Here is a 268,561-nt window from a genome sequence, read left to right as displayed (position 1 = left end):
TTTGTATTTACTTTGATTTATCCTCTATTTAGCAAAACTGCTAAATAGATTCATTTAGACTGAATGTTGTTTTGATTAAGTGGATACTGGTACATGATGATTTATCTCCCTGGTTGGTTAGAATGTTATAGACCTCTGCTATCCAATATGGTATCCACCAGCTATACTGATTATTTAAATTTAAATTAATAACAAGTAATATTAAAAATTTACTTCCTCGGTTGCACTAGCCACATTTCAAGTTAGAGTTTTGGAAAACCTGTATCCACCACTGTGAACTTGACAGGTTCCAAATATTTAGGCTTCTGATGAGATTAGTGATGATATTAATGAATGTGATTTTGTTACTGAAATGTGCCAACATTTGAAAGATTGTATCAATCAATGAATCAATATTCTCCAAATGACCAAGGCATGATGTTAGGAATAGTGCCTGGATCATTTAAATAGCAAATTTTTTCAATGGATTTTAATGTAACGAGAGTATGAAAAGTTCATTGACATGGTTCTAGAGTCCACAGAGCAGCTAACCTTTAAGAAACTACCTCTTGTCGAGTTTTAGTGTAGTGTTGAAGAAGAGTATCCACAATTATCTGAAAAAGGCTATTCAAATACTCTTCCCTTTTCCAACTTTGTGTGAGGCTTAATGTTTTTGTATAGTTTAAGCAAAACAACATATCGCAAGAGCTTGAATGCAGAAGTTATGAGAACCTATTTCTATTAAACCAGATAGTAAAAAGATTTTTAGGGCTTCCCTGGTGGCTCAGTGGTTGAGAATCTGCCTGCTAATGCAGGGGACACGGGTTCGAGCCCTGGTCTGGGAGGATCCCACATGCCGTGGAGCAACTAGGCCCGTGAGCCACAACTACTGAGCCTGCGTGTCCGGAGCCTGTGCTCTGCAACAAGAGACGACACGATAGTGAGAGGCCCGTGCACCGCGATAAAGAGTGGTCCTCGCTTGTCACAACTAGAGAAAGCCCTCGCACAGAAACGAAGACCCAACACAGCAAAAATAAATAAACTAATAAACTCCTACCCCCAACATCTTCTTTAAAAAAAAAAAAATTTTTTAAATGTAAAACAATGCCATTTTTCTATTTTTTGGCATTGCAAAATATAGGTTTTTTTTCCATAAAAATATGCCATTTCTCTTTATATGAAGTAGGTTAATTCTTTTAAAAATAAATAAGTAAACATTGTTCCTACCATGCAGAGTGTGGAGATGAGAGGGTCAGAATCCTTATTGTAAAGATGTTCCTGAGCATCCTCAGCTAGCAAACTTTTACTTATCAGATTTCTAGCATCTGTTGGTCAATGTAGGAGCTAGTCAAAGAGAAATATTCATAGACAGTTGGAAGCACCAACAGGTGATCCTGGTGTTGTTCTGTGAACACTTACTGGGGATCTGGCAGTGGTGCTAAATAACTGACAATCAGATCATAAATAAAAGTCAAGTTTTAGCCTGTTATTATTATTAGAAACATTTTATGGCTATGATTTTTAGCCCTATAGAACTATGGCCATCAAGGAGGAGAAACTGTGATTTCCCCTTCAGCAGTAATTTTTGTAGATGGCTTGAACAATTGCTGACAAGTAAAAATATGCTTTTTTGATATTGTTGGTTCTTTTATTTAAAATCCGAAAGTCTTTCAGAAGCATTTAGATAAATAAAGCCCCATTTTCTCTTTGGTGACCCTCTCACATTCCCCACGTGCTCCCTTCCACTGATGGGGGTGGAGGCTGGGGACCAGAATGAATGACAAAGAGGAAGGAGGGACTTCCCTGGCGGTCCAGTGGTTAAGACTCCGCCTTCCAGTGCAGGGGGTGCAGGTTCAATCCCTGGTCCGGGAGCTAAGATCCCACATGCCTCACAGTCAAAAAACCAAAACATAAAACAGAAGCAATATTGTAACAACTTTAATAAAGACTAAAAATGGTCCACATAAAAAAAAAATCTTAAAAAAAACCCCAAAAACAAAGAGGTAGGAATATTTGCGTCAGGTTACAGTACGGTCTGGTCTGTGGGTATTTGAGTCTTCTAAACCCAGCTTCCTCAAGACCTGCTTTTGGTTTGATGAGAAAGTGAACGGTGGCGAGCACGGGGTAGTGAGCGGGGAGCTGTTAGCCACAGCACCAGCGCCCACAGGGCAGCGTGACAATTTTCCCACAGAGAGGTCCTCGTTAACAAGTGCCTTTCCTCATTGGTTAGTTCATTTGATAAAGAGCTTTTTCAACAAATGCACTGTCACCCAACAGCTTCCTCCTTCACTAATGTGAGTGAATTCTTATCCTCCAGGAATCTCTTTTCTCACTGAGAAGAACTTTTATAAAGTAATGAAGGTCGGACTCTTATTAATGATAGATGTGTGATTCATGCTTCTTTTCTTTTTTTTATAGATTTTTTTGATGTGGACCATTTTTAAAGTCTTTACTGGATTTGCCTCTGTTTTATGTTTTGGTTTTTTGGCCGTGAGGCATGTGGGATTTCAGGTCCCTGACCAGGAATCGAACCCATACCCCCTGCATTGGAAGGCAAAGTCTTAACCATGGGACCACCGGGGAAGTTCCCATGCTGCTTCTTATAGGATACTTCTTGGCTCAAAAAGTTTTATATAGTTTTTAAATTACTTCTTAAACTTCTGGTGAAGGAATCAGAGAAGAGAGATTCTGAAAATGGAGGCAACTCCTCTTCACATTTAATGTTTGATGTTTTTTTCTTTTAGTTTTTATTATTCTTATTTTTTGGTGTTCTGCTCAGAGTATTAACATGGGTAGACTAAAATCTCCAAAACGGTTGTAACAAAATAAATCTAAAGCATAATCATGACTTAATGTGACTACATGAGTGTTATATTAACATAAAATGATATTGACAAGTTTAGATTTATTTCAGTTAATATTGTCTCCTTTTGGGTTAAGTACAGAGAGGTAGTATGCGTCACATGATCTCTCCAAACACATGACTGCAATAAAACTATTTAAGGTCAAGTTATGCCAGCTGTCATGATCAAAAAGTGACCATGACACTGTCTGCATATGGCACTCTGCTAGGCTTTCTGCCCAACGGGGGCTCCTCTCAGTGTTGGAACAGTTGCAACCCTGTTGGCCAGTGGGATACATTTCAGTCATTAAAGGAATTTGCTATTAAAGAAAGCTTTGTTGACCTGAGCTCACTCTGAAGGACTTTTCCTAATCCATTTAATTTTGTTTGATAGTGTAATATTAAGGTAAATTTAAAATAATTAAAGACAGTCATTGGTGGTTCTTACCCAAATCTTCAAACCGGAAAGGGGCTACCAGTTTTCTTCCTTGCAGGCCTTTGTGTCGGATAATGCAGCTCGCTGTTGAGTTTTTGCCATATGTGTGGACTCTGAGTGTGCTGGTGCTATTACACTTCTTCCCATCAGTTTCATATTCATGGTGGGTTTCACCTATGGAGCAATTTAAAGAGGTGTGTGAGGTTGTGGCTGTTTAATGCTGTTGGACGTGTTTGGGTCTCTGAGAGACCAATGGCCTTGACATCTTGGCAAACCTGTTAGACTTCCACCCTCACTCTAACTTCCCCCAGCTGCCTGGGACATGCTTGGCCCTAGTCCCAAAGAGAAGCAGATGAACAAGAGTGGATACGTTTCTATAAACCCTTCACTACTGGAAAAAAAAAAATCCAAAGCTTATCATGTTTACACGGGAAAGATAGCCTAATGTTGTGAAACACAAAGACCCAAGACCCAACTTACTCAAGTTGAATGAATAAGGCAAATTAAAGGAGAGGTCCAGAATTGGCACTGGACTGAATCTATGGTTACATAAAATCGAATGGAATGTCTGTTGAAATGTAAACAAACTAGAAATAGTTCCCAAGCACCACAGTTGGTTTTCCTGCTTCAGTTAAAAGGCTCAAAGCTTAGATTCTTTGTTACCAAAATATTTTTGTCTGTCGTGGGCAGTATGACATAGTACTCTAAGGTATAAGCAAGTTCATATATGTTCCAATTACATGTATTATGTTAAATGTATTTTTTTTAAATTTTATTTATTTTTGGCTGCTTTGGGTCTTTGTTGCTGCAGGCAGGCTTTCTCTAGATGTGGCGAGCGGGGGCTACTCTTGGTTACAGTGCACGGGCTTCTCATTGCGGTGGCTTCTCTTGCTGCAGAGCATGGGCTCTAGTGTGTGCAGGCTTCAGTAGTTGTGGCTCGCGGGCTCTAGAGCGCAGGCTCAGTAGTTGTGGCGCATGGGCTTAGTTGCTCCGCGGCACGTGGGATCTTCCCAGACCAGGGCTCAAACCCATGTCCCCAGCATTGACAGGTGGATTCTTAACCTCTGCGCCACCACGGAAGTCCCTGTTAAACGTACTTTTAATTTTATGCCTGCTACAAAGTTTATGCTCATAGGTAATAGCTATATTGTACCTTTTATTTTATGAAATGTTATGAAGCCATAATAAATATTCTATTTTAGTTTTCTACCTTGTTTTAAACAAAAACATGTAACCATGTTATTTGTGTAGAGGCTTTCAAGAGTAAGGCATGGTATTGATTGGTTAGTAAGGATAATTTGTCTTGAAACAACTGATGAAATATTGAATGGTGTTTTCTGGACCCTTCTGCCACCAGAGGGTGCCAGAACATTGAAAAATTCCTTAGGCATATAAACAGGAAGGAAAACAAAGGAGGAAAGAGAACCATTTCTTCACTTACCTTGGAGCTCCATGTCATCCCCTAAGAGCCAGGTTATCCGTGGAGGGGGCTTACTTCTCACGGTGGAGCATTTCAGTAGGACATGTTCTCCATCTTGCATTCTAACGGAAACTTCCAAGGTTGGCGTGACAGGAGTTGCTAGAAGAAAATAGATTTTTCTTTGCTTAATTAGCTGGTCTATAGATATCAGCAAAGCACAGAGCCTAATAATCTGCAGGGATCATTGTAGGGGGTGGTCTAAATAATGGCCGTCTTTTTTTACTTGACCTTTCTCAAAATATAGTTAAAGGGCTTTTAGGTACTTGTAAAGCTACTCTGGCTGTAATCAGAATGTTTGTCGCCCAGTGTGTGATTCGTCTCTAGAAATTCTCAGGCAGACTTTGTTACAACAGTAATTATTAAACGTTATATATGAATGTATTTGACTGGTAGAACACTAAGTGAGGAATAGAGGCTTGAATTCTAGTCCTGTCTCTGTCACCAACTATTGTAAGTGCTTGGGTAAATCCCACAATTTCTTGGTCTATCAGTTTCCTTGTCTGTGACATGAAGGAGCTGGTTTATGGTCTCGTTGTTTCAGGTCTAAACCTTCATGAGTCTAGGACTCCCCTCAACGTACGTTACCTCTGTTCCCTCCTAACATCAAAGATGCATTTCTCTTTTAAAGGGCCCACCGGCCCTTTTTCTTTCTACTCCTGTCTTGGAAACCCTTTTCAGTTAGGCTTCCTTCTTCCTCTTGCCTATTCTACCTCACACTGTGGTCCAGAACTGCACTCTTTCATGTTGATTTACTCATCCATCTGCCACTGAGACATTATGAGGTCAGTTCCAAGCCTGCACTAGATGCCGGCAATGCAAATAAGGAAAAGATAAGGCTCTCCAAGGAGCTACAGTCTGGCGATAGGCTCAGCCCCTAACCTGTTCATTGAAAGGCCAACTGTTAAGTGCAATGATAGCGGTAGGCATGGGGTGTTATGAGAGCTCAGTAGGGCACACAGTCAGTCTGAGCCCGAGTGGTATTTGGGGTGGCCAGTAAGGTGGGGAGAAGGTGATCCCTAAGCGGAGTCACATTGGTTCTCAAAACCCCTAGGGAGACACTCCTTCCTAGAGACTTAGTCAACATGCCTTTGCTTTATGGCAGGTACCACACTCTAATAATTCAAGGAGAGAAGTCTAAGAAATTCTTTGTGTGATATGTGGATTTATGTTATCTAGAGAGCAATAAAAAGCCATGTTTTTAATTGATCTGTTCTGCCACGAAAAGCAAAAAGGTAAAGATAGTAAGACTTACACTGAACACAGCTGACCATCTGCAGAACTGAGCAAGTTCCAACCGGTCAGGAGCTGTCCCTTCCTATCCATGCCTCCCAACCCCGCACCCACCCACCCGCAACAAAAGAGAGGAGCTTGTTTTGTAGATGTGAGCTGATTGTCCAGTGCAGTTACATCTGAATTCATGCCATCTTAGGATATGCTGTCAGAAGTTTCTGCTTGATGTCCGTATGTGTTTTGTGCCTTCCTAAACTAGTGTGCAAACTCCTTGTGGGCAGACATTGTGCCTAATTCATCTTTGATTCTCTGCAGCCTAGCACAGCACCTGGCACACAGTCACGGCTTATCCAGTACTAGTTTTCTTTCCTTTTAGTTCCCTGCAGAGAGAATTTAGTTGATGCCAAAGACAAATTTCACAAATTCACATTTTAGTCTGGGGCTTGCCACTCAAAATGCTGTGTTCCTTTCAACAAAAGATGGCAAAGGTGCCCAGGAAATGCCTTGCTCTAGGCAACATTTTTTAACTAAAATATTAAGTTTTAAAATGATGTATCAGGTTCCTAAGTTTATTGTTCCCAGGCTGGGTTTCCTGGCATTCGGGCACCTACCTAACACGATGACTTTCACTTCCTTTGTTCTCACGGAGTTGCCATAATGCAGACACTTGTACACGCCTTCATCTTGCTGTGTTACATTCAGCACCCTGATGGAGAGCTGATGGGAGGAGTAATGAAGAAGCTGGTATTTGGAATTTTTTAAAGCTGTACAAGAGGGGAAAAGAGCTGTTATGAGGAGAGGTATCAGATGAATGCAGACTCTCAGTGGATTGATTATTCACAGAAATAGCTTTTGATTTTCACACTTTAAAGGAACAAATGTCCCATCTTCAACTGAGCTGCTTTCCAAATTCTGGTGTTGCCAGCTGGAGGCCTTGAATAGTTCGAAGTTAGTTTAGGAAATGAAATATTTTGATTCTAGGATCCGTGAAATAAGCAATTTGCTTTATTTGTGCTTGTAGGAAATTAAGAGCCCTATGCTGGCAAAGGGTTCAGGTTGCAGGACGATATTAAATAATTTTTTTTTTACATTATGGAAAACACCCCACTAGGATTTGCGTCTTTGAAATCTGATTCATTTGTGATGGTCTTGTCACAGTGTATGTGAAGAATGGAACATAAATGCACTGATATTCATTGCTCCAGCTAGGTGCTTGTTATTTTTAATTTTTATAAGTTCATTATTATTTGAAGTTTCCCAAAGATGACGACTTAGTCCTTCCAAATGTTTAAGGAATGGCCAAAACAAACAAACAAACAAACGAACCCCAACATAAAATCCCCCACAGCTCCAGAAAGTTCTAGCCAATAGCAAGTGTTCCTTTTGATTCTATCTTGACCTGGGATTTCCATCTCAGGTCAAAGGTCGCTTAGCAAATCAGAGGCTCCTTAAATGAGTGGTTTTATTTGATTCTTTTTTTCTAATGTTAAGATTTATAATGTGAACAAGCCTAAAATAGTTAAACTGTGAATGGCTGACTAAGGAAGGTTGTTTCTCATCTGGAATAATTGTTGTGTGTCCTGGGACACTGATGTTACCTGAGCTGGAATTCAGGTGTTCTCAATCTCAGCACTACGATCATTTGAGTCCATAATTCTTTGTTGGGAAGGGAGACTACACTGTGCATTATGAGATGTTTAGCAGCATCCCTACTCACTAGAGTCCAGAGCCCCTTGCCTCTCCCCAGTTATAACAACCAAAGCTATCTCCAGACACTGCCAGATGCCCCCCGGAGGGCAAAAAGTACCCTTGGTCGAGAACCATCAAGCTAGATCAAGGCATCCTGTTGCAGAAATTTGAGAACGTCCATCTTCTCCCAGTTTACCCAAAACAAAGCAACAGAAAACATTATTTAACAGAATTCTCTCTACTTAAATTTTCCTCTCAGAACTTTTAACAATTAATATCTACTTATTCTATCGGAATCTAGTTGATTTAGTTTAAAATAATTTATTTTACATTGAACCTGTCAATATTTAATAACATTTTCAAAGCACATCAAATGTTTTTAGAGGCTCTGCTTTTATAAAGCAGAATGAAATTTGCTGTGTTGGAGACTTTTCCAAACATTTGACAGTTAGGAGTATTAAATGGAGATATAAAATGGTCTCATAAAGGGGAGGGTTTCATAAAATCCTGCCCAAAGAGATGAACTAAATAGACTATTAAAAATCCTTTCCCACAAGGAAAAAAAAATGTAACGACATGAGGTGACAGATCCTAGCTAAACTTATTGTGGTCTCATTTTCCAATGTATACATATATCAAATCATTATGTTGTACACATTAAACTAATACAATGTTGTATGTCGATTATATCTTCATAAAATTGGGGAAAAAAAGAGTCCTCTTCCATCTCAGGCATCTAAGACTCCATGTGTATTTCTGAGAGAGGAAGATTGCCTTCCTTTTCAAAGTAATACGTCCTGTCAATTCCTGTTGCCTAGTGATCTAAAGGTTTTGTTAAGACCAACAAGAGAAGGGGAGCCATCTGGAAGAGGCTTTGAGATGTGGCTTTGGGTTGCTCAGATGGAAAACAAAGCAGCTGGCTCCAGGTGTGGGGTGATGTGTTGGCTGCCTGAGGACCAAGGGCCCCCAGTCTGTCCGTCTGCTACCCGTCTGTCATCATGCAGTTGGTGGTTTTCATGGTCGCTGAGAGTCAAAAAGTGACATGGGGGTGAGGTGGGTTGATGGAAACGTACTTTGTCCTTTGAGCCCCCTTTACCAACCATTTTGGTGGGGTTTCCATTTCAGACTTCCTGTCCAAAAAAAGCAGCCACGTGTGAAATAATAGGCTTCTGGGTGCTATTTACATGTCACAGTGGGTGGAGCCAAGCCCACCGTTTGGGTGACTCATGCCTGCTTTCTGTCCCACCAACCTGTCTGTCTGGAAAATCCCTCAGGTTGAGGTCTGGCAGTGATTTACTTTTCCTTCCCTTACCGGGATGCTCGCTGAAGAAAATGGTGAAGCCCGATGGGGCCAGCCACTGCAGGGAGGTGGTCTCCACCTGAGAAATGACACACTTTAGAGTGAGTGTCTGGCCTTCCTCCACGGTGACGGTTTCCATGTGGTTGGTCCGAAAGGCCTCTGCAGAGGAAGAGAATTGGGGACAGTCAGGCTGGCACGGGCCACACCACTCCTGAGCTGAGGCAGGGCTTTAGACTCAACACAACCTCATTCGTCATTGGGTCGTTTACTACACATTTCTTAGAGCAACAAAACGTAAGTCAACAGCAAAAAATGTGAGGAAGGGAGGGAACGCAGTGTGCAGGGGCAGTAAAGATGTCTCTCGAAAGAGGTCTGAGTGAAGGGGTGGGTTTTGATGGGAAGAAAGTTGAACGTCTGTTAGGCATTTGCCCTGCCATATGCTGGGAATCGCGTCTTCCATGTTACCAATATTTAACATAACTTTCAAACTAACCCTCTAGAGGAAGAATTATTTTGCTCCCTTGACGATGAGGGAGTAGAGGTTCAAGGTCATAGAGGTCTTGGGGCTGGCACCTGTACCCACGTGTGCAGGCTCGCAAGCCCGTGCTCACGTACCTAGTCAGACTACCCAAGGGATGAGATCCCAGAAAACTCAGCCTTTCTGGACACTGTTTATAAAACAGGCGACTGTGTCTTCAAGTACAAATCGGGGGTCTTGGATGCTAAGAAAGAATGTTATTTCCCATCGGGCTCTTGCGAATTATGGAGCTGCCCATCACGGTGAGCAGGTACGCCCCACCCGCAGAAGAGCTTCTCCGCCAGAGGGAAGATGTTCTCAGATCTCTTCCGATTTAATATTCCACAGCAGTGCTTTCCCCAGGCAAACGTGAGAGTCTAATTTCCCCAAATCACGAACCCCAGAGAATGAGAAACAGTTGGTTCTAAGCAGCTACAAAGTTATCCTCCCCAAAAAGAAACGGATAGAAAAATAAATTGGCTTTACTGCCGATTTGGCACATTTATTGCCATTTGTTTTTTCTTCAAGTTTTAAATTTAAAAAAATTTTTTTTCCTGAGGACGAGACAATTCTTATCAGTGAAAGTACCAAAAACTTCCATAAACAGAAGAATACCGTGGGGTTATAAAATATGAACAGCAAATGCAATGAGTTTTACTGCATTATCTTAAACCTTAAAAAAAAGAAATTAAAAAAGAGAAGCAAGAAGGGAGTTAATTCCTTGTGATAAATTTCAAATATTAGGAAAAGCACTTTGGAGAGCTCTGGGAATTAACTGGTGCAGACATTTTAGTTTGTTCCATTCCTAGGTCATTAATTTCAACCTGGCCTCTGGCAATAAGAACCCAGAATTACTGTATTGTATTCATATTGACTTTCATGGGAAAACAGTATGTTCGAGTCCTAAGGGAAAAACACTCATATCATCAGCCAATACTATGATGAGCAACAAGGAATCAATAAAAAGAGATTATTTTCAAAAAAGCATTGAGTCATAGGCCAGAATTCTGCTTAGGCAGGTCATTTGGAAATATTCTCATCTATAAAATCAACCTATAATCGAGTAATAAGGCCAATATTAGTAGAGATGCTTTGAAATGACAATGGAATTTCTTCCAAGGTTAAGCAACTTTTGAACCAAGAATTTGAATCTAGACCTAACTTGCATTGCTTCGTTCCACTGTGATTCTTGCTTTACTCTCTAGTTCTCGTGCGTTATCTTGCTTCCCACAAACAGACTGAAGTTTCAAGAGGGCAATAACTATGTTTTCTATTTCTCTAAAATTCATTCCTTATAGAAATTATCACAGTGTGAGCTTGGAAAGTAATGGCTTAATGCCAGCTTTCATGATGACACTATAATGCAGGCAATGGATAGATATCTATGCTCTCCTATTGTTAGTAAGAATACTGAGAGGCAGGAGGGAAGTTACTGCATAAATAAATGATAGAATAAAAACTAGTGTTAAGCAACATCCCCTGATTTCATCCTTTGGGCCAGAAATGGACACTTAGAAGTTTTGCCAATGTTCTTACCTTTGGTAAAATGAGTGTCTAGACAGGAAGCCCACCTGTGGGGAGAAGGGAGTGGCGAGATTTGTCTGCTGCCTGTTTATGAATCCGTGTTTCCCATTTTAAAGGTGTATATCATCATTGTCTTTTTCTTGGGATGCATGCTTATGAATTAAATAATGTCAGTTGATTCTCACAGTGTCTTAAAAATTGTGCTAAAAGGTAGTATGGCTTTTTAGCATCTGCTAAAGAATTTTATCTCCCAAGGTGAGTGTTTGCTCTTGCCTTTGAGAATTCAGGATCAGGCTGCTGACCACAAGAATAGGTGCCTGAGTTCCAGATGGAAAGGGCTGTGTTTGAGGCATAGAATACTAGTCGTTTCCTCTACTCTTGGCTCCTAGCCTTGCTTTTGACTTTATAAGCCTAATTATCTTGCAGTGCTGTCATGTAGACCCCGTGTTTGATTCAGAGACAGGAAATCATTGTAGAAAGGAAGACTAGCCCAGTGAGAATCCACTGGGCCATATTGCTTCAGTGGTAGTGCTTAAAAATATTGTCTAATGTGTCTAAGTCACGTCAAAGGGTAGAAGAGGAGCACAGTGGGTACCTAAGTTTTGATGGCACGTCTTCTAAGAAAGAAGTTCCGCATGATCCTTTTGTTGCCATTGAAAACTACAGTGGAACTAGTCTTTAAAATCTTTCTTCACCTAAGTTTAGAGTCAAACTTTCACCTTCTTTGTCAGAGGGATGGGGTGAGGGGTATCTTCTTTGCTCACCACTTCCTCCCCTACGGGTTCTAAAGACATGTATATCTTTATTCACCCTTAGGCTTTCTAGTGTAGACCCTGAGTGCCCTGTGCCTACTTGCTAGTTCTCCCTGTCTGGGCTTCAGACTTCTCACCCACAAACGAGCCCGACGTGACTCCCAAATGCTGGACATACAGAGCTTGACAATGAATCGCTGTGACGTCTCTCCTGGAAGGTCACCACTCACTGCTGGTGCATCATGTTTACTGAGTGGATTAGTTATTGCTGGGCTTGGTCGTTATCTCCATGACTGGGTTTATCCATCCATGCACAGCCATGTGTTACGAGGCCGCTCGTTAAGTCTGGAGCTATAGACTGTGACTGTGTGACTGGTTTATACATGGAAAGGGAACCTGTGACCTTCACCATCATCTCCAACCCCCACCGCGTGAACCAATTGTCCTATGAGTGGAATGGCTTTGCGCCGAAGTACGCGTGACCGACCCTTAAGCTGAAGGGCAAGCAGCAGCCACAGCTACCTACCAAAGCACCCGTAGATAAAACCTGTGCAGTTCCTAAGAGTCCTTGGTTTGGGGAGTTGTAGTGTGTCCACCCTACTCTAGGTCATCATGGCAGGCTGAAGAAAGAGTAAGATATTCTTTCTTTTTCTTAGTAGCCCAATTATTGCATGCAATAACTTTTAAAACTCCCGAAGAGAGCCAGTCTGTCCTGCAGGGACCCCGAATTCAACACGTCCAGTTGGAATTCATCATTTGTACTGTCCCTTGTGCTCCACCTGCTCCATTCGGGTAGTTCCCTGTAGCCCTCAGTGTCATCCCAAGCCACTGCATGCCAGGTATCTGAAAGGCACCCCAGCGTCTTCCGTCTCCAAAACATCTCTTTAATCAATTCATTCCTCTTTTTTTCACTACTATCACTGCCTCCATTGTTTCTTTCTTGGACCATTACAATAACCTCCTTCTAGCCTCCACTCCCTCTAATTTATCATCCTCGTCTGCTTCAGAATTACAGTTAAAAGTATAAATTTGATCATTTGATTCCTTCATTAGAATATTTGCTATGGCTCCCACTGCCTGTAAGAATCAGGCCAAAATTCCAGATAACTTGACTCCCATCTTTTCCTCCAGTCTCGTTTGCTGATATTCCCTTCCAGACGCTCCATGCAAATGGCTACTTGCTGTTTCCAGAAAGTTCCAGGCTCAAGAAGATACTTTGCCTTTGTCCATGCTGTTCTCAGCCTAGAATGCCTTTCTTAGCTCCTTCAAGGCTCAAGTCAACTTACACCACTTTTGTCAAAGCTGCCCAACCAGGCTTTAGCCTCTCCCTCCCCTCAGTAACCTCCTCTCTCCTCCAGATCCCCAAAGGCTTCGAATAAACTTCTCTTACAGCACTTCACACATTACTTTTTTGGTTACAAGTATGTCTCTGTGGGTAGATTACAGACTCCTCATACAAAAGTTGTTTGCTAGTCATTCATTTTATATTCCCAGGGCCTAACACAAAGTAACATTTTAAGTATTTGTTCCATCAGTGGCTAATCATGAGTAAATGTATATACTCAGTAATAAATATTTTAATAGGATGCTCATTTTGTTATGTTAAATAATAAAGATGAGCTAGGTTAAAACCAGAGACACACAGTGAGTTAATTCTCAAACCAGAACTGTATTTGCTTGGCTCTTATGAGGTTAGCAGGCAAAATATGCTTCGATTCAGATCATGACAAAAAACATTATTATTATTCTTTAGATAGATTTGATAGAGGAAATTACGAGTGTGCAAATGAATCAGACTTTCTCAAAATCAAATTATTTCCAGTATAGCTTTAAAGAATCTGTCTCAACAACATGTCAGTAAATGGATGACTCTTTCCTGGTCAAAGGGAGTATCAGGAGGACCCTGCTCAATCTGCAGCTGTTCTTTGTTTCCTGCATCCTGCTCCCCACTAAACAACCAGAATAGAGGGTGCAAATTGGTGGATTTTCATCATCTACGATATAGGTAAATGGGAAGAATTTGAAAAATTCTCCATTCTTACTGTGTTTTACCCACCCTAGGGGCTGCCAGTAGGAGCCTTGAAAAGAGGGCAGGTTCCAAGATTATGGGACTTTTTTTGGGGGGGGGGCTATAAGTTTTTGGCACCCATAGAAGTTGTGCAGTGGAAGAAGGTGTAGTGATCTTCCCGTAATTCAATTAGCTAAAAGCAGCTGGCAATTTATGTTGCCCAAACTGCTGATTTGCTGCCTTTTTGCTGATAAGAAAGCAACATGGTCAGCTCCTTTCCTATTATATTTAGTTAAGTATCCATGTATCTCCCTTGCTAGCCTCTGAGCCCCCGAAAGAAGAGTTTGTTTCTTTGAGCTTTCCTTTTTAAATCACATGCTTATATTATCTATTTAAAAGAATAATTTTAAACAAAAGTGTATAAATAGGGATAAGCTATAAAGCTGCACCAACTGGATCCCCAAGGGAAGGCCATTCTTTGTTCTTAACAAGGAAGTTTTTAAAAATCCCAAACAGATGCCCTTTCAACTGGTATACCCTTAAAAGACAGAGCCGATAAACGTGTTACCCTTTGCCATAACACAGATTCCACAGAGACACACACTACAATGACCCTTTCTAGACCCTGTAACCACTGAACAAGAGATTCAATGAATCCAGGAACATCCCTCAGATGTGATTGCGGCGTGGCGTGGAAAGTGGCAGATTTACCTGAGCTGCTTCTGCAGTTGGTCCTCCGTGACAGCCGTTGACTGACGGGTAGATAGATGTGCCCAAACATGAGGTCAACCGAACATCAAAAGACATGAGCTCTAAGTCCTTACCTTGTAAGGGGAACCAAACCAGCAAGCTGCAAAGCCTCCACCACATGTTGTGCTGTGCTGCTCTCACACTTCGCCAACTTCCTCTGGATTCTGAAAGAAATAGAGCAGACTGGCTTCTTTTGAAAGGGGGAGGCAGTGGCTCCGTGACCTCATGTGTCTCACCTCCTCCATCAGCTCTGGAAGCCCCCTCTTAGTTAGCTGCCCCCAAAATACCTCCCGGTGGAACAATTAGGGGACCACAGGTCTCACCTCGATTGTGGAGAGGGGTGAGTGATGTGTTGGTGGCGCAAATCTTTCTACTGCACGTGGGTAGTCCTGGTAAGTCAACTAGTTGCAGGGCTTTTGGGGAGAGGAGGGAGTGCAAGAGATATTAAAATGTTCCTGTGTAGTGACGTCACCTTGTTTTCACTTTTCTAGTTTGTTAAACAATTTAAATTAGGCAATTTTTGCTGAACCCTTGTGAATATATTTCTAACTCTGGAAACAAGTTCTAATGGTTATTCAGGGGGCAGAGTTCACTAAATCACAGATTTACTCATTTAAAAAATCTGTGTATCCATCCACCCACCCATCCACCCATCTGTCATTCATCCAGCATCCATCTCTTTATTTATCTAGCCATCTAGTATGCACTGCTCTAAGATATGATCTGATAGGAAAGATAAAGCCTTGTGTTTAAGGAGAATATGATCTTAGTGGGGGTGAGAGTATGCAAATGAACAATTTTTAGTATTTAATTCTCACTTACTGGACAAATTGAGATAGACTTTATTTCATTTTTCTGGGGACACAGCAAAATACAGGTAGACTTATGTTTAGAAAATAGAGGTTAGTCGGCAATGTTTAGAAAATTGTAAAGGAAATAATATTTACTGGTTCTAATTGAAATTGGTGTTAGTACTCTTAAATGTGTTGATAGTTTGGGTAGGGAACATTATATCCATCAAAAATGTCTTTCAAATATTTTACCTATTTTAACAGGTAGAAAGAGAGTAAAAAACTGAGAGAAATATTGTTTCCTTGTAGAGTTTAGCAGGATATAATGTCCTCTTTCTCAAATTGAGGTTATAAATGCCTTGGGCCCCCAGCTAAAAAAAAGCAGATGGGTAGGGTCCTTTCCAGATTGATTAAATGAGAATTTCACTGAAATGAGGAGCTACTGGTATGTCTAACAAGGTCTCCAGGTATCAGAAGACAAATGTGAGCAGCACTGATGGTGAGGGTTTTCTGGAATTGAAACTGTGAGATGTGAGAGGTAGCCCTGTCTCTGCTACTGGCTGGTGTGGCTATAGGGCCATAGAAGGTTCTTCATAAATGCTTGTTGAATATATTGATAGGTATGAGAGCAGGGCATCAGTAGGTTGCATCGTACCATTTTTCAAAATAGAGAATTGAGGAGTTTGGTTGAGATGACACAGTGAGTTAGTGGCAGAACTGAGAATACACACCAAGACTCCTGAGTATTTGGTCTGATTTCTCTTTTTCCCCCCATAAGATTCCCTCCAGGGACTTCAAGTTTTTATATTTAAGCCTCCAAGGCTGTCTGAGCATTTGATTTTCCTGCTAATGTCTTGTCCTTGCTTTAGAGTGACACTTGATCTGTCTGTACCCCCTTAAGAAAGCCCAAGGAAAGTGCCTATAAGGTGTCTCTGGGCCTCCCTTGGAAGGTGTGAACTAGCCTGTGGCTAGTGAATAGTTTTCCACGTTTGTTTTCACCTAGAAGAATACTGTTTCTTATAGAATCTTCTAACACTTCCTGTCAAAGCACATGAGGAAAAGGCTGTACTTTTCCTCTTGACCCAGTGGTGTCAGATGTACCCTCATAAAGCCAGGACCATGTCTGGACTTGATTACTGGTTGATTTTTCAGATCTTGAGCTTACCATCTAAGTTGAATGTATGAGGAGGTAAAAAAAATCACTTTGACAAGAAACAAAGGTAGAAGTGTCATCTTGGGAGTTCTCATTTTAAGCCAGTGGGAAAAAAATCTTGGACCCGCTCTGAACTAAATTCAGGTAGGGCCTGGAGAAGGGTCACTTTGCTTCTCTCTTTTCCAATAGTGGTTTTCTGTAATTTTCTATTTGGTAAAAATGTGGAGAAACAGGTAACAGAATGAATACAAGACTCAGGTGACCAGAGGATAAAACGTTCTGAGACTGACCTAAATTTACAGTGTAGTTTGTCCCAGATCTACTGATTTAATGTGGTTTTAGTGCAATATCTGTGAATCAAATGGTCTTTTTTTTTTTTTTTTTTTGGTACACGGGCCCCTCACTGCTGTGGCCTCTCCCGTTGCAGAGCACAGGCTCCGGACGCGCAGGCTCAGCGGCCATGGCTCACGGGCCCAGCCGCTCCGCGGCATATGGGATCCTCCCAGACCGGGGCATGAACCCGTATCCCCTGCATCGGCAGGCGGACTCTCAACCACTGCGCCACCAGGGAAGCCCCAAATGGTCTTTTGAGAATGGATTCGCATGAAATTTGCCGAGTGTTCGTTTCACTGTAGGCAGGTAGTCTTTCTCATTCTCTTTTGAAAACACAAATCTGATATGTTATTCTTCTGCTCAAAAACCTTTAGTGGTTCCCTTTTGCTTGAAGGTTATAGTGCAAACTCTTTAGCAGATCATTCAAGGGCAATCACACCCTGGCCCCCATTTCAGCCTCCTTTCCCTCCATTCCCCATACTCATAGAGAATTCTTGTCCTATTTCAAGCATCCAGTACGTCTATATCGTCATGGTTCACACTGGGTTGTAGTTTGTACTGCCCTCTCTACCTAAAATGGCTTTCTCTTTCTGGGGTGATTCTATTTGTCTTCTGAGGCCCAGATTGATTTGGCACTTCTCAGAGAGGAATAGTAACTAGTGATTAAGAATGTGGACTCTGGGGCCTCCCCGGTGGCGCAGTGGTTGAGAGTCTGCCTGCCGATGCAGGGGATACGGGTTCATGCCCCGGTCTGGGAGGATCCCATATGCTGCGGAGCGGCTGGGCCCGTGAGCCATGGCCGCTGAGCCTGCGTGTCCGGAGCCTGTGCTCCGCAACGGGAGAGGTCATAACAGTGAGAGGCCCGCGTACCGCAAAAAAAAAAAAAAAAAAAAAAAAAAAAGAATGTGGACTCTGGAACCAGTCTCTCTGGAATCAAAGCCTCGGTTTTCTCACCTGTGAAATGGGTAGAATGACAGCACCCACTCACATGGTTGATGTGGGAATTAAAGGACAAAGGATGCATAGTAAATACTATATGAGTTAGCTGTTGCTATCCTCTAGTCTCCCAGAAAAAAATTCAGTTCTCCACTGTTCTTTGCCCCCATGATAATTTCTCTGTTTTTATCATACTAGCTGTTATTCTGATTTCTATTATATTTAGTTAAGTATCCATGTATCTCCCTTGCTAGCCTCTGAACCCCCGAAAGAAGAGTTTGTTTCTTATTTAGTTTAGTGTTCCTGAAGCCTGGCACAGACCATTTCAAAGTATAGTTTATTTTTTATTCTTCTTTTAAAAATTGAAATATGGTTGATTTACAATGTTGTGTTAGTTTCTGGTATACAGCAAAGATATATATATATATATATATATATATATATATATACATATATATATATATATGGTACACATATGTATATATGTATACCTTTTTAAGATTCTTTTCCATTATAGGTTGTTACAAGATATTGAGCAGAGTTCCCTGTGCTGTACAGTAGGTCCTTGTTGATTATCTATTTTATATATAGTAGTCTGTATCTGTTAGTCCCAAACTCCTAATTTATCCCTCTCCTCCCTTTCCCCTTTGACTTTCTATGTCTGTGAATCTATTTCTGTTTTGTAAATAAGTTCATTTGTATCATTCGTTTAGATTCCATATATAAGTGGCATCATGTGATATTTGTCTTTCTCTGTCTGACTTACTTCACTTCGTATGATAATCTCTAGGTTATCTGCTGCAAATGGCACTATTTCATTCTTTTTTAATCACTGAGTAATATTCCATTGTATGGATATATCATATCTTCTTTATCCATTCATCTGTTGATGAACATTTAGGTCAATTCCAAGTCTTGGCTATTGTAAATAGTGCTGCAATGAACATTGGGTGCATGTATCTCTTTGAATTATGGTTTTCTCCGGATATATGCCCAGGAGTAGGATGGCAGGATAATGTGGTAGTTCTATTTTTAGTTTTTTAAGGAACCTCCATACTGTTATCCATAGTGGCTGTATCAATTTATATTCCCACCAACAGTGCAAGAGGGTTCCTTTTTCTCCACACCCTCTCCAGCATTTATTGTTTGTAGAATTTTTGATGATGGCCATTCTGACTGGTGTGAGGTTATACCTCATCGTAGTTTTGATGTGAGTTTCCCTAATAATTAGCAATCTTTTTTAAATTTATTGTTTATTTTTTAATTAATTAATTAATTAAATTTTGGGGCTGCATTTGGGTCTTCATTGCTGTGCGTGGGCTTTCTCTAGTTGTGGCGAGTGGGGGCTACTCTTCGTTGTGGTGCGCGGGCTTCTCATTGTGGTGGCTTCTCATTGCAGAGCACGGGCTCTAGGCGTGCGGGCTTCAGTGGTCGTGGTACGTGGGCTTCAGTAGTTGTGGCTTGCAGGCTCTAGAATGCAGGCTCAGTAGTTATGGCACATGGGCTTAGTTGCTCTGCAGCATGTGGGATCTTCCTGGACCAGGGCTCGAACCTGTGTCTCCTGCATTGGCAGGTGGATTCGTAATCACTGCGCCACCAGGGAAGCCCCATAATTAGTGATCTTGAGCATCTTTTCATGTGCCTGTTGTCCATTTGTATGTCTTCTTTAAATAAATGTCTATTTAGGTCTTCTGCCCACGTTTTGACTGGGTTGTTTGTTTTTTTGATATTGAACTGTATGAGCTATTTATATATTTTGGAAAATAATCCCTTGTCAGTCGCACTGTTTGCAAATATCTTCTCTCATTCCATAGGTTGTCTTTCTTTTGGTTTCCTTTGCTATGCAAAGGAAAAAATTAAGTTTAATTAGGTCCCACTTTTCTTTTTAATTGGGGTATAGTTGTCTTACAATGTTGTGTAAGTTTCTACTGTACAGCGAAGTGGAGTCCCTTGCTATACAGCAGGTTCTCATTAGTTATCTATCTTATACATATTAGTGTATATATGTGAATATTGTCAATTCCAATATCCCAATTCATCCCCCTTGTTTATTTTTGCTTTTATTTCCATTACTCTAGGAGATGGATCCAAAAAATATAGCTGTGATTATGTCAAAGAGTGTTTTGCCTATGTTTTCCTCTAAGATTTTTATAGTATCTGGTCTTACATTTAGGTATTTAACCCATTTTGAGTTGATTTTTGTATATGGTATTAGAGAATATTCTAGTTTCATTCTTTTACATGTGGCTGTCCAGTTTTCCCAGCACCACTTACTGAAGAGACTGTCTTTTCTCCATTGTATATTCTTGCCTTCTTTGCCGTAGATTAATTGACCATAAGTGTGTGGGTTTATTTCTGGGCTTTCTATCCTGTTTCATTGATCCATGCATCTGTTTTTGTGCCAGTACCATACTGTTTTGATTACTATAGCTTTGTTGTTTAGTCTGAAGACCATAGTTATTTTAAAAATAGCTTTATTTAGGTATAATTGACATAATGAATTGTACATATTGAACATGTACAATCTGATAAATGTTGACATATGTATGCACCCATGAAATCATCATTACAATCAAAATGGTGAACTATCCATTGCGCCCTAAAGTTTCCTCCTGCCCACTTTAATCCTCTCCTTCCCTCTTTACCTTCCCTCTTCAGGCAACTACTGATCTACTTTCTGTCACTGTTCTTCCATTTGACATGATTATTTTGAGGTTCATCTCAAAATAATTTGTCGAGGGTTTATTCCTTTCTATGGCTGGGTAGTAGCACATGATATGAATTTACCACAGTTTGTTTGCCCATTCACCTGTAGATGGACTTCTGGTTGTTTACCATAGGATAGGGTTAAATAATTGTTTATTAAATTGAATCAGCTGTAGCGAAACTTTAAATAAGGGGAACCTGGTATGTTTCCACATCTGCTTTTTGTAATAATCTCCTAATTCGGAGAAAAAGCTCAAGGTTAAGAAGAGATGTTAAAGTAAATGCCAGTCCTTAGTTGGCACCTGGAGTGTACACTCAGGTGTGCTACCCAGATTCTCCATCCATCCCCCAGAGGCTGGGAGGCTGGGACGTGTCAGCTGGCTTCTTCTCTAAGAATTGCCTTCAGTGGGGAGAATCATTTTGTCCAAGTCACACCTCCTCCATGGGGCCCTCGAGAGGGGCTGAAAGGTCCTGTGCCCTTGCCTCCAGGTGGAGCAACTCTAAAGGGAAATGGTCCAGCTTCAGAGCTTCCCTTGGGATCAGGATTAGCTGAGACCCTTGTTGCCACAGCACCCCGTTTCAGCATCTCTCTCCGCCCCATCTTGCTTCCTTCACATGTGTTGTCCTGAGAGTGTGGCTATAAACTCCCGCACACAAATCTCCATCTCAGCATCTGTTTTCCAGGGAACCTGACCCACAACAGCACCTGCAATAGGTTGTCAAATGAGTGAGTGAATGAAAGAATGAATGAATTCTCCATCTGAGATAGAAACACCGCTCTTTTTCTCTGAGCCTAGAAGGATGCTTGTCTTACATTTTTTTTCACAGCATTAAAGATCTTACTTTAAATTGCCCTCTGGGATCCATGGGTGAATATATCTTATCCATGGGTGAATATATCTTATTCACCCATGGATGTGCTATCAACTGGTCACCAACCTTGAGAAATGTCACAGTAGTCCACTGGACTCAGAAAGGACAAATGGTCCGTGGGGGAGATGCTGCAAGGCAGGCTCTGAGTGACATGTCCTTGTGGTTTTCATGGTCCTTCCCCCTCTCAACACCCCCACTTCAGCCTGCAGCCCACAGGGGGCTCAGCAGGGGAAGGGAGCAGTTTGTGCCTGCTTAGCAAGTGGAGGGAAAAGGTGAGGTCAGAGCATAGTGATCAAGGAGTGACCTTCTACCTATGTTCTCATGGAAAAGTGCCTACTGACCACGTTGTATGTGGGAGGTCTCATAGCTGATAGCCCATTTGTCACTTTGATCTGGGTTTCATGAAATCCCCATGGTATGTTTTTGTACTCATAGGAAGTAGCATTTGATGGGGTTGTGGTGTTGGGACAGATTTGAGAGAAATAAACAAACATCATCACCCTGACCAACCTAGGTTGTCAGGAAGAAAAAAAATTCTGAAAAGGAGATTTATCAAGTAGGTGAAAGATGGACTATTTTAAGGGTCAGAAAGGATAGGGGATTTCCCCATGTGCAGAAAGAAGCCCCTGGGGTTTTTCTTGCAATTACAAGAGGGGCCCAAACTTTCTTCTTGACCTTTCGTGGCTCCTGTGAAGAATCTGTGACCTTTCCCAAAGCCAGGGCCAGAGGTGGCCTGGCCTGCATTTCCCAGCGGATGCAGGATGCCCAGTTCACACCTTGTCGGGATTCTCCGAGCATTGTTGTCGACTTAACACAGAGTGGTTGGGGAGTTTGCAAACCAGAGCAGCAGCCTCTGTAACTAGTTATTGATTGAGAAAAGGGCTTCCTAGGAGCAGCAAAGCTTAGCGGGATGAATAAGGGGTGGTGGGGCAGACATACCCGGACTTGTCCACCAGGCCCTGTCACTAGCAGCCCTGTGGTCTTGAGACTACTTGTCTCTTGGTATCAGTGTCCTCATCTGTAAAATGGGAAGAATAATGACAGCATAAGGTGACTGGGAGGTATGAATCAAACACATTATCCATTGTGCCCAGCACGGTGGCACATCCAAGATCCTCCATAAATCTGCAGACCTCAGGGAGCTGGGGCTGCATCTTGTCCCCACAGGAACCACAGCAGGTGAGACGTTTCTGGAAAACGAAAGGGCCAGCTCAACTTTTGTTCTTAAGGCTTCTGCCTACAACCTAATCAAATGGATCATTCTGAAAACAGAACTCAAGTAAGAGCTGATTTCAGAAGGAAATTGTGGTTTGGGGGAAGGTACCGCAGAAAAGCGAGCTCCAGCTTCAGATCTTAGCTCACAGATCTCCCAGGACAAGTGACTTCCCTTGGTGTCTTCATGTGCAAATGAGGGGGTTGGATGACAGCAATTGTTTTCCAACTGTGTTCTGAAGAACCCATGTATCCCCCAGGTGCCTCAGGGTTCTTCAATCTTTTCCTTAAAATTTCTTTCAAAAATATTTCAAACTATTTGTCCAGGCTCTGGAACCAGGCTGACATGGCTGGGACCTTAGCTCCAACAAATCCAGCCATGTGACTTTGGGCAGGTTGTAGAATCTAAGACTCAGCTTCCTCTTTTGTAAATTGGGAACAATAATAGTATCTTTAAAATAGGGTTGTTGAGAAGATTAAAGAGGTTTATGAGATAAGCCCTCACTAAATGCTGGCTGTCATTTTGCCACCTACTGGACATTACCAATCTCTTCATTTGTTATGCAGTAGGAATGGTTTCTGTGCTGGATTCTGGGCTTAGAACAAAATCCAAATGCTTCACCGTGGTCCACAACAGAGGCCGGCAAACTTTTTTGGTAAAGCGCCAAGTAAATATTTCAGGCTTTGAGGGTCTTGTGTCCTCTTGTACTCACCTCTGCCCTTGTATCCAGGAAGCAGCTGTAAGCAATATGTCAATGAATGAGCATGGCCATGTGCCAATAAAACTTTATTATAATTATAAAACTAAACTGAAAAAAACTAAAAAAAACCTAAAAAACTTTATTATAGAGACTGGAATTTGGATTTCCTATAATTATTGAGTTGTGTCCTGACATAATATTCTTCTTTTTTTTAATTGAAGTATAGCTGATTTACAGTGCTATGACAAGCTCTGCTGTACAGCAAAGTGACTCAGTTTTACACATATATACACATTCTTTTTTTAATACTCTTTTCCATTATGGTTTATCCCAGGGGACTGGATATAGTTCCCTGTGCTCTACAGTAGGACCTGTTGTTTATCCCATTCTAAATGTAATAGTTTGCATCTACCAACCCCGAATTCCCGGTCCATTCTCCCTCCCCTCCTCTCCCTTGGCAACCACAAGTCTGACCTCTATGTCTGTGAGTCTCTTTCTGTTTTGTAGATAGGTTCATTAGTGCCATATTTTAGACTCCATATATAAGTGATACCATATGGTGTTTGTCTTTCTCTTTATGAGTGACTTCACTTAGTATGATAATCTCTAGTTGCATCCGTGTTGCTGCAAGTGGCATTATTTTGTTTTTTTATGGCTGAGTAGTATTCCATTGTATATAGATATGTACACCACATCTTCTTTATCCAGTCATCTGTCGATGGACATTTAGGTTGTTTCCATGTTTTGGCTATTGTGAATAGTGCTGCGGTGAACATAGGGGTGCATGTATCTTTTTGCACAATATTCTTCTTTTGATGTTTTTCGACCATTTAAAATTGTAAAAATGTTCTTAGCTTGTGGGCTGGACAAACACAGAGCTATAGGCCAGATTCTGCAGAGCCCTGGTGTACAGGGCCCTGTGTTTCTGGGTCTGCCTTCCTCTCCAGCCTCATTTCCCCCCACTTCCTGCCATGCTCATGAAAGTTTAGCCCGCTGACCCCCTTTGTTCTAACCCTTAGCTCCTTCCCACGTGGGAGCTTTTGCACTCATTCTGTCTCCCCAGGATCCTCCTCATTTAGCTCTTCACCACAACCAGTTTCTACTCAAGCCTCCACTGCTGGTTTCATTGCCACTGCTCAGGTACACCAAAGCTGGCCATCCAGCCTCAAGTAGCATCCCCTGCCCCGCATCCCTTCCAAATGTACTGTCTATTATATAACCCAGTTTTCTCCTAAACAACATGGATCAACACCTATAATTATCTTGTTTATTTGTGGATTCATTGTCTATCTCCCAAATTCATGAAAGCAGGGACCTTGCTTTTTTTTTTTTTGCGGTACGTGGGCCTCTCCCTGCTGTGGCCTCTCCCGTTGCGGAGCACAGGCTCCGGACGCGCAGACCCAGCGGCCATGGCCCACGGGCCCAGCCGCTCTGCGACATGTGGGATCTTCCCAGACCGGGGCACGAACCCGTGTCCCCTGCATCGGCAGGCAGACTCCCAACCACTGCGCCACCAGGGAAGCCCCGGGACCTTGCTTTTTGATTTGCTGCTGTACCTCTACCTGCCACCTGCTAGGAACGTAGCATTCAATCAGTGTTGTAGAATGAAAGATAAGTCCACAACCTCAGGATCTTAGTATCTTAATTTCTCTCATACAAGTTAATAATACCTGATCTCCTTACCTTGAAAAATTTTTTGAGGATCAAATGAGAATGTGCTTTTAAAACTATAAACAATTATACTTGGGGAAGGTGGTAAAATCATTAGGGCAGCCTCTTAGACAAATCACAGAATTCAACAAACACTCCAACTTTTACCATTCTCCTCTTACTACAGAAGCTAAATTATGGGGCAGACAGTAAAGGGACACCAGTATGAATGAGGCTGTTTTATTCCTGGTCCCTGATATTCCCCATAGACAAGAGGAATGACTAGATGTGTGATTTTATCTTGGCCTTAGCAAAAGCGATTTAGTTATTAGCATGTAGTATCTTTTTATTATTAGCATGTAGTATTAAGTAGTTTATATTATCCTATTTGATACTCATAAGCATGCTATAAAAAATCATTATGTGCCCATTTTTCCAGGTGAAATGAGTTTAAGGGATCTAGGAAGAGGCTGAGGCAGGATCAGAACGTGGCTCTATCTGACTCTGGAATTAGGGGTTCTTCTCTGGTCAATATCAAGTTCCTCTTGAGTGATACAAAGACTTTCTGAATTGTCCCATCAATACAATGACAACCAGCAAGCTACATAAACCTTGGCATCCTTTCATGGTCAGGAGCAAGCCATCTGGGTTTTACATGTTTATTTTGGGCAAAAAGACGCATTCTCTTTCTTCCAAAGGAAAACTGCTTTTTGGTCCTCAAAAAACTTTACAAAAAAAAAAAAAAAAAACAAAACATTTTTGCTGATTTAAGCCTAAACAGGTCCAAAGCACGATGATTCGTTTTCTTTGGATGTGCAGGCAGCCTGTACATATATCACAAAAGGGCAAAATGAGCTTGGGAAACTGTCAAGCAGAGAACAGCTGAGAACCAGCCACAAGGCTAACCATAGCTTGGTCTTTTGTCAGATCTGAGCATTAGCTATTAAGTTTCCTCAGTAAGTAAACCCTGTGAGGGTAGTAGCCAGTTGTGCCAATGAAAATCTGTGTTCATGTTCTCGGTATACATTTGCATACATGGCTTATTTTAAAACCTATTAGCTTAACATATCATTACTTCAGAAATGGGGTCTATGGCTTTTAGTAGTGTGGAACCCAGTTTGAACTGGAATTGTCCTCTCTCTGACCCAAATTCTTTCTCTATGCATCATTCCTGGCACACCTCCTCCGGGTGGGTAGTGGTGAGGGATGGAGCCTCGCACGTGGGGCAGAGGAAGCGTTTTGGAGCTCGCACTTTCACTCCTGGGTGGGTTTTCACCTCTCCAGCCAGGATGGCTCAGAGAGATGCCCAACCAGAAGGGACCAGAGGCCCACGGTGCTGCTGGAGCCTCCTCTCATTTCCTTCAGCAGCAAGTGCCCCTCTGAGGGAAGGATCCCACTCTTAATGGACATTTATGAAATAATAATGACCACAGCAACGTCTGAGGACATGATAGGAGTCAAGACCACTCAGTGTAATATGAGATCGCTCTGGATCGACTGAGGACACGGTTTCTCTTTATTAAATCATCTAGGAACCACTTCAATGGAGCTGCTCATGGAATGGAATGAACTGATTACAATGGTGCCAGAGCTGTATGGAGAAGAGCCCGCAGCCAGGAAAGCACAGATGCCACAGGTACTTTACAAGGAATTTGGCAATACAATTAGGTGTGGTTTCCTTTTTTATAATTACAAACCCTTTTCACCAAATAAATATGCCTGAATCACATAGAAAAATGATACAACAGCTTTATAAATGAGAAAGAAACCAATACACCTCCCCCAAACAGCAGGCTTAAAATGGTCTCTGTGTAACCAAAATGCTTCAGGATGGTGTTCCCATCTTGCGTGGCAATCAAAGAAAGAACCAGTACATATTTCCCATTATACATACATATGTATCCTGTACAGAGTCCAAGAATAGTTGAGCAGCTGCAAAATTCCGATTTCTGTGTGAGTAATGACAGCTAAATGGTGCAGTGTAAAACATTTTTAAGAACTGATGGTATATTAAGTTTTGACTCTTCATCATCATAATTTTAAGCTTACATACACTGAACAAAATAGTATATGTATTTAAAAATCAAGTGATTTCCTCTGCATTGAGGCGATTTTCCCCTTTCCCTTGAATTTTTGTTACAGCTAGTCACTTCCCTAGAAAAATTCAGTATCTTGCGGTATGAAAGAGAAGCAAATCCAAAGTGAATCCTATGTTTAAACATGAAAAGCATCTGCCATCACCTAACAAAATGTCCCCCCATCACCTTAGTAAAGTGAATATTAACCTAAAATAGATATTAAATCGCTCTTTTCCCTACCCTCCTCCGCCTGATCTCATCCCTCATGGCGAGGCAGCAAGACTGGCGTCTCTGAGTTCTCACACGTGTGCAGGACTACAATTTAAATGCAAATAACCCTGCGCCTCATTATCTGAGAAGTTGGTGCAGACGGGACAGTTGTGACTGTGCCTGCGAAAGTTAAAAGAGGCTCATCTGTATTCCAACACACGCGTGACTTAGAGTAAATTCAAAAGAGCAATTCATCACTGCTTTCCAATTAGACAGTGGAGCGGCAGAGTGCCTAGGTTACGAGGAATAGCTCCCTTACCACCCAGGGACGCCTTTCTACAAAGGCAACGACATAGGAACCTCTCTGCAGTTCTTCAGTCAGTCCCCAGTGACACTAGGTCATTGAAATAAGAGACTTGATTTAATAGGAACACAGCTAGTTGAGTGGAAAAGATACATTTATGGTAATGCTAAGCACAACTGGATGACAATCTATAGGCATTCTGAATTCCACTGACAGGAAAATGACCACAGCAGCCTAAAATGCAAGAAAAGTATCAACAATGATTTACCAAACTGACATCACTCCAGAAGATATTTTTTATTTTTTATTATTTTCATTTTTTGCAAAATTGTCTTTCAAATATAAGGTTACTTTAAAAGAAGTCTTTGGTTAAAGTATAATTAAAATAAAAACTAGAGACTCCCCCAAGCCTTTCAATACAGGGTGAAAAATACCCCCCTCTTTCAGCCATCAGATGGCCATTTAATCAGCCATTCAGATTCTATGAATCTAAATGTAATGGAAAACACTGTATTCTGAACTCCTTGCTGGGGTGAAGCAATAAGCTCCTAGCTACCATTGCAGTGATGGAGAGGGAGCCTGGGAAAATGAAACCCCCAGCTTGTGCATTAAAATGTGCCAATTATTCTAGTCCACAAAGGAATAGATGTGGCATTTTAAAATCACTGAAACCAAAGTCTATCTGTGAATAATACTGAGCCATTAGCGGGTTGATGTGGCACACTTGTGCAGGCAGCAGACTGTTTTGGACTTTCAATCCCAGATTAAATCCTTTAGTTAATTTTACCTCAGTTTATTTCAGATAACTTTCAACATTAAAAAAAAAAATTTCCTCTCTACAGGAAACCATTTGCTTCTTCCAATCTGGCATTTCCTTCCTTTCTCCCTTGCTTCCCTCCCCCCTCCCTCCCTTCTATCTTCCTTCTTTCTCCTAGCCCCCCAAAACATTTGTTAACAAGCATCAGCCTCAGTTCAAAAAAAAAAACAGCCTGAACTTCGAGTTGTAATAGCAATTTAGAATTTTTAAATGGATATGAAATCATTTAATACAGTTGTCTCTTCCTTTTATTACACATAGATTCAACACAATTTCCAAAGAATTTCTCAACTGGAGTCCAAGTTTAGTTTTTTAATTAGGTAAATGTGAAAAGAGAATTTCATGAGAATTCAGGTCATTCAGGCCATTTTGAACAACAATCTGGATAAAGCAGAGGAATAAACTCTTTGACTCAAGGTTTTCCACCTAAATTATTCAGAAAATTATTTCAGATCTTTGCCTTCCTTTGCTCACACAGATGATGGCCTAAGGCTTTGTCCATATTGGACTAAGGATACTGGACCGTAGCCCAGCTACACCAACCTATCAGGTCATCAAAGGCTTAAGATCATGGAGAAGGAGAGAGGGATAACCTGTTCTGGACTTTGTTCTATACAAGTACAGACCCTGTCCAGAACACACTGCTACAAATTTCAAGGAAATCGAATATGAGATGTTCGAGCATTATTCTGAGCATTGAAAGTCCATGAAAATTTGTGGAGAATCTAATAATAAACATTATAGATCCGATTACAGTGGATTCACCTAATTACAGATAAAAGAATGACTGGCAGCAATATTGCACTGGCCATACTGTGACTTTTCTCTTAAAACCTTTAATATGAGTATTTCCCCCACTTTAAGATGAAAACTTTTATATTAATCAATCATGTCAGCACAGAGTTATTTCTAGACCCAAAAGCTGGATCAGTGTTTGTGCAATGCTGGAAGAAATCAAGATTTGTTTCTTAAAATATAAAATTCACGACATATTTCTCTAAGTGACTTAAAAAAAAAAAAACCTCAACAATAATCCTCTTGCAGATTAACATACATAGCCAGCATCCTTTCACTTCCTCTTCTTTTCAAGGATCATCAAATTCTAGTTTCAAATAGGAGCATAGATCTATTTTTATATCCCATATGTTTTCTCCTTTGGGTTTTGAAGCTTGTTTAATGCTACAATATATGCTGATGTGTTTTACATGAATGTTCTCTTTAAATGGCTGAGATTTCATTTTGCACATATATTCTACAGAGTGAACTATACCATGCCAGACCATTGTCTGCTGCCGTCAACGGTCAGCTAGTCACACAATTAACTAGACATTGATAACTGATGTTTTGGTTTGACTGTCATTTGTTTTTCTTTTAAATAAACTCCCTCTAAATTCAGGAAGCAAGTGTGACGAGGTACCACAGGATGTGGCTCTCCCAACTTTCTTTAAGTAGCCCTACCTACCTCTTTTAAATTACCACAGCAAAACAAACAAACAAATAAAAACAACAGCACAAGCAGCAGTGCAGTCGTGACTGTCATCATTTAAGTTAGTTCCCTGACGTCATAACACATCTCTGGATGTAACTGATGCATTTGTGGGTGTTCTGTCATGGCTGACATGTACTGTACGTGTACAATGACCTGACCCTTGGTACGGTTGTAACGACGTCCATATTGCACAAGAATGAGCTTCTTGCTGACTCAAAGGATGTATTTCACATACATCTGAAAATGTCAACATCCCTAACCAGTTAACATGGTCTAGACTCTCGGGGCAAAGACAAGCAGATCACGGTGATTCAGAAGTCCTGTGGCTCGTTAGGCTGTGACACGAGTAACTCCTCTGATATATTTGGCAGGTTCGTCGCGCCCACAATGGAATACTTCACACATTTATCTTATCTTCCTCCTGAGTATCCAAAAGTGCTTTGGAGAGTAAAAATGCTGTCTCCCCATTTCACAGATAGATAGAAGCAAGGGGGTAGGACAGTAGCAAAAAGCCGTAGTCAGCTTTTCTCTAGAGAAAATGTGATGTGGCGGTACCAGGGTGAAGGTTAGAGTCCTCCAGCAGATGGCCTGGGCCAGCAGCACTGGTGTGTGGGTCATACTGAGGGTAGAAATGGATGGGAAACCGCATGTTTTCTAATCACCTTAAAAGAATTCTGCAGCTTGGTTTTAACTGGAACGTGGAGTTAAAAAGAAAAGAAAATCCCGTCACTGGACTGGCAGCTTGGTGTCCCTCCAGCTGGATTTTCCTGCATCCTTCCCTCAGAGTGGGCTGGCAGCTCTCTTTGGGAGGACCCAGGCTCCTTAGTCAGCACAGATGGAAGGGAGGAAACATCCTCTGCTGTAGCAGGTGCCCCTGTATAGGAAGACAATTCTTGAAAGCCTTGTTAGCGAGGCAAGAGTCCAGGGAGAATGAATGTTTTCCCTGAATCAAGTCTTTCTCTCCTTGACATGGTCTCATCCTCAGAACGTGAACGCCTGAAAGGAAATATGCTGAATTATTCTGAGCTGTCCACTTAGGATGTGGTGCAGACTTTCCCACTGTTACTAAGTACACAAAATGACACTTCTCCCAAAGCCTTCCTCAAGTCTTTTCTTCTTGTTCGCTCGTGTGGTTATTCTTGCAGCAGGGTCTCTCTCCAGTTGAAGCCCCCAGTTGGTCCATGGGTAAGAGGGAGGATTGGTGGGTCTGTCAGCTGCCAGATTCCAGTTTCTCCTAATTCTTCACAGGAACAAAACCCCAAGTAGGGGATCTGAAGTAAGATAGTAAAAAAGGGAAAAGAGAAAACAGAGGTTGAGTGCTTTAACTTTTACCTAGACGAAGGAAAATTCAAAGGAATGGATAAGGGCTTTGTAGGCAAGCATCCCCTCCAAAATATTGAAAATGAAATGGATAGAACTGATAAATTAGAAGGAAGAGTATTTACAATGCAAGAGGATTCTTCAGAAGGATGCATTAAACGGTGAGCTCTTCTAGTGCAATTATTTATAGATGGTTTCTATATAGCACAGGAGGAAAAAAAGGAACTCATGTATAAAGCTAAGGTGCTAGGAGTTCATTCCTAATTGCAAGTCAAGCTGAAAATGCAGCTTAAACATTTCTGAAATTATACTTGGACAATGGGAAAGATGATTCAAGTTTTAAGAATTTGTTTTATCCTGCTTTTTCTTTCATTTTTTGGCATGTGTATCTAACATTCAGAGCTGAAGCTGTGCCCTTTCTAACTTCAGTAAGCATGGCATTTCAAAACTTATTTGTGTGTGTGTCCAGAGTTGCATGTATGAACAAGACAAAAATCTCTGCCCTCAAGCAGCTTACAGACTAATGGGAAGGACAGACACATAAGTAAGTTTTAAAAAAAATGAGAAAAGAATTGCCATCAAGTTTGAACCAGGTTCTCTGGGGACAGTTACAGGAAGCATATAACTCAGCCTGGAGGGAAGTGTATGTGGGAGGGTGGCTGACGGGAAAACCTCTTCCACAGGCATGAGAAGGAAGAATCCAGATGTGTTGGTCAGCCTGGTGGGTTTTCTGTCTCGCTGCCTTGTTCCTGGGTTTGCCTTTCAGCCTGATCATTTTGAATCACTGCTTCCTTTGGCCTATCCACTAGGACCTCTCTTCCAGCTGAGCTGTCAGATGCTGTGTTTTGGCCCACATACCTCCTCCGTATCCGTTCCATGGTCCCACAGGGAAATCCAGACAATTTGCTTATGATTCTTAGCTACTTCTTAAATTTTAGCTCTTAGAAGCTAGAAGTAGCTTAAACACATCTTTTTCTCTTACCCAAGGCGTGATAAAGCACCTTAAACAGAGCCCCATTCAATACATCTTGGTTGACTAAACCAATAAATGTACCTTCCCAGCTCCAGAGAACTGCGCTATCAGCCAGCACTGAACCATTCTGAAACTCCAAGGCCCCACAGGCCCCTGAAATGCAAGCAGGAATTACCTTTCGGACCATTTGTACAAAGTCCTTGGAGTTCTGAGGTGACAGGCCCTGAAGCTGGCAGGTACACGCTTCAAGGGAAGATGCGTGGGCCACAATCAGGATGTTATTTCCTGGGGGCAAAAAAGCAAGGACTGAAAAGACTGTTTCTATAAAGACATATGTAAACCTTGTAAGTACTGAAGCCAAGTGTTCCAGGGAGAGGCAAACATTTTCAAGGAGACAATTCGGCCAAAAAGCAATATTTTGAAAATGCTTTGTATTGTTAAGGCAGCCTAATGTCATCAAAAACAAAAAACAAACAAACAAAAACAACAAAAAAACCCAACAGCAAACCTACTTTTAATCTTAAAGTAATTAGATTCACAGGAGGTAACAAATACATATTTTACATATGAAATATACATGTGTATATTTTATATATACTGTATATACATATTATATAATATGTATATACATATACACATATACATATATATATATATATATATATATACAATATGTATCTTGCATATATACTATACACACACGCACTCGGTAGGTCCCATGCACCCTTCACACAGCCCCTCTGATAGTAACATCTTGCCTAAGGTACACTATCAAAACTAGGAAATGAGCACTGGTATAATGCACGTCGCCTATTCAGATTTCGCCAGCTTTAGCCAAGTCTATCACATATGGAGCTTTTGGGAACCACCACCTCAATCAAGATACAAAAGTGTTCTATGTCTACAGGGCTCTCTGCTATTACTTCTAATATATTATAGTTTTTGATGTTGCCCTTGTAGAGCCGTGAGCACTTGAGACTTTCTGGCTGATGGAACATGCTGAGTTTCTTTGCAGTGGGGATGGGTGGTACCGCAGGGGTGGTCATGAAGTGACTGGCTTACAAGTGATAACTGAAAGGTGGGAACCATCCACGATACTGTGGACCAGGGCTACCCACTGTTTACATTCTGGTGTATGTAAATCCAGCCTTTGCTCTATGAAGATAAATATTTTAACTTTTAGTGGGGGATGGGAATGTGCAGACTCTTTTGTAATCTGCCCTTTTTACTACAAATATTACAGTCCTACACATCATTAAATATTTGAGTTCAATGATTATAAAATTCAGGGGCAGACTTGAGTCGTACAGCACACGGCTCTTGGCTGGTGGTAGTAGTGACGGTAGGTGTATTTGTGTCGGTGTGTTTGTGTGTAGGTGTCCATGCTCCTGGATCAAATTATAGGCGAAACAGTGTTATGGTAAAGAATTTCTGGAAACTGTAATAGGGAGCCTCCTTCAGAGAGTGGAAGATAAATAGCTGAAATGCAGAATTCTGTTATTGCATAGAGTAACTAAGTCTGATGTATTTCCATGGAATATCTACCATTTGAGGTACTCAAGAGAATAGTACAAATTTAACATGAAAGTATCTATAAGAGAGTCTGGAAATATTTTTCTTTCCTACTAAGCAAGTTTGTCAAAGCACGTTGAACCATCTTGAACAGCCAATTAACCATGGTGGAAAAATGATCACAGATTTAGCTATGGAGTCCAAAATAATACCTACCTTTACTTTTACATTCACTTATTATTTCCTTTGTTACTTGGAAACTTCTACTGATATAGGTGTCATAGGATTCTGAAACCACTAATTTGCTGACTGGAATGTGAGGTCTGCAATAGAAAAATGAACAAAGGCGTTGAAAGCATTTTGATCCCAAGAGAAAGCAATTGACATTACTCTAAGTTTTATTTCAAGACCTTTCTAAAGTTCCCATATTTCTGTTTATCCATTTCCTCTTAGAAAGGATGGAGGCATAGGGGAGAGTATTTCAACTATGTAAAAGTGGGGTCCTAATATGCAGAAATAAAGGCCACGTGTGCATGCTGTCAAAGTGACCAGCTGAAAAATGAAACATTCAGTTCAGGTTTCCCTCGCAGGATAACTCATAGCAGTTTGACTAATTTTACTGACAGTCAGTCCCAGGTCACATAAATAAGAGGAAGCAAAGCAGAGGTTAGATCTCTTTATCTATTTAAATCACCAGAGATTTCCCAAGCCTCTAGTAGACTTGCACGTGATAAGCAGTAAGGATAAGTTTTACTTAATCTTTTTCCAGTTTTATTGGGATTTCATTGATGTATAACATGGTGTAAGTTTAAGGGTATACAATGTATTGATTTGATACATTTATACATTGCAAAATGATGACCACCATAGTCTTAGCTAACACCTCCATTATGTCACATTTTCTTTTTGGTGGTGAGAACATTTAAGCTTTACTCTCTCAGCAACTTTCAAGAATATAATACAGTATTGTTAACTATCATCACAATGCTGTACATTAGATCCCCAGAATGTATTCAGCTTTTAACTGTAAGTTTGTACCCCTTTGACCAGTCTCTCCCTACTTCCCCCTGCCCACGGTCCCATGGGTGTCCATGCTACTCTACTGTCCGTTTCTCTGAGCTTGGCTTTTTTAGATTCCACATATAAGTGATATTATATGGATATATCTCTGTGAGATCTTGTTTTCATTTCCTTTGGATATACCCCAGAAGTGGGATTGCTGGATCATATGGTAGTTCTATTTTTAATTTTTTGTGGACCCTCCATAGTGTTTCCATAGTGGTTGTACCAGTTTACATTCCCACCAACAGTGCACAAGGATCCCTTTTCTCAATAGAACTACCACATGACCCAGCAATCCCACTACTGGGCCTATACCCTGAGAAAACCATAATTCAAAAAGAGACATGCGGGCTTCCCTGGTGGTGCAGTGGTTAAGAATCTGCCTGCCAATGCAGGGAACATGGGTTCGAGCCCTGGTCCAGGAAGATCCCACATGCCATGGAGCAACTAAGCCCATGCGCCACAACTACTGAGCCTACATGCTGCAACTACTGAGCCTGCATGCTGCAACTACTGAAGCCTGTGTGCCTAGAGCCCGTGCTCTGCAACAAGAGGAGCCACCACAATGAGAAGCCCGTGCACCGTAAACAAGAGTAGCCCCCGCTCGCCGCAACTAGAGAAAGCCTGCACGCAGCAACAAAGACCCAACACAGCCAAAAAAAAAAAAAGAGATCTTGCTGTGATTTATGTCAAAGAGTGTTCTGCCTATGTTCTTCTCTAAGAGTTTTATAGTGTCCGGCCTTACATTTAGGTCTTTGATCCATTTTGAGTTTACTTTTGTGCACAATTGACTTCTGTATGTTGATTTTGTATCCTGCAACTTTGCTGAATTTGTTGATTAGTTCTGACAGTTCTAGGATTTTCAGAGCCTTTAGGATTACCTATATATAAGATCACGTCATCTGCAAACAAAGAGAGTTTCACTTCTTCTTTTCCAATTTGGATGACTTTTATTTATTTACCTTGCCTAATTGCTCTGGCGAGAATTCCAGAACTATGTTGAATAGCAGTGCTGAGAGTGGCCATGCTTGTCTTGTTCCTAATCTTAGAGGAAAAGCTTTCAACCTTTCACCATTGAGTACGATGTTAGCTGTGGGCTTGCCATAAATTGCCTTTATTATGTTTAGATATGTTCCTTCTATACCCAATCTGTTGAACAATTTTTATCATGAAGAGGACGGTGTATATTGTCAAATGCTTTTTCTGCATCTACTGAGATGATCATATAATTTTTATCATCTTTTTCTACTAATGTGGTGTATCACATTTATTGATTTTTGTATGTTGCACCATCCTTGCAACCCAGGGATAAATCCCACTTGATTATGGTGTATGATCCTTTTGATGTGCTGTTGAATTTGGTTTGCTAATAGTTTGTTGAGAATATTGGCCTGTAGTTCTCTTTTCTTGTAGTATTTTTATCTGGCTTTGGTATCAGGGTAATGCTGGTCTCATAAAATGACATGGGGAGTTGTAAGGATAGGTTTTTAAAGGAGATATTAGGTCCATTGGATTTGTGAGCTAATAACGCTTCACCGGCCTTTCCTTTTCTTTCTTAGTTTGAACACAGACCACAGACCACAGACCTGGCAGTTGGAGAAGTCCAGGGAACATAAAGATGAAGAAAACCCAATTTCTACATTTGAGGAGTTCTCTGTGTGTGGTTGGGGTGAGTAAGCTATTGATGTAAATGATAATTATGACACAATGTACAAACGCATATAAGAGGATGGTCAAAGCAGGGCCCTCCGATCCTGGTGACCCTGAATGTCTTCAATCCCAGTCACTTCTGTCTGCTTCCACCTTCCTTTGCTATTTAGTTTTCTGGTCTATGAGGTGTTTACCTTGTTTTTGAGTACAACTGTGTCATATTTTCTTATTTTGTCTTTCATTGTTGGTATTTAGTGCATGGAGGTGCTAGTGAGTTCTCAAAGTGAATTCTCTTGGCTTCTGCATCAGAATACATTGCTGCTGCTGCTAAGATTTACTGAGAGGTTCCCATGTGTCAGGCTCTGCGCAAAGCACCCTACTTACGTTCTTTGAACATAGCCCACCTAGCAACCCTTTTGCAAATTCTGAGTTTATGGATGACAAAACTAAGGCTTAGAAAGGCTACAGCTGACTTGCCTTTGCTTACATCATTAGCAACTCTTAGAGCCTGGATTTGAACCTGTGTCTGAGATTAATACCTATAAAGTTATCCTTCACCCTGGATGGCTTCTGACAGTGCCCTCCTCAAAGCTGCCCTCTGTGCACTTGGGTTTACTGTCTGGAGAGGAAGCAGGCTGTTCCATTTGAAGGTAACTTGCCTTCATCTAAATAACATTCTCTCTGCAAGCATACTATTTCTCCTAGAAAACAACCTTCTGAATCTTACAACACCCCGGGTGATAGGGAGAAACGTGAATCCCCACTCGTTAGGGATGTGCCTCGGTGTTCTGGAGCAAACCCTTTCTTCCCATCCCTACTTCTCATCCAGTTCCATTACCATTTACATCACCTGGTTTCCCAGGATCCCTCCCCCAACACACACACATACACACTGTGACAAAAGGCCTCTTTGGTTCAGGGAGTCACTGCAAGGGTGAAACCACACTGTAATGTACAAGATTTGCGTAAGTGAAGAGTTGGTAGATGCTAGAATCCAGTTCCTCCTGATCAGTTCTTGCCTTGAAGTTGAACCTATGAATGGCTTCCATGTTTGAACGAGCCCTAAAGGGGATGGGACAGTCCAAGCTTTCTCACTCCTGTCAGCAGCATCCTGCTTCTAGCTGCACCTGCAGGACCCCTGTACTATTCTGGGACTCAGGTGGGCCTCCAACCACCAACTAGACCTGGCACCCAGAGCTCTGGGTACACAGGTAGTACCCTTGGGATAGTATTCTCCCGTGTATACTCTCCTCTCCCCAGCCTACTTTGGTCCAGACTGTAGAGCAGGCTTCTGCTCTGAGTCCCACACCAAAGTTTGATTTGTTGTCTCTCTAATACTCCAGATCCATGGCTCCCCCATCCCCTTTTCCCTACCTCCCCCAGTCAGGGTCCTGTTCTGAAGCCTCATGCCACTGGTGTGTATTTTGTTTTCTCTGCCTTGCTCCTTCCTGCCTAGCTCCACTGGGGCTGCTTTCTACACCCAGCCCTCAGGATGGGTCTTGTTGCCCGTGGCTGACACTTGGATATTGGTCACCAGCCTAAATCCACCTTCCAGCCCCTCCTCCCTCCTGTTCAAGGCGACAGGGAGGGACCTATGAGCAGTGCTTGCTTGACTTATAATCCCCTGCCTGTCGGTTCTTGCCCCTCTGCACATCACCATGTTTCTTCAATCATTTGGGCACCACTACCTGCTTCAGAAGGCCTGCTCACTTGACATAATTAATTTCAGAGTGAATTTGACTCTAGGGGCTGTGCCTCTCACATGCTTGATGGGTGAATTTCACGACTGATTTATAGAATTAGAGGCTTAATCTCACCACTGCCCCCCAAGCCCCAACACAAAATGGTTGAATAGAACTTTGATTTGTTTGTAGAGGAAAAGGAAATCTGGAATATGAACCGTGTCCTGACCCCCAGGTTCCTGGCATTCATCCTTCTGTTCATACTACTGGTGGGGTATGTGCCTGTGTGTGCATTGAAGGCTCAGGTAGAATGATTCTGGGGACCTTTGTAAATAGCTTGGGAAGAATTGCAGGATGCACTTAAAGGGGAATCTGAAGGCATAGTTGGCCTGGGTGGGGCTGGGTGGTAGGTGAGCAAAGTCATTTTACCAATGTTGGCAGTAACTTGTTCTCTTTCCAGGGCAGAGGGATGATGGCTGTTGGCATGGGGACAATCATTTATTGCTGCTTCCCAAGGAACAGAAAAACAGTGGCCATAGAGTAGATAGGACAAAATGTGAATTATTTCAGTAGGGGATCTGATTGATTGATTTAATCTTATTTTTGAGGAATGCTCATTCCTTTAAGGCAAGAAGTAGCACACATTAATTAATGGGGTTACCTGAGGTCTTATTTGCAGAGGCAAAAATGAGTATGGAAGAAAAGGTATTCTCTCCTACCTTAGGCAGAAACTCACATTGCTTCATTTGAGGTTTGTGTAGGTATTTGAAATGAAAGGTCAAGGGATAGCACAAGGAAGAAAGTTTTGCTTATATTGGTCACTTGTTCCAAACTCTGTTATAAGAAATGCATTTAATTCCCCACTGTAAGGGTTGTGAATATCTGTCCTTCTTCAAAGACATTTTACAAGTGTCTCGGTGGATTTTTTTTTTTTTTTAACGCTCAACCTAAAACTTTATTGCACACTGACAAGATAATCAGATATATTTTAAACACTTAAGAGGAACAACTAACAAAAATATTTAAACCAAATACAGGGGTTAGAGAGAAAAATATCATCGCTTACTAAAAATATTTAAAATAAATATTGCTGTAAAGAACACAAAAAGCATTTTTTTATCACGTCACTGAGAAACTCTGAGTGGATTTTTGATGGTTAATGTAACTATGTTACAATCTACAGACACTTCTTTCTAATAATAGTCTAATGGAAAAAGCAGGGGACTGCTATAAAGCAGATTACACAGTGTTTGGCACACAGAAAATGATCAATAAAGGTTAGTTATTATTATTGTCAGATGTGTCCACCACATGTATAACTTTCAGCAGGCCACAGAACTGTCTCATATACGAAAGTGGCTTGCCTCCATCCTGGGGTTATAGCAATAATGAATGAAGATAATTAAAAATACTTTGAAAAATCGAAAGCGACAATCCAAGGCAAGACACCGTCATTTCCCTTATTTCCCAACAGGCTTCTGAACTGCTTTATCATTAGCTGGTGTGTGCTCCTGGCATGCGAAGTGGTTTTATTATTCACTGAAATCAATGTAGTAAAGTCAGAAAACCCTAGTGCATGTGACGGGAGACATACTCCACACCAATGCCCAATACAAGGGAATGCTGCCCAGTTTTTTTTTAAATCATAGCTTGACTTCCACCAATATGGACAGCTGGCTGTGGGCTACATCTGGTCCTTCATCTCCTTAATTAGCCTGGCCTGGGGGAGAAGGGTACTTCCACATTGGCCTCAGGAAACAGCGGTTTCAGAGGGTTACCTGTAGGTTGTATCAACACTCAGGTTGGCTGCAGCTAACTCTGATGGAGGTATCCACGCAGGTAATGTGTTCCCAGCAACCCATTTTGTCCACTCAAACAAACCAGGCTCTACGCGGATCTTCAAGTGATTTTCTTGTTGTAAACCTTAGAGGGAAAATAAAATGAAGATGAAGGAAGTATTACTATGTTCTCAGTGGAAAAGTAAATTAGAGGCCAAATTGTTACAAAAATGCTCATAAAACTTCTATTCTCTTTCCTATCAGATGCTATATATAGCTTAAGGAAGGTAAAAAGCATGCAGGTTTGGACAAGGGTTTTTAATTTTTGTGTTATAAACACGTGAGTTTAATATTCTGGCCACATCACCAGGATGTATGCTGGCTTTAAATGGTATCTGATTAAAGAAAAAGTCATTATCCATATAATTTATTACAGTTCTGTGACTACTATAATTCCTCTTTCTAAAGTAAGTTCCAAGACGTTCTTACAGTTCTGTGACTACTATAATTCCTCTTTCTAAAGTAAGTTCCAAGACGTTCTTACCAAGAAACTTCAGAAATTCTTAGCATCCACTATTTTACAATAGCTTACATTATATTTGTGTGTCATATAGATTGTTCATTTTCTCTACTAGAAAATCCAGTGTTGAATATTTACCAATGCCAGTGCACAAGTCCTGTGTTTTGTGATTGTGTAATTGTCCTCAGAGTGGGAACTGTCCCTGTTTAACTCTTTGTATTGCATTTAGCCCAGTTTTTCCTTGCAAATGTGACAGATAATACGTTTGAATACATAGATGCATTCTGGCTTACTTAAGGTTAACGAATAGAAGTCTCAAATGTAGTGTGATTTCCTTGTTGGCTCAGCTTTTTCTGGCTTGTTTGTTTGGTGTAAGTAAACAGTCAACCCAGTTTCTTCTAGTTTTCCTTCCAGTGAAATGAAAATGGAGATTCCTGTAACACAAGCCTCCACGGATTTTAGGGTAAAAGCTGAATATCTTTATAACAATGGTACTTTTGAACTTATTCCAATTAACTAAAGAAACAAGGGTGACTAAGATTTACAGACACCTAGGAGCACCGTTCCCTGTTGTAAAGAGGCAAACAGAGCAGAGTGGGAGGAAACAAAAAAAAAAAACAGAAAAGGATCACGCTCTGTAGGCTCTAAATTACTGCCAGAGAACAATATATTACAAGCCTCTAATTCATCGAAGAGAACTTTACATTTTCAAGAAAAACATTATTTGTATATTCTCTTGATCTCACTTCTGCTGCCAGAGTATGACTTTTGCAAAGTCATGTTCCAAAAGAATCATTGCTAAACATTTCAAATTCAAAGCTTTCAACTGGTTAATGTCCCCTGAGTAGGATAATTTGTGTCAGGTTGCCTGGAGATGGAGGGATGGACTAGCTGACCTTTATCCAGTCTCACCTTTCAAGATGTTGTACGCAGTCTGGACACAGCGCAGGGACGGGGAGCAGTAGACATGGTCAATGATGGTGTTGCTCTCTAATAAGGCTTCACCTACAAAGGAAACCAGAGAAGAATCCATCTGATGATTTACGAAGCCTCAACTTGACTCTCAGCGTTGGAGAGGGTGCCAGACAGACCCTGCAAACCTCTTTCCAGGTGGGCGTTCACATAGGGCCAGCAGTTTCGGTCTCATTTTCAACAACTCTCCTGACCAGTGTTTCTGTGAAAGACCAAGGGACACACCCTTCTTGTCTATTTTCTTTCTGTCTCTCTGGTCCTAACAAGCAGTAAAATGCCCGTTTTTCTCTCATGGATAAAGTCTGAATGCCTTAACATGGAGGTCAAGGTCTTCCATGAACTTGTCTGTCTCCATCCCGCCAGCCTTGTCTCTAGCCTTGCTCACAGTTGATGCTCTAGAAACAAGATGGCTTGTTTCCTCTGCACTCTGGACGCTGCTTCTCATGTCTATGACTTGATGTTGATCCTCCCACTGAGATGCTGTCCCACCTTCCTGCTAACTTCTACTCTATTCTCCTCTTATGTTTTCTTTTGTGCTCCCATGATACTTTGTACATAGTTCCATTCTTGAGTAACAAGAATACTCTATATTATTTATCCACTTATAAGCTTTGCTGAGGGTGGGGACTCACGCTTAGGTCCCCAATACCTAGCATGGTGCCTTGCACAAGGTAAGTGATCAATTGATGTGTGTTAAATGATTGAACAGGACAAGGCTGCTGGCTCTGCGTGGCAGGTATGGACTAGACCTGCAAAGAACTGAGCATCTTGGAGGCTGGTTGGCCTCTATATTTGCAGCCACCCCTGGGTTGCCTTCTCCTCATCCTTGCGCTAGAAGCCGACCTGTCTGCCGCACCAAGCCTGACCTTGCCCCATCACTGGACCATCTGCCCCTTGACAGGGATCACACCTTGTTCACTTTGGCAAACCAACCCAGTGCCCTGAACCTAATGGTTACATAATAAATCCCTTTTGAATTGAGGAGATACAGTACTTGTAGGAAAGCCCCAGGCAGCATTCTGGCATACCCACTGGAGACAGTCTTTGGAAGAAGTAGCCAGGAAAGGCTGTGTGATCACTCCAGGACACTTACCCACGAGTCTTGCTTGCATACATCCAAACACGGTGATTGGAGCATCTTTCTCGTAATCTCGGAAACCACCACTCCGCTGAGGTAAGCTATGAGGCATGTTCAGGTTAGTGCGTATGTAGCGACCTGGAAAGAAAAGTCAGGCCAAGGAGACATGAGTTTTCTTATTTCCTTAGGGCTTCCATTGCTGGTCCTGCCAGCCCCTCCACTTCCATCCCTTTTTGGCCACAGAGACTGAACTGAGCTCTCTAGAAAATATTGAAGCTGACCTCCTCCTTTAGTAGTGTGTCTTGGAATCCACGCTTCCATTCCGCTGACGAAAGTGACAAGAGATCGTTTTTAAGTGAAAGTAACAACCAGACACTCTAAAGCAGGTAGGATTCTCTGATGAGCAAGGCTCCCTATCTTAAACATGCCACCCAAATGAAAATGGAACCAAAATGAGCTAGGGTGACTGACTAGAGGGAGGTCTGGTCATGGAATCAAGACACCTATCTCTGCCTCTGACTTTGCCATGTTGCTGTGGGGCAAGACATCTGCCTTTTTTGGTCCATGGTGTCCCAATTTATAGAATGGGGCTCTCTCTCCCCTAACACTCCAGACAATCAGGAAGGGCTTACAAATGTAACAGATGACAGGCATTTTCTACAGCACAAGTAACCATAAATGGCTCCATCTAGATAAAAGTAGCTTGACTCTGCCCCCTAGAGGCCGTGATAGGTATGCCAGTGCTGGACAGGCCCACCAATTACTGACCTTTGGCGTCGAAGCACTGGGATAGCCAGTACTTCCCAAAAACAACATCCATCCTCTCACCGTGCCGACACACAAAGAGGCATCTCTTTTGAGGGCCAGGCTGGCTGCTGATCCTCAGAGGCTGCAGAGAAAGAAAGGCTATAAGTGGGGAAGCACACAAGAAAGTAGACACGTCTCAGATGGGTGCCAGGTGAGCTGGGCTCTAGAACAAGTTTCACTAATGTTCGGTTGGGATAAGCCCCTTAACTGCCTCAGATTTAGGTTGGCCTATCTATAAGATGGGGGTGGTAAGCCTCATCTACTGACCTCGCAAGTTATTTTGAGGCTCAGATGAGATGCATTGCAGGTGCTTTGCAAAATAAGAAGGGCTATGAAAATGGTTTTATTGTGACTGCTGCTGCTGTTGGTAGAATTAGTATCTGGCCAATACTGACACACGAAGACCACCTGAGTTACAGCTCAGAGGCAAAACTAGCCAGTATGGAGAGACAGCCATCTAGTGGGACAGCTTCTTCCCCTAACAAGATGCTTCATCAACTTCTTCAGGGAGCGAGGACTTTTATTACCACAAATACATCTGCCTCGTCTCCACCGTGTGGTGGTCCGAAGTCTACTCCGGCCAGGAGGTCCCGCTTTGCCCATTCTAATCGCAGGTTAGGCTCTGTTGTCTGGCTGCACACAAGACGGTGTTGCCAGAAGGGGCTCGGGGAGGGCAGTTGCTACCTCTGGGTGATTGTCCAAACGGCTCTGGTTTCTATGACTACTGCGTGGATCCTTACAGATGTTTCTATGTTCCTTCTTTCTGCTGGAGTCAGCTGTTCCCAGCTTCCTCAGTGCTGCCAGCTCCTACTGGCTGCACATTTGCCAATACAGTACATACACTTTACAAACTCCTCCATTCTGTACCCTTTCTGGCATATATCGGACATACATTGAGCATTCACTATGTGCCGGGAACTGTGCTAAGAACCATATCCTTGGGCTTCCCTGGTGGCGCAGTGGTTGAGAATCTGCCTGCTAATGCAGGGGACATGGGTTCGAGCCCTGGTCTGGGAGGATCCCACATGCCGTGGAGCAACTAGGCCTGTGAGCCACAACTACTGAGCCTGCGCGTCTGGAGCCTGTGCTCCACAACAAGAGAGGCCACGACAGTGAGAGGCCCACACACCACGATGAAGAGTGGCCCCCACTTGCCACAACTAGAGAAAGCCCTCACACAGAAACGAAGACCCAACACAGCAAAAATAAATTAATAAAAACTCCTACCCCCAACATCTTTAAAAAAAAAAAAAAAGAACCATATCCTTATTTCCTTTAATCTTCACAATGGCCTGTAAAATAGATTAGATACAGTTGACCCTTGAATAACTTGGGTTTGAACCATGCAGGTCCAACTAATACACAGATTTTTTCCCCAAAAGTAAATACTACAATACAATCTGCAGTGTGTTGAATCTGAGGATGCAGACCCGTGGATATGTGGGAACCTAACCAGGTAGGTGGAAGGCCAGTTGTAAGTTGCAAGTTGGATTTTCCACTGTACGGAGCGTGGAGGGTCGGCATTCCTAACCCCCATGTTGTTCAAGGCTCAACCGCGTTACTACTTTACAGATGACATATCATCCTCTCTGCAGAGCAGCCTTCCTTACCAGCCTAGACCCAGATGCGGGTAGTCATTGTCAGCACCACCCATCATCTGACTCTTCCTAGCCTTAAATTTTTATATATCTTTTAGGCTCTTGTGCCCTGAGAGACAGGTAACCCTTTGGGGGGCAGCAAGGGCAAGGCCTCATCCTTAGTAAAAAGGTGCGCAGTGAATCCTAAGCAGAGTTGAGGAGGTGGCCCTGACAGTCACCCTTACCTGGGTGGGCTGGCAGATGATGGCCAGGGGCGTCGTGTCCCCCAGGCCCTGGTCCTCATGCTGCCGCCTCTCCAGGATGCCGTCCCCAAGTGAGAGCGCATTGGAAGATGATGTATTTAAGATCGAGTAAGAACTGCAGAGGAAGACAAGGAAGAAGTTAACTGCTTTGGCCAGAAGTCATCGGCACTTCATCCCTGGGCTCAATGGAACTGTGGGAATGAGTAGAAAACGCTCCCTGGGGCAGTGCAATGGTTGGGAAAGCTGAGCAGGGGGCATCCCCTGCCTGCAGAGGAACATCTTTTTAAAACATGGTTTATTGATGTATAACTAACTAACAATATTATATTAGTTTCAAGTGTACCACATAGTGATTTGATACTTTTATAAGGAACATCCTGTTTTATACTGAAGTCTTGCAGTTAATACATTAGTGGTAGATGGATTTCTGTACTTGGAACAGATGCGTTCATCCCTCTGGGCAGGGATGGGGCCTGTGATTCTGTGCTTATTAGGATGCCACAGGCGTGGCTGGCACCCAAAGCATGCTGCAGAATAATGAGCTATCAATTTTGTCCCATTGTTTCCAGCTCTTTTTCTGGCTCAAAGAAATAAACAGTTCCTGTTGCCTTTCATCTTTTCCATGGTGATTTCCATCTGAACTGACACATGAGGGGGAGGATTCGGACCGTCTCTACCACTTTGCCTGCGGCTCCTGATGGTCAAGGAAACCTTTGCCCATTTCCCCCGCTCTGCCTCCTTCAGTTTCCAAACCCTCCCCCATCTCAGTCATACCTCCAACAAGATGAGTAAATACAGCATTTTTCCAGAGGAGACCATGCTCACCAGATGTGTAGAGCTTTGAGCCAAGACCTCTCATGTCTGGATGTAACACTGTAACTACAGAAGCCCCAAAAGAGGTCTTGCTGAAAGACAGGCAGCAAATCATGCTGTGTTTAAATTATGTTGATTAGTAAGGCCTCCAAAAAGCTTTATCTAATAAACACTGCAATTCAAATATGGTTGTTAGGCAAATCCAACAGACATCACTGGGCAGCGTCAAGGGAGATCATTTAAATTTTAGATTTCTTGCTTCTTTACAACGAGGGTAAAGTTCCATATGTATAAAACAGCACTGAATCTAAAATAGCCATTAGCTTTATGGTTTTTTTTAAAAATATTTTTGGGTTATTTCTAAGGAAATCTTGTGCCATTCACACAAGTCTAATAGGCTGGTTGTTTTCCTTTATTTTAAACTGAGACCCTCCCAAACATCACACAGTTAAATTCAGTTTCACTGTCTGATTCATCAAAGCTTCAGGGCCTGGGATGTCTGGATATATGGAATCATCCTGATAGCTTGCTTGTACATGTTCCCTAATTTCTTTACTTTATTACAGCTGTGAAGACACTGATAGAATCCCTTCTCTCTCTCCCTCAGCTCAGCCGGCAGCGAGACTGCCCGCCTCCTTCTCTTCTCAACTGTCACTGTAATGAAAGCCCCCGACTCACTGAGGCAGTATGGGGCTGTCAGTTCCAGTAAGACAATAGTCAGATGCTTCATGTTGAGTGCAGAGTAGGGAGAAAGCTGCACCTGACGCCCGGAGCATCTTCTCAAGCATCGGAGAGACACTGGCACCTCCCTAGGACACATCAGGGCTGTGTGTCAGCCGAGAAGGACCGGCCAGCCTACCCCAATTTAGAGGACACAGTGGGGCTTTCACCAATTGATGATACATATCTGAACCAGGCAGGGTGCTCTCATAAGGGTGGTAGGAAAATATTTCCTTAAGAGGGACTCGGAAAACTGAGGACAGGGGAGGAAGAGTTGTGAAGGGCTGCTGACCCCAAGTCCCTACTTGTTGGTTGCTTGAATCCCCTCTGCAACTTCCCATCAAGTCGGCCACGTCATGCTTGAGGACCCTGTGGCTCTCCCTCCACCAGGCTACCTGTCATTAGGGGTGAAACAAGGCTGTCTTATAGCAGCTGGTCTCTGCCTCGCTGAGTCATTTCCACTTCTGGGGTTAATTAGGAAAGTGCAGTTCTTCTACAGGATTGCTTTTGTGGAAGAGACATTTGATTTGACAAGCATGTAAGAGACGACTAGAAAAGACAAGTTAGAAAAAAAAATAACCATAAAGCTAATGGCTCTTGTAGATTCAGTGCTGTTTTATACTCGGCACTGATCCACATAAAGCTAAGTCCTTTACAGCAGTGTTCACACACGCCTATAAGGGAAATGCAATTATCTCCATTTCATAGATTAGCAAACTGAGGCTCAGAGACGTCATGTTAGTTGGCCAAGGTCACACAGCTGGTGAGTGGGAGAGTCAGGGTTTGAATCTAAGACTACTGGAATAAAAGCTCAAATTCTTAATTACAGTGTCCTAACACCTAGTATATTAGTATTTCCCCCACTCTCAGCCAGGTTGGCTGTGGCAGCTGATGATAGTGAAATTTCAGACATGGTTCCCAGGGAAATAACATCACTAGTAATCTCTCAAAATAAAGGGAGATGACACGCAGACCTCCCTGGGATCCATGGACTGAGGTCACAGAGGATCCCCCCCCCCCCCGTTTCAGCTGAGCTCTAACTTGGGCAAGAGTGGGTTTAGATGCAGAGATCTGAACCAGGTCAGCAGAACTTCTCCCACATACTCTTCCCACAGGGAGCCCTACTTTTAAGAATGTGATCTGGGAGCTGTATATCATCAAATAATCTTTTGATTCTCCGTTTCTTCACATATATTATGCTTTGCTTTTTTTTTTTACAGGGATAAAACGGTGACTTTGGAAACCCAACTTAGAAACATTTCTGAAAAAGCAAAGGTCTCGGGGGGCTTTCCTGGTGGTCCCGTGGCTAAGACTCCGTGCTCCCAATGCAGGGGGGCCCAGGTTCAATCCCCGGTCAGGGAGCTAGATCCCACGTGTCATAACTAAGACCTGGCACAGCCAAATAAATACATAACTATTAAAAAAAAAAAAAAGGAAAGGTCTCGGGAACACGAGGCAGCTTTGACCTTCCAATTTGTGCCCCCAAATACTGGATGTTCATTGGGTGGGGATGGGGAAGGAAGAGGAGGGGTTGCTGGGGAGGCAGTTATTAAGGAAGAAGATATTCCTTCCCATCTCTGGGTTTGTGGTTTATCTGCTTGCTGCTAACCAGGGTAGGGGACCGTCTTTTCTTTTCTTCCTCCAGGCAAAACACTCACTGAAATTGCCTCTGTTATTACTGTCATAAAAGAGAAGCAGTGTTACACACCATGCAGCTGGTGCTCAGAGCTTCCGGCTCTCAGCCACGTTGGCACATGGCAAGAACAAGAGGGAGGAAAAACAAACCAGCATGCACACCCTGGCCAGACGCCCGAGTGCACCAGGGAAGGGCTGGCTTTGAACTTCTCCGATTAAGAAACATAAAAGAGGAACAAAAGGCACCTCTCTCTCTCTCAGGACAAAGCTGGTCATACAGCACAGGTCACTCTCAACATGGGACCAGGTTGGTTTGGGGGCAAAGCAGGAGTGGGGGATGGGTGGAACGCTATCACTACGGAAAACTTGGGTGGGGAATGGACCGCTTGCCTTTCTAAGGCTCTGGCAGTTGCCCATTGCCACAGAAATGGTCTCTGTCATCTAGGCGTTCACATGCCAAGTCTCAGGACTTGCTCAGGGTCACCTCACGGTGAGGGGCGGTTAGGTTTCCTGACCCTTGCACATCCTTTCCCTACTGGTCTGGCTGGCATAGTGGGACTCTGTCCTGCTTCTCTGGGGAGTCAGACCCCTCTGTGCAATGACCCAAGAAAGAGTGGACAGAAGCCTCAAAGCCATAAAGACTCAGTGCTGGAATGACCCACAGTGAGGCCGGAAGAGGTGGTCCCCCAAGCAGCCTCAGTTCAGTCTCCAGTCAGGAACTCAGACAGATGTTACATCCAATGGGGGCAGGCAGAGTGAAGCAGGCCAAGCCAGCTCCCGTTTTTTCTCAGGCCCCAGCTCAGCCCTTCCCTGACAGTCTGGAACCAATAGGGCTTTCTTCCCCCTCGGACTTCCTTTACTGGTACCGCTGCCCTGCCCGTCCAGGATCAAGTCCGTGTCCCCGCCACCTCCTCAAACTCCGCAATGTGCTTTGAGAAGCAGCAGGCAAAGAACTTAGCATCCGCTCACCCATGAAATATCCAGGTGCTGCACTCGTCACCCTTGGTGATGTAGTTCTCAGGCAGGAGTCCGGAGCAGCCTGTGGTCAGGGACGTGCCGTAGATCCAGCCCTCGCTGGTGCTGGTCTGCTCCATGGGCGACATGAAGATGAAGTCCCCAGGGACCAGCTCCAGCTCATCGTCGTTCTGCGGGGTGTACGGGTAGATCACCTGTAACGTCTGAAAAAGGAGGAGAGGGATGCATGAGGCCCACATCTGACCCGTGCTTCTGAGCGCCTCCAGGGCCGGTCTGTGCGCTCTGCACTAACGGCACACGTCCAGAAGCTGACATTGACAGGCGCCCCTGGGGGCTGCAGGCTCTGAGGAGATCTGGATTCAGATCAGAAGGCATCTCTTCTCTTTTCAGGTTACTGTGAGTACGTGCCGGTGCTCCTGGCTGTTTCCAGACTTCCCTTCAGGCGTGTCTTTGCTTCAAAAGATACGGTTTTTAGAAATTCATCTGAAAACCTGTAGGCTCTCCAGTAAACTTCTATACAAACGGGGTTGGACCTAGTTTTCTCTGCTCTGTCTGCTGGGGTAGGTGCCATAATAGACCCTGGAAATGCAACTCATGGGAAGGAAGTCTTCCATGCAGATGTCACCAATGCCCAGATGGAGACTCCCTGAGGAAGGCTTTGGGAATGACGTGTTCTCCTTTCCATGTAACTCAGCAGCTTAAACAAGACATGGTCCCTGCCTTCAAGAAGCTTTCTTTAGGACTTCCCTGGTGGCGCAGTGGTTAAGAATCCTCCTGCCAATGCAGGGGGCACAGGTTCGAGCCCTGGTCCGGGAAGATCCCACATGCTGCAGAGCAACTAAGCCCGTGCACCACAACTACTGAGCCCACGTGCCACAACTACTGAAGCCTGTGCGCCTAGAGCCTGTGTTCTGCAAGAGAAGCCACTGCAATGAGAAGCACGTGCACTGCAACGAAGACCCAACGCAGCCAAAAATAAAATAAATAAAATAATTTTTTAAAAAAAGCTTTCTTTAAACCTCCACTTTTAACAAAGGCCTGGAAAGAAAAATATCTCTTGCAGCCATCAGTGTGTCATGTCTGTAACCAGCTTTTGTCAGTGAACAGATGGAGACCACGTGTTCCTTCTTTGGGCTCCGAAAAAGCCCCCAGGGCCAACCTCAGGCTATGCCACTTGGCTGATTTATTCCACCTTTTGCCTCCCTTTCTGGTATATAGAAACATCACAGGCATAGGCATGAAGCTACTTTGGAAAACATTTATTTTACTACATTTTTGTTAACAGCAGGAGACCTCAATAGTAAGGAAAATATTTTCTGTGTTTCACAAGGGCTAAGAGGGGCTGTTTTATCAGCTTTTCCTTTGATCTTGAACTACAAGTGGCAGGCAAAATATTCTGGTTCTCACGTACAGATTTTTAACTTTGGCCTCTGTTTTCTCATCTGTCAAATGATACCTGGACTATAAAAGTTCAATGAGACAACCTAAGAAAACTCCTGAGGCCTCTGGTACACAGAAGGAGCATAATTATTTCTATTGACCCAGGATGGCTGGCTTTCAAGGGGTTATCTTTCCATCTAGCTGATGCTGACCCCTGAATCCTGTGCTGTGTAGGCTTGTGAGCTAATCAGCTCACTGGGGTCAAGGTGATACATCAGAGCATGTCATAAAGAATTTCTTTCTGGAAGTTGCTAATGAGAGGAGCCAGTAAAAATATGATTTTTCCCCCCAGAGAATGAACATGATAATGCACAGAACTTGACTACCTGCTCCACTGGATTTCTGATGTCCCCTTCAGCTCTAGGTCTTCTTCCATCCCATCGCCTTCCCACTCCTCTGCCACATACTCACTCAAACCATGTTTCCACACTAACCAGGAAGGTGTTTTTGCTGGGTTGTTAAAACAGCTTAAGGAAAAAAATACAAGCAATCTCTTAAATCTATAGGCTAGGTATGTGTTGAGACACCAAAAGGAACATTCCTTTTCCTGGAACAGGGTGGAGAGAGGCACCAAGTCACGGGGAACAAGTCTAAACTCAAGTCGGGTTCCTTAGACACTCAAGTGCAGCACAGTCCTGGCTAATGATGCCTTTGACAGCAGAAGTGTCTTTTCTTTGAGAACCTCAAAAATGACTTGGGAGAAGAACTCATTCCTCCTTTCACTTGGGGGCGCTGGGGTAAGTGTTCTAGCTCTAGGCGATCTCCAGGGAGATCGAGTCACAGAAACGAGCAGAGGGGACATTGTGTCCTAGGCAGAGGGTAGTTGGACAATAAGGAGCTTTGATTTATCAAATAATCAATAAAAAACATCAAGGTATTGCAGCAAATCTCAAATTATAACCGGTGCCCAGGTCCCCATAGCCCCTTCCCACTTACCAAAAGCGTGTGCAAAAGTCAGCCCAAGTTTGGGAGATCTCAGCTCACGTGCCTAGTTTTGTCCTACGTGATACTCTTTTATGTTTAGCATCTACTTGTAAGCACTCTTGAGTCTGTCTCAGGTACGTTCTCCCTCCCTTCCTACTTGGGGGCTAAGCTCAAAGTTTGCTGACTGACATCTTGGGAAGGGCAGGTACAGCCCCATGTGACGACAGGAACTGACCCTCTTTGCCTTTGAAGCCCTTTTTACTCTTAGTAACAATAACAGCTGTGGCAATTTTGTCGTTGTCGCTATGCCCACTCTGTGCTGGCTCCTATGGTAGGACCTTTCCATATGTCCTCTAGTTCATGCGACAGTCCAGCAAAATACCATCGGCATTCTGCACACGAGGGAACTAAGGACTGGATTATTTTCTAGAAGTTGTAAAAGCGAATCTAACCACCGCTAAAGTGAGGGAGCCAGGACTTGAAGCCGCGTGTGCCCAACTCCAAAATCTATGCTTTTTCTGTAACTCTGTCCTTCCTCTAGATTTCTAGCGCTTGACACATAAAACTGGCACAGCACACTGGGAGCACTAACGTGGAAGAGAGAGTGTGAAGTACAAGCAAGCACTTGCAAGCCCACATCAAGTGAGCATCTGAACAGAAGAGAGGTGAGACCCCAGAGGGCTCCAAAGCATCACTTGCCGAGTGTCCTTGCCTAAACCACTGGCCTTCTCCAGACATCTGTCACCTCACTGGACCAGTGAATCAATCCTGCCTCCTGGGCACAGGAGGAGGAGGAAGGCAAGTAGAGGTTTACACATGCAGGAGGGCACAGCTAAAGCCAAATGACCTCGGACGGAGAGCTTTATCAGGAGGAACAGTAATAAATGAGCTTTTACAAATAAGAGATAAAAAGAGGCCATGTTATTTTTAGAAAATAATTCATGTGGGCACTAGCTGCCTCTTTCCCTCCGTGCCCGTTGAGCAGAATGTGGGTCAGGCAGGAAAGCAATTACCCTCTGAGTTAACTGGAGGGCAGTGTTGATTAGAAGATATTCCTTGGAAAATTCCATTGCCACCTTCCTTCTCTTAGAAAGGTGACTTCTCACGGTCCATTGGCATGCCACCCTTGACTTTTTTTTCTCTGCCCTCGGAAGGAATCCAATCAGCCACACCTCTCTTGTTCTATTTAGGGCTCATGCTAAGCAAGTCCAGGAGATTTCAGAATTCTGAAGTAAGTTAAGCCCAGTCTCCTTGCTGTGTCTTTACAGAAACTTGCATCAAATGACTTGGAAGGAAGACACGACATTCCCATCCTCAGAGCCAGACAAATCCACACGTCCCTGACACTCTCGGGCCCCGTGCACAGTCCTGGGCCTTTGTCATGGGTTGGCTCTTCCAAACACTTCCAAAACAACGATGAGGTCGCCTGGCCTAGACCCTGAATTTCTAACTCTTTTTCATATTTAAAAAAAACTCAGCTAAAACAGATGTTAAAAGGCTATGTAAATTAACAAGATATCAGTTCCTTTGCTGCTGAAAAACTAGGAAACAATTTATAGTACGTTTCGTAAACGTAGTTAAACTGGATGACAATTTTTGCAAACTCTGTGGTCTTTTTTTAGATGGGCTGCCCGTCTTTATTGGTCAGAACCTCTGGCTTCTGGCTTCAGTTCTGGTCCTAAATTGCTCTTTAGCTTTGGACCAGCCACTGAATCCCTATGTCTCAGCTTCTCCTTCAGGAAAAAAAAGGACAATAAGACTCTTCAGAGATGGCACGTGCTTGTCCTGGAAAGCGATGTCAATTCCTTCAAAAGAAGGATGCCAGGACCATGCCACTCTTTCTGCCTGTCCTGGAATTCAGTTGTCCCTCTCAGGCCTCCCATGTGATGCACACAAACTCTCCAATATTTGGTCTGTGCTTTCATTTCATATGTGTCTGTTCTCTCTTCCCTGCTGGACTCAAACGCCTTGAGGATAGAACCACATTTTAAAATTCTAGGGAATTCCCTGGTGGTGCAGCGATTAAGAATCCGCCTGCCAATGCAGGAGACATGGGTTCGAGCCCTGGTCCGGGAAGATCCCACATGCTGCAGAGCAACTAAGCCTGTACGCCACAACTACTGAGCCTGTGCTCTACAGCCTGCAAGCCACAACTACTGAGCCTACACGCCACAACTACTGAAGCCCGCGTGCTCTAGGGCCCGTGTGCCGCAATGACTGAGCCCATGTGCTGCAACTATTGAAGCCTGCGTGCTGCAACAAGAGAAGCCACTGCAATGAGAAGCCCGTGCACTGCAACGAAGAGTAGACCCTGCTCACCGCAACTAGAGAAAGTCCACGTGCAGCAATGAAGACCCAACAGAGCCAAAAATAAAATAAAAAATAAATAAAATAAAATTTTAGTATATTCCATGGTAACTTGCATGCCATAGATACTCAGCAAATATCCATTAGCTATGTGTTCAGGGTTGGTTTGGGGTTTATTTGGTGTTTAGGTGTTCTCCTCACCTAAGATCAGGATGGTGTCTTCTACCTGTTAGTACTGTGAACTGATAGAATATTTAAAAATTTATCAACATGCTTTTCTATCTATTCTCCCATTTCATTTCTATGTCATTCCAGTAAGGTTGGCAGGGCAGACAGAACAATGGGGATATTACACAGCTCAGCCACTTGGGACCCAGAGACAAGAGATGCAAGCTCAGAGCTTCCCAGTGAGCTGGCCAGTGCTTGGATGAAATTCCAGGCCAGATGACTCCTGGGCATTACTTCCCTTTGGGGTCCATCTCCCCACAGCAGCAAGTGCTACTGGTGCTGATGGCACCTCGGCACCCCTGGCAGAGTCAGGAGCCCCAGTGAGACATTACCTCGTGGTTAGCAAATCGGATATCCCGGGAGAATATGGTCGCCACCCAGTCGCACCCGAGTTTGACATCAATGTTCTGGGCGAGTTTCTCTAGGGTGGGCAGGTGGCTGGCTTGGAAGTGGTAAGCCAGGGTCACGTGCAGCTGCTTCTTATGAGGCTCCACGTGCACTTCTGGAAGAAGGAAGGAAAGAGGCAACTGTTGCATCTCGATGGTGAAGACAAGGAAGAACACGGAACGGTGCCCTGATAAATCGGTTTCCCAAATAGCAGAGGACAGAGTCCCTCGGTCAGACAAAACCTGTTTCTCTCCTTCACAGCAGCAGAATACGAGCGGGGCGGGGGATAAAAACCCACAGTCCGAGAGAGAAAGAGCCACATGTCTGGCTTTTCTGGACCAGCTGAGAGACAATCATTTTGATTGGCGGCTGCTCACAACAAATCCAGATGAGTGTCACTGGCCCCACCATTCAGATGAGGAAACCGAGACCTAAAGGGATGAGCTAATTTATGTGGAAATAAGGAGCAAATTTTGTCATCATGGGACTCCCAAGGTTATCTTGCCTTTGTTTTAAAATCACGCCTCTTAGCTTTTGGGTGGCTCTGATAGAGAAATGAGGGGAAAAGATGGATTATTTTCAAAGTTTAAAACAGGGGTTCTCAACATCAGTTTGGACCAGATAATGCTTTGTTATGGGGGCTGTCCTGTGCATTACTGGGTGTTTAGCTGCAACCCTGGCCCCTACCCACTAGATGCCAGCAGCACCCCCCCCCCAAGTTGTAACAACCAAAAACGACTCCAGACCTTGCCAAATGACCTCGGGGGGAGATGGAGCAAAAATCACTCCGATTGAAAACCACAGGTTTAAAGTATGCAGACTATTATTCTAAGACACCCTAAAAAGCAAAACAAAAGAAACCAGCCTACCTACCCAAGGCAAGAGCTTTGATTTGTCTTTTGTCCGTCTTTCAGTGAGGGAGATTCATCTACTGTCCAAGCTCAAACACCAAACAAGATGCAACTAGAGGGAATTTAGGGAATTCCAGAAATTAAGGGGCTTGCTCAAGTCGCACAGAGGTAGAAGAATTGTAGAAGTTGGGGCTGTGGTTTTGAGTACTTCTCTGTTACACTGCATGCGTTTCTTTGGTGTAAGCCCCCCGAGGCGAGGGCTCTGTGTCCTGTTCATGGATTATAACCCCCCTACCCACCAACCCATGCTCAGCACCCCACGGGCTTTCAGTATTTGTTAAATGAATGAAGACACGTGAATGAATCTCCTTAAACCATCAAGGATGGAGGATGACACTTCATCTACTCGCTGACGGAATCTGGGTCTGCCACACCTCTGAATACCATGACACAAGTTCTAGGGCAAAGACCTGATGGCCCGCTTTCCACACCGGGCCACCCAGTTCTCCGAGTCGCCAGCAGGGGGCCGCACCGGGGCCGAGAAGCCAGGCAAGCCCACCGGTTCTTGCAGAGAGGACTCAGATGGCTGGGGAGGAACTGGTTCGCCCCCTTCCTGGCAGGAAAGCCCGCAAGGGCCCGCCTGCCTTTCGCTCAATATGCGCTTTATGAACTGGCCGCGTCCTGGCTGAGACCTGCTTCACTCACTTGTGAATGATTTGGGTTTTGTGGCTACAACATTCGATTTGGTTCTTGTGGGAGTTTTAGTGGTTTTGACAATAGCTACTGTGGGATGAAAAGAGCCACTTCCCTGAGGTGGAGGGATGGGAACAGGAAATAATCTGCCTATGAGGCCATTTCTCTGAAACTTTATGCTCCTGTGAAGGGGGCAGGCTCCACCGAAGTCAGAGAGCAGACTCGAGTCCCTGGGGATGAAAGGGTGGAGGTGGGGCGTCTAAGGAGACCAGGCTCCCAATGCACAGAGGTGACCTAAGGGCCCGGGTTCCTCAGAGCCTAGAGACATCACTGTGATCCTGTTCAGTGATGCTGGGCCCTCACCACACTCTTCCTAGAGTCCTGAGCCCTATTGGGGGATTTTCTGGTAGAAAAGGCCACTGAGAAATAGGCCCCGAGCTGGGGATGAAAAGAGCAGAGTGGGACCCAGGCAGGTGAGGGGGAGGCCAAAGGTCAGGAGCCCAGGGAGCAAAGGGCGGGGCTGGCCAGCTGGGGCCTCTGCCAGCACTGCGTTCAACACTCAGGACCCGGGTGGGCAGCTCACACCCTCCGCTCCGGTCAGGGCGATGGCCCACTGGCCCCAGCCCCCTGCTCCCTCCTGCCTGCGCTCATGCCGCCTGCCCTCCTGCAGGGCCCTATTCCCATCCGATGGATCAGCTTCTTCCCGGGGTGACTGTCCTTCCTTCTGTGAAGGGGGCCCCACTCCATCATCCCATGGCGGGATGATGGCCTCTCTTCTCACAGCTCTTATGACACGGTGCCTGGAGAAACCATCTCTTCTTCCCTGTTGCATTCCTCACGGATAAACACACAGTAGGTGCCCAATAAATACCTGCTGATCGTGATTTCATTCTAAAGGGACCAAAAAGACTCCCCGCCGCCCCACTGTCTGTCCCACGGCAGGCGAGGCCCTTGCGGAGCTGTCTGCACCTGCAGTCACACAGGAAGGCTTTGCAAACCTCTGCCTCCCGTCCCGTCTCGCCGCCGCCCGCCTTTAAGTCAGCACACATCCTGAGTGTCCCTACAAACTGATTGCTTTGACGGTAAACCTCAGTTGTTAGCTTGAACTGAGACCTCCCATGCAAAGAGCAGGTGACATTGTAAAGAGGTGGATAAGGGCCCTTTTGAGGCTTAGGGGCCTGTCTACCGGGCTTCAGCGAGTCGAAAGGTGTTGGTTCAGTGGATTTGATTATTACTGGATGCTAAGTGCTTCCACTCTGCTGTCTGTGCTGTGTGACCCCAGTCCACACGGAGGGGACGGGGAGACCCAGATTAACACCTGCCTGGGATGGGGTTTGGAGGAGGAAAAGAAGGTTCCTTGGGAATTCCCTGGTGGTCCAGTGGTTAGGACTCCGCACTTTCACTGACAAGGGCCCGGGGTTCGATCCCTGGTCAGGGAACTAAGATCCTGCAAGCCAGGCAGTGTGGCCAAAAAAACACACAAAAAAAAACCCACACAGAAAAATTCCTTATTTCTGAGCAGGGAGGAGATGGTGAGGCTGCAAAGGAACACATTTATAGTTCAATGGGAACAGTCATTTATGTACTTTCAACATGGGGTCAGGGAGTGGACACTGGACCTGCTCTCAAGGAGGTTAGGAGAACTGTAGCTGAATTTTTTTTTTTTTTTTTTTTTTTTTTTGCGGTACGCGGGCCTCTCACTGTTGTGGTCTCTCCTGTTGCAGAGCACAGGCTCCGGACGCGCAGGCTCAGCGGCCATGGCTCACGGGCCCAGCCGCTCCGCGGCATGTGGGATCTTCCCGGACCGGGGCACGAACCCGTGTCCCCTGCATCGGCAGGCGGACTCTCAACCACTGTGCCACCAGGGAAGCCCTGAATATTTTTTAAAGGGGCAAGAGGTGTGGGGTCCTGCAGGAAACGGCTGTGTTCTTGGGCACGTTCTGCCCATTCCTGCAGGACCCTCTACCTCCCGACTCCACCCTCCTCCTCCACAATCATTTCCTGTCCCTTTCCTTCCCGACTTTCCAATTCCCAGGGCCCAGGGCAGGCCTGGCAGCTGGCAGCTCACCGGTTTTGGAGGCAGCCTCCGCAGCAAAGTCGGCGGCAAACTTCTTGAGGACCTCTGCGCTGTCTTCCTTCACGAAGAGGCCGATGAAGTTGGAGGAGGTATAGAGCTCCAGGGGCAGCGGGGCTGAGAACTTACATTTCCAGCGACTGACGGTGGTCTGCAGGGCTTCCCCCAGGGCGTCCACCTTGCTGTCCTCACACTGGCAGGGAAACAAGAGGCTTCGTTCAGAGACAAGGGGAGATGTCTGCCGCTACTTACCTTTGGCATCCTCTGCCCAGAGCTGGAGGCTGCTAACGGAACCATCGTTCCTGTCTGTGAGCAGGGAGAAGACCTACAGCCTCCCAATTATCTGGAAATGGATTATCCAACCAGCCAATTAAACTGGGGCGATGGACCACCTCTCCCCTCCCTCTCTCCCTGCTCTGATGTGCTCCTCTGAGCCCCGCCAGAATGTAGTAGGGCTGGTCCAGCAGAAAGCAAGCACGAGGGACGTGCCAAGAGAGTGTACAGCACCCCACGATAGGTTGTTGTGTGTTTTCTACAGTTCTGCATCGTTTGTACCTTTTCTATTCCACTTATGTGATCCAAAGTTGACTCTATCTCCACCCCCATGATACCTGGGAAGAATGAAGCTCCAAGAGCTGCAATATCCTCCTCCTGCCCCCGCCTCCCCAGAGCGCTAGAAGAAAGAACGAGAGTGTCTAAAACTCTGAATGCTTTTGAGAAAGATCCTGGATGACTAAGAGGAAATGATCATCATTTTAATTTTCAGCATGAATGGTAAGAGAGGAGGTGTTAGGAACATATTTTCACCTACAAAAGGTGGAGATGGGGGAGAATATGAATGAGATTCTGGAAAAACAACCCCAAATATTAGAAAAACATATTTTCTTAAAATGCTACCATTCTGCTTCATCGTGACTATAGCTGGACACATCAATTCTTCTCCATCTCTGCAGAGAACCGAAGTAGATGAAATATGTTTACATTTATCGGAACGAGAGGGATTTTGATTCAGTCTCTGCATAAGCTTCATGACAGCTAGAATTACGGGCTAGGTAACTATGGCAGGGGAGACGTATCCTAGCCATCTCTAGAAAGATCTAGCATGGCAAAACCTGTGGATGGTGTGCAGGAGGCTAAAGTCGCTCCCCCATCTGCAGACTACGTTTTTCATCCCCAGTTCTCTCATGTCTGCTCTTTCCTTGTGAGAGGGGAGGGAGAAGACAGACAGGAGAAGCTAGGTTAGAGAATCCACTCCCCTTGTGGCTACCAGACCACTGTGTCACCCAGTGGGTCAGGCTTGTCCCCTGGGTCCTGAGGAGCACACGGTCCTCACGATGCCACACCAGACCCGGGGTGCTCCTAGGCCTCGGCAGGTATTAGAAAGAGGACCAGGGTGAGCAGCCGTGGACCTCACTGATTCCTCAAAGGCTGAACTCTGGAGCCCGTGACTGTTTCTACCAACATCCTGAGAGGCTCCTAGCTTTGCCTCCAGTCCCCCAGGGCTGGAGGGAGGCAGGCGCCCCGGGGTGGGGGGCTGCGGCTCACCATGAAGAACTGGCAGAGGGTGATGTGAGGGAAGATGTTGTGAGCCTTGTTCTTGCCGCAGATCTGCTTCGACTGCTGCCAGAAGTCGGAAAGCTTCTGCGCTAAGGGGCCGGTGGGGCGGAGGTAGAGGACGTACTCCCGGGGCAGGGGGTCATCCAGGAAGGGGTCGCCGACGTGGGAGAACAACCTGCCAGAGAGAGGGGGGCTGAGCACGCCTCACTTGAGAACCATGGAAGCAAAGGGAGAACTGACATCAAGGTCCATCCTGGGCAGCCTCCACCCCGCCAAGCACCGCGAGCGGGAGGGTTTTCACTTTTGTACTTTAAAAACCCACACCTCGAAGCTCACACTTTGTAACCAACTCTCAGATGCACCAACTTCTCTACTTCTGCCTGTCCTATCGCATAGGCATCCCACGACTCCCTAAAAAAATCCTAAGGCCGCTCTCCAGGAAGCGTTTCGGATCAACCCCAAATCCTTTCCCAGACCACCAGTACTGTTCCAGCCCGGCCTGTCCCTCCAGCTCCGTCTGTGATTAAACGCATGTGCCTCCAAAGATGAGGGAAGCTTGGAGGGTCGCCTTGTGGGGTCAGCCCTGGGTAGCGAGATCCTGGAAGGTAAGTAAGTAGGATATTTCTAAATCCATTTGCCTGCTATCTAGGATGGATCTTTAAGTGAGTGGAGGAGCGGGTGTCTATCATGACAGAGGCTCTGTCTTGGAAATGCTCTGGATTTCTTTTGTTTTTTTTTTTGCGGTATGCGGGCCTCTCACTGTTGTGGCCTCCCCCGTTGCGGAGCACAGGCTCCGGACGCGCAGGCTCCGGACGCGCAGGCTCAGCGGCCATGGCTCACGGGCCCAGCCGCTCCGCGGCATATGGGATCCTCCCAGACCGGGGCACGAACCCGTATCCCCTGCATCGGCAGGCGGACTCTTAACCACTGCGCCACCAGGGAAGCCCTCTGAATTTCTTTTGACAGCTCTGAGGAGAGCACACTCTGGGGCCAGGACGGGGGAGGCGAATGGCTTGATACACAGGCTGGTCACATGGTTTTTTGGATCCTCCCCCTTCCCCCGCCCCTGAAGGGCCCATTAGAGACAGGCTGCACATCCCTGCTCATCCACATACACTTAGAGTTAATTACATGCTATTTTCTCAATTTATTTATTTCATACCAACCAGTCACATGCTGCCTGAACACTTCTTCCTCCTGTGGATGCCAAGGCTTTTTGTCTGGAAGAAGAAATCAGATTTCTATTGTTAGTATTTTTAGCCTCCTATCAGCTTTTCCCACTGCAGTGCAAGAGCTGGGTGTGAAGCAGGCACCGTTAAGCCTCCTCAAGGGTGTAGGGGAGATACCTGCAGCAGGGCATCCCCCCAGGGGTCACAGCAAGGCACAGGGACGTTAGGACTTGTGATTAATTTCCATGTAATTAGCATTGGATTTGCACGCAATTTGCACGCAGCCTAACAGCCCATGCCGTCTATTTTTAGCCATTTCCACATTAGACTTCTATTTTTGCTTCCCTAAAGGTTGTCATGTCTTGCTTTTCCTTCCTTCCCTTTCACCCACTCACTCTTCCTGACCCAGATCCCCTACAGAGCATTTTCTCATTCGCAGCCTCCCGGCAAAGTGTGCTAGAAAATGGTGCTTTTTAAAAAAATTTTTTTAAATTAAATTAAATTAATTTATTTTTTATACAGCAGGCTCTTATTAATTATCTTTTTTATACATATTAGTCTATATATATCAATCCCAATCTCCCAGTTCATCCCACCACCACCACCCTCCCACCCACCCCGCCCCCGCCACTTTCTATTAAGGCCATTGAGACTTGAGGTTAAATGCCCACAAGGACAATTTATCTGGTTTAAATCCAGTGCCTCCTCCCACTTTCCTCCAACTACCACCAGCAGCCTCAGACTGGATCCATCGTCTCCAACAATTTTACAGACATCTTTGGGGACGAGTAGCACTGGGTGAAAGGGGCTGGCTGGAGAAGGGCGGCTGTCACTCCCGCTGCGGGAGAAACACTCAAAGTTCTGTGCGTGGTGGGGCAGGGTCACAGGGTGGCGCCGGCAGCGGGTCACAGCCCTGCACACGAGCATACGAGGAGAGCGCTTCTGAAACGTCAGGTCTCCAAGAGCCAGATAGTTCTGGGTTTGTATCCAGCTTCACTACTCGTCTGTCCGTTCAGGCATTCAAGTTTATGTTTGCTCAGTACATACCTACTGAATTGCTATGACTTTGTCAGCACTGTGCTAGGCTCCAGGAATACACTGAAACACAAGACTTATTATGGTCCCTGCCCTCATGGAGTTTTCAGTTGAGCAGGCGTGAAAATGTCAATTGCACAAATAATTATTTAATTACAGGGGTGGTCAGTGCAATGAGGGGAGAGCACAGAGAACCCTAAGCATGTAGGATTGGGACACCTGATCTGGGCTGAGCCAAGGGGGAGGGCGGGGTGGGCTGGGTGTGAGGGGCTGTGGTGATGGAATTCATCGAGTACCTTTCCTCTACAGTGAGGAGCCTTGAACAGTGCCTGACTCAGTGGAGGCGATCAATAATTGGTTATTCCTGTCCCTTTATACTACCCCAATTCAGGGTCCTTGGGAGAGAGAAGAGAGGGCAGGGATTTCTAGTTTAAACTGATGCTCTTCCCAAGCATCCTTTTCCTGACTGGCTGCTGAACCCAACTCCTCCTGCCTTTTCTGGTACCTCTCTGGAGCAATGAGAACCAATGATGCTGTGACAGTCACAGAGGGTCAGATTGGAAGGGACCTAAGACATCAACTGGGGCCCCAATTTCTTCACTTGACACAGGGGGAAATTCAGGTAAAGGAAGTCAATTCACGTGCTCAGGGCAGCCTGGCTACGGTGAGTGCTGAGTGAAGAGCAGATTCCAGCCTGATTCAAGGCCAGCCTCCGTTGCTCTTTTCCACAGTCCAAAGAGAATACCTTCTTTTCCCCCACGAAACTCTGAGCACAAATACCAAATGATCAGAACAGAAAAATCTGCACAGCTAAGTAGAACGGCATTCTAGAAGACAAGCCTACTTACAGTAAGATGAGGTTATGAAGAAAGAAGACAGACTCCTCAGAACCCCTTGGAAGAGAAGCTGGTGCCGAAAAAGCTGGAAACACAGGAAACCCCCTCCTTCCCACTCCTGCATAAGGTGCTTAATTGTTGCCAAGATGCAAGCCCTGTTTCCTTTACCACTTACTAGACAATCAGAGGTCACCTGTTTTGCTTTTTTCAAATCCTCAAGCCGTGTACCCCCAAAAGAACACAAAACGTGGTCTTTTAGAGGTTAGAATCTTTGAGGGATTAAGTTCACCAAAAAAAGACCCGTTGTTTCAAAAACAATTGGGAAAAGGAAAGCTCACTTGCAGTACGATGTGCTATTTATATAAAGGATCCAATTTTTTTTTCCCTAGGCTCTTCCCCCAAAGAAATATATTTTATCTGAAGTTTAATTTATTTTTCCTTCAGCACTAGCAATGTCCTCTGGAAGTGAAAGATCTCATTAAGGTATGGTCCCTGTAACTCAAAAGCCAAGTTTTGGAGAGGATTCAAAGATACGATTGAGAAAGATAATGAAAGGCTTGGGTGACAAGGCTGTAGTGAAAGGCTAAGGAAACACCAATTCTTCTTTCTGAAGAAGACAAGTCTGAGAGGTCTTCAGCGTTACGGAAGCTTATCATATCTGTTGTAGCTTTCCTAGTGAGGGTCAGCCAAAGTAAAAGAAGCTTCGGCAATAGCACAAGGGGCTCAAGTTAGGTTCCAGAAAGAACGTCCTGGCAGTAATGTGCTTTAAAGTGGCTTTTTTGTTTTGTTTTATTTGGGGGAAGTTTCTAGAAAGTAGTTACTGATCTGAAACAGGTGTGTGATTCCCTAGGCAGGAGGCTGTAGGAGGAGTGATAGCACCGCTTCCCTCGGGTCCTGAGCCAGAGGCTGAGCTCTGCTACCCCTTCACCCACTGCCAGGCTGATGGCGATTTGTGCTGAGTCTGTTCCCAGAGTTCTGCCCACAAAACAGACTGAACACAGGCAGTGGCAGAACATCTCTCCGCTCCATCCCACTGAGGAAAGCCTGTTGCCATAGAGTTGCCACCTCCATGGTCCACCAGTGGGGTAAATGCCAAGAACAGTGGGGTGTGTGGGGTAGACCCCAAACACCAGGCTGAGCTTGAACAACTGCTACCCTCAGAGTGACTCAGAAGTCGGCAGAGCCCGCTGGGCAGATAAAGGGGAAATATCCCTTTAAACTCCAAGGAGAGTACTCCAGTCGTTGGATCATAGCAGCCATTGAGTTGGGACTTTCATGGTAAGAATCAGAGGGACATGTGAACTACTGAGGCTCTGCTATTACAATAGAGCACAAATTTGACTTCGGACCCTGATCCTAACCTTCCCAATTATGTCTAGGGTTCATTCTTAGCAGAGTGTGGAAAAAAAAAATGATGCCAGCTCTAATGCCTGCTAATGATGGGGAAGAACAGCACAAAGCAGATAAAAGCAATGGCTCATCAAAAAACTCAGGCACGCAGCTGTGAGGAAATTAGCCAGATGGGGAGGACCGAGTAGCACACACTGATAGCCTTGCTTTACTGCGGCTGCGAGGGCTGGGAGTCCTGCCACTGTCTGCCCACAGCTCGATTGAATTTTGGGTCCGTGGTGGCTCTGGCGAGAACCATGGCTCTACCCAACCACCAGAGTCACAGTTTGTGGGAGGCAAAGCAGCATCCTTCCTTCCTCCCTTCCACCCTCCTTCCCTCCTCCTTTCTTCCTTCCTTTCTCTTTATTTCCTTCTCCTCCCAAGGAACTCTTACCAGGAAACCAAATGTACCAATAAACCAAAAATAAAACCAAGAGTTTATTGGGTGTCGCTGTCTCAACTAAAGTTTGACTGGTTGGAGCCCTTTCAGAGACCATGGTCTCTGGTACCCTCGGCTGGATTCGGGCCTGATGAGTGGATTTGGGCTGGTCCCATGTCCGGGTCCAGCAGGATCCTCACTCCCTCTTCAAAACACAGGTTCTGAGCCAGACTGGAATTTCCTGCTTAATTGTCACCCAGGCTGACTTCCTCTGCAGCCACCCTGGTGCTCTGGGTTCCACTGAGGTCTCTGACGCTCTCGGTAGTTCAGGTCTTCTCAGCCGAGCACCAGCTGTGTGCTAGGCACTGTGCTATCACCAGCAAGCAAAGAAGAGGGACCTCAAAGAGTTCAGAACGTAGATATACAAGCAGCTTCTTACAAGGCGATATGTTAATGGCCATAAGAGATGGGCCGAGTGTGCTAGGGCTGCTCAGAATAGGGATGCTAACTCAGTAGGGGGGCATTTTTGGGGGCTGAGGTTCTCAAACTGTCCACAAAGCTACCCTAGGTCGGGATACCACAGCAAACTCAGAGGTGCCATGGGAAATTGCTAATTTTGGAAGGAAACAAAGCCACCTTCATCATCTGTTGGGCATCCCATAAGCTACTAGTTCGAGGTAGTTACAGTTTCTTTTTTTTTTTAACTTTTTTATATTGGAGTATAGTTGATCAACAATGTTGTGATAGTTTCAGGTGTACAGCAAGGTGATTCAGTTATACATACACACGTGTCATTAGTAAGTAGCTGCAATTCTTTAAGAATGAAATAAAAATATTATTTTTCTTTCAATTTTGTGTATTATTTTTTCACACAGTCCTTAAGTTGTTAGAAGCGACTTACTGAGTTGTTTGGATCTAGCTACTAAATACACAGAACCATTAGGTATTTATGTTGGTCTACAAGCTCTATGTAAAAATTCCTCAGACTCTAAGGGTGGTATGAACTGAGAACATTGGGAATCCGTTTGAGAAAAAACAATGATGAATCTGGATCTTAAAAGCAGAGTCAGAGCTGGCTAGAGAAATCCACAAGGAGAGAAGGGCATCTGAAGCGAAGACCACGTCCAGAGCTAATATACGAAGGTGAGAGACAGCATTGTATGGGCGGGGAAGGTAGAATTTGGTGATACTAGAGCAAAACCGGCAAGGCTTGAAGAAGGTAAAGATGAAGCTGGAAAGGGGACAGCTCACAAAGGTCCTTGTGCTATTTTAGAGCTTGGACCTGATTGTTTCATGCAGTGGGGAACAATAAAGGCATGATCAGATTTGCATGTGAGGGTCAGATTTAAGGGAGATAAACTGTATGCTGGAGACTATTTAAAAGACCTTGACAATCGATCAGAAGAGGGACACTGAGTCTTGCACTATAACGAGGATGGGGATGTTGCGAAAGATGTCTGGGTTGTTGATTGAATGAAGCTCGGAGACGGGTTAACAATTGTAGCTCAAAGGCCTATGTGTATGGTGCAGACACCCCTGAGCGAGAATGCAGGATAGAAACAAGTTTGGGCTGGGGTGGTAATGGGTGATGAGTTCAGTTACTGTCCCCTGGAGAATCTGGGCGTCTGGACTAACTACATCTAGGCCAAGTATCATTAACAGACTCTGGGTCTGGTTTAGGGTACCATATTCCAAAAGCTTTCTCTGTTAGCTTGACTATGATTCCTTGTCTGTGTTTGGAAGCCAGACACTTCTTTTAGGCTACCCACTGAATTCCTATTTCCTGTCTAAGGAACACCTTCAGCTCCAAACTTGTTCAATACTGAGGTCATTAAATACTCAAGGTATCCTTGGCTTAAGCAGACAGGTTACCCAGACCCCCAGGTTCTAGGCTGACTCATCTTTCACTCATAGAGGGGAGTTAATCCCTTACTTTATTGCACTTGACAAAACTCAAATATCGGACACCTGTAGTGAAAAACAACCGGCAGCATATATACTAATGTAAATAGTGATATATTTCCTCAAAATAGTAAGACTTTGATTCAATTAAGTAGAAAACGAATTTGTTGAACTTTCCAGTTACCTGAAGTTGTTCGGTCCTTGGCTTTGGTTTGCTGGTAGGTGCATGCTCATGGCCTTGGCATCCCATCTGCTCTGTGCATTGTTTCTCTGTGACTAAGGACTTATTTGTGCAGGAAAAGAGGCAAGGGGTCAAGTAGGTAATCCTCCAAGTGGGTAAAGCTGCCTGTGCAACCAAAGTTAAAGTGTATCTTTCTTTTGTGTAGCTAAGACAATCTCAACTTTTAGAAACATTTGAAGCTAATATAGGATTTTAAAAAAATGTTCTCAACATCCAGGATACCAATTGATAGATTTGCGACATCTAATACTGTGAATCCAATTAAAAGATGACCCAATTAATCAGATATCTCATTCCTTTTCCAGGATCTGCACTAGACCGGGGCAAACAGAGAGAATCCAACTGCTATTTTTCTTGGTTGGAGAGTCCAGTCATATAAAGAGGCCACTGGTGCCACTAAGCCAAATTGAGGAATTCTTTTAGAGTGTATCTGCAAAGCAGACAGTGCTTTGTAATGTGGTTTTAGGTGGAAATACAGAGGCTTTTATTGTGCTCCATGAAGAGTTACCTACTCAGTGCCAGCTTCATTTTTTTAATTAATTAATTAATTAATTAATTTTTGCTGCTGTGCGCAGGCTTTCTCTAGTTGCCGTGAGCGGGGGCTACTCGTAGCAGTGTGCAGGCTTCTCACTGCGGGGGCTTCTCTTTTTCAGAGCAGGGGCTCTAGGCATGCGGGCTTCAGTAGTTGTGGCACACGGGCTCAGCAGTTGTGGCTCACGGGCTCTAGAGCACAGGCTCAGTAGTTGTGGCGCACGGGCTTAGTTGCTCCGCAGCATGTGGGATCTTCCTGGACCAGGGCTCAAACCTGTGTCCCCTGCATTGGCAGATGGATTCTTAACCACTGCGCCACCAGGGAAGTCCCAGTGCCAGCTTCTTTATGGATGATTTGAGGCAGCTTGAGCCTGCCTGCAGCTGACAGCTATCCTGAGAACAAAGTGCAAACAGGTAACTCTACATCTTTGTTCTCTAGTAGGAGAAAAATAAGGATAAGGAAGTCCACAATTGAAGGCCTTCTATGTATCAGGCACTTAGACGTTAAGCCTCATGACAAATGGGGAAGCCGGTATTGTTAGGAGCCTCCCTGGATCTGGGTGGCTCTACCCTGACAGGTCAGCTGTCCAGTCACCTCTGTGGTGGTCCCAATCCAGGGGCTGGTTCTGGAGGCCGTGACCAAAGTCTGCATCAGTCAAAGGAGTATATTGGGGGCTTCCCTGGTGGCGCAGTGGTTGAGAGTCCACCTGCCGATGCAGGGGACGCGGTTCGTGCCCCGGTCTGGGAAGATCCCACATGCCGCGGAGCAGCTGGGCCCGTGAGCCATGGCCGCTGAGCCTGTGCGTCTGGAGCCTGTGCTCCGCAACGGGAGAGGCCACAACAGTGAGAGGCCCGCGTACCGCAAAAAAATAAATAAATAAATAATAAATAAATAAATAAATTAAGGAGTATATTGAGTAGTCAAAGCATGAGCCTAGAACCCTGGGCAGCATCTCAGCCAATGGCCTCCAAACTCCATCCTCTCTGGAAACCCAGGGGGAAGTGGCCCCTAAACCTCTCACTGGGTGTGATCCTGGAGATCTGGGGTGCCTTCCAGGTTGTAATGGGACTTCATGGCAAGAGGAAGTATCCCCCATGAGCAGAGCCCCCCATCAGGAGCAGTAGGGTATGAGGATGGGGTGGATGAACACAAAATACACAGCAGACCAGAGTCCAGGCTCCCCAGTGGCCAGTGACGGGAGATACTTCTAGAGTAACCAGCATAACCCCCTGAATTCACATCCTGCGGCCCCCTCACCCATTACTGCCTATTAATCGAGACTTCAGTTTCTGATATGGTTACCCTCTTGGCTACCAGTGGCCAATAAGATCCTTACAGATTTAATCCCACCTTTAATTGATGATCAGAGGCCAAATGAATGTGGGGGAGCGTTTGAGGAGCAGCTAAGAGCTACGCAAGCCAAGGAGGGGGCAGTGGTGGTATTTTAGTAAAAGTTAAATAAAAATAAAGGACAGGCCGAATACTGTTGCCCCAGTGGGTCCTTGCAGCTAGAACATGGGCGCTGGTTTGCAGCTGCCATTTCCCCAAAGGAAGTCATTTCCCAATTTGGAGCTTTAGTTTTTTCATCTCCAAAGAGAAGGTGATGAAACTGCACACAGGAGGTTGAGAAAGAGAGATGGGACATTTATAGAGTGTTCTGAGGTCCTCAGAAGCAACTAAAAGTGATAAATTGTGTCTGTGGCGATAAAGGATCTTGAGACCATCCTGTCTGTTCCTCCTTAGGACCAGACAAGGTTGTACTTTCTTCAAGGTTGTATCTTTGAACGAATCTTCCCTGTTCTTACAGACCTTAAGAAAAGGGGATTCAACAATGTTTCTTTTTTGCTTAATAGCCCTTGTGCTCGGAAAGTCCTTCCAACTGTGCCCAAACTTATGCCATGTTTTCTGTACCTGGTGGAGTTGGTCACTCTTTCCTATATAACAAAATCATTTATTCTATCACTTTCACACATGGGATTCTGGCTACTTCTGGTCACCAAGGCCAGTAAGACAGTCTTTCAAAGAGCCTGGGCAGTTCAGTCTAGCAAGTACATCTCCAAAGTCTTTGCTGGCTCTGGTCTCCTCCCTGTGAAGCTGAAGTGGGGGCAGTGAGAGGCCCATCAATACACAGAAACCCTAATGGCCCGACCCATTTCCTTCGGAGGAAATGAACCTAATGGAGGACGACATATTGATCATAAAGACCCAGTTTCACAATCAGTCTCCTGGGGGTGAACCCTTTCAGTTGGCCGGGGCTAATGGCCTGAGAGCCATGCATCTCACAATCAATGGGATGGAGCAGGCCTGACAGGGGGCCGGGGATGCTACCACCAAAAGGCCAGCCAACGGGAAGAAAAAGCTGTGGGCTTTTATATAAGCTAATCAGAGATGGAAAAAAAAAATGCTGAGCTATCTGGGGGCTTAAGAAGGCCTTCCAGTGGAAGAACTTCAACCTGCGGTGAAGCCCTTCTTTCTCTCCTATCGACAAGGCTCTACTTCCCAACCCATAAAAAGCCTATTAGGCCGCTCTCCGCAGGGGGTGCTTAGCAGGGAAAATGCTGCTTAGGTCCCCTGGTGTTTTTATGTGGTGGGCCCAGTGGCCTGTGTGGAGAGGCCTTGTTTTGTTCCTGCTAAGAAGGGGCTGGGGCTCTGGCCTCTGCTGTTAAGGAGGAAGCCGTTTGTAATGGGGAAACCAGCCATTAGACCATGGGTGGTGACATAAGAAAATGCATTTCTCTTTGCCTCGAAGTCTCCCTGGGACCTAGACAAGTCCTTTCCTCCCCCTAAGACCAATGAATTACTGCACAGAGGCACAAGGCAGCATTTGCCGTGTAAAAGGAGCACATTCTTGGGAGCCCACCTCTTACTAATTGTGGGACTGTGCACGAGTTAATTAATCTGAGGATTCACTTTCCCAGTCTCTTCCATGGGGCTAACAATACCTACCCTGCAGGATACAATGATGACTAATATCAATAACAGATCATGTATTTGAAGAGCTCGGCACAGCATCTGGCATATACTAGGTGCTTAAAAATAACATCTGGGGCTTCCCTGGTGACACAGTGGTAGAGAGTCCGCCTGCCAATGCAGGGGACACAGGTTCGTGCCCCGGTCCGGGAAGATCCCACGTGCCACGGAGCGGCTGGCCCCGTGAGCCATGGCCGCTGAGCCTGTGCGTCCGGAGCCTGTGCTCTGCAACGGGAGAGGCCACAACAGTGAGAGGCCCGCGTACCGCAAAAAATAAAAAATTAAAAAATAACATCTGTACAGATGCCTATGCATATTACCTAACAATCTTTGCAATTTTCCCAGAATAAATGTCTGTAAGTTCCATGCTAATAGGAATATTTCAAGACTGGGCACCAGAAGACCCAGCTCCCCTCTCTGCTAAAACAATCTCCAACCATCTGAGAAGGTCTTGAGGAGTACATGAGATTTGGGGGAAGAGAGAAAAGCTTTCCAGATAAGGCAGTAACACAAGAAAAGGCACAAAGGGAAAAGCAGCCAGTGATGTGTGGCTGTCTGGAGAGCTTCCACTGAGGGGGGACACAGCCCAGATTGTTGGGAGGCAGGCAGGGGAGTTCAGATTCCATCAGGAAGGAAGCTGGGAGTCACTGAGAGGCCCTAAGCAAGGGAGGGAGAGAGTTTCCGCTCACTGAAGGAATCCAAGGTGGGGAGGGACAGCCAGCCCCGATCTGGGTGTCTATGGTTATCAGGCACTGGCGAGAGACTGGCCAGGGTTCCCTTCCTCCTCTGAGATCCTGTTACTAGTGCTCCCTATGGGGTCTTTATTCCCCACGCCACTGTGGAGAAATACTAGCTGAACCACCATCTCCCAAGGGAATAGGATACAAGCGTTAAAAGTTCAATCCACTGTACATGCTGAACTATTATTATTCCCTGAGAAACAGAGGATCAGAAGCTGCCTCTGTTTTGCCCAAGGACACACAGCAAACGGCGGACCCAAGGATCCCAGAATCAGACGAAAGGAAATCACGAATGTGGTAGTGACACTTGGTCCAGTCCCCTGCCTATAAATCTTGCTCAGTAAAAATGGCCAAGATTTATATTTTGATGACTATCTCCTCTCTCCTCTCTGGGATTTTACCATTTCTGTGTACTTTCATACACTTTTCCTCCTCTACGAGAGACCTGAGGATGGAATGCAGGTCTGGGCTCTAACAAGCTGCTCGGTTCAGTTTCACATTAAGGCTTCGGTCTCTGACTCTCTGTCAGTTCAGAAGATTCTGTTTCTAGGTTATGGATTCTATAGAAAACCATGGAAATCAGGCACCCCTGGAAGGGCAGTGTCTATTGTGCAGAGTCTCTGCATCCCTGCAGAGGAAAGTCCAGCTGGTTTGGGGGCAAAGGTGTCCACTGCATAAAAGAGCAGCACTGTGGAGGGCGGGAAGGTTACTACAGAGCCACAGGGAGCCCCCAGACGCCTTTCAGGCCAGCAGCCCGATGCGGAAGTGCTCCGAGGTGTGTGGAAGGCAGGAAAGCTCCTGCAGGAAGACACAGGAAGCCGAGAAGTGACTGTTCTCAGGGAGGCAGGATGTGCCCAGGGAGAAGGAGAATGGGGCTCACCGATAAACACGCCAGTAGTGCTGAAGCTTTGCTCAAGACTTTTATATGATCACTCCTGGGTCCCCCTAACAGCCCTGAGAGGTAGGCAGAGCATCCTTGTTACTTTCATGTCACAGATGAGAAGGAGGGAACAGAGAGGTTCAAACTCTTGTTCAGCTCAACACAGCAGCGTATGGCAGAGGGGTGACTCGAACTCTGACCCGCTTTTTCTTGCCCAGAGCTCTGAGGTATGACTGGGCCCATGAGGTTAATTTCGGCCGCAATGATTGGCAGGTGGGATTTAACGTGGATGGAGGGAACAGCTCCACCCACACCCCACCAAAAAGGATCTGGGAGAAACAGATGAAAAGGAGGAATCATTCCAGGTTGCAGAGATTAATATTTTTCCTTCTCCCATTTCCACCTCCTCCCTCTCCAAGCCACTAGAATCAGCTAAAACTACTTAAACACGGATGATTTCTAGTCCTTCTGAAATGGTTTCAGCCCAAATCTTCATAAGAGCCTCTGACTCACAGCATTTGTGGGTCAAAGAAAAGTACAGACCAAACAGAGCCATTGGCGCCATACACCGTCACCACGTACCTCATCACACAAGTGATTTCTTAGCTAAGATGTAGTGAGTGTTTACTAGAAGCCGGGCAAGGTACTAACATTTTAAATAGAAGTGATCTCATTCAATCCCTAGCTCTTATCTCATTCAATCCCTAGCTCTTTTGGGGTAGGTGCCATTGTTTCCCTCACCGAACAGGTGGGAAAAGTGAGGCTTAGAGAGGCTGCAGAATGTGGCCGGGAGGAGGAAGGTGTGGCATTCAAGTGTGTGCTCAGCCGCCAGGCCACACGTCCTCAGAGCAGATGGACGTCAGGACCAGCGCGGCCACTGTTTCTGGATCACAGTGAGGCAAAGTGCAGTGACAATCTTCCATGGGAACTTGCTACAAAACACGACGGCACTGCTTTCTCAGTCCGACTCATGACAGTTCATTTGTTTGTCCATTCACTCAAATCATTTGTTTGTTCATTCACTCAAACATTCCTTCACCAGCACGTGTCATGTCCAGATCTGTTGCCGAACACTGTGCTGAGGGCTGTGAATATAAAGATAGGAAACCATGGCCCCTGCCCTTAAGGGAAGTCACCCCATGACCACTTCAACAAGCAGATATCAGAAACAGGAGGAAGCCAACCTTAATGGAACACCTGGTATGTACTGTGCATTTCCAGGTATCAGCTTATGTGATCCTTAACCCAATTTGGTGGAGTGGGTATTACTGCCTGCATCTTAATACATGATGAAACTGTGGTGTAGAAAGATTAAGAACACTGTTCAAGACAGTCCTGGGATCAAAACAGGTCTTATTTTCAAACTCATTTCAAACTCACGTTCTTGGCCGGCATCCCTCTTTCCCACCCCAACCCCATGCCTCTCCCTCCACTCAAAGATGGAGGTCAGTTTCCAAAGGAATACATGGATAAACAAAAATAAGCCCTGGATTTGAAGAATTAAGCTGAGGGTCTTCTACCAGGAGGATGGGTTATTATCATGGGATTCTTGGGTGGACCTTTGAAGGAGGATGTAAGGCAGAGGGACACCACTGAGTCTCATGTGTGGCCCAAACTCTACCAGAGCCAATCCCATTCTGCTGCCACTTATTTCAAGAGGTATTTGTGGCTGGAGAGGGTGTGGAATAAAGGGAACCCTCCTACACTGTTGGTGAGAATGTAAGGTGATGCAGCCACTGTGGAAAACAGTATGGAGTCTCCTCAGAAAACTAAAAATATGATCTAGCAATCCCACTCCTGGGCATATATCCAGACAAAACTATAATCCAAAAAGATACATGCACTCCTATGTTCATAGCAGCACTATTCACAATAGCCAAGACATGGAAACAACTTAAATGTCCATCAACAGATGAATGGGTAAAGAAGATGTGGTACATATACACAATGGAATACTACTCAGCCATAAAAAAGGATGAAATAATGCCATTTGCAGCAACATGGATACAGCTAGAGATTATCATACTAACTGAAGTAAGTCAGAAAGAGAAAGACAAATACCATATGATATCACTTATATGTGGAATCTAAAATATGACACAAATGAACCTATCTATGAAACAGAAACACGGACATAGAGAACAGACTGGTGGTTGCCAAGGGGGAGGGGGCTGGGGGAGGGATGGAGTGGGAAGGTGGGATTAGCAGATGTAAGCTTTTATATCCAGAATGGATAAACAACAAGGTCCTACTGTATAGCACAGAGAACTCTACCCAATATCCTATGATAAACCATAATGGAAAAGAATGTAAAAAAAAAAAAGTCTATATATGTACAACTGAATCACTGCTGTACAGCAGTAATTAACACAATATTGTAAATCAACTGTAATAAGAAAAATAAGAATAGGAGATTTTTAAAAAGACATTGAAGTTGTATTAGGGTGATGGATTACGAGTAAACTTTTCTAGCAGTTTTTCTTTATTGTTACATTGTTGGTTTAATTTTAAAAGTTTAAAAGCATAGAATATGAGAAATGCATATAAAATTAATTTTGTTTTCTCAAAAAAAAAAAAGGAGTAATTTACACTAGGAAAAAAAAGAGGTATTTGTGGAGACCAAAATCCAAGCTGGCAAAAGATCTGGACAGTCTTGGAGTCCACTGTGTGAGTGACAACCAGTGTAGTTGTACCCGTGATAAGAAGGAGCAAAAAGAGGTGTCAGTAAGGGCCTCAGGGATTCAGAGCAAAGTGGGGTGGCTAGTTTAGACACCTGCTGCCACTCCGGGCTCAATATAAAGCTTGCCCATCCTATTATTACAGACTGTCGCCTCCAAGAACACGTACAAACTCTTATCGTGTACCCTGCACCTTCCATGGCCTCAGTCCTGTCTGCTCTTCAGCTTCAGCCTCAAGCCTGCTGTTCCCTGGATCTTGTCTCACACTCCAAACCTTCCTCCTGGGTGTTCCTATTTCTGCAAGGTCAACCCTACCCTTGGTTACCTGGCTGCTTCCTACCTGTGCTTTAACACTCCACATGGAAGTGGAGTGTTTATCTCCTCTGGAAGCTATCCCTGACTGGTCTGGGCACCCGGAACATCCCGTACGTGGCTGTACCCCAGCACCTCCTGCATTATATTTAAATGATTGGTCTTGTGCAATAGACTGTGACCTATACGAAGCTGAGACCATTTCTTACATTCTTTGCAGTCCTAATAGATGGTATAGTATTTGGCACAGAGTAGGTGTTAAATAATTTTTTTTTAAAAGTGAACTTCATGAAGATGTTAAAGGTCTAGATATGTGGCAGACAGAGTCTATGGTGACACCCTAGTAATCTCTGCCTTCTGGTATTCACTCCGTTGTATAATCCTCTCCCATAGAATGTAGGTGAGACCCAATAGAATATGGGTCTGGCCAACTCTACTGCTTCTGTCCAATAGAATATGGCGAAGGTGATGGATGTCACTTCTGTGCTTCCACTGTGATACACATATAAGACTCTAAGTGACTCACTGCCCTGCTGGCCTTGAAGAAGCAGCATGTTGTGAACTGGCTATGGGGAGAGTCACGTGTCAGGGAAACGTCGGTGGCCTCTAAGACCAGAGAGTGGCTCCGAGCCAACATCCAGCAGAAAACTGGGGGCCTCAGTCCTACACCAAAAGGAAATGAATTCTGCCAGCAACCTGAATGAGGTTGGAGGTGGATCCTAGTTGAGCCGCCAGATAACAACACAGCTCGGTCAACAGCTTAATTGCAACCAGACTCTGAGCAAAGAACCCAGCTAAGCCCGGACTCCTGGCCTACAGAAACTGGGAGATAATAAATGCGTGTGTTTTAAGTCACTAAGTTTCTAGTGTTGTGTAATAGAAAACGAATGGATGTCCAGCTTTTCAGGAAAGGGATAGTAGGCAGGAAAGTAACATCAGTGGAGCATTGGCTGATATAAGCTAGTGAGACCAACCTCGGCAGTAAGCAGGCACCTCAGTATGTGATGCAGGAGATGGGAGGCCTCCATCTGAACCAACTGAACCTGGCTAATCTGAGTCCTTTGTCACGAATACATCCCATCTCATTCCTGCCACCATTTAAATCTGATTTAGGCTGTTACTTGGCCAAGAGTCATAGGCTGGTACTTAAGAGAGGAGGTAAATGGAGTGGCCAGAACACAGAATCAGAGTCGGTCAGAGCAGGGATGGAATCTGCGGCTGCTCCTCTCAAGATGCGAGACCCCGGCTAAATGACCTAACCTCCCCGAGCTCAGTCCCCCGGGTAACCGAGGCTGATTTCAGGGCTCTGTTACAGTTATGAGAAATGGCAAGAAGTGTCAAGTTCAAGGTCTATGTTCCCTTCCCAACCCCACCGCCCGCTGCCCTCCCCCACTCTCCCTGGCTCTAAGGTTAAGGCCGCTATGGGATTCTCCTGGACCGAACAGCTCTTGGCTGATGCCTGGGAGGTTTACGCTGCAGCTGAAATCCCAGGAAATTCTACCCTGCCTGTTCCAACGCCGTGAGGCTGCTGAGAGATCAGGCCAATTTCCTGAAATGACTTACTGCTTCCCCTTTCATGGACACTTTCTATATCATAAATGGGACTTGACCAAACACGTCCGGAAGCGTGAGCTGTCCTAACTCCCGTCCCCCAGACCATCACCCCTTTGCCACGTCGTCCAGTCCCCTGGGCCTCTGCCCCCAGAGCTCAGGGAATCAGGCGACGTCCCCTCAGACGGGTAGAAAGCACACTGCCACCCTGGGGGCCCTGAGGAAGTCTCACTCAAAGGAGAGGTTGCTTTTTTGTTTTTTAAAAAAAATAAATAAGCTGTTGTTTTCCCATGAGGCTTCTGAGAGCTTTGAGCCCTTCTACCTCACAAGCCCTCCTCCTCCTCCCTCAATGCCTTAGGAGGGAAGGAAACAGGGACCAGATGGCAATTACTAACTTTATTTTATGGATAGAGAAATACAGCCCATTTGTCCAGTATCCCACAGCCTGGAATATCTAGATTTATCAGATGTCTACTAATTCCCAGGACCACATTGGGCACCCCTGAGCGTGACAGCGTGTGTGTGTGCGTGTACGTGTGTGTCTGTGCTTTCAGATTCTGCTAACAGTGTACGTATTAAGGTATGATGTTGAGGAAGCTCATGGAATATCACACCTTTGAGATCCATCCTCTCATGTTACAGATGAAGAACTAAGACCCGCAGAGGCACAGGAAGCCAGGTTTCCTAAGTCCCCAAACTGTGCTCTTGGCATATCGCTAGGCTGTGGCTCTGCCTTTTTGGGCTTAGACCGTGCTGCTCGATTTCCTTTTGATCTAGCACTCCTTCTTCAGCCCCTGGGCAGGTGCTACTTTGCTGAGAGGCCTTGGGACCCCCTTCTTAGGGAGCAGCACCAGAGGGGACCCCTTGGTCTGCCTCAGGCCTTTCAGTTGTGGTCTTGGCTGGGCAGCCCTCCCGCCCAGGGTCCTGCTTCCTTCTTTGACCTCCTCCCCCGGCTGCCCCCCGCCCCCCGCCCTACTCCAGCCCTCCACACCGGGGCACTACAGCCCCAAGAAGAGCTAGAACCGCCCTTGGTGTGAAGGGAGCAAAGTCTGCAGAGCCAGCCGTGCGCCCTTCCCTGAGATGTGGGATCTGGACGCTGGAAATGAGCGGGGTGCCGCGGGGAGAGGGCAGGGAAAGGAGGAAGCGTCACGGAACAAGCTTATTTAAGCCTCAGGGCACATGTCTGAGGTGTTGTACAAGATGAGGAAGCTGAGGCTTAGGGAGGGAGGCAGCAGTTAGTCACTAGGCTTAGGCTTACAAACGTGCGAGCTTAAGAATCCAGTCCAGTCGCTGGCCCCAGGGAGAGCGACGTGGTCCTACACTTCCGAGGCACCGAGAGGACCTGCCTCGGCTCTAGGTAGCTCTGCGTGACTTTCAAGGCCAAAAGCGTGCTTAAGAATTTTTCGAGCAGTTTCTTTTCACTACCTCATTCAAATGTCAGCCCAACTGCAGGGGGCCTCGCTTGATTTCCTCTCAGGCCACCGCAAGGTAATCGTAGGCGGAAATGCGGGCCTTGATGCCTTCCGTCCTACTTAACTGACCCTCTTCCTTAACCAGCCCCGGGGTCTCCCAGCAACACCTGTGTTGTGTGTAACCGGGACAGGGGCGCTGCAGTGTTTGGATACAAACGAGTTCTCAAATTAGCTCCGAACCCCAGGAAACAAGACAAATGAATCCGTAAGAAAACCAAAGCAGATTATAAGTAATTACCTACGTTTGGACCAGGTTTCTCTTTAGCCACAAGGTTTACATAAGTGCATTCTGCTCTGTTCTCTTTTTTCTAAATATAAATCCAGTCTTAGAATCGTAGGACCTTGAGCCTCAGTTGACAAAGGCTAAGTTGACTCTGTCCCCAGCTCAAAAGAGGATCCTGAGTGAGTCACTTCCCCCTGCCGGCTTCCCCCTGGGTTGATAAGCCTCCCTCTCGGGGTGGGAGGGAAAGATAAGAGCTGAGGGCATTATTCTGGAGCAGAGAGCATGCCCTGCTCTGCAGAACCATTTTCATCGACATGGGAGGCTTTTCTGAAGCTGGCTGGGCAAAGCCCCTTCGATGGTGCTCGACCATCACTCTGAGTGGCCTCATTCTCTAGCCCGAGCTACCTCCCCGACCCACAACCTGATCCTCACTTTCCTTTAAAAAAAAAAAAGGGGGGGGGGCTTCCCTGGTGGCGCAGTGGTTGAGAGTCCGCCTGCTGATGCAGGGGACACGGGTTCGTGCCCCGTTCTGGGAAGATCCCACATGCCATGGAGCAGCTGGGCCCGTGAGCCATGGCCGCTGAGCCTGCGTGTCCGGAGCCTGTGTTCCACCACGGGAGAGGCCACAACAGTGAGAGGCCCGTGTACGGTAAAAAAAAAAAAAAAAAAAAAAAAAGGTATAAAATGTTCAGGCCCTTTCCACAGAAGGCTACAAGTCAAAAAGTCAACTGCTACCTGAGTCTTTTTTATGGACGAGGTGGGAAATTGGAAAGTTGAGTGGGGCAAGTAGGCTGCATGTTCCTTGGGCTTGGGTATTAAATTGCATTCGCGGTTCTCTGCAGCATGAGGTGATGGGGTATTAACTTACTTAAATGTGCTTCAGAGCTCTGGGGCTTCACTGAAACTCCTATTCACCATGGGACTGTGAAGGTGGAGGCTAACTTCTCCATTTCATAGAGCAGGGAACTGAGGCTTAGAGAAGAAAAACAACTTCCCTAAGGTCACAGTGAGTTGGTGCAGAGCCAGCTTGGAACCCAGGACTCACAAATCCTTGTCATGTACCCAATCCACGGCTCCAATCCATGTCTTCTTTCCGCCCCTCTGACTGTCCGTTGTGCATCCCTGGGAAAAGGACTGAGCTGGTGGGACAGCCAGTTCTGGTCCTGGCTCTGTCACTGTGTGACCCTGGGCACATCCCTAACCTTCCTGGGATTGTAGAAAATGGAAAGGGCTTAGATGGATCTCAAAGTCCCCTTCCAGTTCTGATAGCCTGTGAGTTATGTGTCCTGTGGATTCTCTTCCCTTTCATACACGGGTGGGGCGGGGGAGGAAGTTGGGCTGCTTCTTTCCCCTTAGATGACAATGATGGGTAAAACAGAAGTGCCAGGTGTGGGCTGATCATGAAGAGTGGCCTGCAGGGGAGGGAGGGAGGGAGGGAGGGAGGGAGGGAGGGAGGGAAGGGTCATGGAGAATCCTCAGTGGGAACTGACAACAGATACCAAAGCAGGAGTCACGCTTACAAAGATCCAAAGCAACGGAAAGTGGCCACTTCAAACTGCAGCCCTCTCTACAGGTGACAGCCTCAAGCCTCACTGTGCTTCACCCCAGCGGGAAAGGACCATATTCTCTCTCTCTAAGCCATTCATGCTCTGTCTACCCCCTTCAGCTGCTCTCCCAGATGCAATACAAGCTGGATTCCTCCAACTATTGTTCTGTGTTCAGTAGATAAGACACAAAGAGAATGATGCTTCAGGAAAATGAGATGCCGTTTTTAGCTTGTCAGGAAGACAATTTCCTTGAGGGGAAGAGAGAAGGCTAAAAGGCCCATCTCCATTTCTGGAGTGGCAGCCACATGCTAGAAAAGCAGCCTCCATTATTCCGAGGAAAAGACTTATTTCGCCCTGTAGTTTGCCTTTCTTAGCAATTGATAGTGTAAATTTGGAATTCCCCTCACTATTGTCCATAAAAATATTCCATGGAGGGCTTCCCTGGTGGCGCAGTGGTTGAGAGTCCGCCTGCCGATGCAGGGGACACGGGTTCGTGCCCCGGTCCGGGAGGATCCCACATGCCGCGGAGCAGCTGGGCCCGTGAGCCATGAACGCTGAGCCTGCGCGTCCGGAGCCTGTGCTCCTCAACGGGAGAGGCCACAACAGTGAGAGGCCCGCGTATTGCAAAAAAGAAAGAAAAAAAAATTCCATGGGAACTGTGCTGGCCAATATGCTAGCCGCTAGCCACGTGTAAAATAAAACTAAAAATTCAGTTCCTCATCACACTGGCCACATGTAGGTGCTGGTGGCTACCATGTTGGCCACGCAGATCTGAATATTCTCATCGCCACAGAGTATTCGAGTGAACAGTGATGCACTAGAATGTAAACTCCCCAGGAGCAGGGACTTGGCCTGGTTCATTCCTAGATCTCAAGTACCCAGTGAAGTGCCTGACACATACGTGGCACTGCATTGATGGAATGAATTTATTGAATTCATGGTTAGGCAAGTTACATAGGGCAGAGAATATGGCAGTGCCAGTACCGTGATGCTAGTCATTCAAAATTACACGGCATACTTATTCCAAGAAACTCTGATTTCCTCTAGTGTTCATTCTCTAAGAGGCGTCTGAGCCCCCACTGGTGCTTCCCTAGCCTGGGTACTAAGAGGGATATGAAAAACAACAACAAGGGAATTCTCTGGTGGTCCAGTGGTTAGGATTTCGGGTTTTCACTGCCAGGGGCCCAGGTTTGATCCCTGGTCAGGGAACTAAGATCCTGCAAGCCATGCGGTGTGGCCGGAAAAAAACAAAAACAAACAAACAAACAAAAACACCACCACCACCCAGAGTAGGTCGGTAAATGTATTGGAAGGGGCAGAGCGGAGGACTGGGCAAGAGAAGACCCAGGCTCCGGTCCATGTTTCAATCACAGGGGCAAGTGGAGCCCCTCTGAATCTCTCTTGTAAGCTGTAAAATGCGAGTAATACTACTTTCCCCAAGGAGTCGTTTATATGAACCAAGTGGGATAACATAACAGAATACTTTGGAAGCTATAAGGAGTTTGCATCATTGACCTTGCCCTCAAGTTGCTTTTGAGTCCCGCTGCCATGATCCTTAAGAATAGTTTGCCTTATCCAAAGGCACTCCCTGCCTTGAGATCATTATACTTCAATCCATCGTGTACACGTCCAAGGAAAGATTTCTACTGAAATACCACTATTATCATGTCCTGGTGCTCCAAAGACTAAAATGGCTCCTGACTGCCTGTAAGATCAAGACCAATCTCCATCTTCTAAAACTTGGTAGGATTACCTGCCCCATTTGCTTAGGAAGCTCCTATTTCATGATTAGCAGATAGGCCATTCCTGAGGTAAGAACCATTATTCCTGTTATACATGTGCCCCTGCCCCACCTGTGCCTTTGCTTCTCCCACCTCTTCACACTGCATCTGCTCCCTTAGTTCACCCTGTCTGTAACTCCAGCCCCCAAACCCAGGCTTTCTTAGTGCCTCTCCTGTCTTGTACATGATAAGTTCTCCGGCATGGGCTTGTTCTGATGGTCTCCTGTGTCTTTGCTCCTCCACCACACGGGTCCACACTCAAAGAAGGGAGGTGTTCTTAGGTAGCACTTGGGTCCTTAGGGGAACCTAGGGACAGGGATGGCGTGGTTGGTCCTGTAGGCCTTGGGTTCCAGTAGGGTCAGATAGATAGGGAACAGGGTAAACCAAGATTAGCCTTGAAAAGACAGTCCGACCAGCTTTGTACAGGTGGACTATGCTTTTCCTTCAATGGACTCCATGTTTTAGCGTACACATTTCAAATACCTTATGTTTAGTATGTAATGATAATAAAAATTTCATTTCCCTCTTTTGTTATACTTTAGGTTGGCGTCATTTCAGCCCAAAGGAACAGAATTTTAGTTAAATGAGGCTTTCCTCCAGAGAGCTGACTCCTTTCGGTTTCAGTAAATGGTCTCCCCCTGGATCAAAACCTCTATGACTCCCACTATTCGTCTAGAGGCTTCTCACACTGATCTCGGAGGAGGTACAGCAATGACGGATGTGACGTGCAGCCCAGTGACTTTAAGTGGCATTCTAGGGGAAAGTGGAGCCCTGTGATTAGCCAAGATCATCCCAGAAGGTGAGCCCAGGCTCCCAACCCACTGCAGAAGGCCAGGATGTGTGCGGCCCCAGACTTATCCTCTTTATAGTAAACACCATCTTCCCTGGGGAGAACAGGGTTACAGCCAGGCAGATACTGCTTGTGTGAGGCCTAAGCCAGCGCCAACAGTTGTGGCTGAGTATAAACAGAGTGCCCAATTAAAACACCTAATTATAGGGCAGGCTAGAACCAGGAGGGGGGCTCTGTTGGTGGCCCCGAAGCCAGCTGCCAGCCAGGCTGCCAGCTTCTCCCAAATCAGCCACAACCGGTCTCAGACTGGAGTGGACCAACAAGCGGACACATACACTGGAGGTCTGGGAGGGCAGAGGGGAGCCCTCCAAGAGGGGAGAAGGCACGCCTCGTGGCTTCTAAGCTCCTAGGGCTGTGGGAGCGTTCTCCCAAGGAGCATCCAGGCAGCTTTCTGGAAGACTATGGGGGAGATGTCCCTTAGCACAGGAGAATTGGGATTTCACTTTTTGGGGACCCAGTTACCTCATCTAAGGAAAGGGATACCTCATTCACAGGATAACTATGAAAGAAATGTAGCCAGGTGTAACTTAAAAGCCCTTTGCTCTTGGCGGAGCACTGCAATAGACCATGTGCTTTCCCAAAAAGCCGGAGGCAGGGACGCGCTCTGAACAGCAGTGGCCCAAAACCTGGGCGCAGAACAGAGTTCTTCCTGCTGACCTGCAGGTGTTCACCCCTCTCGCCAGGCACCGAAATACTGATGGTCACCCAACTCTACCTCAATCATCACGCTGTCAGTGCTTAATATACCGTTTTCAGTGATACTGATGATAAAATAAGTTTCTACGATGTCTTTCCTCCTAGGATTTCAAAGCATGGTTCACAGGTGTCTATGACTCCAGCCTTCCTAAGAGGTTGATAACAGGGGTGAACATTTGAATCTTACTGGTGGAGAATGAGGGCTCTGTGTTCCAGTAACTTGCCCCCAGCTCCCCTAGGATGACAGAGGAAGAGCTTGGACTAGGACCTTGAAATGCAACTGTCAGGGTCATCATCTTGAAGCCCGCTAGGTTAGCCTTCAAAAGCACCGCTAGAAGTGGACACTACCAAGTGGACCTAAGGCAGTCTAGGTTTCAGCTTTTCTGGGGTCATTTCCCTAGCCTCCTTTGGGGAGAAGCCTTCTTCTGTTTCTTTTACATAATAAAAGGATGGGATGTGGCCCCTCACCTCAGGGAGGGTGACACTGTTAGTCAAGTGTTCTTAGCTCGCACAGCACTGGCTGAGAGGATGTCTCTGTAGCTTTGGGGGTTTAGGTCAAAAGCAGAACACCACATTATGTGGGTGTAACTAAGGGTACATTGTGTCCTCAAGGAGAGAAAACACCTCCCTCCTCCCAACCAGCCTGAGCAATATGCCAGAACAGGGGTCCTGCTACTGAACCCCAACAGCTAGGGGCATCAGTGTTGGCAAACCTGTTCCCTTAGCAGCCCAGATGTTCTTTGACAGAGGAATGGGAGTTGTGCTAGTAAACACACTGAATACAGGGTCAGAGGATCTGGCTTCGAGCTGGGCTCTGCTGTTTATTAACTGCGATTTAGGGAAGACCTCTCTGGGCATTGGTATCTCATCTGTAAAAGTGGAATGATAACCATTAACTTCACAAAGCTATTGTTAGAGGTAAAGGACAGTGTAGCATAGTGGTCAAACCCATGGCCTCCAGAGACAGAGCTGAATGTGGATCCTGTTCCACCACCCACTAGTTATAGGACTCTTGGGTAATATACTGAATATAGCGAACCCCTAGTTTTCTCATCTGACACCAGAGAATGGCAATCATACTTAGAGTGCTGTTTGGAGGTTTTCATCGACACAGTGCCTGGTGCACAGTGAGCACTCAATAAGCTTTCCGAGTTAGTATTACAGATAAAAGATGTAATGCACAATGCAACTGCAATCGATTGTGGTTATTTTCTAGGCTTTGGGCAAGGGTTGTCAGTATATGCAGTGCTTTGCATATAGTAAATGCATAATAAGTATCTGCTCCATGTAATTATGGCATCCGTATAGCAGCAGCTTCACTCTCGAATTCAGCTCAGAGATTAGTATCATTTGCAGCAACGACATTCCAGGCTGCCAACCCTACAAAGTAGACCAACTAAAGATAGTGTGATTCAGCTGCCTCTCAGGGGAGGGTTTCTGGTGACAGCGAAAGCCACAAGAGATTCGACCTGAGTAATTTCTATGTGTCAGCAGAAGGCTCTTCCTCTCCCAGGGAAGATAAACCTAGTGCCATGCGTAGTTTGGGGCATGCACTGTGCAGGGATCACTCTAGGACCTGGTGACCGCACAGCTGTCCCGGGTTGTCTCGGCAGCAAAGACTTTTCTCCATGTAAGAGTAGCCAAAGCTGAGGGCTCTCCCCACCCGCTTCCTCCCACGTGCTCCGTCCCTCACTGACAGCCAAGAGACTTGTGAGGTGGCAAAGCAGTATTAAGCACTGGTGTGTGCAAGTGACCCAGGGAATACCACACGGTGCGGGGCTGCTGTTCCCCGCCTAACTGTCCTCAACTGCCAACTTGCAGGGTGGGAGCCCAGAGCTGCCCACGCTGTTTTTTCAGTCTGATGAATTTCATCACTTTCCATCCACTGTGGGAGAGCCCTCTAACCTTTCCTTATTTGCGACACCTTGTTTCTTCAAGCACAAGGGAGGAATTCTTCTGCCTTGCGGGATCTGGGGACTAACTGCACAGACACCCGCTTCCCAGTTCCTGTTAATGGCTAACAGTCAGCGCTTATCATGTGCCACTCCCTGTACTAAGCTCTTTACCTGCATCGGGTCATTCAATCCTCCCAACAGCTAGGTCATCATCATGCCATCTAATCACAGCAATCAGCTAAGGATCATCATCCCCCTGTTAGATAATCGAGGAAACTAAGGCTTAAAGATGCTAAGAAGCTTGCCCAAGGCCCTAGGAGGATCTCGAATTGTAGAGTCAGGAATTTTTTTTCCCTGGCCACGCCACAAGGCATGCGGGATCCCAGTTCCCCAACCAGGGATCCAACCGTGCCCCCTGCAGTGAAAGCACGGGGTCTCAACCACTGGACCGCCAGGGAAGTCCCTAGAGTCAGGATTTGCACACAGGCAGTCTGCCTGCCTCCCTCTCCACTCCTGGGCTATAAAGCCCAAGCTTTGGCAGACTCCCTTCATTCTTTCCAGACTGAGTAGCTCTAAAATTTTCATTGTGTCTCTATAAAGAAAACTTTCCAACCCCTTAATCACCCCAGTGCCCGGCTCTGGAGCTTCTCCAGCCATTAAGAGGTTTTTACCTCTTTTTTTCCCCGCGGTACACAGGCCTCTCACTGTTGTGGCCTCTCCCGCTGTGGAGCACAGGCTCCGGACGCGCAGGCTCAGCGGCCATGGCTCACGGGCCCAGCCACTCCGCAGTATGTGGGATCTTCCCGGACCGGGGCACGAACCCAAGTCCCCTGCATCGGCTCTCAACCACTGCGCCACAAGGGAAGCCCGGTTTTTACCTCTTAATGTGCAAGAGCCCAAACTACCCGACATCACTCCAGGTGCTGACCCTGTAGTTTACAAAGAACTTAACAACGTTATCTCATTTTATTCTCGCAGCAGTCCCAGTGGGGACATGGGCAGGTCAGACAATTGTCTAAGGTCACGGAGCCATGGCTCAGCCCAGGACCCACGCCTCCGGTGCTCTTTCCCCCCTCCTGTCTAGCGTTGCTTCTGGGTTTTGGTCTCAGCCTTGTTCCCACAGGGCACTCTGTATGTCTGGCGAGAGTATGACATTTCCCAAGTCTTATCGGCTGATGTCACCAGGCCAACCCCACTCCCTAGGTCATTGTGGGTCCATTCATTCATTCTGTTATCCACGCATAAGCTCCTGCTGGGTGATTTCAGAGGTTCTCCTGGCTCCTGGTTTTGCCTTCCCTTCTCCTCCCCAGCTCCCAGTCCAACCTCCACTGAGGCCAGAATAATCTTCCTAAAATACTAACATGGATCATGCCACTGTCTTACTTAAGATCCTTCAGAGCCCTCCCCATATCCCTGGCCACAGCCCGTGGTGGCTCCTGTCATCCTGGCTGCCTCTCCTGCAGTTACCCTCCCCCCACCATGTTGTCCCTCCCTGTACCCCGCCCCCCGCCCTGCCCCACGAAGCCTTGGCTTCAGCCACAGGAGCCCTGCAGTTGCCCCCAATACCCTGAAGCTCTCTCTGCTGAAGCCTTGCCCACTCTGCTTTTTCCAGTGGGATTACCTACACCTCCTCTCTTTTCTGTCTAATGAACCCAGAGGATGACTTTACGTCTAAGCCAAGATTTCATATCTCTTGAGTGGAATCCTACTAGAACTTCCTTTCTGAATCACACATCTCCCCTCACGGCCCCTCCCACACTTCACTTCTCCATATCCGCCACTGGACTGGAAACTCCTTGAAACAAGGCTCCCTATCTGTTTAACTTAGTGCCTTCAGGATACGGTGCACAGTGAATCCTTGGAATGTGCATTAAATAAGGGAGGAATGAATGAATGAATCCTCCCTTGCCCGCCCACCCCCACCCCAGCAGAGCAGCTGTCTTCTGAGGTCTCTCAATGAGCACTGCTAGCCTCTATTTCTGTTTCCTTGTATGTCTATCTCTATTTCCTTCTATGTCTATTTTCACCACTACATTGGAAATACATTCTTCTTCCTCAGACTCTGAGATATTTCAAGGGTAGGAGGTGCATTTCTGAGCACAAAGCCCAGCACATAGTAGGAGCTTAATTAACTGAGTGAATGGAGTGACTCCCAGGTCCTCGCTCTTTCCTGCCAACGCTAATCACGGAGAAGCACCATCTCATACCTCAGCTAAATTCTACCTAAAGGCAATGGCTTGCTTTGCTCACACCCAAGCCAGGTCTACTTGGCCGCCAGCTCACATCTTGGGGCACGGATCCTCGCTACCCAAACAGCTCTGTGTCCTCCACAGATGTGTGAGTTTTACTCTGAACTTCCTTTTCCGGATCATTTGTAAAAATGTGAAAGAAGCCCAGACTCAGCAAGAGCCATGGTTAAAATTCCATCTCTTGCATGAGCCTTGGGTCTTGGTTTGCACTCCTCATCCTAGGCTGACATCTCTTTAGTGTCTTTTTTTTTGGCGGTACGAAGGCCTCTCACTGTTGCGGCCTCTCCCGTTGCAGAGCACAGGCTCCGGACGCGCAGGCTCAGCGGCCATGGCTCACGGGCCCAGCCACTCCGCGGCATGTGGGATCCTCCCAGACCGGGGCACGAACCTGCGTCCCCTGCATCGGCAGGCGGACTCTCAACCACTGTGCCACCAGGGAAGCCCTAGTGTCTATTTTTTACTACATAAAGGCTGGTGAGAAAATATTCATCTAACCACCTGTCTGCCCACCCACCCATCCATGCATCCATCCCACTGTGTTGAACATCTGAGAAGGACCAGGCCTTGTGCCAGACTCTGGGAAATTCACTGATAGACAAAACAGAGTTCCTGGCCTCAAGGAGCTCAGTTGGGACAGAAGACAAACAGGGAACAGATAATCATAATGCCCCGTGATACACATGCTCCTGAGGTCAGTTAAAGCATGCAGGTGGGGGACTTCCCTGGTGGTGCAGTGGTTAAGAATCCACCTGCCAATGCAGGGCACATGGGTTCGAGCCCTGGTCCGGGAAGATCCCACATGCCACGGAGCAACTAAGCCCGTGAGCCACAAGTACTGAACCCAGGTGCCACAACTACTGAAGCCAGCGTGCCTAGAGCCCGTGCTCTGCAACTAGAGAAGCCACCGCAATGAGAAACCCACGCACCGCAACGAAGAGTAACCCCTGCTTGCCGCAACTAGAGAAAGCCCGAGTGCAGTAACGAAGACCCAATGTAGCCTAAAATAAATAAAATTAAAGAATCTCACCAAGAGGGTGAGATTAACTCTGCTGACAGAGTGGGCAGGATTTGAGCAGAGTCTTGATGGATGAGAGGACTTTTGCCATCAGACAAGAGAGAAGGAACAGCAGGTGTGATGTGGGAAGGAGGGAAGGTACTAGAAGCTCTAAGGAGGCCAACAATGGGGTGGAAGAGGGTCATGGCAGGAAGGAGAAACCTTGTCCATTTATCTTTTCTCACTAGGGGAAAATTTTTGTTTCCAAAAGACCGTGGGTCAATTATATTATCTTAGTAAATGAAGAAAAGCATACTGATTATGGCCTTTGCTCTGCAGAACTCAGCAAAAGCCAGAGCCTCCTCTAAAAAGCCAAGGAAAGAGCTTTAAAATGAATCCATTCTTTCACCCAACACTACGAGCACCTACCATATTTAATATTTGTATTCGTGGGATGGCAATCGTCTCCCCCCAATGTCTATAAGCTACCTGAGTACAGAGATTTTGTTATGATCTGCGTTGAATCCCAAGAGCCTCCAGCAATCCCTGGTACATAGTAAACACCCCATAAATATTTGCTTAATGAATTCACTGGACTCCTGCTACCTGCCAGGAACTGAATTAGGTCCTGGAGATAAAGGCATGGACTAGACACATTGCCTGCCCTTTAAGCAAGGTCCATTACATGAGCTAGTTCCTTAGAAAGGCATTTTGGGGTTGGTAAGAAATCACTTCTGTTTTAAAGCTTGAAAAATAAAAAAGACCTTTCCACAAGCTGTGAGATGACCTTTTGGGAATTAACAGGAAGGGTCTCGGCCACCTGCCCCTGCACGCTTGCAGACACTAATTTTACAGCACTCCTCCCTTCTGTCGCTGGGGCAGACAGGTGTGCTGGGAGCGCAACAGCGCCTAATAGACACCTCCCCACAGGTGTCCGGGCACTGGCAAGCCCTGGGCCTCAGCTGCCTTTTCTAGGCCGTGTGGTACACTCGTGCTCACAGATACACATGCTTACACTCACAACTCATGCTCATACAGCCCCACAATCACATGGTCACATACGATCACACTCACACAACACGTGCTCGAACAGACACAGGATCACATACAACACATGCTCACACTCACACACTTGCCCACACACACATACACCCACTCACACAACACAGCTCCCATATTCACACAGCACACACAGTCACACACCCAGTTCTCTCTCTCACACACACACACACACACGCAAACACAGCCTGAGCCGTTAAAGTGACAGCACACTCACATTTTCCATCTCTTGGTGGTTTCAAAACAGGAAGCCTGAGCTCGGAGGGGAGGTGTGGGTGAGGCGAGCGCCGTGTGAAGGACCCAGGTGCGCGGGCTGGATTCAAAAGGGACGCCTTGCGGGTGCCCGTCCCCTTCACAGGCGCGAGGCCCGGGCTTAGCCAAGACCCTAAGCAGCACCAGCCCTGGCGCCCTGCTGCAGACCGTTCGGCCGGCCAGGGCAGGGACGAGGCAGTCCCCCAGATCATATGGCTTCTCCCCCTCGGCCAGGGGTTTTCTGTGAGGAAGAAGGGAACACCCTCTGCCTCCCTGCCTGCAGACATGGAGCACCCTCTCCTTTGGAAGCCACCTCTTCCCGGAGTCCTCTGGGACTAATTCCTGTGAGCCGTTCTACCTCACCCCTTAGGTCCTCTGCTACCTACTCGGCTGGGCTCCTTTACAAGGGAAATATTCAGTTTTGTGACCTGTCCCCGCCCCTCCCCTCTCCCCCACTCCAAGATGAAATAGACCAGGGACCTGTTTTCTAAGATGAACTCCTTGCAGCACCTTGTATTTTTACAGTTTTTCGTTCTCTGTCTTTTTTTTTTTTTTTTTTTGGCCATGTTATGAGCACACGCAGGATCTTAGTTCCCTGACCAGGGATCGAACCTGTGTCCCCTGCAGTAGAAGCAGGGAGTCTTAACCACTGGACCGCCAGGGAAATCCCTACAGTTTTTCACAACCAGCATCTCCTTCAGTCTTCAAGATGGCTTCATGAAGTGGTGAATACTATACCCATTTTACAGATGAGGAAGCCGAGAGCAAAGAGATTAAGTCACTTGTCCCAGGGGGCCCAGAAGCAGCCTTTCTGATCGCAATGCTCCATTTTCAGGAATGTCACTACTCCACCTGTCGCCCTGGCTCTGAACACAGGTGTGTCTGAGATGGACCGTGTGTCAGAACAGCCAGAGCAACACCTGATGGTGAGGAAGGAGAGGAGTGAAGCTCTGTCACAGGCTGGCGAACATCATTCCTCACCTTTGGCCCTGAAGGCACTCCATCCCCCCCCCTTTTCATACACATACCAAACCACATGCATAGAAATAGATTCTAGCTGGCCTGGTGCCAGGAGCTTGGATAGGTCCATGTATAGACTTCAAATTGCCTAAGGCAGTTGGGACTGATTTCCACAATTTACAGAGCAAGATGGAGGGGAAGCCGTAGCGAGATGACATTTCTGGGGATGAATGACATTTCTGGAACTTCACTTCCTCTCTTTCTCTCTCTGAGAGAAGTGATTAAAAACCTTTTTCCTTCAGCAATGACCTTGCAAAGGAAATTGGCTTCAGTGCTTTGAAGCTTAGAGGGAGGCCGCACACCCAGCCCTTTGTGCTGTATTCCTGCCAAAGGATGCTCCGGAGGGTAGAGCAGGGTGCCAGCAGCAGGCTGGAAGGAGACAAGAGGGGACAAAAAAATGAGACCCGGCTGGATTTTTCCACCAGGCTAGCAGTTCTGTCAGACTGTGCCCTCTGTTTCACAGTCCCCTGCATTGTAGGTTTCATATATTTAACAGCCGGGACCTATAAAACGGGACATCAGATGTCACAGGAAAAGGATGGGTCAGGCTCAGGGGAAGCCCTGGAATTTCCTTTCCTGGAGATCTCCAGGAGTGAAATGAGAGACGCCCATGCTGGGAGAATGTATTGCTCTTCCCTCCTGTCTGGACCACTGTCCAAACCTCTCTCTCTTTCTCCAAGTCCCACCCTTTTCTTAAAAGCCTCTCCTGACCCTTCCAGGCATTCATGCTCCCTGAGGTCAGAGACTCTGACCAATGGAGTCTCACCGACTGACGAGTGAGAAAGTGGATGATGCCTGAGATGACCTTGGATGGTACCCAGCTCCGGTGTCTGCTGTCCCTGGGCTGTTTTGTGGGGAGTGGGGAGGGGTTTCTCAGGGCTGTACTCCACTGTCAGACCCCAGAGGCTAAATTCCAGCTTGTGTGGGTGGTGGATGCAGCCCGGGTGCCAGGAGAGACCTGGTAGGAGGAGGAGAGGAGGGTCATCCGAGGAGCTGGACTTTGCTCAAGCCTGGTTTCGTTGGTCAGCAGAAGGATCTGGGACGCACAACCCACGGGAGGGAAACGGGGCTGCTCGCTCCCGGAGAGGCTCCGAAGCAGCCTGGCCACCCAAGTCCAGCAAGTTCATGTTCGTGGCGCCCGGAAGTCATGAGGGCCTCGCGGGAGGGAAGCGGAGCGGCTGGGCTCCTTGCTAGGGGTTTGTGTTCTCCAAGCAGAGACCCTCGGGCCTCAGGATCCAAAGAGGTCAGCACTCCTCCCCGGAGACCGGCAAAGACTGTAAATCTGGAATACTGGATTCCTAATGCAGGTCCCTGCCAAGCGGGAAGCTGAGTAACCACTACATGGACTGACTTAGACCTTAAACTGAGGGACCTGAAATGAAGCAAATCGGATCTGGAGTTGTGCTCCTTCAGCTGAATTCTGTCACGAGCCCAGATGTTCATTTATTTACTCATTTATTTACAACCAACACAAGGGCTCTATTTCTGTGGTTGATTCATATTTTTGCTTGTTTGGGTTTAGTTTTGCTTTTTGAAACACTTCGCGAATATACTGGTACTAGGTTCAAATCGATAATTCTTAATATTCACTGTTGGGGGTGGGAGGAAACCCAGAACATGAAAGTGTTCTATGAACTGAAAGTAAATTGAACAGATATTTTTTTCTGGGCAAGTTCCTATAGACATCTGAATCACATTACAATGTTAGTGCTTACGAGAGCTGGAGGTTAAAGCCAATCTACAGTCCTTAATTTTTCATGGAAAATAAATTTCGTCATTTTTCAAGTGAAAAGAGTGAATAACTTAGAAGTACTTTTACATTATTGGGGTTTACTTGGATGACTGAAAGTGAATCTATGTATCAGTAAGCATTTTTCAAGTAAGTAATAATCAAAATCCCTAAGAACAGTTGGTTTTTAAGTTAGATTTCCTACACTAATCCTCTTGTCTCAATTACACAATTATTATCTCCCACTAAAGCAGGACTTCTGCTAAAAAAAAAAAAAAAAAAAAAGTGTCGGGCTTCCCTGGTGACGGAGTGGTTAAGAATCCGCCTGCCAATGCAAGGGACATGGGTTCGAGCCCTGGTCCGGGAAGACCCCACATGCCGTGGAGCAACTAAGCCCGTGCGCCACAACTACTGAGCCTGCACTCTAGAGCCTGAGAGCCACAACTACTGAGCCCACGTGCTGCAACTACTGAAGCCCATGCGCCTAGAGCCCGTGCTCTGCAAGAAGAGAAGCCCCCGTAATGAGAAGCCCGCGCACCACAACAAAGAGTAGCCCCTGCTCGCCGCAACTAGAGAAAGCCCGCATACAGCAACAAAGACCCGACGCAGCCATAAATAAATAAATAAAATAAAACTTAAAAAAGAGAAATGCCTTAAAAAATAAATTAAAAAGTGTCTAGGGGCTTCCCTGGTGGTGCAGTAGTTGAGAGTCCGCCTGCCGATGCAGGGGACACGGGTTTGTGCCCCGGTCCGGGAAGATCCCACATGCCGCGGAGTGGCTGGGCCCATGAGCCATGGCCGCTGGGCCTGCGTGTCCGGAGCCTGTGCTCCGCAACGGGAGAGGCCACAACAGTGAGAGGCCCGCGTACCGCAAAAAAAAAAAAAAAAAAAAAAAAAAAAAAGTGTCTAAATAATGAGTCCTATTTCACTTTAAAAGTAATATAATTACACTTTTATAAGAAATAAACATGCAAAGATATATCTACCAGCCCCATCTTAGTGTTCAGTCCCTCGAAGCTGGTCTCCATCCACCCTTCTTCCTTCCGCCCATCCCCTCGCCCCTCGTCCTCTGTACCATGGCCTGCACCCGCTCGTGCAGTGGTGGTTCACAGCATCCACAGACTCTGGAGTGGAGCAGCTTACGTTCAATCATAGCTGTGTCACTGTGTGACCATGGGCAATTTACTCAACCTCTCTGAGCATCAGTTGCCTCCTGTGTAAAATGGGAATACTCATAGGACCTGCCTCATATGGTTCTGTGAATCAGGTGAAATAAAACACAAGGCACTTAGCACTTTACGTGGCATATACTGAGCTCTCAGTAAACATTGGCTGTCATCCTCGTCCTGGGACAATGAATAAGTCACCCTTTTCAGGGTCAGCCATCCTCTTTCAGATCACATGCCATTTCATCAGGAAACATGTCAGGAAAGCCAATCCCTTTTTCTTCACCTGGGAAAATCGAGCTCACACTTCCGAGACTCAGTTCAAATGCCAGCTTTCTAAAGCTTTTTATGGCAACCCCTTAGTCCCCCCTCCCCCGACTTGAAAGCTGGATGGCACCTCTTACTTAACCTAGCCATAGTCTACTGAAAGTATGTCTTTAGGTCTTGCTTTTCCACAAAATATGGGAGTATTCAGAGTGCAGAACTGAATATTCTTCCTCTTTGCCCTGTAGATGCCAAGACACCAAGCAGACACTCAATAAATATTTATTGAGGGACTTCCTTGGTGGCACAGTGGTTAAGAATCCTCCTGTCAATGCAGGGGATACGGACTTGAGCCCTGGTCCGGGAAGATCCCACATGCCGTGGAGCAACTAAGCCCGCGAGCCACAACTACTGAGCCCAGGTGCCACAACTACTGAAGCTCGTGTGCCTAGAGCCCATACTCCACAACAAGAGAAGCCACCGCAATGAGAAGCCCACGTACTGCAATGAAGAGTAGCCCCCGCTCACCACAACTAGAGAGAAAGCCCGCGCGCAGCAACAAAGACCCAATGCAGCCACAAATAAATAAATAAATATTTAAATATTTAAAATTAAAAAATATATATTTATTGAATGAATAAAACCAAATGGAATCAAATGGCATCTGTGCGGATGCCAGGATTTATGGGGCATATGGCTTTAGAGAAATATAATCCATATTATACCTTTTCAAGAAACCAGTTATTTCTGTGTGGAAATGAATTTTACCCAATCGGATGTCACAGAGAGGAAAAGGAGAAATTAGAGGAGAAATTAAGGGAACAACTTCAGGGTTTTGCCATCTGTCAGGGAAGGATGTGTTATCCATCTTGTAGGTAAGTGCCTTAAAAGCTTAATGAAAAAGCAATACTCTTGAGCCACTGCCCAGCCCCAAACATAGAAACTCTTGCGTCAAGACGGTCTGATGCAATGCAAATAACTTAACATCGATTTGCCAAATCAGGGAGTGAGCAGTAGAAGTAGTAATAAAATAGTCCCACTCTTGAAAGGAACCTTTTTGGAAGATAAGATTGCTGTTTTATTTTAGTACGGCCCAGAAAGGTGGGAAGCAAAGATACTTCTCCTGAGAATCAGGTGTCAGTAAGACATTCAGGTAGCTATCAAAAGTGGTGGGGGTGGCGGAGCATGGGGAGTGGAAGGATATTCATTGTTCACTGGATGCCAGGCACCATCCTAGGTCCTTGACATGAAACATAATGCTCAAAAGAAACTCAGAGATAAACACTATCATCCCCATTGTATTGATGGGGAAGTGGAGTCTAGATGAGGTTAAGTGAGCAAGTCAAGATCAAATGCTCACAGGTGGCCTTTTGCTCTGTATTAAAATTCCACCACCAGCAACCTCAGCGTGGAAAAACGGTCTTATCTAAATCTTTCTCCATTATATATAATCTATCCTTCTCACTATTGTTACAGGAATTTTCCTAAAGCTAATTGAGTTACACTTTCCATTTCTTTAAAACTGTCAGTGGGGCTTCCCTGGTGGCAGTGGTTGAGAGTCCGCCTGCCGATGCAAGGGACACGGGTTTGTGTCCCGGTTCGGGAAGGTTCCACATGCCGCGGAGCGGCTGGGCCCGTGAGCCATGGCCGCTGAGCCTGCGCATCCGGAGCCTGCGCGTCCGGAGCCTGTGCTCCGCAACGGGAGAGGGCACAACAGTGAGAGGCCCGCGTACCGCAAAAAAAAAAAAAAAAAAAAAAAAAACAACTGTCAATGGTTCTTTTACATTCACAAAATAAAAATTCAAATACTCAAACTCATGAAGGTCACATTCTTGGCAGGTTCAGTTCCCACTCATTGGTCTTCCATTTCCCATCCTCCATCCTCCTGTGCTCCTTTATCATACTATGTACTGATCATAGCAACCTCAGGTCCTCGACTCAGGCCTCTCCTCGGTTGTTCTGCTGTATACTCACTGAAAGCCAATTCATCCTTTTCCTGGATCTTCCGCTTCTCCTTCCCTGTGGGTTCCTCCTCTACATTTCAACAATTCCTTCCAAATCTTCAGCCTCACTTTTCCCTTTGGTTCAAAGCTACTCTGATCAGGCACCTCGCCACTAAAATTGCTCCCCCACAAGCCCCCAAGAGTTCTCCACGTCAAAAATCATGTGAGAAATAAGGGCTAATATTGACTGAACCTTCAGATGCTGAATATGGTACCGTCACTGCAGTTTATAGATGGGGGCTCCGTGTGAAATTCACTAGCTTGTCTCAGGTCACTCGGAAAGCAGTGGTAAGAATTTGAACCATCACAGTCCGCTCAGTGGGCTTTTGGAATTTCAGTCTCTCGTGGCCTCTCAACAGCATTTCATGTCACTGATGCTCCCTTTGCTCTCTACTTGCTACCTTGCTGACACTATACCCTTTGGGTTTTCTGCTGTTTTCTCTAGCTGTTCCTTCTCAGCTTTCTTTGTTATCTCTGACTCTTCTGCAGGCTTTCTAATTGCTGGTATTCCTCAGGCACCTATCCAGTCTTTCTTTCCCTATTCTGCTCACTCTAGGAGATCCCAGCCGCTCCCATGGCTGAGACTTCCACCTGTACACACTGATGCTCTGTGTACCATCCATGTCTCCCTCTTAACCTTTGTGCTTCCGTAACACGTTCCTTACTGTTAATCTCTGCTGGAATATCTTGCTTGTCCTAAACCTCACGTGTTCAAACACCAAACTCACCTTTTCCCCCTGCAAACCTGTTTCTCTCCAGATTCTCTCAGTAACACACCATCCATCCCACTTCCCACATGAGAAGCTTAAGGTCAACTCCTAACTTCTTCCTCTCTTTCCTTTCATGCCCAAGTCTGCTCCTGAATTTATTCCACCCCTGGTCTCTTCAATCTGTCACCTCCTCTAAGCCACCATTGCTGCTCACTCTGACTACCGCGGCAGCTTCCAGTTTTGCCGTTTCCAATTTATTCTCCAGATATGCAGCCATCACACCACTCTTCTGCTTAAAACATCCATAGCTCCCTATTTCCTTTAGGATAAAGTTCCAGGACCTCACCATGGCTAACAAGCCTGTCTGACAGATTTTCTGGCCCCTCCTAGCCTTTCTTAAGGCCACTCCCCTTTCTCTATATGCTCTTGTCACACTAGATTTCTTTCCATTCTTTGAACACATCTTCTCACAACGGAGCAAGGGAACAAACACGTACTTCTCTCTCCCTCTCCTACGCCAATATCTCGGCTCATTTTTCACATCCCAGGTTACATCTTCTGCGTTGCTTTCCCTGATTCCTCAGACCAAGCTCTCACTTACCCTCATGACATTCCTGCATTTCTCTTGCCCAGTATTCACTGTGCTTGTAACAACTTATGTAGTGGTTTTCTTCCTCCTTGCTGTGTATATATATATTTGACTGTTATTCTCAGTGCTGAGGGAAGTATAGGGCATGTGGTAGATACTCAGCAAAAACGAACAGCCTGGACCCAACACCACCTGGTATAGGAAACCCTCCTGCATGCTCCTAGGCTTCTCTCTGTGCTCCCACAGCCTTTAGGTTTCCATTCTGCCTTGGTTAATATTTAATGTTGTACCTGTCTTTCTCCTCCATAAGCTTACGAGCTTATGGAGGAAAAGGACCAGGTCTTCACTCGACATGCCTTACATTCTAGTATGATGCCAAAGGTGTTTATTAAAGAGGAAAAAGCTAAACGCCTGAGCCTTGTACGTTACCAGTCCTCTGCATTCCCCAGAGTCAGGCATGCAGAATGAGGCTGTGTCCCTCTCAAAATTCTAGGGATGAGTTACCCATTTCTGAAAGGAGCTGGAGAAACACCAAGAGGTAGCAGGGGGTGTACTTCAGCAGTAGACGTTTTTAATCTGTGCATTTAGGAAATGGGCCATAGCACTGAAATAAGGAGAAATTATGAACCGTTCTCAACTTGCCCATCTTCCTCATTTCCCCTTCTCTATCGGCTACCAAAGCACGCTAACTATGGTGGCTGTACCGCCTGTGCTCCATCTACAGCTCCTCTGTCTTGGGCCGGGACAGCTTCATCTCTCACCCGGCAAGTCTGCTCTGGTGTCCCCTAGTCCTTTCTCCTCTTTTATACACTGTCTGCATTGCTGTCAGAGTTATTATTCTAGAATTGAGACTGGACCATATTACCTCTGCTTAAGTCTTTAGAGAGTCGCTGTTACCTACAGGATAAAATCTTTTCCATTTGGCATGCAAGGTGCTTCACGATGGTGCCCAAATCTACCTTTCTTTACTCAACCCCGCCAGTTCCCTCCCACACATCTCAAGAACCCCTGAACTCTCTCTCCTTTAATACACTGTTTCCTTCCTTGTCTTTGTCCATGCTCGGGCCCTCTGCCCGGAACACTGTTCCCGTTTCCACAATACCTGCCTTCCACGTACTTTTCTATATTTGTAACAGGGAAGAGCCAAATCGGCTACACGTTGGATCTGTTTCTTTTACTTTAACCTTTGCTCTCCGCTGCTTTTGTTCACTGAAAGGATACTGTCTATACATAATGGCCTGCCTCAGGGAACCCTGCCCCTCTGCCTGAATGTTAAACCAAAGTGCCTCTGTTCAGGCAAACATCCGGACCCTGTCCACCTGTGGATGGCTGCAAGAAAGAAGAAATTAACACATCCCCTCCCGGAGGCTGGTCATTCCAGGGGATATTTGCAAAACTTATGTCCTTTTTACCTTTCTTCCTCATCTCCTCCCCTTCTCTATGCTACAAAAGAAACTGGCATCCAAGCCCCGATAAGATGATTATTTTGAGACTTTAGTCTGCCATCTTCTCTGTCTACCAGCTTTCTGAATAAATACGTCTTCCTTGCCTCAACACCTTGTCTACGATTCACTGGCCTGTCATGTGGCGAGCAGAGTGAGCTTGGAGTCGGTAACAAATACACTCTGGACAGTACAGTGGAGTTAACTGTTCCTACCAGGGACTCATCTGTTTGGCTTCTGTCAAGCTGTGTTTGCCTTTACTGACCCAAAGAAGATAGAGAAATGTCTTTTGCTTCTTTAAATCTCCGGCATCTGGGACTTCCCTGGTGGTCCAGTAGGTAAGACTGCACGGTCCCAATACAGGGGGCCTGCGTTCGATCCCTGGTGAGGGACCTATATCCCACATGCATGCCGCAACTAAGAGTCCGCATGCCACAACTAAGAAGTCCGCATGCCGCAACGAAGACCCGGTACATCCAAAATAAATTTTAAAATTTTAAAAATGCTTTAAAAATCAATCAATCAATCTCTGGCATCTATCATATACTAGGTGCTCAGTAAATGCTGAATAAATAAAGGAATGAAGCCTAGGTCTCTGTGAGTCAGGCTGGTGTCTGCCTAGGCTTTCGTTTCTTTCCTGAACTAGAAGATTATCTGGCCTCTCTTTATGATGAGTTATTTCTGGTAGAGAAGAGTTACCTTACTGCAGCTTTCTGCTACCCACATGCCGATGGGTTGGTTCTCCACTGTAAATTTTGTTGCCCATCTACTCTGTGCATAAGAATTGCAGATGAAGCAGTTTAGTGTGTTAAACACAAGATCTTAAGTACATTCCAACGGCTAATAAACACATGGGGAGAGCTTGTCACTGGGTATCATCTATGTCATGCTCTAATGTCATTCTGCTGGTAATTTATGCAGCTCCCCTTTTTCTACTCAAATCCTTAAGTGCAAATAATTGAAGATTGTCAAAACATTTGAAACAAGCATGACCTTCGAGTGTACAGTGAATAAGAAGTTGCTGAAAAAGTACTGGCCTGCAAAAAGGGGAAAAGTTCACTCCTGAATGGCTTAAGACAAAATGAGTTTATACAAAGCTCGATAGGAAACAGGAAGTTTTTTAAAAAAAAGAAAAAAACAACTGTGATAAGGAAAGTCTTAAAGAGAAATGCTGACCCAGAAAAGACGGATCTGAAAACACAGAGGGAAACTTTTTAACACAGATGCAGGATCATTTCTCTGAGGGCTTTTTTTTGTTGTTGTTGTTCCTTTTTTAAAAGATGGGACTCAAAAAAAGTGAGAATTGAACTCATCATAATTCTGTAAGACAAGCATGTCTGATGAAGGGGGGGGAAATGATTATTCACTCTACTGGAATTGCTTTAATGGAAGCTTCTTGATGAAAGCTGCATCTTAAAATATTCATCCAGTGATGAGGAGTTATTTCAAGATGGGAATCAAGGCAGTGGCTGCAGTGAGGTTTATATGTGAAGCATGCCAAATCTTCAGATGAGCAGAGCTGACAACTATCCCCACTGGCCTTTCGGGACTGCTGGTTCCCACCCAGTGGCATACTGGAGGCATCAACAACTAGTAAATCTATGACTGACGCCCAAGCAAAGGGGTGGGGCCAGCCCCTGAGCCCCTTTCCTTTCTCCTTGGTAAATCCCCTGTGCCCGGGCAGAGTCCTTCCCTCTGGCTCAGCATCCGAAGCTCTTTTCCATTCCCTCTCTCCTCACGGCAGCTGTAGACAAGGCCCCCAGTGGATCATCAGGCCTCTAGCCCTCTTTCTGTGCTCATGAAAACCAAAAGCTTTTGAAGTGTAAGTCTCAAGAGAGGAGAATGTACATTTCAATGGCCCTATTCAGCCATCCATGTTCTTGTGCATGATTCAAGGTCCACATCAGGTGTCCCCTCCTCTGATACCTCATCCAGCTCCTCCAGACAAGACACTACTTCTCCTGCATTCATACATTTCTGTACTTACCTCTATTATCACATGCTCTTCTCATCACTATGATAATTTGCTCATATAGCTTGGCGGCCTTTAAGGCAAGGCCTGCATTGTGATCAGTCTCCCTTCCCCCAAGCCCCACGCAGGGCTCCTCAATACACGTTTGGGGAATACAGGTTATGAATGAATGCACTTCCGAATGAAGGAGTGTAGATTTTGTCTGTCGACACCCATTTAGAGACAAGAGGCAAACACGTCGAATGGCGGGGATTGCCAATGTGAAACTTGGATTTGGGCCGAGCTTGGGTGCAAGGCGCCCGAGCCACATAAACAAGCAAACTGGATGGCTGGGATTTGTTTCCAGGGACTGATCACTGACATACTCGAGCATGTTCAGACATACTTGAGGATGTTAAGACTCCTCTTTCCAAAGTCAATACCTACATCCAGTCCCTGCCAGACATCTTCCCTGAAGCATGTATTAAATTGGGCACCTGGGAGCTCCACGAAGTAATGGAGCTTGAAGAAAACACTTTGCATTTGTGATGATTTGGATTAAACTTTAATTGGGGTTTGAGATGGAGTGAGGGGGAGGAAGCCAAGGTTTGTAGGGGTGCAGAGGGGAGCACTTCTTTTGTATATGTGAAGCCTCCTACTTGCTTCTTGACCTCAACACTCCCTCCCCAAATCCACAGTCCTTTCTTATTTCCTATTTATTTTTTTAATTTAATTTTTTTAATTGAAGTTTAGTTGATTTACAATGTTGTGACAATCTCTGCTGTACAAAAGAGTGACTCAGTTTTACACATATAGACATTTTTTTTTCGTATTCTTATTTGCTATTTAACATGAGGGCTTAATGTCTCTAAAGAGAGACAGGCCAACTACACAGCCAATATGGGTGGGAGACGTTTGCTCTGACATTCCCAAAGGCCTTCAAAACCTTTCTGTTGGATATCATGTAGGTATAGTTGAGACAAACTGGAACCTGGGAGCTGGGACCCTTGGCTGCAATGCTTGTACCTGGATAAACGTCTCCTTGAGTAAGAAAATACAAAGAAATTGTAAGGGACTAAAAATAACTGCATGCATGCGCAGTTGGGGCAAATTATGGACACGATACAAAAAGACCAAAAGAACCCAAGCGCCACTTCTGAAGATCCGGGAGCAAAAGCAGGGTACTGTGCATGCCCCTGCACACAGCACCACCAAAGGGGTGGGCAGACCACCTAAGCCACCCCACTGGCCCGACCCCTGGACACACCCCTACCCTCACTCCATATAAGGAACCAGCCCGCACTCCCTCAGGGAGCAAGCAAGGGAACCAGTTACTTGTTTTTGTTCCCCCCTGCTACAGCAGGGGACCCAATAAAGCCTTGCCTAAATATCTTGTCTGGCCTCTTACCAATTTCTATTGATTAAGGAGGCCAGGAACCCTGATCGGTAACATAGTGACGAGTGTACCATAAGAGGTCAGGCATTTCAATAGAACTCACTGATTGCTGTACACCTGAAACTAACACAACACTGTAAATCAACTATACTCCAATAAAAGTTAAAAAAAAAAAAAGAACTTATTGAGAGAGATGAAAATGTTTCATTGGAGGGAGAAAGGGAGGGAAGGTGGAATTCCAGCACCTATTTGAAGAGGAGGAGCCACTCTGGGAAACTATAATTTAAGAAATAGCTCAACTTTTTAGGTCTCATGGCTAATACCCATTGAATGGAGGCCAGAACGCTGCCAGTCCCTTTGAACGAGCATAGGAAATTACAGGGGAAGACTTTTACGATAAAGTTGTTGGCACACTTAAGTGACCTTCACTTTAAGGTTATTTTAGATTAGCTTGTTAGCTTATGTAACTCTGGCTTGCTTGTTTGGGAATGGGAAGCAGGGTGGTGGGAAGACAAACCATGATTTCACCTCCGTTATAAACACAGGAAGTAACTGGTGCTACAACAGGACTTCACAAGTTGTATTTTACAAGCTGCAGGAAATACTGTGGGAGAACATAAGCTTATCTTTAGAGGAGATGAAGTCCAGCCACGAGCAAAATTCCCGTGTCTCAATTAGGACACAGATACCTAAAATGTGCAGAGCCTGGGCAAGAATGTAAAGGGAGACCCACATATCCAATGTCCAATGCTTAGAAGTAATAAATCAAGCAAACAAACTGGCAAATAGGTCCTATCCTCCTACTTGACCCATAAGCCTTAATAAAGGCCTGGTTAGATTTCCCAGACTCCTTGGCATTTTGTGCCAAAACACGGCTGTCCCTGATCCCTTTATGCGTGGTCTGCCCCCACCCGCTTCTATGCCCTCCCCCCGGCTCCTTCGGGTACCAGGAGAGGCCTCACATGCATGTGTATGGACACCTCAGGAGCATGTCAAAACTCTGTTCACACCACAAACAGCTGCTCCTTGGTCATGCTCAGGGCTAGGGGTGTCTGTCCTCAAGAGGCTGGACACAGGGAAGAAACTCAGGAAGCAGCCTCCTGGTTCTTTGGGTCCTTAATACTCAAGAGTGTGTGATGTGTTTGTTGGGGGGAGGGGGAGGGACACAGGCTCCAGGTAAGCGCGTCCCTGTGGACCTAGGGAATCTGCACTCTGTCCTAAAGGGCACAGCCGTAGAAGACCAGAAGGGAACCCTCTGGTCTAAGATCAAGATTGGGTACAAAAAGTTCATGTATGAGTAAGACAAGAGAGAAAAAAGTGAAACTAACTAATAATAGTGAAACCTCTACATTGTAAAGGCTGTGGGTGACTGCAGATCCTTCTGCAGACCACCAGCAGGGAGATATAACGATGGTCCCCCTACCAGGGAGGGAGCGGAAATGGACAGACATGGACTGAGGGTGAATAAGGATTCAGATAGCTGCATCGCAGGGTGTTGAGAGAGAAACTGTCATGCCCTGATGTGCAGTGTTGGCAGTGCGTTGTGTCACCTGCTCGGCAGAGTCTGCCTTAGGTGGGCCTCTCTGGGTGAGTCTGACGAGGCTGGCCTGACGGGTGGATGCACTAGGCAGGGAATGGAAAACACCAAGGATGGCACTGAGCTCCCCGGGCTGAGGAGGAGGTGGCTTCCAAAGACACAACAGGGATGAGATGGGGCTGTTGGCTGACATGGTACCAGGGGCTTCCAAGGAGCGTCCAGCCCTTCAGGGCAACTCTAAATTAGCCAGGGGCTCAGCCAACTACTACAGGGCCCCTGCAGTAGCCTCCTCGTGTGGTCTGTCATCTCAGTGCCAGCCTCCACCCTGACTGGAAGGGCTTCACCGGTGGGTATGGAGGGCAAGGAGAGAGATCTAGGCCCTATTTCTCTAACTTTTTATTCTGGACTTTTCCAAGCACATACAGAAGTAGAGAGAATAGTATGACAAACTGCCCTTGCACTTATCACCCAGCTTCAGTAATTACAATGATCAATGTTTGGTCAAATTGTTCATCTATTCCCCAACTTTTTTTTTTCCCCTGGAATATTTTAAAGCAAATCTCATACATATCACCTTAACCCAAAACTCTTATGAAGACTTACTTTTTTCCCGAGAGTGTTCCAAAACAACCTACTACGCCTCTCTAAGTGATGACTGTTTTTCCAGTAACGCAGTCACTGTGCCATGATCATTTCTACCATTTGTGAGCAATCCTTAGTATCATCAAATATCAACTCCACATTCTTCTCTCCCTGATTATCTCAACATCTTTTTACAGTTACTTTGTTTGAATCAGGGTCAAACAAGGTCCCGGCCTTAGTTTAGCAGGATGGAAAGCCCTTCTATGTGGTTTCAGAACCAGAACCTCTCACACACCTTATCCTGAACAGCATTCGGCACCCCAGCTCAAAGAGCCACAAGGTCAAAACTGATGACTCCCCAGCTTGGGAGCTCCGGCCTCCCAAGAATGACATCTCAGTGCGAACTGCAGGCAGCTGGGCCCTTGCTGCCTCTGAGTAACCACTCTGCAGCCCACGTCTGAGAACCAGTGTCCGGAGTTTCCAAGTACTTACAGGATCCAGGTCACCGAGAAGCGGCAGGCGTGCAGTGCAAGCGGGCTCCTAGGCTTCTCGGTATTGCCTTTACTTTTCAGAATTTGACCTTTCTAGTTAAGCGCCACAAGCAAGCTGAGTGGGGTGCTACAAAGAGCCGAAAGCGAGAACCATGGACTGAGTTCTCTCTCTGCCCCTGTCTGGGTGGCCTTGAATGCAAGTGCCTCACCAATCAGTGTCTTCATTTCTGAAGTGAGAGGGAGGGACGCTGCGATCCCGAAGACCCTCCAGTCCGTCATTCTATAACTTCAAGCTCAAAAGCCATCAAGTGACCCCCATGTGTCTGGCAATGTGCCAGATGTTGGGAGTACCCTGGTGCCTCTCCTTCTAGATTATAAACTCTTTGTGTGTGTGTGTGTGTGATACGCGGGCCTCTCACTGTTGTGGCCTCTCCCGTTGCGGAGCACAGGCCCCGGACGCGCAGGCTCAGCGGCCATGGCTCACGGGCCCAGCCGCTCCGCGGCATGTGGGATCCTCCCGGACTGGGGCACGAACCCGTGTCCCCTGCATCGGCAGGCGGACTCTGAACCACTGCGCCACCAGGGAAGCCCTAGATTCTAAACTCTTTATGGGCAGGGCCTCTATCTTATTTTGGCACTGCCAGATTCTAGCACAACACCAAGCACACAGTAGGTGCTCAAGCAATGTTGTTGAATGAAGTACCCAATCCAACCACCAATGACTGAGTGTTCACAGTAAGCCAGACACTGTGCTGGGCTAGGGGGCCACCAGTGTCTCCCTGGAGAGGCTAATGTTGAAATAGGGAGCTGTTCAATGGAGAAGGAAAGTTCTCTAATTATAACAGAAGTGCCTGTGGGTCTTATCAGCTCAGACCTATGACCTAGACACTGGGCTGGTGGCCCCAATCCATGGGGTTTCCTGCTCCTCAAGTTCGACCCCACCTGCTCCACCAGAAATACCACAGAGAGTGGTCCTGGAGAGAAGAAAGTGCAGAAAGCTGTCTGTGCCAATTTACAATGGGGAACGTCTCCCCAGCAGCACCCAGAGCCCTTTCAAACATCTGTCTTCCTGAAGGGAGGCCCATGGGAACAATGCAGACGGCTAAACCTTCCATAAGGGAACTCAGTGATTCTCGAATCCTCCTAAAGATTGTACAAATCCACCCGGGACAACTGCATAGCTCATCTTCAACATGGGCTAAGACTACAGAGTGGAAGACGGTCCCTAACGTGTGAAGTTCCTATAGGTGAGGGCCGTTAGCCCTCAGGATAGAGAATGTGCCCCTGGCTGCTGCCCTGCCTGGCTGGGCAGGGAGGGTGAAGGGACTGTTCAAAATCCCTCTGGTTCCTTGGGTGGGACCTGAATTTCTCAAATTCTCAAAGCTGGCACCAGCAAGGTTTTGAACCACGGCCCAGAATTAAGCTCCCCATGACTAAGTCCACATCTGAGAGACAACGGCCTTATGCTCTACCTAAGACCTAACCTAAGCTCTCTGCCTCAAGAAAAGACTTCCAGAAGCTTGCCAGTAAAACAAAACCAAATCCCTTTCAAAACATTCACCAGGTTCCGTGGTTTCCGGACAACAGCATCACTGTCCGTGTTCTCCTGGTGCGCTTCTCGGGGGCCTCCACTCCCAGCGTCCACTAAACCTACGGTGCCTCATGGTTACCTCCTGATGTTGGGACAGGCAGCCCCGGAAAATGTCATTAAAGTGTACCCTGAGAACTGCAGAGACCTTAGAGGGTGAGCCCCTCCTCCCTTTCACAGACAACTTCCTTCCTCTGAGGCCTCTCCAGCGAACCTAGAGAATGCAGGAAATTCTCCACAGTGAAAGAAAAGGCGAAGATATGATGTCTTTCTGACCAGGAGGAATGTGCAATTCTAGCTAATTACAGCCAGCACTGGCTTACTGCTGTGCTATGATGTGAAGTCTTGAAGCTTCTGTGCGGCTCAGCACATGTGGTAGAAAAAAAGAAAGGACTTTGCACCAGACACCGGGAGAAGCAGTGGGAGCCACATGCATGCAGGCAGGAGTCTCTGGCAGGATGCGGCTTAAAATCAGACCCACATGGCCCTGGCGGAGACACGGGCTGCCCATTAAGGCTCAGTGGTTTTAAGAGGAAAAGCTGGAGGGGAGGAAAAAACCTCAACAATTAGCAGTCCAAATTAAAAAAAAAAACAACCACCCTGGAACCAGTGAACAAAGTGGGAATATTTCACGGAGGAATCGTCAAAACAGTCCCACTGTGAGACTCCCTTCCACCAGAAGTCTCCAAGTAATTTACGAGTGTGAAATGACTTATAACTTTCCCCCATGGGAGTCAGGGGAGACAGAAGACTGTCCCTATTTTACAGAGCAGGGTGACAATGTCACAGCAAAGCTCTCCTTTATTCCATTTTAGAAGAAATAACTGGACTACTCAGAAAGCCCTTGACAAGCACAACTTTTATTTTTCAAAGAGCTTGTTGATATACGGCCTGAAGAAGAAAATGATGCATATTCTAAAAGTGTCTACACTTATATAAGAAACGGGATACAGTAAGCATCTCAATTTGTATTTACTATAATTTGCACAAGTAAATGCTAGAAGGACACCCCAGGAACTAGTAAGGGTGGCTTCTTGTGGAGGGAGGTGGGCAAGAGGGTGGGTGGGTAGGAGCAAGGCTTGCGATGGGCAACTTTTTCTATCACGTTGCTTTTTGCATCATGAGAATGCTCCCTATTAAATAATAAAATTAAGTGCAAATACACTCTATAGAAAGATAGAACAAGCGCTGGACCCACAGTTTTCCTTCTGAGGGGGCTACATTTTGCGGGAATAGAGTACAGCACCCTGCTCCTATGAGGTAGGGAAACCGAGTCTGCAATCCCCATTGAAGTACAGAGCAACTGGGAGCCCAGACACTCGAAGAGCCCTTCTCAAGGTCACCTTGAAAATCACAGGCAGCATCGGCACCAAGTTCTCCATGCCCTGTGTGTTGGCCACAGTTGGAGTCGGGTGTTCTCTGAACGGGAGAGATGACCTACACTCACCTTTAAGGAGGGCGAGAGACTCAAGTCAGCCAGCTAGTTTGTTTCCTTTTTTATTGTTCTCCGCTTCTCCCAACAACCGGACTGATTTCATGACAATACAAACTTGAGCACATTTCTCCAACGGCCCCAGTGACCCCACGTGCACTTCCTCCGGGTGAAGTCCAAATCCCTCGGCATTTATGGTCCCTGTGCTCACCGACCCTCTGGCTCACCTCCCACCTCCTTTGGACGCATCACGTTCTCCACCTGACATCACGTCCTGCACACGTCAGAGCTGACGTGCCTCTGTGGCCCTACTCATGTTGCTGCCTCTGTCTGGAATGCTGGTCCCTCTTTCTCCATCAGGAGGACTTCTACTGACCGTTTAAGATCAAATGCTGCCATCTCCGCAAGGAAGCCGCCTCCAGTTCAGCCCAGCCCCAGCCCCTCACGGTACGCGGCCGGCCCCTTGTCTGTGCCCCCATGACACTCCGACCGTTCCTCTACTACAGGACTTCCCATTTGATGTCGCGGTGATCTGCTTCTCTGTCTGTCTCCTGCAAGGCGGGGTCCATGGCTGTTCTCCTTTAGGCCACGGGGGTGGGGGGGTGGGCGGGCACGGAGCTAGATGTTTGGCAAGCAGTAGGTGGCTCCTGTGTACCTGCCACACGTTGTCTAATCCTCACCACAACCCTAGGAAGTGGGTACTAGTGTCACAATCTTACGGATGAGGAAACAGGCACCGCAACATAATTACAAGGCTAGTATGTGGCACAGCCAGATTGGGCCCATGCTTTTAACCATGATAGAATGATGCCTGTACTAAATGAATAAATGCAAGAACTAGAAATCAAGCCCCCATTCCTAAAGCAAAGTTCCTCCAGGTTCTAACTTCTGAAATCCCAAGGACAGCAGGCACACTGGGAGTCGGGGCCAAGGAGGGCACCCTCCGAAGTCAACGCAAGGCTTTCAGCCACAGGACGGTGTGCCCGATGGTATGGGGCGGCTGGAACAAAGGAGCCCTGTCCTCCCGTGACCCTTACACGTTGGCATCTCCCCATCCACAGACACCAGAAAATCTATTCAAAGTTTCCCATACTTGCCCCCAGCACCACCCTGCATTCTTCCCATTACAATGAAACCTGAGATTTTGAGCTTTCTCCATAGTGAGGTAGCCCCAAACACAACGCACATGGAAAGAGGAAAGATTTACTTTACCACCAACTCTCCACTCCAGAGGTCAGTGGTTTCAGCCTGTGCTCTCCAGAATTCTTTCTTGGAACTGGGCTGAAAGTTCTATTTGGTCATGAAAGCTGGTCTGGGGACCCTGCAACACTCAACTAGTGGTGGCTGCGCATCCTCCAGGATGGGGCTGGGCCTGGCTACCACTGTTGCCTGATATTTCCGGATTTCTGACATGGAAGGATGGCCGGAAAAGCTTCCCCCAGGGCCTGGATTTCAACTGTCTTCCCCAAACCTGCTCAGAGCTGCTCTCAGGAGAGAACAGTTGGACCTGGTGAGTGAGATTGTTGGCTCGCAATCAGGGTATGAGGGAAACCAATACCCCAGGGCAACCGAGAGAAGGAAGGAGTCTCTTAAGGGAGAACGGAGTGGAAAGAGAACCAGGTTTGGAGACAAGGACCTGAGGCTGGAGGCTTGGCTCTGCCATTCCCTAACTTAGGAATTTGGAATAAGTCGTTTACCATATTTGAGCCCCATCTGCAAAAGAGGTTAACAGCTTCCTCGTGTGCTGTGAGGAACAAATGAAATATTATAAACAAAAGGGATTTGTGATCTAAACAGTGATTTCAGAGCCAGGTTAATTGCCAAGGAATTCCTTTTTTTTAAAATTACCTATTTCTGGATCCTTCTTAAACCTACTGAATTAGAATGTCCAGGGGAGGAGTCCAGCAACCTGTATTTTAAAAGACTCTCTGGGTGCTTCTGAAGCATGGTCGTAACGCTTAAAGCACTATACAAAGGTGGCCATTGCTATAATTCTGTGGTCAAAGAAATACCAGTCTGAGTATTATGCTTCAAGGTTACCCCCTAGGGCTGCCTGACTTACAAGTGGAAGGTTTCTAAAGGATGTGACTTCCCAATGGATGTCCAGAGAGGAAGTCCACCCCTAGACCAGGTTGCAGCTTGGGTACCCACGAACACGGGAAGGTCAGCCAGCCATGGATCCTATGGTTCATTCATGACGGTTCCTTCTTCCACTGAGCATCCTTCTAGGGAAAGAACAGTCCCCAGACACAGACATTCCCCCCCCCCCACCGCCCCCTCAGAACCTGGCAGAACCAATAGTAGAATGCTGTAAGCTAGAAATGGACTCCCACAGGCAAAGGCAATCATCAAGTGTTTGGACTTGAGCTCCAGAAGTGCAGGGGAGAACCAGAGGGACACCTGTCAATATTGAGGGGAGGCCAAACGCTGAAGGCCAGGAAGTGGGAGCACCAAAGCCCTGAGAAGGACTGGGCCGGCGATCAAGGGCGGTCCTAAGTGAGTCACTAGGACCCAACAGTGCTTCTGTTTGCATCTGTAAAATCGGATACAACTTGTCTATTACAGGAGGCTTCATGAGAGTCAAATGAAATAACAGATGTGAAGGGCTGCCGAGCATGATGGAAAACCACGCAAATACAACGCAATGTTTTTATTCTTTAAAAGTATTACGACTAATGCGCTGTACCACGAATATGGAACATTCTCCAAGAAGTTAAAAGTCTGTGCAATTGGTTCATTCAATAAAAAGTATCTTCTATGAATATCATTCTCTGCCTCCCCAAGGAAAAGAAGTCTCGCTCTCCTAAGAGACATCCCAAAAGAAGGGAGGGGCATGTTTCTCAATTTCACCCACTAAGAGTTGGAGGTGCAGATGAAATGCACGAACAGATTTGCTGATGAGCTATGAAGTCTAAGAGGTTATGTTAAGTGACAGTAGAGAAGGATTAAGAGCGAGCAAATTCTTTGGGGTAATAAGGAAAGAGATCCTGGCAGGCTTTCGAAACCACTAAGTAACAAAAGTAGCTCACACCTCCCACCCCCGCACCTCTGGAAATACTTTAAATAATGCATCTGAGAATGTAACAGGCTCTGAGAATGTAACAGGCAGTCTGGGTTCAGGACTTTTAAACGGGTGGTGTTCCACTAGGATCTTTTCAGGGAAACCATCTTGAGAATCACTGAATTCTTAATCCAGTTCATCCTGACAAATATCCTCAGGCAAGTCTGGAGCTAGAGGTGAAATCTTGGGATGGTAAATACCATCAGATGGAAAAAGAATTTATGGCAGAAAAGGGCTAGTGGCCCTCCCAACCACCATGCCCTGACTCCTACCCTCAACAGTGTGGAAGATTTACTCACTCTGAGTGAACAGAATTCCACAAAGAGCTGGGCTGGTCATTCGGAATCTGTTGTAGAAACTGACCTAGAGTCATTTATTCTCTTAGTAAATATTAATGGGACATCTACCATGTGCCAGCCATTGTTCTGGCCCTGGGGATACAGCAGCGAGTGAAACATATAAAAATCTTCACCCTCATGCAGTTTATATTCTCAGGGAGAGGACAGATATTATAACAAATAAATAAATACGTGCATCTTATGGTAAGCATTTTGGAAAAGTATAAAGCAAGGAAGGATGGGAAGGGATTTCTATTTTATACAGGGTGGTCCAATAAGATCATAAATGAACCAGTGAGGGAGGCAACCATGTGCACGTCTATGTGAAGAGCATTCCTGGCAGAGGGACCAGCAAGGACAAAAGGCCTGAGGCAGGAGCCTGGTCCGTGTATTCAAGGAACAGTAAGTAGATCAATCAGTGGCTTCGGTTCAAAGAGCAAGGAGGGTGAAAGGAGATAAAACTCAGAGAGGTGACAAGGAAAGACACCAGATAGGGACTTGAAGGCTTTAGATTTCACTTTGACTGTGATGGGGAAAACACTAGGGTGTTTTGAGTGGCAGAGTGATATAATCCATCTTACATTGTAAAAGGATCTCTGGATATGCTGATGAGGAGAAACTATAGGAGAGCAAATGTGAAAACAGAGAGATCCGTTTGGAGGCAATTGCAATAATACAAATGAGAGGTGAAAGTGATCTGGTGAGTATGAAGCAGTGACGCTGACAGATTTGCTGATCAGTTGAACGTGAGAAAAAGTGAGATATTGAGGATGACTCCAAGGTGCTGGGCTTGAACGTCTGGAAGAATGAAGTTACCAGAGCTGAAGAGGGGAAAACTCTGTAGGAGGAGGCATGGTTGAGATGCCCGTTTGACATCCTAAGGAGATGGTGAATATGGAGTTGGAAAACAGGAGGGGAGGCTGGGCTGGGAATATAAGTATACAGGTTGTCAGCATATGGATGGAATTTAAAGCCAGGAGTCTGATGAGACAGAGACCTAAAGTGGTCGGTGTTTCAGTCTGGGGGGCTTCAACATTCAGAGGTGAGGGGATGAGGAGTCAGAGCAGAAGCAGCTATTGAGGTAGGAGGACCAAGAGAAGAGACTCCTGGCAGCCAGGTGTCATCAAGGAAGGAAGAAGGGGGTCACCTGGATCAAATGCCACTGATGGACGGACACAAGGAGGATGGAGAATTGACCGAATGTGGTGATGCTGAGGCCACTGCTGACCTCGACAAGAGCAGTTTGGGCAGGAGGTGGGACCAAAAGCCTGGGTGAAATCAGTTTATGAGAGAAGAGGAGGAAAGGAAGTAGAAACAGCCAGTGCAGATGACTCTTCGAGAAGTTTTATTCTTAAAGAATCTGTTTTTTAATGCTTTAGGCTTTGCAAGAAGAGAAACAGCTGCAATGATCTCTCAAGATGCTAAGCTGGACTGTTACAACCTCTGATCAGAGGCTCTTTTTTTTCTTTCAGTTTTATCGAGATATAAAATAAACAGCACTGTATAAGTTTAAGGTGTGCAGCATAATGATTTGACTTACGTACATCATGAAATGATGACAATAGGTTTAGTGAACATCCATCACCTCATACAGACACAATATTAAAGAAATAGGAAAAGATATATATAATTTATATATTTATATATATACATATTTCTTTTCCTCCTTATGATGAGAACTCATAATACTGGCTTTCGTAACAATCTCAAATATACTCCTTGACTTATATGATAGGATAGGAGCTTGGTTCTGATGAGCTAATGATGTATATATACCACAGAGACTCATTTTAAGGAAGAGGAAAGACAAGAAAAGAGAAGTGAAAAAGGAGGCAAGTGAATATGTAATACTTTTAAAGAGTTTCAGGTCATTGAAAGCTTCCTAAATGGTTTCTTTTTCCATCACTAACATCACTTAAGTAACTCTCAAATTTCCACATACTCCAGAAAGTTCCCCAGGTAAATTTAGGATAGACAGAGAATTTTGGACGTTATGAATCTCTAAACTGCCCCTTCCCCAGGAGAAAAATGAAGCTCAGAGAGGGAATTGACTCTCTGGCTCTTCCAATTCTTAGTTGTATGGTCTTGGGCAGTTACTTTTAACCTCAGTGCATCAGCTAATCCATCTGTAAAATGGACAATTATAATACCCGCCACCTTGGGTTGTAATGAGGATTAAGACAATCATTACATGTGAGATTCTTAAAACAATGGTACATGGTAAATGCTCAAAAAGTATTATTTTTAACTGCAATCGTGCAAGTCCATCAGAGGATTTGTATCATACTGGAGGAGCAAGATAAGGTTGAACCATCCTCTTTCTAGTCCAAATTGACTCAAATCCTAACATAGAACATTATATCCTTCTCTCCACAAAAGACACACACTCCATGAGTTAGCTTTTAATCTCTGCCCCTCTTTATCTCTTTATCAGCTCCAATCACAAAGATTCTTTAATCTGTGCTATTAATACAAAAACTACCATTATTCAGTGTCTGAGGAATGCTCTGTTATTTGCTTTTATATATATCATGCTTAATCCCCACACAATCCTATGAGGCAAGTCACTACCCCATTTTACAGGCCAGGAAGCTGGTACTCAAAGGTTAAATAACTTGCCCAAGATCATATGGCTGAAGGTAGCAGAGCTGAGGTTCAAACCCAAGACCATCAGACTTCATATGCTCATTCCTTCCACAAGCCCGCCCAGCTCTAAACATTGATGCCATGTACTAATGTCTCAGGGATCTGCCAGGAACCCAAGGCTCTAGGGCTTTCTGATAGGTCATTTTAGAACAGGAAAAGCAGTTCTATCTGACTTGTATTTTATACATCTGACTAGATACGTATGCATCTGCTGTCCTGGAGTTGTTTAAAACTTGGGTGAGAAATCCACTTACAGTTGAATTCATTCTCACCAAGCAAGGGCTAGCCCGGTGTCATGGGGGCTGGGCCACTGTGGGGTAGCAGGGGAAGGGAACAGGAAATCATTTGCTGGTGGTTGACCAGGCCCGCTGGGACTTCTCAGAGTTACAAAACTGACGCCAACAGGCACGGCAGTTCCTGGAGAATGAGAAGCTTGGGGCCAGCCAGAAGGCACCTGTGGTGACATCATGGGGTACAGCAGTGGAAAATATACAATCTCCAAGGGCTTGTTTCCCCCTCTGTGAACACAGAGTGCTAGAGAAGCTAATTACAGCCACCATGCCCCCGGCCCCCAAAGAGGGCAATGGACATTCACAAGTGCCTTTGCTGTTTATCATGCTTCTCCCTCTACTGATCTGTAGCCATAGCCACACCTAATGCATGTGGTGGAGCCCACAGGATCCAGGTGGCGTGGGGTGGGTGGGGAGAGGATACCCCACACTCACCCCATCTCAGCTCCTGCCAGAACATGACTCCCTCTGTGGTCCCCAAGTTAGGAGGGTGGAGCAGCCTTGCCCTAAGGCTTCCACTGGGAGGAAAGGGGAAGATTTTCCTTTCATCCCCCCTTCCCCAACCATTCTAGGACACCCCTCTTCAGCCTGGTCTGACAGCCAAGATTTGGAAATCTGGACTTCACGGACAAGAATTTTATCTCATCGGCCCATATGCCGGTTGCGTTATCTGCCCAGTGGAGAGATTACGTGTCTATAACCCAGACCTCTCTACGGAGCAGCCAAGACTGTAAAGTAAGAGCTCCTAGGCAAAGGCCGCAGAAGATGAAAGGGCCTCTTACGGGCCCAAGCCTCAGAGCGGACAGAGGTTCCCTGTGTGGTTCAGCACGGCTCCTACTCATGTCTCAAGAGTCCCCTTCCTCGGGCTTCCCTGGTGACGCAGTGGTTGAGAGTCCGCTTGCCGATGCAGGGGACGCGGGTTCGTGCCCCGGTCCGGGAAGATCCCACATGACGCGGAGCGGCTGGGCCCGTGAGCCATGGCCGCTGAGCCTGCACGTCCGGAGCCTGTGCTCCGCAACGGGAGAGGCCACAACAGTGAGAGGCCCGCGTACCGCAAAAAAAAAAAAAAAAAGAGTCCCCTTCCTCTTGGGGTTCTCGTCAGCCCCAGCTCGCTGCTGCCACCACACAGCTTTTCTGCCCCTACCGAGGGGCAGTGTGACGTGACCAGACAATTTCATATCCGAATCCTCTCCGTGGTGCCCACTGCCTCTAAACCCAATGCAGAAGGTGAGTCATAGAGCGGCAAAAAGAGGGAAGAAAAGCATTTGAATGCCCGCCCTTCTTGGAACGTTTTCAAACGAGAGGAAGGTGGAATTATGACTAAAAGTCAAGGGGTTAAACTCCAGGACCCCTCGTCTTCGAGGGAGGGGTGCTGACCCTGCGGCAAATGGTTCCAAAGCTGGCGGGGCCGTGGTGGGGGCCGCGGTGGAGGCCGAAGACTTCTCTCTCTTTGTGGTTTGCAGAATCTGGCAATGGCTGGGAAGCCATATGTTGTGTTCTAAGACTCAAGCATAAACTTCTGCTGGATGTTTGGATTTGGGTTTTTTAATTATTCCCTGTTTTGAAAGAGAGAGAGGAAAAAAGTGTGTGCCTCTGTGTGTGCTTTGAAGGGAGTGGAGGACAGAAGCAGATGGAGTGGGAGGCGTAGAAAGAGGAGAGGAACAGTTTTCATTCTGGACTCTGATCAGTGTCTCTCCAGCAAGATCTGCTGTGTCTCCTCTGGCGATAGATAGGGTCAATGGCCCTCAGTGACAACAGCTCAGCTGAAGCCCCACAAGCCACAGGCGTCTCCTGATTCAGAAGCTTCCAGGATGGTCTCTGCCAAAACTTAATAAACCAGCTCGTGCCCTGTCTCCTTCCTCATGGACACTGACAGCAGGGCTACGACTCTCCTGAAAGAGGCAGCCACCTCCCCCAATGGCAGTGATGAAAAGTCCTTCTGGATCAAGGAGTCACACCCCCAACCGCCAATCAATAAGAACAAGAAACAACACTTCTTGAATGTTATTTATGTACTAAGCACTACGTAAGCCTTTTGACATTTACCTCACTTAATCTCTAGAACAACTCTATGGTGTAGCTACTCTTAGTATGCCCATTTTACAGATGAGCAAAGGAGAAGGTAAATCATTTGTACAAGGTTATGCAGATAGTGAGTGGGACCTGGGCTCAGACTCAGGTGTGCCTGGCACCTCTGCTCTTAACCACCATCCTATCCTGCCTTCCTATCATCAGCTGGCATTGCTTCACTGTGAGCAAGGCTACAAGGAGGAAGCACATTGGTAAAGTGTTTGAGCTTAATCCCTGCCATCATCAGGATCTCCAGTCTTCTGCTGAAGAAACTGTAATTTGTCCAAAGTCTCACTGCTAAGAAGCAGCACAGCTTGGATTCAGAGCCAGGACTGAGTTCAGTCCTGTGCTTTCTCCTTTTTATCATGCTGTCTCTGGACCAAATTCCTGGAGGAAGGGGTCTGCCTCTCAATTGCTCCAGATTTTAAAGTAAAAGTAGAAGAGGAAGCTCAGAAGTTTTTCTTAAATGTCCCAGAGTAAACGTTTAGCTGGGATTTGGGAAAAGACTTGAACCTGAGGGCCAATACGTAGCCATTTCAGGGAGGCGGATTCGTGAAGAACTTCCTAATCATGGAATATGTCCAGAGATAGAATGGATAGCCTTGTAAGGTGGAGAGCTCCACGACCATGGGGGGCCCAGCATAGTCTTAATGAACTCTTGGTGGCATTCCTTTGACAGAGGGACTCTGTGGGGAGCACTGTTGCCTTGGCCATCCAGTATCTGAACACCCTTCTTATTTAGGGGGCATCCCAATGGGGGGAGCGGAAGCCCCCTAAGGAAGCCTATGGGGCAGATGTTCTCTCTCTCAACTTTCTGCCAGATGATATCCAGACATATGACCTGGACTTAGCCAATCAACTGGAGTTGGACCCTTAAAGGAGTGACCCAAAGTGTAGAGGTGATGGCAGCAGTGCCCTTGGTTCCTACGTCAGAACCTGGTCACTCAGGTTCCAGCCAGTTCTGTGAGCTACATAAAATCTGTTTCGTTAGCCATAGGTGGTTGCTGACATGGAAGGCTGCATTAGAGCAGGTCACTGTGCTGGCCACACATCTGGGTTACTGGTACAGCTCAGTCAAAATATACCTTCCAGGTCCCCAGGTCCACCAAGACCTAGTGCATCAGAATCTTCAGAGGACTCCAAACATCGCTATTTTTTTTTTTTTTTTTTTTTTTTTTTTTTTTTTTTTTTTTTTTTTTTTTGCGGTATGCGGGCCTCTCACTGTTGTGGCCTCCCCCGTTGCGGAGCACAGGCTCCGGACGCGCAGGCTCCGGACGCGCAGGCTCAGCGGCCATGGCTCACGGGCCCAGCCGCTCCGCGGCATATGGGATCCTCCCAGACCGGGGCACGAACCCGTATCCCCTGCATCGGCAGGCGGACTCTCAACCACTTGCGCCACCAGGGAGGCCCAACATCGCTATTTTTTAAAACTCCCCAGGTGATTGTGACATGTAGCCAGATTTGACTAGAATAAGTAAACTCTAAGTCCCCAAAATAAAATACTCTGATTTTTTCAGAAAAACCTCTTACCAAGAATTTGGGCATGGCTATCAGAAAAATGCAAGCTGTCTATAGTTTATTTACATTTGCTAACAAGAAGCTTAGCTCCTTGAACAAGTAACATACGCTCCTCCAGAGGCTAACGTTATGATTTTCCTTCTATTCTATTTCCATGGGATATTCCTCCCCAAGGGTTTTCCCATCTACAGATCTTTTTTTTTTTTTTTTTTTTTTGGCCGAGCCGCGCAGCTTCTGGGATCTTAGTTCCCCGGACAGGGACTGAACCCGGGCCTCAACAGTGAAAGCGCCGAGTCCTACCCACTGGACTGCCAGGGAATTCCCTTCCCATCTGCAGATCTTGACCTTTGCCCCTACAACTCCATGCCTTCCTCAAGTGGCTAAGATCTATCTGTACACATTTCTCTGATTCTACAATGTTGGCCGAGCACAAGGCTTTTTACTTCCCAAACCGAGGCCTCCCTTCATCACGCGGTCCTGCACGAGGATTTACTGCATGCCTTCTGTACACCTGAGGGAAAGCCTCAGCCCCATTCTGAGCACCAACTTCCCTGCCTGAAATGGGGAATGCTGATACCAAGCTCCTCTGTCCAGTCTCATGTCACAAGGCTGAGACATTGGGGCATCACAATCTCCCAATTCTGGTTATTCAAGCTCCGAAAGTAGGCATTTAGATAAGAAAGATGACTATCCAGTTAACTTTCTGCAGCTCAGCTCGGAAGCATACATCCCTGTACCATCATCACTCACCCATCCTAGAGCAAAATCCCCAATTCTGGGGCTTCCCTGGTGGCTCAGTGGTTGAGAGTCCGCCTGCCAATGCAGGGGACGCGGGTTCGTGCCCCGGTCCGGGAAGATCCCACATGCCGTGGAGCGGCTGGGCCCGTGAGCCGTGGCTGCTGAGCCTGCGCACCCGGAGCCTGTGCTCCGCAACAGAAGAGGGCACAACAGTGAGAGGCCCGCGTACCGCAAAAAATCCCCAATTCTCCTGCCAACAACTGTTTTTTTTTTTTTCTTTAATTTTTGGCTGTGTTGGGTCTTCCTTGCTGCATGCAGCATTTCTCTAGTTGCGGTGCGTGGGCTTCTCATTGCGGTGGCTTCTCTTGTTGCAGAGCACAGGCTCTAGGTGCGTGGGCTCAGTAGTTGTGGCACGCGGGCTCTAGAGCGCAGGCTTAGTAGCTGTGGCGCACGGGCTTTGTTGTTCCACGGCATGTGGAATCTTCCCGGACCAGGGTTCGAACCCGTGTCCCCTGCACTGGCAGGCGGATTCTTAACCACTGCGCCACCAGGGAAGCCCCCCCACACAAAACTGTCTTTAAGAAGCTGGGCTATTAGAGCTTTACACGGTTCCGGGTTTTGTATGTGCACATGTGAGTGTATGTGTGCGTGCGTCTCTAACCTCGCGGGTTAGAAGGGACCTGCGAAGCCCGTTGACCCCTCCCCTTGCCTCCAAGCACTTAAACTCTTCCAGTCAGGCACTTTGTGGGGCAAGGTATTCCAGAGCCTCCCTTGGTAGCCCCTCCTGGTCGGCCACAAGCCTGGAGAGTGCAAGATACTAGAACCTACTGGATCCTGGCTATGCCAAACCATCACTCAGCGGGGAGCAGGATGGAAGGAGGCATGAGCACCTCTGGGTCCATTTCGGCTGCTGAGAAAGCCTGTCTCGTGTGACACCCCCCCCAACCCCCCGGAGGAAGCTTCCAAGTCCACCCTGGGCACGTGTTCACCAAGGCAGCTCCTTAGGAGAGTTAAGTGACCTCCTCACCCTAGAGCTTCAGATCGGCCACTGCCCACGAGAGGACCTCGGGGACATATGGCCATCTGGTTTCTGTACAATCTGCATCCGTACAGCGCACAGAAATTTATCTTCCAGCGCCTTCAAAATGTACACAGCTGAATTCTACTGCTGACTTTGGCACTTGCTGCTGGTATCTGAGAACAGATTCAATTAAAAAGGAAGTAACAGATGCTGCAAATCACTCCCTCATTTTGAGAGAAGTATTTTTTTTTCCGAGTGGCCTGAATTACTTGATGATGAACAGCCATGCAGCAAAAAAAAAAAAAAAAAAAAAAAAAGCTGGCATGACAACTTCTAACTTGGCTCCCACCCAAGGGGAAGCTGTGGGTTCTTCTTCAGAGGTGGTCTTGATGCCCTGGCACATTCCTTTGTCTGCTGTGGGTATTGTTATGGAGAGGACTTGGCTGGAGGTGGAGGAAGGGCAAAATGAATCCGGGGTGAGTTTTAGCTTTGAGATTCTTTGCTTTGACTCACTTGTCCTCAAAGCATCTCTGGGAGAAGGGTGTGTGGACCTCAGGAATGAGATCAGTATCCCCATTTTAGAGGTAGAGGAAAAAAGGTTCAGGGCAAGCAGGGGATTTGCCTAAACACAGGACATCAGTTCTGTCGGGAAACCTAGGCTCTTTACCCACATGTGTCTGTACCCAGCGCGGAGTGAGGTAGTAAAGAGGCCAAGGCCGGGCTGACATTCCCAGGGAACGCGCTCAAGAGAGTCCCAGGTGGATGTATTCCTAAGACGCGGCCTCACGAGGCACTAGAGGGTGGACAGCGCCCAGCCTTCCTTGCCTACCACTCGGACCTGCTCCCCACTTCCCGGTCCCGGCCTGAGCTTGGCTTCTCCCTGCCTGTGTCCTGCCTAGGACTCACAGGCAGCTACGTTGTCACTGACAACTTGGGAGGGGACCCACCTCCCTGGAGAGTGAGGCAAGGAAAAAGGAAGGAGGAGATGGATTTTTGAATGCGATCCGGTTGCTCTCTTCTCTCTTCCCTAAGCACTAAAGCACTAAAAATATGAAGAATTCCAGGGCTTGGACTGAGGATGGGGTCCCCCCACAAAAAAAATATATCTGCTGCAGAGATTTTTGGAGCCTGGAACTGCAAAGCTAAGAAGCTTCCTTGCCAGAGATTTTAAAGAGGAAGGACGGGGGCTTCCTTTGGGAAAATTGGCTGCGGGGATCCTGCCTGGACACAGAGGCCCTGAGTCAGGAGCGCTCAGAATTCTCTTTTCATGAATCTGGCTTCCAACAGTCCTCAAGCTACTGCCACCCCTCCCCCTGCCACTTCCTAACCCTGTGACTTCAGTGGGGACGTTATTTTCTGAAACGATTGTCCATATCAATGTTTTGTCTATGGCCTGCCAATGAAAGGCATGATTTACAAGTGAAGATTGTCCCAGAAAACCCAAGAGGTACACTTAGCTGTTCCCACGACCTCTCCACCACCTCCCCCGACTACCCCCTCCCCAAAGCCTCCACCTGGGCTTCCCGTCCCCACGGAATGAGAGCACAAGAGCTCTAGGGAAGTGGTGTGCAGCACGAGCTTTCTGTGCTCCCAGAGCACACCGGTTCTACCTGCCAGCTCTCCCCAGGATGCCCTTCTGGGGCCACCTCCACCCCCCACTACCGCTTCTGCTTTGGTACCTTTATTGTCCCACTTTTGGCTGTGCCAGGGTCAGCTACCATTTAACTGCAGCTCGAGTCCCATGCTTCTGGAAGCGGAGGCTGGGGACACTACGACCAGTGGGATGAGGATTTCACTTCTAGCTCCACCACTTTTCAGGTGGGGAACATCAGCTACGGGGCTAAACATCTGAGCCTGTTCTCCGCAAAACAGGAGGAGGCTGGACCTGCCCAGCAGAGTGGCGGGGATGCTGAGGGAGAAAATATATGCAAAGGACAGCACTGTGCCTGGCATGTAATCAGCCTGCAAACCATGGCGGGCCCACCCTCTCCCCAGCTCCCAGCACACTCCCCGACTTGTTTTTCCTCCTGTTCCTGGATGCCTTTCCCAAACTGCATTTACCTACACCTTCCAACTTTACTTCCATCGGTCTCATCTTCCCCTTGCTGTGGAGACCTGGAAGGCCAGGCCATGTCATTTATTATCCATCATCTTAAATCCGTGAGTGAGAATGCTCTTTCAATCCCAGGCAACTGAACGGAATGCATGAATGCAAATAAAAAATGGCCTAGAGCACTAGCTTCTGAGACCTTGTGATAACCTCTTCCAGGTCTCTAGGAGAAAGAGCTGGGTGGGGACTCAAATTCCCGGTTGACAGAAGCCGTGGACTAGAGAATTCCACTGACGATGCCAGCTGTGCTTGATGACGGCTGGTCACAGGCCCACACCTGGACAGAGTTAACCATCAGCTGCTGAAGTCATTTTCACCATATTTAACCAGGGGTTGAAACAGCAGGACACACACGCACTGAATCTCTAATCCCACCCACACCCACACCTGTTCCCCTTCTCATTCTGATTTACTGAAGTTAAAGCTCACCAATCAGGCAGCACACCTGGCTGGCTTCTACTGGGGCTGACCTGTAAGTGATGAAATCCCTACTCCTCCCTGAAACCTTCACTCCTGAAAGCCTATCATTCCCAAAATCTTCTTCTGGGATAGATGTTGGTATTGCCCTGTGTCTGAAGCCTCTCTTACAAACAACCTATTTTTTTTTTTTTTTTTTTTTACAGAGTAGGCATAAAGGTAGAGATGGGGAAAGAAGGTGAAGAGTTTCAAGTATGAGTGAGTTTCTCCTGTTTAAGTTGGCTGGGTCTTGGGTTGTCATGAGAAGGCTCCCTGCATTCAGGAGAGGGGATGGGAAATGACCAAGTGCTGAACACGTGTACTCCAGGCACCATGCTGTACGCTTACATATATTTTCCCATTTCGTTTTCTCAACAGCTACGACAGAGGGATTATTATACACACTCTGCTCATGAGAAAACCTGAAGCCCAGATGGGGACTTGTCCCATGTTACATGTCTCCTAGAACATGGAGCCAGAACTCAGAACGATATCCAACTAAGAAATACTCTGGTTCCAAAACCTATTGGGCCTTTTGAGACATATAAGTGAATGGTACTATTTGGCCGTAGATTTCGTTGGGTGAATGAATGAACAAATAAGTTACCCAAAGTCAAACTAAAGTTTAAATGACGGAGTGAAACTTTCTGGAGAATAGTCATGCATCTCACATCTGAAGGCCCCTCCCTCCCATCCGCTCTTCTGTAGGATGCTGAGGATAATGAGAACCCTCGAGACAATGGCTTTCAGTCCCCTTCCTTTACAGATAGAACACAGAGTCTCCAAAGAGTGACTTGTGACAGTCAGAACTAGAACCCAGGTGTGCAGATTCCTGGCCCAGTGCCTCTCTACTAATATGATGATGATGTCAGGAGAAGAGATGGCCAAAGAGGGGATCCATCACAGGACCCATGAATCATAAGGATCATTGTATACAAGGTTAGCTGTTCATTTCTACTGAGGGAGACAAAGGAGACAATGGACTTTAACTGTAACCTGATGTTTAGAATGCTTATTCATTCGACAAATATATATTTATCAGGCATTGTGTTTAGTAATGACACACACACACACAAAAGACGAAAAGATAAGCTGCCAGGGACCTCACAGCCTAGTGAGAAAGAGGCTCATTCAAATAATTATCTTTTATCATGGTAAATAAGGGCTAGAACAAAGTATGAATGAGATGCTTGGTCAGCCCAGAGGAGGAAGAGGCCCATTAGCTCTCTTGCCAGGGGTTCCACTGAGAAGATAAGGAAGGAGGGCATCAAGCAGAGAAGGCACAGGCTAGAAAAGCCTCCAACTTTCTATCCAGGAGGAAAGTACAGCTGACCCTTGAACAACGTTTTTGAACTGACCAGTCCACTTACATGCATATTTTTTCCATAGTAAATACTAGTTATTTGTTGAATCAGAGGACATGAAGGGCCATCTACAAGTTATATCAGTACATGGAGGGTCAGCTCCCCTAACCCCCGTGTTGGTCAAGGGCCAACTCTATGGGAAAAGCCTGCAGAACAGGTTTGTAGAGTCTTCTTTTAAGACAGGGAGCAGTCTCATCTGCCTGGTGGCTTATAAGAAGATGGGTAGATCAGATGATCCCAGAAGTTTGCACTTTATGGACCAATGCATTTTGAAAACAGGGGCCAGTGGGATGGGGGTGGACCTCATGGCGTTGTTAACTTTTAATTTTCTCAATTAAGAATCTTATTCTAAAGTCCCCACTACCCATTATCACCATTAATTCATAATAAGAAGGATGTTTTAATTCCAAAAAAGTAGGAAGGGTACAATCTCAGAATGACTGGCACTTCGTCCTCAGGAAGACGATCTGGAAACTTTCCAGAGTATTGGTTTACGTATGTTGCTTTGGTCTAATGACAGCACTGACAGGATTGGGGACCAAAGGCATGTGGTGGAAGAATAGAGCCCATCAGCCCTGCTAGATGTAGATAGAGTTAGTTAAAGGCAAACCATTTTCTTCTACCTAGAATGGTAAAACCTTCCACTTGGCGCACATAAGATAATCTACAGGTATGTACAGCTGAAATTCCCCATCGTACAGTGTCTTTTCAGAATAGGAACCAAGCTGTAAGTTATTATTTTTCTGTACCTATATGGCTTCTTAATATTCCTTCTAGCCAAGAGTTTCAGACCCATCCATCTACCCAGGGCTTCTTGAATACTTCCACTCCTTTTTAGATTCCAACATCAGAAGAACAGCAAACCTAAAACGCATTATTCTGAAGGCTGTCCCCAAACCAGCCCCTTCCCTACAGCAGACTCCCCAAGGGAATCTTGTATCCAGGGTTCCGGAGTAAAATGCAAAATGTACACTGCCGCTTAACACCCCGAGTTGTCGGCAACAAAGCCCCAGACCTTTATGGGAGGAACTTTCCCACAGCCGGCCAGATGTGCAAACAGGACCTCTGAATGCCTTTGAGTGCTCAGATTATAGAAGCCACCAAAAGGGTATAGCCGAGAAGAGGGGTCTCAAATCTACTTTTTAAATTTTGTTCAGAAGGGGATAGATGGATGCTTCTAAATAACCCATACGTTCTCAAGTCCCATGCCTTAGATCTGAATCTGGGGGGCTCATTAAAAACTAGAGCTTTGGCAAATAAGAGAATGTCTTTATCTTCTTTCTTCATCATGAACATTTTTTTTGACTCCTGAGGAATAGCTGTTTGGGCATCTGGTGGCCTGAGGTCCAGACCCAGTCAGCCAGTGTGTGTACCAGTGCCTCAGGGTGACTTGTGGAGATTGACGCCATACCTAGGATCACAGAATTCCAGCTGGTCAGCTGCTTCCCTCACAGCCTCTGAGGTGTGAATTAGGCAGAGCAAGGGTAGCCCAAAGTCCTGTGATAAAACGTGACTGGTGAGGATGGGAACACTAGAAAGAATCCACGGGCAGGTTTTCTTTCTTTCTTTCTTTTTCCACTCACCTACTCACAAGGCTTCTCAGCCTTCCTATTAACTGACCACATGTGGTAGTTGGTGGTGGGGATGCCCCACTGGGTTGGTGAGATTCAAGGTCATTGACAAAGAAGCCTCTGGGCCACACAAGGGCATCTGGCATGGTAGCTCCTTGGGAAATAGTCTCTCTTCATTAGGACTCGGAAGCAGGCCTTGCTTCTACAGTTTCTATGAGAAATTGCCATGGTGTATAAAGGGGGGGTGGTGTCACTGGCCTTCAGACGGTGGACTGTGGGCTCTTGGGTTGCTTGTCAGTAGTGGAAAGAATTTTAGGCTGAGCCAGCTTCAACCTCAAAGCCACTTCCCTTTGGGACTCGTGAATTTGGCTGGCAGCTGGGAGGGCAGCCTGGGTCCAGGGCGGTTTCTCTCTGTGCAGGGCCGGGTTGGGGGCTGGGATGGGGCCAAACATGTCATCTTGGCCACGTTAGCACCTGCTTCTTCCCTCTGCTGAAGTAACTAGATTTGGGGCTCTAACACAAATCCTTCTTTAACCATAGGTCTTTTCATCTGGGTGACTTTATTTTCCTTTCTTCTATCCCCCAAAATAAAGAAAACATGAGAGGGTGTGGCCTGTTTCACCCACTGCCACCCCTAGAAAGTGTAGCCCTTAAAGAAACCCTGGGATAAAGTTCTCCATTAAAAAAAAAAATTAAACAATTGTTTCCAGAGACACCTGTCCACAATCCCTCTGGAAAAAGTGCCTTCTCTAATACTCCACCAGCCTTAGAATAGGGCAATTCTCTCACACCTGCCACAACTGAAGTCTCTTAAGACCCCTGTGCTCAGGTTCCCATGGAAACTGTTCTCATCCCCGCTGGCCTGACCTTTCACAAGACAATTGTCAATCAAGGTAAAGAGCAGCAGGTGTTTTCAAAGCCAAAACTTCTTACAGCCACCTTCTCAGAGGAAGACCCTGGAAAGTGGTGATTCAGATGCTCCACATTTGGCCAAAGTAGACTGTTCCACTGGCAGGCGTCAGGTTCCCCAAGCCACGGACTTAGCCCCTACGTAAAACATCAACCAGCTCTGCTTCCTCTGAGCTCACACACAGCCTACAGAGCACTTGCTGCTGTTGGCAAAACTTTGCTTCGGTCTCTACGGGACGTGTAAGCCTCAGACTCCTTGAGCAAGTCAGGCTAGTTTCCAAGTCTAAGTGAGTCATTCTTGAGGCCATGACTGTTAGCCTGTAGGGGACACTGGCCCCCGAGCCAAAAGATCCTCTTGTCCACAAAGACAGGGAAGAACAACCACTGTGAAACCAGTAGGACACATTCCAAGGATGCCAGGTCCCTAGAGTACACCTCCCAGGGCCCATGCCATTGCTTACCTCTCATCTACCCTAGAAATACGTGCTTTTCCATCAACCCAAAACCAGTTAACAGGCCTCCAAGTCGTCTTTCTCTTAACTCCTCAGTCCTTTCCTGTACCCTGGGAGGCAGGATGCTTGCCCTCACAAAACGAGGGGCTCAAATGAACAATAAACAATAATTTAAACTCGTGCCAAGAGTCCTGGAGTCTCAGATGGCCCCACTTATGCTCAAGGTCTAAAAGTTTCTATTCAATAACACACAAAGAAGCAGACTCACAGATATAGAGAACAAACTAGTGGTTACCAGTGGGAGGTACAAACTACTGGGTATAAGATAGGCTCAAGGATGTACTGTATAACACGGGGAATATAGCCAATACTTTGTAATAACTATAAATGGAGTGTAACCTTTAAAAAATGTATTTTAAAAGTTTCTACTTAGATACGATTTAAACTTCTTTTTGAAATCAATAAACTGTCCAAGTTTCAAAACTTAGTCCATGACTCTCAATCAGGCAGGCTTTCCCATGCAAGAGGATAAGACTTATTTACTTGATATCTGTTATTGTTTTTTTAATAAATGTATTTATTTATCTGGCTGCATTGGGTCTTCGTTGCTGCGCGCTGGCTTTCTCTAGTTGCGGCGAGCAGGGGTTACTCTTCGCTGTGGTGCGCGGGCTTCTCATTGCGGTGGCTTCTCTTGTTGCGGAGCACAGGCTCTAGGTGCGCGGGCTTCAGAAGTTGCAGCAGGTGGGCTCAGTAGTTGTGGCTCGCAGGCTCTAAAGCCCAGGCCCAGTAGTTGTGGTGCACGGGCTTAGTTGCTCCACGGCATGTGGGATCTTCCCAGACCAGGGCTTGAACCCGTGTCCCCTGCATTGGCAGGCGGATTCTTAATCACTGCACCACCAGGGAAGTCCCTTGATACTTGTTTTGAAAAGTAAAAAGAAAACGATATTTCAAAGAAGTATGTGGGGGTTTCCCTGGTGGCGCAGTGGTTGAGAGTCCGCCTGCCGATGTAGGTAACGCGGGTTCGTGCCCCGGTCCGGCGAGGATCCCATGTGCCGCGGAGCGGCTGGGTCCGTGAGCCATGGCCGCTGAGCCTGCGCGTATGGAGGAGCATGCACGTCCGGAGCCTGTGCTCCGCAACGGGAGGATCCCACGTGCCGCGGAGCATTTGGGCCCGTGAGCCATGGCCGCTGAGCCTGCGCGTCCGGAGCCTGTGCTCCACAACGGGAGAGGCCACAACAGTGAGAGGCCCGCGTACCGCAAAAAAAAAGGCTCCCCATCCCATCGGGTGACCAGCAGAACTTGCCACTGCAAGGGCCTCGCTCTTGTTAATAAGACTTCATTTTATTATTTCCGGGCTCTGTAATTTCTCCCACCCCCTTTTAGACTGGAACAGTTAAGTTTCTGCACTTGTGTTAATTACCCTGGGGGCCTCCAGGCTACAGTGCATAACAAAAAGACTAACTAGTTTCCCACTGTCTTTTTGTTTCTTTATACTCCAATACCAATCAATCATGTCCTTAGACCCTCCCAAGAAACAAGTAGGTTTGTTAATGCCCTCGGACAAAGAGGTGAAGAAATTCAATGCAGATGGAGCTGAATCACACAACCATGCATATTAGTACGGATCTGCGGGCTGGACAGGATTAATACGCTCGGAGCTGGGAATTTTTAATATAAAACAAAATGTCACCCATGGCACTAATGTTCCTTTTGTGATGAGAGAGAGATGATTCTGGTTAAATGTAGAGCAGAGTGTTTCTTTCTGGAACTCTGAGTTAACACGGACTGAGTCCTGAATCTCCCAGGGCTTGCCCCCATGGCAAAAAGTTCCATGTCCGGGGCAGTTTACCGTTTACTCCAAGGTTAAGCTTTCCCTCACCTGTCAGCAAGACGCTTCCAAACCACTTCCCAAACTGCTAACCTCAAAATCAGAAGTAAATTATGAGAGCAAATAAGATAAACACATGAAAATTTAAATAGAAAAAGTTAAACGCAATGAAATGCTAAAGTTATGCACAAAATTACAAAGTTTAACAAATAATCCAAAATTTACAGAATGATTTAAAAGCAAACAAAAAAAGCACTCACCACTGGTAACTCTGGTCAGGGTCCAAACCAAGGAGGCAAAGCTCTGTAAGTTAAACTGTCCGCTTAGCATTGGGGCCTCTGCACTTACTTCCAGGACTTGAGGAATCAGATCTCAAACCAAATCTGCAGAGAATCAGTTCTGGGTCTCCAGCTAATCACCAGGGTCTGACTTCTCACACGGCAGGGCTGCTCTAAGAGGCATCATGGCGGCTACCGCTTCTCCCAGCCTCCCCGGCCCACGGGGGGGCTGGGCATCCCTTAATAGCCACGCCTGATTCCTCACACCACACACCTGCCCATCAGGCCAGTCCAGGTGAGTAGAGTTACTGATTAGGGAACTACCGACAGCCATTCTCCCTCTGGCTCCACCACTAGGCCTGTGGATACCACTGTCAGTTCCTTGATTGATTTTCAAAATTAAATAATATCATTTACATAGAGCTTAACAGACATCAGAAAAATCTGTCGTCTGATGTGTTTCTCAGAGGAATTCTAGAAGGTAGATAACTATCGTTTAGAGATTTCAGAGAAGAGGCGACAGACAGCACAGAGGGAACACACAGCTAGGATGCTGCTAGGCCAGGATTCAAACCCAATTCTGTGACTCGACCTGCCACACATGTGCATCCTTTGAGATCAGAGGTCATACTGTCCCCTCCCTGCAAGATGCTGAAGGTAGGGTCTGTGCTACAGCTGATACATGGTAAAGAGGAAAGAGTGTGGGTTCCGGAGAAAAAGCTGGATTCTTATCCTGGGTCGGTCGCTCGCTATCTGGGAAACCGTGAGCAAATTCCCTTCCTGCTGCGAGCCTCCCAATCTTCTCTGGAAAATGGGACGAATACCCACCTCCTTCGTGTTGTGAGGATTAAATGCAATAACTATGTAGAGCAGGCACCTAGTGGTTAGTCCTCCCTTCCATGCCCCTGAGGCCCTACCCTCTAAAGAGATTTAGAACCAATCTCTGTGTAGGGTTTGCATCCATGATACGCTTTTACGCACAGCTGCAAGTTAAAATGAACATCAGTGACAGCACTGAAGCAAATGGATTTCCAAAGGGGCTGGAGGGCAGGGTGTAAGGAGCAGAGGATGGAAGGTGTGGGGACACTGGGGCTGGGGACAACTGTAGGGTCTGGCCTTTGTAGCGATACAGGGAGCCTCCACAAGTGGCACCTAGGATGACCCGGGGCCCTGTTTCTGGTATCCTCGAAGCTGGTGCCTACTTACCACTCACCCGGGGTTCTTACACATTGTGGGTGCTGTTTCCACAGGGTGATACATCCAGCTTCTCTACTTTAGCATTATGCGACCCTATTTTTCTATAGTCTCACAAGCCATTTCCTCCTATCATGTTGCAAGGTAGGGAGAAAATGTACAAATCAAGTAGCCTGGATGAGCGGTATGGTGGATTCTGGAAGAGAACCAGGAGGCAGAAAGCGGTGGCTGGTGTGAATTGCAACCACACGTTCTCATGACAGAGGCATGGGTGGGGCGAGGGGAGGTCATCCGCCATGCTGACAACTTTTCATCTGATGGGACAGAGGAGAATTCCAACCCCAAGAGATGAGGTCCGTCAGGGGTGCTGGGAAGAGGCCTGCGATTAGGCTGATGAGACCCAGCTCTGCTACATCCTCCATGAGATCATAACAGACATTCCACCACTCTGGCTTCCTCATCCATGGACTGTGGGAGTGGGACCAGGCTGGCTCTGGAATCAGACAAACCTAGGTTCAGGCTCTACCACTTACTTGTTACGCAACTTTGGGCAAGTTTCTTTGTATCTCCAAGCTACAGTGCTCTCATCCATCAGGTGGGGATGAGAGACCTCATCTCAAGAAGCTGTTGGAGAATTAAGGGAGGAGGTATGTAAATATCTGCCCTCTTGCGCAGTGACGGGTCCATAAGGTTCCCAGCACAGCAGCTGCCTTCTCAGTTAATACTGGCCTCTTTTCTTAATTCTAGCTCTAAATTGCTGTGAACGTATGAATCCATGGTGCAATGCAATGAGTCGATCCTCAGTGACCTTACATGGCCACACTACCCTCCCTAAACCTCAACTATCAAGCACGGAGGTGCTGTTCACTGAAGCAGCAAATGGACAAATCAACGTGGACAAGAAGGTGGATATAAACAAGAGGCAGGATGGTGAAGGCAAAAGGACCCGGAACTGGGGAGCAGTGGATCTGGGGTTGATTTCTAACTCCCTCAGTCACTAGCCATAAAACACATGACTTTGGTCCAAATTTTCTTAATATTTCTGAGCTTCAGTTTTCTCATCTGTAATATGGGAATAATCATATATGTAAAAGTGCTCTGTGGATTAGAAAGTGCAATTGGAATGTTAGTGGTCAGTTGCCTGCCATGATTCCTGGCAATTGATTTGAAAATTTGTCCAAATATACAAGTTTGAAAATGTAGTTTAAATGTTTTGAGAGCTAAACAATGACCTTAGCAGTCAAACAAAGCTTCAAACTTTCCCCAACTCCTCATTTTCGAATTCGAATGACTATCATGTGGATTGTTGAGATATCCACCTCCCCCAAACAGCTGGGCTGGTTTTCCTTTGCAATCAACTAATCCCTCCAGGGACCCACTGGCGTCCCCAACTACTGGTGGCCTGATATTAACTTGAAAAACAATGTGATAAACCACCCTCTTATTTTAACAGCTAGCTAGGGCAGGGCAGGAGGAATCCCCACCCACACTTGCTCTGAACAGACATGGTGTTGCAACGGATGTGAAAACAAGATAAGGAGAAACATCTGTCAACAGACTCAGGCCTCCCCCAGAGCTGGGCTGCTTTCTGTGTATCCTGCACAGACGGGAAGCCGGAGGCCATGCAGTCACCTGCAATGCTGCTCTGATGTGGCTGCAGTGCTGAACATGGTCTAAAGAATGCTGGGCAGCAGTTCAGAGGCACATGTACCTCACTCACTTGAGCCTTTAGCTGTCTTTTAAAATATATATTTAGTGACATAATGCCTTGTAGGAATCACCGTTAAGTTTCAAATCCTACCTGCTTAAAACTTATTATACTGGGCTTCCCTGGTGGCACAGTGGTTGAGAGTCCGCCTGCCGATGCAGGGGACACGGGTTCGTGCCCTGGTCTGGGAAGACCCCACATGCCGCGGAGTGGCTGGGCCCGTGAGCCATGGCCGCTGAGCCTGCGTGTCTGGAGCCTGTGCTCCACAACGGGAGAGGCCGCAACAGTGAGAGGCCTGCGTACCGCAAAAAAAAAAAAAAAAAAAAAAAACTATTATATTTAGGATGGATAAACAAGGTCCTACTGTATAGCACAGGGAACAATATTCAATATCCTGTGATAAACCATAATGGAAAAGAATATGAAAAAGAATATATATATATATATATATATTACTTTGCTGTACAGTAGAAATTAACACAACATTGTAAATCAACTATACTTCAATAAAATAAACTTTTTTAAAAAATCCTATCTGCTTAGAACTGAGGAATTAAAAATCATTTGGTCATCAGACCAGGGGCCCTAAGCTCAATGTGTCTGTTCAGTAACTTCCCAACAGCTCTAGAATAAGGGTAGCTCTAAATGATGTAGTTGAAAACTTCATTTTAAACCCCCTTTGTTATGGTTGGGTTGCAGGAACGGATGAAGTGATGCAAAGGTGCTGCAAGGCAGTTCTTTCCTCTGTCTTACCTGACATCATGAGACCTCCAGAAAGAGAGGCACAGTGTAAATGAGGGTCCAAACAACATATCCAAGGTGCTAAGAGGATCATAATACATAAAACATGACATGCATAAATGCTTACGAGTAGTGAAAAGAGAACTTTTTTTTTTAAAGGAGAAAGAAAGAAACCACAAAGTCTCTTAGAACTACCAAACCAGTGCTGGTATTAGATGCTTATCAGCATCCAATGTCTCTGGGTGTCGTCTGTGAATAATGGATGGACTACCATAGGATCCCAGGAGACAGTCCCAGGAGGGGTAGCGTTATCATCATAACACAAAGTCTGGACAACTCAACATGTTTGCAGGGGGAGACCCAGGTGCATACACTCTCCAGCCCGCTGGCCCAAGTACAGGAACTCCTGTCCATCCACAGCCTCCTGTCATTTAATGCCAGAGTTTCCAGCGCCTTCCAAGCATCTATGCAACTGAGTGATGACAGGTGTGGATGGAATAGAAGGAATAAATGCAAGTGTTAGATTTTAAAGCAGATTAGTTGTGAATGGCATGCCCCAAATTAAGCACAAGCTAAGGGCCAAACTTTATGCTAGGAGCTGGAACCTCAAAACCAATATGGCACACTTGGGAATTCTATGGTGGTCCAGTGGTTAGGACTCCAGGCTTTCACTCCTGAGGGCATGGGTCCCATCCCTGGTCGAGGAACTAAGATCCTGAAAGCCACACGTCTGTGACCAGAAAAAAAAAACAAAAACAATATGGCACATTTAACTTCGGCACCCAGGAAACCCCCAGTCTAAACACATCTCTTATCTGTTCTCCCTTCCCAGAACTTACAACGCCTTCCCATCAGCAACGGCAGTGCTTCCTAGGCCTCAACCCTTTCTAGATCAATTCGTTAGTTTTGCTGTATCTGCACCTGTACTCCACTGGATTTAAGGATTGTTCTTTAAAGTAACTCATTTACTTTAACTCAAACACATTTTAGAGAAAATTTGATATGACATCTATAAATGGAAAACTAGTCCTACTTGCCATAAACAGAAAATATCTAAGCATTAAAAAAAAAAATACAAGGGACTTCCCTGGTGGCTCAGTGGTTAAGAATCCACCTGCCCATGCAGGGGACACGGGTTTGAGCGCTGGTCCTGGAAGATCCCACATGCCGCAGAGCAGCTAAGCCATGCGCCACAACTACTGAGCCTGCACTCTACAGCCCGAGAGCCACAACTACTGAGCGCATGCGCCACAACTAAGGAAGCCCGTGTGCCTGGAACCCGAGCTCTGCAACAAGAGAAGCCACCACAATAAGAAGCCCGCACACGACAACCAAGAGTAGCCCCCGCTCGCCGCAACTAGAGAAAGCCCGCGCGCAGCAATGAAGACAGAACGCAGCCAAAATAAATTAATTAATTTTAAAAACTAAAAAATGCAAAAATACAAAACAATCTTACTAAGTTCTAGTTACATACTCTTCCCTGTAAGTGTTCTGAGCCTAAGGCCTATAGCTCTCTGTTAAAAAGAGAGATTAATAAGTACTAGAGAGATATTAAAGATCAACTAACTCTGAGCTGAGACCCTCCCCTATACTCAGAATTGGAAAAGGATTCATTGATCACCACGTGACTCTGCCTCTTTGGGTCACATCTGCATATCACCCAAGTCAGACACCGTGGTCCACTAAACACCATCTGGGCTCCCTAGCCCACTTCATGATTGGTCCTCTACCCAGAGCCTAGAACATTCCACAGGAATACGGGGGGAGCTCAACACATATATGTTGAATGAGCTCATGGGTGCATATCTTAGCTTCATCCTTCTTTATTCCAGCCATGCCTATAGGCTTACTTCTCCTCAAAGGACCCATGCCTACTCATAAGCCTCCATGCCCTGTGCCACCTGTATCCTGTAAGGAATATTTTTCCTCCTCCCTCTACTTTCCTCCAACTTGTCTACTCTCAGATCTTCAAGTCTTAGGTTGTGTCATCTTCCCTTCATGGTTTTCCCTCACCACTTCAGGCTGAGACTAGCCATCCTTTTCAGCATGCCCGCTGCATGGGCACCCTGATCATCGTGATTATCACATGATAATCACTAATCTGCTTGTCTTTCTCTGCCCACCAGTCTCTAAAGACCTTGAGGGTTGAAGGTGTGCCTTCTATCTCTGGTGTTGAATGAAAGCATCTCTGGCTATTTCCCCATATGCTCTTGTTGTACCACCATACAGACCCTGCCTTTCCCTCCCCTGAGTCTTTGTGTAGACTGTGTCTCTGCCTGGAATGCCTTTGACAATCTGCAAACTCCCTTCCATGTTCCTGCTCTGAGAAGCCTTTCAGTGCCCATTCCCCAGGCCACCTGTGACAGTCCTTCCTCCCTGTTTCCACGATACCCCCAGTATACCACTTTACTGTTGGGTTTATGCCACCTCAGTGCAATTCTTTGTTTCTACTATGCCACCACGATTCCGTAGACTATGAGCTTCTCGTTTTTGCAGCCCCAAGGTCTAGAGAGTGTCTAGGGCATATCATTAAATATTTTCTGAAGAAAGGAATTAATGACTAGCAAGAAAATAGTTTTCTATTCACCTCTCCTCTTATCAATTCCAAAGGACCTAGAGTCACCGTCAGTAAAAGCAAGAAAATATTAAATTGATTGCTAACATATATAGAGTGCTTACTATCTGCCATGTACTTTATAAGCATTCTCTCTTTTAATTATCCCACAACCCTGTGATGTAGGGACTTGTACTGATGCCAGTTCGCAGGCGAGGAAATATGGGCTTAGGGAGATTAAGTCACTTGTCCAAGTAACCTTGGCAGAGCCAAGAAATGGAGCCAGGCCTGATAAACTCCGATGTTCTTAGCTATCCCTCTAGCCTGATGTGACCTTCCTCTCTCTGACCAACTGCCCTCCTTCGGATCAGAAGCCCAATCCTGAGCACATGAACCTGGGCCTGCTGTGGGTAGCTTTGACTGTGGCCTTTGAGAGCACAATTAAGCCACCGGGCAGCCCCTGCCCAAAGCAAAAGGCCCCCATAGAACGGCCACCTGGCCTCTTGCTTGAGGTGTGGGACTGGCCAAAATCACCAGTTCCTCACTTACCCAGTGGAAGGCAAATCAAGGCAGCCCTTCATTGATTCCAGAAGTGTCTCTTTCATTTGTAAAATAATCCACAGTTTGACATTTAGGGATGTTCTTGCCAGTGGTGTGTGGCTACAATAACAGATGATGAACTGGTGTCTTTGAAAGCTCAATAAAAACAGTTTTTAAATAAAGATTTTAAATTCTAAATTGACTGAGGAGTGAGGTGAGAATCCAGCTACACCCCAGGGAGGGAAAACATCTTGGTGCAGTTTTTCTAACTTCATCCTCTGCACCAGCGATGGCACCACGGCTGCTCTTTTTTCACTCAAAATTCTGTGTTGAAAGCATCTGAGGTAACAAAGGCCAGTTTCCTCGAGTTTGCACCCAAGGAAGTGAGACGAAATGCTGCTTGGCTGCAGTAGTTTTGGTCCAGAAAACAGCAACTTTCTCCTACAGAAACCAGCTTCAAATATTTGTATTAAAGTTAGGAGGGGAGGGCTTCCCTGGTGGCGCAGTGGTTGAGAGTCTGCCTGCCGATGCAGGGGACACGGGTTCGTGCTGCGGTCCGGGAAGATCCCACATGCCGCGGAGCGGCTGGGCCCGTGAGCCATGGCCACTGAACCTGCGCGTCTGGAGGCAACGGGAGAGGCCACAACAGTGAGAGGCCCGCGTACCGCAAAAAAAAAAAAAAAAAAAAGTTAGGAGGGGAGAGAAGAAATAAGAGGCACCTTATAAAAGTTCCTTCCTGCTTCTTGATGATGTTAACAGAATTCTCTGCAGGAAAGGCTCAGCACAGGCCTAGGGCAGAACACGCAGCCATGTGGTTTCGTTTTTCCAGTGATGAACCCCTCAGGAGAAACACTCCGTTTTGGAAAGAAAGGACAACAAGTTAACTGTGGCCTCGAATCCTGGGTTTCTTTTCATTTGTTGGAAATCAGCTTGGTCCAGGGAGGAAAAATCCTGGAAGGGGGAGGGATCCGGAAGACCTGGGATTTGGTTCTGGCTTTGCCACTTATTTGTTTTATGACCTTGAAAGAATCATTTAAATGCTCTAGGCCTCAGCTTTTCACAGAAGTCAGGGGATCAGCCCCAGCTGTGACTAAGTTTCCTTTCAGCTCTGAAATTCTATGATATTTGGTAATGTATTATACAGAGCAAGATGACACATCTTAGGGCGTCATGTCCTACGGCAAATCCTCTTCCCGTAGCAGCGATGATTACATGGTGCCTACCCTCGGTCACTATGTCTTACAAATTAAGGCACAAAAATGCAAAATAGTGGACAAGGATGAGTTTCAGGGGGAGGAACAAATTTACTCAGCTCTCATTGGCTCTTGTGAGCATGTATTTAAATTTGAGTGGCTAGTGGGTCACTCAATATGTCTGCACATTAGAAGACCAGGTCTTGGCCAGGGATGCTCAGGACAGAGGCAGTCTGGGGACAGCAGGACCCCAATCTGTGGGTCGGTGGCTGCCTTACCTGATCAGCTTACGCGCTGGCTGAGCTGACGTGCCACAGTGGCTTCTTGTATAACCTTCTTTCCACTGACCTTCAGATAGTCTAACACAGTTAAACCACACAGGCCTCAAAAACCCTGAGAATGTAATTCTAGTTTTTGGCAGTTAACTTAAGAAAATAATCAGACGTGAAGTAAGCTAATACTAAGGTACTGTTTATGCAGAGCTCGTTGTGTGCAGGGCACTGTGCTAAGTACTTTATATATATTATTCTATATAATCCTCAAGGCAGGGCTTTGAAATGGGTACTATTATCCCCATTTTACAAAACATAAAACCAAGGCTTTTAATCTCGCTCTGCTATTCAGGACACAGACATTTTTGTGTAAGAATGTTCATTGCAACAAAATGACCCAGATTTCCAAAACTAGGGAATCGATTAAATGGTATATTCATCTAATGGCATTCTAGAAATGCATGAGATACTACGTGAGAATAATTAATGACATAAAAAAATGTTTGCAGCAGATGACTAAATAATAATCCCAACTCTGTTTAATTTACATATAACTATATATACTATGGTATTTGTTCCTATTTGTTTCTTCTATATTTTCCAAAATTTACATAGTAAGCATATATCACTTTTTAAACTGTGGGGCTATTTAAAGGCCCATCACAAATAATCAAAAGCCCATCCCCATTCATGTTGGTGTCTGGATTCTAGAGAAACACCCTAACAGATTCAGTTTCTATACAGCAGACATCTCCCCAATCAGAAGCAAGCGGTCCCGTCAGCTGCTCCCCTTATTCCTCAGGCACGCGGTGCATGAATGTAGGATTGAGTAGAATTTTAAAGCAGATGAACAGTTCTTTCTTGAAGGTTGTGGTTCCTGCAATGCCATTTGGTCCAGATCACTGTGCCCTAAAGAAGTCAGGCAGTGAACCCAAAATGAAATGACCAACTAAAACAAAACAGAGTGCATGAACACTCTCCACTCAATTATTATTATTGTTGTTATCATTATTTCTAGCAGTAGTAGTTATTTAACTGAGGCATTTGTGTCAGGATAGGGAGAAGAGCTAATACAGAGTTGACTTCATGACTTGGAAAATTCTCTCAGCTTGGAGAACTGGGAGTGCCCGGAAGATGGCTGTGGAGAAGTGGCAAGACTCTGAGGGGTGGGAGAAAGAACATGGGCTCTGGCTTCAGGGAGACTTGGGTTAGAATCTTGATCCCAGGGTATTCCCTGGCAGTCCAGTAGTTAGGACTCTGTGCTTTCGCTGCAGGGGGCTCAGGTTTGATCCCTGGTCAGGGAATTAAAAGCCCACAAGCCATGCAGCATGGCCAAAAAAAAAAAAAAAAAAAAAGAATCCTGATCCCATTTACTAACTGAGTGACACTGGGCAAATCCTTAACTTTCTCATCTGTAAAATGGGTGCGAAGGGGCTCTTGAAAGCATAGTAGGAAACATGCAGTTAGTGTTTAATATCTTTCTCCCAGCCCCTCCTCACCCATCCTCTCTCCAGCACAACACACCTGTTCTCCATCATCCTCAAGTTCCAAAATCTACCCCCTGCAGGAGTGGAGCAAAAACCTCCTTTGGAAAACCAGTGTTGTGAAGGACCATCTCAAATGGAAGGTTTGAATCAAAGTGCCAAGCCATTTAATCAGTCATCACGGCCACCTGAAATTCAGGCAGGATCCCAAACAGATGGTAAACTGCCATGTTACGCACACCTGGAGATGTCATGACCTTATCGTATTTGTTAGACGCTCCTCAGGTGTCAAAGGTGATGGTATCAAAACCACCTACCATTTGTGTGGCTTGGGATAAACTTGCAATTGCACCTCACCTCAGTGGAGGTATAAAAAATTGGAAACAGCTTCATTTTACTTAAGGAAAAATAGCTCACTCATAGAGCTTGGTCAGCACACGGGAAGAGGAGGTGGGGGAAGAAGGGTCTTAAGGGGAAGGAGGAAGCCAGTGCCTGGACTAGTTATTGCAATGAGGCATTTGTGGCAGGAAAGGGAGAGGACACAGAATATTCTAGTCTCTACTCTCCCCTCAATATCCACTAACCCCAGCTCTATTCGTGTGCCCAGAGGGCCTTTCCACCAAGGCCACCCGCTCTTCCCCCATACATCAGGGCCAAGCCTTGCTCACCCTGCATGCATCCAGCCTCGAAATGTTTTGTCATCGTTTTCTGAACATTTAAGACCACCTTAGCCCCATTTCAACCTCTGTTACACATCTCCCACTGCAGTCACGGCGCCCCTGGGTTCCCATGAGGGAACCAGTGCTCCTGGCTCCAAGCCCTGAAGTCAGGCAGGGCACTGTGCATCCTCACAGAGTGGACACGTGTCTTGCTGCTTCTACCCTAGGTCATGTGTTGGCCGGTTTTCTTACTGACTTTTCCTTCACATGGGCATTTATCGTCTCTAATTTGACTTGACTCAGCTCGTTAGAGAGAAAGTCTGCTTCTCTGGGATCCCCTTAGGGTTTGTCTGGCTGGCTTTCCACTGGGCACATAAACAGCCCCCAGTATTGTGTGTCTCCTAAGGACCCCAGCCGCATCAGGTTGAAGCTGGGGTGAGACTTCCCCAGAGGGCTTGCCAAATGGCCTGAGATGAACCCTGCTCCTTGTTGGTTTTGTTTTCCATGAGCAGAGACAACAGAGGGGCCTGGTGGCCTGCAGCATGTTGCACCAGGGGGTGCGGTTTAAGGCCCAGGGAGGCCCGGGGTCAGTGCCTCCTTGCTCCACCCTGGGACCTTTGTACAACTCACTCAGCACTCAGAGCCCCCGTTTCCTCATCGAGAAACGGTGGTAACAGTCTCTGTTCTGCCTTCACCTTAACAGGGTTGCAGTGAAGCTCAAGGAAGAGAATACAAACAGAAATGCTTTGCAAACTGTAGTGCGCTGTAAGGATGAGAGGTTCCATCGTTATCACAAGGATGCATCTGGTCATAAGACATTACATGTTGATAAGCCCGTTCCTGCATATAATCTGGACCACTCACGGGAGGAAACGTTCAGAGGGAAACACTACCCCAAATAAGAAGAATAGGGAGTGGACAAAGATGAATACAGTAAGTAATTCTAGAATATTTCTGGAGCACATGCCCTGGCAAACTCTTCTAGACAGTAGGATCAGGGTGATGAAGGAGACAGTCAAGGTCCTTGCGCTCAGTCCCAGTCAGCAGAGAATAAGCAAGCAAGCAAGCAAACAAACAAACAAAAAACAAGGTCAGTTGTCCTCCCACTGTGGGCACAAATGGGCTTTCACCTTCCCCATTTCCCTGCTCTGAGGCTGTAGGAAGGTTGGCTGCACACTCGGTGTTAATCCAAGGAGAACACCCAGAATTGGTGAAAGAAAAAAGTTACCTTCCCCAACAGGATAAGACACACAATTTCAGACACATGAAGATGTGTTGGTTCTTTATATTTTTGGCAAAGTGACAGCAAAATGAAATGCTGATGAGCCAGAGATGTTAAAAAATGAGAGATCTGGACAAGTGATTTTCCAGTTATAGGAGGGTTTCTAGCATCAGCTGGGAATCCTTGTTGAAATCTTAAAAAAGGAAAATCAGCCTGTATCACTTTGAGTTACTCTCCATTTTTCTAAATGCAGAATGTTGAACCAAATAATTTTCAGTTTTAAAACTGTTCATACTTCTTCGTTCATAATATACCACTTCCTCCAAGAAGCCTCCCATCACCCAGCAAAATTAATACCGCCTTCTCTGCAGCTCTATCATCTGTCAGTAACTCCACACAGCAGTTTCACAATATACCATCACCCTGAATTATAAGTTTGTCCCTCACTAGAGGAAAAGTATCCCCAGCCGGGGCTGCAGTTTATTTGATTGTGAATCCCTGACACCTCATTATCATGGAGGACATATGGCAGGTACTTGATACATGCTTACTCACGAGGTCACTTCTCACCGGCCCACTGTGTATCTACAGCCAATGTACGTGAATGTGAACACAGTCGCTAGTTGCAACTCTGCAAGTTGGTTTAATAAGACAAATGTCCCATCTTCACTTGGTCTTCAGTGATTCTCCCACAAGGACTTGTGCTTTATCTGGTGTCTCATCAAGAGTTCCTAGTCAGGTGAGGTTTTGATCCATATAAAATCTACATTAAAGGGAATTCCCTGGTGGCACAGTGGTTAAGAATCTGCCTGCCAGTGCAGGGGACACGGGTTCAAGCCCTGGTCTGGGAAGATCCCACATGCTGCAGAGCAACTAAGCCCGTGCGCCACAACCACTGAAGCCAGCGTGCCTAGAGCCTGTGCTCTGCAACAAGAGAAGCCACCGCAATGAGAAGCCCGCGCACTGCAACGAAGAGTAGCCCCGCTTGCTGCAACTAGAGAAAGCCCATGTGCAGCAACAAAGACCCAATGCAGCCAAAAATTAATTAATTAATTAATTTAAAAAAATCTACGTTAAAAATGGATAGTTTCCTCTTGATCTAACTATCAATTTATAAGAACTATCAGAAAAAGATGTCCCATGACATCCTGGGGCTACCTACAGCAAAATCCAGACGACGGGAAACTACAGACACACAACCTAGTTTCATTGACAAAAAAACTACAAATAAAAAAAAATAAGAGAAAGGCAGGAAGGGAGGGTAGCCACACTAAGAGGCATATCTGTCAATTCATGTAGGAACCTTATTTGAATCCTGGTTCACACACAAAAAAATACTTTTAAAAAACATTATAAGGAAATAGAGGATATGTGATCACTGACTGGATATTTGATATTACATAATTATTTGGTTTTTAGGTGTGATCATGATCCTGCAGTTATATTTTAAGGAGAGTTGTAATCTCTTAGTGGCACATATGGAAATATTTACAGATGAAATGATACATCTAGGATTTAATTCAAAACAATCTGGAGGAGGGTGGAGAAATGTGTGGTATAGATGAAAAAAAACCAGGCAGGAATGGCTAGATACATTGTTTCATTAATACCACTCTTGCTACCTTTACGTAAGTTTGAAAATTACTATTAAATTTTTTAACAATCAGTACTTCATTAAATTTTCGATCTGGTAAATTCTATAGAGCAGGATTCTCCATGACAGTGCTGTGCTGGGTACTGGCCCCTCTTGGGGGGGGGGCACAGGGCAGGCTGCAGACAGCCCAGGACTGGGTTACTCCTCTTGCCCTGCAGAGACAGCAGATCCCCGGGTCCTGATTCATGTCTTCCTCAGAGAAGCTACTGGTTAGAGAGAAATGTGTATCTCAGGCTCTGGGAACCCAAAGAAAGGAAAAGAAGGATTTCTCCACTTTTCCTATGAAAAAATAAAAGCCCAGGAAAGGCAGACTGGAAAGAATTTGGGATTTGGAGTCAGAAGTTTTGGATTCCCTCCTTGCCACCCAACTAGGACCAGTGAACTTCTCAGTGCCTCAATGTCCTCATCTCTAAAATGGGACTATGACTACCCTCCATGTCAAAGAACTGTGCTGAGGATTAGAGGAGATCTCGCCTGGGAAGATGAGAGGCAGTGTGGTGCGGTGGGTCTGAGACTTGGGTCTGAACGGTGGCTCCATCGTACCAGCCACACGGTCAAGTTCTAAATAAATGAAAACTATTATAATTAATTATTTAAGAAAAAGCAATTTGTTCAAGGCCTCAAAGTGAGTCACCAGGGCACTACTCAGCAGGAGAATCTGCACTCAGCCGTCCTCCCCACTCACCCTCTGAGCTTCCCTTGTGGCTGTATGTGGGCAGCTGATTCACCACCTGTCACTTTTTGGACAGAGCAGGGAGGACGGAGAGGAGGAGCTGGGGAATCGTGTTCTGACAGCTGGGCCACCCCAGAGGGGGCAGCGATGAATCAGCCTTGCTGCTGCCATGCTCAGCACACGAGGCTTCCCAAGCCGAGGCCAGGCATCCAGGATGCTCTGACCAAGCCTTGCTGTGTGATGGCCATAGATGGCCACCCTTTGTGCCTTCTCCCCTGCAGCACCCAGTAACTTCACAGGCTTCTCCCAGCTTCCGAGTAGAAACACATTTTTCCCAGCCCTGCCGGGATCAAGCTAACAAGAGGGACGTGTATGCGTGGGCACGTGCGTATATGCATGTATAAGAGTATGCATACGACCCTACGCCTGTTACCTCAGTGGGGCAGTGCACTGTCTCAGTGCCATAGTGGAAGAACAGGGAACAGGACACCCAAACAATGATGGCCAGACCCCACTTGCCCAGGCTCTGCTTTATTTAGAGGTGAGCTCAGCTATGATCTCAGAGGACCTCCCTGCAGTGTGACTTCCAAGTGGAGTATTCAGTCTGGCTGATCGAAGACCTATATTCTGAATCTCATCATTGTCTTTCTGTGTCCAAAGACAAAGCACTAGAGGTACAAGGAGGCAAAAACACCATTTCCTTTGTGAGTGACTGTTTCTCTTTGACTAAGGAAACAAGAAAAAGGACCACAGGTAGGGATATGTATTTATGGAGAATGTGGAATTTATTGGTAGATTTTTTTTTTCTTCTCATTTACAGTGTCTTGGATTTTGCTCTAAGAATCCCTTAGGCTTCCTCCAGTTTAGGATAAGAAAACAAGTGGAGCACTGGATTCGTTCTATTATGCTTTTAAACAACTATTATAATGAATGACATTAATTACTAGGAACAGGCAAGATTTAAATAAAAACAAATAAGGAGACTTCCCCGGTGGTCCAGTGGTAAAGAATCTGCCTTCCAATGCAGGGGACGCAGGTTCAATCCCTGGTGGAGGAACTAAGATCCCACATGCCTTGCCTGCACGCCACAACTACTGAGCTTGCACGCCTCAACAAGAGAGCCCACGCACCCTGGAGCCCATGCGCCACAACTAGAGAGAGAAAACCTGCATGCTGCGACTAGAGAAAAGCCCAAGCAGAGCGCCGCAATGAAGAGCCTACACACCGCAACGAAAAAGACCTCACATGCCTCAACGAAGATCCCGCGTGCTGCAACTAAGACCCGATGCAGCCAAAAATAAAAAAGAAAGAAAATTTTAAAAAAATAAACTAAAAAACATTTGACCTTATAAATAAATTCATACTTACATAAATAAATAAAAACAAATAACGCACATATGAAATGATGTCTAGGCAAACTTCATTTGCTATCAAGCAGCACCTAATCTAACTTTAATTTTTCTAAATAAAAAAAGAGTTTTGATATCTTATTTCAGGTGTTGAAAAGTCTAGAGTTTTGCTCTGCATAATACATTTTCCCAGCACAAGCCGCTCAAGAGTATTTGGCTTTGTGGAAGTAGCTTTGACATTAAAAAGCCCTTAACTGGGCTTCCCTGGTGGTGCAGTGGTTGAGAGTCCGCCTGCTGATGCAGGGGACACGGGTTCGTGCCCCGGTCCGGAAAGATACCACATGCCACGGAGCGGCTAGGCCCGTGAGCCATGGCCGCTGAGCCTGAGCGTCTGGAGCCTGTGCTCCGCAATGGGAGAGGCCACAACAGTGAGAGGCCCGCGAACCACACACACACAAAAAAAGCCCTTAACTAATTGTAACTCATCAGAAAGAAAAAGTCAATTTGCCTTTTAAGCATTCCTTATTCTGCTGCAGTTGTGGAGAAAAAACAGGGCTCTAGTTCTTTCAGATTGCTTATACATGGAACAGGGGATGAGTGTTTTCGTGGAAATAAGCAAGCCTGTGTTTGAGTCCTAACCAGTCCTAACCAGCTGTGTTTCTTTGAGCAGGTCAGTTTCTCTCTCTGGGCCTCCATTTCTTCATCTGAAAAATAAAGGTTTGGCTTGGATGTCATTCCCAGCTTATTGGATTTTCACAATAAAGCATAAAGATCAGGAGGTATTACTTGAAGGCAGAGGATCAGAATCCTATAGATCAAGGGTCAGCAAACTACAGCCCATGGTCAAATCCAGCCTGCTTGCCTGCTTTTATACAACCTGCCAGCTAAGAATGGTATTTACATTTTTAAATGGATGAAAAAATCAAAAGAAGAAGAATATTTTGTGACAGGTGAAAATGATGTGAAATTCAAATTTCAGTGCCCATAAATAAACTTTTATCAGAACAGAGCCACCTCATTTGTTTACATATTGTCTGTCTGCTTTTGCATTACAAAGGCAAGGCTAAATAGTTGTCACAGAGACGGTGTGGCTGGCAAAACCTAAAATATTTACTCTCTGGCTCTTTACAAAGTTTGCTGACCCTTGCTATAGATCAGTACGGCTCCAACTTTAAGGTACATCCCTATCACCTAGGGATTTTATTAACAGTAGATTCTGATTTAGTGGGTTTGGGGTGGAGCTCAGATTTTGCATTTCTAACTAGCTCCTGGGTGGTGCTAAAGCCACTGGTCTGGGGACTACATTTTGTATGACGAGGCTGGGCTCTATTAGACAAACCTGGTTATGCCATGTACTTGCTCAACATCCTTTGGTGCCATTCCAGAGCCTTCATATTAACTTAGACCCTTACTACAGTGTGATTCTTGCCCACGTATCCAGCTTCACTGGCCACAGTGCATCTCGCGCACATACCCGGAAATGCGCACCACGTGTGCACACCCATGCCCTCCGCTCCTTGATGCTCACCTTTCTCATCCACACACCTATGCACACACTGATCTCTTTGCCTCTAATATCCTCTCCTCTCCCCATCCCTCCACCCTCCCTCCACCCTCAACATGTCCAATTGTCCTTCTTGCCCTTTGGCTCGAATGGCACCTCCTTGAAAGGCGCCTTCCCAGGTTCGCTGAAGCTAAGTGGTCCTTTGGTGCGGTCCCTATTTATATGTCACGCTCCTCTTCGCGGCCTGAATCACATGGCGTATGTCACTGACGTCCTCAAAGCAGAAGTCATCTTGTTTATTCCTAGATACCCACTGACCAAGCACAGTTCTCAGTATAGGGCAGGGGTATCATGCACATTATTTGAAATCGGACAAATGAATTGCCCAGGATCACCCAGGAAATCAAGTGAAAAGCTGGGACTGGAGCCCACACCTTCAGAATCCTGGTGTGTGTCTTCTTTTCCCTGACATGCACCTCAGAAATGAATGGAGGAATTAATTCCATGGCATTTCAAACAGAGGGAAATTCAGCCTCTCCTCTGAGACACTTGGAGGGTTTGGGAATAGCAGCCCCTTCCCACGGCTGCCACTTTGTGGAGAACTGAGAACTTCTGAGCCCAGGGAGCAGCTCCCGAAGACACAGCTTTTGGCCTCTGTACAGCAGGTCCCCGCAGCAGTGCTGGCAGACTCAGCACCCACAGCAGTGAGTCAGTCATCCTGGGACTGCCTCATGCAAAGCACTGATAAGTGGTGAGTGAAAAGGCCTGGGAAAGAGATACAGCCGTCACCACCTTCTCTCTCTCAGGCTGCGGGCATTTCCCTTTCTCATTTCTTATGGCTTCTATTTCCTTATCATGGCCACCTGGTCCCAGAGGAAGATAGGTCAGACAGTCAGATGTAGGCTGAGTGCAGCCACAAGGGAAAGAGGGGTAGCAAGCACGATCCCCTGTCAGCCTAGGTTGGGGCAGGAGGGAGGGGTTAGTGTGTAGAGGGAGCCATAAACTACCCTGAAATGTGCCCCTACCTGCTCCATACGGCATCTTCTCCATCCCTCCTCCTAAAATCCCTATCATTAAATTCATTAAATACCTCTGGAGAGAGGTGTTCACTCCAGAAGGTCACTGACAGTTGCAATGGACTGGAATGAATCACGGTCCCCACCCCGACCCTGCAAATTCATATATTGAATCCCTAGCCTCCAGGGTGATGGTATCTGGAGATAGGGCCTTTGGGAGGGAATTAGGGTCAGATAAGGTCATGAGGTGGAGCACAGATCTGATAGGATTAGTGTCCTTATAAGAAGAGACAACCAGAAAGCTCACTCTCTCTCTCTCCCCACAAGCACCCCCCCAGCAAAGGCCACGTGAAGACACAGGGAGAAGGTGGCCCTCTGCAAGGCAGGAAGAAGGACCTCACCAGAACCCTAAACCTGTTAGACCCTGATCTTGGAATTCTAGCCTCCGAACTGTTAGAAAATAACTGTGTGTAGTTTAAGGCCCCCAGTCTGTGGTACTTTCTTTTTTTTTTAATAATTAATTTTTATTGGAGTATAGTTGATTTACAGTGTTGTGTTAGTTTCTGTACAGCAAAGTGAATCAGTTATACACATACATACATCCACTCTTTTTAGACTCTTTTCCCATATAGGTCATTACAAGAGTATTGAGTAGAGTTCCCTGTGCTACACAGTAGGTTCTTAGGAGTTATCTATTTTATACATAGTAGTGTGTATATGTCAATCCCTCCCCCTGTGGTACTTCCTTTTTTTTTTTAATAACTGAAGTCTTTTTTTCTTTTTGGCTGCGTTGGGTCTTCGTTGCTGCGCGCGGGATTTCTCTAGTTGTGGTGAGCGGGGGCTACTCTTCGTTGAGGTGCGTGGGCTTCTCATTGCAGTGGCTTCTCTTGTTGCGGAGCGTGGGCTCTAGACGCACAGGCTTCATTAGTTGTGGCACGTGGGCTAAGTAGTTGTGACTCGTGGGCTCTAAAGTGCAGGCTCAGCCGTTGGGGCACACGGGCTTAGTTGCTCCGCGGCATGTGGGATCTTCCCGGACCAGGGCTCAAACCCGTGTCCCCTGCGTTGGCAGGTGGATTCTTAACCACTGCGCCACGAGGGAAGTCCCTGTGGTACTTTCTTAAGGCAGCCTGAGCAGACTAAGACAGCAGCCTTCTTTCACGGGTAAATTGATCAATTTCAGTTTCCTCCGTTATTAAGCTCAGGAAGGCAGGGACAAGTCCAGTTTTGTTTGCCACTGTTTCCCTAGCACCCAGCACAGGGCACATGAATAATGAATGTTAATAAAGAAATGAACGAATGAACTGAGTGCCTGCTATGTACTAGGCACCATGCAAAGTGCTAGGGAAATAGAAAAACCAGGCCACTATCACCCCAAGGAGACATGGTCTAGTCTGGAAGGCTGATGTAAACTAACCATGCTGATGTGACAGGAAAAGTGCTCCAACAGAGGTGGCGGTTGGGGCACATCTAATGTGCTGGGGCAGCATACACACACACACACACACACACGCACGCACGCACACACACGTGCACACACACGCACGCACACACACACACATATCCTGCTTTGAGACGGGAGTAGAGAGGTAGGTGGAGGAATGAGAAACAGGTGATACAATCTGAGAAAGTTTTTCAAAGGAGAGTATATTTGTAAAAAATGTATACCATTGCACCTAAGAGAAAAATGTACCCAGGAAGAAGACGTTTGTTGATTTGTCAATTCATTAACGAATCTGAGCAAGACCCAGCAGTGTTGAAAATGCAGGAACTTGAGTGGTCAAGGGGTGGGGGGGGGCGGGAGAGAAGAGGCTAGAAAGACAGGCAGCAACAGCCAGGCCATTATCACCTCCTGATTGACAGTGATATCCGGAAACACACTAATGCGAAAGAAACAGAGTCATTTCAATAGCGGAGGAATGCTGGACTGTTGGTATCTTGAAACTTCAAAACAAAATCTTCAAAGGGCTGTTAGGTGAGGTAGAAAGGCATAAGGCTCTGAAGACAGACTAATTCCAGGATGCTGCTGCAGTCACTCACAAGTTGGATAAATTTTTTAATTGATCTGTCTCACTTTTCTCATTTGTAAAATGGAAATACTACCTACAAATCCCCTCAGGATTAAGAAAAGAGTAAAAACAACACATAGTAGGTTCACAACAAATGTAAGATCTCACCAGCTGTCTGTCTCTATCTAATTAAGAAGCTACAAACACCCTGCAGTACAAGATGATCCTTTGAAAGCTTGGAGGAAGCATGACTGCAGCACGATGTACCTCTTTGTTTGGTGATTATCTGCTGCTTCCGTATCTCCCCCCCCTTCCTAAACTCAGGGACTCAGAAGGTCAGGAATGCATCCTGTGTCTCTGGGGCTCATGGATCTACACGGTGCTTGGCTTGTCAGAGGGCCTCGAAACGTCAGAGAACTAAATTGCACAGATGGGCAAAGCAGACGCAGACCATCTTAACCAAAGTCACAAGACAGATGGACAGTGGAGTTAGTTCTAGAACTCTGACCTCACAGTCCATTGATTTCTTGAGACCACATGGTGTCAGACCGAACAGAACAAAGGCTCTGATCTCATCCAGTGGCGTACGCACTCCTTTCCAAATCCCCACCACATGGGAACTGCCACCCAGCACGGAGCATCCCATGTCACCATCCTCCCTCTCGGGAGCGGCATCCACACGTTCGCATGGAGAAGCAGACACAACACTCGTAACAGCTCTTAAAACACTTTCCTGCTATGTGGTCTATAAACACAGGAAACGGCAGCTGGCTGGATTGCCGGTAACATTTATTTGCCAGTCAGGGTGCTAGAGCTGTGTGTGTGAGTTAAAAGCTGTGATCCAGGAATGAAAATAAACCAGTAAAGCAGAAATGGAGGTGACCTGACTGTAGCTCTAATGAAAAGGCCCTTGGAGGAGGAAAAACTAGGGTTGGCAACCCAGCTCTGCCACTGAAATGCATGTTAAATAACCTTCTGAGCTCCACTTGCTCATTTGTCAGTGGGTCTGTTAATAAGACTGCATAGGTTTTCAGTGAAGAGTGACTTACTGTTTGTAAGGAGCTGAGGCTAGTGACTGGGACATAAAATAGGATTAAAAATGGTATCTACCGGGCTTCCCTGGTGGCGTAGTGGTTGAGAGTCCGCCTGCCAATGCAGGGGACACGGGTTCGTGCCCTGGTCCGGGAAGACCCCACATGCCGTGGAGCAGCTGGGCCCGTGAGCCATGGCCGCTGAGCCTGTGCGTCCAGAGCCTGTGCTCCACAACGGGAGAGGCCACAGCGGTGAGAGGCCCGCGTACCGCAAACAAAACAAAACAAAACAAAAAGGTATCTATCACCATGCTCCTTGGTATTTATCCAAAGCAGTTGAAAACTTATGCCCTCACAGAAACCTGCACACAGATGTTTACAGCAGCTTTAGTCATAATTGCCCAACTCTGGAAGCAACCAAGATGTCCTTCGTTAGGTGAATGGATAAATAAACTGTGGTACATCCAGATAATGGAATATTGTTCAGTGCTAAAGAGACTTGAGCTATCAAGCCATGAAGACGTGGAGGAACATTAAATACATATTACTAAGTAAAAGAAGCCATCTGAAAAGCCTATGATTCATAGCCTTATCATACAATCAGACTGTATGATTCCAACCAGATGACATTTGGGAAAAGGCAAAACTATGGAGACAGTAAAAATGAGTGGTTTCCAGGGGTTGCTGAGGAGGGAGGGATGGAGAGGCAGCAGGTGGAGCACAGAGGGTTTTTAGGGCAGTGAAAATACTCCATAGGATACTACAGTGATGGACACCTGTCATTACACATTTCTCCAAACCCATAAAATGTTCAACACCAAGAGTGAACCCTAAGGTAAACTATAGGCTTCGGGCAATGATGATGCGTCAGTGTAGGTTCATCAGTTTTAAGGAATGTCCCAGTCCAGGGAGTGATGTTGATCACGGCAGAGGCTATGCATTGTCGGGGGCAGGGGGCATATGGGAACATTCCTCTCAATTTTACTATGAACCTAAAACTGCTCTAAACAAATAAAGTCTTTTAAGAAAATGGTATTTACCTCTAATACCTTTGAGGACCTAATATAAATTCACTTGACAATATCCAGATCTTTGGAAGAACTAAGGACCCCCAAGTAGAGCTATCCCCTCACTCCTGTGTGATTCCAAAGCACCATTTACATCTCTCTATTTCTGGTCATGTGGCCCTTGGATTCCATATCCTTCCCTGCAGAGCTCAGATGCTAGGTGGGCCCAGCCTCACCCCCCCACACCCACCCCACCCACACCCATGCCACCCCACCCACACCCCCCGCAAGGGACTTCAGATACTTTCTTGACTCCAACCTAGAATGCTTAAGTCCTTCTGAGGAGGCTGATAAGGAAGTTTGTTTACAATCAACCACAACCAGAGAGAGAAGACACTGCCTCGGAAGGCAGGGCATACTGGGCTCAGGTCCCTGGTTTCCCTGTTTTCCTGGTGAACTTAAATCAGCTCCCCCAGCAACACTAAGCACCCACTGAAGTCCCCAAAATAAGCATCCTCTTTTCACATGACAGCCCTCCGGATATTAGAGGAGAGATACCTTCCCTCCTTTGCTATCTTATCACGTTATATCAAAGTCATCTGCTTGAGTCAGACTTCCCCAAAAGCTTGGGAGCTCCTTGTGGTCGGGGCTGGGTCTTACCAACTCTGTAGCCCCAGCACTCAGCACAAGCCCTGGGTGCCTGGCACAAAGGCATTGCTCAGTAAATTTTCGTTGAATTAATAGAACCTACTTTCTGCCCTGCCTCAGCATCTTCTTTATCCCTTCAGGTCTTCTTCAGACTAAGCATATTTAGCCCCACACTACCTGTTTCCCAGGCCAACTCAGAAAAGCAGTGGCAACAATTACATACAGAACGGAAAAACAACAAGTTCCTACTGTATAGATACAGCACAGGGAACTATACTCAATATCCTGGGATAAAGTGAAATAGAAAAGAATATAGAAAAGAATATATATGTGTATAACTGAGTCACTTTGCTGTACAGCAGAAATTAACACAACCTGGTAAATCAACTCTACTTCAATAAATAAATAAATAAACAAGAAAAAAGAAAAGCCATGGCTAGTTCCTTAGCCTGCAGTAGAGGGAAAGAAGAAATAAATAAGAAATTAACTGAGATTTCTCCCCTTATCCTCCACATCTTTCTGAGCCCGCTGCCTAGCAAAGAGCAACCTTCTTTCTTTACTCAACGTCCCCCAAGGGTCATTCTGTTCAAAAGCCTTCATGGATTACGCACGATACAGGCCATCTTGCTGAAGTGGCTTTACTGGTGCCCAGCCGCTCTTCCTCTGTCCCATGTCCCCACTTGAGTGGCCAGCAGGGCGCGTAGCCGCAGCCCTAATGAGACAACCACACCTGCCGCCTCCCTGCCAAGGCCTGATGGATGAAGTGACATCCAGAGATCTACAGCACCCGAAGCCGCCAGACAGCAAAGGGGTACAGCTGTCTGTTCAGCCATCTGCTTGTGAGCCTGGGATCTCACATTTAGAGGGAGATAAGAACTTCAAACTCTCCCCTCAATCCTGACGCACAGAGTTGTCACAGGTCTGCGTGAGGTCTGAGGTTCCTACGAGGCTCCTCGTGATGGATCAGTTGATTTTCCAGGCCTATATACAAGCTGACTCCCACGGGGCCCCCTGCCATCCTCCCCACGCTGCTGATGTGTCAGGGATTCTTTTCGATAAGGAGGGCAGCTCTGTGGACTTGGGAGGCCAGGTAGAAGGCAGGAGAGGTGTGGTTAGGATTTGCATTGAGGAGAAGAGCCACTCCACATTCCTCAGCCAGCCCCCTCAACTCCCTGCCCCTCCCCAGAACCTTACCCAATGGAATGAACCTAGACCCAGGTCGTAAAGATGTTCGGAGCCAACTTGGAAACACACTCTTGCCAAAGATTTAGATTGCCTTGGGACTTCCCTGGTGGTGCAATGGTTAGGAATCCACCTGCCATTGCAGGGGACACGGGTTCGAGCCCTGGTCCAGGAAGATCCCACATACCGTGTAGCAACTAAGCTCGTGTGCCACAACTACAGAGCCTGTGCTCTAGAACCCGTGAGCCACAACTACTGAGCCTATGTGCCACAACTACTGAAGCCCGCCTGCCTAGAGCTCGTGCTCCGCAACAAGAGAAGCCACCGCAATGAGAAGCCCGTACACCACAACAAAGAGTAGCCCCCGCTCGCCGCAACTAGAGAAAGCCCGTGAGCAGCAACAAAGACCCAATGCAGCCAAAAATAAATATTAATTAATTAATTAATTAAAAAAAAAAAAAACATTTAGACCGCTTTATTGACTTATACCCGGAGTCTCCTCGTGTGCCCCACACAACACTGTGACTCCAGAGCTGCTGATCTTAACCACCGTAGCTATCATTTAGCACTCTTTTCTATGTATTATCTCATTTAATCATTATAACAATCCCTTGAGGCAGATCTCATTATCCTCATTTAACAGATGAGAAAACTGAGGCTTAGAAGGGTTCAGTAACTTGTTCCAAGTGCAGTAGGAATTTGAACACATGTTGCTTTGACCACTGTGCACTCTATCTGAGGAGCCCTCATCGGGGGCCACAGGAATAGGAGCTTCCTGTTTCTACTGTGGAGGCTCAATCTGCAGCAGCCGGTGGAGGCTGGGAGAGTTGGTCGGCAGGGAGTCTACTAACTCCTGAGAACAATCCTGTCTTCTCATAGTTTGGAGCCGAGATGAGTAGTATGTACACACACACACACACACACACACACACACACACACACGCTTTCAGAATGGACGATAACATCATTGCAACTCCAGATCACACTTCTACACAGACAACCACATTGCTGTTACTTGGGGCCCAATAACAGACCAAACCAACGGGCAAGGCAGGCGGCCCTTGTGACCCCAGTTCTGTGTAATCTAGGGACATCACATTGTTTCCTTGGACCTCAAGTTTCCTTCTGCAGTTCATCAAACTTTACTAAACACCAGCTACGTGCCAATACTGTGGGTGCTGGTTAAGAACTCACTCCGAGTCAGACTGCCCGGAGTCTTCATCTTTGGTTCTACCACTTACTACTTGCGTGATCCTGGGCAACTTAAAAAAAAAAATCTCTGTGCCTCAGTTTTCTCATCTGTAAAACTGGGATCATAGTAGTTTCCATCTCATAGGGATGTTATAAGGAATAAACAAAATAATCCACAGGTAATGTGTTTTAAATGTTGTCTGTACACAGTAGGCGCTCAGCAAAAGTTAGCTATGGATATTTGGTGCTTGGGTGGGAATGGTGAAGGTGATGAGACAACAAATGAGGAGTGAACAATCAGAAATGCAGATGAGAAGAGGCTAGCAGGCCTCTATTCTGTGAGAAATATCGTGAACTAAGGAGACGGGCCAAGTGCTTACACAGGCACATGCCATGGTAGACAGAAGAAAGGCCCCCAAAGATGCCCATGTCCTAATCCCCAGAACCTATGAATCTGTGACCTTACATGGCAAAAAGGACTTCAGAGATGTGATTAAGCCAAGGATCTTGAGTGGGAGAAATGTAGTCATAAGGGTCTTGGTAAGGGAAAGAGGGAGGGAGGAGAAGCAGACGAATGGGAGATGTGATGACTGAAGCAGGAGTTGGAGTGATGCATTTGGAAGATGGAGGAAGGGGCCACCAGCCAAGGTATGCAGGAGGATTTGGGAAGCTGGAGACGTCAGGGAACAGGTTCACTCTCTCTCCTAGATCCTCCAGAAAGAACCCATCTCTATGGACATCTTGATTTTAGCCCATACTGCCCATTTTGGACTTCTGATCTCCAAACTTGCAGAGAATAAATTTGTGCTGTTTTAAGCCACTGAACTTGTTAAAGCAGCAATGGCAAACTACTATGCATGCCTCTGGTCACATGTGCTATAGTTCACAAAAGCCACTTTCTAAAGTCCTTATGACTCACGTCCCTACTTCCCAAAAAAGGTGAAGTGAAAACTTAAGCTTCCAGAAGGAAGCATTCACTTTGACGGAACGGGCCTCTCCAAGGGCTCCTTGTGTTCCCCACTGTGACAGAATTAGCTTCTCTGGAAGAACGGAGCTTGGTTAGGGAAGATTAGAACAACCTGCCAAAAGTCACACAAAACCAACAGGTCACAGACTTTCTGGAAAAGCCTCAAAGTACCAGAACCCAATCACTGATGACAAATAGTAGTATCACTTTACATGCGCCTGACTTTTTGTGGGTTTTATTACATTTATATACATTGCCTTATTTTGATTCATCCAACCTATTAAAATAACCTGTTCAAAAACTACACCCTCGGGCTTCCCCGGTGGCGCAGTGGTTGAGAGTCCACCTGCCGATGCAGGGGACACGGGTTCGTGCCCCGGTCCGGGAAGATCCCACATGCCACGGAGCGGCTGGGCCCGTGAGCCATGGCCGCTGAGCCTGCGTGTCCGGAGCCTGTGCTCTGCAACGGGAGAGGCCACAACAGTGAGAGGCCTGCATACCGCAAAAAAAAAAAAAGAAACACAAAAAACTACACCCTCAGAAAGTGACAGATCCAGAATTTGAACCAGGTCTTTTGTCTCTAAAACCAATTTTCTTTCCCCCAAAGAATACCCCTCATGGGTGGGTCACTGAGACAACTATGGATTCCCTCCAACAACTACTCTACTCTTGGTGTGATACTTCCTCACCGCCGCCCCCCAACCCTACTTCTCAGAAGGAACCATTCCAACGGGCCTATCCACAAATTACCTTCATCTTCTATGGGTTGTGATGCAAACAATGGCAGGCAGAAGGAAGGAAGCAAAAAGGAAAGAAAAAAACCAAGACAATATAAGAAAGGGCTAATCCAGACAACAGACCAGTCCATTCTTCCAGAAAACAGAGCCGAAACTTTGTTAGAAATCTATTTCTTGGAGGCGGAGCCTGGACTCAGGGAAGGAGTCTGATACAGAAAAAGGGAATGTGGTTGGGACTGAGAGCCAGGGGGCCTCAAACTCTGCTTCTGTCCCAGGCTAGTTGTTGGTCTTGAAAAAGTCACTTCACTTGCTCATCTCACTTGACATTCTGTAAAAAGTGGGAGTTGGACTAGGTAAGCTCTACTAGCAATTTCCACTAAGATACTTCTGAGATTCTACCTCTACAGGTTTTTTCCCAGTAGGAATACTCTGTTTCAGAAGAGGTACTTGAGTCATTCTCAACCTAGGGCAGGAACTTGTTTTGAGCTTCTTTACTCTGAAGCAAAACGTACCTGCTGTCACACATGACTCTCAAGGCAGGAACAAGCGATTGCTATTATGCAACTAAATACTAGGAACTGCCTAGGTTATGAATAATGACTAACATTTCTTGAGCACCTGTGTCTATCTACATCTTTCACAAAGGACATTGTTCTTCTTCGCATCCTTTGGCAACTCATGAAGAATTGTCACTCACCAAATCACCTAAATTTAAAACTATATATTCTGTGTTTGCATTTCAAGGTCTACCAACTCTTAGAAATTCAATTCCCACAAACATACAACCTACCACGTAAAATGCAACTTCCCTTTTTGCGGGGTAAATGTACTTTCTCCAACCTTGATTCAGGTACGCCCCCCCCCGCCAAGCCCCATTCAAGGGCTTCTGCTTGTTTCCTCCTCCATCTTCTTTCCTCTAACATTTCCTTCCAAATCACCCATCATCCACTCAGATTCCACACCTCCCCACTCGTCTCCAGGTTGTTGGCAAGTACAGACAGACCCAAGTGTGCAGAACAACTTGCAAGGACTTGGAAGACTGGAGAAAACCTTCCCTCAGGGACAGAGAGGATGGTCCAGCCCCTGACCACCAGTCACCTCCTGAATCTCCATGTCTTATAGACAGAGCATGGATCCCCGACATTCCCTGAGATGAGCTATTCCTGATGGAGGTGGTGGTAGGGGCAGGGGCTTACCAGAGAGAGGAAATGATAGGAAATGAGCTTAGCACATGGCACGCTGAGATGTCAGCTTCCTGAGATATACAAGAGGAGGAACTGAGACGGTTTCTCAATGCTTTTTATCTACAGCACTTAATGCATTGACTGGCACACAGCGAGGATGGGGAAAGATTTGCTGAATAAAAAAATGAATGAAGGGTCACACCAGCAAGGATAATCAGGTGACCTCAGCCTGGTTTCCAGTGAGAACAAGTTCAGGTGTGATATGGATGGGGCTGGGGGTTGGTAGGGAGGTAGGGATGGAAGGGGGAAGGTAAAATCTCCAAGTGGAACTTAGCACTGGGGGAATTCTAAAGAGCAGATGTTTCTTCCATCAGATTCCTGATCATCCGTCTATTCAGTCAGATCTGTCAGCAGTCTCGGTTTCAGAAAGCAGATTCCAGCTGTGTGGGGAAAGACCTGGCAAGGGGCTAGGCAGGATCTCAGGGTCCTGGGCCTCTGGAGTCTGGGGAGGCTGAAGGGAACTACCAGAGACCCTGAAGAGAAGCTTTGGAATCATCCTCTGAGAACATGTCATTCACAACCAACTGCAGTCACATCCAACGATTTTACTCCCTTTGGAAACGCAAAGGGAAAGAAACATTTTGTGGACCTGCATCTCTGATGTGAAATTCTCTTCTTCCCTGTCTTCTTCTAGGACGTCGCTCATTTTGTTTTTTCCTGTCTCTCAAACCGTTTCTCGTAGCCTCCTTCACCTGTTCTTTTTCCTCTACCCACCAGCTGGTCCCCCCGAATTCTACCCTTGGGAGTTGGCTTCTTTCCTTTTCTTTACACTCTGCCTGGTTTGTTACACCTACTCCCAAGCCTTCTATGACCATAAATACCCAAATGGATATTTCTAGCCCTAACCACTCTGAGCTCCAGATCCCCATGTCCAACTGCATCTGTACCTTTGTGTCTCTAGCACCTAAAACATGTCTCAAACCAGATTTGTTGTCTCATCCTCTAAACCACCCTATCTTCTGTATGTTCTATCTCAGTTCATGATGTCTCCACCATTCTAATTTCCCAAGCTGGAAATCCTGAGCTACCTTTATGCTCCCCTACCCTTCACACCCCACAGATTATAAATCCTGTCAATTCAATTTCAAAAACCTCTCTAGTATCTGGCTCTCGGGTATCTTCACCCAAGTCCTATTTATCTTTCACCTGGACTATTACAACCACCTTCTAACTGGCTTCCAGGCCTAGTTTTTCTCTGCTCCATTCCCCTTTATACTGACTTCTCTGCCTTATAATGTTATTTCCCATAACCTCTAAGAAACAGTCTGGCCCTAATTTCTACACTCTCATCTCTCACTACTCCTTTTCTGTCTCCTCCCCACCAGTCTCCAGCCCCCATGTGCCTTATGCTCTGAATTTCATGCTGTTCTCTCTGACTTAGAATGCTCTTCCCTCTTCTATACCTAGAGAATCTTTATTCATTCTTTAAGTTCTGGCTTAATTGTCACCTCCTCTGCGTGCCTCAACCTTCTCAAGTTACAGTAATTGTCTTCTTGGTGGTCCCACAGAGCTTTTTTTCAAACCTCTACTCTGGCACTAATTGCATTATTAAATCATGTTTATGGTTTATATGCCTTTCTCTCTTGAGGAAGGCTGAGCTCCTGGAGAAGAAAGATAATTTTCTTTGCATCCCTAACACGTTCCTGGCATATGGTAGGCAACTCAGTAAGTGCCCAGTGGAAGAATGAATAAAACAATGTCAGATCTAAAGTTAGGCCCAACTATGGGCCAACTGTTTCCTTTGGTAGACAAAATATTTCCTTTTCTTTCTAAGCTAGATGGTATCAAGTTACTCATTGAGTTGGAGGGAGGGGTGGTGGTGAGATGATTCAAGAAACCCAAATTGAAATTAAACTCTGCCTCCATCTTCATTTGCAGTGTGATATTAAATCATCTGAACTGTTTACTGATCTCCCTACCTCTCAAACTGTAGAAGAGTACCGCTCCCTTCTTATTTGCCCTTTAAATTTACTTCAGGGCCCCTCTGTCTGGTTATATCACCTCCTCCTCTTCTCACTTAGATATTGCATCCATCTCTTGCATCACACTTCATCATAACATGACATTTAATCATAACTTTCTATCTTCCACACTAGATTGTCAGTCCCCTGAGGGCAAGGATTACATCTAATTACCTTGTACTTCCAACTCCTCTTATAATAGGTCATAATAGTTGCCCATAAGTACACTGGGAAATGTCTGTATGTTTTTCTTAAAAAATGGCATTACCCAGGGAACTTTTCATGGAGATAAAACATATACAATTTTTTTTTCTTGTCTTGTTTCTCAAAGATTTCAATTGTCAAGATGCGTTATAAGAGGCCCCAAAGAGATAGGTAACTGTGCAGAACTGGCTGAAGAGCTTGGACAAAGCACTTCATAGGTGATGGAGGGAAGATCCTCTCTACCTTGCTTACTTCACAAAGTGAAGCTTCATAAGGCTTGAGGGAGAAGAGATGGAAGAGAGAGGATAATAGAGAGAAAGGGAGGCGGGGGGGAAGGAGAAGAAAGCAAAGAGAAGGGCGGCCAGTTGTACTGTGGTTGAACTAGTTCTCCAGGGTGGGTAAAATCTGATTAGGCAAAAAGAAGAGAAAGGAAAGGCATGCAGGCAATTCAAGGACAGGTTGATTAAGAAAGGAGACAGCGGTGGGGCTTCCCTGGTGGCGCAGTGGTTGAGAGTCCGCCTGCCGATGCAGGGGACACGGGTTCGTGCCCCAGTCCGGGAAGATACCACATGCCGCGGAGCGGCTGGGCCTGTGAGCCATGGCCGTTGAGCCTGTGTGTCCAGAGCCTGTGCTCCGCAACGGGAGAGGCCACAACAGTGAGAGGCCCACATATCGCAAAAAAAAAAAAAAAAAAAAAAGAAAGGAGACAGCGGATGCTGCGGTTTCAGAAATCCAGCAGCCCTGTGTGGTTCTACATGTGGTCGTCTGTGTTTAAAGAGACTGTACACAAAAGCAGCCATTCAAGGCAGGTTTCTTTCCTTCTCTCTCCCTGCTTCCTGCCTAAGATAAGAGAATAAACAGAGAGCCAATGCGCACAGTAAATATTTCTGAATGGGGCACCATCAACACGGAAGTAGGATTCTAAACAATCCTGCTACCTGATTCATAGAGGTTTATCCAGCAAAACCTGAAAAAGAAATCTGAAACATTTGGCCACCTCTGGCCATCTGTGCTGTCAGCTTCCTCTTGGCGTGCTGGACTGCTGTGAGCTGCGATGGTGGTGTTTCTCTCAGCTTCCCACTGTGCGTGGCAATAGCTGGTCCTGGTGGAGTTCCCTGCCACCGTTGCTTTATGTACAGGAATGTTTATTCTTCCACTGGGGCAACTGAACACAATGGGAGTTGTTACACAAACAGCTGGTGATTCTGTAGAAGAGGAGATGTCCCTTTAATTAAAAAGGTGCCAAGAAGCAATTTCTTTCCCCCAGGGGCTGGGCTCAGGGCACTAACTTCCTCTCTTATTTAACCAGCATTGTGGTTGTATTTGGCAACAAAGCACATTATACCAATTTGAAAATTATACTAATGCATACTAGTTAGAAGACTCCCCACCGTTGTAACTGCCCCGTATTTTTCTTCCTTTCCATTCATTTGTTCTTTAGAATATCAAGAGTCCCGAAGAGTTTTTTTAAAGGGAGAAGAATTTGACCATATAGCACTGGGGAAAATAAAACAAAACAAAAAAACCCCAGAGAAGCCAAACATTCCGGAACAGAAAAGCACATGAGGCAGTGAAAACATCCTTGTGTTGAACAAAAACGCGGTCCATGTCACCCCCGAGTCACCAGAACTGGGATCGGAGAGGTGGTTGACCTCAACCCCCTTTACAGGTGGGAACACTGAGGCCCAGGGAAGGAAAAGGATGTATATGAGTCCAAACAGCCAACAAGTGAGAGCAGAGTGAAAGCCCAAGGCCGGGTTCTGAAAGAAAGGTACACGGAGTTTGCTTTCATTGTGCATTACCCCTGGGCCACCTATGGGGTGAGGGCTGAACCAAGAGCCTGTCAACTATCTGTAGAGAATTATTTACCCAGGCCGAGAAAAGGCACACCGGCTCCTCAGAGAGTCACTGTGGAGGATTTGCAGCCAGCTGGAGCCAGTGGCTGACTTCAGAGTGCCAGGTGCCAGAACTTGACGTTCATCTATTCCTGCACAGAATTTAACAGGGTGCTGTGCACACAGTAGGAGCTCAGACAATTTCTGGATGTTCATCTGAGGCACTTCACCATAAGCCTCATCCTCTTAAGCAGCAGGTGGCAAAAAGAACATGACAGCAAAGTCACCAGCAAAACGGGATGTTAGCGAGAGGACCAACAAGGACGGACATCACCTACATAGCCTGAGCTCTTGACAGAAGGTCCGGAGGACACAGGCTGTTGCTACATCTATCCCTCCATCTTCCAGGGAAGAGTAAACTCAGAGATTCTCCCATGAGTCTCTGGGAAAACCCCCAGTGGCACCTGGAGAACCTCCCAATGAAGAAGACAAGGGCTTTCAGCCCTGAGGGGGCCACAGCCATCTCCTTCTCCCAACAGCAACTCTGTCCTGCCTGGGACCCTGCCCGTCACATGCAGGAGCCATTCTTCAGTGCACTTTATTTTTTTCCTCTCCAGGGCTGGAGTCTGATTCCATTTGAGATGAATCAGAAGACAACCATATGGCACGCCTTCACATCTCCAGCCTGGCCATTTATTACAGTCAGCAGTTTGGGTGGTCCTGCTCTGCTCTGGGGGCCCCCTTCCACTCGGCCGGCAACCCCGGGGCAGTTTGCGGGGACAAGCTGCTGAGGAAGGAGGCTCTCAGCCTCTACTCCACGGCCACAGCTCAGTGAGGGGCAGAGATATAAAAGTGGGGGACAACCGGGAACCCCGAGACCAAGGGAGTCATGTGGAATAAAATCACCGTTGGAGTAGCAGTCACGCCTCCCTCCTCACTGAGGGATTACAGGCGTTCCCAACTGTTTTTTGCACACTTAACCCTCACAAGGATCTACGGAGCTACATACTATTATTGCTGTGGACGAAGAATGTCACCTGCCATTTCAGTAAACAAAGGATGTTGCAGCCATCAAGCCAGCAGCCACTGCAGCCGTCCCCAACTGTGCACCCTGAGGGGACTCACGATGGAGAAAAGCAGGATCCTGGCCCCAGACCGCTGAGGTGCATTTCAAAGGAATGACTTCATTAAGCCCAGGCTCTTGCATCTTCCCGTCCATAGGAAAGTGCTAAATTCATTAACTTGAGATGTCTGGTTTTCTTTAATTAATAGTAATCTTTTGATGTTCTGACCACCTGGTTTTTACTGCAAACTCCCATATACCCTGGGTACTCCTCCACCTCTTGAGAGCCGTCCCCCAGAGCTATGTGAGAGGCTGCCTCTCGGGCTTGAGTCCTCAGCAAGTCCCCCCAGCAAAACATAATCCTCAACTTCTAGGTTGGGCATTTTTTTCAGTCGACATTATCAACAGTGTACAGACAGGTGAGCTGAGGCTCAGGGCATTCAGCGACGTGCCCAAGGTCACCAGCCGGGAAGAGGTAGAGCTGGGATTCAAACCCAGGCTGTGCCGACAGCTGCCACGGCGAGACGTCTGTGTATCAGGCAGAGGGTGACTGGGTCTCTTCAGTTCCTGGCTGCCCTAGAGGAGGGACACACCCTCACATATATCCACACCAGATGCCCGCCGGGACGAGGGGGGCGCTGAGCTCCGCCTCCACTGTCAGCAGGAGCAGACCTGGAGGGAGACACAGGGCTCCCTCGGTTGTTGCCTCTCTGAAGAGCAAAGCCCTAAGCTCTGAGCATTCTTGTCCACTCAGTGAAAAGCAGTTAGAGTTTGAGGCCACCAAGGGCGGGGTAGTGACAAAAACCACAGGATAGAGTCATGAGGCAGGATGTTCTTCGTTCTCTGGGGCACTTAATTTGAACCTGTTTTCTCATGAAATTATCAATGTCTGAAACTTAACAGTGATTAGGTACATGAATCCGCTTTGTCATCTCTAAAGTGATCTAAAAATCTAAGGTAGTATTAGGGCATAACAGGAAATTTTCACAGACGCTGTGTGCAAGGGGTTATAATTACCTTATTAGCCCATCCAAATACATCAAGGTCTACTCAGCAATAAAAGGAGACAAACGACTGCTACACGCGACATGGATGAGTCTCATAAATATCAGGAAAGAAGCCAGGCAGGCACAGGAGTAGGCATTGCATCATTCCGCTCGTATGCAAACCGAGAAAATGTGAACTAATCTCTGGTGACGCAAAGTGGGTCGGTGGCTGCCCAGGGATAGGGGTGGAGAAGGAATTGACTGCAAGGGGGCAAAAGGAAACTTACAGGAGCGAAGGACACGTGCTGTCTTGCAGAGGTGATGCCACAGGTATATTTATTTGTCAAAACTCATCAATCTTTAAATAGGTTTAGCTTATTGTACATAAATTATACCTCAGTAAAGTGAAAAATGAATGTATGCCAAGGTCTTTCCTTTGGAGCCAGGTCCTCTGGGTAGCCTGGAAAGTTCACTGGACTTGCAGTTCTAGACCAACGCTGTCATGGCAACATGGCCTCACACAGGGCATGTCCCTAAAGTCCTCCGAGACTTAAGTCACCTAATCTTTAAAACGAGGCTTTTCTCAGGGTTTCCCAGGACTTTTTCAGGTCCAGTGGTTAAGAATCCACCTCCAATGCAGGGGACATGGGTTGGATCCCTGGTTGGGGCACCAAGATCCCACATGCCGCAGAGCAACTAAGCCCACATGCCACAACTACTGAGCACATGCACCTCAACTACAGAGCCCACGTGCGGCAACTAAGACCCGACACAGCCAAAAATAAATTAAATAAATAAATATTTTAAAAATAAATAAATAAAGCGAGGCTTTTCTCAAGATCAAGAGGGATATTTAGGGCCCCTGAGAGCACCTTTTCACCCACCAAATAACACACACGTGTAAGGGGGGAGTGCTGTGTGGGTGAACGGCCATGACGGGTGGAGTAGAGACTTGCTTGCCCCATCCACCTCTAAGATCCCTTCACTCCACGTGGGCTTCTTCAGTTGGTCTCCTCTTTCCGCCCCAGGCTCCTGGGAACGCAGCTGCAGCACCCACCCAGAATCAGCCACGATTCAGAGATGCTGAGCTGACCAGGTGCTTTCAGGGGATCCAATGTCCACCAGCAGGTAAGCTGGAGAAGGCCAGAGAAACTGGATGCTTGAATTCACGGGCTCTGCAAGATGCCTCTCAATTCCTTGTGTTGCCAGCTCGGAGCTGCTTTTATCTTTGGGCAGTGATGCATAGCTAATGCTGACTGTCCAAAGCAAAGTCAAAGGCACTTACTCCAGCTCCTTCCTTCCGCCACTGTCCTGCTCTTTAGCTGGGCATTGTTCAAATATCAACAACCTAACAGCACATGTAAATCCCTGCTGGAGATTTACCACCACCATCCCACCTCCTTCCTTTTCTTCTCATCCAACACCATAATACCGTAATCCTATCTACCTTGGGTCCAGATTATATTTTTAACTTAGTTCTAAGTCCCTTCCTGCCCCTCAGCGCATTCGGTCTTCACAAAGCCTCGTGAGTTACACAGCACAGAAGCCGAACAGGATACTGAGGAAAGGGGTTCAATAGAAGACCTAAATGCTTCAAGTGTCAGTCAGAAGCTGGGCTAGGACTCAGGGCATCAGATCCCGGCCAGAGGGTCCTTTTGTAAAATTCTACTTCTCAATCATTAGAGAACATTCAAGAGCCATGTGCTGTAGACAAAGTATTAGCCATAGGCAGTCTCGAACGAATGGAACCAAAACCAAAGGCCAGAGCTATGTCAGTGGGGTCCTCCTCAAATTCAGTTGCTGGGTGGCTGCTCCCAGAGTTGCAGTGTTAGAGAAGCCTCCGCTGCCCCCCAAAACCACAGAGGCAAGTAAGAAAGCAATTAGGGAACACGAAGCAACACGCCAAGGGGGTAAGGTTGGGGGGGATAAATTGGGAGATTGGGATTGACATATACACACTGCTATATATAAACTGGATAACGAACAGAGGCCTGCTGTGTGGCACAGGGAACTCTACTCGGTGCTCTGTGATGGCCACTGTGGGAGGGGAATCTGCAAGGGGGGGTGGACATATCAATATGTGTATTATGGCTGATTCACTTTGCTGTACACCTCAGGCTGGCACAATGTTGTAAATCAAGTGTACTCCAATTAAAAAAAAAAAAAAATACAAAAGACAACGACAACAATAAAAAGGCAACACTGCATCAGAGTTCACCCTGCCTTCCTGGGCAATCCGTTCGGGCCCTTCCTGGCCCCAGGCCTTTCCCGGCACACACACTCTTCCTTTTCCTTCCAACCTACCTCACTCCAGTCTTGACAAAGCTTGGCCTTTATTTTTAGAACTTTGGGGAAAAGGAAGAGCTAAGGGCATAGAAAGAAAAAGGGATAGGCTATTTTGGCCCCTTGAAAGCGTCCTTCCTGAGGCCTCCCTAACACCTCTTTGCCTTGTGCTTGCGTGTGTGCGTGCATGCACATGCACACACACACGCACATGCGCACACACACACAAAATAAATGGCCAGTTCTCGAACCTTCTCCACATGGCTGCTGTTCTTCTACAGCAGCGTCTAAGTTGGACCAAAGGTCATTGTGTTGGATGGAAAAAACCTAGCACGGCTCCAGGGGCATCATGAGCTAGAGGAACATACCCGGACTCCTCTCGGTAGCTGTCAAGCACTTAATAAGCATGCACTAATTAATCCTGTTCCCCTCAGAGGGAGCCAGCCAGGCCCTGAGGGCTTGAGTGACTTATCCAAGACCAGAGCACAGCACAGGCTTCATGGGACCTGGGCCTTGCTGGCATCCGAGCTCTCTACGGTCCACCCAGAGCCCAGTGGAAGGGCCCTTCTTGCTGCTGCACAAGATCAGACGCAGTTACACCCAGAAGGGAAACCAGAGCTGCCAGCCCTGGTTACCACCATTCCCTCCAAGGGGCTGTGTTCCAGACCTCGGTCTCATTCCTTCTTGAAACATCACAGCCTGGTCTTCCTGAATCCAGGAAACCATCACTGCTCTCTCCCACGTTCCATTTCATCACGCTCCTTCCTCCAGGCTTAAAGCCTAAGAAAGAGGCTTCTCAGAAGCGGAGCCCGGTGCCTTTGCTCTCTTTCTTCACAACTCTCCAAAATGAAGTTAAAAGTCTGCTCTATGCACAGATGTAGAGAACAAACGTATGGACACCAAGGAGGGAAAGCGGTGGGAGTGTGTGTGTGTGTGATGAATTGGGAGATTGGAATTGACATGTATACACTGATGTGTAGAAAATGGATGACTAATAAGTACCTGCTGTATAAAAAATAAATAAAATAAATTCAAAAAAAAAAAAAAAAGTCTGTTCTCTGGAATCTCAGATGGCCCTGGGGAGAAGTGCCTCTTCTTACTGACCTGATTAAGTTATTAAGAGGAAGGCTGACCACATCAGCCTCTCTGGGCTGATGTAGAAGAGATGCCAGCCCAGGTAGGGAGTAGACTAGATCAGGTGACCGCCAAGGGCTCTGACGCTCCAAGACAGAGAATTTGAGGAGACAGAAGAGCAAGCCTACCCCCCTCCCCAGGATGTTTCATCATGGCCCACTCTGTTACCTTTCCAGTAAAGAGAAGCAGTGCTAGTAATAATAGTAGCTGTGATAGGCTGAAAGGGGCTCCTCCCAAAATACTCATGTCCTAATTCCTGGAACCTGTGACTATTACCTTATGGCTAAAAAGAGGGTTTTGTGAATGAGATTAAGTTAAGGATCTTGACATGGGGAGATTATCCTGAATTATCTGGGGAGGCCCTAAATGCAATCACAGTGTCTTCATAGGAAAGAGGCGGAGGGAGATTTGACACAGAAAGAAGAGAAGGCAAGGCAACCACAGAAGCAGAGATTGGAGGGATGCTGCCACAAGCCAAAGAATGCTAGCAGACACCAGGAGCTGGAAGAGGCAAAGAACAGATTCTCCCTTAGAACCTCCGGAGGGGGCAGAGCCTTGCCAACACCTTGATTTCAGCCCAGGGATGCTGATTTAGGGCTTCTGGCCTTCAGAACTGTGAGAGAATAAATTTCTGTGAGAAATTCTGGCCTTCAGAACTGTGAGAGAATAAATAAATAAACAACCCGGAATGGGGTAATTTGTTAAAACAGAAACTAATACAGTAGCTAACACTTAAAGATCACCCACTGTGTGCCAGGCACAGCTCTAAGTGTTTTACCCACATGAACTCATTACATCCCGGTCTTGGATGTGAGGCCTGAGCTGAGCCGACACATGCCTGGGTTTGAATCCCAGGTTCACTGCTCACTGTTGTGACCCTAAGCAAGTTATGCAACCTCTCTAAACCTCTGTTCCCCGGTTCATAAAATGGGCATATAATTACCTTTCTCACTGGGCTGCTGGGAGGATAAAATGGATAATAAATGTGAAGTGCTTAGAACAGTACATAGTAAGTACTCACTAAATGCTAGTTATTATGAGATCTCAGGGATTGAACAAGCCAAAATTAAACCATCATCCTAATGTTTCAGCACGTAGACAAGGCCTCTTGGACCCAGTGCAGGAAAGAAGAGGTCGTGTTAAAACCACCTCGAAGAGCAAACACCACAGTCTGAAGAATTCAGTTAAGCATTTCTTCCCTTAATTAAGCAATTTAGGTCCTTAACGCTGGCCTCATTTCAGAAAAGGCAAACGCCTGGGGCTGTGCTAATTCTGCAGCCTTGCCCCACAGACTTCTGGCCCCCACCTGCCCGTTCTTAAGGACAGCTATGCACATCCATCACACGAAGGACCTGACTTGCAGCTTCCACACCTGGCACACCCCTGCAGAGCCACCACATCTTCCCCCTGTAACTCTGGCCTCAGCAACTGGAAGTTAGTGGGAGGCAGAAATGTCAGTCCATTTTATGGCCTTCCAAGGCCACTCCGACCTGTCCCAGCAGGCTGGGTGGAATGATAAAACCAGGGATCAGCTTTGATGAAGAGATTACAGCCAAGTTAACAGTAAAGAATAAAGGTTTGCCCAGAGGCCAAGTAAGGGAGACCTAGCATTATCACCTGAAAAAAGGGAGAAGCAAACAAACTTTCCTCAAGTTGGCCCCTTCTGATAAAGTTTGCCCAACTCTCTGTTCAGGTGATGTCATTCAAAGAAGCAGCGCCCTACAAGGATCCCAGGCCTTGTGTCCCAGCCTAAGCAATCTGCATGTGAGGAATTGACGGAGGGAGAAGGGCCTGGCCACCCGGCCTTGTCTTCTTCCCAGGCAGCGTTCCAGCCCCACGGCCTTGGGCGGCCAGCCTCCGAAGACTCCTGCTGCCGCTGCTGCCTGGGGCCGGCGACCAGGCCTCTTCCCAGCAAGCTGCTGGGGCAGCCACCTGCGCGCCCTCTGCCCTTCCCTACCCCGCCCTCCCGGAGCAAGAAGGATGAGGGGAGGACTGCTCCCCCTCCTCACTCTCAGGCACCCACAGATTCCTGCGCTGCCGTCACCACTGACGAGAACCCATGGCCCCTGGGGGAAGTGCTTCCCCATCTCATTCCATCCTCCCCATCAATGAACACGAGGCAATCCCCACGCTCCCGCCCCTCCTACTCCGAGGGAGGCAGAACCCGAGAGCGACATCCGGAGCTGGAAGCCGCAGCAGTGGGAGCGCCGGCCTCCCTGCCCCGCCGTGCCTTGCCCTTTCCCAGCCATCAGAGGATCCCAAGCCAGCCCGGCGTTCCGGATCGAGAGGGTGCCCGAATCCTCGGTGGGGCCCCGCCTCCCCGGGGGCTCAGCGCTGGAGACCTCGGGGAGCCCGAGAGAGACTCGCTTAGCCCCACCCTCTGAGGCCGGGCGCGGGCCACCGTACCCGGGACTCGAACCCTGTGCCCTCGCCCTTAGGCATCCCACGCCTTTAGGCACGCCTCACCGTAGGCATCGCCAGCAAGCCCCCAGCCCAGCGCTCGGGCGCGGCGCCCTCCCCTGCACCCCCGCCAGGAGGAACCGAGTCCCGGGCCGCCCGCGCGCCCAGCCTACCCCCAACAGGTCGTGGGCAGCGGGGAACGCGCCGCCCGCCCGGCAGGCGCCGGGAGGCGAGCCGGAGCGAAGCCGAGGGCCGGTCGCTTGGGGCGGGAGGGGTCGCCCGGGCTGCGAGCCCGGCCACTTACGCGCGGGCTCTGGGGAACCCCATGGACAGGAGTACGTCCAGCGCCGATCCATGCTTGATGGTGCCGGGGCGCTGCTGGCGGTTCCTCCGCGGGGTGACTTTGCTGTACAGCTCCTCTCTCGCAGCCATGCCGAGCGGGCTGGGGTGGCCGTACTGAGCCATGCTCAGCGGCCAGCCATCGCCCGGGAAGGCGCCCGAGCCGGAGGGTCCCGGAGGGCGGAGGGCTGGCCCGGAGCCGGGGCGGGGGCTCGGGGACCCGGTGCCGGGAGGGAGGCGGCGGCGGCGGCGGCGGCGCTCGGAGCTTCCCCGGTGTCGAGACTCTGACGCTTCCTGGTGAGGCCACCGGAGCCAGAACGGCCCGCCGCGAGCGGCTTCTCCCCGACCGGCCGTCAGCCCCTCGGGCCCCGGGTGCCCCCTGCACGGCGCCCGCAGCAGCCCTCTCTCCTCCGCCCCTTTCCTTCTCCGCTCCCAGCAGTCCGGGAATTTGCACTGAGTAATTTTTGAATGGATCAAAAAGGAAAAAGAGCCTTGTGGGCCGGCCCTGCCTCGCCTGTACCCGGGCCCCGCCCCTCTCTTAAAGCGGCAGCGCAGCCCGCGGCTGGAGTCCAGGTGCTCTGAGCGGCGGATTCGAACCAGCGAGGGCTGCCTGTGTACCTTGGTTCCGGAGAGTCACTCCCAGCGCTCCAGCTTCTCCATGGCTTCCATCAAGGGCCAGCTGGGCCTCAAGACACCAGATCAACCCACTTCAAGTTTCCTGTGGTTCTAGATGGGGTTTTATTAATGGAAACTGGTCGAACTGATGGATGACATTAATGGACCAGAAAGCGAAGCCATGAGGCCCAGATAAAAGGTTTTGCTTCCTAAAGACCCTGCAAAACCCAGAGGATTGGGTTACGGCTACTGGAGACCAAGTTCCCATCAGCTGGCTAAGGGGCCACACTGAAGACCTTCTGTGTTCTCCATGACCTCCGTGGCCTAGATAGTGACTTCAGGGCAAAGGGTGGAACCTGGGGCTCTCGGCCTAGGAGGGGAGAGGAAGGGAGGGAAAGGACAGGGCAGAAAGAAGAGGGAGGGGAAGATGCCAGGAGGAAGGAGGCAGAAGAAGGAAGTGGGAAGTGGAGGAGGGTGGAGGGAGCCGGAACAGAGAAAGAACACTTTCTAATTGTAAGATGTGTACAACGTGGAATGGGTTGATTTTCAACAGCAAATGAGTACCCCATCAATAAAAGCATTCAAAGTGAAGACTGGATCATCACTGCTCAGCAGTGACGAATAAGTAAATTGCATCATAGGTTGGCCCAAGTTACTCCCACCACAAAGAAGGTAGAAGTCCTAGCCATCCCTATCCCCCAGTGCCCCACACCATGAACTTGGCTTGGGGATGTTAAAGCTCTTCCATTCGGAGACAAACTTATGGTCCTCAGTCAGGGACAAGGACCCTGCCAGGTGTAATGCAAAAGGCAGAGAGTAAACCCCGGCTGCTCTTTTTCAGGTAATAATAATCATTATAACACCACCTAACATTTATTGGGCTCTTGTATGTGTCAGTCATTGTGTTCAGGATAATAAATGAATTAACTCATTGAATTTTTATGACCCTATGGGGTGTGTATGATTCTTATCCCAGTTTGCAGAAGAGAAAACTCAGCTCAGAGAGGTTGAGGAAGATTGTAGGGCTGGTAAGTCAGAGCCAGAGCTTTTGGTGCCTTGAATGAGTCGCTTCTGCTCTCTACAGCCCCGTGTCCTTATCTGTATGCATCATAGTAACTAACCTTACACACTCTGGGTTCTCCAAAAATGTCAGCTCCTTCCCTTGCCTGGAGCATGGGGCAGGGATGATGACCAGCTCTCAGGGAGCAGCTTTTTGATGTTGCTTTATAAAGCGTCTAAGGGTTTTACCAGGGGAAATGACACAGCTTAATTCTCTTAGCCCAGAATTTGTTTTCTAAAAAATATCCAGTGGTGTTTGGAAGTGGGGAGATAAGGACTACTGGAGCTTAAGCAACAATGTGCATAATTCTGTCTCCTGCTGTGTAAGGGATGAGGAAAAGTTCCTGGGTGGGGGCTTCTGCTGGAGCAGAGGAAGTGTCCTGAAGCCAGGCAGAGGGCTTCTCCTGGGCATGGAGCAAAGAGACAAATCATACCTAGTAGACTAGCCTCCCTGGGACGTGTTCGGTAAACGACGCTGGACCTTACCCGATATTCTGAATTTCTTCCAAATGCCTGGGCTGGGAGTCAAGTGATCTGGAACCTAGTCAAGCGATAATGTCTGTAGAAGCACTTTGTAAACCGTAAGTACCACACAAATAACAACTGAAATTTACTGAGAACTGATGCTGTTCTTAGCATCTTACACATATAACTCGTTAGTCCCTTGACAAGGCAATGACGTAGGTACCGCCATATTACCATTGGCCATTTTACAAATGAAGATCTTGAAGGAGACAGAGATCAAGCATCTTCTCCAAGATTACATGGCCAGTAAGTGGTTTGAACCCTTAAAATTTGTCCAAACAACCACTAACTGCCATTACTATGATGAGGAAGAGATGCCATGTTATTAAAATAACTTGGTCAAATAATAACCTTTTTGACTCCTCCTGTTACCGCACTGAATTGGGGTCCACTCACTCAAAGTGTCCAGATTGTGGTGAAGGGAAGTAGAGTGTTTATTGCAGGGCACCAAGCAAGGAAGTGGGAGACAAGCCTCAGATCCATCCCAATTTGATCTTTGAGTTAGGGTTTTTTTGGTTTCTCTCTCTTTCTCTTTTTTCCACACGGCTTGTGGGATCTTAGTTCCTTGACCAGGGATTGAACCCAGGCCACAGCAGTGAAAGTGCTGCGTCTTAATCACTGGACCGCCAGTGAATTCCCTGGTTTTTTTTTTTTGGTTTTGTTTTTTTCTAAAGAAGAGCAAAGAGGCTGGGATTAATCCTCATCCTGTGACATTTCTGTGACATTTCTCGGAGTCAGGATGTCTCTGGTTTACAATTCTCTGGCCACGTGGTCCATGGCTCGGGGGCCTGTTAGCTCCTCTTGCCCTGGAGAAACCTGAGTTTGTTTGTTAATGATGATATCTAATGATACAACAGCAGTTTTATCAAGAACAGCAATTTTCGTACGTTAAGGATGTTATCGACCACAGCAATTTTAGTCATCTGACTCTGGTTGATTAGTGTTCAGTTCGCAGAGGATTGAAGTCAGAGGGGACAAGAAAGGAAAGTTTTGGATAGAGAGATTAGTCATAAACTTGGTAACGGAACTCAGTTTTACGGGGACTCAGTTTCACTCCTATCCCCCTTGACACAGAATTGCTGGATCTCTGTTTCTCTAGAAAAATTGAATTGTCTTTCTCCCTCCTCTAGGCAAACTGTGAGAGGAAATGATGGGTATAAAAATAGTTTTAGGTAGCCTGGAAAAAGCACTATGGAAAAACCAGACACCTTAGACTCAAACTGTTTTGTCTTTTACAGAAATCCCATCCCGGCTTCCTCGTCAGGCTTCAGCCCAGTGCCAGCACTCATTTTATTCAAGACTGCTGCTGTTTTGTTCTGCATGGGTAAGGTGCTGGCAATTAAGATGCATTGTGCTTTAATTGTATTGACTTTGAAAAGCTAGGGGAAGCTTTATAAAAGTCTATATTGTTATATGACAAAGAGAAGAGGAATGACTATTCATTGGACAGGATATCTGACAGCAGTGGGGAGGAGAGAGGGGGCCTCACACAGTGAGGAAGCTGACACGTCAGCGTCAAGCTGCTCCCTGAGGAGGGAAGCAAGTTGTCATGTCCCCCTGCACCCACAGGTCATGTCCGAATCCACCCTGGACCACAGCCTCTTTTTTTTTTTTTTTTCCTTTGGCAGCACCACTCGGCTTGTGGGATCTTAGTTCCCCGACCAGGGATCGAAACTAGGCCCTCATCAGAGAAAGAGTGGAGTCCTAATAAGTGGACCAGGACCCACAAACCTCCTTCTGTTCATGTGAGCACTGTTTAACTGCACGCCCGCTGCCCCAGCCACTTTCTTGGTGTGGCAGCCCTTCTGACGAAGCCATAGGGATGCCCAGGCGGGCCCAGTTAATTGCGCTCATAATTTCTGAAAGTGTGTCCTGTGTCTTTCCCTTCTGCATCTCTCTGTCCTTGAGAAAAGGTCAAGAGATCCCATTAAGCACAGGCACTAAAGTCTGCAGAATGTCTCTAGTCCCAAGGGTTGGGACATTGCTTTGTCAAAGGCACTTTTTAAACCACTGGGATGCCATTAGCCCCTAGACTTCCTGGGGATTCCTCATGGCCAGAGGGTTTTGAAACTATGGGATAAGGAAAGAAAGGAAGCGGCATGGGAAGGTTCCAGAGCTGGGAATTGGGACGCCTAGGTGTTGGCTGTGACTTAGATAAGTTCTCTAGCCTTCCCTAGGCCAAATGAGAGGGATAGAGAACTCATCTGCTTCCTCATCTGCCAAATGAGGGGGTGGCTTAAGCTGGGGATTCCTAGGACTTTGCCTGGGGACCCTCAGGGACTCTTGTGGGTGGGGGTTGGTGCTGTCAACTGAAAGTTGGAGTGGGAAGAGCATGGCATCCTCTCTTCCTCTTGGGGATTTTATATAAGGTTTTCTATGGGAAAATGGTTTAGAGGATTAAAAAACATTTTGAAAAACACTGAACTAGATGATCTTTAACGCCTAGTTTTGTTCTGAGGGACAATTTAACAAGAGGGAAAGTAAAAGGGGAATGAAGTCGGATTGGTGAGTAGGGGCCAAGGTTGCTGGGAATGGAGGGACAGGTGAGGAGTGGGGTGGGGGGAGAGGAGAAGGGTCCACACAGGTCGAATGTTAGGGTAAAACTAACTTTAAAAAGTCCTGTTTTTATATCATATGATATCGCTTATGTGTGGAATCTAAAAAAATGATACACATGAACTTATTTACAAAACAGAAAGAGACATAGAAAACAGACTTACAGTTACCAAAGAGGAAATGGGGTGGGGGGAGGGATAAATTGGGAGGTTGGGATTAACAGATACACACAACTGTATATAAAATAGATAACCAACAAGGACCTACTGTAGAGCACAGGGAACTATAGTCAACATTTTGTAATAACCTATAAGGGAAAAGATGCTGAAAAAGAAGATATGTGTGTGTGTATGTGTGTGTGTGTGTGTGTGTGTGTGTGTGTATATATATAACTGAACCACTGTTCTGTACACCTGAAACTAACATGATATTGTAAATCAACAATACTTCTATAAAAAAGAAAAAAAACGTCACATTGTTTCCACCACTAGAGGAAATGATAGTTATATGACTTGACAAAATGCTACAGTGGAAATCATATTGCAATATAAATGCATCAACTCAATATGTTGTACACCTTAAATTTACACAATATTATATGTTAATTATACCTCAATTAAAAAAATAAAATTTAAATTTAAAAAGAGTCATATCATTTCTACCCTGTCCTGAGGCACAGTTATAACATGTCTAAGGATCTGGAGATTGGTGACTATTTCACAGTCTTGAATTTATCCATAGGACTTAGCACAGTGCTGGGCACGCAGGAAGCCTATACTTGTAAAATTACTGCTGGGTTGTTGAATCTGTGAAGCCTTGTATATGGTAGGAAAAGGTAAGGCTGAAACAAAGTTAGGAGCATCACTCCAAACCAATAAAAAAACTTATGTTTTCCTCATACATTGATAAAATTAAGATCTCTCCCTCAATTGCAAAAGGAAGAAAGAAAGAGTGGGGGAGTCTATTTTCACTTCTCTTTTGTCCGTCTCTGAACAAAACTCCCAGCGTGTCTATTTTGGAATCCTCGTAGGAGACACTCCATTGTGTATGCTTCCTCCTTGGAAAAGCCTCATCCTAAATGTCACTGCCGAAGGGTCTATGTCCCTGACTTGCCACAAGACAATAGAAGTGTTGGGAAATAAACAGTACAAGCTTAATCAAAGGTTAATTCCACTTCTCACATAACTTCCTTTTTGTATACAAAAGGAAATGTACAGGAAACGTAAGGGGAAATTTTATTTCCAAGAAACAATATAAAATTAAGTAGTTGTAAAAACCCAAGGGATCCAGACAAAACTATAATTCGAAAAGATACGTGCACCCCAATGTTCCTAGCAGCACTATTTACAATAGCCAAGACATGCAAACAACCTAAATGGCCATCGACAGAAGAATGGATAAAGAAGATGTGGTATATATACACAGAGTGGAATATTATTCAGTCATAAAGAAGAATGAAATGAAGCCATTTGCAGCAACATGGATGGACCTAGAGATTATCATACTAAGCCAAGTAAATCAGAAAGAGAAGGACAAATACCATATGATATCACTTTTATATGTGGAGTCTAAAATAAGACACAAATGAACTTATCTACGAAACAGAAATACACTCACAGACATAAAGAACAGACTTGTGGTTGCCAAGGGGGAGGGGGTTGGGGGAGGGATAGATTGGGGTTTGGGATTAGCAGATGCAAACTATTATACATAGAATGGATAAACAAGGTCTTACTGTAGAGCACAGGAAATTATATTCAATACCCTGTGATAAACCACAATGGAAAAGAATATGAAAAAGAATGTATATATATATGTATAACTGTACTATAACTTTTTGCTGTACTGCTAAAATCAACAACATTGTAAATCAAATATACTTTAATAAAAATAAAAATTTAAAATAACCTGAGGGAAAAGAAAAACAAAAAACAAAACCTCCCCCCAAACCTCCAAAAACCTTGATTTAAAAGAGTGGAGGGCTTCCCTGGTGGCGCAGTGGTTAAGAATCCGCCTGCCAATTCAGGGGACATGGGTTCGAGCCCTGGTCCGGGAAGATTCCACATGCCGCAGAGCAACTATGCCCGTGAGCCACAACTACTGAAACCTGTGTGCCTAGAGCCCAGTGCTCTGCAACAAGAGAAGCCACCGCAATGAGAGGCCCACGTACTGCAACAATGAGTAGCTCCCGCTCGCCACAACTAGAGAAAGCCCGTGCACAGCAACGAAGACCCAATGCAGCCAAAAATAAATAAATAAATAAATAAATAAAATTTTTTAAAAAAGAGTGGAAACAACAGCCATGAACCAACATACTTGGAAAAATATTTTTACCATTTAAAAATTCAGAGTGGTTTCAGGGATTGCAAGATAAAATATTTGAATAATTTTTTTAAAATGTAAGTTTACTTTAAAATTCCACAACATGCATTTTAATGAATCTTTGTGGGTCTGTGTACTTTGTTGTTACATTTCCAAATCACGCATAATACATAATGCAAACATAAATAACTTATGACCTATACAAATAGGGAATTTTTTGTAATGCCGAGCCATTGGTAGAATAATGCTCTGGCCAGGTCACTATTTCTTCCACCTTCATTCTGGAAATGGAACTATTAAAAGTGCCAGATGCTGCTTCACCTACCCAGTGGCCTGCCCCATCATCTCCCCAAGCCACCCTAGAAAGTGTTTAGCTACATTTTATGACAAGTCCCCTTCTACAATTGGGTTATAGGTTTGGGAAAGTAAGCAAGATAATTTACCTCAGTTTTCTCATGTTTAAAATGGGAACAACAATACGTACTTCATAGGGTTTTTGTGATATTAAGTGAATCACTAATATGGAAGTACCAAGCAAGGTGGCACATGCTTTCTGAGGGCTTAATGGAAGAGTTTTTCCCTGTGCAGTACTCATCATCCTATTCCTATGACATTTGTGCAGTTTCTTTGTTTAATTAGACCTTAGGACTATAGAATTAACCGTAATCAATGGGCCGTTTATGGCTCAATTTTAGCCATCTAGCTACTTGTTTACTCAACTCATTTTTAATAATACAATAAGCACCCACAAACCCTTCACCTGAAACAAAAGTTAGGACCTTGACAGTAACCAGTATCTTACCAAATGACCACTCCCTGCTCCAACAAGCCCATCCCCTGTCTCCCCATATACCCCAGGTAGCTTCCTCCTGTACCCCTATGCTCATCATTCTCCTGATTTCCTTTTCATATAATTTTATTGAACCTATAAGTAGTCCTAAAAAGTATTCTTAGAGATTTTTTAGCTGTTTTATTATAGTAGGGTATAATGCTGTTTGTAATCTTTTGAGATTTACTTTTTTGCTCAATAGTGTATAGCTAAGGCATATCCATACTGTTGAATATTGTGTAGTTCATTGGTTTGGTTGCTGTATAATAGTCCATCTCTGGGAATTCCCTGGCGGTTCAGTGGTTAGGACTCTGTGCTTTCCCTTCCATGGCCCAGGTTCAATCCCCTGGTCAGGGAACTAAGATCCCGCAAGCCGCACAGCGGGGCCAAAAAAGACAAAAACAAAAAAAGGAAAAATAGCCCATCTCCTGTTAATTCATGTTTGGATTATTTCCAAGTTTTTGCTTTTATGATTCTGCTGCTATGACCACTCTTTATATGTTTCCAACTGTTATGTGTGCAAGAATTACCCTTGGGTAATTCTAGGAGTAGAATTGCTGGGTCATCTTCAACTTAGAAGGTAATACAAGGGACTTCCCCAGTGGCGCAGTGGTTAAGAATCTGCCTGCACATGCAGGGCACACGGGTTCGAGCCCTGGTCCAGGAAGATCGCACATGTTGCGGAGCAACTAGTTCCGTGCACCACAACTACTGAGCCTGCGCTCTAGAGCCCGCGAGCCACAACTACTGGAGCCTGTGTGCCTACAGCCTGTGCTCCGCAACAAGAGCAGCCACCGCAATGAGAAGCCTGTGCACCACAATGAAGAGTAACCCCCACTCGTGGCAACTAGAGAAAGCCCACGTGCAGCAAAAAAGACCCAACATAGACTAAAAAAGGTAATAGAAAACTGTTTTCCAAAGTAGTTACACCAAGTTATATTCCCACCACCAGCACGTTAGAGATTGCTTCGCTTGTGGTTGCCTGTGGCTACATAATTATTCTGTATTCCAGATTATTCTACAAGCCACCTGAGGTTAACTTGAGGTAATGTAGTCCGAGAGTTCAAGAGTATGGGCCCTGGGCTTCCCTGGTGGCGCAGTGGTTGAGAGTCCGCCTGCTGATGCAGGGGGCACTGGTTCGTGCCCCGGTCTGGGAGGATCCCACGTGCCCCAGAGCGGCTGGGCCCATGGGCCATGGCCGCTGAGCCTGCGCGTCCGGAGCCTGTGCTCCACAATGGGAGAGACCACGGCAGTGAGAGGCCTGTGTACCGCAAAACATAAATAAATAAATAAATAAATAAAGAGTATGGGCCCTGTGTTTGACTTCCACTTTCTTCCTTGTGAGCCATGTGATCTTGAACAAATTCATTCATTTGACAATTATTCACTGAACACCTACTATGTGCTGAGGATAAAGTCCCTCTTCCCAAGGATCCTACATTCTAGTAGGAAGAGACAGATAATAAATAAGTAAATGTAAATTCCATACAATGATAAGTGCTATAAAGAAGGAAAACAGAGTGATATGCTAAAAAGTAACTGAGAGGGCTTCCCTGGTGGTGCAGTGGTTAAGAGTCCGCCTGCCGATGCAGGGGACATGGGTTCGTGCCCCGGTCCGGGAGGATCCCAAATGCCGTGGAGCGGCTGGGCCCGTGAGCCATGGCCGCTGAGCCTGTGCGTCCGGAGCCTGTGCTCTGCAATGGGAGAGGCCACAACAGTGAGAGGCCCGCATACCACACACACACAAAAAAGTAACAGAGTAGGAAGCTCCTTTAGCGAAATGGGTTGGGAAGATCACATGTGTGGAGGTGACCTCAGAGCTAAGATCTGAATAATCAAAAGGAAACAGCCAAATGAAGAGGTGGAGGGGGAGCGTTTTAGGCAGAGGGCGCAGCACATGCAAACCCTCGAAGGTGAATATACTCAAAGGCACATAAAGGAGGCCAGCGAAATTGAAGCAGAGTGCAGGAGGGGAGAATGAAGACCGGCAGTGGGTGGGCAGAGCCCACTCAAGCTCCGCGTTCACAGCCCATTGTACCTGGAGCCAGTCGTTAAAGCATTAGTAGCTGGAAATCAGCCACGGTGGGAATATTTACACCATGGACATTGGCAAATGCTTCCCCAGGGCTTCTTCCTCCTGGCCCTGAGAGTGGGTAGGGGGAATGGGGGAAGGGGGAAATACTACTGAACAGATGCAGTTTAAAAAGTGAGATGGGCTGGGCTTCCCTGGTGTTGCAGTGGTTAAGAATCTGCCTGCCAATGCAGAAGACACAGGTTTGAGCCCTGGCCCGGGAAGATCCCACATGCTGCGGAGCAGCTAAGCCCGTGTGCCACAACTACTGAGCCCGCATGCCACAACTATTGAAGCCTGTGTGCCTAGAGCCTGTGCTCTGCAATAAGAGAAGCCACCGCAATGAGAAGCCCGCGCACCGCAACGAAGAGTAGCCCCCGCTCGCCGTAACTAGAGAAAGCCCAGGAGCAGCAACAAAGAGCCAATGCAGCCAAAAATAAAAATAAATAAATTTTTTTAAAAAGAAAAAAAAAGTGAGATGAGTTGCTTCACCTCTCAGAACCCAATCTCAAAAGGTTGCCGTTAGAATTAAATTAAATGAGTTGAATTAAATGAGTTAAATTAAATGAGAATTCAATGAGATGGTTCACAGAAAGCACAGGGCAGAGGAAGAGAGCTCAGTGACTACAGTGTTTGCCTGCTCCTGCCAATTTTCCTGCTCCTTCTCCAGCTTCCCTACCCTCCAACAATCTGTTCACGATGCTCCTTGAAGGAAAAAGAACAAACATAGGTTGAGTGGTCCCTCTAGGCTAGGACTCTCACATGTTGTTATTTCACACCATCAGCAACACTGTCAGGCAGATATCTGTATGGGAAATTTACTGATAAACCTATTGAGGTTCCGGGATGTTGTGTAACTTGCCCAGGGTCATACAGCTGCTAAGTGGTGAGCTGGCACTGAAAACGAAGACATCAGAATCTAGCTGCAGGGCACATTACAATGAAGATCAATATTCATGAATATCATGAATATCAATGAATATCATTAATATCAATTAAAATATTTGAATAGGCAACTCATTCAAGGATCATTATTTTGGATGTGTTATTAAATGAACCACAGGCTTGCTTGAGACTATTTGTTTTTGTTTGTTTGTTTGTTTTTTGTTTGTTTGTTTTGCGGTACGTGGGCCTCTCACTGTTGTGGCCTCTCCCGTTGCGGAGCACAGGCTCCGGATGCGCAGGCTCAGCGGCCATGGCTCACAGGCCCAGCCGCTCCGCGGCATGTGGGATCTTCCCGGACCGGGGCACGAACCCGTGTCCCCTGCATCGGCAGGCGGACTCTCAACCACTGCGCCACCAGGGAAGCCCAGCTTGAGACTATTTGAAGATACATGAGTAGAAAGGGTTGAAGCAAATCTGGCATTGAAGTAATCTGTACTAAACTCATCATCAGGTGACTAACAAGTAAAAGACAAAATTCTTCCCTCCTGTAGTTCTTCCCTTCTACAGTAATTGGATACCTACTATATCTGGGCAATGGGCTCGAGGATAGGGGTGGATTCAAGGTTTGCAAAGTCTAGTGGGAGACAGGCATGATCAGACCATGACAGCACAGGATGATTGAGAGACAGAGGTTTGCCTAAGTTGCTATAAGGGGCCAAATGGTGGGAGGGTGGTTGGTAAAGCTTCCCAGAGAACATGATGTCTGAGCTGGACATTGGAAGGTGAATGGAGGTTAAGTAGACATGGAGACTAGGGGTGGGATGAGGCTGGGTAGAAAGAGAAAGAAAGAAAGGATGTTCCAACCTGAGAAGATGCCAAGTGCAAAGGCCAGAGATGGGAGAGATCAGGTCATCTTAGAAAACTTGCATGGCAGAAGCACAGGATTTGGGGGAAATGGAGGAGATTCAGATATTAGAGCAGGGTTGGAGAATTTGGGTTACTGCAGAACCAGACTTCTTTATAGGTAATATTTCCCTAGCTGATGTCTGCCCAGCTTTGATACCCTATTAGGAAATCCATCATCACCCAATGACTGGGTTCAAAATCCCAAACCACTTAGAATCCTTGGTGCTATAGTCTGAATTTTTGTGTTCCCCCAAAATTAATATGTTGAAATCCTAACCCCGAAGGTGATAGGATTAGGAGATGGGGCTTTGGGAAGGTGATTAGGTCATGAGAGTGGATTCCTTATGAACTATTAGTGTCCTTATAACAAAGACCCCAGAGAGCTCCCTTGAACTTCCAGCCCCCAGAACTGTAAGAAATAAATTTCTGGGCTTTCCTGGTGGCACAGTGGTTGAGAGTCCGCCTGCCGATGCAGGGGACATGGGTTCGTGCCCCGGTCTGGGAAGATCCCACATGCCGCGGAGCGGCTAGGCCCATGAGCCGTGGCCGCTGAGCCTGCGCATCTGGAGCCTGTGCTCCGCAACGGGAGAGGCCACAACAGTGAGAGGCCAGCGTACCGCAAAAAAATAAAAAATAAAAAGAAAGAAATTTCTGTGGTTTATAAGCCACCCAGGCTATGGTATTTCGTTATAGCAGCCCAAATGGACTAAGACACAAGGGAAAATCAGAGTGACATCTCAAAATACTGCTCATTCTTCAAGCTCAACTAAAGTCTTGAAATTTCCAAGGAGTCTTCCCAGGCCCCCAGCTACCGAAACTCAGAGCACTTTTCAAATCCTAAAACCTCATGGATAATTTACAATATGCTGCCTTTAATTTTTCCTTCGCTTTTTCACTCTCTCTCATTTAAATGTAAATGCTTTATAAAATATAGAAGCAGTACAGCAAGGTATTTTTTATCACAAAATTAATATCAAAAAGATAAAGAAGGAAAAACAAATCATTTCAGGCAGAAGTGATCAACTAACATTTTAGTACATTTTCGTCCACTGTTTAGTAAGATTGATGATCAATGCTTGGGCCTAGTCCAATTAATTCTAAATTACCTGAGCATGGGGGTTGTGCACTATGATCCTTTTTACCTCCCATGTGGACGTCTTCAATACTTGGCACTGATGGAGACAACACTCAATGGATTATGAGCTCCCAGCTAGTTGGGACCATGGCATAAGCCTGTGTTAATGTAGATTTGCTTGAAAATTTGTGCCTTGAGTGAGGAGCATTGTAAAAAAGCCCAGAAGAGAAGATGACACAGTCAGCCTTGTCATCTTCAAAAATCCAGGAAAAGTCTTTCCACAGATGTGGCTCTTTAGAGTGGAGACCACCAGTGCTGGCTAGTGTCCTGTGGGCATGCTGGATCCATCTCTGGGGGTGAGTGGCCAGACTATCATCTGAAAAATAAAAGTGAAATGAATACAGCAAAGAACAGACCACCCTCTTTCCCTCTCCTTCTTCCTGAACAAAGTCCCCTGGGCTAAATAGATGCTTGATCTTTGGATGAATCTGAATGTTATTCATTTCCGTGGCTGCTATAACAAATTATCACAATCTGCGTGGCTTAAAACAACAGAAATTTATTCTCCCACAGTTCTGGAGACCAGAAGCCCTCAATCAGAGTCCCTGGGTTGAAATCACGGTGTCAGCAGGGCTGTACACCCTCCCGGAGGTTCTAGGGGAGAATCCATTCCTTGCCTCTTCCAGCTTCTGGTGGCTATTAGCATTTTTTGGCTTGTGGCTGCATCACTCCAGCCACATCTTCAAACCTCGCTCTGCTTTGTCTTGCACGTTACCTTCTTCTCCGTATGTGTCTGTCTGAAATCTCCCTTTGCCTCTGCCTTATAAGGACCCTTGTGATTCAGGGCCCACCCAGATAATCCAGGAAGTTCTCTCTATCTCAAAATCTTTAATTTCATTACCTCTGCAAAACCCCTATTTTCCTTACAAGGAAACATTTACAGGTTCTAGAGATTAGGACCTGATAACGTTGGGTGGCCGTTATTTAACCTCCTTCACTACCAGTCCGAGAGCAATTAATTTTGAGGCTGGAGGAGCTTCAAGGTTCAAGAGAAGCTTTTTCAACCCCATGGTCTGGGTTAATGGGAGGAGACAGATTATGGGAGGGGCAGGAAATGAGTAAGTACATCATAATTTCCGAGTCCTTTTGGGAAAGGTCACTGTCCTCAATTTACGCTGTTCCCTCTGCCTGGAGCTCTTTCTTCCCCTGACCTCTTCTAAGGGGACTTACCTGAGATCACCTGCCTTCCTTGCTCATACTGCATAGATGAAACCTGCCACCCACCTTGTCCTCTGTGCCCCCTTTATCATAGCACCAAGCACAGTGAAAGGTATGTCATATACTTAATGCTTACCTCCAGAGGAGAATGTGAGCTCCATAAGGCTCCATGTGCCTTTCCCAGAGCTGTGCCCTCAGTAGGCACTTAATAAATGCTCTTGAATTGGCTTGAATTGCGTTCCAGCTGAGACGAGAGACTCCTTGACAGCACACATGCAATTGCATTTCCTCCCTTCCCTGATTTGAGACTGAGGCTAAGAAACTCTCTCTCCCGCCCCACTGGGTGGACGGGCTCAGAGCCCTGGTCATAACCTCCCCTCTCCCTCCTTCAGTTTCCTTGGTGATGAGACAGATCTTCATGCCTAGTTCACGTCTCCAGTTCATGGTGCTGTGAGTAACCCCAAAGCAAGTCTCTTTAAAGACATCCTTTGGGAAAGATCTGTCTAAGGGGCACACACCAGAAGTGGAGCACCTGTGACTGGAGGCTTGTAGGGGTTTTAGAGGGAAAATGACCTCACCTCTACAGTCATTCATTAAGAGTGTGGGACATTCACATGGGTGGCCTGAACCAGGAAGAGAGGTGATTTTTACGCAAACCTCCAACATTCAGTGGAAGGGCGGTTTGGGAAACACGTGTCTTTATTTTATTTATTTATTTATTTATTTATTTATTTGGTTGCGTTGGGTCTTTGTTGCTGTGCACGGGCTTTCTCTAGTTGCATCGAGCGGGGGCTACTCTTCGTTGCCATGAGCAGGCTTCTCATTGCAGTGGTTTCTTTTGTTGTGGAGCTCAGGCTTTAGGCACGTGGGCTTCAGTAGTTGCGGCACATGGGCTCAGTAGTTGTGGCTTGCGGGCTCTAGTGCACAGGCTCCGTAGTTGTGGCGCATGGGCTTAGTTGCTCCGCGGCATGTGGGATCTTCCTGGACCAGGGATCGAACCCGTGTCCCCTGCATTGGAAGGCGGATTCTTAACCACTGCGCCACCAGGGAAGGCCCAAAACCTGTCTTTAAATGGCAAGTGACTCTATTCTTTCAGGCCCTGACTTTGCCTTTAGTTATTGCCCCCACATCCGGCTACTTGTGGGTGCTCCTGGGGCTAAGTGTCCAGCATGAGTGTGCATGGAGCCTCCAGACAACTCCTAGAAGCTTCCTCATGGCCTGTTCTCCACTCATTAGTTAGAAGCTCCTGTAAAGAGAGGCCAAGAGGAGAAATGCAAGTGCAAACTGCTCCTTAGTTAGAGACTTTAATTAAAGAAGTAGAGACTGAGATTGCTCTTGAATTTGAATTATCTATGCTGCTCCCACCCACCTAAAATGTTACCCTCTTATTCCTATTTAGTAATAGTGTTCACGTAGCTCTTTACAATTTTCAAGCACTTTCAGGCATAATACCTTGTTTAATTATTACCCCCCAAGAAAACAAAACAATATAAAGAAGTTACATTAAATACATTTTTCTTAAGGACAGAAAAAAAAGACTGAGGCTCAGAAAAACTGTGCAATGTAACCATGATAATACAGTGATGCAGGAGAGTAAGTCAGTGTTTAAACCCAGGTTTTTCAGAAATGAGAGCCATTCTAGTAATGTTCTTCTTTCTTTCTTGGGCTGGGGCTAAAAATGTCTTAAGACTTGGTACTCTTAAGTGTAGGGCAAGTTCCTTAAAGCAGTGGTAGATAAATCTCTCAGGTGAGACCAAGTGAAGGCTCGGATCACCCCTCAGCCTCAGAAGGGCATCCAAGACAGAGATTCTTTTTAGGAGGAAGGTCCTCTGGAGTCATTCCGTATTACTATTGGCTGTCATAATGTCTCGGTAATCCCAGGCCTGGGTAGCAGAGATCTAGAAACTTATTGCTGCAGTTGGACGCACACCTAACACATAGATTTTTATTTCTAAGCACCCCTTCCTCAACTAAAAAGAGTCAGGGCTCCATGGAGAGGTGCTGATTCCAGATCAGAGGCAGGGAAATCACAAGGTTGGCCTGGAACATCTTACGTCACAAAGTGTTGAATTGCCCCAGGATTAATGGGATTATATGAAAAGGATATAGGAGCCAGCTTGAAGGAGCTCCCACAGCCAAATCCAATTTGAACACCCCCGCTTCTCTACCCTCAAATGATGATTTTGGATTATAGCAGGCTAAACAAGCAAATAAAACCCCATAAATCCATAGTGATACTTTAAAAAATAAAGAGAGGGGAAAAGGGGGAGAGAAAAGGGAAAACTCTTTTTCACAAAACAATGCTGACACAATGAGTGTGGAAACAATGACGGAATTAGAGAAAACACCATTTTTCAACCCTCAGTGTAATAATGGCAGATTCTATTAAGAATCACTAATAGATGTTAAAGCCATTGGGTAAAAGGGTTGTTGGGGGGTAGGATATTCACAGTGTTTCAGAGTGTCACCCCATAGCTTATTTATTAATTACAAAGGGAGAATGGAGAGACCTGGTGGTCTCTACCTTAACCAAGAGCTTGACCTTGGCATTGCCAATCATGAGGTGCCTCTCACTTGTGACTCCTGAGATGAGATGCAGTGGGTGGTACACATCACAGCTTATGTGATGCTCTTGTCAGAAATGTCACCTGAATCTAATCCCAAGGAAACAGTCATTCATTAAGAGTGTGGGACATTCTTCAGGACAAGTAGCCTAGGCTCATTAAAGGGCCCAGCACCATGAAGAGCAGAATGAGATGGTGGAGTGCTCTCCCTGGGAGAAAAGTAGAGACAGAACTGCCATGTGCAATGCTCAGACCTTGATTGGATCCTGGATCCAAAACATCTGCTATAAAAGGACATTTTTGAGACAATTTGGGAAATATGAATATGGACTCAATGTTGGCTGAGGTTATTGTATTACTGTTGATTTTCATAAGCACGATAACGGTCTTGTGATTACATAGAAGAATGTTCTTGTCCTTGGGAGATGCAAGCTGAAGATTTTAAGGGTGAGATGTCATGATATGGGAAGCATACTTTTGGGTGATAGGGCTAAAGGGAAGGGTGTGTATAAATATATAGAGCCGTACTTAAGGAATTGCAGATAAGCCTTTCACATCACAAAGGACTTTGGGTTTCTGTCCAGTGGTAGTGATGCATTTGCAAGAAAGTTGGCAAACTTGAGCAGGGGATGGTCTCTGGCCTTGGAGCAGAGTTAGCACAGCTAGAGATGAAATGGGAGATGCAAGTCTTCTTCTGACAAAGAATCTCTAGCACAGGCAGCAAGAGACCCAAGGCTCATACATTCACACATCCAGCTAGTAATTAATCTTGAAGAGCATCAACGTCGTTGGCCTTTGAAATCTAAGTAAACTATCCATAGTTCAGGGTGCTCACAGTCAAAGCAAAGTTTTTTGTAAATGAGGGCTCTTGAGACCTTCTCTGGGGGACTGCTGTTCCCTGAAATGGGGTTGCCTCACTCCCACATCAGTCTTGTTACACACCAGCCTCATTAAAACTAGTGTTTTTGAACCTTTCTCTCGAGAAAGAAATGCTCTAGATATTTGTAATACTATTTCTGGTCCCCTCTGTTTTCAAGAATGTCACCATCCCTCGCCTTCCGTGACTAATACACACTGTCCCTCAGAGCCAATCCACTTCCCCATTTAGAGACTGGCTACTGGTAAAATTGCTAACAAGTGCTTCTCTGAGCATATCTGGAAAAAGTTCAGGGAAGCTGAGTGATACTTGACCAGAGAGCTGAATGGCCACTCAGAAAATTTTGTAGTGTTGTGGCCTGTTCCTTATCTGTTGGTCTGAAAATAATCATTCATTCACTTGTTCAGGATGAGTAACAGTCTGAGATGGATGAATAACAAGTTGTTGATTTCATTTCCTGTGAATGTCTTCTGCACAGAGGGCTGACTGGTAGAGAGAAGCATTCCAAAAATGTTTTGAGCCAACACTGCATAGTTAGGCCAAGTGGGTAGCTTCCCAAGACGTACTGCGATGTTTGCATTCCAGTCTCTTTACTTGCAATATTGACCTTATTCTTTTTTTTTTTTTTTTTTTTTTTGCGGTATGCGGGCCTTTCACTGTTGTGGCCTCTCCCGTTGCGGAGCACAGGCTCCGTACGCGCAGGCTCAGCGGCCATGGCTCACGGGCCCAGCCGCTCTGCGGCATGTGGGATCTTCCCGGACCGGGGCACGAACCCGTGTCCCCTGCATCAGCAGGCGGACTCTCAACCACTGTGCCACCAGGGAAACCCGACCTTATTCTTTATTTTATAATCACAACTCATACACAGACTAGTAAATCATTATGAACCAGGGATAGTAGAAGGAGACTAAAGTTTACTTATCACTAGCAGCACACCAGGCAGTTTATCTGAAGTGTTTCACTTAATCCTTATAACATTCCTGAAAATAAGGTTTTATTTTCATCATTTTACAGATGAGAAAAGCAAGACTCAGACAGCTAAGAGACTTACCCAAAACACCCTGTTATAAGTTCCAGAAGCTGAAATCCATGCTCTGTTTACTATTTCCAATCATTTATAGTCAACTGTAGTATTTTCTTGGTAAGTGATAGCCAGCAGGTTTTAACTGTTAATTTCCTTTCACCCCCAAATACACATCTGGGCCATCTCCCCCTCATAACCAGCCAACATATGCTCTTGGTGAAATGATCTTTGGTAAAATCTGTAGAGAAGAATAAGAACATGCATTTTCAAGCCAGATATTAATGAGGCCCACACTGCTGCTTGTCTCCAAGAGTGAAAAAAACACTGGAATAATTCCATTATTGTACACGTCTATTATATCATTTATTTCGGTAACTCTCAATCCTCCTGAAGTCAGTAGATACTAGGATGTCACCAGTTTTCTTAAGAGATGTTGTAGAAGTTATACGTTAATTCTGAAAACAACAATAACAATGACAGAAACACCCTTATCCTAAAAAATAGTCATCTAGCACTTCTAGGAGACATTAGTACAGAATTGAAAAGCGTAACCATTGCAGTCAAATACCAACTATCTGAACTCTTCTACTTAGAGTAACTTTGCTACTATTGTTTAAACTTCAAAAGTAACCTAAACTCTCTAAATTTCAGTTTTTGCATACATAAAATAGAGATAAAACTGATACTAAATTCATAAGCCTGTTGTGATAGTTTTATTAAAGAACAAAGGTCTAAATTAGCACATAGAACAGCTTACAGACTTAAAAGCAACAAATAAGATGATGTCCAATAGCGGAGGTGATATATGAGGTAAAGGAAATAAAACAGGTGAATTGGAAAGAGAGTGAAGGAGAGGCAGCCACCTTGGCTGGATAGGATAGAGAGGTGAGGTTGAATCTGAGACCTGCATTCCACAGGGAAATGGCACTGGTGCTGGGCTTAGAGGGAGAAGACCTGAGTTCAAGTTCCCATTCTGCTACTTCTCACCTAGTTACTGTAGGTGAAATGGGTCTCACATTCCTCGTGTGCAAAAAGAGAAAAAGATAAACTAAAAAGCTACTGAGGGCTTCCCTGGTGGCACAGTGGTTGCGAGTCTGCCTGCCGATGCAGGGGATACGGGTTCGTGCCCCGGTCCGGGAAGATGCCACATGCCGTGGAGCGGCTGGGCCCGTGGGCCATGGCCGCAGAGCCTGCGCGTCCGGAGCCTGTGCTCTGCAACGGGAGAGGCCACAACAGTGAGAGGCCCATGTACCGCAAAAAAGAAAAAAAAAAAAGTGCTACTGAAAGCAATGTGAAGATTTTAAAAAGTTAGCGCATACATGTGTGTTGCAGCATATCAAATCCCACAAAAGGTGAGTTGACACATCATTCCTCTTACACTGACAATAAACCATTATTTATTCATTCACTCTTTCTTACATTATTTCCTCATTCATTGTGCAGGGTTGATGAAGTCCTGCTAAGAGCCTGCAGCTGGGTGGGTATCAGAATAGCCCTCCTCTATGTGGTGATTTACAGTTATCACATGAATTGTCTCACAATAGTCTGCGGATTTTGCAGTATTGTTGCCATTTGACAGATGAGGAAGTTGAGCATCACCTTTAATGACATCCCACAGTGACAGTGCTCACATCTGAGGCAGTTGCCTGTCACCACTGGGAGGAGGACCCCCTGAGGGCAAGGATGTTATCCATAAGGGCTTAGACTGTGGATGTCCGTTTAGGCATCTGTCATCTTCTTAGCCTCTCCTCATGCTCTAATCCCCCCAAACTCTCAGGCGGTGGTCAGCACTCACTACCAAAAATGAAGACAAGATGGACACAGCCAGGCCGACTTTCTTCCCCAAGAAACATAGGGTGGGAAACAAGCCTTGCCAGGCCCCCAGGGGAAGGTATAAACCAGGTAACCATGTTTTCTGAACCCAACATCAGCTCACAGGACCTGCCAAGAAGACAATATTTAAAGTCAGGGAACTTCCCTCGTGGTTCAGTGGTTAAGCATCCGCCTGCCAATGCAGGGGACACGGGTTCAATCCCTGGTGCAGGAAGATCCCACATGCCGCGGAGCAACTAAGCCTGTGCGCAACAACTACTGAGCCTGCGCTCTAGAGCCCACGAGCCACAACTACTGAGCCCATGCGCTGCAACTACTGAAGCCCGCGCACCTAGAGCCCGTGCTCCGCAACAAGAGAAGCCACCGCAATAAGTCCGTGCACGCCAAGGAAGAGTAGCCCCCGCTCGCCGCAACCAGAGAAAGCCCGCCCGCAGCAACGAAGACCCAATGCAGCCAAAAAAAAAAAAAAAAAAAAAGTCAGACTGCCCCTAACAGGCATATCATCAGCCTATGACCACTGTAGAGAGGAGTCGTTCTTCACAGTGGGCTTGGGCCTAGCCAACTTGCTGACTACGTGTAATACTAGGATTAGAATGGGAAGGAGGACAGGAAAAGAGAAAACAAAAGGGGGACAGGTAGAAACAGAGTCCAGCCCATCACCGCCAATTTCTGAGTGTTGCTGCTCTTACTCACGAAAGCCTGGAGAGGAAGGCTCTTTGTGTGTTATTAATCTCCCCAGGGGAACAACCACAAAATGAGAGCTGGTGCTGGTTTTGCAGGAATGATTTGTAAGGAATGAAAATAAGTAAATTTCTTAAAATGCTTGGCAATTTCAAATCTCCTGGGCCCATCAGAAGGGAGAGAAGCCAGTTCCAGAAGGCCCCCGATGACTGTCCCTTGCTGTTAGTCGGAAGGGCTTTAAAAACCTTGCTGTGTTTGGAAGGCAGGGGCGGAGGAGGAGTCTGGGGAGAGAAGGTGGGGGGCGGGTAGGGAGGGAGGGAGAGAGAGAGGAATCAGCCCTTTAACTGCTTCCTTTTGTTGTGGTGCCTTTTGTACTTCTAGGTCTGGGGCAGGATGTGAAGTGGGAAGTGTTTTGCAGTCAGAAGAACTGCAGCTGGCTGGGGATGGCGTGGGCGATGGATGCTCTGGGGAGAGATAGCAGAGGACAGGAGAAGGGAGGGAAAGAGCTATGGGGGCAGTGGATGAATAAGACCATTTTCCCCTCCCATCAGGCCTGCTTCCCCACTTGCAAGTCCAAGCGTTTCAGCTCAGTGTGCAGAGTCGTGTCCTGCTATGATCACTGGCTTTAGTGGTTGGATTTCGCGGTTGGTTTGGGTTCTATGGCTTTCATGCAGTGTGACCTTGGGCAAGTCACTTGACCACTGGGCCTCAGATTCTGCACCTGTCAAGTGGATACTACTACCTAGAACATAAAGTTGTTGAAAATAAATGAAATGCCTTCCAAACTGAAACACACACATCGAAGCTATTCTTAGGGTTTTGTAGAAATGGCTAGAAGGCAGGATGGCAGGAGAGGACTCCAGAAGGGCAGCGTTCCTGTGCAACAAACCCAGTAAGTCCACATCACCCACGGCCTCTGCAGCTCACCTGCCTTTCCGGCCCTTTCCCACTTTATGGACATCGGGTCTCCGTTGGGGTGTCCACAATGCCAGTCATGCCCCTGCTGGTCCCCAAGAGCCTATTCTTTCCAGCCTCTGCTCACCTGACTGCAAAGGCCCTGGGAAGAAGACTCGAGGTGTCCACTCTTTGATCATTTTCTTCAAGTGCAGCCAAATGGGACGGAAGGAGGGAGGCGGGAGGGAGGGAGGAAGGAAGGGACACAGGAAGACCGGCTGCTTGTCTTCTGACTTACGCTGGCTGCAGCCTCTGCTCTGCTCGTCCCAGTATCTTCCCCTGACACATTCTCTGATCATGAACTGCCCCGGGTTCCTGGTTCTCCATTTTCCACTCCTCTCCTCCCACTTCAGTTGCGTTTGAGCTGTTCAAACGGAGAGAAGAAAAAATAAATAAATAATGGCAACTTCAGGAGCATCAGAACATCGAGTTGCCACGTACAGTCGTTCCATATCTGTGATACCATGTGAGACCCCAGAAGGGCTCCTACTATTGCTACCCCCATGTTACAGATTTTACAGGTGGGAGACTGCAGTTCACTGAGGGACTGGATTGTCTTCCAGTCACAGGGCTTGTAAGCGCAAGATCTGGGGCTCCACCCTAGAGATTCAGATTCCAGACCGTGACTTCCTCCCTCTCTTCTGTGTCTGTCTCAGCATAAAAGTGCTGAGTGTGTGTGTGCCGGGGCAGGAGGGGTGGGGAGTGGGGAGGGGACACAATTTGCACCTTAATAGAACTGGAATAAGAATGAAGAAACTGACAAAGGATTAATCTCCAAAATTTATAAGCAGCTCATGCAGCTCAATAGCAAAAAAACAAACAACCCAATCCAAAAATGGGCAGAAGACCTAAATAGACATTTCTCCAAAGGAGATATACAGATTGCCAACAAACACATGAAAGAATGCTCAACATCATTAATCATTAGAGAAATGCAAATCAAAACTACAATGAGATATCATCTCACACCAGTCAGAACGGCCATCATCAAAAAATCTAGAAACAATAAATGCTGGAGAGGGTGTGGAGAAAAGGGAACCCTCTTGCACTGCTGGTGGGAATGTGAATTGGTACAGCCACTATGGAGAACAGTATGGAGGTTCCTTAAAAAACTACAAATAGAACTACCATATGACCCAGCAATCCCACTACTGGGCATATACCCTGAGAAAACCATAATTCAAAAAGAGTCATGTACCAAAATGTTCATTGCAGCTCTATTTACAATAGCCCGGAGATGGAAACAACTTAAGTGTCCATCATCTGATGAATGGATAAAGAAGATGTGGCAGGTATATACAATGGAATATTACTCAGCCATAAAAAGAAACGAAATTGAGCTATTTGTAATGAGGTGGATAGACCTAGAGTCTGTCATACAGAGTGAAGTAAGTCAGAAAGAGAAAGACAAATACCGTATGCTAACACATATATATGGAATTTAAGAAAAAAAAATGTCATGAAGAACCTAGGGGTAAAACGGGAATAAAGACACAGACCTACTTGAGAATGGACTTGAGGATATGGGGAGGGGGAAGGGTAAGCTGTGACAAAGCGAGAGAGAGGCATGGACATATATACACTACCAAACGTAAGGTAGATAGCGAGTGGGAAGCAGCCGCATAGCACAGGGAGATCAGCTCAGTGCTTTGTGACCGACTGGAGGGGTGGGATAGGGAGGGTGGGAGGGAGGGAGACGCAAGAGGGAAGGGATATGGGAACAGATGTATATGTATAACTGATTCACTTTGTTGTAAAGCAGAAACTAATTTAAAAAAAAGTGATAAAAAATGTGGGGAGAATTCCTATCCGCTAATCCTGCCCAACCTAAACATTGCCTGTAGTTTTGAGAGGGTTCAGAATCACACTTTTGGAAAAATCCTAAGCATTCTTCAGTGCTTTGGGCACCTAAGGAGGTGCTTAAAAATGATTTGGGAAGTGAGTGGAGCTATCTGGCTTTCTGACTTGCCCCCATCCAGAGCATGAGGTGTGCAGAGGCCCATGGGCCCCGACTGTGGTAATGTCTTCTCTTCCCTCAGACAGAAGAACAGAATTGGAAAATGTCACCACGTAACTTAGAATCTGACTGAACAAACACGAGCTCTACTATCCACAAATGAATCCACCTAAAATAGGTTTTTTACACCTGTTCTGAGACAATCAGAATATGACCCAAATCCAAGCAATAGCCCAGAGCACTATTAATGTTCAAAGGGCTGTTATGTTATCAGTTGAACAAAGAATACATTTGCAGATAATAGTGTACTAATACAAGGTGGTCTTCTGAGAGTATAAAAAAAAGGGAGCCAAAACAGTAAAAATTAGCATCACCTGAGCTCTGTCTGGAACACAGAACACGCAGATCTTTAGGACAAATACTCAGATCAAATCTTACCTTCCTAGATTGCTGTCTTAGTCTGTTTGGGCTGCTATAACAGAATACCATAGACTGGGTGGCTTATAATCAACATTTATATCTTACAGTTCTGGAGGCTGGAAAGTTCAAGATCAAGGCCCTGGAAGATTTAATGTCTGATGAGAGCTCACTTCTTTGTTCATAGATGGCTGTTTTCTCTCTGTGTCCTCACATGGCAGAAGGGGTGAGGGAGCTCACTGGGGTCCCTTTTATAAGGGTGCTAATCTCACTCATGAGGGTTCCACTCTCATGACCTCATCACCCCAAAGACCCCACTCCCAAATACCATCACACTGGGGATTAGGTTCTAACATATGAACTTGAGGAGGACACAAACATTCAATCTTCAGCAACCTCCAAACCTTTCCTTGAGATAACATTTAAATTATTTTCTGGGGACTTCCCTGGTGGTCCAGCGGTGAAGACTCCATGCTTCCGTTGCAGGCAGTGCAGTTCAGTCCCTGGTCAGGGAACTAAGATCCTGCATGACGTGCAGTGCAGCCAAAAAAATAAATAATTTTTTGTTCCCTGAGAATAAAACCTGAGAAATGCCCCATTCTTTCCTCCCTAGGCCTTTGCTTAGCTCTAATGTTACTTATGCCATGAAACCTTCCCAATTCCCCTTCTCCCCTTGCTAGAAAAAAAAATCTCTTCTCTGAAACTGAAAATCACCTTGATTTTCCCTCTTTCCTCACAGCATACTTGTGCGAAGGTTAGAGCCAGAAGAAGTGTCTCACTCCAGGTCTCACGCTGGCTGTAGCTGAAATGAAAATTAACTTCGGTATCCTGACTCCAGGCTATGCCCTTTGCATCGCACGTCCTTATCTGGAAGGACTGGTCTATGGCCCCTGTGAGCACATTAGCAGATTGGTTCTGTAACTGCTGTCACAAAACAGGACCCTAGGACCCAGGACCGGTCAGCTTTGACAAGGGATGGGGAGTCAGGAGAGACCTGGAATGTAGATGCCCCAAGAGCAGGGCAAGCTGGCAGCAGTGCTTAAAGCTGGGATCCTGAAGGAACTAGTCTTGGCTGGCGTTTGTCCTTTACACTCTAGGTAAAATACTCTTTCTAAAATCTGATCAGGAAATGTACTCATGCCCTTCCCAAGCTAAAGACCCTTTTAAAGGGTCTTCCATTGCTCCATTGCCTTCAGGATAAAGCCAAATTTCCCGATGTGGTCTGCAAGGCCCTCTTCACTGCGGCCTCTGTTTTCCTGTACAACTTCACATCATGTAACCACTGCCCCCCATCACCACCAGGAACGTGTGTAATCTACACTCCAATTCAGTACAGTGGTGAGTGACACTATGACCCTGCCTTCCAGACGTTCGCTGGTGCTCTTGACGGCAGACCGGAACACTGGTAGTAATGGTGCAGACAGATCAGTACTGTGATTGTGATGTCCTGGGTTTTACGGGAATTCACAGGAAGGACACCTGGGCCAGATTTAGGAGATCAGGGAGTAATACCTAAGCTAAAAGCTAGATGATGGGAATAGATGAAGAGGGTTAGGAGTGTTTCAGGCAAACAGTATGGAGTAAGTGCAGGAGGCAGACAAGGTCACGGGGTTCAGGGACCAAAGGAGTAAGAGGTGGTTGGCAGGATGGGAAGAAGCGAGGCTGGGGTAGGTAGGGCCGGTTGTGCTGAGGCCTCTAAGCCCCACCAAGGCGTCTAGACCGTGCCTCCACGGCTATGGGAAACCAGTGAAGGGCTTTAAGCTTAAACTGAGGTGCATAAGGAACTGAGGAGTGAGAAGGGGACGGTTTGAGAGAAAAGAGGTCACTAGCTTCTGCTAGCTTTGCTCAATCCATAACCATTTGTTGAAAACAGCCACACAAAGCTCTAAGCCAAACCTGGTAGGGAATATGCAGAAAAGAATACCCAGAGCTTTCCCTTAAAAAATCTCATGGACGGCTTCCCTGGTGGTGCAGTGGTTGGGAGTCCGCCTGCCGATGCAGGGGACACGGGTTCGTGCCCCGGTCCGGGAGGATCCCACATGCCACGGAGCGGCTGGGCCCGTGAGCCATGGCCACTGAGCGTGCACATCCGAAGCCTGTGCTTTGCAACGGGAGAGGTCACAACAGTGAGAGGCCCACGTACCGCAAAAAAAATAAAAATAAAAAAATTTTTTTAATTGAGCACTTACTATGTGCCAGGCGTTGTTCTAAGCCCTGGGCATACAGCAGTAGATAAAACAGATAAAAGTCTCCCTCTGTAAATTTGGACATTAACTGGATATTTATCAATATTAAGAAAAATTTTTTTAGGCATAATCACAGTGTGTGTTTATGTTTTAAAAGGAGTTCTTATCTTTCAGGGATATATATACTGAAATGTTTATGTATGGACTTACATGGTATCTAGGATTTGCTTCACAATTGTCCAGTGGGGTGGAAAAAAGTGGGTGAGAATATAGATGAAATGAGATTGTCCAGGAGTTGATGGTTGTACTTGGACAAAGGGTATGAAAAGATTCATTGTAATATTCTCTTTACTTCGGTGTATGCTTAATGTTTTTCACAAAAAAGAAAAAAATGACAGAGAAAGAAAGAAAGAAAAAAAGAAAGAAAAAGAAAGAAAAGAAAGAAAGAAAGGAAGGAAGGAATCCCTGCCCTTATGGAGTTTATTTTCTAGTGTTTGAATTTGTGCTTATGAGGCATCAACACCAAGTGAAGGCAATATGATGTCACGGTGCCAGAAAAGAACAGAAGTTGCAAAGCAGGTTATACAAAGATGAGTGAGGAAATTGAGGCCTTACCTGGCACATGGAAGTGTAGGCATCCTGGATTCCAAAGAACCAGTTTGATACATGAAGCCTCTTGGATGTGCATGTTTCCTGAGCATCCTGTCTCTGTACATTTTTACTTGGAACTGTTCGTTAGCAAGTAAATAAGAAAGCATTAAAAATTGTGTTAGAATTATGGGGTACACTATCAAAAAATCATTCAGTGACAGTTTCAAGGGTGTTTGTTAAATAAACAATGCGACAGGACTCAAAAAGTGGCCCACCACACTCAAAATTAAAATAATTCAGCTAACAGCAAGTGAAGCACAAAATGAACAAATTCACCTTTCTAACACTAGCTTCAGCAGAACAATATACTGTCACTTTAAATCAGTGCATTTTAGTTTCATTAGTTTTACATGTCTATTTGTTAATGTAAAATGTTTTAGTTAACAGTTGTCCCTGGGTATCTGCAGGGGATTGGGTCCAGGACCCCCACAGATACCAACATCTGTGGATGCTCAAGTCCCTTATATAAAATGGTATAGTATTTCCATATAACCTACATGCATCCTCCTGTATACCTTAAACTATCTCTAGATTACTAATTATACCTAATACAATGCAAATACCATGTAAATAATTGTAAATACAATGTAAAGGCTTTGTGGACAGTTGCCCGTGTGTGACAAATTCAAGTTTTGCTTTTTGGAATTTTCTGGAACTTTTGGGAATATTTTTGATCCGCGTTCAGTTGAATCTGTGGATGTGCAATTTGCAGATGCAAAACTCATGGATATGGAACCTGCAGATATGGAAGATTGAATGTCTGTGGTATAAGAACTACAGGTAAAAAGTTCATAGTTTTATGCCTGCATATATTTAAATTAAATGTATTACATCAACACGGAAGGACCATAGGATTATTCTCTCTCTGGTATAAAGTCAATACGTTTTTCAGGAATACAGAGAGACTGATTATGATGTTACAAAAACCCAGGTGAGAAAACTGCTTAAATAGAATGTCGGCAGTGCAGCTGAAAATAAAAATTAGATTCAAGAGATATTTTGGAAGTAAACCTACCCCTTCTAGAGGATTGAAAATGATTTGGATATGGGAGGTGAATGAAAAATATCTGAATCTAGAGGACTAAAGAAATTCCATTCTCAAAAATTTGCAAAATTAATCTTGGACACATTGCATTTGAAAAGCCAGCGTGGTAGCAAAACGGAAAGATGAAACTGGAACTTGGAAGAACCAGAAGATACATTACCCATCCCACTACATCTGGGACCCACGGCCCCTTCACTCATTACAACGTGGATCAGGCTGACTATGGAAACCACACACAGAGCCCAAAGCAAGGCCAGTTCCCCAGGACCAGAGATTCCCAAGCCCTAAATTGGAAGATGCCATGGCCAGGAGAACCCTGTGGCCAGGACCACATGTGGGGTGGGACAAAGGGCCCCAGGGCTCCCCCTTCCCCTGCTCCAAGCCAGAGGGAGTTGCTAGCTTGACTTCCAGCCAGTAGTTTTGTGAGTTGTCACTTGAAGGCACTTCTATCTGCCTCCTGTTTTTAGTTCAGATTACAAATGGTAAACAACCAAAAAAAGTTTCCGGTTTGGAAATTAGAGACCATCTGTTTCTCATTCTATTTCCCCTCTCTTCTCTGATTTCTTTTATTCTCTTCCCTCCCTCTCCCCCACCCTAAGAACACACAGCTCAGCTGGGAGCATAGTGACCTCATTTGACTACCTTCACTTTAATGAAAATGTCGGGTTTCTTACTGGGATTGTACTAGGGAATTCCTTGTTCCCACTCGAACTAAGGTGTCTTGGATTGTTTCATCAAATAAAATTTTTTTTTTTCATGAAGATGAAGTTTCTCTATTCTAACTTCCAAATCAATCTAAATAAAATAATTAATAAAATCATGTCTGATTAAGCCATATGCAGTTTTGTTGAAGGCAGTGCACAAACTCTATTTTAATGTCTTGTTAACAGACTCATTAAACTTTAACCAAAGGATAATGGTTGACTTTTAAATCAAAGATAAAAATGAAACATTGAACTGGCTACACTGGAGGCAGCAACTGTGTTGCCAGGACTGCTTCTCGCCTGGAATTCAGAAGTGGGCAGAGGCTTGCTTTAGAATGTGGCTCTATTTCCCTGGGGTCTGGTGTTACAGGTCCCTCTTGTGTTGACTGTTACCACTGTCTTGCTCCTGCCCCTAGAACGTGACGAGTCTACATTTGAGTTCATTAGCTTATTGCAACCAATATCCTCATCTTCATCACCATCATTATCTCCACCAACACCATCGTCCCCATCGTCCCCATCAGCATAATGGAAAAACAGTGTAGGGTAGTTCAAAACCACATGCTTCAGAACCAGACAGATATGAATTTGAACTCTTTCCTCTTCACTGTGTTATCTTGGGTGAGTTACTCACACCTTTGTATGTCAAGTTTCTGCGCTGATTAAGATACTCACATAACAGTTTTCAGGAGAAACTAGAATGAAATATTGTTGGGCTGCGCCCCGCAGGCCTGCAAGCCTTGTAGTTGTCCAGCCTGAAGCCAAAGAAAGAGCCCGGGGACAGTGACAGAGACATCAATGATTTATTGGACAGGGGGATCTTACACATCTGAAGCAGGTTCCTGGAGCAACACCCCCCATCGTGTGTGACAGACCTCAGGCAGGACAGGACAGCAACCTTCACCGCTTTGGGGAGAAGGAGGCTGCAATTTATAGGGGCAATTGATGTCAGGTTGGCTCATCAATTACTATGGAAACCAGCAGCTGGGTCGGGGAGCAAGCACATAGGCAGTTACTAATTAAGCCCCATAATTAAGAGGATTGAAGCAGGGATTGGTCAAGTAGGGGATGTACAGAGAACAGGAGAATAGCCCTCTTGAATGGCCTGACCATGCAAATATGTAAAGTATCTGATGTCAAGGCTCAAAAAATATTACCCCCTTTCCCATTCATTTCTTCTTTCTCTAAGGAAGACAGAAATTCTGGGAAAGAAACAGTTACGATGTAATGGAAGCAAATTGGATATGTCGGGAACTTACCAAAGGTTTGAGTAATCTTTAAGCTACCTACATAGTAACAAAGCACCCAAATTTAAAAAAAATTAAAAATTAGTCAGTGGTACTGTTTTGGCTCATCATTATGTCCAGCAGGGTACCCTTTGCTCACTTCCTGTTTTCCCAACTCCCTACCTTTATTGTCACTACTCTGGAAGGCGAAGGACCTATCTTTTCTTCTGATTGTTGACATCTGGCAAGTGTCTATTTCTTCCATCCTATAACCCTGTTCATAGCAAGTCCTCAAATCAAAATACAAACACATTTTCTTGAGATTAGTCAGGAGAGTTGTGTGTACAAAGTGTTCACCAAGGTCTTATACATAATTATGCTCCTGTTCACAATAAGGGATTTGTCCTTCCTCTGAATTTATGTAGAACTTATGCAAAAAACTCAGCCCTTAGCGTATAGCATCTTGCTTTAACGCAGGCTTCTCCAGGATCCTTGGGGCTGTCTCAATTCCTCTTTGACTTTCTACCAACAAGCACGGGCTTCACCACAAAGTCAGCTTTAATAAATATTTACTGAATTAAATTGAACTGTGTATCTTGTTTGCCCAAGGAGACTTGAAATGTTTCAAAAACAGAAACTTTATTCTCTACTTCTTTGTACCTTCTTTTCTCTCCTCTTACCCCACGATGGTGCTCAAGAAATGATCAGTAAATACCTGATAATATTTACAGTAAGCAATAGAATGGAGCAGACCCAGAATTCCAGTGCTGCAAGGAATTTTCACCGGCATCCACTCCAGGCCTGAATTCTGCGACAACGGTCCAGCCAAAGACCCTTCTTGCTTTGCTGGTGCAAATCTCATCCCCGGGTTTGTACTGTTATCAAGGTAGAGATTTCAGAAAGAAAGTTTTTCTTTATACTGAGCTACAATTTGTTTCCCTTTACCTTTCACCTTCCATCTAAAAACCTATCCACTGGAGGAATACAAAACAGTTTTTTAAAAACTTTATTTTATTGAAGTATAGTTGATTTACAATGTTGTGTTAATTTCTGCTGTACAGCAAAGTGATTCAGTTATACATACATACATACATATATACATATATACATACATTTCTTTTCATATTCTTTTCCATTATGGTTTATCACACATTATTAAATATAGTTCCCTGTGCTATACAGTAGGACCTTGTTGTTTATCTGTTCTATATATAATAGTTTGCATCTGCTAATTCCAAACTCCCACTCCCTCCCTCCCTCAGCCCCCTTCCCCCTTGGCAGCCACAAGTCTGTTCTCCATGTCTGTGAGTCTGTTTCTGTTTCGTAGATAAGTTCATTAGGAATATAAAACATTTTTTAAACTGTCCATATGACAGCCCATCCCATACTCAAAGATAGCTCTTGAATCTATTTTTTTCCGTGATAAAAACTTCAGTTCATTACATGACACAATGTTAATTTCTTTGTCATCCAGGTCTCTGATTCTTCACTTGGTTCTTCACTCGGAAGTGGCTATAATTATCATTATTTATTTATTTATTTTTAAGAAGATGTTGGGGGTAGTTAATTAATTAATTAATTTTTGCTGTGTTGCATCTTCGTTTCTGTGTGAGGGCTTTCTCTAGTTGTGGCAAGTGGGGGCCACTCTTCATTGCGGTGCACGGGCCTCTCACTGTTGCGGCCTCTCTTGTTGCAGAGCACAGGCTCTAGGCACGCAGGCTCAGTAGTTGTGGCTCACGGGCCCAGTTGCTCCACAGCATGTGGGATCCTCCCAGACCAGGGCTCGAACTTGTGTTCCCTGCATTAAGCAGGCAGATTCTCAACCACTGTACCACCAAGGAAGCCCTCATTATTTCTAACTGAGAATTTACTCTGTACCAGGCATTGTAGTGAATTGCTTACAAATGGTCTCTTTGAATTCTCCTAAACTCTTGAGGCAGGTATTTCTATCACAGGTGAGGACACTGAGGCTTAGTGTGGATAAGTAACTTGCCTAAACAGTAAAGAGCGGAGCTGGGACTGGGATCCAGAAATGTCTGATCCCCAAGCCCAACCCAGATCTACTATACTTCACTGCCTCCCCGAATGAAATTGGATCAGTCTGCTCGGACCTCAGTTCATTTTTCATCTGGACTGGATTCTTTTTGCCTGTTTTCTCCTCAATTCTGTTTCACTTCTCGTGTTTGTAGTTAAAGAAATTGACTTTCCTCCTAATGCTGGTTAATTTCTTTCCCTCTAGACATTCCAGTTACCCTGGCAACATGGCCAAAGAAATACAGGAAGTTAGAAGGTGCCTGCAAGTTAAAGGGGATCCACTGGGACACAACTCATGTGCTCCTTGGCAGGTTCCAGGTCATGGTGGCCACATGCCAGGGGGGTGGGGGGACTACATTGTGGTTAAAGAAGCAAAAACCAAACCAAACCAAACCAAAGCAATATGTGATGCCAAGTGTTATTATCCAAAGGTGAGGTGAGAAAATGAAACTTAAATGTTTCATTTAATGTTGGGAATGGAGTATACAGTGGGTCAGGGTATACTGAGAAAGAGAGACTGCAAGCAAAGAAAGGGCAACATTATCTACGATTTCTAGGGCAGAGGTAACGGCTCAGAGTCATACCTGATAATCTAAGGACCCTGGGCAAATCCGAATAGAAATAGGGGAAGCAGTGCTTTTTTTTCTTTTTTTTTTTCTTTTGACCTGGTTTTAGTCACAGATTTTTTTTTCCCCTGCAGAGCTTTCCTGAAATGCCTACTCAAATGATTAACATTTTCAACCAACTGATTCTTTTGGCCGAAACAGAACATCCATGTGCCAATGTGTGGACTGAACTCTGTGACCTCTCTAGTGGGAATTGTAGCTGTTGAAAAGTTTATCATTGGGTTGCAAACACTGGGAGGTAGCGAGCTCTACTTTTTCTTGCTTTTTAAAATAGTGACATCTTTGACCTACATCTAGCATTTGAGGTGACATATATGTGCCAAACGCTTAGATTTAATGGAGAGTTTGAGATGAGGTATATGGGAAAACAGCAGAGAGAGAGGGAGAAGAAGGGAGGGAGACAGAGAAATTCATAAAATTATCAAATATGTACTGTATTTTTTATTGTGGTAGAATATAACCTGAAATATACATAGCAAAAAGCTCATGACATTTTGGACCTTTTTTTTTTTTTTGGCCACACCACACAGCATGCAGGATCTTAATTATCTGATCAGGGATGGAACCTGCGCCCCCTGCAGTGGAAGTGCGAAGTCTTAACCACGCTGGACCTCGGTCCCTGGAACATTTTAAAGTGTACAGTTCAGTGATATTAAAATAGTAACATTGTTCTGCAAACATCAGCACCACCTTCACCTCCACAGTGTTTTCATCTTCTCAGACTGAACCGCTGTACCCGCTAACCTTAAACAATAACTCCCCACCCCAGCCCCTGGCAACCACCATTCTCCTTTCTGTCTGTGAATTTGACATTCTCAGTACCTCATATAAGTGAAGTCACACAGAATTTGTCTGACTTATTTCACTTGGCATAATGTCTTCAAGACTCATCCATGTTGTAGGCTGTGTTAGAATTTCCTTCCTTTTAAAGGTTGACTAGTATTCCATTGTATGTAGGTACCAGTTTTTCTTTGCACCTTCATCCACAGAACCACATTTTTTGAGGCAGAAAAATACTGACCTAAGTGTTATCAGCTGGCATTCCCTTAAGCAAGCAGAATCACTATGAGTGATGTGGAATAAGAGATCTATTGTAGGTGCTGGGCCTTACACAGTAGATGAGGATGTCTGTGGAAAGTTCTGCCTCTGGTGGGTGGGCTCCAAGCTGCTGAAGGCCAACAGGACCAGCAGTTGAGAAGCAAAGCTGGGTGGGAAATGGGGTAAAGTGAGGACTAACAGGAATCCATAGGAATAAGCTGGAACCTATGAGGACAAAGTGTAGCCTACTCACAAGGACAAAGGAGAACCCATATTCATCCTCCCCACATAGAACTCCAGTAGCATAGGAAGAAGATGGTACCTTTTCCCTGGAGCTGCAGACATGCCTGGCAGGGGACGCACAAGAGCTGGAGGGGGCGAGCCAGTGAGACTCAGAGGCTCTGTGGCCCCATTACTGGCCCACGGCGATGACAAGCCAGCAGATTAACAACATGTGCAAATGGTGCATCACCTGAGGTCTGACACCCAACCTTCCTTATAATCACTGCTGCTTCCCTTCCACCTTCCACATTTCATGCAAATTTCCCTGAGGCCAACCTAACCCAGAAGCATACAGGGAAGGGGATTCTGGGAAATGTGGTTCCACCTTACTGAGGTTGACACAGTGTAAAACCACCACAATATCTTTAGAACTACTTACAGATGACTATTTCCATATGTCAAATTCCAAGTGCTTCTGATGCTCTCAATAATTCATGTTTGAAAAAGTCTGGAGTAGATCCAATGTCCTTCTGTTTTGTTGCAGGACAGTTGGGTATCAGGACATTTAAGTAACAGCATCAGATTCTCAATTATTATGACTAAGTCGTGATAAAACAAACCCTCCATCAGTGTTTATATCACACAAAAGGGTGAAAGGGGAAAGATGCAGCATCATCTGGCAAGTTCCAAAGCCCTGGATGCCTGGGGTTACATTTGAACCTTTGTCTCTGCTTCCACGTCCAAAGAGTAGGAACCATCACCATTGAGATCACTGCTCTTCACTGGTCTGTTTCAAAGAGTGAGGCTGTCAGTGCAGGTGAAGGTGTCCAGACGAAGAGATAGTGGGTTTTGGGTGTGTACGTGTGTGTTGGGGGCAGGGGGATATGAGGAAAGGATTCAGAGAAAGTGTCCTTCCCCTGGGGACTGGCTCACACCAGGAAATGAGCCGAAGACCTTTCCACTTGCTGGTCCCCCTGGGGAGGTATGTTCTAATGACACAAACTGGGCCACCGTCAGTGATGATTCTTACAGTTCTCGGCTGTGATCCAGTTATTACCTTTGCCTGCCCGCAGCCAGCCTGGCCTCCCAGCTCCAGGGGCTGACTGCCCGATGTCTGTGTGGCTCCCCACACCTTGACAGCTGCATCTTGACGGTTTCCCAGCTTGTTAGCAGCATCCCTGGAGGGAGGATGAGAGAGGAGACAGAAACTCAAGTCTTTCTTGATTAGGAGCTCCAGGCAGATTCCTGAGGCGTGGAGAATGACACTGTCGACTTGGATTGGCCATGGATTTGGACTGTTTTGCATTGTGTCGTTGGTTTACAAAGTTAGAGCTTTGTAAGACTGTTCTATCAAGGGGGTATCTGGGGGCTTCCCTGGTGGCGCAGTGGTTGAGAATCTGCCTGCTAATGCAGGGAACACGGGTTCGAGCCCTGGTCTGGGAGGATCCCACATGCTGCGGAGCAACTGGGCCCGTGAGCCACAACTACTGAGCCTACGCTCTGCAACAAGAGAGGCTGCAATAGTGAGAGGCCTGCGCACCGCGATGAAGAGTGGCCCCCGCTTGCCACAACTAGAGAAAGCCCTCGCACAGAAATGAAGACTCAACACAGCAAAAATAAATTAATTAATTAAGTGGTGTCTGTACTCTGAACTATATCTCACTTTCCATTTCTTTTTTTAAAAAATACATTTATTTATTTATTTATTTATTTATTTTTGGCTGCTCTGGGTCTCCATTGTTGTGTGCCAGCCCTCTCCGGTTGCTGCGAGAGGGGGCTACTCTTCATTGCGGTGTGCAGGCTTCTCATTACAGTGGCTTCTTGTTGCAGAGCACGGGCTCTAGGCACACGGGCTTCATTAGTTGTGACACGTGGGCACAGTAGTTGTGGCTTGTGGGCTCTAGAGCACAGGCTCAGTAGTTGTGGCTCACGGGCCCAGTTGCTCTGGGGCATGTGGGATCTTCCCGGACCAGGGCTCGAACCGGCATCCACTGCATTGGCAGGCTGATTCTTAACCACTATGCCACCATGGAAGCCCACTTTCCATTTCTTTATGCATTGAGTTACTACTTCAATAAACATTTAAGGCATGGGGAGGGACAAATATGAATGTAACATGCTTCTTGTCCTTGAGTCAAGTGTTGGGGGGTAGAATGCACACAGTACATGAATCTCAGTCATTCTAATTACAGAGTATTCAGAGTCATGACAGCAATGCACCTGATATTAGAATATTATAAAGAAGGAGCACTGGCATCTGGAGAGATTGAAGGAGGCTTCTTGGATGGGGTAATATCTGAGTTCAGCCTACCTTTGTGCTATTACTCTGTCAACTGAAAAAAATTCACAACCTAGAAGTTGAGGATTATGTTTTGTTTGGGGGACTTGCTGAGGACTCAAGCCCGAGAGGCAGCCTCTCAGATAGCTCTGGGCGACGGCTCTCAAGAGGTGGAGGAGGACCCAGGGTATATGGGAGTTTGCAGTAAAAACCAGGTGGTCAGAACATCAAAAGATTACTATTAATTAAAGAAAACCAGACATCTCAAGTTAATGAATTTAGCACTTCCCTATGTGTGGGAAGATGCAAGAGCCTGGGCTTAATGAAGTCATTCCTTTGAAATGCGCCTCAGTTACCTAGTGCCAGTATCGAGTTCTTTTCCATCCTGAATCCCCTCAGGATGCACCGTTGGGGGCGGCTGCAGTGACTGACCGGCTTGATGGTAGGCGGCTTGTTTGTCTCCATCCCGAGTTCCCTCAGGGCTCACGGACATGGTGTCTGTAGTGGCTGATGGCCGATGGCCGAAACATCCTTTGTTTGCTGATATGGCAGGCAGTATTCTTGGTCCACAGCTGTGAATGTGACTGCCATTGTGTTGGGGCAGGTGGAAAAGGGGATGTCCTGTTATATATTGCTATGTAATAAATCGCTCCAAAAACTCAGTGGGTAGAAACAATGACTATTTATCTGCTCCTGATTCTGCAATTTGGGCAGCACTTGGCAGGGATGGCTTGTCTCTGCTCCTGTGGTACTTGCTGGAAGGTCCAGGGTGGCCTCACTCACGTGTCTGGTGCCTTAGCTGGCAAGGCTGAAATGCCTGAGGGCTGGCTGAGTCTCTTTCGCTTTCATCCCCCAGGTCTCCACTCTCTCCATATGGTCTCTTTCTCTAGCAAGGTAATCAGACTTCTTTACATGGTGGCTGGCTTCCAAGAGGGTGAAAGTAGAAGCCACCGGTCTTCAGAAGGTCTAGGCCTAGGACTGGCACGATGTCACTTCCACCACCTTCTACCGGCCACAGCAGTCGAGGCCAGCCCAGATTCAACGGAATGGGAATTAGGCTCCACCTCTTGATGGGCTGGTAGGAAATGTCGGTGGCCACTCTACAACAAGGGAAGAAAATGTGAATAAGACCTAGTTTCTTTCCTAAAGGAGTTCATGGTCTCACCTACCTGTGGAATAAGATGGACACACATTTTGAACAGAGTATGAAAAATCCCTGAGCTCTGTGTCATCTCCTTTGGGAAACAACATGCAAGACTTGATCCCCATGAGGTCCCGTGTCCAGCTATTGGTTTAGGAAGATTTCTGGTTACCTGATATTGCCTCTTAGGGTAACAGAATCCTTCCCTTGGAATGTTGTGCCTGACTTGCGGAATGTTTGGAGCAGTCAGAGAACACAGAGCTGAGATTTATTGTGTTTACCAAACAAGTTATATGAACAATGCTCGTTCAGTTTGCTCCTAATGTTTGTTTAATAATTTCTCGTATATATTTGGTTTGAGGTTTATTTTCAATTTAATCGGGTATCGAGGGTGTAGGGGAGCAGCTAGTTTTTGCCACCTTTAAAATTCCCGGGTGGATATGATTTATTCCAAAAGGACCTCGGAGTTGCGTGTGGCTGAATTGGCTCAGCCAGTTTACAACAAGTAGTCTCTCTTTTTCACACCTCGGGCCACAATCTCCAGCTACCTTCTCCTCTCCTCCGCTATTGGTGATGTTTTAAAGTGGGTTGCACCTGTGTGCAAAAGTGACCCCTTGTGGTTTGCCCTGGGCCCTGCATCCCTAGGGCCTTGCATCTCCGGAGGAGCCTGCACAGGATGCCACCAGGCTGTTGGAGCCATACATCGAAAAGAACAGTCTGTTTGCCAAGGAAATGTGTCTGTGCAGAAGCATATAGCTCAGCGCAACTGCTGCACCGAGTGGGAAATCACAGCATCTGCCAGCCCACGAAGCCTGCTCACAGCTCTTCCCTGTACCCCCCGTCCCTCCCGAGAACAGTCTGTTTGCCAAGGAAATGTGTCTGTGTAGAAGCATATAGCTCAGCGCAACTGCTGCACCGAGAGGGAAACACAGCATCTGCCAGCCCACGAAGCCTGCTCACAGCTCTTCCCCGCACCCCCGCCCCTCCCGAGGAGAGCCTCTACGGCCATTCCAATCACAGTTGAACAATTATTTTGGAAAAGAAGAGTACAGGTCTGCAACAGCCATCTGATCTAAGAGCCAATTTATACTTGAGCAAAAGATGAAAATTACTGGCACGATTGGCCTCGGAGTTGAAAGCTGAGGGGTGACATTTTAATGATGTTTACATTTTCAAAGAGTTTTTATCCAGGACTTTTAACTGAGGAAATCTGCTATACGTACAAATGCAGATAAATGAATGTTCAATGGTAGTGAAAGCCATTTAATGAAACTCACAGCAGATACTGATTGCATACCTGTTAAATTCAAAACACTGTGCAGGATGACATAGGAAACTGAGAGATACTTTTACCGGGGCCTGATTTTTCTTTTTGGCCCCTACTGAGTTTAGAACTCAGAATATTGGTGTTTCATTGGGGTTTCTTATGGATCCCGGTGCTGTGATCTGTTAGTAGGCTTAGGAGTAGAACTGGTTGATGTTTATGGGAGTTTATTTATTTATTAAAAATGTATTTATTTGCTGGTTTGTTTTCATTCATCAAACATGTTTTTCATTGTGGTAAGAATTTTTTAAAAATATTTATTTATTTATTTGGTTGTGCTGGGTCTTAGTTGCAGCAGGTGGGCTCCTTAGTTGAGGCATGCAAACTCTTAGTTGCAGCGTGCATGTGGGATCTAGTTCCCTGACCAGGGATCAAACCCAGGCCCCCTGCATTGGGAGCACGGAGTCTTAACCACTGAACCACCAGGGAAGTCCCTGTGGTAAGAATATTTAACATGCAATCTACCCTCTTAACAACTGTGTAAGTGTGCAAGAGTATGGTTAACTGTACGTACAATGTTGCACAGTAGATCTCTAGAACTTACTCATCTTGCATAATTGAAGCTTTATACCAACTTGCCAACTAAAGAAGGTCACTTGCCACCCGATTCTACAAGAATTAAGTTATTGGCTACTGCAGTTACTGACCTTCAACACACTCTGAAAGGAGCTCCAGGTGGAATGAGGCACTCTGTGCTCTGGGAAAACTGGCAGAACAGGACTGCAGATAGATATTTTCAGGAAAGATTCTTTAGGAACCTGGATTCCTGCACCTTCCCACACTTAGAAAAGCACTGAACCTGAAACCATGCAACCCAGATTGGGACTCGAATTCACTGTCTTTTATCTAGAATCACTCACCTGGTGTCAGGACTTGATGAAGCTCAGGTTCTTTGTGTCTCAGCACAGAAAGAATTCAGTGAGAGACAAAGTGATAAGACAAATGTAAGAAGTCAATTTATTTAGAGAGATACACATCCTGTAGATAGAATGCGGTCTGTCTCAAAAGGCGAGAGCTGTGCTGAAACATGGGGTGGTTAGTGTTTATGGGCTGGGTAATTTCTTTTTTTTTTTTTCTTTTTGCGGTATGCAGGCCTCTCACTGTTGTGGCCTCTCCCGTTGCGGAGCACAGGCTCCGGATGCGCAGGCCCAGCGGCCATGGCTCACGGGCCCAGCCGCTCCGCGGCATATGGGATCCTCCCAGACCGGGGCACGAACCCGTATCCCCTGCATCGGCAGGTGGACTCTTAACCACTGCGCCACCAGGGAGGCCCTGGGCTGGGTAATTTCTTAGGCTAATAAGTGGGAGAATTATTCCAACTATTTTGGAGAAGGGGTGGGGATTTCCAGGATTTGGGCCACCACCCACTTTTTGACCTTTTTTGGTCAGCCCCTGAACTGTCATGGCACCTGTGGGTGTGTTGTTTAGCATATGCTGATGTATTACAATGAGCATATAATGAGGCTCACGGTCTACCTGAAGTCAAAATCTTCAGCCATCTTGGGCCTAGTCTGTTCTCACCAGTTTTTGCTGGATCCACAACAGCTGTCATTCTTTTAAAGGCTGTGCTCTGCCCCTTTCCCTCCTGTTTCAAAACCATTAACTAAGATATCTGTTCCTCATGACCAGCAGCAACCTTCTACAGAGAAGTGTGCTTGATCGCATGCTCTCTCCCTCCCTCCCTCCTTTTCTGAAGCAATAAAAGCACATAACGAAAGACCTAGGTGAGTCTTCTCTCACTGACTCCTGACCCACGACTTCTTAGAGTCAACCACTAACATGTTTTTCTTCTTCCAGATGTATCCCCACTTTTTTTTTTTTTTTTTTTTTACATAAATGGTAGCACAGTCTTTTTCTGTGTTTGGTTTCTTAATATTATATTTTCAAAATCTTTCCATGGACATACTATAGCACCATCTTACTATGTTAAAGAGCTATATAGTATTATTTATTTATTTGTGGCTGCATTTGGTCTTTGTTGCTGCACACGGGCTTTCTCTAGTTGCAGCGAGCATGGGCTACTCTTTGTTGCGTTGCGTGGGCTTCTCATTGTCGTGGCTTCTCTTGTTCCGGAGCACGGGCTCTAGGTGGGTGGGCTTCAGTAGTTGCGGCATGCAGGCTCAGTAGCTGTGGCTCGCGGGCTCTAGAGCACAGGCTCAGTAGTTGTGACGCACGGGCTTAGTTGTTCCACAGCATGTGGGATCTTCCCGGACCAGGGCTCGAACCCATGTCCCTTGCATTGGCAGGTGGATTCATAACCACTGCATCACCGGGGAAGCCCTATAATATTTTATTATATTGCTGTATCATGGTGTATATAACTGTTTCCACTTGCTTATACTACTAAAGATGCTACAATAAATACTCTTGTACACACATATTTGGGAACATATATAGCTAAGGGATCAACCCCAGAATTGAAATTGCTGCATAAAAGGAATATATACCTTTTCACTCTTGATAGATCTTGTTAAATTTCTTTCCAAAAGAAGTTGTATCAAATTACCCTCTCAACAACAAAGTATAGAAATGCTCGTGCATTGCATTATCCACTTTTTTAATCTTTGCCAATCTAAATTTAAAATGATGTCTAATAGTTTTAATTTGCATTTATTTTATTTGGAAAGGTAATAATAACAATAAAGGTAAAAATTAGTAGTTAAGTAAGCATTTTCTAAATACTTTGTATATATTTAAACATCTTTTTAAATACTTAAAAGTCATTTGTAATTATTCTGTAATTTCATTCTTGTCCTTTGTCCATTTTCTATTAAAGAGATTAACGTTGGAAACGCCCCATAGAGTAACTGTGTGGTTTCCTTTACTCATAGAGTTAGCTGTTAGATCTGTGGGAAAGAACTACAAGACAGAGCTGCCAAGTAGACTATGAAAAACCTAACAGTCAAACTTTTTTTATCTTAGATATTGGCATATCCCAACGATCTGTACTTTTCTAGGGTGTGATGGCTTAGGAGTGAATATGATTTGAACCTAATACATTTTTAGAGGGTGTCAAATTCAGAACCAGGCAGATCCAACCCCTGACCCTAAACATGGTCCTAAAGTAAATTGCTTGAGGAAATTGGATCCCAAAGATTACAGGTGGGAAATTTTGAAGTGTGTCTATATTCCACTGGAGATCAAAGAAGCCCAACTAAAAGAACTGTGGGCTGACTCACATGACAACTTCTTTTTGAAAAGGCTGTCTTATCTTGAAGACTATGAGTTTGGAGGAACTAAGGTGATTGGCAGGGGAAAGAATCAGAACATAGGGACTCCCCTGGTGGCGCAGTGGTTAAGAATCTGCCTGCCAATGCAGGGGACACAGGTTTGATCCCTGGTTTGGGAAGATCCCACGTGCTGTGGAGCAGCTGAGCCCGTGGACCACAACTACTGAAGCCCCCGAGCCTACAGCCCGTGCTCCGCAACAAAGAGTAGCCCCCACCCGCCGCAACTAGAGAAAGCCTGTGCACGGCAATGAAGGCCCAATGCAGCCAAAAATAAATAAATTTATTTAAAAATTTTTTATTGACTTAAATAATTTTGCCTATGTTACACATAATAGAAAAAAAATTCTTTATACATTGTGTAGAACGTCAGCATAAAAAAAATAGATTAGACTTTGTGTATAATGTGAATTGGAAATATTTTTCCCTAAGCTGTAATCTGGTTTTCAACTTTATGTCCCTTTAAAATGCAAATTTAAAAAAATGTGGTACGATTTATTACTTAAAATATAGTTAAGAACTTCTGCTTTCAGGTTCCACATGTAGGGAGCTTGGAAGTTGCCACTTCATCCTAGCAGCAAGTAAGAAGCTGAACAGACTGAAAAATCAACAACTTTTCTAGGATCTGAACATGAGATGATGACACAGGGCAGACTGCACTCCCCAAGCTTGGAGAGACAGTCAGATGAATACAGGAAGTCCTGGCTTCCAAGAACGGAGACTCGGAAGTGGAAACCACCCGAAGGCCAGCACTAGAATAGGAAAACCAGCACTGTAATTGGTGAATTGCTGGATGCTCGGTGTGTGCCAGTCTGAGAATTAAAAACTCTAGGGAAACCCAGTAATAGGGAGACCTCCACAATATTGTGGGATTTACCCCCAGGAGCTTGACCATGGTCCCACAGTAAATTTTGGAGAACAATCCCCTAGTGCTTCCAGTAGGGGGAGGGGAAAGGGAACCATTTTTAAATAAGCCAGAGCATTCTACTCTAAGGCTTGCCCTCAGAGGAAACTAGTTAACAAGAGCTTAACGGGCTAGGGTATTCTCAGAGACTAAGTGACCTGGGGGAGGGAAATACCCAAGACTAGCTCACTCCAGCCATCCTCTCCCACTCAAGGGGGTCAAAGAAAAATCTGAGAAAGTCTTGTGAAGTTCACAGTCCAGAGGCATGGGCTCACTAAAAGCCTGAGACTTTATCCCAGGACTGTAGAATGTATCCCCTCAACCCATTCCTCACCACCACATTACTAAAGGCCTTTTACCCAGTACATTATGTCCAGCTTTTCAGAAGAACTGACAAGATGTCGACTGAAAAAAAAAAAGGCACAACCTAAAAGTTGAGAATTATGTTTTATTTGGCAGACAAAACTGAGGGCTCTGTAGTTTTGCCTTTTCCAGAATATCATGTAGGTGGAATCATATGGTATGTAGCCTTTCAGACTGGCTCTTTCACTTAGCTATTTGCATTTAAGTTTTCTCCCTGTCTTTTCATGGATTTGATAGCTCATTTCTAGCACTGAATAATATTTCATTTCATTATCAATTCACCTACTGAAGGACATCTTGGTTGCTTCCAATTTTTGGCGATTATAAATAAGGTTGCTATAAGCATTTGTGTGCAGGTTTTTGTGTGAACGTAAGTTTTCAACTCACTGGGGTAAATATTTAGGAGTGAGATTGTTGGGTCACATGGTAAGACTATGTTTAGCTTTCTAAGAAGACACTAACTGTCTTCCAAGTGGCTGTACCATTTTGCATTGCCACCAGCGATTAATGAGAGTCCTGTTGCTCCACCTGTTAGTACTTTAATTGGAATAGCATTAAATTTATAGATTAATTTAGGTGTGCTTGACCTTTTCATTATATTTAGTGATTATTCAAGAATAAAATAGATCTTTCAATTTGTAATCTTCATTTATATCCTCAAATAGCATTTTAAAGTTTTCTTTGCATATGTTGGGAGACACTTCTCCATGGGTTGCTCATGTTTCTCCATGAGTTGCGTTTCTCCCTTTGTTCCAAACTATCTTTTCAAGGATGTTTGTATAGCAAACAGCCTTAAAAGATAGAGATTATGTCTTCCTCTTGAGCAAAGGGTAGGCATGATTAATGTCTTATATAAAAGATTCAGGTCCCCCAGGTCCAGGATTCTTCTGGTAATATAACCCACTGAATATGCAGGTGTCCCTCTTCTACTTTTTATTTAGGTCTTTTCGAATTCATATTCATAAGTTAGTCTTTAAGTTTTGATATTCTTGTGATTTATTAAAGGTGGCATCAGTATATGATTACGCCATCAAAAGAATTGGGAAATATTTTTAATTTTCTGGATTAGTTTGAGGAATATAAAATTTCTTAAACCTTTGTAGAGTTAAGTTGTTTGGATCTAGTGCCTTTTGTTTTTTTAATTTTTGGCCGCACTGCCTGGCATGTGGGATTTTAATTCCCTGACCAGGGATCAAACCCACACCCCCTGCATTGGACGCACAGAGTCTTAACCACTGGACCACCAGGGAAGTTCCAGTTCTAGTGCTTTCTAAATGGGAAGCTCTTTGATAAAATTTTCGATTTTTCGTATTATCTTTTAAGGCACTTACACCCTGTGCCGTTTTCATTGGTGCTTGGTTATATTATCCTGTACTAGTCTACATGTTTTACACATGGCACTCTAGGTCTCTAGTTAGACTATAATGACCCCACTGCCTCCCGGTATTGGACACATTCTACGTTGCTTAGTACTGTCTTATACGTTGATTGAACTCGCTCCTTCAATATACCTAACAAACCAGTACTTTCAATATATCAACGCGATGAACTGGAGATCCATAAAGTTTAATGGGTGTTTTGTGAGGACTGGGTTTGATGATCAACTATATTTTATAAACTAGGGCTTAAACGAGGGACCAGTTTTCTTCACTGCGGGATATCTCAGAAGCTAAGCCACACAGAGAGTCTCTGAGAGAAGGATGCCCTCTGCACATAGTGTTTTTCACATTTATTTGGCCAGGCAATTTCCCTCTGCCTTCTTCCAAGAGTGACTCATATGTTCTGTAGCAGACTCAGAGCATATTTTGTAAGTTTGTTTAGAAATTTCCTTTTTCCAGTGATTCACCTTTATTGTATGTTACAAAACCATCGGTATATCGTACGTTGGAGATTGAACAGCAATTGTCATTCACCACTGTCTGAGGGACACGGCTCCATAGCACACTTCCTGATATGCTACTCGTGTACAGCACACGTCTTCGGCAGCTTTTCTGAGTCCTTTACTGTAACCTCAATTCCCTTATTGCAACTTAAAAGTGTGGGAGAGTTAACTCTCCATGGAGTGAACTTGCAACCAATGGAAAACCAGAGGTTGGCAGGAGAGGGTCAGGTTGTCTCCCCCTCCCCCATCTTCTCTACATAGCCTTTCCGGAGACATCCCACGTGCCAAATGGACACATCTGCAAAGATCTGCTACGTCTCTTCGTAGCTTGTCATGAACGGTAGCCAGAACGCTAACATTGCCTTGAATCTCTCCTTGTCTCAGTTTTCCTGCCCTAGATTTATATCTCACAAAGTATCAAGCTTTGTTTTCTACGGAACTCTAACCAAACACTGCTAAAGTGATAATACAGTGTCTAAGCAGATTTTTAAAAATTAATTACTTTATTTTTGGCTTCGTTGTGTCTTTGTTGCTATATGCGGCTTTCTCTAGTTGCGGTGAGCGGGAGCTACTCTTCGTTGTGGTGCGCAGGCTTCTCACTGCAGTGGCTTCTCTTGTTGCGGAGCACGGGCTCTAGGCGTGTGGGCTTCAGTAGTTGTGGTACACGGGCTCAGTAGTTGTGGCACACGGGCTTAGTTGCTCTGCGGAGCATGGGATCTTCCCGGACCAGGGATTGAACCTGTGTCCCCTGCATTGGCAGGTGGAAGCTTAACCACTGTGCCACAGGGAAGTCCCTCTAGGCAGCTTTCATAATGATTTTTCCATATGTAAGGATAACCATACAGATAACCATACAGATATATAACCATACAGATATATATACAGATATATATTTATATCTATCATCTATCAATCTATCATCTATCTATCATCTATCATCTACTTATCTATCTATCTATCTATCTTTAGAATATATAAGTCTAAATTCCAGGCACCATAGCAGAATTTTTGAAGACCCTTGGCCCTCATTCATTCACTGATCATGTTTTGAGGGCCTACAATATGCTGGGTTTGATAGGAGCTGGGAGATGATGGGCAAAACCTGATGCGTGTGCCCGAGGAGACCACCATGTAGAGGAGGACACAGGCAGGCCCAAGGCAGAAAGACTGCAGTGAAGTGAGGGGTAGAAGTGCACACAGATATGATGGGCCACCTGAGGCTGGCGCCAAACCCACAGGATGGGACAGTGATCAGAGGAAGCCTCTGCAGAGCTGCATCGTGAATGATTTCAAGTCAGCTGCATGGGGTTAGGGCTGCAGTGGGGGCTGGGAGCATTTCAGGCAGAGGGGGCACCCAAAAAGCATGAAAGTGAGCCAGGTCCTGACACATTCACTCAGGGACCCCAGAGTTGTTTGGTGTGACTGGAGCTTAGGTATGAGGAGGTGAGGAGAAGGTGCATGAATTGGTGAGGCTGAAATCCAGACAGCCTGACAGCGCCCAGATCAAGAAGGGCCCCAGGAGCCTGCTAAGGGCGCTGACATTTCATCCTGAAGGCAATGGGGGACAACGGACCGATGTTAAGAGGAGGAATGGTGTCATAGTCTTCAAATATGTCTGCAAAGTCTGTGGCACTGTTGTGACTTCGGAAAATTAACACTTTGTCCGGTAGAGCCCTGGGATGTCGGTCAGTGAGCTGAGGTTCCAAAAAAGACCACAGAGGAAATGAAGCAGAGAAGTTTATTGCTCACAGGTTCTGGAGCCCTCTTGGAGGGGCTACGCAGGGAGGTCAAGGCGGGGTACAGGCAGAGAGAGCGGCAGGGCCTCGGGCACACGCTTTTATTAAGGTGTGCAGAGGGAGGGCTTTGGGGTTCCTGAGCTAAGGCTGGACTGGACAAGTCAAACCAAAACGTGTGAGATTTTGGTAAACTCCGGGGGGCACACAAGGGGAAGGCCCTGGGAGGTGGAGGAGACTGTGGCTCACAAGGCCTGCTTGGGAAGTCATATTAGGAACTTACTTTGCATATAACCCTGTGGGCTGTTCTCTAGGGCATGAGCTTGCACCAGGGGCTAATGTCCGTTTAACGTCCCATAGGACGCTTGGCCAAATAAAATAGATGCCGAGGCAGCAAAGGCAGAGAATAGTTCTCTAAACTCTAGACAGATACTCTTCCTTTCTAAAGAGAAAGTCTAATTCAACTCCTCCTGTAAGTGAGTCAGACTTAGTGACTCACATCTATTGAATAGGAAGTGGTGGAAATGACACTGAATGACTTCCAAGGCCATAAAGCTTCCAACTGGCTCTCCCTTAGGACTCTTTTTTTTCCCTCCTCAGTGCTCTTGACCTTGGACCACTGGGCCACCACGTAAGAAGTATGGCTACCTTGCAGCTGCCACACTGGAGGGACCACAAGTAGAGACCATATAAAAATAGAGAGGGCTGCTCAGGGAGTCCCCAGCCTTTTGAGTCCTCCCAGGCCAGGTTCCAGTCATGGGAGTGTGCAAGGCTTCAGGTTACCCCAGTCCCAACGACTGTCTGACAGCCACCACGGAGAAGCTCTGAGTGAGAACTATTGAAGCTGAGCCCAGTCAGACTCCAGGACCAGAGAAATAATAATCATAGATCATTGCTATTGTTTTCAGCCACTCTTTTAGGTTATTTATCCCATGGGAATACATAACTAATGCAGTTGGCATGCTGGGACTTGCAGTTTAGAAATGCACTCTGGTTGCAGGGTGAAGATCGCAGACAGAGAGAAAACAGCCATGCGGGAAAGAAGTACCGAGCTCTGAAGCCAAAAGACTCCAGAAACTACCTGGACAACCTGTTGGCCCTTCCTGATTGGGGAGTTCCCCAGGTATTGCAGGAGCTGTCTGATCAGCACTCTATCTATGGGGTTACTGAAAACATTTTTTTTTTTTCTTTTTTGCGGTACGCAGGCCTCTCACTGTTGTGGCCTCTCCCGTTGCGGAGCACAGGCTCTGGACAGGCAGGCTCAGTGGCCATGGCTCACGGGCCCAGCTGCTCCACAGCATGTGGGATCTTCCCGGACCGGGGCACGAATCCGCGTCCCCTGCATCGGCAGGTGGACTCTCAACCACTGCGCCACCAGGGAAGCCCAACTTTAAACTTTTTAAGACCAAATTCAGGATCTCCTGTGAGTTTCTCATTCTCCACTTTCTTTAGTCCCCTCTGTCTCTACCTCCTTCCATTCATCTGATGTTGCAGCCTCATAGGATTAATGTTGTGGACACATCCTAGGGTCCCATTCATGCTTATTCCACCATGTCTTTTCCCTCCATTTGCTGTAAATCAAAATCTTTCTCATCTTTCAGGATCAAGCTTCATTGCTACCTCCTCTGTGAGACTTTTCTGATCCCTTATTAAAAATTAAATGTTCCTCAATCGCACTTCTGGGCATATATCCAAAAGAAATCAGTATTTTGAAGGGATATCTGAACTCCCGCATTTATTGCAGCATTATTAATTTTTTTTTTGGCTGTGCCACGCAGCGTGTGAGATCTTAGTTCCCTGACCGGAGACTGAACCCGGGCCCTTGGCAGTGAAATCATGGAGTCCTAACCACTGGACAGCCAGGGAATTCCCAATTGCAGCATTATTCAAATAGCCAAAATGTGGAAATAACAAAAGTGACAAAAGATAAATGGATAAAGAAAATGTGGTATATTTACAAAATGGAATATTATACAGCCTTAAAAATATAAATCCTGTCATTTGTGACAACGTGGATGAACCTGAAGGACATTATTGCTAAATGAAATAAGCCAGACAAAGAAGGACAAACACGGCATGATTCCACTTATATGAGGTATAAGACGTACCAAACTCATGGAAGCAGAGAATACAACAGTGGTTGCCAGGGACTGGGTGGTGGTCGTGGTGGGGGGATGGGGAGTCATTGTTTAATGGGTATAAATATTTAGCTATGTTAGATGAGTGAATTCTAGAGATCTGCTATACAGTATAGTGTCCATAGTGAACAAATATGGTGTTGTGACTTCAAAATTTATTAGGAAGGTAGATTGCACGTTAAGCGTTCCTACCACAGAAAACAAAGGGACACAAGGAAACTCTGGGACGTGTTGGGTATGTCTATTACCTTGATGGTGGTGATGGTATCACGAGTGTTTGCATATGTCCAAACTCATCAAATGGCACACATTAAAGACGTGCTGTTCTTTATCAACTACATCTCAGTAAAGCTGTTAAAAAATTAGTTGTTCCCTTTGTGCTTCCAAAGCAGGTTGCTTCATCTCTCTCATTGCTCTTACTCTGCCTTGTTCTGTAGTTATCTGTTTACTTCTCTGTATTCCCTTACTCAGCTGGGAGCTTCTTGAAAGGTTTTTTTTTTTTCCCTTTATTCATCATTGTATTCCTCCAGTGCCTAGTAAAGTAAGTTGTCAGTAAATTGAATTTGCACGGGGAAGGACCAGATATGAGAGAAGGGGGGATGGGGCGGGTTTAAGTTTTCAGTTCTCCTTGACTCCATGGATGGATGGAACAACTCTGCTTGGCTACTTAGCACCTGCTTGGTACCACCTGTATACACCTAGGGATCCTCTGGGGTCAGCATAATGGCCCTTACCTCTCTTCTAGATACCAATCTGCCTACCTGTGCTGGGTGGTCCACAGTGGAGCTTTGGCTGTGATTTGAAGTGGATTTGAGGGAGTTTGTTCGAGAGATCATCTACAGCGTTGACTGTATCTCCTTTGCCAACCTAGGAGAGGATGAAGCATTTTCAGTTTTGACCAGAGATTCACACTTAGATCCTCACATTGCACTAATATTTCACTCATCCAGTTTTGACTTCTAGAGTTCTCATGTGTTTGTAGGGTAGCTGTGAACCTAGAAGGAAGCAATGTAAAATGGCTAGAAAATAGATTTCACACAGCACGTATCCTTTACTTTCTGTTTCAGCAGAGAATGGAACCACCTTCAGGTCTGTTGATTCCAACTTTTTTTGTAGCCTAAGCGAGTTGATTTGATTGTCTGATGTCTTGTGATGGAGTACCGACAGTAGAGATGGAAGTGAGGAATTACCTACGGTCACATCCTCAGAAATGGCCAGAGGAAATTCCCTAGAGGTCCAGTGGTTAAGACTCAGCACTTCTATTGCCAGGGAACTAAGATCCCACACAAACCTCATGGCTTGGCCAAAAAAAAAAAAAAAAAGCCAGAGACAGAAAGAACAGGGTGACATCCCCAAGAGCAAGGGGCGTTATCTTGTTTAGGGGGAAACCCATCTAATTTAACCCCAAGTCATGAACAGAAGTTAAATTATTGCTTGTTCTGCTCAAGAAAGTAGGAACATATGTGATATATTTTAGAAATATTTCCAAATTAATTTAAAAACAAATAAATTAAGGTTATATGCATATAATGTCATAACTGTTGTCCAAACTCAGGGAAGCTCTGTGATTAAAAAGATACACCGCAGCAACTAAAATAGTCCTAAAATCATAGCATTTCACTCGCATGTCTCAGGTACAAGCGGGTGAATGTGTAGATTGCAGCAAAACTTCTAACCCCTTATAACTTGCTTCAAAATAAGAGTTTTCACCCCTTTCTTACTCTACCCCTCCCCTCCCCCCCTGCCCCCCAGCTCTGGCTCCTACTGGATTCTAATTCTTTTCTTCTTGGCTATTTTATTTTTCCATAAGATGTTATGGAAAAACCCAAACGATCTTTTTTGGCCAACCTAATACTTCATCCTGATTTGGCATCACAATGTCCCAGGTGTAGTTCTCCAAGAAAGATGGGACTACAGCTGAGCTGAGCCCAAATCCTTAGCAAGTAAGGAGGGGCAGGTCCCAGGAAACACAGGAGTCCATCTTTTTTCCTCTACCACAAAGGGATGAGCATCATGTATGTTTTTGTTTCCTAATTTTTTTTGTAAAGAAATGTTATTCTATTATCTTTTTGAGGCTTTATGTGCACTTATTTAAAAATCATGTTGAGATTGTCCTATTATTTACATTTTATTAGGAATGATTTTCTTGGCTCTTTTTCCTCGTGTGTTTTGAAAAACAGCCAACAAAATTAACATTTGGAAGCTGATTTCACTTTCAGTAAAGTGTAAATAATGGAACAATCTTGGAAAGACTTGAAGGGGCAGGTTTCTAAAGGAGAGTTTCCCCTCCTTTCTGCAGCCACTCTTTCCTCGATTGTAGTTTTGTGATTGGCTGCACTTGTTTTCCTGGAACCTCCAGTTTAGATATTAGGTCTTATCCTGATAGCTCGGGCCTCCTCCTCATTGGTGATAATGGAGAATTATCCCAGATCCAGCAGATGCTTTGGCCCAGGTTCTGTGTGTGCGTCTCTTCCAGCCTGTCTCTTTTTCCTCTGACCACAGGTACTTTTCTACAAGCCATTGCCCCAGGTAGTGGTCACAACTTTCCCAGCCCCTATTTCCTGCCAGTAAGCCTGGCCCGGGCCCCTCCCCTCCTTGTTGCCCTGCTCTGTCTACATAGTAGCTCTCAACAAGTATTTATTAAATGAATGAATGAATGAATCTTGTTTTTGATAGCAGTTATGTCCTTTTTGGCTTTAATAATTATGATTCATTGTTGATTTTAAAAAACAAAAGGACAGGGACTTCCCTGGTGGCGCAGTGATTAAGAATCTGCCTGTCAATGCGGGGGACACAGGTTCTAGCCCTGGTCCGGGAAGATCCCACATGCCACGGAGCAACTAAGCCCGTGTGCCATAACTACTGAGCCTGCGCTCTAGAGCCTGTGAGCCACAATTACTGAAGCCCACGTGCCTACAGCCCGTGCTCCGCAACAAGGGAAGCCACCGCAATGAGAAGCTCGTGCACCACAACAAAGAGTAGCTCCTGCTCACCACAACTAGAGAAAGCCCACACACAGCAATGAAGACCCAATGCAGCCAAAAATAAATAAATTTTAAAAACCCAAAAAAGACAAAAAAAACCCCCCAAAAAGATGGAAGTTACTCTTAAAGTGTTAATAAATGTCAAAACAAAACAAAAAGATGGAAGTTACTCTAAAAGAGTGTTGTTAATAAATGTGGAAAAAAGTGAAAAAAGCCTTTCCTAACCCCGGCCGGGAGAGATGGCTCCCGCAAAGAAGGGCGGTGAGAAGAAGAAGGGCCGGTCCGCCATCAACGAGGTGGTGACCAGAGAATACACCATCAACATTCACAAGCGCATCCATGGAGTGGGTTTCAAGAAGCGTGCCCCTCGGGCACTCAAAGAAATCCGGAAATTTGCCATGAAGGAGATGGGAACTCCAGATGTACGCATTGACACCAGGCTCAACAAAGCTGTCTGGGCCAAAGGAATAAGGAACGTCCCATACCGTATCCGTGTGCGGTTGTCCAGAAAACGGAATGAAGATGAGGATTCACCAAACAAGCTCTATACGTTGGTTACCTATGTACCTGTCACCACTTTCAAAAATCTACAGACAGTTAATGTGGATGAGAACTAACTGCTGATTGACCAATAAAGTTACAGAGCTGCCTTCGCATCTTGATTTTCCTTTTCTAGTTGCAGGTAAAATAGGCTTGTCTATTTTAAAGCAGTTCCCAGTTACAGGAGTGTTTGGAGAGTGTTTCCTAACTACTGTGCCTGGGCCCCTTCTCCCCATTCCCTGGAGTTTCTGAATATTCGCACAGGGCCTAGGCAGGTGTTCTAAGGTGGTTTTGAAAGGCATCCTGGCTTGGTAATGGCTGTTCAGGTGGTTGGGACATTGGGGGTATGATGTTAATGCTTTCACATGTGTGTTTTGTGAATTCTAAGGTAACGTTTCTCCAGGCACTGGCATGTAGAACTTAATTGCTGTTTTTCACATTTTTCACATTTTTAACTTGCTAAAATGGGACACTTTCAATATTCTTAGATTTAATGAAGTATGTACAGTTAAAAAAAAAAAAAGTGAAAAAAAACCCCAAACAAAAAAGACAAAAGGACGTTTAAATGTGAGTGCATCTTGGGCTTCCCTGGTGGCGCAGTGGTTGAAAGTCCGCCTGCCGATGCAGCAGACACGGGTTCGTGCCCCGGTCCAGGAAGACCCCACATGCCGCGGAGCGGCTGTCCCCGTGAGCCATGGCCGCTGAGCCTGCACGTCCGGAGCCTGTGCTCCTCAACGGGAGAGGCCACAACAGTGAGAGGCCCGCGTACTGCAAAAAAAAAAAAAAAAAAAAAGAGTGCATCTTGACCCCATGTTGTATTCCAGTTATCTGAAACGCCACTTAAGTACAATAGCTTATTCTTTGCTGACACTTGATAAGTTAACTGTTACTATATTTGTGGGTAGCGGGAGGGGATGATGAGTTTAACATAGTAGATGAGGGCACAGCGAATCAGGAAAGGAAAAGTCCCCTTGACTCACTGGTCATACTGAAATTCACAAAGTCCTATGATCACGGGGGTTGTAAAGGAACATAGAGCTCATCTGGGACAAAGTCCATGATATTTCTGATGGATGCTCATTTGACTATTTGAATACTAATAGTGATGGAGACCTTATTACCCTACAAGTTAACTCAGACATTAGGAACAGAAAATTCTTTAGGTTGGGCCAAAAAAACATGTCCTGGAAATTTCTGCCCCTTGGCTTGCAAGCAAATCCATTTCTACATGATGTCAGGTATGTGCCCTTGAGTTTTCTCTGTTTTGGATAAAATATCCACAGTGTCTTTGATAGCACTGAGTAGTGATTCAAAGCAGGGTCTCTGCGATTAGGCTTATGGGCAATAATTTATTTAGTCCAGGGGTTGGCAATCTTTTCCTGTAAAGAGTCAGATCGTAGATCTTTAGACTTTGTGGGCCATACAATCTCTGTCGCAATGATTCAGGCCTGCAATTGTAGCATGAAAGGAGCCACAGACAACATGGCTGTGTTCCAATAAAACATTATTCACAAAAACAAGGGCAGGTTGGGATTTGGGTGGTAATTTGCTGAGCCCTGATTTAGCTCATTCTCCAGTGGTTTCTCAACCCTCATCTGTTTAGTTGACTCCTTGTCCCTCCATCTGTGTTAAAACGTGGCCTCCAGATTTCAGGACAACCTCCAGATGAGGGTGACCAATACACAGTCTAACAGGCGTCTCGCCTCTCCTAAAAACACTGATACGGGAAGACAGTACCACGCAGTGGGTTCATGCAGAGAATACTAGCTCTGCCACCATACTAGTACTAGCTGTGTGCCCTTGAGCAATTATTCATCTTGTTCTGAGCCTTGGCTTCTGCATTCTTAAAATAAGCTCTTCATACCTGTTCTGAAGAACTGCTTTGATGATCTGGGATAAAGCGTGTAACGTACACAGCGTGCAGTGCTGGCACTTAGAAAGCAGTTCTAAATATTAGTCATTATAAATGATGTTGTGCTGTAACGTTCTATTGTGACTGAGCTTTCTGAGCCCAAACTGAAGTAAAAGGAAGGAAAATTCCACTGTGGTTAAAATGAGGTTACGCAGTCAGCTTCTGCCCTGTTCACTTCGCGGCTCACTCCACCCTCTGTGCCTCCACCTGTTACCCAATTAACGTCCTATTATGCGAACACCTGCACGGAAGCCATTGGAGGCTCCTTTCCAGCACTCGGGCTCCTTTCCAGTGCTCTCGTTAGCACCTCACTCACCCAGAGCCCCCAGAATCCACTGCCAGGTCTTGCAGGTGTTTGCCTGCAGGAAGGCTTTAGGGTTTGCTGAGCTTTCCGTGGGACAAGAAATTAATGTGGTAATTAATGCAAATGGCTCTGCAGAAGCTGCTCTCCTAGGTCCTAATCAGAAGAGATGATCTTCACGTCTCTTTAACTTTGAAAATCTGTGTGTGTGTGCGTGTGTGTGTGTGTGTGTCTGTGTTGGGGGTGGATGGGACGGGAAAGAGACAGGAAGAAGGGACAATGAGAAACAGATCAACGACAATGGGAGGACAGAGGGAGAAAAACCAGCTTCCTCATCTGTGCCAGGCAGTGAGAGGGAAGCTCAATGGTATTGGCTTTGGAAATCTCACCTCTCACCGTCTCAAGTGTAAGTTAAGGACAGTGAAAAGGTCTGGTAATCTCACTCCTCTCACAGGACAGCCTAACAGGCTGCTGCTTAAGGGCTCCCATGTAGATGCTCTACAGTTGTTACCACTGTTTTGCTGAGCCCCATGTGTGTCATCTTGGTGTCCAAGATGCCGGCAGTGGACTTACCCTCGCTCCCCCACTTGCTACCGTGCTAAACAGAGGGTGCTGGACAACAAGTTTCATTTGTAAAATCATTGCCGGTAGAACCTCGACGGAGGGGAGCCCAGAGCAGTGCTCCTCAAGTAGAGTGGGCATATGATCCACGTGGGCCCCTGTTAAAATACCGATTCTGATTCAGCACATCTGGGGTACAGGGCCGAGTCTGCATTTTAACAAGCCCCAGGTGATGCCCCAGTCTACTTGAGTAGCAAGACTATAGACCAATTCCATTCTGAGTCAGTCTGAAGGACCACTGCATCCACCACCCAGCTTGGCTTCGATTACAAATAGCCATGCTTAGTTGTACAACACAGCTTTAGGTGATCATAAAGATCAGTATCTTGGGCCCAGGGCATACGAGTGCCTCGAGCCTGCTGACTGAGTCCTGAGTCTGACTCTGAACCTTCAGATTAGTTTATAGTCATCGACTCTGACCCTGAACCAGTATTTGATCCCTGTCTCGTCCTAGTAAACCTGTTTTATAGCTGCCAAATTCAAGACACCAAATCAAATGGTAGCTAAGTTTTCTAAGGGTAGAAACTGCTATTGTTCTGAATTAAAAATGAACAGGAACTAAAGTTGGAAGACCAGAGTGGAGTCAGCAGAGACTCTGATATTTATTAACAAAATATTGAACCTTCCTGGGCCTCAATTTTGTCATCTGTAAAGTAGGATAACATACTGTAGTACCAGCTATCTTGAAAGGCTGATAGACAAAGAAAACGATTCCTAAAACTTTAAATGGAGGTAATATTGAAAAGACACATAAATGTGTCTTTTCTGTGGAATAAATCCAAAGAACAAGGCTGTGCAACTGTACACACTTGCTCTGTGTAAGTCAAGGATGTGTAGCAGGTCTGAAAGGTTTATGCCGATAGAAACTGTGCTTTCTGTTTTTTTTTTTTTTTTTTTTTTTGGCTGCACGCTTGGCAGTGAAAGTGTGGAGTCCTAACCACTGGACTGCCAGGGAATTCCTGAAAACTGTGCCTTTCTTATCCAACTATCTGCACTATAGTCTGACAAGACTATATTTATGGGGCAGAACAATTAAAATATGAAATATCTTGGAAAATCTGTTCACACATAGGTTTCCTGTCATCAAATGAGGCGTTCAATTCCCCCAACTTCCAAGTCTACTCCAAGAAGCTTATTCAGTTATGGTTATGGAACTCCAGGGAGCTGCAAATTTCTAAGTCTGCCTGGCTCTGTGCGGTTTACTGTGTGTCAGATCATGGAATCTGTGAAGCTGAGAGCTGAACCACACTGCTCGTCAGTGGAGAGCCAGGGCTGGGGTGCGGGGCTCGGGTCCCCACCAGGGCGCCTCCCTCTACAGCGGGTTGTCTTTTGGGGACTTAGGTAAACTCAGCAGAAGGCTTCTTCCCTCTGGGGAGCAGAGAGCACTTAAAAGCCAAGGCGCTCGGCTACCTGTTGTCAGGACCACCCAGTCACTCAGGCTAATGTGTCGCTTTCCAGCGAAAACCTCGTGATCTCATCATCAGGAAATCCAATCAGAGGCTCTGGGGAGTGAGGTAGAGAAGGAGGGGACTAATACAAGGATTCCTCTGTGGGGAGGGGTCATCCCGAAGTCATCATCGTGTTCTTGTCTACGGCAGTGCTGCAGACAAATGTACTTCTTAGTGTAAATCTTAGTGGTAGTAATGAGTTATTAATAAGACAATAATAACAGCGTTAGCAGAATTTTGATGGCAGTCTTAACTTGCCTGAGCATTCTCAAAAGACACCTGAGTTTGGGACTTCCCTGGTGGTCCAGTGGTTAAGACTCCATGCTCCCAGTGCAGGGGGCCTGGGTTCGATCCCTGGTCAGGGAACTAGATCCCTTGTGCATGCCGCAGTTAAGATCCCACATGCCGCAACTAAAGATCCCGCATGCCGCAACTAAGACCTGGTGCAGCCAAATAAATAAATAAATAAATATGAAAAGAAAAAAGCCACCTGAGTTTTCCTGGCTCTGGGTCTACCATAAACGGACCGTCTGACACTAGGACAATGATTTCATTTTCCTGAGCTTCAGGCTTATCATGTTTAAAGTGTAGCTTCCGCCGTGACCTTCCAGAAGAGGAGCTGTTAATGGAGCTGAAAGCATTTTGACCAGAGTCGACATCTCCTGTACGAAAAATAAATTGGCTTCCACCTTGTACTTGACAGACTAATATAATTATGTGCTCTCTCCCTGTCCCCTTGTTTTTCTTTTGCAGAGCAGCTCATGGTACTTTTTAGCTTTGACTCAATCCTGCCTTATAATCCTTTTTTTATATTCACTCCAGAATGGAAGTCTGAATTTTTTTTTTTTTTTTTTTTTGTGGTACGCGGGCCTCTCACTGTTGTGACCCCTCCCGTTGCGGAGCACAGGCTCCGGACGCGCAGGCTCAGCGGCCATAGCTCACGGGCCTAGCTGCTCCGCGGCATGTGGGATCTTCCCGGACCGGGGCACAAACCCGTGTCCCCTGCATTGGCAGGCGGACTTTCAACCACTGCGCCACCAGGGAAGCCCGAGAGTCTGAATTTGAGACTGGCAAAAGGAGCCAGTTCTGAAGGGGTTAGGCTGCCTGTGAATCTTCAAAATGGGCCCCCATTTACTCCAAATCCCTCAGGTTCTGCCGTTTGGACAGAAGGCCACGTTTCGTGTGGACACCCATGTCTCATGCCTGAGAAGAACAGCTACATAGGTCAGTAACCCTTGAAGTCTGCTGCCCATTAGACTCAGCCTGGGAGTTTTTTAGAAATCCTGGTGCCTGGGCTGTGCTCCATCCCAATTAGATCAGCATGTTTGGGTGGGAACCAGGCATCAGTTTTTCCTAGAAAAGAACCTGTGTGATTTCAAATTGGTGGAGCAAGTTTATGACTCACTGAGATGGGAGACACGTCCCACATCCATGAAGCAAAGCCGAACAGTCTCTTCCGACTTCCTCCTTGCTTCCCCTTACGTTGAATTTTACAGAGGATGGTGAAAAGAAAGAAGCTGTGAAAGGTACAAGTTGGAGAAATCAGAGTGAGGAAGATGCCAGGGTTAGAGTAGATATAAAGGAAGACGGAGGCTGGGGAGGAAACAGAGGGAGGGCAAAAAAGGCGAGAAACCCTGCAGCTGCTGTTGCAAGCAGGTGCTTTTATTCAATACCTTCAGAGCTAAAGGACTTGGGATGCCACAGAAGGTGGTGGGAGGACTTGGAAAGAGAAGAGCGTCACTGAGAAATATGGTGGGACGTGGGTGTGTAGAGGTAAATACATCAGCTGCTGCCCTGTAGGGAACTCCTGGGGATATGTCTGTGTTGGGGTCTCATTCTTCGTAACTAATTAAGAGAAGGGAATCCTTTCTGAAACATCACTCAAGTTCCACAGGTGGAATTTACACACGAGGTGCAATTTATCCATTTATTACTAGACAAGGAAAATTTTAAGCTTTCAGTCTGCTGGACGATGCCCTCCCCTAGGTACTTGTGTTGTCCAAGCCTAGAGAGAAAATGACTCCTTTCTACTTGGAGGCTCAGACAACAGAAGCTCTTCTGCTGGGAAGCTTAGCGAGAAGGTTGCTAAGTGCTCTGGGGAGAGTCTCTGAGGTTGCACAGGCTTTCTTCACGAATAGTTCCCCCTCAGTGAGAATGGGAGGCTCTGAAGCCAGGCAGACACCCCGTGTCTTTTAGCTGGTCACCCGATGGCTCCCAGGGCTCCATGGTAACTGTTCACTCACCTGTACCTTCCATGGACCACATGCTCCGGGAGGTGGAGATTGTTTCTCTTGTTGGCCACGGACTCTTCAGCACCTACACGTGCCTGACATGCCGTGGATCTGCTGAATGAATGAATGCTGATTTTCTAGGTTACAGCTGTGTAAACTTGGCTGGTTACTCACCTTCTCTGAGATCCAGTTCTCTTTCTCTGAAAAATGAGGACAATGGGAGTGTAAGGACAATTAGGAACACTCACGTAAAGTGCCTCTCAAGGGTCTGTCCCAGAGCAATGCTTTATGTGTGATCACTGTAGCAGTTCTTGCCCCACAGGCAGGTGTGGAATTCACCTCCATCCCCATTCCCTGCAAAACTGCAGTGGTTCCCCTCCTCAAGTTTACATAAGCCCTACTTCAGCTGGCTTCCACACATTTTCCTTTTAAAACAAATCACAGTGGACACATTTCGACTAAGCTTGGTATATCATTATGGCCCAGAGGCCAGGAGTTGGCCGTGTTGTGCGTGATGTTCTTATGTGCTGATACTGTGTAAGTGCTTTTCGTCCTTTAGGTACTAATTCACGTTTATATTTTTATGTGCTAATCCTGTTCCTCCGAAAGAACAAACTTACAAAAGTTTTCTGTGTCAGTGCAGGGCTGTGTCAGGCTGGTTTGCAGACATCACACCACATAGATACTCGAGGCTGGCCGTTGGGCACACTGCTACCGTGGTTCTGGAGCTCTGGTGGCCGCAGCACATGGGTCACCAGCAAAACCTTCTAACCACACCTTCTCATGCTTGTTACTTGCTATGAAGATCAATTTCCTGATTGTTGCTAGGGTTTGATTTAATCTCACGTTTTCTATCATGAAGTACACTGTTCGGAGCGGACATCTTTAGGGTTCATCTTTCATCAGCAGCTGTTGGAGGGAGGAAAATTTCTTTCTCCAAGCCTTGGATTTGGGGCCAGGAGATCTGCGTTCTAGGTGTGGTTTTGCACTAGTGGTTCCCCCTCACAGGACCTCTGTTTTTGCCTCTATTAAAGGAAAAGACTGGACTAGAATGACTGGTTTACCAACTGTACTTCAGAAGACCGAGATGTTCTGTAGAACTTTCTGGGGCTCTTATAAAGAAGGTGGGGGTTTAGTGAGTCCCCTTACCCCTCATTTCTTCAGGCACAACAGCCCCCCTTCCCTCCACTATGTATTAAGTAGTCATTATTTTTTCGTTGCTTCTCTCTCTCTTGCCCTGCATTCATTCGTTTGTTCTTCTGTTCATTCCTTCCTTTTTTTTTTTAATTATGAATTGTATAGCTAAATAAAGTTTGAAAAATCTGGGCTGGGGGAATCTTTGTGGTTCTAACATTCTGTAGTTCTCATTACCCCTTATATAAGTGTTGAGCAGTAATAAAAACACAAGAGATTTGACCATTCATAGAGTTCTGATAATTCACCAAAGCAGAAAACTTTCATGCCTTCCTTAGACCCTGTTTGCTAGCTGAGCTCATCCAGGAAGAAGGATACAGATGGCTAGACATTTGCATTATAAACTTTCTGCGTGTCCTTTTTGTACCTTTCCTTGTCCTTGTATATTACTTTTTTAATCTAGTGTCATCTTCTTGAAAATAAACAACTTCATCTCTAATAACATAAGGAGACTTGCTTTTTCTCGAAAAGACTGAACTTATTAGTGGCCCCATGTATCTTGGAAGAGCAAAGGGCAAGTCAAGACTCCTAGACCAAAAGGTTATGAGAATCTCTGTTTCCACCTCTTCCTTACGTGGGCTTGTGTTAGGTCTGCCAAAACCTGGGACTCCTCCTCTGTGAGTGCAACTCACAGTTTGATTCTTTTCATCACAATGAGAGGATAATGTCAGGACATCAAACTGTAGTGTCAAGAAACGCCTCTACATTCTAAGCACGGGTCCTGCCCTCTTTCTGAAGGTGGGTGTTGTTGAGCATACAAATGGTTCAGAGCCTCACAATAGGCTCAGTTTACTTGGTCTTTGAAGGCAGATGACAGAGGAGATGGCTGCCATGTCTGTAGCCATGTCCCTGCCATTATACCCAGGGGTCTACCTTGAAGGAGGGAAGTGTCTTGACCCTTTTTATTGTTCTCAGTGCAGAAATTGTAGACTACTTGTGTAATTCAAACATAAGTCTCTTACATGATTTGAAGCAAGTTTTATAGGGGCCTCTCATCCCACTTTGCTTTTTAAAATTCTTATTTTGACACAGAGACTTTCCTTCCCTATTCTTTTTTTTAATTTTTTAACATCGTTTTTGTAGTATAATTGCTTTACAATGGTGTGTTAGTTTATGCTTTATAACAAAGTGCATCAGCTATACATATACATATATCCCCATATCCCCTCCCTCTTGCGTCTCCCTCCCACCCTCCCTATCCCACCCCTCTAGGGGGTCACAAAGCACCAAGCTGATCTCCCTGTGCTATGCAGCTGCTTCCCACTAACTATCTATTTTACATTTGGTAGTATATGTATGTCCATGCCACTCTCTCATGTCGTCCCAGCTTACCTTTCACCCGCCGCCTCCTGCCCACCGTGTCCTCAGTCCATTCTCTATGTCTGTGTCTTTATTCCTGTCCTGCCCCTAGATTCTTCAGAACCTTTTTTTTTTTTTAGATTCCATGCATATGTGTCAGCATAGGGTATTTGTTCTTCTCTTTCTGACTTACTTCACTCTGTATGACAGTCTCTAGGTCCATCCACCTCACTACAGAAAACTCACTTTCGTTTCTTTTTGTGGCTGAGTAATATTCCATTGTATATATGTGCCACATCTTCTTTATCCATTCATCTGTCGATGGACACTTAAGTTGCTTCCATGTCCTGGCTATTGTAAATAGTGCTGCAATGAACATTGTGGTACATGACTCTTTTGAATTATGGTTTTCTCAGGGTATATGCCCAGTAGTGGGATTGCTGGGTCATATGATAGTTCTATTTTTAGTTTTTTAAGGAACCTCTATACTGTTCTCCATAGTGGCTGTATCAATTTACATTCCCACCAACAGTGCAAGAGGGTTCCCTTTTCTCCACACCCTCTCCAGCATTTATTGTTTGTAGATTTTTTGATGATGGCCTTTCTGACTGGTGTGAGGTGATACCTCATTGTAGTTTTGATTTGCATTTCTCTAATGATTAATGATGTTGAGCATCCTTTCATGTGTTTGTTGGCAATCTGTATATCTTCTTTGGAGAAATGTCTATTTAGGTCTTCTGCCTATGTTTGGATTGGGTTTGTTTTTTTGATATTGAGCTGCATGAGCTGCTTGTAAATTTTGGAGATTAATCCTTTGACAGTTGCTTCACTTGCAAACATTTTCTCCCATTCTGAGGGTTGTCTTTTCGTCTTGTTTATGTTTTCCTTTGCTGTGCAAAAGCTTTTAAGTTTCATTAGGTCCCATTTGTTTATTTTTGTTTTTATTTCCATTTCTCTAGGAGGTGGGTCAAAAAGGATCTTGCTGTGATTTATGTCAAAGAGTGTTCTGTCTAGGTTTTCCTCTAAGAGCTTTATAGTGTCTGGCCTTACATTTAGGTATTTAATCCATTCTGAGTTTATTTTTGTGTATGATGTTAGGGAGTGTTCAAGTTTCATTCTTTTACAAGTAGCTGTCCAGTTTTCCCAGCACCACTTATTGAAGAGGCTGTCTTTTCTCCAGTGTATATTCTCACCTCCTTTATCAAAAATAAGGTGACCATAGGTGTGTGGGTTTACCTCTGGGCTTTCTATCCTGTTCCATTGATCTATGTTTCTGTTTTTGTGCCAGTACCATACTGTCTTGATTACTGTAGCTATGTAGTATAGTGTGAAGTCTGGGAGCCTGATTCCTCCAGCTCCATTTTTCTTTCTCAAGATTGCTTTGGCTATTCGGGGTCTTTTGTTTTTCCATACAAATTGTAAAATTTTTGTTCCAGTTCTGTGAAAAATGCCATTGGTAGTTTGATAGGGATTGCATTGAATTTGTAGATCGCTTTGGGTAGTATAGTCATTTTCATAATGTGGATTCTTCCAATCCAAGAACATGGTATATCTCTCCATCTCTTTGTACCATCTTTAATTTCTTTCATCGGTGTCTTATAGTTTTCTGCATACAGGTCTTTTGTCTCCTTAAGTAGGTTTATTCCTAGGTACTTTATTCTTTTTGTTGCAGTGGTAAATGGGAGTGTTCCTTAATTTCTCTTTCAGATTTTTCATCATTAGTGTATAGGAATGCAAGAGATTTCTGTGCATTAATTTTGTATCCTGCTACTTTACCAAATTCATTGATTAGCTCTAGTAGTTTTCTGGTAGCATCTTTAGGATTCTCTATGTATAGTATCATGTCATCTGCAAACAGTGACAGCTTTACTTCTTCTTTTCTGATTTGGATTCCTTTTATTTCCTTTTCTTCTCTGATTGCTGTGGCTAAAACTTCCAAACTTTTGTTGAATAATAGTGGTGAGAGTGGACAACCTTGTCTTGCTCCTGATCTTAGAGGAAATGTTTTCAGTTTTTCACCATTGAGAATGATGTTGGCTGTGGGTTTGTCATATATGGCCTTTATTATGTTGAGGAAAATTCCCTCTATGCCTACTTTCTGGAGGTTTTTTTTCATAAATGGGTGTTGAATTTTGTCAAAAGCTTTTTCTGCACCTATTGAGATGATCATATGGTTTTTCTCCTTCAGTTTGTTAATATGGTTTACCACACTGATTGATTTGCATATATTGAAGAATCCTTGCATTCCTGGGATAAACCCCACTTGATCATGGTGTATGATCCTTTTAATGTGCTATTGGATTCTGTTTGCTAGTATTTTGTTGAGGAGTTTTGCATCTATGTTCATCAGTGATATTGGCCTGTAGTTTTCTTTCTTTGGGACATCTTTGTCTGGTTTTGGTATCAGGGTGATGGTGGCCTCATAGAATGAGTTTGGGAGTGTTCCTCCGTCTGCTATATTTTGGAAGAGTTTGAGAAGGATAGGTGTTAGCTCTTCTCAAAATTTTCAGTAGAATTTTCCTGTGAAGCCATCTGGTCCTGGGCTTTTGTTTGCTGGAAGATTTTTAATCACAGTTTCAATTTCCATGCTTGTGATTGGTCTGTTTATATTTCTTCCTGGTTCAGTCTCAGAAGGTTGTGCTTTTCTAAGGATTTGTCCATGTCTTCCAGGTTGTCCATTTTATTGGCATATAGTTGCTTATAGTAATCTCTCATGATTCTTTGTATTTCTGTAGTGTCAGTTGTTACGTCTCCTTTTTCATTTCTAATTCTATTGATTTGAGTCTTCTCCCTTTTTTTCTTGATGAGTCTGGCTAATGGTTTATCAATTTTGTTTATCTTCTCAAAGAACCAGCTTTTAGTTTTATTGATCTTTGCTATCATTTACTTCATTTCTTTTTCATTTATTTCTGATCTGATCTTTATGATTTCTTTCCTTCTGCTAACATTGGGTTTTTTTTTTGTTCTTCTTTCTCTAATTGCTTTAGGTGTAAGGTTAGGTTGTTTATTTGAGATGTTTCTTGTTTTTTGAAGTAGGATTGTATTGCTATAAACTTCCCTCTTAGCACTGCTTTTACTGCATCCCATACGTTTTGGGTTGTTGTATTTTCATTGTCATTTGTTTCTAGATATTTTTTGATTTCCTCTTTGATTTCTTCAGTGATCTCTTGGTTATTTAGTAGTGTATTGTTTAGCCTCCATGTGTTTGCATTTTTTACAGATTTTTTCCTGTAATTGGTATCTAGTCTCACAGCGTTGTGGTGGGAAAAGATACTTGATACAATTTCAATTTTCTTAAATTTACCAAGGCTTGATTTGTGACCCAAGAGATGATCTATCCTGGAGAATGTTCCAAGAGCACTTTGAAGAAAGTGTATTCTGTTTTTTTTTTTTGGATGGAATGTCCTATAAATATCAATTAAGTCCATCTTGTTTAATGTATCATTTAAAGCTTGTGTTTCCTTATTTATTTTCATTTTGGATGATCTGCCCATTGGTGAAAATGGGGTGTTAAAGTCCCCTAGTATGACTGTGTTACTGTCAATTTCTCCTTTTATAGCTGTTAGCATTTGCCTTATGTATTGAGGTGCTCCTATGTTGGGTGCATAAATATTTACAATTGTTATGTCTTCTTTTTGGATTGATCCTTTGATCATTATGTAGTGTCCTTCTTTGTCTCTTGTAATAGTATTTACTTTAAAGTCTATTTTGTCTGATATGAGAATTTCTACTCCAGCTTTCTTTTGATTTCCATTTGCATGGAATATCTTTTTTTCCATCCCCTCACTTTCAGTCTGTATGTGTCCCTAGGTCTGAAGTGAGTCTCTTGTAGACAGCATATATACAAGTCTTGTTTTTGTATCCATTCAGCCAGTCTGTGTATTTTGGTTGGAGCATTTGATCCATTTACATTTAAGGTAGTTATTGATATGTATGTTCCTATTACCACTTTCTGAATTTTTGGGGGTTTGTTATTGTAGGTCTTTTCCTTCTCTTGTGTTTCCTGCCTAGAGAAGTTCCTTTAGCATTTGTTGTAAAGCTGGTTTGGTGGCGCTGAATTCTCTTAGCTTTTGCTTATCTTTAAAGATTTTAATTTCTCTGTTGAATCTGACTGAGATCCTTGCTGGGTAGAGTAATCTTGGTTGTAGGTTTTTCCTTTTCATCACTGTAAATATGTCCTGCCACTCCCTTCTGGCTTGCAAAGTTTCTGCTGAAAGATCAGCTGTTAACATTATGGGGATCCCCTTATATGTTATTTGTTGTTTTTCCCTTGCTGCTTTTAATATTTTTTCTTTGCATTTAATTTTTGATAATTTTTTTTTTTTTTTTTTTTTTTTTTTTTTTTGCGGTACGCGGGCCTCTCACTGTTGTGGCCTCTCCCATTGCGGAGCACAGGCTCCGGACGCGCAGGCTCAGCGGCCATGGCTCACGGGCCCAGCCGCTCCGCGGCATGTGGGATCCTCCCAGACCGGGGCACGAACCCGTGTTCCCTGCATTGGCAGGCGGACTCTCAACCACTGCGCCACCAGGGAAGCCCCAATTTTTGATAATCTGATTAACATGTGTCTTGGCATGTTTCTCCTTGGATTTATCCTGTATGGGACTCTCTGTGCTTCCTGGACTTGACTGACAATTTCCTTTTCCACTTTAGGGAGGTTTTCAACTGTACTCTCTTCAAATATTTTCTCAGTCCCTTTCTTTTTCTCTTCTTCTTCTGGGACCCCTATAATTCAAATGTTGGTGCATTTAATGTTGTCCCAGAGGTCTCTGAGACTGTCCTCAGTTCTTTTCATTCTTTTTTCTTACTCTGCTCTGCAGTAGTTGTTTCCACTATTTTATCTTCCAGGTCACTTATCCGTTCTTCTGCCTCAGTTATTCTGCTATTGATTCCTTCCAGAGAATTTTTAATTTCATTTATGGTGTTGTTCATCATTGTTTGTTTGCTCTTTATTTCTCTAGGTCCTTGTTAGACGTTTCTTGTATTTTCTCCATTCTATTTCCAAGATTTTGGATCATCTCTACTATCATTACTCTGAATTCTTTTTCAGGTAGACTGCCTATTTCCTCTTCATTTGTTTGGTCTGGTGGGTTTTTACCTTGCTCCTTCATCTGCTGTGTGTTTCTCTGCCTTCTCATTTGGCTTAACTTACTGTGTTTGGGGTCTCCTTTTCACAGGCTGTAGGTTCATAGTTCCCGTTGTTTTTGGTGTCTGCCCCCAGTGGCTAAGGTTGGTTCAGTGGGTTGTGTAGGCTTCCTGGTGGAGGGGACTGGTGCCTATGTTCTGGTGGATGAGGCTGGATCTTGTCTTCCTGGTGGGCAGGACTGTGTCCAGTGGTGTGTTTTGAGGTGTCTGTGACCGTATTATGATTTTAGGCAGCCTCTCTGCTAATGGGTGGGGTTGTGTTCCTGTCTTGCTAGTTGTTTGGCATAGGTTGTCCAGCACTGTAGCTTGCTGGTCGTTGAGTGGAGCTGGGTCTTAGCGTTGAGATGGAGATCTCTGGGAGAGCTTTCACCATTTGATATTATGTAGAGCCAGGAGGTGTTTGGTTGGCCAATGTCCTGAACTCGGCTCTCCCACCTCAGAGGCACAGGCCTGACACCCACCCGGAGCACCAAGACCCTGTCAGCCACATGGCTGGAAAGGGCCTGGAACACATGAAGATGCAGCAGGTTCTCTACAGAACTGTGAACTCAGCAGGGCTTGTTTCTCAGTCCTCTCTTCCATCAAAAGCTGATATTAAGAATGACTGTGACAGTCACATCAATCTTAGAAATAACTACCACTGGGTCATGTCTTTACGTTTGGTATTTGAAATGTCTGTAGCCGGCAAAGGCAGCATTTGAATGTTCCTAGAAGCGCAGGTAATATTTACAATCGGATTTTCCTTTCCCAGGAAGCATGCACACAGCTCCCTGGGCCTGTTTGAAGCTGCTAGTGTTGGAGGGTCTCCTGCAGAGGCAGGGGTGGCTGTGGCTCACCATGGGAACAAGGACCTCCTTCCCTATTCTTTAACAAAATCTTCAGAAAACAAATATGTATAATTTCTGGGCAAAGATCGACTTTTCACAGGAAATTCTCAAACAAAATATGATCTTTTCTTGGTTGCAAATCTACAGTTTCTCTTTTGGGAAGGCAAACACAGATACTCTCAGTACTTAGGAACAAGAGACCATCATCAGAGTCTGTAAATCTTGCCTGATTCCCAACAGAATGAAGAACAGTTGTGATGATGTTATCTGTGGGTCTTCAAGGCTTCCCCCAACTGGCCTTCCATGGTGATTGGGGGCATGATTAGGGAGAGCCCTGGGGAATTAATGTAAAATCTTTTGAAAACCTTTCTATGTGATTCAGAATGAAACTGAAACGTTACCTAATTTTCATGATGCATTGTATCAGCACGATCTCATAAATCTTCTGACCAAATGGTCTTGGTCTTTTAATTCATCCCAGGATCCCTTAAGAGTCATAGCGACAGAAACTTTGGGGGTGCATTCCTGGTAGCCAAGATGATGGGTATATTTGTCAATCATTCAATCAAAACACTGTCCATAGGGTTTTTTAGGATCTGACTTAGAATCTCTGTTATGGGCGAACTGTGTCCCCACCAAATTCATAGGCTGAAGCCCTATGAATGTATTTGGAGACAAGTTCTTTAAAATGATAATTATGTTAAAAGGAGGCGATTAGGGTGAGCCTTAATCTAATATGCCTGATATCCTTAAGGAAGAGAAAATTTGGACACAGACATGAGTGTGCCCAGAAAAAAGACCACGTGAGGACACAGCAAGAGGGTGACCAGCTGCAAGCCAAGGAGAGAGGCTTCAAAGGAAATCAACCCTGCTGACACCTTGATCTTGGACTTCTGGCCTCCAGAAGAGAACTCCAAGAAAATACATTTCTGTAATTTAAGCCCCCCAATCTATGGTATTTTGTTATGGCAGCCAGAGCAAATGAAAAGTCTCTAATACGTTCTTATGCCATTAGATTTTTTTAAAATTAATTAATTAGTTATTGGCTGGGTTGGGTCTTTGTTTCTAAGCGCGGGCTTTCTCTGTTGGGGCAAGCAGGGGCTACTCTTCTTTGCGGTGTGCAGGCTTCTCATTGTGGTGGCTTCTCTTGTGGAGCGTGGGCTCTAGGTGTGTGGGCTTCAGTAGTTGTGGCTCACGGGCTGTAGAGCACAGGCTCAGTAGTTGTGGCACATGGGCTTAGTTGCTCCGTGGCAAGTGGGATCTTCCTGGACCAGGGATCGAACCCATGTCGCCTGCATTGCCAGGTGGATTCTTAACCACTGTGCCACCAGGGAAGTCCTGCCATTAGATTTTTTAAATTATAAAAGTAAAATGAGGACTTCCCTGGCGGTCCAGTGGTTAAGACTTCGTGCTTCCACTGCAGGGGGTGTGGGTTCGATCCCTGGTAGGGGAACTAAGATCCCACATGCTGCACGGTGTGGCCAAATAAATAAATTAAAAATAAATAAAAATAAAACAGCACCTCTTAAAAAAGAAAAAGTAAAATGATCACGTACTAAAGTGTTAAAGACTAGATTGAACTGAATTTACTGAGCAGTTAAAACCTATTCAACAAAATACAGAAAAGAAAATGTTATTGATAGAGGTTTCCTGTGTCCCAGTGACCAGAAGTGGCCCTGGAAAAGAGTGGAAAATGCTTGGGCTTTGGAGACACGGAGATTTTTGTCAGAATCCTGCATCTGCCACTTAATGCCAATGTCATTTGGGGACAAGTTTTTAAACCTTTCTGACTGTTATTCTTTTCATTTGTGTATTGGGGGAAAATAGGATTTATGTGCAAAGGCACAGTGAGGATGAAGATAACATAGTGTGGACTGAAAAAAAATGCACAACCTAAAAGTTGAGAATTATGTTTTATCTGGCAGACATACTGAGGACTCAAGCCCAGGAGGCAGCTTCTGAGATAGCTCTGAGGGACTGTTCCAAAGAGGTAAGGGAAGAGCCAGGATATATAGGAGTTTTTGGGAAAAAAATCCAGGTAGTTGGAACATCAAAATATTACGGTTAATTAAAGGAAAACTAGACATTTCCAATTAATGAATTCAGCACTTTTCCATGTATGGGAAGATGCCAGAGTCTGGGCTTAATGAAATCATTTCTTTGATATGCACCTTAGCTATCTAGGGCCAGTATCCTGTTTTTCTCCATCCTGAGTCCCCTCAGGATGCACCGTTGGGGTGGCTACAGTGGCTGCTGGCTTGATGGCTGCAGCATCCTTTGTTTACTTATGTGGCAGGTGACATTCTTCATCTACAGTAGACATAACATGTACTTCTCTTTCTGGCCATGGAACATGCTCAACAGTGGACATAGCAATTACAATGATAGCAATTCGGAACTGATTCTGGCGAATACCTCCTTGCCAGGATATTCATGAAACTCTTGGTCAGGAACGCCTGGTAAATGTCTGTTTTGATTTTGGTTAAGGTTCTCCCACCCGTCTTTGTGGTCATTTTCTGATTATTTTCTGTGAGTCCCAACAGTACCCATCTCACTTTTGTTTTAAACTTTTAATTTTATATTGGAGCATAGTTGATTAACAATGTTGTATTAGTTTCAGGTGTACAGCAAAGTGATTCAGTTATACATATACATGTAGCTATTTTTGTTCAAATTCTTTCTTCATCTCACTTTTATCATCACCTCTGGGCACACCAACTGCAAAGGGTCCTTGGTCACTCATCCTGGAACTGCTTCAAGTTTGCCACCTGGATTTGCACTTGTCTGGAAGTTTCTGTTCTGATGGCCTCTGAACTCTGTTTAGATGTTCACAGACTTGCTGCAGCTTTATGATAATACCCTCTGAGGTTGTTAAGTGAGGGGATTTTTAGAATGAATTTTGGCAGGCAAAGAACTACTTCCCAGCTGAGTTATTCCTGAGGGATTTTCATCCTACGACTATAAACTCCTTACCCCACAATTGTTTCCTCTGTCCCCCCTCAAATATCTGTCCCTCTGAGGCAGCTGGGGTTAAAAAATGTAATTTCTGCCTCATTACTGTTTTGTAGTTTAACTATTTCATGCATACATACGACTAGGGTTCACACGAACCTTGAACTGTCTTTCCAGGAGGGAGGGTAGATTCCAGCTGTTCCTTTTTTACCTTGTGCTGCAGACCCTATAATTTGCCTACTCAGTATCCATTTACCCTTGTTTTCTGCTAATAAATCCCAATTCTGCTCAAGGCAGAAATGTGTGCAGCACAGATGAGATATTCACTTTTCCAACCTCTCCTTCAGATATTAGTGACCAGGAAACACAGTTCTGGGCAAGAAAATACAAGTAGAAATTGTCCTTAGAAGGAATTTGCTTCTTATGATAAAAAAGGGCAGACAGGGGCTTCCCTGGTGGCACAATGGTTGAGAGTCCGCCTGCCGATGCAGGGGACATGGGTTCGTGCCCTGGTCTGGGAAGATCTCACATGCCGCGGAGCGGCTGGGCCCGTGAGCCATGGCCGCTGAGCCTGCGCGTCTGGAGCCTGTGCTCTGCAACGGGAGAGGCCACAACAGTGAGAGGCCCGCGTACTGCAAAAAAAAAAAAAAAAAAAGAAGTCTCCTCTCTAGTTCTTTAAAATATATTCCAATTTTAAAAGCAAAAATTATAGCATTGCCTGATGGGGTTTTAATGTATGTAAATGTAATGTATAAGACAACTGTAACATAAAAGAGTGTGTATAAATAGCCCTATATGGTGTTAAAATTTCTACATTCTACTTAAAGTGGGAAGGACCCTGTTAAGAGAATAACAAGTTCTAGAATGAAAGAAATATTTGTAAGTCATGTATCTGACAAAAAACACACTTGTATCTAGAATATAGAAAGAACTCTCAAAACTCATCAGTAAGACAACAAACAACCAAATTTTATATGAGCAAAACTTGAATAGACACTTCACCATTGAGAATATATGGGCAACAAATAAGATAATGAAAAGATATTCAACATCATTATGCATTAAGGAAATGCAAATTAAAACCACAATGAGATACCTCTGTACACATGTTGGAATTGTTAAAATTAAAACACCGACCAGGGACTTCCCTGGTAGTCCAATGGCTAAGACTGTGCTCCCAATGCAGGGGGCCCATGTTCGATCCCTGGTCAGGGAACTAGATCCCACATGCCACAGCTAAGGGTTTGCATGCTGATCCTGCAGGCTGCAACAAAGATCCCACACGTGAAACAAAGATCCTGCATGCCACAACTAAGACCTAGCGTGGCCAAATAAATAAATATTTAAAACAAAACAAAAAAAACTACTGACCATATCAAGTGCTGAGAAGGATGCAGAACAACTGGAATCCCCATACATAGTGGGTAGGAATGAAAAATGGAACAACCATTCTGGAAGAAAGCTTGGACATTTCTTGTAAAGTTAAACTCACACTTACTATGACCCAGCATTCTTGCTCCTGGATATTTACCCTAGAGAAATGAAAAATTAAGTATACACAAAAACCTTTACACATATTTATAGCAACTTTATTTGTAATAGCCAGACACTGGAAACAATCTGAATATCTTCAACAGGTTAAGAGATAAGTTATATTACATGCATAAAATAGAAGGCTGCTCAGCAATAAAAAAGAGTAAACTGTTGATGTTTGTAACAGCTTGGATGAGTCCCAAAGGTATGATGCTGAGTGAAAGAACCATCACAAAATGTTACATAATGTATGTTTCCATTTACATGACATTCTCAAAAAGACAAAACTGTAGTTATGGAGAACAGACCAGAGGTTTCCCAGGGTTAGCAGGGCACAGAGGGTGTGACTATAAAAGGAGAGCATGAGGGAGTTTTGGGTGATGGAATTGTTCTGCATCCTAGGTGGTGGTTACATGAACATATACATATGTTCAAATTCAAAGACCTATATACAAAAATAAGTTAATATTACTCCATGATTTAAAAAATAAAATTAACAATATTAATGGTAGAATCTAGATGGTAGATCTACTCATATTCACTATAAAATTCTTCCAACTACACTGCAGCTTTGACCTTTTTCATAATACGTCAGGGAAAAAATTACCAATGCCTAGACCTCCATCCATTCAGACTGCTATAACAGAATACCATAGACTGGGTGGCTTACATAACAGGAATTAATTTCTCACAGTTCTGGAGGCTGGTAAGTCCAAGATCAAGATGCTGGCAGATTTGGGATTTGGTGAGAACCCACTTCCTGGTTCATAGGTGGCTATCTTCCCTCTGTGTCCTCACATGGTGGAAAGGGTGAGGGAGCTCTTGGGGGGGGGACCTCTTTTATAAGGGCACTAATCATATTCATAAGGGCTCCACCCCCATGACCTAATCACCTTCCAAAGACCCCACCTCCTAATATCACATTCAGGATGAGGATTTCAGCATGTGACTTTCAGACAAGAGGGGAGGAACACAAACATTATAGCAGCCTCACTCCCAGAAATCCTGATTTAATTTGCCAAGAAGGTCTGAGCATTCATGTTTTATAAAGCTCCCTGGGGCAGTGGGGATGGGAAAGGTAGGACCAGCAGTGAGGACAAAGCCTTGTAAAGCTGTGTTGTCCGACCACTCTTATTCCTCTACATGGATTCTTTCTTCCCACCTGCAACCCACCTTTCTGATTTTCTCGCATAATAGACTTACTAGATGTGGCAGCTGAATCCTTAACCACATATTTTCTCCTGGTCCTCTCCTTCTGTTATCAGCTGTTTTCATTCTCACACTTGAAACTGAGGTCTGATCTGTTTCCTTTCAGTTTGTATTTACGTTATTTTCAGTCTTACATTCACTGGTGTAAACACTCCACACCTGCATGCCTTTGCTCATGTAGTTTCCTCTCTTCCAGAAATTTCTTCTACTTGTTCCTACAAAATAACTCTATTCTAAATTATCTTAAATGTGGAGCTGAGGGCCATTCCCTAAGGAATTCCAAGTATTGCGGTCTGGATAATGTGCGTGAGGTCTTTGCATCACCTGTGTGAGATGGTGATAATTAGGAAGAGAGGGGAGGGGCGGAGAATTGTACCAACGGGTTCAGAAGCAGGCAATGGGAAGAAGCCAAGGAAGACAGGCAGGACTAGAATCCCAGAGGCAGTGTGGAACACTGGAAGGAATCTGGGCAGAGGTCAGTACGCTGCATCTACTGTGTCCCAGTCTGGGCTCTTCTAGGAAATACTCTGGGACTCAGAACATCCACTTAATGTCTTCAGGATTCAGTTGCATCACTTGGAGAATATGGGATTTGAACCAGATGACCTCTAAGTTCTCTCTCATTTCTAGCATTTGGCAGTTCTACAATTCTGACAGAGGATTTTGTAAGTCTAGGATCCAAGAGGGAGAGTCTATTATTAGTCATTTCCACATGATCGTACATTAATTCAATGAACTTGCTTTCTCAGAACAGTTTCTGACACTGAAGAAAAGTGAGTTTTGTTGAGAATGCAGAAACAGAGCATGTAATTTGGAAGCACGGGGATGTTTTAAAGGAAAGGTTAGGCTGAGAGGGTGAAGCCCTACAAGAGGGCACTGGTGAGGTTCCTGTATCCTCATTTTACAGATGAGAAACAAGGTCGAGAAACATTACAATGTCACCCACCTAGCAAGGGAGGTAATCTGAATTTGAACCCAGGTATGTCACATTCCAAAGTGTAGAAGTGGGGTGGTCTGGGAAGTGGAAGAAAAACGTAGAAGGAAGGAAAGGAGGGAGTGAGGAAGGAAGGAAGGAAGGAAGGAAGGGAGGGAGGGGGATTTGGGACTATGCTCAGGTACTCTGAACATCTCTCAGCATCTCAGGCCAAATTGATGTAGGATTGCTTTTTCCTTCTTCTGCACCCAGAGATGCCCCTGGGTCCTCTCCTAGGCTCTGTGTTCCTGGCCTAGGATGAGGAAGTGATGGCTTCAGCAAGATGCTCTCAGGAAGACCTGGGACGTTTTCTGCAGCCAGTCAGTTCCTGCTAAGACAAAGCATTTGGGGGAGAATCGAAGATTTACTCAGGTTTTCTGAAATGGGGGATTTTAGAGAAAGTTGACCACATGAGATGATTATGAGTCTCTTGCTCAGATAACAGTGGGGCGCTAGGGTAACACTTTGGTTCTTAGGGCGCACGAGTGGTCCTTTGTGATGTTCACTAGAATCGCAAGGTGGCAGAGAGCAAGTCCTCACAGGCCTGGCATTCGGACAAGCCAGTGACTCAGAGGTCTGTGAATATACTGGTTTGGACCTGACACCATCAGGTGCTGGTGGGGACAGAAGAGTGGTGTAATAGGTGTCATAGAAAGTCCTCCCAGACCATGGCCTGAGCCACCACGTGAAGCATCTACAGAAAGGTCTTGTTAGCACGAGTCTAGAAAGAAACAGCTCACACACACCACTGGGTGGCAGTATGGCGCGCCCCTTTGTTTCTAGTAAGTGGCTCTGTTTTCAGGACCTAAAGACTCATATTCCTTTGGGTTAAACCATCTACCCTTTCCTTCCTCCCTCCCCGAGTGTCCCTGCTCCTACGTATTCTGAGCTTCCGTGTGTGTGTGTGTGTGTGTGTGTGTGTGTGTGTGTGTGTGTGTGTGTGAGATGCCGGGGGGTTGGGGATCGATTCCTTCCCCTCCTTTCGTCACATCATCTTTCTGTACCTCTGAAGCAGCTCGGTTGGGTCTTTGTTTTATTAATAGAGACATAATGAATTAAAAAAAATAGATGGCAAGTCTAAACACAACACCGTGGGGGAAATTCATTTCTAGGCTGAGATGTAAAATACTTCTGTTCAAAATATTCCTTAGGGGAAAATCCTAAAAAGAGGAAGTAAGATATTTTTCGAAAAATGAACGGGTGCTGTTTGCCAAGGGCAAACGGGCAGAGGTAGCAGAAGGTGGAGCCTCAAGACGTCAAATGTATCAATAGAACTGCTCTGCCATCTGGTGGCCAAAGTGGCACCTGCACTTTGTAAACTGCATGGTTCCCAGACTTAGATGTTTATGAATTATAAAAAAGGAAAAACAAGCAAGCAAACAAAAAGTCCCACAAAAAGCTCGGGTAAATAAATAAAGTCAGCTCAGGGTTGCACCTTTTTAGTTTTCCAGGTAATATATTTTTTTAAATCCAGCATCTATGGTTACCATCATCTTACTCTTCAAGGGCATTAATTCACAAAGAAAGTGTTTTTGCATAAAAAAAAGGGCAGCCTGGGCTTCCCTGGTGGCGCAGTGGTTGAGAGTCTGCCTGCCGATGCAGGTGACACGGGTTCGTGCCCCGGTCCGGGAAGATCCCACATGCCGAGGAGCGGCTGGGCCCGTGAGCCGTGGCCGCTGAGCCTGCGTGTCCGGAGCCTGTGCTCCGCAACGGGAAAGGCCACAACAGTGAGAGGCCCGCATACCGCAAAAAAAAAGGGCAGCCCTTTTAATTGCATACCTAGGTTAATGAACGTATAATCATATTTTTCTTATTTTTATAGTTTTGTTACAAAGGGGTGAAAAACTTATCAAGATTTGGCACTGGTCTAAGGATTGGCGTTTGAGAACCACTGGTATAAAACACTTCATACAATTATTTAAAATCATTTATAAATATCTGGGGCCTCTGAAATATTTTGACATAGGGACTTGGAGTTAAAGCACCATATTCAAAATTGTCTTTCGTGGTTATTTTTAACCAAACACTTTTAAAAATTGTCACTATTTCACAGTTTCTGAGTTGTAAAGATTCCTGTGGGTTTTTCACATTTGTTCCATCTTTTCCTGGCTTAAGAATAAATTGCCTTGGAATTCCCTGATGGTCCAGTGGTTAGGACTCCACGCTTTCACTGCTGAGGGCCCGGGTTCAATCCCTGGTCGGGGAACTAACATCCCACAAGTTGTGGGGGCCAAAAGAAAAAAAAAAGAATAAATCATCCTAGTATTTTCACAGTAATTTTACCAGTGGTAGTAGCACGTTGTGTTTCTCTGGTTCAGTTGTCCCTAAATTTTTATTGTAAAAAATCATGTTTGAGCATTCGCCCCTTGTTTTACGTGTGCTTATTTTATGAAGTTCATAATGTATTATCACGTTTTGTATATGTTATAAAGCATACTTGTGGCTTGCATGTAAAGTGAGAGCAGTCTTGTTGGGGACTGTGACCCTTACCCTGTGGGGTCTGTGATAAGTCAGTGTAGTTAGTATTAGAATCCAATTTTCAGGGTGCAGTACTTTCATGTCCTCATTTGTAAAATGGGATGTAATGACAGTATTTAGCTAATACACTTCTCAGTACAGGATAATACATGTATTAGTACATGCTTCACATTAGGCAAACTAAATACTGTTTGGATGGCAATTCTTCAAAAATCAACAAAAAGTCAAAATCACACAGCAATCACTTTGCACTTCTGACTTTTACCTAGGAGAAGAAGCAGGAGAAAATATTAAGGACAATTTGAAAAGTGGAGCAATAAAGAAAATTTCCTATCAGGTAGTAAAACATCTAATGCTACTTTACTGAAAACAGTGAGCTGCTACTATCAAAATAGAATAGTAACATAGTAAAGAGAATTCAGAGACAAGAAAGACCCAAGAAAACTTGGGTTTTCTTAGTGAGATGAGCACAGCAAAGTTCATTGTGCATCCCCAAAGTTTTATGATTTTATAACCAAGTTGACAAAATATTTAAGAAAGCTGTAAACCTAATTAAGAGTTTTACATTATCAGTTTTAACATCAGATTTACACATTTGAAAACATATTCCTCATCTGCAAAATATTCAATACATTCATAAAAAAGACTCTGAGCATTGCTTTAACTTTAAAGTTAGAATAGAATGCTTATCATGTTAATGAATGAAACGGTATTTCAACAGCATCTTTTCAAATTAATGGGGAATAAATATATATTCAACAAATGGTCTAGGAGAAATGAATAGTGGTTTGGGCAATAGTTAATTTTCTTTAACTTGCAACCCTCATGGACATAAATTCCACATTCATTAAAAAGTTAAAAGATTGAAAATAAATCATTAAAAAGTTAGAAGAAAATGTTAGTGAATATTTTTCTGATACTAACAAAAGGTAAGACCTTTTCAAGCACAAAAGCAAAGGAACCATAAAGGAAAACACTGACAGAGTTAATCTCACAAAACAAAAAACTTACAGATGTTAAGCAATTAATATCAGAAGTGACAAACTACAAAACGTTTACAATGTATATCAGAAAAAAAATTTAAAACTGTTATAATAATCAAGATTGGCAAGGTTATAGTGAAGACATGAATTGGCAACATTTTTCTATAAAGGGCCAGATAGTCAGTATTAGTCATCGTGGGCCTCACATTCTCTGTGATGACAACTCAACTCTGTCATGTGACACAGAAGAAACTCTGGACAACAGGTATACAGACGGGCATGGTTACATTCCAATAAAACTTTACTTATGCACACTGAAATTTGAATTTCATCTCATTTTCATGGGTCACAAAATATTTTTCTTTCTGGTGAAGATACATGTGGTGAAAGGAGCTTCAGGGAACTTTCATGTTCTTGAGGATGATGACTTGCATTAGACCCACTACTAGGGCTTGTCAGAAAATAAATCTGTGGGGACGTGGGACAAAGAGTGGAGTGATATTCAGTGGAGAATGTGGAGCCCTCAGTGTTTTGTGGGTCTGGTACTACCAGGCAGGATGGAAGGAGTGGGGTCTGTTAGGATCATGCTGTAATGCTCCAGGGCAGGTGAGGGGGGATGGATGCCAGAGACGGTGTGAAGATGGAATTGGCCATTAAGGAAGCTTCAGAATGAGAGTGACAGAGAGATTCTGACTTGTGTAACTGGAAGGGTGCCCGTCCCATGAACAGAAAGGGAACAGATGAAGAACTCATCTTAGCTGTGATCTGAGGTACCAGAAAAATACTCTGGTGGATAGAATCCAAGAGAGAGCCAGAGCAAGACTGGAGGATGGATTTGAGAGACATCTCTGGGATGTCCGGAGGAGTGGAGAACTTTGGACCATGCCCAATACTGAAAGCAAGAAAAGGAAGAGGAATGGCTAATGATGGAGGTCACAGTGTCAGTCCTGACTCCATCATAAACTTCAGGAATTTTACCGGGATTAAGTGTCATAGGAAAATTATGAGGATCACAAGCAATCACTTGATAGTTTTCACACTGCCCTGTACTTAGGGGTGCTGGCTATTATTATTGTTACCAAAGAGGTGAATAAAAGGAGACTCTGGAGAAGGCTATGTTGGGACAAGGGACTTTCCAGTTCCAGTGGCCTGTGGTTCCCAGCTGTGCTGTTGGCATTTCTGATGGGGAGTGGTGGGTGGGTGATGTTTCGTAATTATTAGGTTACCTCAGTAGAAACTAACCGTGTTGGTGGATTTTCAATTTGTTAATTAAAAGCGTTTCTTTTTCTTGCTCTAAGGTGTTAACTTCGGGGTCAAGTAGATCCTCATGATGTTTGGTTTCCTTGGAGATGCTCGATGCAGAAAAAGCCTTGATTGACACAGTGCCTCAGCAGAGCTAGGGCTGCTGAGGGGCTCCCTGGCCAGACTCTACCCACTTGTCTCCCATCCTGAAGCCTTAGTGCTGATGCCGCAGACCACTTGGGTTGTTAAGCAGCTTGCCAGGAGCCCTAGGACCCTAGAATCATTCCCACAGCAGCCTTTTCAAGATAGCCCACACTACTTAGTGTTCTGACACCCAGAGTCAAAGGCTCCCAGTTCACACTCTTGTATCCTTTTGATGTGGGGACCGGGTTTTGCTGAATAAAATTGTCTTCTGTTTCCTTACAGATTGTCTCTGTACTTGTTCTATGAATGACTGTGAGAAGAGCATTAAAATTTCCAACTATAGGGCTTCCCTGGTGGCGCAGTGGTTGAGAGTCCGCCTGCCGGTGCAGGGGACACGGGTTCATGCCCCGGTCTGGGAAGATCCCACATGCCACGGAGCAGCTGGGCCCGTGAGCATGGCTGCTGAGCCTGCGCGTCCGGAGCCTGTGCTCCGCAACGGGAGAGGCCACAACCGTGAGAGGCCCAAATTTCCAACTATAATTGCTTATTATTTTCTTTTTCTCATTTCAACTCTTACAAGTTTTGCTTCATGCATTTCAGATTCTCTTACTAGGCAGTTATACATTTAAACATTATATATCTTCTTGCTCTATGAGTCCTTATGAAATGACCCTCTTTGCTCCTAGTAATATTCCTTATCTCAAAGTCTATTTTGTCTGATATTAATATAGGCACTCCATCTCTTTTAAACTTACTGTTTACACGATATATCTTTTTGTGTGTTTTTTACTCTCAAACTATTTGTGTTTTGGAATTTAAAGTGCACCTCTTGTAAACAGAAAATAATTGGATACTGTATTTTTTTTACATCTTTATTGGAGTATAACTGCTTTACAATGGTGTGTTAGTTTCTGCTTTATAACAAAGTAAATCAGTTATACATATATCCCCATATCTCCTCCCTCTTGCGTCTCCCTCCCACCCTCCCTGTCCCTCCCCTCCAGGCGGTCACAAAGCACCGAGCTGATATCCCTGTGCTATGCGGCTGCTTCCCACTAACTATCTATTTTACGTTTGGTAGTGTATGTATGTCCATGCCACTCTCTCACTTTGTCACAGCTTATCCTTCCTCCTCCCCATATCCTCAAGTCCATTCTCTACATCTGTGTCTTTATTCCTGTCCTGCCCCTAGGTTCTTCAGAACCTTTTTTTTTTTTTTTTTTTAGATTCCATATATATGTGTTAGCATACAGTATTTGTTTTTCTCTTTCTGACTTACTTCACTTTGTATGACAGACTCTAGGTCCATCCACCTCACTCCAAATAACTCAATTTCGTTTCTTTTTATGGCTGAGTAATATTCCATTATATATATGTGCCACATCTTCTTTATCCATTCATCTGTCGATGGACACTTAAGTTGCTTCCATGTCCTGGCTACTGTAAATAGAGCTGCAGTGAACATTGTGGTACATGACTCTTTTTGAATTATGGTTTTCTCAGGGTATATGCCCAGTAGCAGGATTGCTGGGTCATATGGTAGTTCTATTTTTAGTTTTTTAAGGAACCTCCATACTGTTCTCCATAGTGGCTGTATCAGCTTACATTCCCACCAACAGTGCAAGAGGGTTCCCTTTTCTCCACACCCTCTCCAGCATTTATTGTTTGTAGATTTTTTGATGATAGCCATTCTGACCGGTGTGAGGTGACACCTCATTGTAGTTTTGATTTGCATTTCTCTAATGATTAGTGATGTTGAGCATCTTTTCATGTGTTTATTGGCAATCTGTATATCTTCTTTGGAGAAATGTCTATTTAGGTCTTTTGCCCATTTTTGGATTGGGTTGTCTGTTTTTTTGGATATTGCGTTTTTATCCTGAGGGATGATCTCTGCATTATGAGTAAAGGGTTTAGTCTATTCCCATTTAATGTAATTATTGTTATGATTAGATGCAGGTCTGCTCTTTTTTTTTTTTTTTTGCGGTACGCGGGCCTCTCACTGTTGAGGGCTCTCCTGCTGTGGAGCACAGGCTCTGGACACGCAGGCTCAGCGGCCATGGCTCACGGGCCCAGCCACTCCACAGCATGTGGGATCTTCCCAGACCGGGGCACGAACCCGTGTCCCCTGCATCGGCAGGCGGACTCTCAACCACTGCGCCACCAGGGAAGCCCCAGGTCTCCTCTTTTGATATTTGTTTTGTATTTGTCTCGTTCCTTTTCTGTTTGTCTTAACTAAATCTTTTCTTATTAAACTGAATTTTTTTGTTAAATATTTTTAGTTATGCAATTGTAATTCTATTGACTTTTTAGCTATACTTATTTGCATTTTGTGGAGGAGTTGTTTTAGGAATTGCAGTATGTATCTTTAAGGTTCACGATATTCATATATTAATACCAAATTCCTATAAAATCTAGAAAATGTGCGCCATTATAGCTTCAATTATTCTCCTCTTCAGAGCTATTGTTATCTTATATCCATATCTATGCATAATAAACCCTACAATAGAGTTTTGTAAGTTTTACTTTAAACACTGATATATCTTTAAAATAAGTTGAGAGGAAAAGAAAGAAAATATTACACAAAATTTTATGTTTCCTGACATATATACTATTCCCAGTGTTCTTTATTCTTCTTCTAGAATCTGAGTTAGCCTCCAGTAACATTTCCCTTCAGCTCCAAGGATTTCCTTTAGAATTTCTTGTAGTGTAGGTCTGTTAGCAGCAAATTCACTCCATTATTATTTATCCAGAGATGTCTCTATTTTACCCTTATTTTTAAAGGACATTTTCACTGGATGTCGATTCTTGTTTGGTAGTTTGCTTGTTTTTTTCTTCAGCATTTTGAATGTGTTCATCCAGTGTCTTCAAACCTCCATTTTTATCTAATGAGCAATCAGCTATTAATCACACTGTTGTTTCCTTATATGAGTTTTATCTTTTCTCTCTCTGCTTTCAAGGTTTTGTTTTGTGTTTTGCTTTTAGAAGTTGTAATATGCTTTGTTCAGCTATGGTTCTTTTTGTATTTATCCTATTTGGGTTTTGTTAAGTGTCTTGGAATTGTTAGTTATGGTTTTTCATCAAATTTGGGAATTTTTAGGCTATTATTTCTTTAAATAGTCTTTCTGCTTTAAATAGATTTCCCTTTCATGCTCTCTGTTCCTTCAATTATACATGTATAGGAATTCTTTATATTGTTTCACAGATCTCAAGACTGTTCATTTTTCTTCAATCATTTTCTTTCTATTCTTTGGATTGGATACTTTCTATATTCAAGTTACTGATTCTTTCTTCTACCATCTTAGATATGCTCTTGAACCCATTAGTGAATTTTTCATTCTTTTTACTTTTCAGCTCTGGAAATTGCTTTTTTTTTTTTACAAAATAGTTTTAATTTTCCTGTTGATAATCCTATTTGATCATTCATTCTTGGTATAATTTTCTTTAAATTTTTGCATGTTTTTCTGCATTCGTTTAACATATTTACAATGGCTACTTGAAATTTGTCTCCTAAATCTAGCACATGGGCCTCCAGGCAGTCAGTTTCTATTGATCATATATTATTTCCTGAGTAAGGGTTGTACTTTCCTATTCTTTGCATGTTGATGCTGTTGTAAACTGGACATTGTAATTAATAGGTTGCAGTGACTTTGGATTCTGTTCTGTTCTTGCATGGGTTGTTTTAAAAGTTTTGTTAAATAATTAGCAATCATCTAATTTGTTTAGACTCAAACTACCAAATCTTTCTCCTCTGTGGTGTGCAGCTGCCCATTTTTTTTCAGTGTGACTTCTAGGTGCTTCTCCTGTACTTGTACATAGTCTAGGGGTCAGTCAATGATATATGGGCAGACAGGAAGGCTTCTGTTCTTTGCTGCCCAAGCTGTTTGTAGTTTGAGGAGAATATTCAAAGGCACAGCATATTTGTAAGTCTTGCTTACCTTTTTTTTTGAACTCCCTGATATTTTCAGCACACATGTAGCTTAGCAGTCAGCCTGGGCTGTGTGAAGAGTTTGTTATTTCAGCCCTTCTATGGTTTCTGGCTTCCAAAGTCTCCCTGCTGTATATTTATCAGCTCTGATACACATCAGTAACGAAGTCTTCCTCTTCTGGTTAGTAAAGCTGTGGGTATATACCACCTGATCTGGGGACAATAGCAATGTTCTTTGGCAGTAAGGCCATGAATGTGCCATTCTCACTAAATGCATTAGCAATTTTTCATGAGTGAGTGCTTCTCAAATTGTTGCCTGCCTTTCGATGTTTTTCATTGTGCTGAAATGGCTTCTTTTATAATTTTGTCTGGTTTTATACTTGTTTTCTCCTGAAGGGAATCCCCCAACTTCCTCATACCATCATTATTGGAAATAGAGTGTTTGTACATATACATTTTAAAGTTATTTCTTTTTTTTAAGAAACATTTTATGACCAATGCTATTGATGGTACATGAGGCAAAAGTGTGTGGAAAAATAATGATAACAACATCTCTAAGGCATTCTGAAGAGTTGCAGTCTGAATAAGTTTAAGAAATATCTTGATTTATTTTGCAGTTACTTTCTTGTTTTTTCCTATGCTCAAGAGTGATCTATGAAATTAATCTGTGCTATGTGTAAATGCATGTGATTTTGTTTCTTTAGGACTAAACCAAGGAATGGCATTTCCGGATGGAAAATATGAACTTAAAAATGGTTTTGGCTATATATTAAAATAGGCTTGATTTTGAACATCTTGCCCACATTCATTGGATTCCTGTCTGGTCTTGTAATCACTTTTGCTTCCTGACTACATAACTGCTTTATTCAGCCATTCATCTATACATCTTACTATGTGGTTGACACTGTAATACGCTGGCAGTACAAAGGAACACAGTCCTTCCTTGTTTGGGAGCTGATGTGTTAGTGACTGGGGCAGGTAAACCAATTGCTATACAATACATGTGCTCTAGACCAGTGTTCACTAAGTGCTCTGAACCCACAGAGTAGGGAGTTCTAATATGTCCTGAGTCAGGGGAGGTGGTGACACCTGACGTGAATCTTGATGTTTATTTATTTATTTATTTATTTATTTATTTATTTTTGTGGTACGCGGGTCTCTCACTGCTGTGGCCTCTCCTGTTGTGGAGCACAGGCTCTGGACGCGTAGGCTCAGCGGCCATGGCTCACGGGCCCAGACGCTCCACGGCATGTGGGATCCTCCCGGACCGGGGCATGAACCCGTGTCCCCTGCATCAGCAGGTGGACTCTCAACCACCGTGCCACCAGGGGAACCCTTGATGTTTTATTTTTATTATTTTTTTATAGTATTAAAATAAATATATATATATTTATTTATTTATTTAGGGCTGCGTTGGGTCTTTGTTGCTGCACATGGGCTTTCTCTAGTTGCAGCAAGTGGGGGCTACTCTTCGTTGTGGTGCGCAGCCTTCTCATTGCGGTGGCTTCTCTTGTTGAGGAGCACAGGCTCTAGGTGCGCAGGCTTCAGTAGCTGTGGCACGCGGGCTCAGTAGTTGTGGTGCGTGGGCTCTAGGGCATGAGGGCTTCAGTAGTTGTGGCACACGGGCTCAGTAGTTGTGGCACACGGGCTGAGTTGCTCCGTGGCATATGGGATCTTCCCGGACCAAGGATCGAACCCATGCCCCCTGCATTGGCAGGTGGATTCTTAACCACTGCACCACCAGAGACGTCCAATTCTTATCATTTTTTCAATTGAAGTATAGTTGGTTTACAGTGTTAATTTCTGCTGTACAGCAAAGTTATTCAGTTATACATATATATACAGTATTTTTCTAAATATTCTTTTCCATTATGGTTTATCATGGGATATTGACTATAGTTCCCCGTGCTATACAGTAGGACTTTGTTGTTTATCCATCCTATATAAAATAGCTTACATCTGCTAACCCCAACCTCCCATTCCATCCCTCCCCCAACCCCCTCCGCTGGATCTTGATGTTTTAGTTGGTGTTATTAAGTGAAACGGGAGGTCAACAGGAAGCAGAGGGAATCATGTGTAGAAGTACACAGGTATAAATAATATGGCACACTCAGGAAAGGAAGCAACTGGGTATGGCGGAATGACCGTGTGTGTGTGTGTGTGTGTGTGTGTGTGTGTGTGTGTGTGTGTGTGTGTGTGTGTGTGTGTGTGTGTGTGTGTGTGTGTGTGTATGCCTGTGGTAGGAGATAAAACTGGAAAGGCAGTTTGCAGTAAGAATGTGAAGGGCTTTAGAATGCCAAAGGTCTTAGGAACTTCTGGGGGTTTCGATTTTTGAACACATTTGTTTAATATCATTTATATGTGTGTGGAACCACCTGACTGGGCTGATGGAGAAGAGAGAGAAATCACTTGGTGAAGATGCTTAAGACTCAAAGGTAAGGTCAACTAATTCTCCAGCGCTGTTGGAAACAAGCAAGATATTGTCTTGTGGGGTACTATGATTCCTATGGGGTGCCTAGTGTGGGTTGTAAGCCTTAAAAGGGAAGGGTCAAAGAAAGTCTTCTGTTGTTTATCACTCTGCTGTGTTCATATTCTCTATAATAAGATAATCAGATAAGGAGAGTGGCCTGGGCACATGCCCAAGCTGGCTGGCCACTGGGAAGAGAGTGTAAGGACTTATTTTAAATTCTGCAAACTCACATTCACCTCCAGGTTCACATTCCCTCGGGATAAGCTAAACTATTATAGTGGGAATGAATCTCAGTCTACAAACCCAGTTGTGCAAAGCAAAGCATATCAAATTTCTTAATTTCCTTTCAATTAAATTGCTTCTGACTTAAAATCTCTAATCAACGTGCTGGCAGGAAATTAAGCCTCAGTTATTATTGGAGTTCCCCGCCCCAAGAACATACAAAGGTCCAAAGGTCACCCGGTGCTAAAGCATTGGGGATGCTCTTCCGGTCAGTGGTTGCCAGTCACTATTTGCTGAGTAGCCCAAGTCTCTATGAGTTTGTCCCTTTAGGACCATTGCCCGGCTGTCTCCATGCTACATGCAGAACATAGGAAAAATTTCCAAAACTTTAGATCTCACTGCTTGCTTAAGTATACCACAGTAGAAGAAAGTTACAAGAAGCATCTGATACAGTGTTGGAGACTCAAAGTCTTCTTGGAAGGAGTGTTCTTTCTGCCAAAGCATTCTGCTTCACTTGTTATTCTTCCTTCTTCTTCTCTTGAACCTTCTAGTTAAATAATTTTTAACTCTTCTCCTCCCCATCCTGTCACCCCAGCTCTGGTGCCTCTAGAGTGGTCTGGTCCACTGCCATTTTCTTGAACTGCATCTTGCTGATGTCTTTCCTACAGAGATACAATAAACACCTACACCACGCAAGCAACACATTTTCCAATAGTAAAAAGTGTTATAAAAGAGATAGGAAGGAGGGTAAGTACATGTTCTCCTTTTTTTAAGGCTCCCTGAGTATATGACCTTCTTCTTATGGGTCTTATGGATCCATCTACCAATGGGTAGATTAGGATTCTTAAAGAAGGAATGTAAAGGAGAAGGCAGTGGGAGAGGAAGAGGAGAAAGGCAGACTTTACCTTTTCATTTTCTCCCCCGTCTTGAGGCTGAGATACTCAATAATCCCAGAGCCTTTGCTTCCGCCATGTGGTTCAGCAAGTCACTCCCTACCTCCCTGCCACATACAGATGCCACTGCAGAAACGAGCTTGGGAGACGGAGCAATCTGAGGATGTGGGTATTCAGTTTTCCATATAGAGACTAAGTATTCCCTAAAGGGACAATTTGGATTACTGGACTGGATTCAACCCAGTCCAGGCAGAGTCTCCTTCCCACTTAGCCATTGGGTGGGGACTTAATGAGGAACACTGGATCATTAAGACACAAAATAGATAAACTGACTTTCTCTCACATCTGAGCATACTGTGAGTAGGTTTCCACCCACACATGCCATATGGATGAGGGATATGGGATAGAGGGAGGGAATTTTAAAGGCTGCAGCACAAATAAAGGCAGAGACAAGAAAGTTTGGGGTATGTCTGGAGAGTATTGTGCAATCCAATTTGGCTGAAATGTTGAGCATATATAGGGCAATAATGGAACATGGGTCCAGAAAACTGGGCTGAATTTTAGAGGGCTTTGTATATTGGAGTGAGAAATATGTAGATATATCAGTGAGGATTGAGCATCATCAACAGATTTAGAAGAGAGGGATGCCATTATAGGATAACTCTTCACCTACTGGGTTAAATATTTGAATACTTTGACCTACAAAAATAACGTCCGTATAAGGTTCCACCTAACATTTAAGGGCAACCGTGTTGAGTTCCTGTGACATCAAGGCTAGTTTTCACTTGTTGGCTCAGGATCCACCAGCAGGAGCCTCTTAATGGGCATGTTAAACTAATTCTTTGATTATTTGTCCCACTATTTGCTAATCCTCTTAGTTATGTTTTCATAGATCCATAATTCCTTGTTTTGTATTCTCTCTATAGGATATCATTGAAAGTCATTGTCAAATGCTTTGATAAAATCTGTTTCAGTGCAGTGACACTGTCAGTGAAAGGAACAAGGTTAATCTGATGTGATGTGATCTTGGTGAACCAGTTCTGTTTCTTCATGGTCATCATTTCCCCCATCAGTATTTCCAGACAGCCCTGTAAATGTCCACTCTTCAATCTTGCTCGAGTGTAACATCAAGACAGCCTGACTATTTTCAGAATCCCCAGTCTCTGAGTTTCCGGTAATTCTCCCACTTTCTACAACAGATATATTTTACCATATATATATATATATATATATATATATATATATATATATATATATATATATATGGTACACACACACACACACATAGTGTGGAGGGGAGGAGGAAAGCACTGTGTAACGTAGCAGCCTTTTCTATAAATGTATATGGTTTCTCACATGTTTTTGTTTTCTTCTAGAGTGGTAGCTTTTAAAATGAGGACCCAGACTAACCATTTTAGAGAATTTGGGAGTTTCTATGTTTTAACGAGCCCTCTCGGTAATTCTACTGCACACTGAAGTTTGAGAATAATTGTTCTAGAGAAATCTTATATTATGTGATAAAATGTACCCTAAACAAATACAATCTTCAGTGATTTCAATTAAAAATTAATGTATTAGGGCTTTCCTGGTGGCTCAGTGGTCGAGAGTCCGCCTGCCGATGCAGGGGACACGGGTTCGTGCCCCGGTCTGGGAAGATCCCACATGCTGCGGAGCAGCTGGGCCTGTGAGCCATGGCCGCTGAGCCTGCGCGTCCGGAGCCTGTGCTCCGCAACAGGGGAGGCCACAACAGTGACAGGCCCGAGTACCACAAAAAAAAAAAAAAAAAAATTAATGTATTAACTACTAAATGTCGAGCACTTTCTATTAGACACTCTCAGTTTAGTTTTTCAACATGTGAATTACTACCTTCATTTTATAGATGAAGAAATTGAAGTTCAGAAAAGTGAGCAATTCCAAACCAGAGCTCTGTCCACTATCCTAAGATTAAAATACAAAAAATGTTCAGTTAACAAATGTCATTTAAAAATAGCATATTTGTTGTTGTTGCTGTTTTCATTTTAGGCAAAATTATGCACTGTTATACATTTTGAAGTCTGTCACTATTATTGGGACTGGTTGAGGGCTTTTTCCCTTGACTGCATAATAAACTGACTGGCACATTTAACAAAACCTGTCCTGTGAAAGGTGAAATACAGTTAAACACAAATTGACAAGTCAATGCACTTGAATAATGGAGAGATGAATGGAAGCTTGTACATGAATACATCTACAGATGTACTATACACACCAGCATTTCCCAAGCTGCTTCTATGAAGCTTTGCTACTCAGAGTGTGGTCTGTGGACCAGCTGCATTGGAATCAACTGGCAAAAAGTTAGAAATGAACAATCTCGGGCCCCACCCCAGACCTACTGAATCAGAATCTACATTTTAAGAATAAATCCATGTGGACCTTCCTGGTGGCGCAGTGGTTAAGAATCTGCCCGCCAATTCAGGGGACATGGGTTCGAGCCCTGGTCTGGGAAGATCCCACATGCTGTGCAGCAACTAAGCCTATGCGCCACAACTACTGAGGCTGTGCTCTAGAGCCCGCGAGCCACAACTACTGAGCCCGAGTGCTGCAACTACTGGAGCCCACACGCCTAGAGCCTGTGCTCCGCAACCAGAAGCCCACGCACCGCAATGAAGAGTAGCCCCCACTCACCGCAACTAGAGAAAGCCCACGCGAAAGCCCATGCGCAGCAATGAAGACCCAACGCGGCCAAAAAAAAAAAAAAAGAATAAATCCATGTGAGTCATAGGCATATTAAAGTTTGACAAGCTCTGCTCTAAAGAGTAGTTTCTTGAAAGATAATGATAGGTTTTCTGTCAGTCGAGGGTACCATTGTCAAACAAACTTGAGAACACCTGCATTTAACAGGTGGATTTAAACAAGGTCAAACAGGTATCCTACCCTGAATTGTAAAGGTCTGATTGGAGGGAGTAGTAGGAGGAACGTTGCTCAAATTTAAGGTCACTTTCAGGTCTAAGACTGTGGTTCTCTGACCTACAAGATCAATATCCTCAGAAACATGCCCACCTTTCTAATCCCTCCTTCATCTTTTATTTGTCCTGAGAGACACTACAGCATAATTTATTACATCATCACTCCATCAAGACACTGGATAAAACACTGAGCAGAGATGATCCCATTTACCTTGTAAAGGAGTTATCAATACTTCTGTTTTACAGATATGTAAACTGAGGCACAGACATGCTAATTAACTGACTCAAGATCCCACAGATCCTAACTGGCAGGGCTGGGATTCAAATCCAGGCAGTCTGGAGCTGTAGAATCTATGGTATTAATTACCATTCTATATGCTTGTTCAGATCTGTGTGACTTCAAAACTTTGGGCATGTGACAACTTGTGAAGAAAAGTAAATAATGACAAAAAAAATTTTAAAGATTTAAAGGCATATGATTTTTATTTAGTGTATAAATAATATTTTTAAAATGGCATTTAATTTTTGACTTAATGCACTCACACAAGGACCAAAACACAGCAAGAGGCAACTTGATGCAAACTTCCTCTGCCTCTCCCAGCCACCCAGTTCCCCTTTCTGGAAGCAAACAATGTTGTTAGTCTCTCATGTATCACTCCACAGACATTTTAGCAAACGCCTACACGCGTGTGCTTATGTATATTTCCTCTTCTTACCTTTTTTGGACAAATGGTAGAGACCATAAATATGTTTTGCACAGTGAGTGTGTTAACAATACATCCTTTTTTTAAACTGGAAAATAATTGTTTTACAATGTTGTGTTAGTTTCTGCTGTACAACGAAGTGAACCATCTACAGGTATACATATATCCTCTCCCTCTCCAACCTCCATCCAACCCCATCTAGGTCATCACAGAGCACCGAGCTGAGCTCCCTGTGTTATACTGCAGGTTGCCACTAGCTATCTATTTTACATGTGGTAACGTATTTATGTCAAACCTAATCTCCCACGTTCCACATCAATACACAAAGGACTTTCTCATTTTATTTTTAAAATTAACTAATTAATTAATTTTATTTTGGGGCTGCATTGGGTCTTCATTGCTGGGCATGGGTATTCTCTAGTTGCGGTGAGTGGGGGTTACTCTTCGTTGCAGTGCGCGGGCTTCTCATTGCTGTGGCTTCTCTTTGTTGCGGAACACGGGCTCTAGGCGCGTGGGCTTATTGCTCCACGGCATGTGGGATCTCCCTGGACCAGGGCTCGAACCTGTGTTCCCTGCATTGGCAGGTGGATTCTTAACCACTGCGGCACCAAGGAAGTCAACTTTCTCATTATTATCTGATGGATACTTTGTATTCTTTGTATGTGAATGCAATACTTTAACCAGTTCTCTATTGTTGGACTGGTTATTTGAAATATTTTGCTATTTCAGACCCTAAGGTAACATATACCCTTGCATTTTCATCGTTTTTCATGTTCAGAAGTAAGTAATAGAATAAGTTGTGTTCTGCAGGAGTGTTTTTAAGTTTTCCTCATCAATTACACACAATCCTTGCTCCTTGGGTATTAGAGTACGCTCCTAAGCACTTTAGTTTTCTCTTACCTCTCACTATAACTTCTAATGTTTGTATTTTTAAGTGCTATTCTGACCTATTGCTACTCACAGCACTTCTGAAACCAAATATGTATTCTTCTTCCCCCACACCAACAAGCAATTCTCTAACTCTCCAGACACAGCTGAATGTCTAGTGATTCACATCAATTCTGATACTAACTACCCAGAGTTAATGCAGACCCCACAGGTTAAGGGCTCAGTTCCACATGACTGCTACCACTTCGGAGGCCAGTAGCAAGTCCCAGGTCTTTTGGTGTTCTGATCCACCGGCTATAAATTGGGGGTTCCCCATGACTCCCTCCTCAGGTTCAGTAATTTGCTGGAATGGCTCACAGAACTCAGGGGAAAGAGTATACTATTACCACTTTATGATAAAGGGAATTATAAAGGACAGAAAAACAGGGCAAGACAAAGGTGAAGAGGTACATAGGGCAAGGTATGGGGTGGGGTGCAGAGCTTCCATGGGAGGGCCACCTTCCCAGCATTTTATGCACTCACCAATCTGGAGGATCTCCGAACCCCACCATTTAGGGATTTGTATGGAGGTTCCATTACACAGGCATAAGTAATTAAGTCATTGGCCATTGGTGATGAACTCAGTCTTCATTCCCTGTCCCACTGCCTGAGGTTCAGGGCGTGGGGCTGAAAGGTCCAACCCTCTAATCACGTGGTTGGTTCCTCCGGCAACAGATCTAGGGGGCCAACAAGTCACCTCATTAGCATACACCCAGGTATGATTAAAAGGGGCTTATTATGAATAATAAAAGATTCTCGCCCACCCCTATCACTCAGGAGACTCCAAGGGCAGCTCCTGTGTCAGGAACCCAGGTGAAGACCAAATAAGTATTTCTTATCGTATCACAATATTACAGCTCTTGACTTCTGTATTCCGATTATGTGTTCATCCATCTTTCTGAATTTTCTTATTGTTCGTTATAGTTTTTCAGCTGATTCTTTTGGGCTTTGCAGTTATATATCATACTATCTGCAAAACAAAAATTATTTCCTCCTTTATTTATACATCTTACTTTCTTTTTCTAAATGAGTGTTGCCAGAAACAGGGGTCAGCAAATGACAGCCTATTGGCTGAATCCAGCCTGCGACCTGTTTTTGCAAGTAAAGTTCTGTAGGATCACAACCACATACGCTCATTTACATATTATCTATGGCTTTTTCACTACAGCTGAGTAGTTTTGACAGAGACAAGATGGCCTGAGAAGCCTTAAATACCTACTATCCAGCCCTTTACAGAAAAAATTTACCCATCTTTATGCTAGAACAATATCAAATACTAAGTTTAGTTAATAGTGGGCATCCTTGTTTTGTGTCTGACTTTAATGGGAATGCTTCTGTTGTCTCATGTAAGTAAGATGCCATGGTGGTTTTCAAAATGTACTTTACGTTTTTGAAGGTCTCCCGTAGAGGTGGAGTCTTCTCTCTTCTTGAACTTGGATAGGTTATGGCTGCCTCAGGGAACATAATTCAGCAAAATAGACTCTGTTGGTTTTCCCAGCAAGGTTAGAAATGGTCATGCCTGTTTCTCTCTCCTGGGACATTTGCTTTGGGCACCTTCAGTTGCCATTTAAAAAATCTAGCTCCCCTGAGGTCTCTACCTGGAGGCTTCACACAGAGGGAGATGCCTGAGGGGTCCTAGTTGTTTGATTCTTTGCAGGCTGAGCACCAGACATTGGAGTGGAGATGCTTTGCAGAAGGACAAGGCCCAGACATGTCTGAGGGCAGCCCTGACAGACCCAGGCAGGAACTGCCTTGCTGAGCCCAGGAGACCCCCAGATTTGTGAGCAAAATAAATAATTGCTATTGTTTTAAAGGCACTGATTCTGAATGGTTTGTTGCACAGCAATAGATAACTGGACACTGGCTTTTCAGTGAAGTTACGTGTACCTTTATTATACTAAGGAAGAATGCATCTGTTCCTAATGAGGTTTTTAAATCAAAAATAAATATTCTATGTTAACTAATGGCTTTTGGCAACTATGAAAATGCATGCTTTTTCTCCTTAGAGATATTAGAATGATAAACTGTATTAGTAGATTCCTAATACTAACCTGTCCTTGCATTCTTGAAACACAGCCCACTTGGTCATAATTTATATGCAGCTGAGTTCTGTTTGATAAAATTTTATTTAGTATTATTTACACGATACTCATAAGTGAAATCGTACTGTAGTCTTATTTTTGTGCTATTTTTATTGGGTTTTGCTTTCAGTAGGAGTGGACCTAAGTTTCAAAAGACCTGAAGCTTATACAGTTTTGGAGGCACTCTGAGAAAAAGAATAGAAAATGATGAATATAAATTTTGGGCCAGGGCTTTGGGAGGAGCCATTGATCATCAGGGAATCTGAAAGTTGAGCCTCTTGAGCTTTGTTTTATGTCTGTTGCCAGGTGTCAGTGTTATTCCTACTTCATAAAAATTTTTGGAAGCATGTCTTATTTTTCTTTGGGCTGTACAGTATAAATAATTTTTAAGAATAATAGAACAGATATCACTTAATATCATTGCACAAAACAATTTTCACTTTTTACATCCTATTATAGCCCTTGTCTTTACAGAGGTTTTTTTTTGTTTTTTGTTTTTTTTTTAACATAGCTCATTCATTCATTCATCAACCATTTACTGAATGCTTACCATGTCAAAGACATTATCCTAGGGGCTATGGACTTAGGGGTCCAGATAGAATATATACCTCACAAGGCAAAGGCAATGACAGAAAAAGCAGACATTTACGATACAGTGGAAAAACCTCAAGGATTAGCTAAATCCATCTCACCTGTCTTCGCTAATCAAGGTTGTTTTAAGACTTGCAAGTCCACCAAGCAGCACGCAGCCTCAACAATAAGATGTTTGCTTGAGTTGTTTTCTAGGAGCTTGAAGTCAGCTGCATCCAGTTCGAGTTGAGCCTGTTCAGACAGGATAGAACTACGGACCCTCCAGCTGCACATGCGCAGCGTCCTTTCGCTGTCGGAGGGCCGAAAACTCCACCCCCAGAACGTGCAGAGGCCGCTAGCTTAGTCACGCCTGCGCAGAACGACACACCGCGGCTTTCTTCAGGCGCGTAGCGCGCCCGAAGCTCCCGACGCCTCAGGCAGCCCTGCCGCTTTATTCCTTAGCTCATAAATACCCCAAGCCCCTTGCCTTCAGGAGGTGAATTTGAAATTTGTCCACCCGTTTCGTCGCTTGGCTGTCTTGAAAATAAACCCTCTTTGCTGCAGACCTCGGGGTCTCGGCCTTTTGGCTTGCTGTGCGTCGGGCAAGGCGAACACTGGTTCGGTAACAGTGGACGGAGTGCTCTTACAGGAGAGTGGAGGGCGCCTTGGAGGTACGTGGGTGTGCACCTAACTCAGCCTGGGGGAGGAGTTGGAGGGGAGAAAGAGTCTTCAAAGAAGGCTCCCCAGAGGGGCCAGCATGTAAGTTAGATCAAGGTGAAGAAATACTTCCTTATTTTGCTTTTTCTTCTGAGTTAAAGGACTCCGACACTTTAGTGATACTAAAAGTTCTTCTAGAAGACTTGTTTGGCTAGCTGGTAGGAGACCTAGGAAATGTCTCGCTGGGGCGTGAGCTGGGCTCAGAGGCAGGTGGTTGGACAACAGGTCCTCTCAGTGTCCTGGTCGAGCCGGGAATCCAAAGAACCAAAACCCGATGCAGAGCCAGAAACGTGGAGAGGTCTGGGGGAGGATGGCAGGTGTTGCAGCCAGGTCTGGAGACCAGATATTTCCTCTGCAGGTCTGCTGCTTCCTCTGCAATTTTAAGGGCTGATATTTTGTTTCAGTCACAAGGTTCAGTATGGGTTGGAACGGGGAATAATTTTACCTGGCCCAAATCCTTGGGACTGTGTGATTGAGGGTCTTCACGGAATACTTTGTTTTCTAGGGCTCCTCTTGGTTTCTTTTCTGTCCCGGGATTACCTACACCCACCTCTCACACACACAGGCAGTTCCGGCCGAGTCGGGGGGGAAGCTGTGACGTGAAGCTGAGGATTCTGAGCCAGGAGCCCTGCGAAGCCACCTGGGTAAGACTCTGTTTCCTCATCTGCAATATTACATGGGGATTGTGGGGATAAAACGAGAGCACGTTAGTGAAAGTGTCATATATGTTGTAAAATACTGTGTAAATAGCCCCTATTCTTAGGGTTTAGAGATTTTTAGTCTTAGAGATTAGAGAAGTGAGGCTTGATGGCTTAGAAATGTTCTGGAAGTGATGCCAAGCTTATGGGGACACATCGGACTCCACCAATAGGCCAAAGTAAAGGAGGCTCAGGTGTTCTTTAGCTAGGCTTGAAGACACTCAGGGAATGGACACACAGGTGTAGGGGAAGAAGCAGTTCTCACTATGACTTGGACAAGCACACACTGTATATCTTAACAGATACTTCTAGTGACTCTGCAACAGGATGGCTGCTTCTCATTCAGGACAGCAGAAGCCACAGGGATTACATGGAAGCAGTTTCTAGGAAGGGATGGAGAACCAGATAATGACCTGGTGTGGATGGTCTAATGCTGAGGCAGTGTTAGTTATCAGCGTGGCCACATGGTGTCCAGGGATGGTCTAGGAGTTTGGCATTCCCAATATCCCCTGGATTGGTCTTAGGAATTAAAGCATTTGGCTTTGATATGTTATTACACATTACTTGCATCATAACGGTCCCCACTATAATCCCTCATGTCTGCAAAGCACTTTAAAGTTACCAAACACTCAGATGTATGTTACCTACGTGGTTACGGCAGCAGCAGGGGAGGTGGATGAGACGGGCGTGTTTATACCCAGTGAGTAAACGATGGCTAAACGTTCACCTGAGGAAGGTCATGACCCTGTGCCAGGCACTGCAGCAGGCCCTCAGGATGCATTGCGTTATTTACTCCTTGGTAACTCCATGAGAGAGGCATTCAATCACGGTCTGAGAGTTGAGAAACTAACATTGCAGAGAGATTAAGGAAGCTAAATAAAGTTGCACAGCTGTCTCAAGCAAGTGGCAGATCAGTGGTTGGAATGGAGGTCTGTCTTCTGACTTAAAGTCCTGTGTTATTTCCACCTTCCTCCTTTAAAAAAAAAAAAAAAAGGAACTCTGTTTTACCTCCAGTTGTTTCCAAATGGAAGCATATGTTTGGGCTGGTTGTTGAGTCTGAAATAAATAGCTCCTTTTAGACTGTTGAGACAGCCAGATGCTTTCAATATGCTCCCAAGGTCGGTGATTGGGTCTGAATAGAAGCCAGATGTCCTGGATTCCAGAGCGATTTCCTCGTGGTCCACTTCCCATCACTCCCAACACTCCATGAAACGGAGAAAGGGAAGGGGAGCCCAGACTGAGTCTGCTTTTCACATATTTCTCCTTGGAAGAAGGAGGTGAGGGAGCAGTTGAGGTTACAGTTGGGCTGGAGCCGGCTGTGGGCCTGGGCTGGGGTGTGGACTGGAAGACAAATAGCCAGGAAGAATGTGCCGTCGCTTATCCCAGGCCCGTCGCACCCTCTGCCGCCTGACCTTTCTGTCCTTCTTCATCGCTGACAGCTCAGGCTTGGCTCCCCGGCGAGGAGGAAGTGCCCCGCAGTTAGTCTGCTGATTACAAAAACAGAACCATCATAACACTTGTCAGCTCTGCTTCCTCCATGTGCTTTGGCAGACTTTTCCCCCCCAATTTCTTGTTTTATTACTGTTTGTCAGGCTGGGGAGGCTTTGAAGTTCTTTTCAAATCTGACTTTTATCAGAGCGTGTAGGAGTTGGGGGGTGGGAAATAGGGTGGATGCAACCCATCAAAATATTCTGTTCCACACCCAGCTCACTCGCCTCCCTCTGTCTTTGTCTGAAAAGGTTTTTGACACTGTGTTTCTATACGTGGCCTGCCTTCCAGACGAGAGAGTGACATCTATTGTCGTAATATAGGAAGGAAATTATGATTACTTAATGATAGCGTGTCGCAGCTTGTCGCTTCTTTGTTTTCCTCTTAAATACTTGCTGTCACAGCAACACACAATTGGCCTTCAATCCTGAGGCTGGTGGGACCTCGTGTGGTACGGGGTGGTGGAAGCATGACTTACTGGTGGAGCCGGGGGGATACGAGTGAACACACAGATGTTTCTGCTGCCTGGCTTGCCTGCCTCCACATCCCGCCTTGACCTTGGATGGAGGCCTGCTCCTTGGACACTGGCCTTGAATGCACCAGGGCCAGCTTAAACATGTCAAGTGCACCCTTCGTCCCCCAGATCCTAATGATCTTTTCCTTGTCTGGTTTGCTCTCAGAATCTGGAGGGCTTTGTTCATGGAGACAGCCAGCCAAGGGGGATGGGCCAGGTCTCAGCTGGTTGGGGTCACCCCCAACTTAGCTGTCTGGTGACAACAAAAATCATTTCAATCCCGTTTAATAATCTGATATGATTCCCTTTTGTTCAAACAATGAAATACAAAACATTGGGACTTCCCTGGTGGTCCAGTGGTTAAGACTTAGCTTTCCAGTGCAGGGGGTGTGGGTTCAATCCCTGCTCGGGGAGCTAAGATCCCACATGCCTCGTGGCTAAAAAACCAAAACAAAACAGAAGCAATATGGTGAAAAATTCAATAAAGACTTTAAAAATGGTCCACGTCAAAAAAAAAAAAAATAAATAAAACCCCAAAGCTTTAAGAAACAAAACATTCCAACACGCTACGTCTTCCCCAGTCAGGCCCAGATCTACCAGAGCCCACCTCTCAATCGCCTCATATTCTTTGCCCCAGCTGTGTACCTTTCTTTGTTTCCTGAAAAATCAATTTTAATCACAGAACATTCCAAACCTAGGAAAAAGCCAGAAAACACACTCCTTTTGTATCCATCATATAAATACATGGGCAGATGTAAAAAACAAAAAAAAACCCCATAATGTTGAGTGTCAAAAGAAAGTTGAAAAAATATTCTAGTGAAATAGTCTTTATGAAAACTTAAAGCCCCCAAAGCCTGTTCTGTCTCCACCTGGCGAGCTGCTTCTATTCCTTATGACCCAGTTCAAATACCACCCCCTCTCAATTCCTTGCTCGGTAGAGTTGTTGCCCCTCTCCCATGACTTACAGCCATTAGGGTTTCCATTGCAGGTTTGTACTCCTTGAATTCTAGTTTCTGTTTTCATGTTGGGATCCCTCACTAAACTGTGAGCTCTTCAAGGACTGGGCTGCATTCTTCTTTGTACACTTGGGACATAAACTCATCTAAGAGTCTTATCAGAAGTTTAGTGAAACTGAAACCTCATTACATGACACAAGAACAATAACTCTAGGTAGAGACCAATTTCAGGTAGAGTTCCCAGTCTTAGTAGTGACTCCTTTACTGTTTGCAAAATGCTTTCGAACTCATGAATTCAGCTTCATTATAACTTGTTAAAGTATATAGTGCAGGCATTATTTCCATTAAATGAATGAAGAAACTATGATTCAGAGGTTAAAGGACCTGTTTGTGGTCACACAGCTTGTGGGTGATGGGGCTGGCTCACGAGCTTTGAAGGTCATGCTCTTTTATTATGACTTTTTGCATTGGAGTAACTCCCATCAGGCAGTCCTTCCATCCTTCCCTCTTTTCCCTCTCCCTCCCTCTTTCTCTTTTTTTCAGTCATTTGTTTGTGTAATGAATATTAATTGTACACCATCTGTACGTATTGTGTTACTCTGGGGATAAAATAACAAGCCAAACTGGTCCTAGTTGTGGCACCTGCGGAGGTACCAGTTATTTGGAGAACTTGAAATCCTTGTAAACAATACACAGTATGCAGGCTGGTAAATGTTTCGTAACTCCTTGCAAGACTGTTATGCTAGAACGGTGATGGTGATAGTAGGATGAAATGCTTCTCGGTGCTTTGACAGAGTTCTGAGTACTCTGAGAGTTTTTTGAAGCTAATTGCAGGGATGGGGGAGTATTTAATTCACTTTGTTTAGCTCTTAAACGCTCTTTCGTCTGGTAGTGAATTGCTTAACGGTGGATGCTTTGATGCTGGCAGGTACTTTAAGTGGAATATGACTGCTGTTGCCCTCTCTTACAACCTGCACTGTTTTGTGGGCTGAAACCAATTAGACCTAAATTAATTAGCAAGAAAATGATGGGGCCACTTGCTGAGCCATTCACAATACCAGTGAAGAAAGAGGAACAGTGTTAGAAGGATGCTGTGTGTTTCTGCTCAACCCTAATGATTGAAGTAGTTCCAAATATGGAAGTAAATTTAAACCATTTCTGGATTAAGTGGTCCACTTCTTTTAACCCATGGAAGTCCTTTATTTAAAGGCAAGTTAGGAGACTATAAAGAACTCCTTATGAGTCCTGGGGCTTTTGTTATGCTTTGGGATGAATTTAGAAGATATGTGGGGTCATTATATAATTAGACTTTCTAAGACCCAAAGCAGATGAGGAAATTGATGGCAGAAAAATGTATAAGGACCAATATTCGAAAGCACTATGTGAGCTACAGATAAGAAAGCTTTCTTCTGAAGGACAAACTCAGTTCTCCCTGTTCTTGGTTTCTTCATAGTCTTCTTTGCCGGTACCTCTTCCACTGCCTGCTCTTTTAAATTTAGAGCATTCCTGGGGCTCCAGTCTCAGCTAATGGCTCCTCCAGGACCATCTCGTCTTCTCCCTGATGGTAAATAGGTGGTATTCCACCTCTGCATGGACTACTTCCAAGGCTAGGCTGCTATCCAGATGCTCCCCTGAATTCCAGCTGCCCACAGCTCTTCTACTGGCTATCCCACTAGCACCTCAAACAATTATTTCTAGAACCTAACCTCTTCTTCCTTCTCCTTACCAGCCAACTCTTTACTCAAGCTAGAAACCTGGGATTCATTCTCTACCCCTTCCTCTCCCTCATTCCCCTCATCCAGGATATTGAGGAGCTCTGTTCATTTTACATCTTAAATATAATTCTCAAGCCATCTTTGTATACTTCTTTCTGACCCTTGTTTAGACCGTTTTCTTGCTTCTCTGCCTCTGGGCTTATTCTTCTGGTCTCCCTTGATGGCTTCCAGTCCTCATTCATCCCTTAAATGGCAGTTTTTCCTAGGCTTTTGCTGCCGGGGATCCTTCCCTTTGAACACTGAATTGTACCAGAGTGACTTTGCTCACTTTGAGCTTTCAGCTACCATTTTTATGCTGATAGCTCCCAAATGTATGTTTCCAACTGCAAACTCTCTCCTGAGCCCCAGGTCTACATATCCAGTGACAAGCCAGGCATCTCCACATGGGTATTCCATTTCAAACTCGGTGTGTCCATAAGCAAGTTCATTATCTTCCTCCCCAAAACTTCTCTCTTACTGTGAATGGCATCCCTGTCCATTCAGTCATGCAAGTTCCCATTGCCATGTGAATTCCTGGCGGTCCAGTGGTTAGGACTGTGTGCTTCCATGGCTGGGGGCCTGGGTTTGATCCCTGGTCAGGGAACTAAGATCCTGCAAGCCACGTAGCACAACCAAAAGAAACAAAAAAACAAAAAAACCCCCAACAAACCAAAAAACCTAATTGCTGTTATTGACTCCTTATTCTCCTTCACTTCCTTTATACACTTATCCTTGTTTCCAGGTACAGTTGAGTCCAGCTTTTAAAACTCTTAAATCTCTCCCCTTCTCTTCCCATTGCTACTGTTTTAGTAGAGGGCACCACCATCTCTTCCCTGAATTACTACAGAAGTCTCTTCTGTGATGATCTTGTA

General features: G+C 45.3%; 3 protein-coding genes across 4 annotated transcripts in view; 1 reads left to right on the top strand and 2 right to left on the bottom strand.

Annotated features, from left to right (window-relative positions):
* The window catches only part of CRTAM (cytotoxic and regulatory T cell molecule), a 24,280-nt gene extending 9,653 nt beyond the window's left edge, over positions 1-14,627 (bottom strand). Inside the window, exons 1-5 of the mRNA XM_060104886.1 lie at positions 14,582-14,627; positions 8,969-9,115; positions 6,579-6,731; positions 4,699-4,836; positions 3,270-3,431 (exon numbers count right to left, since the gene is read on the bottom strand). Of these exons, the coding sequence (XP_059960869.1) occupies positions 3,270-3,431; positions 4,699-4,836; positions 6,579-6,731; positions 8,969-9,115; positions 14,582-14,627 (646 nt within the window). The remainder of the gene's footprint in view (positions 1-3,269; positions 3,432-4,698; positions 4,837-6,578; positions 6,732-8,968; positions 9,116-14,581) is intronic.
* An 11,757-nt stretch (positions 14,628-26,384) lies between these two features.
* On the bottom strand, positions 26,385-168,183 carry UBASH3B (ubiquitin associated and SH3 domain containing B). Of its 2 annotated transcripts, none has more exons than XM_060103999.1 (14): positions 167,687-168,183; positions 60,725-60,778; positions 59,547-59,733; positions 57,996-58,194; positions 54,329-54,498; positions 49,092-49,300; positions 44,937-45,069; positions 43,076-43,196; positions 42,323-42,445; positions 41,170-41,262; positions 39,738-39,882; positions 33,782-33,888; positions 32,229-32,338; positions 26,385-31,031 (listed from the first exon to the last, which is right to left on the bottom strand). In XM_060103999.1, the coding sequence occupies exons 1-14, from the start codon at positions 167,845-167,847 to the stop codon at positions 30,894-30,896; spliced, it is 1,950 nt and encodes a 649-aa protein (XP_059959982.1). In that variant the 5' UTR covers positions 167,848-168,183; the 3' UTR covers positions 26,385-30,893. The 2 variants fall into 2 exon arrangements, with proteins under 2 accessions (XP_059959982.1, XP_059959983.1); XM_060104000.1 differs by having other exon boundaries at positions 60,721-60,778; positions 167,687-167,822.
* A 51,835-nt stretch (positions 168,184-220,018) lies between these two features.
* On the top strand, positions 220,019-220,451 carry LOC132493660 (large ribosomal subunit protein eL31). Its single transcript, XM_060104400.1, has one exon. The coding sequence runs from the start codon at positions 220,035-220,037 to the stop codon at positions 220,410-220,412; it is 378 nt and encodes a 125-aa protein (XP_059960383.1). The 5' UTR covers positions 220,019-220,034; the 3' UTR covers positions 220,413-220,451.
* The last annotated feature ends 48,110 nt before the right edge of the window (positions 220,452-268,561 follow it).

Source organism: Mesoplodon densirostris, chromosome 7 (assembly GCF_025265405.1).
Source record: "Mesoplodon densirostris isolate mMesDen1 chromosome 7, mMesDen1 primary haplotype, whole genome shotgun sequence".
Classification (NCBI taxonomy): Eukaryota; Metazoa; Chordata; class Mammalia; order Artiodactyla; family Ziphiidae; genus Mesoplodon; species Mesoplodon densirostris.
The sequence above is the reverse complement of the archived record's forward strand: the minus strand, read 5'-3'. Positions and strand labels throughout refer to the sequence as shown.

Coding starts and splice junctions, on each gene's coding strand:
- UBASH3B (XM_060103999.1), bottom strand. CDS start 167,847: ATGGCTCAGTACGGCCACCCCAGCCCGCTCGGCATGGCTGCGAGAGAG. Junction 39,883..41,169: donor TGCGTACAACATCTTGAAAG/GTGAGACTGGAT, acceptor TTTCCCTCTAAG/GTTTACAACAAGAAAATCAC. Junction 31,032..32,228: donor TTGTACAAATGGTCCGAAAG/GTAATTCCTGCT, acceptor ATCTTACTTCAG/ATCCCCTACTTGGGGTTTTG.
- LOC132493660 (XM_060104400.1), top strand. CDS start 220,035: ATGGCTCCCGCAAAGAAGGGCGGTGAGAAGAAGAAGGGCCGGTCCGCC.